This window comes from Drosophila innubila (genome assembly GCF_004354385.1).
Source record: "Drosophila innubila isolate TH190305 chromosome 3L unlocalized genomic scaffold, UK_Dinn_1.0 0_D_3L, whole genome shotgun sequence".
Classification (NCBI taxonomy): Eukaryota; Metazoa; Arthropoda; class Insecta; order Diptera; family Drosophilidae; genus Drosophila; species Drosophila innubila.
The window spans coordinates 6,248,888-6,512,075 of NW_022995376.1; the positions used below are offsets into that span (position 1 = coordinate 6,248,888).

Below are 263,188 nucleotides of genomic sequence, written 5' to 3' on the forward strand. Positions count from 1 at the left end.
TCGTCTGTGGCCAATGTTGTGACAGACCGTAGGGCTAAATTGTTGACAATCCAATTAGCAGTCGGATATTCAAACAATCGGTCGTTTGTCTGTAGAAGCCGCTCGACAACTGGTTAACTGGGCGTATACGCGTTTTCAAAGATATTTCAGTTGTCGCACTTTTGAAATTAGTTTAAGAACTTGACAATTTATTTGAAAATATACTCTTTTATTTTTGGGGAAAATAAGTTCGTTTGGCAAGCAGCAACGAGCACGGCGGAAAACTTGATGGAAATGGCGGAAAACGGAAAAGCAGCAAACGCGACGCGCACGAGAACACAACTAACGTAGAACTGAATGGGATTTGGAAAAGCAGACCGGCCCATCTGCATAGTACCGAGTACTTGCGCTCTTCTCGGCACACACACGCTCACTCGGAAAATTGGACAAGCAGGCGACAGGCAGAGAAAGGGGGGAAAGTACGGAAAATGCTATTTTAACAACAGAGAGTAGCCACAAAATGACTCAATGAGCAAATGAAAAGTGTTGTTCTGTTAGCGGTTGTTTATAAAAATATAAGAAAGAACTGTTATGCTTGGCACACCGAATTTTTTATGAGCTATGAGAGACCTACAAATTACAAAGTTATGAGCGTTCAAAGTTTTTGATAAAATGTCAAGGGGTTGGTATGCAAATTATGTATAATGTACGGCTGATAGTCGAAAAATATTAAATTTTCTAAATGAACAAAATTTAAATGCAGAATCAATTTAGAGGCCAAGTAATGATCAAAATGACATTCCGCATGGAAATCGGTTGAGTTTTGACAAAGTTATGAGAAATCAAAGTTTTTGATAAAATGTCAAGGGGTTGGTATGCAAATTATGGATAATATACTGCTTATAGTCGAAAAATATCAAATTTTTTAAGTGAACAATATTATGATCAAAATGACATTCCGCATGGAAATCGGTTGAGTTTTGACAAAGTTATGAGAAATCAAAGTTTTTGATAAAATGTCAAGGGGTTGGTATGCAAATTATGAATAATATACTGCTTATAGTCGAAAAATATCAAATTTTTTAAGTGAACAATATTATGATGCAGAATCAATTTAGAGGCCAAATAATGATCAAAATGACATTCCGCATGGAAATCGGTTGAGTTTTGACAAAGTTATGAGAAATCAAAGTTTTTGATAAAATGTCAAGGGGTTGGTATGCAAATTATGAATAATATACTGCTTATAGTCGAAAAATATCAAATTTTTTAAGTGAACAATATTATGATGCAGAATCAATTTACAGGCCAAATAATGATCAAAATGACATTCCGCATGAAAATCGGTTGAGTTTTGACCAAGTTATGAAAGTTCAAAGTTTTTAATAAAATGTCAAGGGGTTAGTATGCAAATTATGGATAATATACGGCTTATAGTCGAAAAATATCAAATTTTTTAAGTGAACAATATTATGATGCAGAATCAATTTACAGGCCAAATAATGATCAAAATGACATTCCGCATGGAAATCGGTTGAGTTTTGACAAAGTTATGAGAAATCAAAGTTTTGATAAAATGTCAAGGGTTGGTATGCAAATTATGAATAATATACTGCTTATAGTCGAAAATATCAAATTTTTAAGTGAACAATATTATGATGCAGAATCAATTTAGAGGCCAAATAATGATCAAAATGACATTCCGCATGGAAATCGGTTGAGTTTTGACAAAGTTATGAGAAATCAAAGTTTTTGATAAAATGTCAAGGGGTTGGTATGCAAATTATGAACAATATACGGCTTATAGTCGAAAAATATCAAATTTTCTAAATGAACAATATTATGATGCAGAATCAATTTAGAGGCCAAATAATGATCAAAATGACATTCCGCATGGAAATCGGTTGAGTTTTGACCAAGTTATAAGAGTTCAAATTTTTTAATAAGATGTCAAGGGGTTAGTATGCAAATTATGGATAATATACGGCTTATAGTCGAAAAATATCAAATTTTTTAAATGAACAATATTATGATGCAGAATCAATTTGGAGGCCAAATAATGATCATAATGACATTCCGGATTGAAATCGGTCGAGTATTGACAAAGTTATGGTATTTCAAAGTTTTTGAAAAAGTGTCGAGGGAAAAGTGCTGAAAAGTACGGAAAAGTACAGTGACCAAAAAATTTAAGGTTCGCCGGTGGAAAAAGCGAAATCAGTATCGACTTCCGCCATTTCGCAAGATTAAAGCAGATTGTAATGAGAAATCACACAGACAGAGAGAGAGAGAGAGATAGAGAGAGAGGGAGAGCATAAAATGCTGCAGCAAGTTGTATAATCTGTTTGCACGTGGCGCACAATTGCACTTACCTTGACAATGCAGCAATGTTGTAAACAGCTGTTGCAGGTGGTGAGTGGCAGGCAACCTTCCAATCCTCCAGCAGCCCATGAAAGTCCTTGCACCGTCTCCTTAACGTCCTTGACCGCTTTGTAATTCACTTAACTTGCAATTTCACTTAACATTTCGTAATTTCACTTTAACTTTTTTAAGCACTTTAAAACTAAACAAACTTTTTTGGCGCCAGTTGACGCTCGCGCCGTTTGTTGTTGTCGATGTTGTTGTTGTTGCTAAAAAGCCGCTTCTTGCCGGTGTTTAATAGAAATCAACACTTACCTGTATTTGTATTGCTAACTAAGCTATTTACATATCAAACACCTAATTAAGCACTATTTAACATAATTATCACTGCAAATGTTGATGTAAAATGCGCGCCGCACACCAAAATTATAAAAGAATAAAAAAAACAGCTGAGAATCGCAGCTTGCAATCTTGGGGATGGGGGAACTTGGGGTTGGAAACCGTACACCGTGTGGGATTACAGCGGCGCCGGAGGCACAATGTGACACGAACCGTTTAAATTCACTTATAAAGCGACGCGAGCGCGCATATAAAACGATTCTCGATTTAAAAAGTTTATAATAAATAAAATCAACAAACTTTGCGCAGTGCAGTTTTAGCGAGTTGGCAGCATCGCGGTTTTCTTGTCAGTGCTGTAAAATGTTAAATTAACTAGCAGTGCTGCATAACATTCATTAAGTGAGCAATTTCGTTAAATGAGCAGAAGTGCCTTTATTTCTCGATAGATGTAAACGTAACGCAGCGCCATCTTGTGTCACATTCGCATACGTTTACAAAATAAAACGGCGCGCAAATTAAATTAAAATTTAGTCTTTCAAAAAGCTTTTAATAATTTATATTGTTTTCGAGCATTTATTACAATTTGAAAATGGTCTTTAATGCCTTTAATGTCAAGCCTGCCAGCCCGTTTTTTTTTTGCGACAAAACTATTAAAACAAGTTGGCAGCTCTGCATTTGAGGCTGTTTAAATTTAAAAAAAATTTTTATTATTGTATTTAATTAAATTAGTTTATATTCCCACAGTGAGCGCAGCAATTTGGCTGTGACACAAGGGGCATGTTCGATGCCGTGTTATCTCCATGGGCGAGGCACAGTGATGGCAAGTCGAACATATCCAAATATTGCTGGTGGGTTGAGTTATGGGTTTCCCAGAGGAGATGCAACCTGGAAAACGAGCGCCGCATTCCATGCACGATGGTAAACTGAGAACAAATTAAAATTTAGTTACATAGTAAAACTTATATTATGAAAACTCACTTATCGGGCACATTTTCCGCACATCCGTAGCAGGTGACAGTATCAACTTTATGATCCTCGGGTTCATTTTTGGAAAATATATTAACCGCCAGCTCTTCGTACTCCTGCTGTGTCTTTTCGGGCAGAAAGTCGAGAGATTCCAGTTTCATAAATGCCTTGGAGCAGGTGTCAAAGGATCTATCCGCACAACTGGCCAAAGCCAAGAGACTGTAAATATCCTCCACGGGCAGGACATCATCGTAATCCCTCAAACGCAAAGATGTCACCACCGCACTGTGCATAATCCCAAATCGCAGCTGTCTTTGGGCGAGGAGCATATAATGATAAGCTTCCGCACAATGCCAAATACGCTCAATGCAGGCAGCATCCTCCAAGCTAATGGAGTCCAGCAGAGTATTCCGATCGATGGCATAATCCAACTGCGCCGTGACCACTGACTTCAGATGATCCTCAGCCAGGAGTGCAGCCAGTATATAGATCTTCTTGATGCGCAGCAATGGAGCACGTCGTTCCACTTCCTGTTCGGCCAATTTGCAGAGCAAACGTGCCGCATCCAGAAATCTTCCCGCCTTGCGTTGCAACTCTATGGACTCCGGGAGGCGTCCCTCATTTAAGAGCTGTGCTGCGTGTTTGCTGAGCAGCGCATTTACCTCCGGCATCTGGAACTTCTGGGCCAACTCCACGGCCTGACCCCATTGACGCAGATTAACACACGCATTGACGGCGGCTTTTTGATCGCCAAATTTGAGATAAGCCTGCACAGCTTCCGAACACATGCCTGGAAAAAATTTCAGAAATCAGTTAATAATCATATAGTAAAGTCATTAAATGTTGTAATCGAGTGAATTTTTTTTTTAATACCGAAAATACACTAAAAAGCTCTTCATATAAAAATTTATAAATGTTTGATCTACGAAAGACGAAAAAAAAATATCACTTGTATCCAAAATAACCTAGTCAAATTGAAAATAAAAATATATTTTGTATTCAGTTCAAATACTAAATACAAACAATTTGTAAACTATTTTTTATGGCCGGTAAATTTAAGCTAAATATTTAATATACGTAAAAATATCACTTATATGTTAATATAATAATGAGAAAAATTAAATATCCCAATTCAAATTTTACTAAAGTCGTGAACAATTTAGTCAAACTAAATCCCAATTGGTTAAAAAAAAAGATGCTAAAATGTTAATTAGTTTCAAAGAGATTTAGTTATTATTTAAATAATTTATATAATTAATTTAAATATCAATGTTTGGCTGGAAGATAGCACTTTGCCGTATTATTTTATGTAAAAGGATTTTAAACATTATTCTATTTTTATTTGTTTACTCACCCACTGAGACCAGCATTTCGGCAAGTTTGGTCAACAAAGGACTCTTTTCCGGCAACTTATCGACACACTTTTCCAGCTCATCAAACTGTTCCATGTGATAGAGAGATTCCATGAAACCCTCCAGATAATGTGACTTTTCATAGTATTCCTTGGCGCTTTCCCAAGACTTGAGATTGGCAAAGTGATGTCCAATTTCACGCCAGGCGGTTTCCATTTGCTGATCCGAGACACCAGCACCACCCATGCGATAAAGTTGCACCACACGAAACCAGTCGCAAAGTGTCATGCGCAGATCAATAGCCAGATCCCTAGGAAAAAAAAGTATTAAATTTCAAATTGATGATTACAATAATTCCATTTATAAACACCTGCGATCAGCATCCATATAGAGTTTTTCGGCCTCGTCGAATTCGCCATAGAAGGCGGCAATCTCTGCACGCTGCAGGATCTGGGAATTAATATTACGCAACCTTTTGATCAACTTGATGCCCGGATAATTTGCACAACGCACAAAGGCATTTTCCGCCGTATTGAGCTCCAGTTTTTTGAGTGCCGACTCTGCCAACAGTCGCCACAAACGTGGATGCGGATTATCCTCTATAAATTGCTTGGCATCCTCCAGACCCACATGCTCCAAGAGATCATCCGTATCACGCAGCGACTTTACGCGCAACTGTATCAGATGCGATGAATTCTGCAGTTCACCAATGCTTATAATATCATCCAAGAGCACGCTGGTGATCTCCAGATCCTCAAAGGTGCATATGTAGCCGGAACAGGAGATGGGCTCCTCGGGATCATTGCCACGGAATATGTACATGCGTGTCTTCTCCATCAGGGCCAACAGCAGAGGATTGTCCTTGGCCCAGCTAACAGCCCAGACATCCTTGCGCTCCACTCGACTGAAATTCAGCTGTGTCTCCCGATTGTCATCCAGTTCCAAGAGTGTCATGACACCAACATGATCAATAATCGCCGCACGACTGCAAGGATAATTAATGAAAAGGTTCCAGTTCAAGTGCAGCACATTTTTTACTTACGTGGAATTACAATTGATGGCAATCTTGTGGACTTTGGAGTGTAGAGTGTGACGATTTCTCAGTGCCACATTGGCCACGCTGTACTCATTGATGACTCCCGACTCACGGGCCACCAGGAGTAGCTTCTCCGACAGGGCCAGAGCACAGATGGGATCGTTGACGCGACGCTGTTGTCCTTGCAGCAGATCCTTGGCCAACTCTACGCCTGTGGGCGTGTCATCAATATGAAAGCGCTTCTCCTTGCGGGCTTTAACGCCATGCAGATTAGAAGAACTCTGAAATAAAAGATTTTAGGTACAAGTATAAGTATTAATATTTTAAGTATTAGTATTTTAAATATTAGTATTTTAATTATAAGTATTTAAAGTTTTAGTATTTTAAGCATAATTATTTTAGGTATAAATATAAGTATCTGTAATATATTAGTAGTTATTTATTAAAAGTATAAATATAATAATTACATATTATGAATATTTAACAATTAATTTTCACTTTTTCAACATTTAAAGACTTTTTTCTGTACATCAGATGAGCAATAAATGTGTTGAGGAACATATAAATCACTAGAATTGCGACTGAAACAGAATTTGATCGATCGTTTGGCTTAAGAAACATGTTCACAATGCCCGTGAATATATTGGCCAGCAGAAAGTAGGTGAGTCCATTCGTATTTACGGATTCACAGATAACATAAGTGACATTAGTCCCTGTAATATCGACAGACGTCTTTTCTATATCGTTTGTAATCTCTTTTATATCGTTAGCAGTATCTTTTAAAATGTCAGAAATCTCTTTTAAATCATCAGAAATCATGTTCTTATCGCCAGGACTCTTCTTTATATCAAAAGTTGCCATTTTTAGTTTCACAGCATTTACTTCCTTAGAAAAAACGCTATTGATAATAAACTCAAAGACAAAGAAGCCAAGGGTCAACATGGTGCTAAAAAGGGCTAAAATCCAGCAGACATAACCCACATTGCAGGTGACACGACAAATGCCAATTGTAAAGCTGCTAACGGTGGTGAGACTCCATAAGAGTAACGAAAGGAATCCCAGCTGCCACAATTTTTGAACCATTTCCTTATAGCTTAGAACCGCTTTAGAACGCAACCATTTACTGAATACGATGGACAGTAGATACAAGCCCACAAAACCCGGCACTGAAGACAAACCCTGGCGATTGGCTTCCAGCAAAGACAAAGGTTCCTTTAACTCCGACTGAACATATTCGGAGAGGCCACGAGAGAGAAACTCTTGATGGCAAGCGAGTATACCTGAAGCAGGAAAATTTAGATATTGTAATTACTCTCAAATCAGCAAAATCTTACCAATTCCCAGAGGCAACAACTTGATATCACTGCTGACCAGATAACCAAGCAGACTGCCAAAGAGTTTAGTGAATCCCAAGATGAAGAAGGCATTCAGATGACGACCATACTCCTTCTCAGACATGTGATATTTCACCAATATGACGAGCAAAGTGCGTATGTAACCGAGCAGTAAAATCGGTAGAGCATCACGCAAAATACTGCGTCGAAGATCGATACGATTTCGAGGTCGTTGAGAAACGAATCCCATGGAGACTATAAAGAATCCTATGCCCGTATCCATTAGCTGTGCCCCAAAGAACTCACTTTTCTGATATGACCGATGGAAGCTTTTAAAATCCACAGCCAGTATGCAAATGGAAGTGATCAGCTGAATCATTGATCTTAACACGGACAAGACAATCGGTCGCTTGCCAATATAAAATTTAGTGCGTTTCTTTGCTTGAGATAAGGCACAAGTTTTGCGTATAAACCAAATGGAGAGCAGGATCATCATACCCACAAAATGAACACTATAACTACTTGCAATCGATACAAAGAGTACACCTGGCAACACGATCAATGGAAATTCCACCAAAAAACATTTTGTTTGATTACTTTGAGAACACATTGAATGGGTGATAATACGAGCCAGGACGACGCCACAGAATGTGGTCAATATGACCACAAATGTGCCAAAAGTGTCGTATAGAGATTCCTCCAGTTTCAATTCCCTGACTTCCTTCATGATCCTTCATTTAAATCATTGAACCTTTCATAGAAAAATTTTAAATCGGAATAAATAAATTTTTGTTTTGTTAAGGACTAAAATGTAAATGGCATTCTGATCGAAAAAAGTCAGTGAAAAAAATATTACTTGGAAATTTTTGCATAGAAAGTATTTCAGTATCGAGAAATTTTCTTTCCTTTTTAAGAAATTACATTTTTTGGGATATCTTACAGTCAACAAATGTAAATTTTTCTTTAGTAGAAATTTTCCATAGAAAGTATTTCAGTATCGAGAAAGTCCTGTTTGTAGCTGCGGGTTTTAACATATTTTCTTAGCTTTTTAAGAAATTACATATTTTGGGATATTTTTTAGTACACAAAACTTAATTTCTCTTTAGTAGAAATTTTCCATAACAAGTATTTCAGTATCGATAAAATCAAAGTTTAGTATGTACATATATCATTCTCTTAACTGTGGGTTTTTAAATATTCTTTTATCTTAGTAAAAATTTACATATTTTGGGAATTTTACAGTCCACAATTGTAAATTTTTTTATAATGGAAAAATATATTTATTTGTAATGTAAAAACTTCAATTTTTTGTCCCATAACTATGTTGACTTCTCTCACTCTGCTTACCTTAGGAGTATGATAGTGCCAGATAAGTATCTCATCGTAAGAAGCAATCGCCACATAGCCGGAATTGATGCCCACAAAGCGAGGCTTGATGTCCGTATATTTAGCTGTAATTGGTAAGTAAGATCTGTATTAAAAAAAGCTGATAAAGCAACCACATTTAATGTAACTTGCAGTCGACAGTGGTGCCAATTGAGTTGCAGAGTAGCAACTGATAGACTCTATCGTCCTGCGATGAGCTAGTGCGTCCTTCCAGTGTGCTGAGAGCAATCTCCTTGATGTTGCTGCTGACACATTCCACGCCCAGAACACAATGTTCATTGCTGGCCGCCAAACAAAGTGTGGGTTCCACTTCCTTAAGGAAACTCTGATTTGAGACTGTGTTCCAGAATGTGATGACATTCATGGGAGTGACAGTGGAGCTGCTTGTGGTGCTGCTGCCACTGTGGTTGCTGCTGTTGAGAAACACCACAGTCTTCTCAAAGTAACACCAAATGTAATCGGGTCGAATGTTGGCAAAATAAATAAACGAATCCACGGCCATGGCGATCCTCAGAGATTTACCCTCCCAGCTGAGCGAGGTGATGTCACTGCCAGGCACCTTTAGGGTGCGATAGAGCCTGCCTAGAGGAGAGTAGAAGCAGACCTGGTTGGTATCTCGCAATGGTGTGGCAGCCTCTAGAGATGTGCCACAAATTGCCAAGACGCTGCCATCATGATTCCACTTGGCATCCACATTCCTCATGTTCGTATCAAAGATGGCAGGTACTAAAAGAAAATCAATTAATTTAGTATATATATATATCAAAAATTGTATTTATTATTATTCAATGTCAATTATAAACAGTCGACAGAATCTTTTAAAAAACAAATATCGAAGGTAAAAATAAAGATTAAGCCATTTTTAGCAAATTTATAGTTAAAAATAATTGTTAAAAATTTGACATTAAAAACTATAAATTTCTTTGATAGTCAGTATTATTGGAATAAAGCGATTAATTTAAAAAAAACTACATTTAAATTAAGCAAATATTTTATGCATTTAAATTTTTCAGTTTCTTGTTGCATTTTGAGAAACAGCTGTATAAATAAAACTCTTTGACCTGACTGACTGACTGAGCATTGTACACCGTTAGACCGTTAGACGTGCGAATTAAATTCTTTGCAAAAAAGAATTAAAATCTTATATAATTTTGTTTTTATGTATGTTTTCTAGTTTTGTTAAAATAAAAAAAAATCGTGTCTATGTTAAATAAATAAATAAATGCTGAGATTAAAAAACCTTTCCTTCTCTCCTTGACTTACCATCGTCGTTCTCATTGCGCATTATTTGCACCTTGCCATTCTCATAGCAGATAGCCAAGACAGGACGATTGCGATTGTTGGCAGGACGACCACTGAACCAACTGATGCTGGCAATGCGATGCACGCGTCCCGTTGAGCTGCCCGGAGTAATGCATTTAATGACCAGCTTCATCTAAAAAAATTAATTCTCTTAGAGAGACTTATATTTTTTTTTTTTAAATAACTCACCGCAAAGTTACCCTGATTATCGTACAAATGACACTCGCCATTGGCCAAGGCAAAGAGTATTAACCGATTGTCTGGACTCCATTGTACTCCACTAAGATGTGTATTCTTTAGCTCCTTGCCAAATATACGATTTCCATCCACGGAGCCAACGATTATAGCACCATCCTCATAAACAATACAGATCTTGGCACCATCCGAAGTCCAACTCATGCCGGCTACTGTGGATTTCTTGCGATCGTTGGTCATCTCCTCATACCAGGCGCTCTTGTACAGCATCCAAACCATAATAACGCCATCTGTATCCGAAGATGTCAACTTCTGCTGTGCATCGTTCCATGTGACCACCTTGACAGACTCCTTGTGGCCATCCAACGTTTGATTCATCGACAGATTGGAAACGGCAGCGAGGCCACCTTTGTTCTGTCCATTATTGGCAGCTTAAGAGTGAAATTTATTTAAGAAGGTATTTAAATTTTGTCACAAAATTTGTAACGCATTAAGGTAAACCTAGCAAATTTTTTAAATTATATATATTCTTGATTAGGACGACGAGTTGAGTCGATATAAGTATGTCCGTCTGTCTGTTCCTTTGATTCTTTTAGTTTTTAATTTTTGACTCTTTTAGTTTTAGGTCGAAAATCAACCCTTTATATGAAGAACTTTGTTATTTCTTGAGATATATTAACCAATTTCACAAAAAATTCAAGTGGTATTGTTCTCTACATTCTGAACAAATTTTGGTTAAATCGGTACACTATTTCATATAGCTGCCATAGAAACTATCGATCTTAAATGAGCGTTTAGTACGAAAATTTTTGTTGTTTTTTTAAATATACTAACCAAACTCGCAGATTGTGAGCTTTCTATTGTCTTATACATTCTGACCAAATTACACTTAAATCAGACTACTTTAACATACGGCAGTCATAGGAACAATCAGTTAAACATTGAAGACAGTATTTAAAAGGGCATTAAATCTACGACGTGTAGAAAGAAACCTTTATTTTTTCATTTTATGTCACTCTTTAGTTCTCACCTTGGTCCAATTTGAGCACCTTGAGCAAGCCCTCTGTGCCGGCAACTGCAATGTAGCCATCCTCCTTGTTCCATGCAATGCAATTCAGCTTTACATTGTTTGGTATTGCAATCTAACAATAAATAATATTAAATAAATTCAATTTTCTTAGAGAATTATCATTTACAATACCTTTTTACTCAGGTAGACAAACATGTTGGACAAGTTCTTGTTTTTTTCCGCTTTCTTACCAATTTCTTTAGCTGTTGCCACTTTTGTTGTGCACCTGCGTTGCCATGGCAATTAGCTTGTTTACAATTTCAGTTTGCTCAGTGGCGCAGGCGCTCTACACATTTGTCTTATGTTGCTCATAGCAACAAATTACTTTGTTTATATTGCACATAAACAATAATATTCACTTTTCATATTAACTTGCTAAACAAAAAACTAAGAGCAGCAAAGTTCACTAGACAGCTCCTGTGCGATCAATGTGGGGCGAAAAGATCGAGAAAAAGAAGCTAAAATAATTTAGTGGTTCCTTGTGAACTTCCGAATTTTAAAAAAGAACCAGTTATGCTAACGCTTTTTGTTTTGATTCAATTTAATAAAAACGTATGATTTTAATGACTCACATTTCAAAATTTGAATTTCTTATCAAGTAAATAAAAAACTATTTTATTATTATAATCAATCATATAGCCAAAAACCACACTTAAATTGAGCATATTATATACCTATTGCCATAAATTTCTAATAATTGATAAAGTCGTTTAATACGTCATTTTTATTATCAAGCTTAAGTTATTATAAAATGGACTTCAGAAATTATCATAGTATAACTTACAAGATAATAAAGACAAACAAATTATGAGTGCCGGAAAACAAGCAAATGATTTTTAAATTCAACTGACTCCGTTTTGGGTACAGTCATAGTAATATTTTAAATATTATAATAAATTCTATGGCATTATCACAGCATAAAATAATAATAAAGATAAAACGTGGCAACATTTTAGGCAATACGAATACGCTTCATATATAGTTGGAAGACAACAAACGTGGCCAACAACATATAGGCCAATAAGATAAGAACTGAACTGAAATTTGATCGATTCTCTGGTGATAGAAATATATTCACACCGCCAGTTAAGACATTGGCCAGCAGAAAGAAGGTGAGCCCATTCATGTTCAAGGCCTCGCATATAAGAAATACTCCTCCCTTTTCCGGAGCAACAGTTTTGGGACTCGACGAACCCTTCTCCAGATTCTCAGCTAGAGCTATCGTTGTATCCAAGGGCAATACGCTGCTGATGATAAAATCAAAGATAAACATGGTTAACCACACCATGGTGCTGGTTATGGCAATCATCCAGAAGACATAGCCCATGTTGCAGGTAACTCGTGAAATCCCCACAGCATTCGCACCTCCCACCATTAAAACCCAACAGAGCAGGGAAAAGAGTCCAAAGTACCTCAGTTTCCGTATCATTTCCGCATAACTGAGCAGCGTTTTGGAGACCAACCAACGACTGAGGTAAATGGATATCAAGTAGATGCAAACGAATCCTGGCAGAGAGAGCAGTCCCTCCCGATTGGCGCTTAGAAACGAGGATCGCGCCAAGTCATCGTCCATCACATACGCCGAGATTCCGCCAAAGGATAAACCCAATTGATGGGTAACCAATACAGCTGCAAAAATGGAACATTTTAGTATGTATATCGCTTATTTACTTAAAAACTTTCGAAGCTCAAAAAACATGATTTTAGTAAAGAATCATATAAAGGAAATACAAGATATGAATATAATATTTTTACACAATGTAGAATAGAATATTACGAATATTTGTGCATCATTCATTTAAATATCAGTATTTAAAGTCCACATATGTTGAACTACTGCAGTCTTAAAGTAAATATACTTTATGATCCTACGGAACTTACCTATTGCCAGCGGAACCAACTGAAAGTCACTGCGTGGCAGATAACTTAAGAGACTGCCAAAGAGCTTGGTGAATCCGAGCGTGAAGAAGGCATTCAGATGCTTGCCATATTCATGCTCATCCTGGCCATAACCAATAATCTCCAAGGCCAGAGTGCGTGCAAATCCAAGCAGAATAAGCGGCAAAGCTGAACGGAAAAGACTCCTTCGAAGATCGACGCAATTTCGCGGACGTCTTGAAACCAATCCCATGGTTACCACAAACAAACCAATGCCGGTATCCATAAGTTGCGCGCCAAACAGTCGACTCTTGCGGTATGGCCGATGGAAGCTTTCGAAATCAATGGCGAGTATGCAAATAGCGGTAATCAATTGGGTCAGCGCCCTCACAATGGTCAGAACCGTCGGACGTTTGCCCAAATCGAAGTGGGAGCGACTCCTGGCACGCGACAGAGAACCCGTCGTCACGATGAGTCCAAGAAATAAGATGGCCACGATTCCCACAAAGAGTCCACTATATCCATGAGCTACTGTGACGAAGAGCACGCCCGGCAGAACGATCAGTGGAAACTCGACGAGAAAGCACAGAATTGGACTGACTCGGGTGCATAGCCGGTGTGTTGCAACGCGAGCCAAAACGATGCCCGAAAAAGTGGTCAATATGACCAATAATGACGTAAAGCCACGATCGATCGATTCCAATGCACGCTTATCATAATGAATTTTTATAGTTTCGAGGTCCAAGAGCGTATGTGGTTCGCTGGCCATGGCGATTGCCTGGATACTGTTTGTGACATGGCGAGACTCACAGTAATCGTTCACGAAAAAAATGGCCAACTAAAATTGTATTGATATTGATAAAAAGCCTACTAATCTATAACAATTGATAAGCTCAGCAACAACAAACAAACAACAACAAACATCCACCACTTAGTTAAAAACTGACAAAAACTATACTTATGATAACTAACTAACTAACTAGGAAAATATGTAACCCTGTCGCTTATCCGTTACAATGATAACAGCTCTCAATTTGTAACTGACATTTTATAGCACTGACATATTTTACCGCCGAAATGTTGTTACTGTAGCAGAGGCAAAACAGTTGCGTTAGCTGAACGCAAGCGCTACCTGATGTTGGGCTTGCAACCACTGTTGCCAGCTTAGCCATTTTATAGCTAGTTCTAGTTATTTTCAACGTTTGTTTGCCAGAAACAGCTACATTTGTTGTTGCGACTTGACTGCTAAAACAAGTTGGCAGCACTGGCTTCGTGGGAAAAAAGGGCTCGTCAGTCGAGTTGTATTGATAAAACGGACACATGAGAAATATCGTATTTAGTAAAACCGGCAGAACTCATGTTTGCGAAGGCCAATAAAAAACGCTGGTGGTCGCCAAAGCGTTCACATCGGCAAAATTGTGATAACAGCATCCGCAAGTGAATAAGGTTGTGTGTGTGTGTGTGTGTGCCGGCACACGTGTTTGTTTTGTTGTTGACTATGCCGTTGGAGTAAATAAAAGTATAATAAAGTTTAAAGATAACACACTTATTGGGAAACACGAGAGATATAAATATGTCAAGATGTAAGATAAAAGTGTGCTAATTACAAAGTCAGTAACATGCAAATAAGATAAACATTTATATTGTGATTCTGTTGTTGTTTGTTGTTATTACGTCATCAGTGCAAACAAGCCGACCAATCGGCATTTAGCATTAAGGGGCTTGTCCATTTGCATAAATATGTATGTATATTTGCATACTTGTATGCTCATTTATGTAGGTGAATGTGTGTCTATTGATTTTTTTCGTCAAGTTTCATCACGTGCTGCTCGCCCACACACGCCGCTTTCACTGCTTCTTTCTCTCTCTGTCTCTGTCCGGCTCTCTATGTCGTATGCTCTCACTGAGATCAGTCGTCGCCCACTTTTGCCCCCAGCCACCAATACATTCCATTTCAGCTCAGTTTGTCGCCAACAGCGCGAGCGGTCACAACAACGCGGAAGTTAATTATTTAATGTGCATATTTGTGCCGTAAGACCGCCTAGTTTAATTATATTGTAAATTTAATTTACGTAACTTATTGCCATTGGCTGTTGCGCATTTGTGTCCGTCCTTTCCAAGGGTGTGTATGAGTGCACTCGACTATTCGCCATGTGCATTATAATTATTGCATGCGTTGTACAGTGTATCAAGTAAATGTTCTTACAAAAAAAATTTAAATTTAAAAAAATGTGTGTACATTTTTCAATTTGTAAAAACACTTTCATGCCTAACGTATGTACATATGTAAATATTTTTCTTTGTCAAAACAATTACTGGACTTACTGTAATATTTATAAATGCTGACTTTTTATTTGTGTGCGTGTCTCAAGATGTCTGTTTAAAAGCTAACGGCGCCAGTGTATACTATAAACTTTATAGACTGTGGAGTGTAGTAACCTTTGACCTAGGCAGTAAAATGTGGTCGAAATGAACTGATAGTCATTACCACTTGTTGCCAGCCGTGTGTGTTTTCCTTGCTATCATTATCATTGTCATTATCAGCTAATCAGCATATGTTCATGTCAACAATAATCAAACCAAAAACAACAACTATCAGAATGTTAATTGTTGTCGCAATCGAATATGTTTGTCATATGATAGCGTAGATATAAATAAATAAATTGACCTTTGGTCCGACAAAAGTGCTTACAATGCAATTTACAGGTACGCAGTCAACAGTTTATTGACCTAACGGTAAAGATACTTATATACACGATATCGGACAACAAAACAAGCTTTTTGTTTACTTTGTTCTGCATTCGATTGCCCCATAAATGTAAATGCAATTCCGATTTATTCATGTTGACAAACTCTCTCCGATCAGTATGTACATATTGAATGCTAGACTATACTATACACTATGAAAATGCAAGATCTTCACTTTAAATACACTACTTTTTACATTTCAATAGTCAATGTATATTTGATATGTTGCAATCCTATTGTTATTCATTTTATTTATGTTTATTTAGCATCTTTAACCTGTTTAATATATTAATGAAGTCGCCGGCGTTGCATAAAGCGATTTAATTTGAAAATTAGCATTTGACGTTTTTGCCTGAAATATTTTTAATACCAATTGGTTTATTTATAGAGATCTTTGGGGACCCGAAAAAACTGCTGAATGAACGCACACGCAATTTACACACATAAATAGAATTTTGGCTTAAAAATCATGATGAAATTTAAAATAAATATGTGCGAATGCTTATTGTTTATTATAAAGATACAATTTGCAGTTGTAATAAACTAGCACAATTTATTTGTATTTCATTGAAAAAACTGGCGCAGTGAGTGCTATAATTACGTTGACATTGAGTAAAGTAAAAAAATAGTAAGTTATAAAATTAATTACAAGATATTCAATTGCTTAAATTTTATGATACATGGTTTTACTTTTTGCTTATCACTACGTGTGTTGTCTTATTTATGGCAGACACTGTATGCGTATGCAAATGTGCTTGAAATGTCAAGGTCAGTCACCCACACGGCGAGACAGACAACTCCCCTCTCTTGCCATAGGCTATACTCTACTCCCAAACTATTCCAATTCCTTAACCAACCGGCTTGTTGTCTTATCAGCTGTTTTCTCACTTTTAACCGAAGCATATTAAATTGTGTATCAATAAACGTTGACTGTATTTGTTTTCAATGCAGTCCGAAAGCTGTTTTCTCTATACAGATACATAGATACATATATATTTGTATCTGTATCTGTAAGTGTGTTTGGCGAGCGTACTAACACGCCTTCGTTTTGATAGCTAACGTTTCAGGCAGTTGTTGTCACTTGTTCCCTTTCAGAGACTTTCAGATACTTTTTGGCGCTTGCCTTGAACGGATGTCGTTGGGGTTTTTCATACCCAACAGTAAAAAAAATCGAAACGTGTCAACACACAATTCTCTCTCGATCGCGCTCGCTCTCTCTCTCTCTCTCACTCTGTCTCTTTTTCTGTTATCCACGCGCTGTGTATTGATACAAGTGTTAGCATTGTAGCTGTTATCAGTTTTATCAGCAACAAAAACATAATGTACGTAAACTTAAAAGTTAATTCATAAAATGCCGCTATGAAATATCTTTAAGGTATATAAATTATTTCATAAATTCCTCTATTAAACTAGCTCATGTTTATCGTTAATTGCAGTTGAATCCCTTCGTCTTATCAATACTGGGATTATCAGTTATTAGTGCAAACTACTCGATTAATCTTTGTTAAACTACTGAAAACTACAAAAGTCACATTAAAACTCAGACAGACTTATTTGCTTGACTTTCAAATAGACTTTGATGCGGACTTGAACAGTACTTAAAAGCTGACGCATTTCCAGCTACAGTAAAAACTCATTAAATTTTTATTATGTTCATTTAATTTTTTTATTAGTTTATTGGACGGAATGCGCCACTGTAAATAATTGACAACACTCCATCATTTGCTTCTAATCTAAATTCTCAAAAAAAAATGTTTTAAAATGAAAATATGGCGATAACGAATATTTGGCAATGTGCCTATGAGTGTGAGTGTGTGTCTGTGTGTGTGTGTAATAAGTGTGTGTGTGTGTGTGTGAGGAGGGCTCGACCGTAAGACAGACAAAGCTTTGGGGCTTGGCTATTACCCCTTGAACAGTGCAAAGTCAAGAATAAACAAGTGAAAGACTATACTCAACTAGCAGATACCCTGTGCTCTTTTTTTATCAAATAAATAAATCTAAAATACTATATGTATGATCAATAGATAACGTGTAGAATATTAAAAAATATTTTATATAGTAAAACAGACAAATTGAAGCTAAATTTGTTAATTTTTGCACAATACCATATTAATACAAATATAATGAATATTCAAAGAATTCCTTTTGTTCTTGATAGTTTTTTGTTAAATGATATAAACATTTGTAACACTGTCAAAATTGCCTTTCAAATTTTAAATTATATTTCTCGCCCTATTTCACAGTAGAAAATTTAAATAAATTTTTGTAAATTTACACATGAATTTGTCAATTAATTTCCACATTTATATAAAAAAATTTAGTAAACAGGAGAGCCTTCCCAATATTTACAGGGTATATGAAATTAACTACAAACACCTGTGAAATGTGTAGTGCAAATTAATTAGTAAAAAGAAACGATCGTATCGTATGAAAAAAAAAATGAAAACAGACTTTTTTGGGGTAACTTGTTTGTGTTCGTCTCGACTCGTAGTTTAATAATAGTCCGGTTTCCTTATCACAAAGACTGATAACGACAAACAATTATTTTCGATTTCCGCAATAAAAACTAACTATTTTTATGTAATCGCGGCATTAATTGGTCTCGATCTTAAACTCATTATCTTGCAGTCATCATGACGGAGGGCATGAATGTACCCACTTCCAGTGCCGAGGTGCCGTTCCGGAGCAATGAGCAGAGAAAGCAATCCTTCATCCAATCCGGCGGATTAATAGGAGTCATCGATGAGGGCACCAAGACAATCGGATTTTCCATCTACACAACGCCCGATTTCAAGGAGATTGCGGCGTATAGTGTGGAGTTGAGTGTGATAACGCCACAGGATGGCTGGTATGAGCAGGATCCCCTCGAAATGATGTCATCGATCAACATATGCGCCGAGGAGGCCATCAAAAAGTTGCCAGATCTGGGTTACAGTGCCAGCGATATTGCCACCATTGGCATTACGAATCAACGGGAGACGACCATTGTCTGGGATGCGGTTACAGGGAAACCTCTGTACAATGCCATCGTGTGGAAGGATATACGCACAAGCGCCACCGTCGAAAAGATTGTGGCCAAAGTGCAGGATCCCAATCATTTCAAGGAGCGCACAGGTCTGCCCATTTCCACTTATTTCTCGGCCCTGAAGATTCGCTGGCTTCATGATAATGTGTCTGAAGTCAAGCAGGCAATCAAAAAGAAACGCTGCAAAGCTGGAACAGTTGACAGCTGGATCGTCTGGAATCTGACCAATGGTGAGTAGTTCCAACTCCATTTTCCAGGGGAGATTACGATTATAATTTTAAAAACATATATTAAGAAATGATTATTATTTGTTGATTTTTATCAAAAATTATATATAAAGATTAAGAATCAGTTCTATTTTTAAATCTGAATTAAAAACTTATGTAATATAAGTTCAACTTTTATATATATTTAAGAACAAATTGCAATTTCGATTAAAAAATTACAAAAAATATTGAAAATAATTTTTATTTTTCGATAAATGAATGCAATTTATCTTAAAACTTGATATTTCGTACGTGCTTTAAATTTTGTATCCCAATTTCCATTACTATGATTGAAAAATAAAATTTTAAATTAAAATATAGTTTAATTAATTTTATTTTTGTCAAGATTAAAAATAATTTAACTAATTTGTGTAATATAATACAAACTGGTTCTAGAATACCCCATGCATAAATCGTGTGTCTAATTTGTTTTCACAAATAGAGATTATTATTTTCATGCTTGATTTTTTTACCTCATATTCTATGCCATTTTTATACTAATTGAACAACTGTTTTCTGTACCAGGTGCACTGCATATCACGGACGTGACGAATGCCTCGCGCACAATGCTCATGAATCTGGAGACACAGAACTGGGATCCGGTGCTGTTGAAAACCTTTGACATCCAGGAGGACATGTTGCCCCGCATCCACAGCTGCTCGGAGATCTTTGGCAAGATCACGTCCGATCGCAGTGCCTTGCGGGGAATGACATTGAGCGGCATTTTGGGCAATCAGCAGGCATCGCTTCTTGGCCAGATGTGTGTGAAGCCGGGACAGACAAAGAACACTTATCGTTCCGGCTGTTTTCTGCTGTGCAATACGGGCGATACTCCGGTCTTTTCCAGTCACGGCCTGCTCACAACAATTGCCTACAAGTTGGGTCCAAATGCACAGACTACGTACGCGCTGGAGGGATCTGTTTCAGTGGCTGGACATGCGCTCTCCTGGCTACAGAATAAGGTGCGTCTGCTGCCGGACTCGAAGGAGGCGGAGAAGTATGCGGAGGCAGTGCCAACGGCGGGAGATGTTTACTTTGTGCCCGCCTTTACGGGATTGTATGCACCCTATTGGAGTCAGAATGCACGTGGCATCATCATTGGCCTGACGCAGTTCACCCGAAAGAATCACATTGTGCGTGCGGCACTCGAGAGTATCTGCTTCCAGACGCGGGACATATTGGAGTGCATGCATCAGGAGTGCGGCTATGAGATCAATAAGATCCATGCCGATGGCAAATTGACCTCAAATAGTCTGTTAATGCAGCTTCAAGCGGACACCGCTGGACTGCCCATATTCCGTTCCCAATTGATGGATTCCACGGCCTTTGGTGCCGCCATGTGTGCCGCCCAAGCGGAGGGCATCAATCTCTGTAAATTTGAGCCGGAGAAGCGTTACTATGAGAACGTGCACTATGACACATTTCTGCCCACGACAACGGAACAGGAGCGTGAGGAACGCTACGGGAAATGGAAGCGGGCGGTGGAGAGATGTCTTGGCTGGGTCATCAAACAGAAGAAGACCAAAGAGCATACGGCATTCTATCATCGCATGCTCTCATCGCTGCCCGCCAGCATCTTCCTCATGACCAGCTTCGCCATGTTGGTGCATTCGGTAAACGTTGTTAATCCGTAAAATGGAAGCTCTCTAGATCCTCACTGCCAATTAACCTGGAGGTGTTCCTTGAACAAAATTTCCACCATGCTTTCCATGACGTGTGCATCGATCTTTTCGGTTGTGATAATGATTTACTTTCTAGTGATTCACCCTAAAATTGTAAATAGTTGAAGATGATGATAATGATCCATGTCCAAAAAAGTGAAGAATTTGTATATATTTACGTAGTTATCGCGTACTTATCTTATCGTGTTGTTTCTGTGTTGCAAACTTGCAAATACTTATAAATACTTAATTCGGATATTGTATATAGCCCGATGTGTCTACTTATATTCATTAAGTTGCTGTAGAAAACAAAACAAATATATATATTTAAACAGAGTTTCTTGTACTTCCTAAAAACAGGTGCTTCACAAATCAATTGTTATGATTAATAACTACTCCGAAGTACAGTAAATATATGCTATAAAGAACACTCGACTCCTATTCCTTTACGAAATTAATTCAATAAATTTATTTTGTTAGAAATCAAAGTTACTTATATCTATATATTTTGTATGAATACCACTTGGGAAAATGTTTGACGTAAAACATTCCACTCTCTGTGTTTCAAGTTCAATTATTATCAGCAACGGAAATGTTAAAATAACTGCAATAATCTATTGATTAATCGACTTGTGGGTTGGTTCATTGTGTACCCAATGTTCTGATAATTTATTTAAGGTGTGTCCACGTTAAGCAACGATTTCCAGATATGTAGAGTGGTTAAACAGTTTGTAGACATAACCTTATCCCAGCCAAAGGGGATTTCTTTTGGATTAGATAATCACAGTTATATATAACATTTTTGACAGTATTCGAAAATCTGTATGCTCGAAAATTTCGAGTCGAAATCAATCATTTTATAGAAGTTCACTATAGAGAAAGGCGACTTTTTTTCCTATGTATGTTTTTTTTTCATGTTTGATGAGTTTTAATATTTTCATTCAGCTCTTGTTTCCTTATTCTATTACTAAACTTGTTTTTAATAACTGTGCCAATCAATATATATTTTATTATCCCTTAAAGGCTGTATATTTGGTTGTATTAGCTTGAAAAAATTAATTCTAAGTTAAAAATTAACTTTGCTATTATTTCTATTTCCTCTTTTGATTTTAATCATTAAAAATATTATATTTGATCATAAGTTAACTTTGGCTTGCTCTCTTTGATTTAATTTATTCTAAGGTAATAATTAACTTTGTTATTATTTTTATTTCCTGCTATGATTTTAATTAGTAAAAATATTATATCTGATCATAACTTAACTTTGGCTCTCTCTCTCTGATTTAATATTCCTCACAGCTATCCTTCTTAGGCAGTTGCGCCTGTAGCCTGTTTGCCGGTGCTCATTTAAATTGGTTCTACAGATTGCCTTACAAACAACACACACACACACACAATCGCATATATTGCTTTCGTATGCATAAGAGGCACTCACACGCACATTAACAACAATAACAACAACAACATGTTGCTTAGGCTTCACTCAGGTAGTTCGCAGGTAACAAGAGCCAACAACAAAAAGAATGCTCAACAATGAAATTGATTTTCACAGTGCTCTACACCTTCAGAATTTTTACTGAATCAGTGCAACAGTAACAACAACAACAACAACCAGCAGATCAAGGAGAGCAGTTACAAGAGCAACAGCTAGAGGAGTTGCAACAACAACAAGCAGATCAAATGCGGTCAAGAACCGGAATTCATTTGAAGTTTCTGCCGCGCACCTTTTTTGCCGCTGCGCTCTTTGGTGAGAGAGTAAGCTGCACGTGTGTGTGTGGGAGTCTGGCGTCCACATTGTGGAGTTGCAATTAAGAGAGAGCATACACACATACGCTTGCTCTCTAAGCGCTCTCAGTCTGCTTTCAGCTGCAGCTCTGTGTTTGTGTGTGTGGTCTCCATACTGTGGAGTTGTAATTAAGAGAGAGCACACACATACGCTCTCTGCCTGCTCTCAGTCTGCTTTCTGTGTATGCCTGTATGTGTGGGAGTATGGAGTTGCAAATGAGCAAGCAGACACACTCTCTCTCTCTCTCGCTCTTTAGTCAGTTGCTCAGTGCGATCCTCGCAACGTTTCTAAGAGATATTAAAGCCTCAGTTGCCGCTCAACTTCAGTTGCGTTCGCTTCGTATTCGTTTTCATTCGCTTTGATTTGTTTCGTTTCGTTGTTCTTCTTTTTTTCTTGTTGTTGTTGCTCCTCCTTTTGTTTATGTTAATACTTTTGTGTTAGCTATTTATTTATGTGTGTGTGTTGTTTTTGCGACAAGCAAATAATATTATTGCCGCATGGGCAATAAATTTGATCGAATTTATCGTGAAATTGGTAGCGTGAGAAGGCAAAGTTCCTGCTCATCAGTTCACACAACATGTTTTCTTGTTGTGTGTGTTGCGAGTGTGTGTGTGTGTAAAGCATTAATAAGCATTTGAAGTTGAAAGGGTCAAACCGGTTTAGTCAGCGCCAGTTGCCAGTTAGTCATGGAATCCACGGCAAGCGCAACAGCAGCAACAACAACAACAACAACACCAATGGCAACAACAACATCAGCGGCATCCTTGCAACGTGTCGCCTCCCAGGCGAGTCTTGTCCAGGCGGCACCAACTCATCATTATCATTATATACAATATCCGGCACATTATATGCAGCAACAGCAGCAACAACAACAGCAGCAGCAGCAGCAACAATCTGTTGCTGTTGCACCACAGCAATGTCAGTGTCCCTGCTCCTGTGGACGTGCCACAGCAACACAGCAACAACAACAACAGCTGCAACCACAGCAGCAACAACAAAATGCATCCATGGCTGTTGCCGTGCTCGTACATCAACAGACATCGACACCAGTGTCACAATCCACACTCAAGACACAATCCGCGCAGTCGCTGCTCAATCATTCCTATCAAGCGTTGCACGATGAGGAGCAACAACAACAGCAGCGGGAACGTCTCAACCTGCCACTGGACACATCTGTTGGCTCCGCCAGCTGTGACTGTGATCTCGAATGCACTTGCCCCGCCAATGTTGCCTCCTCCCTGGCCCAGCAGCACAAGCGTTCCCTGCTAGCGGATGCCATGCTCGGTGCGGATGAAATAACGGTCAGTGAGTCCGACAACAACAGCACCATGATCAAGAAGAAGAAACAACGCTCCAATGTGGGTCCACTTCCATCAAAATCACAACCCACGGATAGCTGTAATGACATCTACCATGACACGGAACTGGAGGTGGTTGCCGCTGTCGCAGCTGCTGCTGCTGTTGGTCTCGGTGGCTCCAAGTCACAGGGACTGGACGATAATCGTCCGCCATTGCCGCCACGCCCACCGCCCAGGCCACGTAGTGCCGTCAATGGTTCCGCAGGTGAGCATATCATAGTCTCTTCAGATCTAGCAAAAAAAAAAAAGAAAAAGTTGTCAAAAATAAGTTAAAAACCAGTCTCAGATGTTAGAAAAATTTTAAGATCTAAAAATATATTGAAAGGTAATCTTTGGAAATATGGGCAGCTCTCCTAAGATCTTATACTTTTTCTGAGAATTCCTTTAATATAAAGATCTATATCAAATATCGTTTCAATAAGCTCACAAATAAAGTTTGTTAAAGGAAATTATTTTAATTCCTTATAGAATTTGATAATTTGTATAGTAGGCATCTTTTAACTAAATATGGTTTATTTATTTATTATTAATTTTGTGAGAAATTTTTAAAAAATGTTTAATATATAGTAAGTTATATCTTAATCAAGAATAGTTCGTTACTTAAAATAAATGGAAACATTTTTTGAGGTATATTAGAGAATTCTTTAGAAAACTTTTTGAGGAATGAAAAAGTTGAAATTATATCTCGAGTGTTCGATTTGGTTGAAATTACAGTTAAAAACTCCTCAAAAAATCTCGACTGTTCGATTTTGTTAAAATTACAGTCAAAACTCCTCAAAAAAGTATAAGCTCTTAATTACATTTCTTTTCAATCTATCAAATATACCAACAAAATTTGTTTTTTAAATAATTTTTTTTTTCGATTTTGTGAAAATCACACTTATTTTTTTTATAAAAAATTTGTATATTTTATTTAAACTGGTTTTCTGCTAGCATTAGTGGCAACTTAATCTAGTTTTACATTTAAGGGAAGGAACAATTGATCACAGGAGAAACATATATAGAATTATATTATTTACAGTATATTATTTACAAAATTTACAAATTAATGAAGGAACCTAGTAGGGAGATCCAATGGATGGCACCTTTTGAGTCTTCTCTTTCTGGGTTTGGTAGTTAGTCGTCTGGCTAGCGCGTTAGGATGACCACCAAGGCGTTGAACGTAATTCGAGGGAAAATCACACTTAGGAGGCTCAAAAAAGTACAAACTCTTATTGAAATTCCTTCAAATCTATGAACTAAACCAACAAAATTTGTTTTTTAAATAGTTTTTCCAATAGTTGTATTCCTAAAATCACAGTTTCCATTGCTAATCACAGTATTTGCTTGTGATTTGCACAGCATCCGTTTTAAGGCAAAAGCTTTCTCAATTCGACAATTTTGGCGCCTGCGCTCTCTCACTTGTTTTGCTCTCTCTCTCTCTCTCTCTCTTGGGATGTTTCCGTGATTGCAGGCACTGCTGAGGGTGGTTTGGGAACTGTGTTAATGTCAGTCAGGATTTTGAGTTGACACCGTTCCGTAACTGCAACGCACTCTCCCAAAAAAAAAAAAAGAACACAGTTTCCGTGTCCGTGTTCGTGATCCAGCTTTACCCCCAACTTCCGAGTATCTCCCAAAAATCCCAGTCCGCGCAGCTGCCAGTCGAGAGTCATCTCTGGTGACTTGTGTATAGATATTTTTCCGTCAAGTGAAAAGAAAAGAAAATCACAATATTTGTATTTATCAATAAAAATCAAATCGAAAGTTGACAAACATTATTTATCGCCATTGTCAACGAGATGTTTGTGTAATTGTGAAGTGATTGAAATTCCTCAACTGTTCCAAGATGCATGGTTATCCGGTGATGCAGTTCGTGCAGTATAGCATGCCGCCGCCCTGCTCCTGGGTGCCCGCTCCTCCGCCCACAACGACGGCCGATGCACATCATCGTGGTTCCTTGGGTGCTGCTCCTTCTTTCCATTACTCTATCCTTTCAATATTAACTCTTTGTTCCCTCTCTCTTTGCAGCTCATCGTCATGGCGCTGGCATCAAGAAGTATGTGGTTTGGTGTCTCATCTGCGGTGGCTTTAGCTGCCTACTTGGTGTGCTCTTCCTGGGCGTCTACTTTCTGTTGCATTCCTATACCATCACGGTGGGCAACTTTGAGACAGTGCCCACTTTTGTGCCTGCCACACTGGTGAGTTTTCTATATAAAAAAAGTCCATTCTCTGACTAATTCCTTGCCTCTTCCTCAGCTAATCCTCACGGGCGTTTGCATCATGAGTCTGGCACGTCGTCGCAATCGTTATAGTTATCTGGTGAGTCACTGTTTTTAGTACCTTTTAAGCTCCCATTCTGCATTCAAATGCTGCAATTGAGCTCAACAAAAATATTTACGACCTAAGGAATTTTTTTTTGGTTGTAATTTGTGTTCAGCGTCTCTACTCGAAGCAGCGTATTTGCTGTGTGCTGTTGTTTGTACTTTTGCTAGGCTTTCGAATAATTTTCCTTTAAAAATTGTTTTCAGAAATGAAAATTAGTTTTTTCTTTTCAAGCATATTATTTTGTAGTTCTATTTAACTTATTAATTTCTGAGAAGACTCTTTAAAAGATCTTTCTGATAAATGGAAAAGAAATTATTATTTTAACTAACGAAAATTAGTATAAGTATTCGATTCAAGAATATTTTATTGTGGGCTCTATTTAATTCATTAATATTATGTGAGGACACTTTCAAAGATCTTTTTGTTAAATGGAAAAGAAATTATTATTTTAACTAATAGAAATTAGTATATTCAATTCAAGAATATTTTATTGTGGTTTCTATTTAATTCATTAGTTTTTTGAGAAGACACTTTCAAAGATATTTTTGTTAAATGGAAAAGAAACTATTATTTTAACTAACGAAAATTAGTATGTTCGATTCAAGAATATTTTTTTTGTGGGTTCTATTTGATTCATTAATTTTCTGAAAAGACTCTTTCAAAGATCTTTTTGTTAAATGGAAAAAAAAGTATTATTTTAAGTAATAGAAATTAGTATATTCGATTCAAGAATATTTTATTGTGGGTTCTATTCAATTCATTATTAATTTAAAAGATCTATTTGATAAATAAAAATGAAAGTATTATTTTAACTTATAAAAATTAGTATATTCGATTTAAGAATATTTTATTGTAGTTTCTGTTTATTTTTTAATTTTGTGAGAAGACTCTTTAGAAGATCTATTTGATCAATTGAAAAGAAAGTATTATTTTAACAATTAGAAATTAGTATATTCAAATCAAGAATATTTTATTGTGGTTTCTATTTAATTCATTAATTTTGTGAGAATACACTTTCAAAGATATTTTTGTTAAATGGAAAAGAAAGTATTATTTTAACTAATAGAAATTAGTATATTCGATTCAAGAATATTTTTTTGTGGGTTCTATTCAATTCATTAATTTCGTGAGAGTACTCTTTAGAAGATCTATTTGATAAACTGAAAAGCAAGTAATATTTTAACTCAGATTTATTCTTTGAGCTAGGAATCTTGACTTACGATTCTTTTGCAACCTTCTCTCTCTGGCAGATCAAGTTATCTGGCGCCTGTGGCCTTGTCTCTGCCCTAACCTGCGCCTTGGTCACCGTGACCACCACCGTGCTGCACATGAGTCGCCTCCAGGCGCTGCGGGAGTGTGAATACGCACAGAAGACGCGCACCTGCACCTGCTACTCGGATCTCATAGAATCCCAGGTGGATCGCGTGGACAAGGGTGAGTTCCACTCAAAGGAATTTTCTCTCCACAGCTTTTCACTCTTTCCCATCGCTTTCAGAAGGAGTGCGTCTGGTGTTTGATTCCCTCTCCGATTGCGGTGTTGTTCATGGTTCGCTCTACTCCTGTCTGCGTGCGATCTTTGGTCTCTCCGTTGCCGGAGTTCTCATTGCCGTGTTCAGTTGCATGTTGGTCTATCAGCTGCTCAGCCATGAGCGCAAGAAGATGTACTGGGAGCAGCTGGAGTTGCGTTGTCGTTCGCTCTACGCCAGCCAGGCGCCGCCTCCTTTAAGTGCTCCTGGTCGCATGCTAAATTGCCGCTGCTGTGAACAGTGCCACGCCCATCGGCAGCTGACATTGCCGCTGCAGGCAACCGCCTATCCCTGGGATGAGGCAACTGCAGCAGCGGCAGCAGCTGTTGCCGCCGGCGGAGCTGGAGCGGAGCAACGTTTCTGGGCAACACAACCGCCGGGTAACTTTTATTCCCCCAATCCCGGAGGGGAGGAGATGCTCAACGGCTGTCGTGCCGGCAATGAACGTGCCACACGCTCCAGCAGCAGCGGCTGGAGCTGGCCGAGAATGCCCTGGCAACGCACTACGCCGGATGCAACGCGTCGATTTCGCCAGGCAGCTGCCAGTCCGGATTCCCAGTATGGATTCAGCTCGACAACGGCTGTGGCCAACGCCGATGGCAACCAGATGCTGATCGAGGAGCCGGCGGTGAATGGAGGCGCCTACAATGCCCTGCCCCCACCCAATGCCTTGCCCTATGGCGTCTGGGGTCCTCCGCCTCCCTACAGCGATCCCAATAGTCCAGCCCGACGTGGTTACTATCAGTATCTGCAGGCGGGTGCCTGTCTGGCGGGGAATCCCGCGGCCACAGCATTGATGCCACAGCAGCAACAGGAGCAGCTGCAGCTGCAGCAGCAACTGCAACAGCAATTGCCACAACAGCAATCCCGTCTGTGTGGACAACATCAGGGACAATCGGCGACGCTGGAGCGCATGGATGGAGGCACTGCATCCACAATGAGCACACGCAGTGCCGTCTACAAGGCGAAGGCGGTGAGCAATGGCGAATACGAGAATACGCATTCCGACAGCGATGGTTGCCACGATGGCTGGGAACGAGATCGCTGCTCCAACACATTGCCCACCAGGAAGCTAAAGAAGCGCATTGAGGCGGGTGCCAAGAGCATTGGACCACAGAACAATGCCAACCAGCAGCGTCCAAATGTGCAGCAATTGTTTGCCTGCGAAATGGCAACCAAGCAACAGCAGCAACAGACGGAGCAACAGCAGCAACAGTTGCTGCAGGCACAGCCTGTGAATGGTGTGGAAAACAATGGCTATCAGGATTCCAATGGTGCCATTGCCAAGGGACAAGCGACAACAGCAACAGTTGCTGCCGCTGCTGCTGTTGCTGCTGCGGGAGCAACAGCTGATTGCCTGGAGGCAGCTGAATCCGAGGTATACTTTGCGGATGTGAGCAGCTGTTGCAACATGTCCGTAAAGAACGACAGCTACTACGATAATGCGCAACGTCATCAGTTGCATCATCAGCATCAGCACCAACACAGCAATTGCAGTCACAGCAGCAGCAGCAATCAAAGCAACAGCAACAACACCAGCAGCAACAACAACAACCCCAACAGCAACAACAACAATGAGGATTATTTGGCACAACGCTTTGGACGTCGTGAACATTCCATACGCAGTCGTTTGCCCATTCCACAGACACGTCTCGAAGATGACTACGAGAGCTCCAATCTGAATATGCCCACGCTGAAGGAGCAGCAACAACAGCAGCTGCAAAAGGACATCTCCAGGCAGAGCATGTGCTCCGTGGAGTCCGAGGCAAAAACTGAGTTCACCGATCTATCGCCATCGACGCCATGTGGCGGAGTATTGCCATTGCCTCCTCCACCAGCCAACTTTGCCAGTGATCCGCCAGCAACGCAGAGCAATTTTGTGGCCTCATTTCCCTACTCCTCGGAGTCACAATGCCTGGAGGCACATCGACGCTCCACCAAAAACATACACGAGCTGTTGTTAGCTGGCGGAGGCGGAGCTGGAGGCGACTCCTCGCCATCCCAATCCCAATCCCATTATGAGATCATCAATGATCGTGATCGTTATCAATTGCAACGTGCTGTTGCCGGTGGCAGCAGTAAACACAAGTCCAAGTCCAAGACACGTTCCAGGGAGCAACTGGACATTTATGGAGCAGGCGGAGCGGGAGCGGCAACGGAACGCTCCGATTGGTCAGATGGCAGCGGTTGTGGCGCCTTAAGAGGCAGCAGCAAACGCTTGTGAGACGAAATCGAAGTCGAATTCGAAGTCGAACTCTTCGTCTAGGTTTCACACACACACACTCACACACACTCCTAAGCACACACACACACCTACACACATACTTTGTGTACTGTCTTCCTTATGATTTATGAAAAAAGATCGTCGCATTTGCAATGTTTGCCATCCAAAATGATAACTAGTTAGTTGCTCTCTCTTCTCTTTTAAACTCTCTTATATATAAATTAAATTAATCTCCCGATTTGCTTTAACTATTTTATGCCATTATACAAGTACGCATATAGGTACATAAAACATATTGTAGCATTGAATTGAATGTTGAAATTGTAGCAACGAGATAATATATATAAATATTGAATATTATTATTATATATACAAATTATGTTACACTTACCTGCTGTATTTACATAGTTGCATACATTTATATAAGCACACATTAACATACATATAAATACATACATATATTATATAAATATATAGTTAGTTAAATGTTAGATTGCAAGTTAAATTTATTAAATCATTTTAACAAAACTTGGCGCGCATTTTATTAAAACTGCAAAAGGAAATTATCGCTTAAGCGATAAGTTGAGCAGGGCTGGCATAATCTGTTGCTGTTATCGATAAAGCAGAAGTCAAACTGCTTGCCATCAGGGTTGACAGCATCGTCACTTTAAACTATCGCTGTATCGATAAAGCAATTAAATATCGCTGATGCATGTAAGCAGAGTAAACGGCTATTTATTTTAAATTAATTTTGAACATTTATTACGCACGACTTAAAATGGCTGCTCGAGTGCAGCGGGAACAAAACATACATACAATAAAAACTATGGCACTTATTGGATTTTCTCAATGTGCCAAACTGTGCAACAGCATGTAAACAAAACTGATCGTTAAACTAAGGCTCACAACTGAGGCAGCAGCATTCTTACGATCCGCAATACTGCCATGGGGTATCTCATTCTCTGAATCATCTGGTACAACGATTTCGTCAGCAGCGATCTCCTCCAGCGCCAGTGAAGTTGCCTCATTGATTGTGCGCAACAGTGGGTAATTATGATTGAGTCGCCTTGGAGCAGTTTTGACTAGACGGAAATCGGCAAAGGTATCCTCATCCAGTTCACAATCTCCCAAAAAGTCATCGGTGTCCACAGACCAGACCATTACGCCAGCCAAACGCTTCTTCATGGCAAACTTCACCTTGTTGGCAATGGAACGGGAACTGTCGAATGTCACCACATTCACATTCTGGGTGAAGACATTGCGCTCGGAACGCGCCAACATTTGACTGGTCTCCGGTTCCCATTGCTTGGACCAGCCCGAGGTTTTATTGCTCAAGATGTTGCAGATCTCGTTGTAGCCCAGAAAGCCGTCTTCGCGTGTAAAGGGTCCCTGGAAGCCATTACCTTCGCTGGCGTCGTTTAGATTACCCTCTGTGGTAGTCTTAAAGGTGCGTCCATAAAAGGGTAATCCCAACACCAGCTTTGATGGAGGAGCGCCCTGTTTCAGCAAATAATCGATGGTGTATTGCTGCAAAAATTTAAAAAAAAATTGTATTAATTTTTTGTATTACTTAAAAACAGTTCAAAAAATATTATTTAACGCATTTAAATTAAAAAATATACATTTAAAAAAATAGTTTAAGAAAATGTTATAAAGTCTAGGAGTATTTATAAAATGTAATTTATCCATTAAAGGATAGGATAAAAATTACTTGAATATGGAATAACAAAAGAAGCATTTCTTACTGCGGTTTAAAAAGATAGAACGCTACAAATTTAGTAAAAAAAAAAAATTAGTAAAAAAGGTAGAAAAAATAGATATTAGACGTATTAACAAAAAACATGTCTTAAGAAGTTAAGAAGTCATTACATATTTTTAAGTATTATTAATGAAGAAAAGTAATAAGAGGTACCAGAGACCCATTTGTGGATTGATTATAGAAGTTATTAAATCAGAATTTCATCTCATGCTTACCACACTCAATGGATCCATGGCAGAAGCTATCAGAGGCGAATTAAAGCCAATCTTGTGATCCCAGCTGCCGTGATAATCGTAGCACATGATGTGCAAAAAGTCAAGATAACGAGAAATCTGTCGCACATCATAAGCCTGATCAATCACATTCTTGGCTGCACCAATAGCCGAAGTCAGCAATAATCCATAGTTATCAAATTCCTCTCTCAATTCTTTGGTCAAGGCAACAAAATTTTCGCGATCCTTTGGACTACCACCACGTTGTGTGGGATACTCCCAGTCCAGATCCAAGCCATCAAAGTTATATTTGCGCACAAAGCTGGAAACTTGCTTTACGAACTGTCCACGTTGCAATACATTGGCCACCATAGTCGAATAGTTCTTGGAACCCTCATTCCAGCCACCAATGGCCAGAGTGACCTTCAGATGCGGATGACTGCGTTTCAAGTCCGTCAAACGCTCGAAGCCTCCCTTGCCATACGCCTCCTTCAGGTCCTGCCAGGGATCTGCAACATATGGCGTTGGAAATTTCAAATTTAATATATGCATATAAGCAGGAACCAAAATTACTCTTATTTTAATAAATAAAAATTATTTGTTGATCTATTATCTATGATCTATAATAGAAAAATAACACTTATCATTATTAGAAAATTCCGTAGATACTTTGTTTTAAGTGAATAAAATATGTATATAAATATTATAAAAATTACCCGTTAATTTATTGATGCAAATCAAGAAATAATTTTAATTTTAAGTATTTTTAATTTTTATAAAACAAATTATAAATAAAAATTAAATTATGTAGTTTAATAAAAATAAGATTTATCTGTAATTTTATTTTTTTAGTGTTTAAGTGTTTAAAATAATTTGCTTAAAAGATTTAAGCTAAAATTGTATCCCTTTGAAAATATATTTTGTTTGTAATTTATTCCAAATCAATTATTAATATTTTCAGGTATAAACTTAAAAGTCTTATTTGGCGATCCTTGCTTATAAAGGTTGTCTGTTAACTTACCCAAGGACTTGATGGATGACTGTGTGATGTCCAGGCCGGCAAAAGCGTAGACAGCATGTGTGCAGAGACTCGGATCAAAGTGCTCAATGGAATAGGCACCCGGCTCGGGTCGATATACAGCCCATGTGGATATATAGCAAACAACCACCTTGTCGTGTGCAGGTCCTGCAATATAATAGAAAAATTATTCAAAAATTATGTGATGTTGCAACCCCATTTTTAACCACAATATGCATACCTGTTCTGGCGGAAACCGAAGCCATAAATATGCCCAGGAGCAGCAAAGGGAGAGTCAATCGAATCATCGCCATCGGAGGAAGTCTGCAAAAGGGAAGAGGAGAATTGTAAGAGAATGCGGAATTGAGAAGGCGCCGCTTAAGTGAACTGCATCATGCATGCCACAACACTGAATCTAAGAGTACGAATACAAAGTGTATCTATAAGATACATTCAATTAAGCTCAATTGAAGGCTTTAATTAAGCCGCGTCTACGATGGATAAAAACAGAGAGGGTTGAGAAAAGCTAGATCGGAAAAGTGAAAGGCATAAGAATCAAGTAACTTTGTCAGATTCCTACATGAATCATCGTTGTATATATTTCTCGATTTCATCATCATTATGCAGCTAATGAAAGACGCCTCATTGTTGATGCGTGTTGTTAAACCAGTCCCGTTAAGGGCATACCCAACTAGTCAATACCCTAACCCCATTAAAATGCAAAAAAAAAAAAATAATGTGGGTTGCGAAACCTGATTCTCAACTTTCGATTCTGACGATGGTAACCGGCACAAAGTGCATATATTGAATTAACAGTTGACCAACATTATAAATACGAGTGTGAATACGAGTACTCGAATGATTCATACGACTTGAGACTGAGTTCAAGCATTCACATCTCCCAAAGGTCTTTGTTTCTTATCAACATCACCTTATTGATCAAACAATAACAGGTTTTATTTGCTGATAAGGACAGAGCATAAATATACACTCAATTTTACAACAAATATGGAAAAATTATCGAATCGAAAATAAACACTGCTGAAAAATACACAAATTTCACTTTCCGGTTTTGTAGTTTTTACTTCTTTGTTTTCATTGCGTTTTATTATTATTTTATATTTTCTTGTTTCTTGTTTCTCATTTCATTTTGCTTGTATTAAGGAAACCGAAATTCGCTTCACATCACGAGGCACAGACAAAAAGAAACATGCGAAAATAAGATTAAAGAAATATAATGAAAACGAGAGGAAATAACAAAAAATAAACAAAAACCAGATTGCTATAGTTCAAGAACTGAAGATCTTCTCTTGGCCAAGTTAACACGCTTGGGCCACGCCTGCGCATTGTGTGGAAATGTAAATGGAAAGCCAATTAGCGCTGCCAACTGTAAAAATAAAAAACACTTCACCTGACTACGCACTCGAAATTCGTTAACTAAAACCTCATAATTATTATGCTTGAAATTGTTTGCACGTACATTGTTTGATGGCCTCAAGACGACGTGTTTTATTTAGCAGTATTTACTATACCGAACCGTTGCCGACGCGTTGCTGCCAATAACTAAACTTCATGGAGCTGCTGCCACGGACACACTGCGCATATGTAAAAAATTAGTCAAGCCGAACTTGTACTCCGCGAAGACTGCAAACTTAAGAGTTCCTTGCATAAAACTGTCAAGAGAGCTCAGCTTAAGCCACATCTAAGCAAGAGAGTGAGAGTGTTCAGCTGAAAGCCTACTGTTAAGTTTGATTAATTGCCAAAGAAAATATTTCAATCAATACAACTTTTGAAATAACATGTCAAAAAATGTTTTTAGTATTCAAATAGAAATTAGAATACACACAGGCCGCAGTGTAGCCAAACAGAACGTATGTAACAATTTCACAATTTCAAAATAAGCAACAGAAGACAAAGCGATTAGTTTATCGATGTTGTAGAACTTTTGTGAAGCACGCAGCCCTGAAAAATCGCAATCGAAATCGTTATCGCTGTTGCAATCAATTGTGCCGTCCCTGCTGCTGTTGAACATAAACAATCGTCGAAAGAAAGTCTGCTGCGTACACAGGAAAAAGTTGCAAAGAATTAAAAGATTGCCAAGCCGTGCGCATTTGCAAAATGGACCTTGAGGAGGATGGTGCAGCGGATGCGGCAACAGCCTGTAAGCGACAGAAGCGCAACAACTCTAGCGACGAGAGTTGCAACGAAGATGACAGCGAAGCAGGAACGTCAACTGCAGCAGCAGGCGCACGCAGAGCAGCAGCAGCTGGCGCAGGCAGAGAAGCAGCATGTACTTCTAACGACAATCTTTGGTAAGTGCAGATTGAGGCACGTGTTTTCTTCTGCATTAATAATTGATTTTTTTTGTACACGCTTGCAGTTCCCCTGAAAATAGAAAGGAGGCAAAGAAGCCCGTAAATAGTCACAACAACAACAATAACAACAAACACAGTGGCAAAGGCGATGATATAGACACAGTAAATGCAGCAACAACAACAACCACAACAACAAATGCTGCCCATGATGAAGACAATATAACAAGATCTCCAAACTCCACCCCCACTTCTTCCTTAAGCGCCAGTCAGTCCGTGGATGAGCCTGCAACCCAAGTTGATGATTTAACAATTGATATACACACAGTTTCCAATACTCCCAACTCGAGTCCCATCCCAGAGGATAGAGTGCCCAACGAATCCGAACTGGCTGTGGCCTCAAGCAATGCCCAGGATGATGATGACACTGAGGATAATGAACTGGATGCTCTGTTTCCCATATTCAATCGTCCTCGTATGCTGCGCACTCGCTCTTATCGCTCCACACTGTCGAATTCGGCGTCCAGCAGCACTGATGCTGCCAGTGATCATAATTCGGATGCCAACAGTGATACGAACGATACAGAAGTCGATGGCGATAACGACGCTGATGGCGATGGAACGGATGAAGCAGCCGAGGCGGATAATGTCGAGGACTATGAATCTCGCTCGCCTTCGGGACCATTTCCACCAGACGACAGCAGCTCCGGCTCAAGCGATGTCTTTTGGCATCGCTATTACGCCACCAGCAATGAAGATCCCGATTCTGTAAGCTTTAAGATTGAGAGTTGATCAATTTCTTTAAAAAATATGTTGCAAATGTTGAAATTTTTATAGATATTGAAATTCATGTTTTAAAGGAATTTCTAGTACAAATATTTAAGATATATTACGAAATCTTCTAGGATTTTTTTTTGTATATATTGTAATTCATATTTTAAAGAAATTTTTTTTCTAATTTTTTTTATATATTGCAAATCATATTTTAAAGGAATTTCCAGTATAAATATTTTAAAAGTTTAGAAAATTTCTTTGCTAGGTCTAGAAATTTTGTAGAATTTTTAGCATTATTAATACATTCTAATTTCTTCTGTAGGATGACGAATATAACGAGATCGAGGCGAATCCTGCTGACAAGGAGCAGGTGGAAATTGCTGTTAACAAGGTCATGTGCAAAACAAAGCCGTCCTACACCTGGAACTGTGTCCAGGAGCTTATGCAACGGGAGCATAATCTCTTCAATAGGATTGGCTGGCGTGGCGGTCACACTTCTGTCCAGAGCTTTGGCCAGGGATATTACGGATCACGGCAGGTGGTGGAGCGCATGAAACTAATGAGCACCATGAGTCGCCATCGAGGCTGTGTAAACTGTTTGAATTTCAATCGTTCGGGGGATTTGATATGCTCCGGATCCGATGATCTCCTCATCGTGGTATGGGACTGGGCAAATGGCAAGCCAAGGCACAGCTTCAAATCGGGGCATACCCTTAACATATTCCAAACGAAATTTATTGACAGCGCTGGCTGTCTGGACATTGTGTCCTCCAGTCGCGATGGCCATGTGCGACGTGCCGTCATCCCGCCCTCCGGCAGTAGCAGCTTTAAACCAATGCGCCTTTACACCCACAGCGATGCGGTACACAAGGTGGTCGTCGTGCCACAGAGTCGGCATGAGATAATGAGCGCTGGCGAGGATGCCGCGGTCAAACACTTTGATCTGCGCAGCAATGAGGCAACCACAATGCTGCACTGCGTCGGCGACAAGCGTCGCGTGCGACTCTTCAGCATTGCCCATCATCCGTATGCGCCGGAGTTCTGCATCAGCGGCTCGGATGACAAACTGCGAGTGTACGATAAACGCAAGCTGAACAAAACCGTGCATGAAATGACGCCCAAAGACATCAAGAATGTGAGCAGCCTATTAATAATAGCATTCATTTATCAATTGTAATCATCACATTCCTTCTACTTCTTCCTGTGTGTGTGTAGACCAAGATATCGCAGATCACGTGTGCCGTCTACAATCACAGTGGCAGCGAGATTCTTGCTTCCTACAGCGATGCGGGTATCTATCTCTTTGACAGCCGGAACTACAAGGAAGGCGAATTCCTGCACTCTTATGAGGGTCATGTGTAGGTGCATCCCTCATCAACTGTGAGCAGTCTTTAATTCTCTTTGATTTACAGCAATAGTCGCACCATTAAAGGTGTCAACTTCTTTGGTCCCCACTCGGAGTACATTGTCAGTGGCAGCGACTGTGGACACATCTTTTTCTGGGACAAGAACACCGAGTCTGTGATTAACTTTATGAGAGGTGATCTTGATGGTGTTGTCAATTGCTTGGAGCCACATCCCTGGATGCCTGTGTTGGCGACATCTGGACTGGAACATCATGTTAAAATCTGGACACCCACGGGATTGCCTGAAACTGTAAGTTTACAAAGACTTTCATATACACTAACTCAGCATTTGGAACTTTTTAGGATGTGCCGAGCACGGATGCATTGAAGGAAACTCTACAGAAAAACTTTAGACGCAGCATTCTGGATGATGCAGACTTTGACATCAATCAAATTCATTATTTTATACGGCAGCTCATTGAGCCTCGTCGTGGTGGTGGTGGCAATGCAGCCGCCACTGGGCAGGAGCGAAATCGCACGAATTTCAGCCACACCAGCGATAGCAGCAGCAGCAGCAACAGCAGCTCGAGTCCACATCGCGTGGCATCTTCCAGCCAGGAGCAGCATCATACCGCTGGCAGCAACGAAAGCAGCTCCGATGAGGGCAATGCTGATCCCCTGGGATGTCGCACCCAATGAGTACTGCATCATGCATAACTCGACTCTTTTTCAACTGTATATTTTCGTTTGATTATGGCCTGGGCTTGAAAAGTCCCCGTAAGCCATGCATGTTTCCCCTCCCCCCCATGCTATTTTGTTTTATGTGTTGTTGCGAGCATCTGAAAGTTTGCAAGCCTTACGTCTTTAATTCCAAAGCGTTTCCAAAATCTGTGAATATACAACTAAGCGCGCTCATATTCTAATTTTGAAGAATGCCTAATAAACACACATGTATTAAGAAACAATTTGAAAAGCAGTTATTGGGCTTATCGATATCCTTAAATATTCAATTGGACAGCTCTGTGTAAAGATAACTTATCGATATCGCTTAATCGCCTATTGCGCACAGCCCTGTCTTTAGTAAAAGGACTTAGATAATGTTAATCAAACAGCCCTGTCTTATTGTCACAGCAGTCATGCCTGTCTTCCGCATAAATCAAAGCGCCAATTTCAAATTAGGCCAAAAAGCTCTATATAATTTTAATATTGTTGCATTTAAAAGTTTTTATGTATTGCGAGCTCAACACTTGTTAGCTTCATGTCTTTTTCATAGCAAAGCGTCTCAGAAGCTGTGAGTCTACAAATGTGCGTGCTTATATTCAAATTTTGAAGAATGTCTAACAAACAGACACGCATTAAGAAACGAATTCAGATGCATATGTATATATAAGTCGTGTCTCTCTCCTGTTATGTATACCAGTTAGGTTAATTCCATTCATTAGTCGTTGGTCTGGCAAATGAGGGCAACACTTCGTTTAACCCAATGTGATGCTTTAGCCTGTGTATTGAGCAGTAAGGGAACCACATAATTGGTCGAGTGTCCAGTTGTGGACAGTGTACCTCTGCGCTCGGCGGTCTTGTAAAGAGGACAGCGATAACGTGTGCCTTCCGTAAGTTGAGTCAGTGTTACCGGACGGAAATAGATGACAGGCATTGTATACATAAGGATTTTGGGTAATTGCTCGACAAGCATATTCTGTTCCCAGTGCCAGCGTGCTCCCTCCAGAAACAGACCATTACAATAGACACCATCATCCGGTGGCACCGTCTTTGTTTCTACCTTGAGCACATCATAATCAAAAGTGAGCGTATCAATGGGTATCTTATATTTCCGGGCAAAATTCTGCATGGCGCCGGTGAGGAAAGCTTGTGTGAAGAAGAATCCTGAGAGCCAGAAGGTCGGCGGCTTTCCGACACGATGCCACTCGTGCAACCAATTGAGACGTTTGTACAGATCCTGGACATAGGAGCCCAGTGGCTTGAGGCAGGGATACGATTTGCCCATCCACTTTTGCGGAATACGATTGTACTTCATGGCAATCATTACATTCTCCAGATCCGGCGTCATTACAAGGATACCCTTTATGGCCATGGCCAGATCCCGACAAGAGGATCGAATTTCCTTTTGTAGTTTTAGGAAACGTTCCATTTCCTGGACGACGACCGTGTTCATTGATTCATTGTAGTCCACTGGATATTTCTCTGCTGCTCCCTCAATATCCATGTCAGGCGGCATTTCCATCTCAATCTGTTTAATGGTGTCCAATACCATTTGCTCTGGACTGACGCCACCTCCAGCTGTTCCCGCTGCTTCGCTGCCCAGCAGCAGAATCATAGAATCCAGCAAAGTTTTGGTGGTCTGCAAATCCCGCGTAATGCCGGAGTTGGCATGTAATCCGTATACTTCTGGTGGTGCCAACGAAGGCATGCTCTCGTCCAGATAGCGCAGAATCTCCCGATGCTCCGTCTTGCGTGGCAATATATAACGATCATCGTTGGCGAAACGATAGCGAAGATCGGACACCACTTGGGCATTACAAAAGTCCGCGAGTATTGTGACAATGGCACGTCTGTCCCAATTATCCGTAACACGCCCGCCGTAATTGCACTCACTGGTCAGATACGAGATGGCATCATAGGGCACATGTTCATATTGATTTAAGAGCATCTAAAGAAGGAAGAATTTAATGAGGATCTTAAAATAATGTTACATTACTTACACTTAGTTGCAGCACGGATATTTGCAGATCGGACTCGTTGAATCCGTATGGAATATTCCAACCCAAAGGTCCGTATTTGCGTCTTTCCTGAACCACGGCGTGGAAGAAACAGATGCCAAATAATAATCGGGTAAAGGCACGATCCTGCTTGGCGCAGCCCAAATAAAACTCCGGCTCATTGATAGGCTCCGAATTGTAGGATCTCATGAGATTCTCTCGCAAGCCCGTCGGCGGTTCATTGGTCATTTTGACTCCGTTCTGCAGTATCGTCACCGGAAACTGTGGCGTCGGATACGCCGTAAGCCAAATACGGAAATTGGCTGTAAGTTACAAAATGATAAAAATTAGAGTTTAAATTAATAGAGAATTTTCCTTGACTCACCCTGTGTGTTGAATGTGTCCATGTTCTCCCACAGATACTCCAGTGTGGGCATCCAGGAGGCGGCCAGATGACAGTTCTGCAGACAAACCCAATAGCCCATCTCCTGGGCATTCTTAATCAAAGCAGTTGCAATTGGACCTTGGCCCTGACCCAGAGAGATGCTCTGGAAGGATTCCTCCTGTCCCATCTTTTCGGCAAATACCAGCAGCGAGCCTAGAGGATCAGCTCCAGGCGAGAGAATAAACAGAAGCGGAGTTAAGGCCGTAGAGTCGGCATACGATTTGGATATATCGAATTCCGGCGGTGTCACATACTGATCCCCAATGGTATTAGCTATAAAGTTACGCACTCCCAGAAACACGGAGTCCGGACGCAGAGCTTTCAGCACAATGATCTTCTCAAAGGCTGTGGTCTTGTCCTGCCAGGGAGCCGGCAAGGGCTGCAACTCCGGCGAGGCATGGTCGTAGATGGCTTGCCAGGCAGGCAGATCACTCCGGAAGGAGCTGATAATGCCTTTGAGCTCCTTGAGCTCCTCCAAACGCAGTATGTTCAACCAGACGATATCCGTTATCCAGCTGGGATCGGGATTGGGAGGTACATTACTCGATTCCTTGGCATTCGTCAGCAAATGCGACAAATGACGCATCTCAACTTGACCAGTGCCCAAAAGGATGCGGGCCGTCAGAATAAAAGAGAACAGAAGCTTATCCTTCTCAAAGATGGAACGACAAACATTATTATAAAGATTCCTAGTGAAGCCATCAACCAGAAATTTGATGCGTCTAGGCAGATCCTTGGACTTGTTGGCCGTCTCAATGGAGTACATGTAGAGATTGATGTACCAATTGAGGGAGAACTGATACATGGGATCAATGTTGGGCAGATCCGTGATGGAATAATACAATATGGAGGAATGCACAGCAACTGGCTTGTAATTCAAACGGAACGCTTCAATCTTGGCGGATGTCTCCTTGGCCGCCTCCTGCTTCTCCGTAATGTCCTTGGAGAGAGTCTTCGAGTCGGCCAAGATCAGGATGGCCGCCTCGTTCTCCAGAATGTCACCCTCACTGGAGGTCAGCGTCTTGAGGATCATGTTCTCGGCATCAAGAAGTGCGCCTTTATTGGCTGCCGCCTCCGAGGTCAACATGATGCGTAACTCCTGCAGATCAGGTCGCTCCTTGGCCACCACAATGCTCAGCAGCTGATCCATCAAGGCATTCTGGGTGAGGGCAAAATTAATCACAGTCACCTTGTTGAAAGTCTCCGGCAGAAAGTGAGGATTACGCAGATTGCAGGTCATGTAGAGGCGGAAATTCGGCGAAACTGGAACCACATTCTCGCCCAGGCTGATGTGCTTGATGCCACCCTGAAGAAACGTCTGTTTCAAAAGGATCGGATCGAGCGGCACCTCCAGCTCCTCCTGCACATTCTCAATGATCACCGGGGAGCCATATTCCAAGGCATCCGCAATGATCTTCATATAGTTGCTCTGATTAAACTTGACACAATTTAGACGATTCTTTCGCTCCATGTTCTTTAACCAGTTATTGGCCTGACCCTGAGGATCAATAAACAAGCTATAACGACTCGAGTTGGCCGAGATGATGGCATTCTCGCTGGAGAACTCATCATTGGGCAGTCCATCCAGCTGCCAATTCTGTATGGTGACATCTAAGCCCAAGACGGCCGTAATGGAATACTTTTTGGAGCAGGGTATCTGCAATTCGTTGCACTTTTTGAACCACTCGAGGACACAGCTGGCACGATACTGAAGATTCACTGCCGACAGATAGGCAATGATGCCACACGAGATGAGCACATCGCCGGGCAGATGATCATACAGATCTTGTAGATCCTCGGCCGCCTTGTTCCATCTGGATTTCTCGCCACCCAAGCCACCAATTAAAGCCTCCGCTCGCAGCAACTTATTCCGGCAATTCTCGGCATGCTGCTCCGTGCGCTTCATCTCCTCGTTGGCCTTGTCCAGCTCGATGTTGAGCAGTGCCACCTTCTCCTCCAGCGCCGCGGCCATCGCTCGCTTCTCCGCCAGAAATGCCATGGTGTCGGCGTATTCCTTCTCCGCCGCAGCCAGTTTGGCCTTCTTGGGCGCCACCACCTTGGCAACATCGTCGTACATGTCCATGGCAATGATCCACTGGCAGAGACCTTTGGCGGCACTGGACGCCTTGGCCACCACCTTGGGATCAAAGTCCTTGTTCGGTATGAACTCCTTGCGTATGCGTTTTATGGTCTCCACGGGTATGTTATCCTTGTCAAACTCCCGCAACGAGGGCAGGAAATTCATGTCGCCCAGGATGCGCTTACTGGGACCCCAGTAATCATTGACCATCTTACCCGAGGCGGGATCGGGAATACGCTCAGGGGGCAAACCCTTCATAACACATACCGCCGCCATGACCAGCTTGATCACAGGTGGAGGATTCTTCATGGACTTGACCAGCGTAATGTCCGCCGGCTTAAGAGTATTCAAAGCGGCCAGTGCATCCTCCAGCACGGGTATGGCCTTGGCCAGATCCTTCTCGCACTCACCTTTCAGTACCTGGGCTGCCTCGGCCTGTATGGAGGCCACCTCCTCATCCCGTTTCACCTGCTCGGCGGCGGCATTGGCCGCCAGCGTCTCCTTGCTAATCTCCAGCATCATTTTGCGGGATGCCTCCGCCAAGGCCACCAGTTTGGGCTGCAGTGCATTCAAATCCTTCTGCATTATGGAAATTGCAGCTGCTGCTGCGGCCAAGGTGTCCAGGCCACCAATGTATCGCATCTTGGCCTGCATCGTTTCCTTCTGTTTGCGTTCGATTAGAGTTTGGAAGGATCGGATGAGCTCTATGAAGGAGGCATTGGTCTGATAGATATGTCTGCCAGACATCTGGCAGAAGGAGCGAGTAACTCGCGCTGCTGTCGTATGGAAATACTGGCAAGTGTCCATAATGGCCATCTTGATCTCCTCGGAGGGCACATTCACGTCCACCAGCGACATCTTGGCAATCATCTGTAGAGCCTCCTCTGGCCAACTGTCGTACCAATCGATGGTGCAGCAATTCACCAAAGATGGATACAATCTCACCCGGGTACGCAGTGCATCTCCAATGGGCGAGAAGCTCAGCACAATGTGCAGCTTCTGTTTGCAGCGATTCACAAAGAAGGAGAAGACTTGGAGCGGAGAGACGTCAATGTTGCGATTGCCTCCTTGGGCCGCCAGACGCACCATCTCGAGCACCTCCTGCTTCTCATCGATGGGAAAGATGTTGGGCACTTCACCCTGATTCAACAGACAGTCAATGTCCTGCAGAAAGAGCTCCATTTTAATCTGATTCTCAGTGATCAGGAATGTTGTGTGCTTATTCATGCCACCCGCTTCCTTGAGTATAGCTTTGATATCGTCATGCCATTCATTTGCCCCATAACTCTTGGTGATCTCCGGCTGAAAGAAGGATGTCTGCACCATATTGGTGGCCAGTTTTGTCAGGGATTGCCGTCCAGATCCTCCTAAGCCAATCAACAATGCACTCGCACCTTGAATGGAGATGATGCGACAAATGCGATTCAAATGAAGCAGGGCAAAAGTGAAGAGTGTTATGTCCATTTTGGAGCGACGTGTCGAATTGTAATCCTCCAGACTGGCCACGGCCAGCTTGTGGAAGATCTCCATGTTGGGCACCTCCTCGTAGCGACGCTCATCCGGCTCACTGTCCTCATCGAAGTACATGCCAAAGAAAATGCTGTTGGCGGCCTCCATGGTAAAAACTGGATCTTCTTCCTGTTGCAAGTTCATAATATAAAATGTTTAAATCAGGGATCGTAACAGTAATAATTTTTAAGATACAAATTATAAAATAAATATTATTTGCTGATTTTTATAAAAAAATTGAAAAATAACGATAAGTTTCAATTTTTTTTTGTATAAATTTTTTAAAAAATTGAAAGATAAAAATTGAATAAAAATTGAATGTAAATATCCTTTGAAACAAGAGGCGTATTTTCAAAATCTAAAAACATTTATGATGTGTGACTCAATACTTTTCTTATAAAACATTACACGACCTTAAAGGACGTATGTTAAGGATATTTGTGGTATTAATATTTACACTGGATTTTTATTCTTCAATATAATAGAACTTGACAAATAATTTTTATTTTTGATTTTTATAATAAAAATTTAAATTAATAATTATTTTTAATTTTATAATAAAAATTGAAATTAATTATTTTTATGATAAAAAATTAAAAATAATAAAATAATCCTACAAATTAAAAATAAAAATGATAAAAAATTAAAAATAATTAATCTAAATTTTTATTATAAAATTAAAAATAATTATTAATTATTAATGATTTTTATGATTCCATTTTTTTTTTTTTTAATTGTTTTGTATTCAATTTTATTAAATTCATAACTATTATTTGCACTCCCTAATTTAAATCGAAACATATCTGAGATCACTTACCGTGCAGTACTTCTCGAAGACAGTCTCCACTTTATCTTTAAAGTTGGACTTTAGGCATTCATTCAACTTGTCAAACATCCACTTGCGATCAGTGTCATCCACAAGACGATCGTAGAAGACACGCATGGCCTCATGATACCAGACACGCACCAGCATCTTCTTATCGGTCACAGACTCCTTGCGGACCAATGTGCAACCAGTGACGACACGTGCCATGTCCCGCAGATTGAAGATGTAATGGGATTTGGCGGGCGTGGCACGAACCTCCGACTGGACACTCTTGTAAATGCTCTGCGTGGCGGCAACTATCTGATTGGTGACCACAAAGACATCCTGGCCGTGTCCCGATCTGCGAAAGCCGTTCAAGGAGACATTGAGGAAGATGCGATACATCGTATCATCACTGAACGTATTTATGGAGTAGACATGGAAGTGATTGAGGAAGCGGGCATAAACATCCTGACGACTTCCTCCGGGTAGACCGCAGGCACACATGATCAACACATTGTGTATCCAGATCTTGGAGCTATCCCTCAGATCATACACATGGCCGTAGTCAAAGTACTGACGCAGCAATTCCAATGGAGGTTGAGCTCCATAAACTTCCTTGACGGGCATATTCATATCATCGACAAAGAGTATACTCTGCATTCCTTTGGGTGGACCATAGATGCCACGTTTCCATTTCTGCAACTTGGCTATGATCTGATCCTGCGTATTATTCGCCGATATCATCACCGTAAATGTTATGAATCCCGTCTCATATTCATCCGGATTCAGTTTGTTCATCAAATAGTTCTGTATGTAGACACTCTTTCCGGTCCCGGTTGGTCCCACCAATAGCATTCTCTTCTTGTGCTTCACATGCATCTGGAGCAGATGAATATAGCGTGCGGTGTCCACGGTGGGCACAATCACACCCGTCTTGGTCTCCTCGACATCCATGCGCTTGGCCAATTCCGGCCAATAGCGCCAATTTCCACGCTGCTTGAAGACAAACACGTAATCCACGATAAGTCCCTCCATGGGAGGTGTCACCTCCATTTTACCGAGGGCAGGTGGTGTTTCTGCCTCATTTTCATATATCTAAAATGCAAAGGGAATTATATTAATGAAAATATTCAATTTAAGTATTCAGGAAATTAAAAAACTATTTAAAAATATCGATATTGAATGATAAAGTAATAATTACTTTGAATTACAACAAAAATATGCACTATAATATATATATATTCTATGGTTAGAGATTATTTCTTCTGTTTATTTTGCATAATACCCTTATGATAATGAAAAATTAAAGAATACTTACGCTTTTCAGAAACGTATCGAATTTTTCACGTGATTCCGTATTGAGTACGCCTCCAACGCCCCAGGATAAGGCAAACAGCATGGCAGCCTGTATATGACCCACTATATACTTGTCATAATCCTCGGGATTCTCCTCAATAGCCTCATCAAGCAGCATATCAATCAGATCAAAGGTAGTCAACATGCAATTAAATTCTCCCGGTCTGATGAATTGACTGCAATAACGACGCACGAAGGTTTGACACTGCAAAGAAGCAAAAATTAGAGAATTGGGTGAAAGAAATCCCCACCAGAAGGTGGCACCTCTACCGCTACCTACCGGCACAAGCAACCATTGCAGCATAAGGAGCATATATTTGACATTCTCTGCATCCGCCCAGCGGGGATCGGCCTTCTTTAGCCAAGTATTTGCAAATGAGCGCCAGCCCAAGGTGGCAGGCTCCATGTAGATCATGCCACAGCGTGATACTGTAGCAGGTGATGCCTGTGCCAGATCCATTACCTCAAACACCATGGACATCTCGTTGGACATGGTGATCACTTCACCGCTCGTGAGGCACAGCTTCTTATTGTCATCCAGCACTGTGTTCATGTTCTCAATCCATACCGCATCCACAGGACCATCAAAGATGACCTAATGAAAATGTTTTTAAATTTTAGCAAGCCAGAAAGATTTCTAACTTTTTTCAGAAAAAATTTGTACAAAATCAGGTGTAATCAAAATCAAACCATGGCCATCATAGTCGAAAAAGAGAAAAATCTAAATGAACAAAATTTAAATTCAGAACGAATTTAGAGGCCAAACCATGATTAATATGACATTCCGTTTGAAAATCAGTCCACTTTTGATGAAGTTATGTAAGTTTGAAGTTGGTCACACCTTTGACCTAGCAATTTACAAGACAAAATTTTTGTCTAATTTCACATGATTTTTTTCAGAAAAATGAAAGGTCTCAGAATCAAGTTTAAAGTGTTGTTTTATACTAATTATGATATAAGGAGTTGATTAAAAGCGAAAATTTGAGATTAAAAATTTTGAATTTTCAAAATATCAAAGGGGGGACCCTTAGCATCGAAACCATGATCTACAGGAAAATAATTTTTTTTATAAAATTAATTAAATTTAAATGCAGAATGATTTTAGAGGTCAAACCATGATCAAAATGACATTCCATTAAAAAATTGGTTCAGTTTTAACAAAGTTATGAAAGTTTGAAGTTGGTCAGACCTTGGATCTAGTAACTTTACAAGTCAAATTTGTTGTTCAATTTAACATGATTTTTTACAGAAAAATGAAACCCCTCAGAATCGAATTTTAAGTGTTGTTTTATACTAATTATGATATAAGGAGTTGATTAAAAGTGAAAACTTGAGATTTAAAATTTTCAATTTTCGAAATTTCAAAGGGGGGACCCTTAGCATCGAACCCATGATTTTGAGGAAAATAATTTTTTTTACAAAATTAATAGGATTTGAATGCAGAATGAATTACGAGGCCAAACCATGATACAAATGGCATTCCGCTTGAAAATCGGTTCAGTTTTAACAAAGTTATGGAAGTTTGAAGATGGTAATTGGTAGATAGCTCCATTGACTTACCCACTTCCTGTCCGGCGTTGGGGTCATTGCAAAGTCACGAAAGATGCGAGCCACCAATCCATCTGTCCACTCATAAGAAATGGGATCAAAGGATCCATAAAGCTGGTTCATCGTTATGGACTTGGGATTCATAATGCCCATTTGGACGTGCTGGAAGTAGCTGCTCTTGGAAGGCGCCTTCACCTTCAGCACGGACAGAATCTTGGCCAGAACCTGGAGGGTCTTGGACTTGCCTGCCAGAGGTTCTCCCACCAACATGAAGCCATGACGCACAATAATCATCTCATAGGTCTGAATGACTTTGGTGAGAAAACTTGGAGCCGGCTCGAGGATTTCGTCCTTGCAAACATTTTTGAACTCCGTTTCCATGAGCGTGTAATCAATATGAGGGAGTTTGATGCCCGGAAAGATATCGGAGATGATGCCCTCAAAGAGCGGCACATCAAATGAAAGGAACTTGGGTAGATTGACATCGATCAAGCTGCGCAATAGAAGTATGTCCTCCACTTCATCCGGATACTGTTTCTTGATGTTGCCACAGGCGGAGAGTACGGTCTTCACAGCTCGCATGCCGTAGTCATAATGATTCTGGCTGGACAGCTGCTCCGAGCAGAGGCGATAGGTGGTCACAATCTTCACAGCCAACTTACGGGCATCCACAAATCCATAGGAATAAAGGGAGATCTCTCCGATCATGGCATAGTCCGGCACCATCATGGCCACCGAACGGAAGAGCACCTTCAAATTGTCGGGCAACTCTGATCTGCCAGCATAACCAGGATTCATGGTGATACAAACATAGCAAGCCGGATTGAGAGACAATTCCGTGCCTTCGAACATAAATTTGGCCACATTCCCACGCACCGCTTGAATGATGAGCAAAATCTGTTGGGCCACCACCGAGAGCACCTCCAGCTCAATGCGATTGAACTCATCGAAACACGCCCAGGCGCCACACGAGGCCAATCCCTTGAAGAACTTGCCCATGGCCTTGTAATCCAAGCCATCCGAGCAATTAAAGACCTTACACTGCACGGCCAAAGCCTTGGCCAGATCCTTGGTGGTCTCGGTTTTGCCTGTTCCAGCAGGTCCTTCGGGCGCTCCATTAAGATGCAGCTGATAAGCGCCTACCAGGGTGCGATAACAACGATCTGTGAGTGGTGTGATCACCAGACGATCTGAATTCCCTAGATACTCGTTGGCAAAGGGAACTGTGGCATTGATAATCCTCACCAGCATCGTAGAGTCCTCCCAATAGTAACGCATCTGAGCCAACCACTGGAAATCGAACTCGCTGCTGATCTTGAGACGGATCAACTCCTCGGTTACATCCTTGGCATGCACATCGATTACAATCAAGGATTTGATGGTAATACGATTCAGATTACTGATCACTGGAGATCTCACCAGGGTGACAATGTCATTCAGTTCCTTGGTGAGTTCACCAAAGAAATGATTCATCACGGTCTGATTGCCACCGTAACTGCGACGCAGACAGCTGTGCATCCGGGATGCCCAAAAGACTTGGGACACGGCCAGCACGACCATTTGGGGCCACTCCAAGACCCACTCATTGCGCTTCACCGTGGGATAGTGGTTGTAGGAGAGTTCACTCTCATTCCGCACCGCCTTGAGCATCTCCTCCTCGACGCCAACCAACCACTTCTCGACACTTCCACCGGCTGCAACTGTTGAGATCTGTTCGATGAACTGTATGTGCTCCTTGTCGCTGCTAATCATGGCCAGCACATTTTTGCCCGCATCAAATTCTAGTATATTGATGCCCTCGAAGCATTTACTAAGATGTGGTTGCACACGCAAAGGATCCTTGGTCTCCGAGAGAATTTCCAGCATTTCATCGTTGGCCAGAAAGAAGAAGCGCGGAAAGTACAGACGCTTTTTCTCCAGATAATTGCTCACTCCTGTGGATATATCCTCTAACAATTCATTGGCCTTTTGTAAGGCCTCCAGGAGGCCAGAAACAGGCGCTGTTTCCATTACCAAAGGATTACGGAGCACCAAACCCATATTCCTAGTGTAAGTTTGTTCTACAATGGTAAAGAGTCGTCCCTCCTCAGGCATTTGAGCGACAATATCCTTCGAGGAGAAGATGGGCAGCAGGTAGAGATAATTAACCTGCACCTTTCCCCACTGATCCAATGTCTCGTTGACTCTCATGATCTTCTCGTACCAGGCACGCACTTCCTCCTCGCAAGGCTTCATAAAAGCCGATCCACGCATCGCCAGCGTTTTGAGTATGTGATCGTCGAGCAGTGCCTGTATATCATCCAGGCTGGAGAGTATTGTAACGCCCGTTTCCTTATAAGGACCAGTTGGGAATACTTTGTTCTCCCACTCCTTGATCATGATCTGTAGATTGTTCCACAATTGCAGCTCCTTATTCGCACTAATGCTGATAATCTCAAACTGATCGAGCACATGATCCAGCCCAGAGTTGAGAATCTTTCGAAGAGTAGTGCCAGCATCTGGAGTTATATCGAATCCGGCAATTTCCGACATCTCCTTCCAGTGGCGTTTGCGTAATGCGGGATTACACAAAGTGTTTACAATGAAAACGCCAATTGTGAAGTCTTTGATCGACTTGATCATGGAAGCACATAGGCGCAAAGGCACCGGGTGCTTCTCCGGATCAGGATCTTCCGTTTGTCCCTAAAAGAAGCACAGATTAATATCAAGAATCTAATAAATAAAGAGACTAAATTGACTTACCTTAAACTTGCACACGGGATCCTCGACCATATCCTGCTTGATCTTGATGCGATAATATTTCTGATTCTTCTGAAATTCCTTGAGATAATCATCCGTTGTTGTCTCCACAAACTTTGGCTCCAGATACTCAAAGGGTCCATCGGTCCAGACGCTCAAATAGCGCTGCCATTCAATGCAGAGTCTGAAAGATCAGTCGCAAGATCAGTTAATATATCATATAATAATAATTTTCTAAACTTACTTCATCAACTCTGCAAAAGGATAAACAAAACCTTTGATAATCTGCAGTGTGGGATATTCGGTTTGATTAACCTTGAAGAGTTTCTCCTCCTTGTTTATCCAAGCTACATAGTCATCAAAGGTCTTCAATTGATCTATGAAATTCTGTAGTATAATATAACACTCTCGAAACTTTTCTGGTCTGCTCATATCATCAATGACCCCTAATTTTGGCAGCATCTCTTGTATATCCGTATTGAGCTTCTTAACGACCTCCTGCAGATGCTCCTCAAAGAGGAACTTGTAGTGTTCCTGCTGGGATGCATTATAATCACATATATCGTTGATATCCTTGATCCAGTTGATTGTTTTGATGGTTAGATCAAAGTGATACTTGGACATCTGGGTGAGCTCGACAATGTTGGTTCCCACCTGCAGACAGTATTGTATACGATCGGTCAGCTCCGCTAATTTATCCTTTTTCACATAGATCATATATTCGGCACTTTCAAGCAATTCTTCTGTGGACTTTGGTATCAACAAGGCTTTATCCTTAATCTTCTCAAACTCTGCGCATATTTCTTCCTCCGCCTTGATATGTTCGCTGATAATAATCGCTGTAATATCGGCGATCAAACTCTCGGCGAGATTACGTAATCCTATAACCGCCGGCTCGTTATCAATGACGGCCATCTCAAAGTAATCTGTAGCCGGTTCACTGCACAACATATTGATAAACTCGTAATATTTGTTAATCCTTGCAAAGTATTCCTCGAACTCATGTGGTTCCTCCAGGAAATAGCTCAACTCATCCCGTTCCTCCGTTGAGTAGAGGGCAAAGTATTTCTCCCGATAGCCATTGAGGTAATCCGTCAATTGTGAGTAGGAAGCCACAATAATGTCCTGCAACCGATGGATCACATCCTTGACATGATTCTCGTTCATTTCAATCTTAAGATAATCATTGACTTGTGCATAGTTGCTCAGTGTATCCACCTGTGGCTGCAGTGCCTCCATCCGATAACCGACCATTGAGATCTCGGTCACAATCTCCCCAAATGCCGCCTGTATATTGTAGATACTTGGACGCATGTCCAGGCCCTCGTCCTCCCCTTCGTTCCAGCTGAGCGCCAAGCGAAAAACGGGAATGGTGCGGGGAGAACTACATATCCGACACAATTCCTCAAATGTACGCATCTTCATGTTGTTCACCTCGCGATTCATCAGACCCTCTAAGCCGTTCCAGGCACGTTTCCATACATTTATGGGCATCACTCGCTTCCGTAGCATTTTCTTCAGTACGACCACCAATCGAGTGTACCATGTCCAGCGCAGGAACGTGTTCACCTTGTCCAGCTGGTTCTGTATGTACTTGCGATAGAATTTATAGGACAAGGCCTCCTTCCCGCCAAGACCCAGCTGTTGCTGCTGGGCTCCCATGCTGCTCACGTAATTGAAATTGCAGGCAAACTCCGGCAGCTCCAGCACCGATATATTAAGTACAACACGCAGTGGCAGCTGGAGGATCAGCAGCTTCTGGGAGATCTTGCGACGGTTCTCCAAATAATTATTATAATTGGGTGTACGTCCGGGCAGCTTGAAATGAAAATCAGCACGAGGTAAGTCAAACTTGGCTGGATCCTCATCTGAGAACTCCGGATGCAGTAGTATGTTCTTCATGCTATAGATCTTCATCAGACGATCGTATTCCTCGTGCACCTCCTTCATGTAGGCGTCTACCAGCTCCGGATACTTGTTCTTCAGTCGCTCCGAGGCAAAGCTCAAGATTTTTGCCTCCGTTTTCACCAGCATCCGTGGCACGACAATTTTCCGCACCTCTCGCCGCAAATTGTCCACGTAGTGGGATTGGGGCAGCGCACGCATTTCCGGATCCGGTGTCCATTGCTTTCTGGCAATCTTCACTTTCAAGTCGGCGGCACGTTGCTTGAGGAACGTAAAATGTCGACGCTCGTGAACCTCGGATATGCGAAAGGTTAAAAGTGGATTTTTCATATACGGCTCATTATCGTATTTGGTTATGTCCGATGGCGGGCGATGCATTCGCTCCAGTTTCCGGCTAAACATGATGCCGGCGTCTCGTAATCCTGCTCCTGCTCGTTGTGTTCCTGCTCATGTGCAAAATATATAAAGCGCAGGCAAAAATCGAGCAACGACCTTAAAATTTCCTGTTAGTCGTTACTACGGAAACTTTAATTTGTTTGTATGCTTTGTTTTGTTTTTCATTTTCGCTTTGTAAACAAACCATCGCCAGGTGTCGAATTGAAAGGGAGTAACCATTAATTAACTCTAAAGACATTTTCATTTCAATTTGTTTCCAATCAAATTCAGGCGCCATATTTTTATAGTGTGTTTTGCTTTCGTTAAAAAAAGCTAGATTTAACGGATAATAATCTGTTTTGTCAGCACTGCTTTTAATCCTAGATATCTTTCTCTCTCTCTCTTTCTTCCAAAAACGCTAGGCAACTGTATGTATGTTTGTATGTATTTGTATTTATTTATTTACCGGCTACGATATCAATTATCGATCGGTAACAATTCGATTGAGAATGACATTACAGATCAGATTAACAATTCTTTTCCTTTTTTAAGCAACAATAATTACAATAATAATTATATATATAGTATGTAAAACACTTGTTAAATTGCCTTCAAATATACAATATTCAAAAAAAAAGAGAACTCCGAATTGTTCATCAAAAAACAGCCTTAAGTTTATGCAGATGACGATAAACTTGTGAATTGTTGGATTGTGTTCTTTTTTGGTAGTTTATAGGCATAAGATTAGCTTAAGGACAATGGGGGTATTCCTGATAGAGATTATCACCAGACTTTGATTATATTATAATCTGTTATCTGTTTCCGAAATACCCCTAATGTGTGTGTATGTTTGTGCCAGTGTGTGGGTGGGGGCGGGACATTTGTGCGTTTTAAGCACACAACATGTAAAAGTTATACAATTTGATAAATATACAATACACAATTAGTAATGAGCGTTTGTTAACAATAGATTCGTATAAAAGAAATTGCACATGTTTGATTTTAGACGATGCTTTTTTTAGGTACGATTAAGCGTTTTCATATCATATTAATTATAATTACATATTTAATGCGTGTGTGTATATTAATACACAGTTGTCAAGTAATTAAAGAAAAAAAAATTAAAAAATAAAAACCTATAATTAAATAATAATTTAAATTGCAAAACAAAATTTTAGATCTGAATTACTTTGTCAAAACAATTAATAAAAAATGTATATATTTAAATTTTATTATTACAAGCAGTAAACTTATTTTCATTATTTTTTAACTTGTTTAACTTGTTCTCAGAACCAAAACAATAAAAAAAAATTAAAAACAATTTTTTCTTTGGCTAATTAATTACTTGACTAACTGCATATTAATGTATATACTGTAAATTCATATACAATTATGTATAAGTGTGCTTTATGTGTGTGTTTTTGTTTGGTTTGCATGCCAAATATTATATTAATAGCTTAACAACAATTGCAATTATGATTGATTCTAGTTGTAGTTGTTTTTTAGTCATTGGTCGTTAAAAAACGTTAACATTGACGACGCTTTATCAATTGCTTTACACTTGTTATCTCTCAAATTGCAGAACATAATCCTTAAGTGGACCCGGTAAATTCAAACGATTCACATTTTGGGCCAATTTGCGGTTCATAGACTCATAGATGGCCATTCGAGCCAATTGCTTGAGGCTGCGCGGTCGGCGATAGAGTGTTGAGATTAATGCAATCAATTGTTCCGTCTTCTTGCTCGGCACTTGGGCAACATAGAAATTGTGCAGAGACTTGAGGCAATTATAGAGCGGTTCGTGCTCCATGGTTAGATAGAATAGATGGATAATGCGTGTGAATGTCAATTGCGGATCGTTGAGTATAAATTCTTTTTTCGTTATCAGTATAATATAGTAAAAAAGCAGATAGCGTGAGTTTGTGCGAAACGAATTGCGAAACGTATTGTCGCCCATTGCAGCAGCGGCACCAGCACCGCCTCCGGCTACTCCTCCTCCTCCAGCTACAGCTCCTCCTCCTCCACCAGCAGCAGCTCCACTTCCTAGCGCCTCACCATAGCTGGCAATTTCGCTGGAGAAGATTGCAATGCCAGGCGTTGTTTTGCTGCTAAGCACAATATTGGGATCGGCGCCATACTGTATAAGCGTCAAGGTTAGCTCATAGATGCATTCCATATCGTGGCAAGTGCGCACGTTCTGCACCATATCCATAACGGCCTGCAGAATGTGCTGATATGTTTTATTGCAGTCCAGGCCATGCTGCAGCAACAGCAGCAGAATGTTCTTAATAAAGTCAAAATTTGTGCGTTTCTGTGCATCACAGTTAAGCGTAAAATTCTCGCTGACCGTAAAGACCAGCACATGCAACGGTTTCAAGTTCGCCCGATACGAACAATTCGGATTGGCGCCATGCTGCAGCAATATGCGTATGCAGTTCAAATAGCAAACCTTATAGAAAATTCAACTCCGTTAGTATATATAAATAATAAAGAACTGGTAACTATACCTTCATTGAATGCGTGAAATGATGCAGATGATCCTTGTTAATCAGCGGCACCAATAGCACCATTATGGGCACTGAACCATCTCTGCCCACAATGTTGGGATCACCTGCAAAGTTAAGCAATTTTGCAACATTTAGTAAATAAAATTATACTAGGAAAATCTAAAATTCATATAAAATTAGGAACACAAAGCTAGTGAGCTTGTAATAAGGAAATATAAAAATAGAAACTTAAATTTGGAAAAATGCAATAAGTAATACAATTAGTTTGTCTTACCATTCGTTTAGCTTAATACAGAATTAATTGATGGTGTACTGCACTGGATTTATTTTTCTTAAACTAAAATGATGTTCGTTATTACGGAAAAAAAAGTATCTTACAATTTGAAGTGAAAGTTCAACCGGAATCAAAAAATTAAGTCTTTTTTTAACTAAAATTTATCTTATATTTTTAAGAGTTTAAGATTTCCTTAATTTTGTACTCTAAATAATGTTCTTATTTAAAATTACTAGTTTTTCTGTCCTTATTATGGTTTCCTTACACTTAATTCTTATTTATTTTTAAATTCTTTTTCTTAACAATTACATAAACATTCAGAATTCGCAATAGCTACCTAATTTGCATATGTTTTACTTACCATCCTCCCTGATGAGCATGTTGAGCAGCTCATAGCAGACTTCCCAGTCACGCAGATGACGAAACACGCAGGCAATGACACTGTTGCCAGTTTGATTGATGGATGGTTTGGCGCCATTCTGCAGCAGAAAACGCACCAAGTGCAGCACATCCCATTTACTCCACTTGTCGTAGCCATAACGTGCCTCCTCCAGAGCATAGCGTACGATCAGCGCATGCAACGGCGTATTGCCCAGGGAATCGGGTGCATTAATCAACTCCTTGCAGCCACGATCGAGCAGAATGCGCAACGTGGCCTGCGTATCCTCAGCAGACTTGCGGGCAGCAAAGATTACTATAAAAATAGCCAGATTTTAGTTATTTATATTTATTAAATATGCATTTATTAAATATATTCTTACCAACATGCAGCAGAGTCATCTGCTGTGTGCAGGTGCGCACTGTGGTAATGGCACCATGTTGTATGAGCAGCTCCAGAAAGCGTCCATCGTGCAGCACAGCATGATGTATGGGATAATATTCGTCCATGATGAGATTGATTTCCTCAGAGCGTGTCACGACCAGCTGCTGGACACAATTCCAGGCGCCACGCTCACAGGCCAAGTGCAGCAGCGGCTTCTTGGCCCGAAACGGTATCCAGGGTTCCTCCATCTTTTGCGTCATCATGCTCAGCACATTATACTGGTCGCCTAAACAAAAAAGACTCAATTATATAAAATAAAGTTAGTGATAGACAACACATTACCATCGATGGCATAACAGAGAGCATTTTGGAGCTTGGTGTTCAGGCGTTCGCTGACATCGTCGACGTTGCTGTGCCACTTGCCACTCTCCTCGCAGTTGTGCGAGTGTGCGCCCGGGAAGCACATGCGTGTGTCCGCATCGATGCGGGCGCCATGTCGTAGCAACAGCTCCACGCACTCCTCGTAGCCACGCAAGGTGGCAATGTGCAGGGGAAGGGAGCACGGCGCACGATTCACATCCGGACGATGGCGATGCAGCAGCCACTTGGTGAGATCGATGTGATTGAGTCCAACGCTGCGCTGCAGTATATTGTAGCCACAATCGTCATGTATGACCAGGATATTCTCGTTTTTCGGTATTTGAATCAACAGACTTTCCAGTGTTTGCAATGAGATTTTTGGATTGGCACGCAGTATTTCGAAAAGCGTTTGAATCTTCTCCTCCGTCGCCTTGGAGACCTTATGGCCATCCCGATGTGAGAGCAGCGCCGAGCCCGAACGAAATACTTGGCTCACCGAGCCTCCCATATCGCAGTTTCTCCAATTAAATCCTCCCCAGATTGCGTATCAATGTGTGATATGAGATTGCAGCTAGATGGCGCAATGATCAATGTTGGGCTGGCTCAGCTAATAATGATGCCAGAGTGACTGTTTCATCAGCATGTTTGCAACGCAGTTTCGCAACGTTGAAGCTCCTTTTACCTGTCACAAAAACAATAACAATAAACAATGCGTAGAGATGGCAGCGCAGAGGCAACGTAAAAATCAATATAAATACGAGGAGTTTTCACACATTCGCACAATTCAGCACTTGGCACAACACGCGCGCTGCATGAATTTATTCCATTTGGAATTGAACATCTTCTGTGCGTTTTTATGCAGCAATTTCATCGTTCAAATGCATTTAAAAAGCGTTTTATTGCAGACACTCGAAACTTTTTCTACGCTGCAAATTGTAAACGAGTTAATTCTCTACAACAGCTGGTGTCTATCGCTAAGCGATAGAAGAAGTTGCTTTCGTCGATAATAGCAGCGTTTCGGCAGCCCTGGCAATTTGAGCTGCATAGTTCATGAAAAACTGAACAAGATCACATCGCTCATTTCAATGGCCCGTTCATATGAACTTTTTCAGATCGAAACAACCCAACTGTAATGTGTATTGTTGTGTTTTGTTGGCGCGCAAAAGTTGCCGAAAACTGCTGTGAAATAATTTATTTTAAAAGTAGCTAGGTTTATACAATCTGAACATGGCCAATCGCTTGGAATGTCCCTACGAGAATCTGAGCAGTGCCTATTTGCTGCAGTCCAGTGATTATCAGAAGCAGTTCTGTCATTTATATGCACATCGCTTGGCGGAAATGACGCGTCTGTTGAAGCCGCTGGCACAATCCAAATGGGGCAATGAGAAGCCCATAATGAAGCTATGCGAGTTGCGTGGCGAGCAGGACGTGCACTGCATTCTTATTGGCACCATCTACAAGCATCAGGCACACAAGCCCAGCATTCTGCGTGATATATCCGAGGAGAATCAATTGGCACCACAGCCACAGCGTCAGAATTATGCGGAGCCCGGGGATAAGGTCATACTGGAGGATGAGTTGCAGCGTGTGCGACTGCAGTGCGCGCAGATCGAGGGACTTAATCTGGCCACGGGCATCGTGTGTGCCGTTAAAGGCGGCACCGACTCCGAAGGTTTTTTCAATGTGGAGGATGTGCTCTTCTTCGAGAGTGGACCCCAAAAACAGCTTGCCGTGCGCACATCCAACACCAAGTTGGTGCTAGTTTCTGGTCTGGACCAGCTGCAGGCTCACAACTACGTGGATGCCTTGAACATGTTCCAATATTGGTTGAGTGGCAGCTTTGGAAACTCAACTGAGGCCAAGTCCACGGTGCGTCTAATTGTGGCCGGGAATTCAGTGCGCAGCACGGCTGTTGCACAAGTGCCCACGTTGCAGGTGGCACGCAGCCAGGCCAATGCCAATGACACTGTGCAGGCGGTCAGCCAACTGGACAGCTGGTTTGCCGCTTGGGCACAAGCACTGCACGTTGATGTCATGCCCGGAGCCTATGATCCGGCAAATTTTATGCTGCCACAGCAGCCATTTCACAAGTGCATGTTCCCGCAGGCCTCGCGTCTGTCATCCTTTCAAGCTGTATCCAATCCCTACAGTTGTAGGTTGAATAGCGCCTTGGTTGTGGGGACTGCTGGTCAAAATACGGCAGATCTGCTGCGGAGTACATCGCTGGAGACGTCTTTGGAAGCACTACGCTGTACGCTCACCTGGGGACACATTGCACCAACAGCACCGGATACACTGGCCTGTTATCCTTACATCGACAGCGATCCCTTCATTTTGAAGGAGTGTCCACACGTGTATTTCGCCGGTAACTGCGAGTCCTTCGAAACCGAGCTGCACGTTGGCTCCGGAGGCAAAAGGACGCGTCTGGTGTGCGTGCCTAGCTTCAGCAAGACGCACAGTGTGGCGCTAATCGATCTGGAAACACTCGACTGTCGGCAGATTAAGTTTAGCGTAGAGTCTGAATAGTTACAAACATTGTTGGTCTTATAATAAAGCATAAATTGTTTTACATTAAAAATTTCATGAGTTTATTTGAACTAAGCACTACGAATACAATCAATGTACGACAGGTCCAAGCGGTTCGCCGCGTATATTGGCCAAATCCAGGCGTGAGTCTATGGTATCATCTATCAGTCCAATCACGGCAATGTTGTCGCCACGGATTATGTGCAGGCCGAGCACAATTTGCTCGATTCCCGCCGTTGTGGAGAAGACGCGTTCATGGCACTCGTCAATGATGATGTTGATGGTCTGGTCGAAGCCTTTGAGTGTGCCTATGAAGTTGCGTCCGTCCGCTGTGATAATGGACACTGTGTGGTTGATGTAGGACTCCAAGCCGGACATTATGCCAGCTTCTTAATCGTATTTAGCTCAAATTGAAAACAAACAAGCGCAAATCTCGTCGTGCAAGAGAAGAGAGAAAAATATACGTTTGCTTATCGAAATATCGATATACTTTGTAGTCGCCAGGAAACACTGCTGCCAACTTTTTAGAGAAATAAATAGCTTTTTTTTGGCTAAAAAGCATCTAAATTTGTTATTGTCGGCAATTTGTCACAGATTTTCCAAAAATATTTGTAGCAAAACGCAGCTGAATATTTATTTAAAATAGTCAGATAGCAAACGAACTCTGAAAATAGCCAGAACTAGCTATACAATAGCTAAGTTGGCAACAGTGCCGGTAAACAGCTGTTGTCAAAAGAGAAGAGTGCAAAATATATGTTTGCTTATAGAAATATCGATATGCCAAGCTATCGCCTGCAAAACAGCTGTTTGGCTACTGCTCATGTAATCGAAGTAGAGGCTACTCCTCGTTTTGCTTTTAAAACTAAATTAAAGACTTAAAAATGCTACGCCGCCTTACACAAATCAGCGCCAAGCAACTGGTCCGCACACAGTCCACATCTACAGCTGGCGCCAAAGAGAAATGGGACTTGTACGCCGGCGTTCTGGTCGAACGTCTGCCGGTTGTGTCCAAAACACTTAGTCCTCTGGAGCGCCAGTTTCAGGATATGTTGTCGCGCGTCGAGTATGAAAACAGTCTGAAATCGGATCACGAGCTTAAGCATGAGCGGGATTTGGTGCAAATGGAGATGATTAAGCAGGGCAAGGTGCAGGTGGATCTGGACGAAAGTGTTGCCAAGCAAACGGCTCAAGATCTGAAAGATGCCTACATTGAGGAACTAAAGAAATTTGAGGTGGCTCCACGTACCACACCCGACGATGCCGCCAACAAAACTACCTCTACGGATCGCTGCTTGGAGGACACTCTGTATCTGCTGGTGCAACAGAAACTGGGTCAACAGCAGCACCTGCTGCTTCCTCAGGGCCAACGTCAGGAGGGTGAATCCATGCGGCAGACAGCGGAGCGTGTGCTACGAGAGCAATGTGGCAACGATCTGCAGGTACTCTTCTATGGCAATGCACCCGTTGGCTTCCACAAGTATAAGTATCCGAGCAATCAGCGTGCCGAGAGTGTCGGTGCCAAGGTGTTCTTCTTCCGTGCCTCGCTGCGGGCCGGCAACGTGCAAGGAGCTAAGGACACAGCCGCTGTCCAGTACGAATGGCTGCCCAAGGAGGCGCTCAGCCAGAAGCTGAAGAATGCCGCCTATGCCGATAGTATCAAGAAGTTCTTGATATAATTTAAATGTATTTCCGTCACGTCATTTTACTAGTTAAATAAATACTTCAATTGATTTCATGTTAATCAATAATGAAAAAGCATTTGTTTATAACATTTTGAAGACATGCAGCAATATATTTGATTTGCAATATGTTGAAGTGTAAACACATACAGAGGCAAATGTTTATATACTTTATCTTTTCATTTGTTTTATAAAATTTGTATTTATTTTTAGCATATTTTACTACTTGCATTTCGTATAAACTGGAGATAAACTGAAAAAATGCGGTTTATTATTGGTTTTTTAGTATCTTAAATTTGATCATCTTTCAATTACAAACATTGAACAGTTACGAGAGGCGTAGAAAATGTTGTGTTTTTTGTTTAAAGCCAAGCTGTTGTTTATATATTGTATATTGCGTATTGCTCTGATTAATATTTGAATATATATTTGAGTATTTACTTTCATTTATTTTTCATCGTGTCAAAATTTAAGATACCTTTCTGGGGGATCAAGAAATAAATGCAAGGAAAAAAACTATAAATTATTTGCTGATAAATATTTGTATTGAAAGTGCTGTTATTGGTTTTTTTTTTCTTTTTTGTTTGTTTTGGATTCATTGTGGCATTAATTCTTAAATAAGCATAAAACTGTTGGACTTAGATACTAAAAATTATCGAAAATAATCGTGTAAATATATATATATTTTTTTTTAATATTTTTAGAAATAGATTGTAAGACATTTTCTCAGGCGCCATCGAACAAAATTGCGATCTAATTCTGGAATAGCGTTCGCGTGAAATCTATGTAATCTAAAGCATCTTTAATGGGCTGGCCAGAGCGCGGTTCCGAGTACGGTTTCATACGCTGCACACAATAGTCCGCCATGTCCTTGGTGAGGTTCTGCATAAGGAATAATTTCAATTTTAGTTTATATTTAATTTTAAAATATTATTTCATTTGTAACTTACGCAATAGAGCTCCTCCTTGGTGACAAAGGGGCGGTCGGCGGCAGTTATAGCGCGGAAGGCATTCTCGATTTCTTCGTAGGATTGAACGTTTTCGGTTTCCTTGGAAATCATGAATGCAATATACTCCTGCAGTGAGACATATCCATCGCGGTTGGGGTCAACAACATCGACAATAGCCTCAAATTCTGGGTCAGGTTGTCCCTCCTCAACCATGGGCAGATCGTAGCCAAGAGCGCGCAGACATGATTTGAATTCCTGGTGATTGAGTTTGCCACTCTTGTCCTTGTCGAAATGCTTGAACATCATCGAGAACTCCTTGAGCGAATCCTCCGAGACACCCGAATGATTACGCGCCTGTATCTGTTGCTCCAAATTATGCTGCATACGCATGGACAATTGATCCAATTGATCCCATTGTTGTGCCAATCCGACTGTCGAGTGTTCCGTATAACGATTATCCAGAATCAGATGTTCCTCAAGCAATGCACCAAGTTCCTCGATTTTCTTCAGATCAACACGACGGGCTCGCACCTCGGTGGCCTTCACACGAAGCGCCTCCAATTGTTGCTCCAATGAACCGGAGCCCTCCATCATTGATGTTCTAAAGATGTTCGAAAGATTTGTGTGTAAATTCGTGTTCGAAATAGATAAAGATTTATTAGTAAAGCACGACAGAGTACGACACAAGGTTTAGATATCAAAAATCTTTAAGTTAAATGGATATAATGCATAAGAAAAGCAAATCTTGTTAGAGGTCTGTGGTTAAGGGCGACTGATTATATATTTTATTTTTTTTTAGGGCGTACAACTAATTTGTTTTCCTTTCATGTTTATATATACAGGTGTTTGTTTCTTTTCGTATCAAGAGAGTAAAGAGTGTGTTCTGCAATGACACTAACTGACTACTTTGCATAGCAATCAGCTCATGTCATTGCTTAGAAACTGTTTAAACAGCAGCAATGTTGAGCCGTTAGTTTTGTGTAATTTAGGTATTAATTTAAGAACTTTTTTTAGCAACTAATAAATTCAATACAGAATTTCACTATAAAGCGAGCTAAATTTAAATCAATTTAGAGAAGAGAAAAAAAGTCAAATGTTTGTTGAAGCTACAATAAAATTTAGTAAAACGCTTTTCAAATATAAAATGTATGCAAATTTTCGCTTTACTACTTTTTACTTTCTTTAATCTACATTTTTTTACATGCTAAAATTTAATGTTTTTTTTTTGTTTCAAATTTAGAAAGAAATTTAATGTTGCAGAAAAGTAAAACTGAGAATTTTAATAGAAATTGTTCGCTGAGGAATTGATCGATTTATCGATGCTAACGGTGCGCTAAATGCAGCTAGTTTGATTACGCACTAAAACTAGAGCCGTTATCTCTATCGCTGCTTATCTTAAATCGAAATATTTACAAAGCAAAAAGGAGTTGAAGAAAAACTCCTTTTTAATTAATGTTTTTTATTTGCTGTTAGTTTAAATGCTTGAGCGACGCAGCTGTTAAACTTTTTTAGCTTTTTTTTCTTGCCAAATCAAACAACAGAAACAGGAAACGGAAACAGAAAACAATAAAAGAGAAACGGAAATGATAAACGCTGAAGGGAAGTGGGGAAACCCTGCATTAAATGGTTATCACCGCTTCACTTAATTACCCTTGACGATTATAACCCAGCATATAATATCTAGAAGAATAGAATTGAACGTTTCAGTTACGCTTTTTCATAGAGGACGGGATAAAGAAAGTGAGTGAGAGAGATACATATATATTTGGAGGGAGACCACAAGAGTTGTTTTTATTTTGTAGAATATGGATTGAGATTGTATGTTAAGAAAGGAAAGAGTTGGTGGAAGGACTGGACACACAGCAACAACTGGTGTCAAAAAATATTACTTGACATACTGTAGTTAGAGATAGTTAGAGAGTGAAGGAATGTACTGACCTCGTTTCGGTTAGCCATTGATGGAAGAGATTGGCATGCTTGGCAAACTCCTTGCGCAACTTGTCGTTCTCCTCCTGACGCTTGGCCTCCTTGGCAAGTTCGCCATCGCGTTCCTCTATGATCTTTTGCAGATTACGCCAGGTCTCCTCAAGAGCTTCCATGGTGAACCATGTGTATGGATTCGGTCCAACATTAAAGCTCTTGATCTTCTGGTCGAGTGCTGCCAATGCCTTAAAGTCAGCTTCGGCCGATGATAGAGACGCTTGGAATTGTGCGTGGGCGTCACGCAAGGCGCGTATTTCTTCGATCGAATTGCAGCGAACAGGATCTGTGAGATCCTCTTCGGCATTTTCGAACCAAGAATTGAAGGCCGAAGCTTTCTTGGCAAATGTCAAGTAGAGTTCCTCGATTTGGCGGAATTGCTCCTGCATGGCCAGCAAACGTTGCTTCCGCTGATCGGATGCATCCCTCAGCTTCTGCCAGCGAGCGATGACATCACCGTGACGCTTCAAGATCGCCGGCGATTGGGCGTGATTCGCATTGATTAGCTGATCCTTCAGAGCGCTAATGTTGTGAATGCCCTCCTGTTCAAAGGCATTGAGACCTGAAATACAAACAATATTACAATTAATACTCATAATTTAATAGATAATGTCTATTAATATGGCTCACCTGCATCGAATGTCTCCTGTTTGGTCAATAGCGTTTGCACAGTGGACAAATCGCGTCCGTATTCATCGGAGCGCACATAGTTCTCCTTGTCATCGATCCAGCTCTCAACCACATCGGCCTTCCACATGAACTGCAGATACGCCGAATTGTCGAGCAAGGCGCCCTTGCGACGTGCGGCCAGAGCATTGAGGTTTTCCAGCTTGTTGCGCAGCTGTTGGCAACGCTGGGCAATGGAATCGCCATGATGATTCTTTGCCTCAACCAGATCGCTGCCCTGTTCGCAGATAAGCGAGCAGCGATCCTTGTGGGCGGCAAAGTCCGTCTCGAAAGCATCGTGCTTCTTCAACAGACCCTGAACGGCGGCCATCGAGTCACCGTAATCCTCCACAGAAAGCAACTGCTGCTTCTCGGTTATCCAAGCCTCCTCCTCTTCGACCTGGGCCAGGAATTGCTGATAGGTCAGTGATTCATCCAATTTCTGACCACGTGTAGCTGCCAAATTCTTGAGTTCAGCCCAGGCTTGATTGAGAGCCTTCAGACGCTGCTCAATTTCGGGCACACCAAGATTGGACACATCCATGAGCTTCTCGCCAGCCTCCTGGACAGCCTGGATGGCTGGCTCATGGGAAGCTAATTCAGCTTCGAGACGCTTGTGCTTCTTCTTAAGATTCTGCACTCCCGTCAAGTCACGTCCATAATCATCGGAGCCGACCAATAGTTTCTTCTCCTTGATCCAACTCTCCTCGTCGGCAATATCGCGGAAGAACTGATGCAGAGTGAGCGCCTCGTTGAGACGGGCCTGACGGTGGGCGGCGAGATTGCAGATGCGCTCGTAACGCTCGTTGATGCTTTGACGCTTCTCCTGGATGCCAGCAGTATCAAATTGACCGCTCTCGACCAAGGAATCGGCCTGGTTGTTCATGTCCTTGATGCGGTCTTCGTGCGCAACGATATCCGCTTCGACCAACTGATGTTTCTTCATTAGGTTTTGGACAGATGCCAAATCCTTACCAGAATCCTCAGTGGTCAACAAACTCTCGACCTCGCCCAACCAGAAGTCCAAATCCTTGACAGCCGCGATATATGTCCTCTGCTTGTTGGCCTCCTTCAATTTCAATGACTTTTCAGTCGTCTTATGCGTCAGATATTCCCACTGATCGGCTATCTGGGTCAATCTCTTCTGCACCGCATCCTCCGAGCCGCTGCACTGCTTCTTATCAATCAGATTACCGCCCATCGCCAGCACACTCTGTATGCGATCCGCATTGGCCGCCAATTCCGCCTCGAATGCCTGATGCTTCTGATGTTTCGATTGAATGTTTGCCGGATCCTTGTAACTCTCCTCCGTTGCCAGCTGCAGTTTCTCGGCAATCCAGTTCTCAATCTCATCCGCATCGCGGGAGAACTGTTGCAATGTCTGCTCATCACCCAGACGCGAACGCTTCTCAATCAATCCCTCCTTGAGGTGACGCCAGCGTTCCAAGACTTGCTTGCGCTTATCATCCACCAAATTGGAGGCATAATGATTCTGGGCAATCAATTGATCGGCCACCGTTTGCAACGCGGCAATCTTCTGCTCATGCCCATTGATGGCCTTGTCAAAGTCCTCGTGCTTCTTGATCAACGCCTCCACATTGCCCCCGGCATTGGCATCGTCATCCGCATTGAGGAATGCCTCACGAGCCGACATCCATGACTCGGCAAGTTCGCAATCGCGCATATACAGCTGCAAATCTAGATTCTGCTCCAACTGCAGACGACGCTCGGTCCAGGCCTTCTCCAGATCCTCACGTGCCTTGGCCAGATCCTCAATCTTCTCCTTAATCTCCGGCGAGGCATAATGATTCGCCTGCAACAGCTCATTGCCAAACTGCTCAAAGGCTCCAAAGGTGCCAGCTCGAGCATCGATCTCCGTGCGATGTTCCTACACAATGAGAAAATAAATTAGTTCCAAATACTTTCAAAATTTCTTCACAGGAATCAGGTTTAAACGCCAGGGTTAGAGAACAACAAGAAACGAATTGGATGAGCAGCTGTTGTTGTATTCGTTGCAGCTTCGAATTGTTTTTTAGTAATAGCCATTAAAAAACACAAGGAAAAAGGAACGTCGAACAGAACATTGATTTAATGATGAATATGACGCAGATGATGGCAATCTGTACTAAGTTGGGAGTGCTGTACAGTCTATAGAGAGAGCGAAGAGGTGAGAGTATATAGAGAAATTGGACAGTAATGACCAAAAAATTAAATTTTCTGATTAAATAAAATTTTGGTGCAGAATTAATTTAGGGGCGAAATAATGATCAAAATGATATTCCGCATAAAAATCGGATAAGTTTTGGCCAAGTTATGCGAGTTTGAAGTTTTTGAAAAAGTGATAAGGGGTAGGTATGGAAAAATATGACAGTGATGACCAAAAAATGAAATTTTTTAAGTAAATTAAATTTTGATGCAGAATCAATTTAGAGGTCAAATAATGATCAAAATGATATTCCGCATGAAAATCGGTTGAGTTTTGGCCAAGTTATGCAAGTATGAAGTTTTTGAAAATGTGTTAAGGGGTAGGTATGGAAAAATATGACAGTGATGACCTAAAAATTGATATTTTTAAAAAAATGAAATTTTGATGCAGAATTAATTTAGAGGTCAAATAATGATCAAAATGATATTCCGCAAGAAAATCGGTTGAGTTTTGGGAAAGTTATGGAAGTTTCAAGTTGATGAAAAAGTGTCAAAAACGGATGATCATTGTGAATCTGTAGACATGATAATATTGTCACCGTTATGTTTAGTATTACGTGACAAGATACGTCTGTTTTGGTAATTCCCGTTTTCGGGGCTTTCATGATATAAAATGAAGCTGTGACATGACTAAAATATATGAAGCTTTTATGATGGAATTTGGGTGTATACAGAGATGTACCCAAAATATGTGTGTGTATATCATGACAAGGAATAGGTAAAAAACATGTTTATAGATAAAGAAATTGTTAAGCGTTATTAGATAACAATATGTGAATAAGTACAAGTTAGAGATGAACGCGTGACACGTAAAGAATAGATTCAAAAGACGCGTCCAGCTCTAGTAAAGATCCAAGGGGGTTATTTCAATAGCTGCTAAATTTGCTGATTAAATCCCAATTATTCACAATATTAAGCACTTACTGTGAATAGTCAGGAAAATTAGATAAGTGCCAAATAAAAGCTTATTGCCGAAATAACTGTAGTGTTTTTTTTGGGAGAACTAAATAACAAACAACGCACAAAAGATACACAAAAACACGACATGATAATGTTGTTGGTATGAAGCTAGATTTGCTGGTTGGTTGGATGACTTGGCGGCTTATGGTATGGATGATATACGAGTAGAATCTACCTCGTCGTTGGATGGTGATGCGCTGCTGCCCAGCGTGAACTCAATTTCAGCACGATGTGCCTGTGTTTAAAGATGAGAAACAAAACCATGGATAAGTATATAGAGATAGTTGTATGTTGTCATGAACCATGAACCGATATTGTTGTTGTTGTTGTTGTTGTCGTTTGTTGTTGTTGTTGATGTGATTGAGGGCGTGGGAAGTGGGTTGAGTTGGAGGATTTTTGCACAAAACCCCGAAAACAAAACAAAAGAATGCAAGGGAAAAAGGCAATAAATTAAATGAAAAATATCATAACCAGGAAGATCAATTTATAATAATTGTAGATCTATTTAAATGAATAAAATTCCTTAATTATTGGATTAGATTGATCTAAATAGAATTCGATCCATAACTATTACAATTTCATAGAAACAAAACCTAAGAAAAGGAAACTTGACCGTGGCAAAAGTATCTATTTGGATAACTCGAATATAAATCAGATCAGATCTTACCTGATGACGTTCGATAAGAGCCTCGGCACCGGTGACATCATTGGCCAGCTCATCAGAGGTAACCAGACTCATCATGGAGTTGATCCAGGCCAAAAGATCGCGATAATCGCTGAGGAAACGCTGCAGATCATAAGAGTCGAGCAGTTTCTCCTTGCGAGCGGTGGACTTGGTGATGATTTGATCCCACATCTCGTTGATTTCCTTCTGCTTGGCATAGGTCTGTTCAGCCGTATCCGGATGGGATTGCATCAATCGGTTAGCGGTCTCATCCAGCTGACGAATCTTGTCCCTCAACGCGGCCAAATCACGTTCAACTCCCTCGTGCTTGCGCTGCAGTGTCTGGACACTACGCAGATCCTTGCCGAGATCATCATTGTTCAGGGCATTCGCCTTCTCGGCAATCCAATCCTTGGTCTCATCAATGTCACGATGGAAACGCTGCACCTCGTGAGCGGAGCCCAATTGACTGGCCTTCTCGGCGGTCAATGTCTGCAGATTGTTCCACTTCTCGTTTAGATCCTGCATCTGGGTCTGAATCTTCAGAGCGGCCTCCGTTTGTCCCAACGATGTCAACTGTACGGCAATCTCATTCATGTTCGCCAGACGCACCTCGTTGGCCTTCAGGTCATCGTTAAAGTCATCAAACTTCTTCTGGAGCACCTCGACCTCCTCGAGATCCTCGCCCACAACATCAGCGATCTGGGCATGATTCTCCTTGTCGCGTATCCATTGAGCCAAGTCGGCTGCCTCACGTACCAGGACATAAGCCTTGACGGTCTCATTCAGCTTATTCTGACGCTCCCGAGCCAAGGCCAGGAGATTATCATACTGGGAGTTGATTTGATTCTGTCGCTTGGCAATCGAATGATTGTCCACCAGGTTCTGCTGCGATGCACTTAATCCCGCCTCAATCTTCTTGATGTAGGCGGCGGGCACAAAGCCCTGACGATCATTGACCTCCACCTTCCACCAATCCTTGTTGTTGGAGTTGAGCAGGGTGAGCACATCGCCCTTCTTCATGGACACCTCGCGTGGCGACTTCTCCGTGTAATCGTAGAGAGCGACAACGCACTCCTTGCCGGTGATGTCCACCACTGGAGTCTCCTGCTGGCGACAGTTCTTGGCCTGCTCCTGCAGTGCCTGAATGGTGTTGCCAAAGGCCTCCAGATCGGAGACAAGTGCCTCGTGCTTCTTGAGCAGTGCCTCCGATGAATCCTCATCCTTGCCGTAATCACTGCCCGTCGCAATGGGTTCCTTCTCACGCATCCAGGACTCGGCTTCGTTGGCATCGGCAAAGTACTGATGTGCCTGCAGAGAATCATCCAGATCCTGTTTACGCTGATTCGACTTGTCCTTCAGCGTGTTCCATTGCTCCTGCAGAGCTTCGAGACGCTGACGTATGTCATCACTGGCAAATGGCTGATCCTTGAGCATGTTCTCACCAGAGCTGATCACATTGAGGAGACGTGCCTCATGATTGTTAATCTCGGCGAGCACCGCTTGATGTTTCTTGATCAGATTCTGGACACCAATGAGATCGCGACCGCGATTCGTTGATGCTGCAATGGGCTCCTTTTCGCGTATCCAGGCGGCCTCGTCCTCGAGGTCGCGGAACAGTTGCTGCACCTGCAGCGAGTCCAACAGATGCTGCTTTCGCTCGCCCATGGGCGCGGCCAGGGCGGCGTAGCGTGCCGATAGATTTCCCTCCTTGTTGCGAATGTTATCGGCATCAAAGTGTCCCGATTCGATAAACTTGTTCGCCGCCACATTGATGCTCTCAATGCGATCCTGATGAGCCATCACATCGGCCTCCAGCAATGCATGCTTCTTCTGCAGATTCTGCACCGATGTCAAATCCTTGCCATGATCCTCGGACAACAGTTGACCCTCGATTTCGCTCAGCCAGAGCTCAATGTCCTCGATGGTGCGATTGAATTGTTGCTGCTGACACGCCTCATTCAATTTGCATCCCTTCTTATCGGAAGCCTGGACAAGCGTCTCCCACAGCACCACAATCTCCTGCATGCGTGTATTGATCTGATCGGCGGCATAATGCTTCTTCTCGATCAGCTCGCTGCCCACATTGGTGATGTCCTCAATTCTCGACTTGTTGGCATTCAACTCGTGCTCAAAGTTCTGATGCTTTTGCATTTTTCCATTGAGATTTGTGGGATCCAGGTAGCTGTCATCTGTGGCAAACTTGAGTTTCTCACTGATCCAACCCTTGGTCTCATCGCAATCCCGCTCAAATTGCTGATAACGATTCGAATCCTCCAGCAATTGGCGACGCTTTGCCGACTTCTCCTGCAGAGCGGCACGACGAGCGAGAAGCATCTGGCGACGTTGGGCCACATCATCGGCAGCATAATGCTGACCATCGATGAGCTTGGTGGCAAAGATGTCCAGTGCCTTGATCTTCTCCTCCTGGGCGGCCAAACTCTTCTCGAAATCCTCGTGCTTCTTGATCAACGCCTCAACGGAATCGAGTGAATCACCCAGATCCTCATTGGCCAGAAATGCCTCCTGCTTGGCCATCCAGGTATCAGCCTGCTCCGTATCGCGATAGAACAGCTGCAGATCCATGCACTGCTCATACAGGATGCGACGATCCTCCCACAGGGACAACAACGAGCTCTTGTCGTTCTCCAGAGCAGCGAGTTTCTCCTGGATTTCAGCAGCAGCATAGTGTTCACGCTCCAACAGTTTCTGACCCGATTCGGTGGTCAACTTGAAGCTATCCTCACGTGCATCAATCTCACCCTTGTGCTCCTGATGACGCTCCAGCAATGCCTCAGCACCGGCCACATCCTTGGCCAGTTCATCGGCTGAGATGATGGCCTTCATGCCATTGATCCACGACACCAGATCACGGAAGTCGGCAAGGAAACGATGCAGATAATAGGATTCATCCAGCTTCTGTTTACGCTCGCGTGCCTTGGCAGTGAGACTCTGCCAGTAGTTGGCAATCTCCGCCTGCTTATCGCGAATCTGATCACTGTGATCGGCATGGATGGAGCACAGACGCTGTGCCTCCGCTCCCAGAGTGGACACCTTGTCCTCCAGGGCAGCCAGATCCCTTTCCACACCCTCGTGCTTACGCTGCAAAGCCTGCACACTGGCCAGATCCCGGCCATAGTCATCGGAGGAGAGGACAACATCCTTTTCGGCTATCCAGGCGACAGTTTCGTCGGCATCGCGATTGAAACGCTGAATCTCATGGGCACCAAAGAGTTTCTCCTGTCGCACAATGGCCAGCTGCTTAAGGCGCTGCCACGCCTCATTGAGCTCCTCCTTGCGCTTGGTGATCGTATCCCTTTCGGGATGTCCATCCTGGATCAGTTTATCGGCCAATTGATTGACCTCGGTGACACGATACTCCTGCGAGGCCATGTCCTTTTGGAATTCATCGAATTTGCGCTGCAGCACCTCGACATGCTCCAGATCCTGGCCAAACTCATCCGCGGTGACAAAGGTCTCCTTGTCCTTGATCCAGAACATGACCTCCTCGCATTGACGCAAAAATTGGACCAAAACCAAAGCCTGCTGCAATTTCAAACCCTTCTCGGCCAGACGACTGAGCAGAAGCTCCCACAATTGATGCAGTTCATCCAGACGACGCTGTATGGTCTCCGAGGCAAAGTGCTGCTGATTGATCATCTCCTGTCCGGTGTTGTCCAACGATACAATGGCATTGCTATGGGCTGACACTTCCGCCTCGAAAGCCTGATGCTTCTGAATCTTGGCCTGCAGATTGGTTGGATCGCGATAGCTTTCCTCGCTGGCCGCCTGGAGTTTCTCGTGTATCCACGACTCCAGTTCATCGGCATCTCGCTTGAAGTATTGAAAGCGACGCGAATCCTCGAGCTTCTCACGCTTCTGACGTGTCTCGATTTTGAACTCATTGTAACGGGATAGCACCTGCTCACGACGCTCCTGTATATCCTCAACGGTCTCGAGGATCTTCACCTCTTTCGGTGTAAAGTTCTCCATTGTGTTTCAGTTTCGTTCAATTCTTCGTTCGTTCTTCTTGGGATATTGTAAAGTTGTTAATTTAATTTAATACTGCTGCTTTATTTTAGTTGCTCATCAAATTCAAAATTCCACTGCCAAAATTTGCCCGTGCCCAACTGCAAAAGAGAGAGGAGAGAAACAGAGAGAGCGAATAAGAGATTGTGGAATAATTAAATTCAATTAGCTTTAACCAACCCACAGCTTTGTGGAGATTGCATAATTCCCGCTCGTCATTCATAGAATCAGCACAATGAGACTCACACACACATGCATACATATACAGACAGACCGTAGCTTTGTCACACGCTCACACAAATACAATTACATTAGGCACTTTGCACTGCACCGTGGTTCAATTCTGACGTAGACTCCAATTAAAATTAGCAGGGATCGTAATGATTCAGCTTTTTAAAATAAAAATTATTTGTTGATTTTTATCAGTAAAATAAAAAATAATAAATTTTTTCTTATCTAAACTAAAATCATTAGAAAAATATTTAAATTAAATTGATTAATATTGATAATTAATATTGGACTTTTTGTGGTTTTTTTGATTTTCATTTATTCAGTTATTATTCTGGCTCAATTTTATTTAACTACTAGCATTAATTTGGGTTAACTGCCATACTGAATTTCCCAAGTAACTTGTGATTTGTTCCACAGTATTTTACAGCCCGATGACCGCATCGTCGTCGACCTCGTCCCGTTTCGCAACACAACGAAAAATTCATCAAGTTTCGTTGACAGTGACGCAATCGAGCAGTTTCAATTATCGATAACGCTCTCGCGTTATCTTATCGACATTTTAAACAACATAAAAGCAAGTTGGAATTCTTTCTAGTGCAAAAATAGAGTTTTATTCACAGCAAAACTATGTGTATGTATGTATGTACTATGTATGTGTGTATTTAATGATAAAATGCGAAACTTTTGAACTTAAAAACTATCCAGATCTCGCGACAAATCGGCAAGCACTTCCATAAACAAATGGGATTTGGCATCGTCCTCGACATTGGAGTCGCCATTGCCACGATTTTGCGAGACTTGTTGCAACAATTGCGAGAGAGCATTCCAAACGGGCGGTGTCCAGTTCTCCTTGAACAGTGGCATAAACAATTGATTCAGCTCATCCATGCTGAAGACACGAGCATCTAGCATGGAGTTGAGTAGCAATTGCAACAGTTGAAAGCTGGCAAGATTCATGCTCAGCTCATGGACAAAGCTGACACTGAGCAAAGAATCAAGGAAGGCAGGAGCTGTTTCCTGTGGATGCAACTGTGGCGATAGCCACACCTCACAGCTGGCATTGATGAGGGTTTCTGTGAGGAGCTGAGGTTGCCGGCAGATGAGCAACTGCAGCAATCGAACTAAAACTGAGCCCAGCAACTCGTAGAAATACGTTGGCAGCTGTGGCAGCAAGGCAGCCTGTCGTGTTCGTTTTAGCAGCTCCAGCAAGTCGCACATATGACGCAGATGCTCGGGACGCAAGCTGAGGCAGTGCACCCATTGTTGCAACTCGTGCAGCAGCTCCGAGAGACTCATCTCTGCAGCTGCCACAGTTAGGCACATCTCATTGGAGGAGGCAGCGGAGCTGGCAACTTGGGCATTGTTTTTATTAGACCGACAGACTTTGGTGGCCACTTCTTGAAGATCTCCCTGATAAAATGTGGACTGGAGCACACTTGTTTGTAGCCACTGCTGGAGTTGGGCTTGTGCCTGCTGCCTAATTAAATGTGCGTAGGTGGAACGTACCACATCATTGGTATTCTCTGGCAATAATGCTCGAAGGGATTGCTTAATCCGCTCCTGCAACATGGCGGGCACTTGCTCCTTCCACTGTTGACAGGCTTGTGTCCAGGCCTGTTGATAGATGCGCTGCAGTTCCCGCAACACCTCCTGCTGCTGTGTGGAGCTAATCCCATTGACCAGTGCATCCGCTGATGACTTGGCGGGCTGGAGAATCTGCTGTTGTGCATCCTTCACAACACACTTGAAGCTACGCTCCGTGACAAACTCCAAGAGACGTCGCATCGAGGCATTCTGCGAGTGTAGAAAGGCATCCGTCAGTTTACGCTGTTGCTGCTCCGGGGATTGACTTCCCGGCTCCAAAATGGGTTGACTTTTGGCACTGGCTGCAGCTCCTCCGCTGCTGAGCTGCTCCAGGCGCGTGGTTATATACCGATAGCGACCATTACGCTGTGCCTGGCGCTGTGAGGGCGTAATGGACACACGGAACTCATGGAGAAACGGACACGCCACCGGCAAGAGCTCCTCCAACATGGATGCCGCCTTGCCCTTGTCCGCAAAGCACAGACTACGCAGACAATCCTTGACCAGGACGACAGTAGCTTCACTTTGCTTGCCCGTTCTGCGCTGGCTGTAGTAACCACTGCTTAAAACTGGCTGAGATTCCAGCAACCAGCCGAGGCAGCTGCGTGTGATGAACAACGCACATGGATGCAGAGGCTGTGGAGGATTAGCCAAGTCGCTGTACAGGGCAAAGAGTAGCTCCAGTGTGGCCAAGCTGCCCGGCAGCTGCAGTGTGACCAGATCCAACATGGTGAGATACTGCACCAACCAGGGAAGAGTAATCAGTAGCTTGCCCTGTTGCATGGCACGCTCCAGATGCGTTCGCATCTCGAATGGCGGCTGAAACTGACGACGCAGCTGCAACTGCTGGGGGCAAGCAAATGTGGCAGGTGAACGATTATAAGGCAAGGCATACACATAGCCAAGGAACTTGGCCAACATCAGCAGCTCAGCCATTGCCTGTGGACGCACCACATAAGGAGCAGCAAGCTGTTCCTCATCCTCCTGCAGTTGCAACAACTCGAAGCTGGAATCATTGTGACGCAACAACTGCACATAGAGCGCCAATTGAAGCTGCACCAGAAACGCCACAGAACCACAACCGCTAATGAAATCACGAAAGAAGGCCTGGGTACGTGGAAACTGATCCTCAACGCTGGAATTACTCGTAACCAAACGTTGTGCCAATCGATTGAGACGCTGCTGATCCAACTTAAGACCCAGATCCTCTGGCGACTCGTGCGTCTCGCCGCTGGACATCAACAGTTGGCTGACAAACAATTTGGCAAAGTGCGACATATTCACCGCATGCTCCGATTGCTTAAAGATCTCCCGGACACATGATCCCAGCTCCACATTAAAATTAAACATGCGATTCAGATGAGACAACTCCCATTGTTTGAGAGCCTTGTAGAATAAATCCCGTTGGGTTTTAAAGCAACAAAACTCGTGTTGTGTTGGAAAGTTATCCCGGGAGTCCTTGTCGTGTTGATAATAAACATTCTGTTGAGGATCTGGCAGGGACAGGGACTCCCGCTTGCTCTGCTGCTGTTTACGCTGACAGATCAGCTCCAGTTGCTCCTGCAGTGGCTTTGGTAGCAACGACAATCGCTCGTGTTGCAGCAACACAGTCAAGGATTTGCGATCCAGTTGGAGTAAGAGTTCCTTTTGTTGTTCCAGCAGTTGCACTGCAAAGTAAACGCACTCCTTGTGCCGGGAGAGCAAGGAGAGCGGTGAAGCTTGCTCGGATTCGGGACTCTCCAACTCCGGTGCACGTATGTTGAGCAACTGCATCGCATAGCTAACTTCACTCAGCACATTTGGTACTACATTGAGATCCATTAAGTAACCATAGATGGCAGCCAGCAGCTGCAGCTGTTGAGGATTGCTCACATGCTCCAAACTGATGAGCATATTGGGTTCATTGTCCTGTTCTCGTTCCCGTTCCCGCTCCTGCTGCTCCACGCTGGCAACAGCGGCCTCTGTTTTAATCTCCTGTTTGTGCAGCAGCAACGTTTTACGTGCCTCCTGCTCCAGAGTTGCAACTAGACTCCGATCGATTTCACAGCTCTGCGAGAGTCGCAACAAATTGTTCTCATTGCTAAAGGAGCTGGTGTCACCAAAGGAAGTGCAGGACGAGACATTCTTACTGATGGTCATCGGTTGCACACGACGTCGTGGCCTTTGAGATTTGTTGTTGTTATCCTGTGGTGTTATTGCCTGAGGAGTCAGCTTCTTCTTGGAACGCTGACTTTGATTGGGCGTGGTATGCAGCATAAAATCTCCCAGGCAAAAACTGCTACCAGAAGCAGCTCCCAATCCCGCTCCTGCTCCTCCTGCTCCTCCACTGCGATTCCCGGAACGTTCGCTACTTTGTGGCGTGCTACAAAACTGACTATTCCCAGAGCGACGTCCATGTTGTGACGTCACCTGACGCACTGGCGTCGACACATTGCCAATGCTGAGATTGCTCAGCTGAGATTCATTTAATTCCAGATCCGTTGCCGTTGCCGTTCTTGTCGCCTTCGTCTTCCTCACCGGCGTCTGGCATTTGGGCGTATCCGATTCATTGCTGTGACTTGTCCGGAAATGCAATTCCGTATGCTGACGCAGTGCAGCCAAATAGTAAATGGCGAAATTCTCCAAGCTGCAACTTGGGTTTTTCTTATCTTCTTGAAAATATGCCTCTAATTTCTGTGGCAATTGTTCCCTTGGCAGTGCCTCCAGTTGTTGCAGCAACTGTTGCAGCTGTTGCTCCGGTTCCTCAGCTTGTTGCATATTTCACCTCTCTTTATTTACATACATATATCATCAGTTTCGTTTTTATGTTTGTTTATATTTATATGTTTGAGCTCTTGTTTTTATAACATTTTTCTCTCTCATCCAGACACCGTTTCCGTTTCCTGCAACGGAAGATGAGAGAAGAGAAATTTCGCTTGTACGTTCGTCTTTTTCTTTTTGTTTATTTTTGTAGAGTTTCATAGTTGCTGCTTCTTTTTTTTTTCTTTGGTTTTTCAATCTTTTCTTTTTGAATATTCTTCTTAGACAGCACTTTCACACACACGCACAAACATCAAGAAAACTAGACTCAAATTTTGTTTACAAATTTATATAATAGAAGATGGAAGCTTATAAAAAGATAGTACTCGTAGATAAATAGGTTTCCTTATTTGAACCCCATGCACTACACAAAAGGCTGGAAAATAAAGCTTTAAAAGAGTAAAGAGAAAACTCACTCTCTTTGAATTTTGTTAGGAATATAGTCTTATATTTAAATATTTACAAATATTATTAGCAACACCACAACTAAGCACATTTTAATTTACCACAATTACAGTTCAGTTTCTGATATAAAACTCAATGAATATACTACTACTCTAATAAAGAATGAAAGATGGATTACAAACAGGGACCGTAACTGTTACAAGTTATAAAAGTAAACTAAAGACAAAGCAATTATTTTTAATTTCATTAAATTTTTAGAAAATATATTTTTAATTTTAAATTTTTATTTAAAAAGTTACGGACTTTTTTTTTTATAAGTAAATTGGAAATTAAAAAAATTACAATAGAAAGAAAAATAGAATCTGTTTACTGTAGCATATTTTCATAACATAGGATTTTTTTTGTTAAAATTTGGTCTCTGACTGTAATTTATGAAATGTAAGATAAATGAATAGAGTTCTTAAAAGGTGACTTCAATTGACTCCACTTGGATGACATCATCGCACACATGGAAAATCTCAAACAACAAGGGGTGAGTCGAATATGAAGAAATACAAGCACACAGATACGCTACATACATAGAAATAAATACACACATAAATGTATCTAAATATAATTTAGTCACGCGAGTATCACCCTAAATACAGCGCAGGAAATTGAAATACATAGCCTAGGCCCAGGTTTATGTTTGGGTTTCAGTGGTTTTGTATTCAAAGCAGCCATACAACAAAAATAAAACAGCGGCCCAGTCACACATACACACACACACAGTCACAGCGAGGCATTGAAGCCAATTTAACTGTTTATCGCGTACAAACATAAAACAACAACAAATAATGGACGGTGGGTAAAAACAGCCCACAGCTACAGTTGGAGTAAAAGAGAGATTGAGAGAGAGTGAGCATAAGAGAGCAATGCCTGGAGTACATTTTGTTTGGAATGCGAAAAGAGCGAGCTAGCTCTCTCAATTAATACTAATACTAATACAGACACAACAGGCACACCTCACGTACACGCCTGATATACACAGCGAAGCGGCCACATACATTAATTGAAGAGTCTATCAGAAATAGCTGGATGACGTAATTCGCGCAACTTGGAATTATGAGCAATGAGTGCTTCGAACATTAACTTTTTTAATGGTCGGCCCCTACAATAAATTATATTTTATTTATAATTCAAAAAAGGAATACATTTTTTAATTGGCACCGGCACAGTTCGCAATGATTATCCTACGTAAACATGCCGCGGACAAAGTCAAGGACATTTGTAGCTAAACAGGTTTCGTCAATTGAACTCATTCCAAAAACTCTGTGGTAAACATCAGCAATAAATATATCCTCTCTCAATTTTATACTCGAGCCTGCTCTGTTTCTCTCTCGCTTTCCCTCGACTGAAGTTGCCGCACAACCCGATGACGTACACACACCACTCACACATTCACACATACGTGCTTATAAAAATGGAGCTACTAGATACTTTTTTTCACATGCAGCTTTAGGTACAGACTTTTGCACTCATTACACACTTTTCAGCAGATAATTAAGTAACAAAAAAGCACTTGTTTTATTGTCCAAGCGTATTTAATTAGTTATTTTGCACCATTCCAATGTTTAATTGGATTTTCTATGTGTATACATGCAAGGGTGTGGTGCTGACCCGAAAATTGGAAATTTTCACTCACTCACACATGCACACATACAAGCCGATTTTCAAATTCGATTTAGAGCTATATATTCGACTGATTTAGGTAAAAATCTATATGCAACTTACACTTTGGTGTTTGCTTAAATGTTTTACAATAAATTTGTTGCTTTTTATATATTAAACAATTGATTTTTTAAGTTTTTTCGTTTTTTTCACGCAGCGCTCTAAAATTTCACGAACTGCACGGGGGACAAGCACTTTACGACTCTTCTTCTTCTGCATTGCTTATGTTAACCCTAACATAACGCTGAAATGTTATTAACAGACACCACTAATTGTTTTCTGTTAAGCGGCGTTAATTGTATCAAAAATGTGTTTATTTTTAAGTGAGTACAATTAATATAATATTTTTGATTATTATGAGTGGTGTTGTTTATTAAATGGGAATGTAAATAAATATTTTAGAAATTGATAACGGTCAGAAAATAAGTCTAAAAGCTGTTATGTGCCTGTTAACATATTTGGATAAATATATATATATAAAAAAATTTAAAAATTCTACTCAAACAATTTTTTTTTTTTAAAAAGGTACAAAAATTCTGAACACCTTTTTCTGAAATGTACTTATTTTTTTTAAGCAAACCAGATTGGAAATTTGTATTGGATGGCAGCCCTCGGTGTACAGCTTGTGTCCGCGCTTTCCTGTGAATGTCAAGAATTGCAGCTGAAGAACAAAAACAAATAAAAACAGTTGTTATCTTGGGAGTGGTGTGATTTGAGAAGTATACAAAAAATGGACAAGGATAAGTTAATTGTGCCCAACCAAATTGGTTACTTGATACTCAAAGATGATGGCGCCGTGCTGGAATCAGGCGGCGAACTGAAGAATGATGAGCGGAGCGCCGATGTTATTATGGGTTTACTAAATTTAACCGAAAGGTAAAACTGCAATTTGTGTGTCACTCCAAAGAATATTAACTATTTCAATTTCCATTGCAGCATCGATGAGAACTTTATGCCCAACAGCAGCTGTGAGCGCATTACAATTGATTATGAGCATCACAGCTATACAATTTGCATGTCCAATCGTCGCATTTATATTGTGAAATTAAGCAAACTTCACAACGGAGCCACAACGAGTTCATCGTCCTCGACTAGCGTGTATAATGATGCCACCGAGGGCAGCAACACCAATGTGGCCAGTACGAGTAGCAACACAGTGATGGCTTGAAAGAAAGAGACGCAGTTCAGCGCCTGTTGTCGCTTCTGCCACGCGGCGGAGACGAGAAACAGGCATTACAATTGGAAAACGCCCTTTATTTATCTGATCTTGCTGTTTATTTGTCAAAAAATACATCATCTGTGAGCTCTTGTTCAAATATACGCTTCGCTTCCTGCGTCACATCCAACAAAGTTGCTTTACTCTTACAAAGAATCACATAATATTGTCTCCAGTTGCAACGTCGCTTCACCACCCAAAAGTCATTGGTGGTCTTCACCTGCAGCTCCTCGGTGGCAGTGGTATTGCTCTCATCGATGGGATTAGCCAAATCCGCAATGATGCTCATCACATTACGTGGTATACTCTTCTGTGTTGTTTTGGCATTTCGGTAGATATTCGTATGGTGCTTCAGACTCTGCTCGTTTATGAACAGGTATTTGGGTGAACTATCGTTTGGGTTGCTGTCATGGGCAGCTCTAATCGTGCTTAGCTTGGAGACTTCAGCGGCAATGTCGCGTGCCAAGCAGGTTAGCTGTGGTCCCATATAAACATGCAGCTCCTCATAGAATTCTGGCTTAGGAGCCGGCTCTTTAGCTGTGTAGAAGATTAAAGATTAGTCTATTTATATATATTAAGTTAACAGGATCCATTTCAGTTACCATCAAGGAACAGACAGAGCGTTACATTCAGCGCGCGGTAGACAAGCAAATAGTGAGGCTGAACTTTCTTGTCCACATCCAAGTAGACTTTTTTGGGTACTGCCTCCACTCCCTCCTCCACGCTGTCATCCACCACAAATGCCCCAAGTCGATACTTGTCAGCGTTGCCTTCAGCAGCAGCCGTAGTCGCCAGGATGTGAGCATGCAGACTATACAAATCGCTGGCATTTAGTTTTCCTCCACAGACAACCTGTTCGTTGTACAGCATAATGCACTCCTTGATGGCGGGGAATGTATTGGACAGCATGCTAAAGTTGTGGGCACGCAGGAAGAGCGACTTGTCCAGAGCCAGATACTGGATGGAGTGCAGCATGTCCATAATGTCGCAGTGCATCAGTTCCTTGCAGTTGCTCAAATAACGATCATAGAACTGTTGCAGCTCTGCACACAGTTGTTGGCGCTGATTCTCGCCAGCCTCGGACATGGCAGTGGCTGTCACTTTGGCCTGGAGTGGACCATTATGGAAGCGATACATGTGATAGCATTGACGCAGTACAGCATGATAAATGCGATCGGAAACTTCGCCACCGCGATAGTCGGCCACCTCGATGCCATCCTTGAGCCTAAACTCCTTGGGCACATTGAGCACCATGACCAGCCAAAATCCCGACTCCGGTTGATGGAACAACTGTGTAGTTTTCTGTGTATGCAACGCCTTGCAATCATCCTCATTGGTGAACGTTCTATAAAATCACCACCATAATTTTTATCACCTTATTTTCCAGATGCTACAGTTTCTGACTCACCTGGTAAAATTTACAATTGCTTCACTCAGACCCACATCTTTAATTTTTGTATTTAGTTCAATGTCTTGCGGATGATAAAACAGCACTTTTTTGTGCTCCTACAGATTGGACACTAAAATTTGTAGGCGGTTCTCTATACATCTCAATTTTACTCACCTCGCCCTCCTTTTCACCAAAGCGGGAATTGAATATGTAGAAACTACGTAGCGTAATTTCCACACGCTGCAATACTTTTGCCATTGCACTTGCTACTTTCCCAGCAGCTTGTCCTCGTCGAATGTAAAGTATATAAAATAAACTTACTTCATAAAACTTAGTCGCATTGCACTTTTGTCAGTCGCAGCGAAACGCTGACACGCATAAAGAAAACAAACATTCACCCCAAAAGCGAAACATATTTTACATTGAGTTGGCAACGCAGTTGTTTTTGTTAGCTATTTTCCATTGCAATTTCAGCTTTTTTCGGTTGATCTTGCTCAAAAACGGCGGGCGGTTTAAATTTGTAAATTTAAACAAAGAATTTTTCGAAAAGCAAAAATCTACCCTTCATGGACAACTCCGTGCAGAGTTCTATCGATTTGTTGCAACACCTCTATTTAAGTCCACAGGAAACAACCAATTCCACATCCTCCCAACGCCATTCAATCAATTTAATATTTTAATATAATCAATTTTATTTATTTTGTCAATCTATTTTTGTGGTAAAAGCAAGCCAAATGTTTAAGCCAGAAGAAACAGCAGTTATATATTTTATTTATTTAGATTCAGCTTAATGCTTGAACTTGTAATTTGGAATTTCTTTTGCGGTTTCAAGTGTAATTTGGAAAAAATAGGGAATGGTGCAATACTTGTAGCCAATTGTTTAAGTGTGTGATACTTGATTAAATTCATTGAAATCTTGCATTTATTTTGGGTGAAACTTAAATTAAGCTTGGCAGCCACCACGGAGACGCAGAACCAAGTGAAGAGTGGACTCCTTCTGGATGTTGTAATCAGAGAGAGTGCGGCCATCCTCCAGCTGTTTGCCGGCGAAGATCAGACGCTGCTGATCTGGAGGGATTCCCTCCTTGTCCTGAATCTTGGCCTTGACGTTTTCAATGGTATCAGAAGGCTCCACCTCCAGGGTGATGGTCTTTCCTGTCAGGGTCTTCACAAAGATCTGCATACCACCACGGAGACGGAGGACCAAGTGAAGGGTCGACTCCTTCTGGATGTTGTAATCAGAGAGTACGGCCATCCTCCAGCTGCTTGCCGGCGAAGATCAGACGCTGCTGATCTGGAGGGATTCCCTCCTTGTCTTGGATCTTAGCCTTGACGTTCTCAATGGTATCAGAAGGCTCCACTTCCAAGGTGATGGTCTTTCCTGTCAGGGTCTTCACGAAGATCTGCATACCACCACGGAGACGGAGGACCAAGTGAAGGGTCGACTCCTTCTGGATGTTGTAATCAGAGAGAGTACGGCCATCCTCCAGCTGCTTGCCGGCGAAGATAAGACGCTGCTGATCTGGAGGGATTCCCTCCTTGTCTTGGATCTTAGCCTTGACGTTCTCAATGGTATCAGAAGGCTCCACTTCCAAGGTGATGGTCTTTCCTGTCAGGGTCTTCACGAAGATCTGCATACCACCACGGAGACGCAGGACCAAGTGAAGAGTGGACTCCTTCTGGATGTTGTAATCAGAGAGAGTGCGGCCATCCTCCAGCTGCTTGCCGGCGAAGATCAGACGCTGCTGATCTGGAGGGATTCCCTCCTTATCCTGAATCTTAGCCTTGACGTTCTCAATGGTATCAGAAGGCTCCACTTCCAAGGTGATGGTCTTTCCTGTCAGGGTCTTCACGAAGATCTGCATACCACCACGGAGACGGAGGACCAAGTGAAGGGTCGACTCCTTCTGGATGTTGTAGTCCGAAAGGGTACGGCCATCCTCCAGCTGCTTGCCGGCGAAGATCAGACGCTGCTGATCTGGAGGGATTCCCTCCTTATCCTGAATCTTGGCCTTGACGTTTTCAATGGTATCAGAAGGCTCCACCTCCAAGGTGATGGTCTTTCCTGTCAGGGTCTTCACAAAGATCTGCATACCACCACGGAGACGCAGGACCAAGTGAAGGGTCGACTCCTTCTGGATGTTGTAGTCCGAAAGGGTACGGCCATCCTCCAGCTGCTTGCCGGCGAAGATCAGACGCTGCTGATCTGGAGGGATTCCCTCCTTGTCTTGGATCTTAGCCTTGACGTTCTCAATGGTATCGCTGGGCTCCACTTCCAGGGTGATGGTCTTTCCTGTCAGGGTCTTCACAAAGATCTGCATACCACCACGAAGACGGAGGACCAAGTGAAGGGTCGACTCCTTCTGGATGTTGTAATCGGAGAGAGTGCGGCCATCCTCCAGCTGCTTGCCGGCGAAGATCAGACGCTGCTGATCTGGAGGGATTCCCTCCTTGTCTTGGATCTTAGCCTTGACGTTCTCAATGGTATCAGAAGGCTCCACTTCCAGGGTGATGGTCTTTCCTGTCAGGGTCTTCACGAAGATCTGCATACCACCACGGAGACGCAGGACCAAGTGAAGGGTCGACTCCTTCTGGATGTTGTAGTCCGAAAGGGTACGGCCATCCTCCAGCTGCTTGCCGGCGAAGATCAGACGCTGCTGATCTGGAGGGATTCCCTCCTTGTCCTGAATCTTGGCCTTGACGTTTTCAATGGTATCAGAAGGCTCCACCTCCAAGGTGATGGTCTTTCCTGTCAGGGTCTTCACGAAGATCTGCATACCACCACGGAGACGGAGGACCAAGTGAAGGGTCGACTCCTTCTGGATGTTGTAGTCCGATAGGGTACGGCCATCCTCCAGCTGCTTGCCGGCGAAGATCAGACGCTGCTGATCTGGAGGGATTCCCTCCTTGTCTTGGATCTTGGCTTTCACATTCTCAATGGTATCAGAAGGCTCCACTTCCAAGGTGATAGTCTTTCCAGTCAATGTCTTCACAAAGATCTGCATTTTGAATTATTCTGAAAACAAAAAACGGAAAATTTTGTTTAGCAGCTGAACCCCGACAAAAATTTAAATAAGTACGATTCCGGAAACACAAAGTGACAGGGCGTTTTCCCCCCGTTCCCCGACTGCTTTGTTTCTATGATTACAGTAAGTATACGGTACGGTATGTATGTGTGAGAACGTTTCCTCCCCCGAGAGAGAGAACAAAATTCGAACAAAGAGAGGCAATAACCTTTATCCATATTGATCAGTGTGTGAGCAGATTAGCAGGCTATGCAATGAATTGTCTCGTTCTCACGCATATCCTTTCTAGTTACATACGTATTATTGTGTCATGGTATCTACTTTTCCTCCCTGAGAGAAAAATAAATATGAACAAAGAGAGGCAATAGCCTTTGTTTTCCCATGTCGACGGCCATTGCGCCGTCATTGTGTGAGAATTACTCATAAGATTAAAAGTACATACATGCGTACATATATATGTATGTATAAATAACAAATTAAGTTAGATCTTGAGCGTCTGCTGCGACATTGCTTATATATAGAAGGTTCCAGTAAATACGTCATACTTATGTACTTGCATACGTATGCCTGTGTTTTATATGTATACTCTTCTCGAATTTTCAATGACGTCACAAACTAATTTCACAATAAACTGTCAAAGTGCTAAATACGCATTTTGTATAGATGTATATATCTACGTGAATTTTTTTGCAAGGGCATATATATCTAAATATATATAGACCATTCACTTACGTATTTTTATTGGCAGAAAAATAGAAAATCAATACTGCGCACCATTAAAAAAAAAAAAAACAAAGGAAAAACGAAGAAAAAATGGCTACGCTGCTTATGTACATATGTATGTATACACGCACCCTAGCAAGTATTGACCCAACTATTATTTGTATTACTTAAAACAATATTTCTTTATATTCACTATTAAACTCACTTCTTTGATCTCTAGTTATTATTTATTTTATTCACTTTTCTTTAACTTTCACACCCAAAGAACTTTTATAAATGCTTTTGATTATTATTTGTAGTTTGCTGCTGTTGAACTTTCTCACTTGCGTCTCTTCACGATTATATTGCCTGATTACTTTGTGCTCGCTCTTTTATAGCCCCCGTAAATGCAGGGGAAATGTGAGGAAATTTGTATGGGAAGTTTTAATATATCTATGTCTGTCTTGCTCACACACTGATTTCATTTACTTGGAAAAACTATTACCAACTTGTTTCTAGGTTAAAATCACTATTACATACTACAAATTAATACTATTTGTATCTATTTTATTAATATAGTCACAGCAACTTGAAAATAAAAGCCCTTAGTGTTTTATTGAGCACTCCGCTTTTATTGTTAATGCAACTGCAGCTGCCAGCTGGCATACACTTATCTCGCTCGCACTAAGTATCTAGCGTTGCCATGTGAACTCAAATTATAGCCTTAGATTTGGGGTATAGCGCCAAAGGGACTTTAATTTAAAATAATTATATTTACTCACCCACCAATTCGAAAACGTTTGCTTTAATTGCGTTTTATGTAAAATATTATACACTTTTCTGAAATCACACAATATCTTTTATAGTTTGAGGTGTTTTCTTTGGAAGTCAAACGCAAAAATAACTGTTTGAAATATTGTTGGACAATTTACTTTTTCAAGGCTTACTTTATTTTATAAATCTACACACACTCACCACACAGTAAAATTAAAAAATGTATTTCAACAAATTCAAGACAAGACTTGTTTAACGTGCTGAATCGACTGGCCTAGTGAGATTTTAAAATACTTGAACAATTACAAACGAGACACAATAAGCAAGGCTTATTGAATTTAAAAATACAAAAAAAAATAAACTTTATTATTTGGCAAATTAATTTAAACTTCGCGCACCAATAAATAAATATATAGCGAGGGTGGCAACACTCAGCCAGTAACAGTGCCAATTTGAGTTCGTTCATTCATCGATAGAGCGAACGAGCTAGTCTTTGTTTTCGATGGTCAACAAATTTGTCGCAAATTTAAAAACGCAAAAATCTCAATAAAAAATTAATAAATTTTATTAAACTTAAAATTAAGAAATGAAGCAAAATTAAGGTTAACATTTTAATAAAGGTTTGAAGTTCGCCAGCCATCAAAGAAAAAAAATTATATCAAAAAATCAATAAAATTCTAAAAAATGTTATGCAAAAATTTAAAAAATTCTATAAAAAAAAATACAAAATCTGAAAATGGGTACAAAAATTAAGAATACCCATTTTCGGAAATGTACTTATTTTCTTAAGTACAAGAAATCAAACCAGATCGGAAATTTTTTCCGGACTGGCAACCCTCGGTCTCTATTAGCGACTAAGGCGGCGGAAAGTGCTGAGTGAAAACGGAATCTTTCGTAAAAAAAATTATGGAGCTTGAAGTACTTGACGCTAAAACTACCAAGCCCTTTGGCAAGGTACAGGTATCCTCACCCGCTACATCCATAAGCGATCTGCGCGTGTTGATTCACAAGGCATTGAAGCAAACGCCGCATGCCGATCGCATATCGCTGTAAGTGCACAAACACACATATATAATAGATAGATATGGAGTCCGTAATCCATGACAAATATTTTTCTAGTCGCCTGGAGCCGCGTGGCAAGAGCTTGAAGGATACGGACTCTGTGAAATCGTTGAATTTGGGCAATGGCGATAAGGTGTACATTAAGGATTTGGGACCACAGATTGGCTGGAAGACCGTATTCCTGGCGGAATATGCAGGTCCTTTGATTGTCTACTTGATGTTTTATTTTCGGCCGGAGCTTGTCTATGGAAAAGCAGCTGGTAACGCGATCTCACTAACCACACAGTAAGTATATGCATGCAGGTGTGTCTGTGTGTGTGTGTATCTATGTGTGTGACTTTCGCCAGACATCGTTCGATTATATTAAGCAAACGACAATAACAACAACAACAGCGACCCGCTTGACCTAGTGGTTAACTAATTTGCGCTTATGCAAAGCTGCCCAGCGGTCAGAGCTCGCTTTTACCTGGACTGTATATATGCATATATGTATATGTATATGACTACTAACAAGTTTTCTATTTTATTTACTTTCGTAGTATCGCCGCTGGTTGCTATACGGTGCATTATGTGAAGCGCTTGCTGGAGACAATCTTTGTGCATCGTTTCTCGCACAATACGATGCCATTGCGCAATCTCTTCAAGAATTGCAGCTACTATTGGGGCTTCACTGCCTACGTGTCCTACCACGTCAATCATCCTTTGTACACCTCACCCTGCATGTGCACCGTTTGGGCTGCTCTGGCCGCCTTTGCAGTAAGTTGTCTTTGAAATATTGTAGTCTACACTTTACTAATATTATTTACTTTACAGCTCTGCGAATTGGGCAACTTTTCGATACACATTGCTCTGCGCAATCTGCGTCCTCCTGGCACCAAGGTGCGCAGGATTCCTGTGGCCGATAGCAATCCATTGACCAAGCTGTTCAAGTAAGTTTTTTATTATTCTTAACAATTCATATATTCACATATTTATAATGCTTTATTTACTCTTGCAGCTTGGTCTCTTGCCCCAACTACACGTATGAGATTGGCGCCTGGGTGTCCTTCTCGGCGTTGACCTCCTGCTTGCCAGCATATCTGTTTGCCTTAGCCGGTGCATTCCAGATGACTGTGTGGGCTCTTGCCAAGCACCGCAATTACAGGAAGGAATTCAAGGACTATCCAAGGGGTCGTCGCGCCATTTTCCCATTTGCCCTTTAAGTGGAAACCAGAAAAATTACAGTTACAGTACCATATTCCAATTCATTAATTAGAGTTAATTAACTTTGCTAAATATAATAAATGGGTAGAAGACTTTTGAACTTTGCGCTTGCAAAACAAAAAAAAAAAACTAATATTTATTGGGTAATGAGCATGTTGATTTTTTAGGGACTTTGACCTCATCGATTACACTGGTCATTTGCACTTGATAAATATCTAATTTTCAAATTGACCGCCAATCAGTGCTGCAAAATACAATAGAAGGTTAGAAAACAAAGTGAAGTCGGCTGCAGCAAAGCTTGTGAGCACTGTTGCAAACCTTGCTATTTTATAGCTAGTTCTGGCTATTTTCAAAGTTCGCCAAAACAAATTTAGATGCTTTCCAGCCAGAAGCAGCTATTTTGTCCTCTGTTGGCAGCACTGCTTGTGAGTGTTGTTGCTTTTTTATGCCGGGCAAACAAATCGAAAAACAAAAATGAATCTCTTCGAGGAGCTGGACACGTTGGATCCCAGCTCGAAGGTGGTGCCGCCACGTATTGAGACACCTACCCCGCACAAAATAGCCGTATTGATATTGCTCAAGCAGTATGTGAAAGTAAGTTTATTCAAGTGAAGTTGTGAATCCATTTAAGGAACTGATTCATTCACAGGACAAAAGCAATTCTCTGGACACGGGCATTGCGATGCGTCCACAAGCGCGTCGCATGTTTTGTATGCTAATGTTCAAGCTGGTGCAGGAGGCGGACATGTCCTACAACGAACTCCACAATTTGCTCACCTCGCGTCCTTACAAACTGGAGACTCTGATGCTCGAATCCTTTGAGAAGGCAATGTCCGAGTTCTGTGGCACCGCTAGCATCGAGGCGCTGTTTGATTTTGCGGATATGCAGAACATAGATACACTGCATCATGCCGATCTTGGCGTTAGTCAGTTCAGCATGGTTGGCGTCTATGTGCGACGCATTGCTGTGGTCCTGCAGCGTTTCACCTTTGCGGAGATGATGTGCATGTACAGAAACATTTGTGCCTACTATGAGCGAGGCATACAAGCTCTCTCCATGGGCACACGCAAACCCATAGCTGGCGGAATCCTGCACAGAGCTCATTCCCCACCGCCGGCAGTGGCCACATCTGATGGCTCACTAAAAGCAAAGAAGGAGGAGTTAGCTTCTATCAGTAATGAACGGAATCCTCTGTGCAAATGGGCACCCAAACAAGCCAAATTCTTTATTAACCAGCAATCCGATCTGTTGGATCACGATGAGAGCAACGCGCTGCCGCCCAAGGAGCTGGAGCGTAAAGTGCAGGAGATCATACAGGATTTACCACTAAACACCACATCATATTTTCTGGGCTACATGAATCAATTGAGAGTGCGGGATTATAATAATGCCTTGTCGGCGCTGCATCGTGCTCTGGATCGTTCGCCAGTGCGTTTGATGAGCCAGGAGAAGGGCTATCAATACTTCTGCATCAATCTGGCCGTGCTGCATGCCACCTTTGGGCATCGCGACGAGGCACTGGCTGCTCTTAGAGAAAGTATTATGCTCGCCCAGGAGCATGGAGATAAACGCAGCTTGAATCTGGCCAATACCTGGTACTGTCTGCTGCGGGATGAACTGCCTCTCTCCTATGTGCAACGCAGTGTTGCTGATATCAGCGATGCGGATGGTAATCTCCTGCAGAACTGCACGCTGGCCCTGCACTTTGCCGTCAAACTAGGCACAGTGGCGGGCTATCAACCGTTGCGTCTGTTTGACCTGTTGCAGCACAGCGATCACCTGACGAATCGCAACAATCTGGCTAATCATGCCTCCGAGGCATTGGCACTACGTAGTGCCGTCTGGTGTGCCTATGGCAGACACGAACTATCAGCTCTTTATGCCCAGCTGCTGCTGTCTGTACGGGATCGCTTCAATAGCAATGGCTCCGCTGGCATGGGCAGCGCCTTGGCCAGCTTTGCCTTGTGGCTGCAGCTGCAGGGAGAGATGCGCCTGGCACGTGTGCTGCTCCACCGGGCACGTGAACAGCTGCCACGCATGCCCAGCGCCGAGTGCTGGATGATTAGCCAGTGCCATGTCATCATCCAGTCGGGCATCTATCGCTGTCGTTGGCATGACGCTCTCAAGGCATGTGATCAGCTGCATCTGCTGGATCCAGCAGGTTCTATGCAACAACGTGCTGCCATTTATGTGGCCAAGCGGGAGTTCTTCAATGCACGCCGACTCCTGGACAAGCTGGCGGCAAAGTCGGAGCTGCCGTTTCTCTTGCGGATGCGAGTCCAAGTCTTGTTGGCCTATTGCAGCTTAGCTGAGGGTCGCTTTTCCAGCGAGGCGGTCACATTGCTGCTCCGCGTAGCCGAGGACATGTCCGACTCGCAGATGGACTACGAACTGGCGCTGGTGGACATGCTGCTGGCACAGGTGCTGCTGCTACTGGGCATGCCACAGAAGGCATACCAGGCCATCAAGCGCAGCATGGATGACATTCACATCAACGGCGGTCTCTATGAGCGGGCCAAGACGGACTTCGTATTTGTTCGCTGTCTACTTGCCATTACGGACATGGAAGCACGCAAGGCACAACTTTTAAAATCTCTGGATATACTGGAGCGTTCGGCTCAGTCATTTAAACAGCTGTCGGCTCATGCCAAAGTCCTGGATGTCTATGTGTTCCTCGCACAGCGTTTCAATGAGTTCAACGAGCGTGGACTGCGCAACAAATACGCCGGGGAATTTCGACGCTATTTCATGGATCATCCCATACCGCGAGAGTATCTGGGCGGGCCATAGATGTGATTTAAAACATATTACTAAACAAAAAAGTTCTCGATAATAATTAATAAATTTCAAATCCTTTCATTTTTTTATCAATCGAATTTTTAATTTCAATTGAATCTTGGCTATGTCGAAAAATATTAAGTTTTCGAAATGAACAAAAAAATGCAGAATGAATTAAGAGGTCAAACCATGATCAAATTGACATTCCGCTTGAAAATCGGTCCAGTTTTGACAAAGCTATGCAAGTTTTAGTTGGCCAAACTTTGATTCTAGCAACTTTACAAGTCCAAATTTTTGTTCAATTCGACATGTTTTTTTTTACGGGAAAAATGAAAGGTCTCTGAAACAAATTTAGAAAGTTGTCTTATACCAATCACTATATAAAAGTGAAAACTTCGAAATTTCAAAGGGGAGACCCCTTACCATCCAAATAGAACCATGGCTATGAATTTCGAAAAAACTATTTCGTAGATCATAAAAGTTGTAGTTTCCAGAATACTCCATTAAATAACCGAATAAGATATTTCCGATTTTGCACATCATTATTTCAGGCTTAATTTTTTTATCAACTCTGTTATTTACGATTCCAGATTATGAGAGAAAGAACTAAAATAAGAATGTATCTTCTCAGAATTATCTGAATAAATCCAAGATTCTTTCCATTCATCCAGATACTTTTTTCAATTTTGATTATGTTTAAGTCAAGTCTTATTTACGATGCCTGGATTTAACTCTTAATAAACGTATTTTTATTAATTTGTTTAAACAGTACTTGATGTTTTGGTGTGTGTGTGTGTGTGTTGGCCAACTACAAATATACTCGTACTAAACCCTAGCTGAAGTTCTGCCAACTAATTCAAATGATCTCCGAGTTGATTGCAATAGTTTTTCAATGAATGGCAGCTTAAATGCTGTTTGTATGTATGTTTGTATTGTAGTTGTTGTTGTTGCTGTTACTGTTGATTATTGGAATTTCTATTTGCTGCGTGTTTATTATATTCACTGGCAGGGACTTGGACTAACTGATTGACTTAAAATCTAGCATGTGGCATTCCATTCCATCTAATCTGGAGTCCCGCTGGTTAATAGAACTAACGTATATAGTAGTAGTATGGATATAATCAAAAATGGTTAATTAACGAATCAATGGTAAACTGGGCGATGGTCCAGTTGCGGCCATGGCGCTGCCAGGACCCAACAACACTTGCTTCTGCTGCGACTTGTGCAGCTCCTCCATCTGGGCACGTTCCGTCTCAAAGATGACGGGAGCAAATAAAATGACGGAACTGGTGAAGAATATCCATGATGCATTGCATGAGAACTGATAAAGGCTGCGGCAGCTCTTCACCGTGGCATTGGATACAGCACTGGCCACATTGCGCACCGATTCCGGAAACATTTCCGTCAATCCCAGCATGCGTTCGCCAAACGTTTCATCGGGTTCCTAAATACAGACATACATACAAGTTTGAGGTTAGAATGGGAGTACAATATGTTGTTTTGATGTTTGTAAACATTTGCACTTACATCATCATAATTCTCTGCCTCCGACTGTGGCTCATTTGTAGGCTGCAATGAAATAAGAAAATTAGACACATTATAATAATCAATCGATATGCAGTTGGTTGTTGTTGTTGTTGTCTCTTCTTGATTCTCCTTCAATTACGTGAGCACGATAAGAATAAATGTCTCGCACACACGTTTCTATTGCTGTTGCTTAACTTACAATTGCCACTGTGCGGCGCTCTGGCGTCTCGTCTTTGCTGCCACCCAATGAAGACATCCCGCTATCCTTTTCAATGAACTCAATGTCAGGATCAGAGTCCATCAAATCCTCAATTTTTACGGTATCGGTATCCACTTTTGCGGCTTTATTTTAAACACTCTACAAATAATCTCTGGGTAATCGAACCCTTTCAATGTGTCGCACGTACAAGACGGAAACTTTAACGAATACAATGAACAATTAATTCAGTTTGCACTGTCGTTTAATTGAATTTTCTTTCGTTTTTCGTTGTAAAAAAATTGATTTTATGTGTGATCCGCGAGGCAGCCTAATATCGTGCACATCGGAACTAGTTCGATTTATGGATTCGCTCAAACGAACTAGCAAATTTGCTATCCGATGTGATTTGAGAATCGATAAAACGCCAAAACCAAGACTGCCAGCCCGTTTTTGGCTTCAAGGCTGCCAACTTGCTTTCGACCGTTATACGTTCATCAAACCGAAAACAAATGTGTTTTAACGCATAGAAAACGTGTTTTAAAGGTGGTTTAAGTTTACCTTTTCATCCATTTCGCTCATGATTCTTAAGCAGCAACAAAACTCGTAAGTTTTTCTATTTATACAAAATATATACACGGTATGCACAGAGTAAAATTTAGAAACGTTCGGCAAAGTTGAACGACAATATTTTTTTCTTATTAAATGTTTCTTTGTATTGTTGGAAGTTCGATTGAACTAAAGCCAAAATGAAATCACACTGCCTACTGCTGTAGAACCTTTGAATCTAAATGAAATGAAAACAAATAATTCCGTTGAGCGTCTGTGTATTTATTATTTATTATATCCATTTCGAAAAATTTTTTAAAATTAAAGATTATGAAATTATTAATGCTTAAACAAAATTAACTACAGTTACGTAAGTAAGTATGTAAGCATATAGATAATGTCTTAAATTTGTGTGTGTGTAGGTCACCCATTTAGTAATATTAAATAGTTTCAATATTTTTTTTAATGTTATTTTTTGTAACAAAAAACAGTATTGGTATAGTTTAAGTATATAGTAGGTAATTAGATTTGAATATACATAATTTAAGCACAATTAGATTTCGTAATAAAAATCTACTTCAGTTAAGTACATTTTGGGTATTTACGGTTAACAAACGGTATTTCGGTATATTGGTATTTTAGTATTTTAATACACTTATCTTGTAGATTTAATGCTTTTGTAAATACCATCAAAAAATTTTGTGGTTTGCTTTCCTTGTATTTCCAATTTATTATTTGTACCTTTGACCTGATGAATTATTGCGCCTTCTAAAATTTTTGTCTCTCTAAATATATGTTATTTTTTGATGGTTTAATCAAGAGCACTTTTTCATACGAATATATAGAGATATTTTGATTTAACACTGAATTGTTTCAAATAGCAAAATATATTTGAAACCACAATACGATTTAGTTTATACATATTTGTAATAAACTAACGGTACCGGGACGGCGATGCAATGGACTTGAATTTGGTATTTTCTGCTTTATGACTTGAATTCAAAGGAAGCAAAAATATGGAAGAAGGTTCACATGACTAGAGAATACACTGTGAAATAAATTTTGATTTTCATAGTTTTTGATTTTGTTGATTTGAATCAAAATTTATTTATAAAATATACATATTTATATATATGTTTCGAAAATTCCACAAATCTTTTTGTATTCATTAGTTTTCGGGCGATTTTCGCTTTGATTACAATTGAATTGCATTTTGATAATTGTTTGATTTTCCAATAAATAGTTTAAATATTTATTATGTATTAATATAGTTCAACAATCATGTATCTCGACATTAAATATATAACTTTTATGCATTCTGGGCTTATCTTGATGTGTTTATGTGTGTGCTCATGTTTTTTCTTATAGTTTTCAAATTGAAATTAAACAATTATATTTTATTCAAATTTTTAATTCTTATATAAATTGTAAACATTTATTTTGTATGCTTAAGCTAGCAAAATTTAAACATTTTGTGGCCTTGTTTTATGGTTGTTGTTGTTGTTATTGTTTAAAACACAAGCATATAAACTAATTTTCGATCATTATACATACGTATATGCATTAATTACATTTTTTACATGCTCTTTTTTTTGTTGTTGCAGCACCCTAAACACAATATCACTCACGCGCTCAGACTTATCCGAATATGCATATATATATGTTTGTATGTGTGTATGTGTGTGTGTTACGATTTCATATAATTATATAATTTATGCATTAATTATAGATTGTTTCAAATATTAACTTAAGTCGTACAAAAAATATGAATTTCCAGAATTTTGTATTTTTACAAATGATTTAGAAACTAATTTTGTGAGTGTGTGTGTGTGATGAATTTCAACTCAAATTGAGATTTATATATGTGTGTGTGCTTGTGTTCCTTCTAATTCCTTCCAAGCTCTTAACATAATTATCAATATATATTTATGTTTTTCTTTTCAACTTTTTTTTGTATAAAACATTTATTTAATTCTGTTGTCTGAGTATGTTAGTAATCGCTTAATAATTAAGTTGCATTTGTTAATCCTTTTGCCATCCTTTTGTAATTGCGCTCATTTCTGGACTTAGAGCAAAAGTCTCGTAAACTCTGTGAATAAAGAAAAAGAATCAGAGTTAAATAAATTTATTAGTAAATTGTTGAAAATCTTTGGAACTAAAAAGTTGCAAGAAAACCAAACGAAATCTACTGGCAAGTAATTGGCACACGTCCCTGCCGTTCATTTCCCCCCTCTGCACGGCTGTCACCAAAGTGGACTTTTATGGTCAACATAATGATGAAAGGCATATCGCCCTAAGGAGACCCTCGAGGGAACGCACGTTAAACGTGTTGCGCAGCGAATCATCGATGTCACGCCTACATAACGCCCTCAAACCACATGCAATGTCAGCGAAACGAAACAAATTATCAAGTATACGCCTAGAAATACCCTGTACATAAAATACTAAGAGTAAGACAAAATATTTTTTACAATGTATTCAGTTAAAAAAAATTGGTATCACCAAATTTTATCAGATTGCCCAGAGCCTTTACAGGGTATAAAAAAGGAAAAAGTTGTGTTGCTGCTGGCCGTACATGCCGGTGTAACGTAAATAAAGTAAAATAAATATATTGCAGATGCCAGCAAACAAACAAATAACAAGGGGGAAAGGGGCAAATGGAAGAACTGCGGATTGGCAGCGAAGGGGCATGTGTTACAAGGTCAAAGTATCAACTAGCAAAGCGCCGGCATATGAACCTAATGATAAACCCAAGCCAAAGTACACACACAAGCACACACATCCACACACACAAAAGCAAGTATATACATGGCCAACAGATACTCGAGCTTGAAAGGGACACTTTGTATGCGTTTGTGTGTGTGAGAGTGTATTAGTTTGTGTTTAGTAAATCAATTTAATGTCTCGCAAGGGACACACACAAAGCACATCCTTAGCCAACTGTTTTTATTTTGTTGCTGGCAGCAGTGGTAACAGATAGAAGAAAATAGAGAATCTACATTGAAAGAAAGTCTTCAAAGTCAGCATGTTACATTATTCTTACTATTCTGACAAGCGCAGTTTTAAATAAAGTAATTCTAGAGGAAAAATAATATGTTGCCTACTTTTAAGCGCCGCTTTTAAGCAAAGCAAATAATAAATATTATACTGCATACTCTCCGGCGCCGTTTTAAATCAAATATTTGCAGCTGTAATCGCAATGTAAGCGCACAAGTTTAAACCGATTTGTGGTGTCCCAACCAAAAAGCAAGCCCATCTTTTGTTTATAGCATGTTGCACCCTCCGCCAGCTGCGCATTGCAAACACTAAAAAAAACGTTGCGGGTAAACAAACAAATAATGCGGCTATATAAAAAGTGCGTTGCTTGTGAGCCGGGGGAGGGGCAGGAGGAGGTAGTGATGACTACGGACTGGTATCTCTTTGCACTCAGGTTATTCAACTTCGGCTCTCGATTTTTGTATTTGTATTTGTCTAGCTGATTTATGAGTGAGGCGCTCTACAGAGGCTTTTGCAAATATTGGCATAAGGTTATACACCAATGTATGTGTGCGTGTGTGTGTTTGTTTATGCGTGTTTTATGCTGCAGCTTGATTAACGCGCAGACAGTAACGCTAAAAAGTAAACGCAGCTATGTGGTTTCACTTTTATGGGTCCTTGGCAACAAAAAAAAAAAAATACGTTAGCCTTGCGACAGTGGAGTCCTTTTGTGGTCGACATATGGTAACTTACCCTCGTAATTAATGCGTCCATCCTGATCCAAGTCGGCAATTGTCAGCAGCTGCTCCAGTTGCTGTTCATTCAATGGCTCCCCAATCATTTCCATTGCGGTTTGGAGCTCATCTCGTGTAATAAATCCATTGCCATCACGATCGAATACTCTGTAAGTGTGAAAGATTTGTTAGGGAATAATGATTAATAATAATAATGATTGTAATCAACACTGCTTGATAAAAATAAATACAATTATTTGGTTAGCTAGTAGTTTCAACAAATCTTAAATGCATTAAAAATTTGATTTAATTTGAATTTACTTAAGTACTATTCAAATTAAATAAAATTTAAGTTAGCTATTTTTTTATTTAATTATTATTAATGTAAGTTCCAGTACCACTAAAAATTTATTTCGATATTATCGTAACACTTGAGCTTATGCTGTGATCTCTTCTACCATTAAAATATTAATTACGATTTTATTTTATACTTTAATATTATGCATAATTTTATTTTTAGCCCCATAAATATTACTTGTGATTTATATTTTCCTATAAATATTTATATCTGAATTTATGGTGAATAAGTAAATGCTGGCGACCACTAAATTTTGTAACAGCAGATTTAATCTTGATCATAAATAAATATTAGCTAGTAGGAAAATTTCTCCTATTTTGAGGTATTGCTAACAGGTATTGTTTTTTCTTTTTGATTGCTTACCTAAATGCGGCTATTAAGTCTTCGGTGACATCATCGGCCTCATCCACGGGTTTGCTGGCGGTGCTGGCGCTGTCATCGTGCTGTTGCTGGTCGTCTCGCAGCGCCTGGATTCTGCCAACCCATTGCAGGAACTCGGCCTCGTTGATTAAACCGTTTCCTGTAATTGAATGTTGAGATTTAGAGCGAATGTGTGTGTGTGTGATATAAGTACACGATTTAGCAGTGAAAGCTCAGCTGAATGCAAGTGCAACAACTAACATTCCCACATTTTTATTTGCTACCACATACATAGAAAAAGCAGAGTGAGAGAGAGAGTAAAAGAGTGAGATGGAGGTACTGTAATTGAAAGCTTTGCTTTTGTTGTTGCTTTGCTAGTTGACAAATGTTTACACGCTTCAAGCAGCAGCAACTAGGACAACATTGAGAAAAAAAAACGTTTATTGTTGTTTGCACACACACACACACGCACGCACATATAAAGAGAGTGCCAAGTGCAACAAAATGTTGCCTACTTTTGTGCGCTCAGGTGGCTGTTGTCAAACACATTTGCTGCTTTTTCTTTTGCTTTTTTTTTGGTAGGGACATACCACAGCTGTGTGGCAACGCCTGTTAATCCCTTATCTTTGCACTCGGCTCGCGTCGCTGAAACTTTTATAATTAAGTGCAAAGATAAAACGCAGTAAAAAAAACCTTTAGCGCTTTGCTGTTTGCCAACTTCCGGAAATGGCGCCAGTTACAAGAAAACCCATAACCTTGACCTTCAACATAGACCCAAACTCGAGGACATGCACTCGACTAAAAGACACCCTGAAATCAATACCTTAAATAGTTACCAAATGCTCGCGCAGTTCTTTGCTTAATCCTACCCCTTTTTTTAAACTCTGCAGGGTATACAAATGTAAAAGCTTTAAAAAAAAATTAAGTGCAAATCAAAGATTATCTGGCTTGGCATAAATTTGGTGGTGAAACCCAAACGGGTAGCTTTCCAAATCATATAATTATGTAACTTTTTTGTTCAGTGCCAACTTTGTGGATAAACAGTGAAAATATTTTTAATTGCAATTTGTTTTGGCTTAAAATATGAATTGCTAATTCGTTTCATGGCAACAATAATGAGCAAAAAAGATAAAATTTAAAAAAAATTCATAAATAAATTAAAATAAAGTAAAGAAGAGAAGAAAAAAAGGGAACAGAGTAAATTAAGTACAGAAATTAATCAAAAAGCAAAACCTACGCTTAGGCGCAGTTATTACTGTAGGGAAAATCGTGTGGCAGCTTATTTTTTCAGTTTCTTAATTTAACAACTTTGTTTTGATCAACATTATAGATCCCACGATATGCAGTCAATAGCGAAATTCCAAGGTCAGGGTCGTGCAATCTTTATGTCATAACTATAAAGTCGCTGAAAATGGCAGCTCTAAAAAAAAGAAAAAAAATGGAAAAACTTCAAGTCAGGTAATTGCCATAAATCGTAAAGTTGACAAGTTCCTTTTTGTTCTGCTTCTTTTGGTTTCGCTTTTCGGCTAGTTGGCGTCGCCTGATTTGACGCCCCCACGCAATTACCATTGCCAATGTCAAAGATTTGGCCCAGAAGCACATAAAGATACAAGTATAGATGAATTTGCAACGACATGTTGACGTCGCAGCAGGCAGCAGAAAAATCTGCAAAAATGTTTGGTAATTACAAGGCAGAACCCTCAGTTCGCCTCTCTGCCACGCCTATATGCCACTGCCTCTCTTAGCCACAATCAGGCCAAGCCATCGACCTTGATAAAAGTGCTAGCAAAAGTTTACGATGTTTTTGGCCTCATGTGGGCATAACTTACACATGCGTGTGTATGTGTGTTTACTTAAGTGCCTGCTTTGTTGTTGCTGGCATTAAAAATGCATCAAAAGTCATAAAACTTGATGCCCATTCGAATCAATTAGACAAGCTACAAGGAATCTTTTAGTGTTGACTTATCGCTGAGCAAATGTTATGTCATTTATTCAACATGTTTACAAGAGTGTATAGCTGTTTGCGTGTGTGTGTGTCTGTGTGTGTGTTGGTTTATATATATTTGCTCATCCAAGTCTCGTGCCACTGACATGTTGTGGAAAAGTCACTTTCATTTGTCTGGCTTGGAATTGGAATTGGACTTGGGATACGCTGCTGTCTGTGTGAAGGATTTTCCGGCATTTGTTGTCATTTCATTTTCGAAATACAAAAACTAAATGTTTGCCTCTCTCTCATTGTCGCTCAAGTCCAAGGATAATAATGATGAAAATGTGCGATGCGCGCTTTTGTTGTGCATTGCCATTGTCACTAAGGACATGGACATTTCGGTCGCTGCCAGCAAAGTCGCATCCTTCGAATACCGCAAGTATTTCGACATCTCTCTTACACACACTCTCTCTCTCTCTCTTTCCCTCTCTCTTAGCCAAAGGCTAAACATGAATTGAAAGCCTGCAGCTTTTGATAACAAACTCGTTGTTGATCGATAAGCTTTGTGCCTGCTTTTGCTTTTGTCGTAATGACATCACAATTAAATAACAGCAATAGCATTGCAAAGCGAGAGAGAGCGAGGGGATTCTCCCCTAAGCTGTTCAAGTAATCATTTCAGTTGCTGCAGTTATTTGCTGACAACAAGCACTTGGCCAAATTAAGTGCTTAAAAGCGGCAAGAAAGCCAAGCCAAGTTAAACCACAAGTTGAAAGGCAAACCCAGAGCAAGCCATCAACATCCTTTTGTTTGGCCAATAACAAATTGCCAAACTGGCAACAGCTTCATGCCAAAATGCAATCAATTATTGGCAAATGCACCTGCTGCTGCTGCTGACCTCAAAGTGCAACGTGCAACCTGCAACCTGCAAACGGAAACGCAAACGGAACTCAGACCGTGTGTAGGTGTGTGTTTGTGTGTGTATTGCTTGATTTTTGCACCTTAGCTGCAGCTGTCGATGACTCTACCCATTTATCCCTCTACCCCCGCCCTCTCTATCACTCTCTTTCACTACTCCCCTTCTCGCTATGTGTAATTCCAGTGCATTTGGCTTGTAATACATGCAATAAACATTGAGCGCTGTCTTTGACTATACAAAATGGGAGTAAACACAACGACAAGCGCAATATGCACATGTATATGTGTGTGTGTGTGTGTGTGTGTGTGTGTGTGTTTGTGTTTGTGTGAATGCTTTTTACCTGCCACATAAATTACCTCACAAAACACACACGGCAGCTAACCATTAATTAAATGTCCAACCGCATTTATATAATTGCATTTCGTATTTAAAACCTAAATGTTAAATTCGTTACAACAGTTTGTGAATTGTGCAACGTTGCGTATGTGTAATGCATTTCCAGGAAATGCAATTTATTATTGTAACTGTGAATCTCAGCTAAATGCAAATGCAGCTGCAGTTAAATTCAAGTGTATTTTGATTTGACATTAGACAGTTTTAAGTTGTTAGGCAAAATTTTCTAATTAAATGAGAGACAATTAAAACCCAAATTTAACACAGTTACAACTGCTTTACGGTGCGTATGTGTAACTTATTTCTGGAATTTTAGAACGATGCAGCTTCAGGGAAACTACAATTTAAATAATGTAAATATGGAAGTGGATGGTATACAATTGTAGCAAGACAAAAATTACATGAAGAACCCACTCGTCAGCAAGTGTGGAACGTTGCGTATGTGTAATTTATTTCAGAGAAATGCAAGTTATTTTGGGTATGACGTAGCTCAAATGCAGCTGCTGTTTAATTAAAGTGAATTTTGAACTATATGTAATAGAATTTTAAGATATTTAACAGAATCTTTTAATTAAACGAGAGACAAAAACTTTTCCACAAAACACTCACGTTTGTTGACTATTAATTAAATGTGAAACCGAAATTTGAAAAAGCTGTAAAATTTTGCATTACACAACGATTCGTATGTTTAATTTATTTCTGAGAAATTCTAGTTATTTTTGGTTTCATGTAGCTTAAAATAAGATGCAGTTAAGTTAAATTGCATAGTTGGTCTTATATAATATGAAGGTTAAATACAGAATCATCTAATTAAACTAGAGACAAAAACTTTTTCACAAAGTACCCACGTTAGTTGACTATGAATTAAATGTCAAGCCGCAAATATTTAATTGCTTTTCGTGTTAAAAACCTTTATTTATAACTGCTTTAACTTGTTCTTATGCGGTTTCAGTTAAATTTAAGTAAATATAGAATTGTATTATTTAACTATAAGATGTTAAATCTATTTCTAAAAAGAGAGAATTTTTCTATTTAGATTTTAATAAATTAATTTTATTTACCAGAAAGTTGAATTATATATGTAAATTCTCTAAAATGTACTTTGTCTAGACCAATTGCTTGCCCTTAAAATCGCATTTGCCAATTGCTTGGCTTTGCTTTAACTTCGATTGATTTTCCTTTTCAGTTAACGTATTTTCTGTTTATTCGCCTTTTAGCCAGTTTTTGTTTTCTAGGCCAAACACAGTTTTGCATATTTCTTTTCTGTTTTTTTCTTTTGTTGCATGCCAATTTGATTTGACTTGCCCCTTCTCTCTCTTTGCACATTTTATTGCTGAAGCATTTGAAATTTTTTTTTGTTTTTGCTAAACGCTTTGATCAGAATTTGCTTGGCATCTTAAGCTGTATTTAATTTGGGCCATTTGATGTGTATAGTCGTACCCCGCTGCCTGCAACCCGCGGGAGTCCATTTGTTATGCAAATTTACAAACCGCAGTTTAGTTGCACGGGATGAGAGGGGGGGTGGGGGGGCGAGGGGTTGTAGTTAGTAACTTGGCATTTTCATGCTGATTCGATTAGATAGCGACTTCAAAGTTTACCGAATGCACAAAGGCAATTTCAATTTGTGTGGACAGTCCACGGGGACTGAGAGAGAGGCAGGGAATTGAGAGAGATAGAGAGAAAGGGAATGAAAAGAGAGAGGAGGTGTTGTTAAAGCTTGAACCTGTTGACGGCATTTGGCATTTGGTCATAATGCGTTTGGACAGCCGTGTCTTTGACATGCGGTCACATACATGTTTCACAGTGCAAACTAATTTAGACAGGCTTACAACACAACCACAAACTCACACAGACACACACACACATACACCTACATAGAACGACATGTGCAGCAAAATGTTGCCTGTTCGGCTTTTTGGCACTTAACAAGTCGCAAACACGCAATGGCAATTTTATGGCCTGGCTAAAACAGAATGAATCAATGTGCGGGTGTTGTGTGTGTGTGCGGGTGTTGTGTGAGTGTGTGTGTTATGTTATGCGCATAAAAGCACGCAACACAAAATCTGTGCTTCACACAAAATGCCATTTAAATAATTTTAATGCATTTAAAGAGCACTTTTAGTGCAGAGGTTATAACATTTTCGCCCAATTTTTCTGTTTATTTTAGCCTAAATTAATTATGGTCAGCAAATGGGCAAACGTTAAAAGCGCGTCGCATATGCGAATAACAGTAAATGTCAGTCGGGCATTTAAGCTTGGCAAGTGTCGCTGCTTATGCGACAATTGACCCCCAGGTCACTCAGGAACACTCAGATATCTTGCGCCTTGCGTGTTACAATTTTGTCCCGTGGCCACATAAAGACGCACATAAATAAGTTGGCCATTTGGGCAGAGGGAGAGTCCCTACGAATCAGTGTGACACTAACTGCGGGGGAGGAAAAGCAGCGAGGAGTAAAGTGTTTGCCACTGAAACCCAAGGAATGTAAATAAAGCCATAAAGTGCGCGTTTTACGCACTGCTTCACAGTTTTCTCTTTCTTTTTGTTGTCGTTGTGCCAAATTGATAAAAAATGTGTTTGCACAGCACAGAAGTCTTGTAAAAAGCCAAAAAAAAAAATTGGGAAGCACAGACAACAAAAGCTTCAACAGTTGTTGCTCAAGAGAGAGAAGAACATTGTGCCAATAATGCTAAAATTTAGTATTGAAATTTTAAAGATTTGTAGTCAGATTTATGCTTATAGTTCTCTTACTATTTGAATTTTATTAAACTTATTTAGAATTGACTTATGGTAACTTAACCAATAATTTCGTAGGACTTCTTGATATTAGCACAATTTTGATACAGACCAAAATAATGCATTTTCTAAATATATTGTGATACAGCATAGTTTTAGAGGCCAAATAATGATCATAATGACATTCCGCATGAAAATCGGTTGAGTTTTGACCAAGTTATGAGAGTTCAAAGTTTTTGATAAAATGTTAAGGGATTGGTATGCAAATTTTGAATAATATACGGCTTATAGTCGAAAAATATCAAATTTTTTAAATGAACAAAATTATGATGCAGAATCAATTAAGAGGCCAAATAATGATCATAATGACATTCCGCATGAAAATCGGTTGAGTTTTGACCAAGTTATGAGAGTTCAAAGTTTTTGATAAAATGTTAAGGGGTTGGTATGCAAATTTTGAATAATATACGGCTTATAGTCGAAAAATATCAAATTTTTTAAATGAACAAAATTATGATGCAGAATCAATTAAGAGGCCAAATAATGATCATAATGACATTCCGCATGAAAATCGGTTGAGTTTTGACCAAGTTATGAGAGTTCAAAGTTTTGATAAAATGTTAAGGGGTTGGTATGCAAATTTTGAATAATATACGGCTTATGTTCGAAAATATCAAATTTTTAAATGAACAAAACTATGATGCAGAATCAATTTAGAGGCCAAATAATGATCATAATGACATTCCGCATGAAAATCGGTTGAGTTTTGACCAAGTTATGAGAGTTCAAAGTTTTGATAAAATGTTAAGGGTTGGTATGCAAATTTTGAATAATATACGGCTTATGTTCGAAAAATATCAAATTTTTAAATGAACAAAACTATGATGCAGAATCAATTTAGAGGCCAAATAATGATCATAATGACATTCCGCATGAAAATCGGTTGAGTTTTGACAAAGTTATGAGAGTTCAAAGCTTTTGATAAAATGTTAAGGGGTTGGTATGCAAATTTTGAATAATATACGGCTTATGTTCGAAAAATATCAAATTTTTTAAATGAACAAAACTATGATGCAGAATCAATTTAGAGGCCAAATAATGATCATAATGACATTCCGCATGAAAATCGGTTGAGTTTTGACCAAGTTATGAGAGTTCAAAGTTTTGATAAAATGTTAAGGGGTTGGTATGCAAATTTTGAATAATATACGGCTTATGTTCGAAAAATATCAAATTTTTTAAATGAACAAAACTATGATGCAGAATCAATTTAGAGGCCAAATAATGATCATAATGACATTCCGCATGAAAATCGGTTGAGTTTTGACAAAGTTATGAGAGTTCAAAGCTTTTGATAAAATGTTAAGGGGTTGGTATGCAAATTTTGAATAATATACGGCTTGTAGTCGAAAAATATCAAATTTTTTAAATGAACAAAACTATGATGCAGAATCAATTTAGAGGCCAAATAATGATCATAATGACATTCCGCATGAAAATCGGTTGAGTTTTGACCAAGTTATGAGAGTTCAAAGTTTTTGATAAAATTTTAATTGGTTGGTATTCAAATTTTGGATAATAAACGGCTTATAATCGAAAAATATCAAATTTTCCAAGTAGAGAAAATTTAAATGCAGAATCAATTTGAAGGCCAAATAATGATCAAAATGGCATTCCGCATGGAAATCGGTTGGGTTTTGGCCAAGTTATGAGAGTTCAAAGTTTTTGATAAAATGTTAAGGGATTGCTATGCAAATTTTGAATAATATACGGCTTATAGTCGAAAAATATCAAATTTTTTAAATGAACAAAATTATGATGCAGAATCAATTAAGAGGCCAAATAATGATCATAATGACATTCCGCATGAAAATCGGTTGAGTTTTGACCAAGTTATGAGAGTTCAAAGTTTTTGATAAAATGTTAAGGGTTGGTATGAAAATTTTGAATAATATACGGCTTATAGTCGAAAAATATCAAATTTTTAAATGAACAAAATTATGATGCAGAATCAATTAAGAGGCCAAATAATGATCATAATGACATTCCGCATGAAAATCGGTTGAGTTTTGACCAAGTTATGAGAGTTCAAAGTTTTGATAAAATGTTAAGGGGTTGGTATGCAAATTTTGAATAATATACGGTTTATAGTCGAAAAATATCAATCTTTTTAAATGAACAAAATTATGATGCAGAATCAATTAAATGGCCAAATAATGATCATAATGACATTCCGCATGAAAATCGGTTGAGTTTTGACCAAGTTATGAGAGTTCAAAGTTTTGATAAAATGTTAAGGGGTTGGTATGCAAATTTTGAATAATATACGGCTTATAGTCGAAAAATATTAAATTTTTTAAACGAACAAAATTATGATGCAGAATCAATTTAGAGGCCAAATAATGATCATAATGACATTCCGCATGAAAATCGGTTAAGTTTTGACCAAGTTATGAGAGTTCAAAGTTTTTAATAAAATGTTAAGGGGTTGGTATGCAGATTTGGAATAATATACGGCTTATAGTCGAAAAATATCAAATTTTTTAAATGAACAAAATTATGATGCAGAATCAATTAAGAGGCCAAATAATGATCATAATGACATTCCGCATGAAAATCGGTTGAGTTTTGACCAAGTTATGAGAGTTCAAAGTTTTTGATAAAATGTTAAGGGGTTGTATGCAAATTTTGAATAATATACGGCTTATAGTCGAAAAATATTAAATTTTTTAAATGAAAAAAATTATGATGCAGAATCAATTTAGAGGCCAAATAATGATCATAATGACATTCCGCATGAAAATCGGTTAAGTTTTGACCAAGTTATGAGAGTTCAAAGTTTTTAATAAAATGTTAAGGGGTTGGTATGCAGATTTGGAATAATATACGGCTTATAGTCGAAAAATATCAAATTTTTTAAATGAACAAAATTATGATGCAGAATCAATTTAGAGGCCAAATAATGATCATAATGACATTCCGCATGAAAATCGGTTAAGTTTTGACCAAGTTATGAGAGTTCAAAGTTTTTAATAAAATGTTAAGGGGTTGGTATGCAGATTTGGAATAATATACGGCTTATAGTCGAAAAATATCAAATTTTTTAAATGAACAAAATTATGATGCAGAATCAATTAAGAGGCCAAATAATGATCATAATGACATTCCGCATGAAAATCGGTTGAGTTTTGGCCAAGTTATGAGAGTTCAAAGCTTTTGATAAAATGTTAAGGGGTTGCAAATTTTGAATAATATACGGCTTATAGTCGAAAAATATTAAATTTTTTAAATGAACAAAATTATGATGCAGAATCAATTTAGAGGCCAAATAATGATCATAATGACATTCCGCATGAAAATCGGTTGAGTTTTGACCAAGCTATGAGGGATCAAAGTTTTTAATAAAATGTTAAGGGGTTGGTATGCAAATTTAGAATAATATACGGCTTATAGTCGAAAAATATCAAATTTTTTAGATGAACAAAATTATGATGCAGAATCAATTTAGAGGCCAAATAATGATCAAATTAAAGGAAAAGTTCGGAAAGATTTGGGCATTTAAGACCAACAAATTGAATGGCATTTAAAAAAATATCGCTCATTTCTATACAATTGGTTTAAAACCCCAAGACAGAAATTTAAATCGCTTTAAAGAAATTTATTAAATTAAAAAAAAGACCAAGCTCTTTTTTGTGTTCGGTTGTCTGCATTTCGTTCACGTGTCGCTGGCTGCTGTTTGTTGGCATTGTTTGCCGAAGTCTTATATAGAAATATGAATGCAGGGCAGACAAGTACAAGTACAAATAGAAATACATATACATAAATATATATAGAACATATATATATATGAGAGATATATATATGTTTTTAGATATATAGCGCTGTCTGTAACTGACAGGCATCAAAACAACTCTTGAATTGTGTCAGCAACAGTTGCCTGTTGTTATACGTTGCGATATAAAACATGTGTGTGGCTCTGTACTTGTATGTATGTATGTCTGTGCACGTGAGTGTATATGTGTGTGTGTGTGTGTGTTAGGTACTATATCAAATGGGAATTGTGCGTGACTGTGATTTCAATTTGCAGCTTTGTTGCAAGCCAAAGCACAGCTTTTTGGCCTTCAATTGATAAGCCCTTAATGCACTCTATAAAACAATGTTGAAACTGATGAGACAAATGATAATACAATTAATAAATGAATCAATACTATTTGTAGCCTTATTTACTGATAATTTTAACATAATTTGCGTCAGATGTGGATAAATTGCATTTGCATTTACGCCAAAATTCAATTTTCTGCAAGGTTGCAATAATTTAATTTAAATTTAATATGTTGTTGACATTGCAAAATAAAATGAAAAACAAGAAATGCCCATCAATATAATATCAAATAAATGAAATCAACAATGTGCGGCCACAAGGCAAACACCGGCAAAACATGAACACGACAACGACAGGACGATAGGACGACAGGACGACAGGACTTGGAATGGAGGCAGTAGGTCAGTTCTGTCCACTCGCCTACTGGCTATAACAGTCTAGCCATGGCTTACTGAAAATACAAACTAATAAAATGCGCTTTAAGCAACGGAATTTTACAAAGATGCCTCGCTTGGGGAATTTCTATAATAAAAAAAATTGAATTAGCTAACGAGTAAATTGAATAAAAGAAACTTTACAAATTGGCTTAATGCGGATTGACAACAGCCGTTGGCCGTTATCGGTTGCATCGATTCTATTCGATTATATAACGGCTCTAAACAAAGTGTCAGCACTGTGATTGAACGGATTGTCTAGCTGTGTAGAATTTCCAACATTTTCAACTAATGAAACTGTTCAATTATTCAAAAAGCAGGCACATGCAGTTGCCAACGCTGCGTATACGTAATGTTTGATATGCTTTGTTAGGTCAGCTTAATTAAGTTGATTCCGGCGTCTGCTGCATTGTAGTTTACTACAAACACACTCAAAAGGTACACACCCCCACACTTATACACACACACACACATATATATATGCATATATATCGTTGTTATAGCTGCAGTCAGCAAACTGTTGCATTTGCCTTCGCATTTCCTTCTTGGAAAAAACTTAAGCTAAAGTGGCTCGTTTGTTGTTGTTGCTCTTGTGCTGATTGCTCATTGTAGTTGTTGTGTTGTGTTGCAAGTGGCACTCACCTGAATGGCTTGCCTCCCGTATGAGATCATGTATGATTTCATCGCGCACATTTATGCCCAGATTCTTGAGCATAAACTGCAACTCATTTGCTGTGACGCGTCCATCCCGATTTCTATCTAATAAATCGAATGCTGTACGTAGATCTGTAATGAAAATAAAAATGTTATGATTAATGAAAAATTTGCAACATTCTAAAGGCAACATTAAGTTGCCAAAAAAACATATCTTAAATGTAAAACATAAATCAAAGTCGAAGCTATGTGAATAATTTATGTATCTCATATAGACCTCCTTAGCTTTAACGAGTCCATTCATAAACACACACATTGTCAGCCGTTAATAGTGAAATACGAAAACAAAACATAGTAAAAACCAAAATATTGCGTATACGCCAACGCAAAAAGCAGATATTATTACTTTATACGCATTTGTAATTTATACGAACTACTAGCAACGCCCCCTACGCCCTATTTGGCAAAACAAAAACGACAATATAAACAGCGGTATCATAAAACCAAAAGCCTGTCATAAAAATCAAAGGCAATTCACCAGAAAGTGCGTGATTTTCAACAGAAATTTTACTTACAACGCAAAAGCAAAAAAAAAAAATAAAAATAGCGAGAAAACCCCCAAGTATGACGAAATTCAACGTTTTGACCTTGTTATTATTAACATTGTTGTTGTTATGATTATTATTGTATATGTAAAACAAAGTAGAATTCAGTAATATGCGAGTTTTGTGTTTGCTGCTTTAATTTAAGCTGAATTTTGTGGTTTATTAAGTCTTTAACATTAGGTTTTTAATCTGATCCTGCTTATCCTTGCTTGTGTGTGTATATATAGTGTATATAGTATATAGTGTGTGAGCCTTGTATAGTAAAGCAGTAAAGCAGAGTTTATGGCCTTGAGACAGCGACCTTCCATTCGCACTCATCATATGCGGCACGACAAGACGAGACCTTAATCAATGTGTGTTTGTCAGAGAGGGGGTGTGTGAAGGGGCGAGAGGGGAAAGGGTTATGATTGCGGCAGGTCTTTGTCTTGCCTGCAGTGTTAACTCAATGCCAAATCGATCAAACTTGCAGTAGACTTAGTTGCCTAGCCAAAATTTTAGGCCATAATTATTGAAAACTGTAGAATTTTGCAGTAAAAACGAGTGTTAGACAATTTTGCAATAAGCAAAGAAATTATACAAAATTGCATGAGCACAATTCAAGCGTAGACTTAGTGTGTGTGTGTATGTACAAAAGGTGTGTGTGTGTGAAAATTGCATGTAAATTGCAGCAAAAGATGTTTTCAAGGGAAGCTATGTCTCTAAGGGTGTGTATTGGTGTGTGTGAGTACACAACTTCCGTTTGTTTGGTTGTTACCAATACACACTCAACACACACACACACAACCGACTGAAGCACACACTCCAGAACAGCTCATGTGGTTGTTTTTGTGTTGCTTGTAATTGCACACGTGTAAATACTTCAAATATTGACACATTGACACCAATATTTCACTCATAGCGAACATATTGGGGTTAACTGTTGCCACATTTGACGAGACATTTCAATTTTTGCAAGTTGCCAGCTGCAAATTTTCGTCAAAATTCAACAAAAAAGGCAACAGAGACTTTTGACTGTGTTCCTCAATTGCTTTTTATGGCCAACAGTGCCTGAAAACTAAAACAAAAGCTTCAGCAATCTTCCAGTTTATCTATCATCCTTTAGCTAGCTTAACTATGTTGTTAACTCAGTCGTAAGTAAACTCTCAGCTAAAATCCTGGAGGGTTAAGCAACTTGAACTTTCAACTTGTAGTTGTAAGTTTGAATTGCTTGGAATGTGAACATGTGCAAACATTTGAGTTAAGTATGTATGCTTAGAAAATATAATTAGATATCTTTTTTTAAGACAAATAAAGTAAAGTTAAATAGAGGTAAGGTACTATCTGAGATCTTCCTACTTAAGACAATAAAATATAAATCTTTACCATTGTTCCTTAGCTGTTAATGTATTTGATACAACTTTATTAATTTCCCATGCATTCCTCTTTTATAATGGATTAACCAAATAGTTTGATAGAAGCATTAAAAACAGTTAATTTTGTAATGGAATAATATACAATTTTTTTTCTTTAATGTGTATTAAAATTAAATTACATTTAGAATAACAGTAAATAAAATAATTTAAGTAATTAGCATAATACTTTTATTTGAGACCAAGATCTTATAGATTATCCATATTATTTTGAAAGCTTCTATGTCCTATTATTTTTTAAAATAATATTCAAATACTAAACGAATTTTATCAATAATTTTTTGCCTAACCTTAGCTTAACTTTATCCTGACCAACCCGCCTCGATATTTGGCTAACCAAATCAGTTAGCAGCATACTAATTTGCAGTTAATAAGCACATGTTTATCAACTGTTTAGCATAGTTTGACATAGGCTTAATGGAGAGTCATTTTTACAACTCATTCGTCAGTCGATTAATTGGACAAGTTATCTGACTGATGGATAACGAATAAATTGGCCAACTGGCAAATTGGCAAGTGGCAGCTTGTAAATGTTTGCTAATTAGTGGCGCTGTCAATCGTTGAAGCGTCAATCGCGTAACCATCAACTGTCACCGGGAAAATGAGCAACGGCCTTCACCTGAGCTGATGTCCTGTTTCTGTTTCTCCGGCTGTTTGTTTGGAGTCCTGTCTATCACGCGTTGAGTGGGCTGATGATTCGAGTGGTCCTGGCAACCTTAACCAACTGCGTAAAGTGTTGACATTTGCAATTATGGCAAAGTTTTTAATTGCAAAATTAAATCAGGACAAAGACAAACTTAAGTTGAGTTACAATGTTTTCCCACTCGCTCTGTCTTAGCTTCCGATTGCTGGCCAAGTGAAAATGCAGCCAGGCAGAAAGTTGGCAATCTGTAAATGTCGCACCGACTAATTGCAATGACCACTTGACAGCAGCTCTAAGTTGACCCTTGACCCTGCCATGCCCTGCCCTTGCTGTCATAAACTTATGGTTTTCCCCACCAAGGATCATGAAATTTGACTCAATTTCCTTCTGTTTTCAAGTGCTAAAGTTTTTCGCATAAACATTTGTTGTTTGCTTTTGCTAAGTTTTCCCTTTCAACACTTTGTTGTCTGTTGTGCTTTTCTCACTTGTTTGTTGATGTTATTGTTGTTGTTGTTGCCATCGAACTTGATAATTGCATGACGGCATTCAGGCATTCAGGCTTTCAGGCATTGGCCCCTGGGTCCCATTAAGCCAGCCAGCCAGCAACACCCTGTAATTGAGTTGCAGAAACTTACAAATTGTTGTCAGTCGTAAATAGATTGCACTTGTCGTAAATAACGCTTAAAACTTGCCAACACATACAAAGCTGCTTTTCCAGACTTTTCCACGCATGGCTAATGAAAGGCTTTTGTGCATTCGTCTCCAATATTATTGAGCTTCAAGTTCAATTGTAAGCTTCCTTTTCTCATTCAATTGCATGTCGCAATAAATAAAATAAAATGACATTGTCTGGCATTTTCCAACACTTGCAACGTGTCAGGCTCAAGTGTGCGTAAACTCTAAAGTGCTCAAAATTGAAACGGAAGCGGAAACGAGTGGTTGCCATGACAACACACTCTCAGTTTGTGCTTGTGTTGTGCATTGTCTGTGAGAGTGTGTGTTTGTGTGAGTGAAGCTGTCGACAAAATTGTCAAGCTGATATATGAATCATATATTTGATTGCTTGCGTTAAAATAGACATAGAAAATCTTTTTTAAAATTTATGAAAATGGAATGAAAATTACAAAGGATTTGAAGAAAAGTTTTATTTAATTAAAGAATAATAACATTATTTATTCATGTTTTTTAAAATTAAATTAACTATCAATAAGCCTTCAATTTAAATAAACTTTGAAGCTCTAGGTTGAAGAACAAAAAATTAATTTTTAAAATTTTAATAATTTTCTACATCTCAAACAATATGAAATCAAATTAAAACAGGAATAGAAAGACAACATCATAATAGCAATCATGAAATAATAAAGATGTTGATCAAAACAAATGCAAATATTGCGTTGTCAGCAGCTTTGGCTTTGTAATACAAATAGAATAGATAAAAGTAAAAGTAAAAGTAATAATACACAAATTTCACCACAAAGATAAGAATGTTTTCTATTTTTTTTTTTATATATTTTTTTAATGGTAATTCCAATTAAGCCGCCAGTGGGCAGTCATAAACATACAAGAATGCTTGTGTCGATTAGATTGGAAATGCCTTTAAATGTGTATTATTATTATTGTTATTATTGTTGTTTGTTTTGTTTTCGTGTGGGCGACGAGACTTGAATCATCTTTCACTCTGTCTCACTCTCTCATTTGGACTTTATTTCTCTTTAAAATGCAATAATTTGTCATGCTGATTACTGAGTTTATTTGCAAACTGTAATACAAAACGTTGAGTGTATTTTTTCGGCAATTAATGTAATTTCGTTTTATGTTCTCCAATTAAGGGAAATAAAAGAAATGTTATAGCTTGTGATATTTATATTATTTATGTGGTAGGTAGCCGTACATTCATTTCATGAGAACTCAAATACGATTAGATACGAGTATGAGTATTCGTAATATTACTAACACAATATCGTTTTTTATCGTTTGAAATGAGTGTAAACACACGTATATATGAATCGATTACTCAGTTAGCAACCACATATTTATTTTAAATTGTACAAAGAAACTAAGATCTAAGAATGAAAACTAATAGATGTCCATACTTAGCTCACCTCGCACTTGACTTGCGATTGCTTTGTGATCCATTTGTGATGCTTTCGATATTTTGCAGATACTTTTTAAAGTACTTTATGTCAGTGGCAAGTATTTATAGCACACACACAATTCTCTCTCTTCTTGTTATTTTTTATGCTTATTACTTTGTCTTTATTTTTATTTTTTGTTCTTTGCTGTTCTTTGCTGTTGTCTAACTAGGCGTATGAGTAATGCAGCGTTTGCCTTTTACACGCGCTTTGCTTTAAAAATAGCAGCCAGAGGAGAAAGAATATTGCGTTTATTATTGTTGTTGTTGTTGTTCTTGGCAGAGGAAGTTAGTTGGTTGAAACAATATACAATATATACACGTATTATAAAATAATCAACTCAATTATGCATGGATTTCTGTTGTACTTTCACGCTTTTGTTGGCCTTGCAATCGCTAGCGTGCTACATTACGCATTTTAATTGCAATTAATTACACAAATCAGTTCTAATTGAGGTTAAAGTGCCAGCCACTAACGTCGGGGAAGCGGAAGGGAGAGGGATTGTGGTTTAATTGTTGCCACTGCTGCATCAACATGCTGTCAATCTATCGATGTGTGTGAGTGTGTGTGTGTGTGTGCAGCATGTGGCATTCAAATTGAACGGTTTTTGGCCTCTGCTCCCAAGGTCTTTAGCTGGAGAAACACCCTCACAGAAATTTTCTTTTATACATCCATTTATTGCTTGTCAGATTCGCTCATAATTATGAGTATGATTCAAGTTTTTCGCTTTCAGCAGTTGCTAATTTTCGCATTAATTGATATGAATTAATTGGCAGCAATTGAGGGCGTTAAATGATGATATCATAGTGTTAGTTAATCGAACCCTTTTTGTAACTGCAACGGAAATCTTAAGGCTGTCATCAATTTTACGCTTCATGGCACAAAGAGTGTGTGTAGAAATTTAAAACTACAGTCGACAGTCGAGTGACATAACAGACACGGAGTACGCCGGCGTGGCATGCACCCACCACAATGCAGGCTGCAGTCGGATATGTGTGCTATTCTGGCCAAGGACACGGCGAATGACTTCAGTTGTTATTCATTCAAATGGGTTCAAAGTATTCCCCAGTATGGGGAGTCTTTTGATTCATTTTGGCCAATTGGCTGGCGGGTTCAAAGTGTGACAAATTGATTGAGTTTACGACTCGTCTAATGCATTTCAAATTAACCCCAAAATGCCAACAGAATTTACATGCAATTTGTTTACCATAAAAGAAAATTGGAAATTGTATTCGCTTTGCCAAGAAACTGAAACACTTTTTTCAAAAGAAATTTGAATATGTGACAACGCGATAAAGTTAGTGATAAATCGATAGACCGATAAGCCGATAGACCGTAGGTTAGTTTGAAAGATAGCGCACGAATTAGTTAGTTAGTTGTTTGTTAGTAAGTTAAGTTGTTTGCTTAGTTAGTTAGTTAGGAGCGTGTTAGGGACTCCGGACTGCTCCGTTCTATGTTGTTCACAAGCGCGTCGACTTTTGAAACTGAACTGAATTCAAAACGCAGCACAATGTATGCTGCCTCTGCCACTGTCGCTGCCGCTGCTGACGCCGCTGTCGCTGTTTGGTCTATGTCGGTGCCATTGGCAGCAGCTTCGTGTCCCCATCGGCTAACGAAGAGCGTTGTCATCGCTTCGGCTCATTTTCATTCATTGCTTCGCCGGCAGCAATTGCACCTCCCCTTCAAATGCTCAAACGACGCCGTTGCCCCTCATCATAGATATTGTTTTGTTTTTGTTTTTGTTTCAGTTTTTTTTTCTTGTTGCTGCTTTTGTTTTTATAACGTTCTTCTTTAAAATGTGCACGCTCTCTCATGCTCTCTCTCTTTCTCTCTTTTTTGGGGGCTACCCCACGGCTCTCTTGGTGTGTTTCTTCTTGTTGTTTATTTGCTGAGCGGCGGGGAAGCAAATTGGAAAACTGTTTTTGACTGCGCGTTCACGTGATAAATTCTTTTTGTTATTTGCGTTTTTTTTTTTACTTCTTATTTTTCAAATGTTGTTGTTTTTTTTTGTTTGTTTTGCATGCTGATTGTGAAGGACTTTGGGGCTTTTGTACTTGAAACTTGATAAGTCTGTTCTGCTGTCTGCAAATGAAGCCGCGTAATGCATTTCAATGCTCACTAACATACACTCTGTTAAGCTTTTTAATTGCCTAGAAACTTTTTATCATAATAAACAATTCGGCGGAAAAACTTTGAGACAACAAACAGAAATATGAGATGACATGCAAAAACGAATGTTAATTAATTTTCTTAATTATGAATGCGTGCCGGGAAGCTGTTTAAAATGTGCTTAGATACGAGGCTCGACTTCTATGTTGCATAATTAAAGCAGGAGTAAAGACTATTTTTAAAAGAATCCTATAACATTTTCTAGAAAATACTTATAGAATCTATAAAAATAAAGAAATTGTTTCAAGAGTTAAAAAGTTTTTTGCACTGCTTTTATATATTTTCTTTTTACTATCATTAATAATTTAGATATATTGGTAACTGACAGGCAGCAAATGCAGATATTTTTAATAATAGAAAAATGTGTTAAGACGCAAAAAAAATACATCAACTTTCTAATAATTAGAGGGAATAATAACTAAGCCTACACTGCCAAAAACTACCAGTTTCTATAATCAAAAATATTCGTTTCAGAGTAATATTTATTTTAAATGAGTCAATTTAAAGGAAAAGATCTTGAAAATAAAAATTTTATTTTAAAATTAAAAATTTTCTATAAATGAATGAGTGTAGAAATATTTTTTTTTCAGTGTGTATTAACAAAAACTTCTAGTTTATAAGTTGGCCTACTTGAAAGTCGTAATTAGGCACCCTGTACGCAGCTAAGCCCCTTAGGCAACCACTTGCAAGGAGACGCCTTCCAATGACCTTGTGAGCGGCTACAGCAAACAACAACAATGTACTGAGGCTAGAATGCAAGCGAATGCGCGCTCCCACTCTCTCACTCGTTCCCTTTCACTCTAACACACACATAGCGCTGGTGCGTGCGTTTTTGCAGGGGTAAAGCTAAGGCGCTCTCAGTAGGCGCTCCTTACGCTCTTTCTCTCGCTCTTCCACTCGCACACACACTCTCACCAGCCATGTGCTTGACTCAGCGAATGGGCGGAACAAAACAAAATGCTGGAAAACGATTTGCAGCAGGCAGAAGTGTAAATCTGTTTTGAAGTGTACGGAGAAAAGTTGGGGAAACTGGCACGTAACGGTTTATGCAACAATGTGGTTGCTTTTTATATAATCCACAATTAAAATGGAGCTGTAAAATGATCCAGAGCAGCATAATAATAAAGTTTAATAAAAGTTTATAGTTTAGTAAATTTTACATTATAGGTCATTATAATATGTTGGCTAAACCTAAAAATTTCTAGTTAAATCTAAATCCTTTAAGTTCATTCTTTTTGTTCCTTTCTTGTTGTACGTTTTATCACAGCACAGTTGGAGTTTGTTGAACTCTGGACACTCAGCATGTGAGAAATGCGAAGAGAAAACTTTTTAATTAATATTAATTTGAGATACACAGTCAGGCGAATACGCCTTGAAGTATGCTGCAATAATTTAAGGCACAGTTCATTGCATTCTCAGCATACTTTGAGGCGCAACGAACCCTGCTAACAAAAGTGGCAAGATGACGACCAGCAAATAGGCAAAAAGTTAAATCACGCCAAAACTTGATGAGGCCAATACGTGCCAAACGCCAGAGGGCGCCACTCACGCACCACACGCACTATATTGAGGATGCTCTTAGCCTGACATTTATTCCAAATTGTTAACGCTTCTTGATTTTGAATGCTTAATACGACTTTGGCCAACAGCAACAACAATTTTGTGGCTGCTGTTGTTTATTTTCTTGGTCAACTGATAGCCTTTTTTCCTCCTTTTAAATGTCATTTGCTGCTGCTTCTGATTCTTTGTTTTTAGCCACTCGGTTGAAGTATTTTAGAGCATTTTTTTGTGTCTGCGGTTGGCCATCAATGCATAAATATTGCTTTATGATGCGTTGCCCTTGCTGTTAACTCTTTTTTATGTTGTTGCTGCTATTGTTGGCTATCAAAAGGTTCAGGGTTAGCCTTTTATGCAGCACAAAAAAAAAAATCAATCGACAATGGCCATCGTATCAAAATATTTAATGTGCAGAACGTGCACTTAACTGCAGAGCTGAACAGAGATTGCCAATGTATCTTGAAAGGGCCATAAAGGATTGAATGCCCAAAAGCAGGCAATAGCTTTAAAATTGCACATAATTCGTGTTCCCAACTGTATTTATAAATCAATTGTTTAGAATTGATTTAAGAGTATCTTGAGTAAAATATTCAGTAAGGAAAATACTAAGGTTTTTTATTTTAAAGTATAAAATATACTATACTGAAATCAGTTAAATTGCAGTGAAATTGAAAAGTGGAACATGCTATGATAAGATTACAATTCCCAATAATTTTTATATACGTAAACTATTTTTGTTCCAAATTAAATATTTTTAAGGTATTCTTTAAATTTCATTGAAAAATAAAACATTCTAATATGTATAATAAATGTAGAATTTTCAACAATTTTTTATATACAAACTATACTTGTTCCCAATTTAGAAACTAAATTAAATTAATTGAATCAAACGAAACACAAATATTTTGTTTTTGAGAAAAAAAGTAGGCAATACATAATTTAGATAATTTGCAGCGAAATTGAAACACGGAACATACTAAAATATATATTTTAATACAGATTTTTCAATTACTTTTTCAATGCATAAATTATTCTATATTTAATAATTTTAGCTATATTATTAGACAATTTCCTCTGCCTCTTTAGGCGAGAGTTTTCACTGGAAATGTCTCGTTTTTCAGCAATTTAAATGCCTTTGCAGTGACACTTGAAAATTTTCCAAAAAAAAAAAAAGAAGATGAAGCGCAAGAAAACTGTCTCATATTTCACTTAGTCGTTGGGTTTTTTAATTATTGTCGCCAGCAATTCGAGCTGCCAGTCGTAACTCAGCTGAAGTTGACTCTCAAAAACGTGCCACAAAAATGGATGCCACCAATTTGGCGCAGCAAGAAAGTTGCGTAACCATCAATCAAAAGTGCAGGCGTGTCCCCAAAATGAGAGATACATAAACATATATCATGTCAGCACTCAACAGCCTCAAATTAAGTGTCAATTGTGGGAAGTGTGTTTATGTTGGCCCGACATTATCAATGCGTTCAAATTGCTGCCAATAATTGCGCGTAGGGTGTGTTCAATGAGTTTTAGAAGTTAACAAAACAGAAACACATACCCACACACACACACACACACACTCTCAACTGATTGTCAAGTGCACAATACACTTGAATATTTAGTTTCTTGTTCTAAAGTTCGGCTAAAAATATGTTTATTTGTAGTTTATACTTACACTTATCATCTTTGCTCATATTGGCAAAAATACGCTATGATTTTATTGTTTTAATCAGCACTGTGTTTTAATTGACACCCACATAAACCGACAATCTGTCAATCGTTCAATTAAACGACTTTCGACTTTGTTTCGGCCACGCGTTTTAATTACACCAAATCATTGACTTTTGCGGCACTTGTTATTGTCCGATCATAAGCGGAATATACCCGTTCCGTATTGTGATAGCTCTGGGTCTGGTTTAGTAACTGTAACTGGCAAATGATGTGTGAAAGCCAAAATGGGGAACCGTTTTGCCCCACGATTTATCTACGAAAACTCCAAGATAATGACTAACTTTTGCTTTTGGCCAAACAGCGCGCCTTCTATATATGAGCGAGGTGTGCGACTGTGTGTGTGTGTGTTTGGTATATTGTATTATATTTCATTTTGGTGATAGGCGACAAAACAACCCGGAGCACCTTTCGTTGACAGCTGAGATAACTGCAATAGCACGAGTATTACGAGAACGAGGTACTTTTTTTTATCAGTTCCCCCCACGAGATAGAGGTGACGAGAGGGGGAGGGGACTCTGGGTCAGTCCTCTGATTTCATTAAACATATATAGCAATGTAATGGAAGTTACTAAGAGCACTCACATATATGATATAGTCGTAATACAGTGGTATATTTATGATAATAAATATTGCTTAATATTTCTCGCTGCCTTATTGTTTTGAGTAGCGCGCTTTATTATGTTATTTGTTTTAATTTTATTGTTTAACAGATTAAGAGATACACCAAAAAAATTGAGTTATAAGTATACTGCTTCATTCACTACAAATTGATCTTATATGAGATATATTTAGTTTTTAATTTCCGATTATTTAATAAAAAAAAAAATGGAAAGTTACCAGCAAATTATTTTGATTGAGAAACATTTTAAAACAAACAAGTGTGTTAGTTGAGTCAGCACAACTAAAACATATCCTGCTATAGTTTTTAAAAATAATTAAGAAACTAAAATCACTTGTTAAAAGGAAAGTATTTATTAAAGGTGTTAAAAAATTAAAAACAAAAGTAAATTAGTAAAAATCTGTTGAAGTTAAGTTAGAGTTCAAATCATTTTATTTATAATGTATAATATTTTAAAAGTAAGACTCCTTGACTAATACCGCACAGAAAAACTTAAAATTTGTATTTCAATCGAAAGTAATTTTTAAGCTAAAATAAGTTAGGGTAAAAATAGGCAGATAGTAAGAAAACCTTTTATTATAGATTATATTTCAAATACACTGCGCTTATTAAATTTGCACGACTAGTAGATACCCTGCACTTCCATAATCACTGACATTTCATAGGGAATACCTTAGTCTTGATAAACTCTTGATAGTTGGGGTACTTAAAACAACGTTAAGTAATAAAAATACAAGTCGAAAGCTTGTTGTCACTTGAAGCTTTTAATTGAGTTGACAATGTTCTGATTTTAATGTTTTGATAAGCCAGAGTAGAAGGCAACAATACTTAATAAATATTGCTTTATCTGAAGATATTATATAAAGTACACGCCTTATAATATATATTAGTCTCATAAATGAATCATCAATGTCATCATGAGGTTGACAAATATTTGATCAAGAGAGACATGATGACATTGCCACTGATGATCAATTGCCCTGGCTATTGTTGGGACAGCGAATGATGTCAGGTTTTTCCCATAAGAGCACCCACATGATATAGCAGACTTTGCATAGATTAAAAACAATTTTATGACTATATCTTGTTTTATATTTCTTTGTTAGCAATAACATCCTGTCAGGTGTTTTGTCAACCTAGATTTTATACAGTTTGTACGGGGATTAAGAGATTATCCCACTCACATAAGCTTTTATTTGTGCAAGTCAGAGTGGTTATTATACATATATATTTTATATTTATATAGATAATAATTTTGGGCAAAGATTTGTCACGTGATTTGGCTGTGTTCGCTTGCCGTGTGCCGAGTGTTTTGGCTATCAGTTCAGAGTATGAGGCAAATTAATTAAATTAAATTTCTGATTGTGCCTGTCCTGATTAGATTAAAGACACCTACTCTGATTGTGCCATATTCGACCTTCTTTGCGTTCGCCCATTGATGGCAAATCGAAATCGCAATGAGCTCAGACCGCATAACTTAAAAGTCAGTGCACCTGTCGCGGGGTTTCTTGCTGCCAAAAATAAATGATCTCTTTAACTTATTTTTATGACAGAATGAAATTAATTTTAGCATTTTCGCGACACGCAAAAGGCGGACAAAATCCCAAAATTAGACGCTGCATTTAGTGCAATAGTGCAAAAGTCTATAAATAAATGTAATGTGCACGGCAAAGTTGCAAATGGTAAAATTGCAAATTGCGTATACGCCGTGTTGCTGCGCCGGGTAAACTGTAGTAATTATAGCTAATAAAAGCATAAACTTTTTAGCAATTTGAGCAAGACTTTCAAAAAAAGTTTAGCAAACAGTTTACACTAAACAACAAAAGTAAGAAATAATTATTAAAAATGTAATTTAAATAATTCGATAGTTAGTTGCATTTTGCTTAAGCAAAGTTTTAAACGATTTTAATTAACATTTATAGAATCAACCAATTTTCATTTGTTAATAAATAATATTTTCATATTTACAAAAAAGGCTGCCAAGGCAGTCTGTCTAGAGTTCAGTTATTAACTTACCTGTAATTTCCACATCTGTAAATGGTTTCTTTTTAACAGGCTGATGTTGTTTAAGATTTTGTTGTTGCCGCAGTTTTTGTTGTTGTTTGTTTACATTGTTGGCATGAACATGACCGCGAATTGAAAATACAAACAAAATAAATTAATATAAAAGTCAAGAAAATAAAGAAAAGCTAATTGAAATGTGTGAGTTCTGATTTTGTTTTATGCTTTTGTAAACTTTATAAAATTGCATTTCTTATTTACCTTTGTGGCACGTTTGCCCAGCAGCGCTGTTCCCAGCATCTGTGAAACAAATCCAAACACAAAATACGTAAATAAAATAAAATAAATATATAAATATTTAATTCCGTGCTGTGCTATAAATAAATAGAAATCATAATTGTTTTCTTTCGAAGAAGGCCCACACAATGCACACCCCCATGGGGAAATGTTCGTCTAGCATTTCAAATTGTTAAAAACATTGTTGCATACTTTTAAGCGCAGGCGAAAAAGAAAACCGCCAACAGACCGAAGCGAAGTATCTTAAACAAAGAAGTAAATATGCTAATAAAATAATTTGCAGTAATAAGGGTATTTACTTGGCAGTCATTTACTGTAATTAATTTATTTACTTCACGTTTTCTTTTATTTATTTTTGATATTTCGTTTATTACGTCGTGATTTTTCGCATTGTAAATGCTATTTTCAGTTTATAGTAAATTTAATTTCTGTGTTAAGAATTTTTGGCATTTGTTGATTTTATGTGATTTAAATACAAACACAAATGGGGGCGGATATAGCAAATAGCCAAGAAAATTAGAACAAATTGCTTGGCCAATCGATTGACAATTTACAACCTGGCCATAATTCAATTGAAAAATGCACCAAATTGTTGTTTATTTTCGAATGTGATTTTAATTATGTTGAATAGACTTCATGATTTAAATTTCTCTTGCATTTGAATTTCACCTTTGCATTTGTCAATAAATCAGCTCATCAGTATGCATAAGGCATACAATGTCCCCCTCCCTTGTAAATCCTTGGGCCAGGTTAGTTGACGTAAACATGAAATTTGTTATGCCAGACCAAATTCTATTCTTTTCACACGTCTAACAGTAAAATAATATAGAGAAATAGTAATATTTATAAATATGTATAGTAACCATTTAATTGCATTTCTTCTGGCAGTTTTTTCGTCTACTTAAAGTCACATTTTATAGCATTTTGTAAACATTTCTCACACAGACAACATAAATTTCATTTTTTATGTGCGAAAATTTAGTCAATTTTATAAATATTAAATCGTTAAGCAGAGACAAGGATGCTTAGCTGAAATTTAAGAGTGCGTTGACTTTTTAAACAAGAAAACAAAAGAAAATTTTTGATGTCAAACAGCTAATACCCTTTGCATACTATTTTAAAGATATAGTCATTGATATGATAATATAATATATTTCATAAATAGCTGCAGGGTATCTCACAGTCGAACACCCTGTAAAAAATGTAGCTCCTGCCAAAATAAATACTCATTCTTATTTATTTTATAACCTGAATGAACAAATATTAAATTGAATAAATAACATATTTATCGGGCGATTCAATATTTCATTTAGCTTAATTAATAAGGTACTGTTTATAATAAGAAGATATTAATCATTTACAAAAATCATGCAATATTTTGATAACTCTCTCGCACATCATATTTTCCATAGCGTTCTCTTGGCTAAAAACAAAAGCTAATAATCGTTTTTGTTTATATACGCTGCGTTATTTTTTTTTATTTTTTTTGGTTTTATATAAACAATTGATTTTTTTAATGCCATTGAATACATTGAGCAGCCGCCGGCTGACGACGTATTGTGGTACTAAAATTTTAAACTGGCATCAAAGAGCACATTAAGATGCCATTATGGACATATACTACATATAAAGTTGTTAAAATACATATAATATTTCTAGACCAAAAATTCAATTTACATTTTTATAATGTGCTTTGTGCTTAGTCTACATTGTTGGTGTCTACAAAAGATGTTGTTTACGACCCATAACACTGCCCCAAAATTCAGACTCAGATTTTCAATTATGATTATTTCCCACAATTGTCAGTTAATGATGCATGAAATATAGTATAGAATATTCACAAAGTCTGCGTCTTTTAAAATACTGATTCGGCTCTGGTTTGAGAATAAGATTTACTTGAGAATTAAAATTTTGAATTTTCGATATTTCAAAGGGGGGACCCTTACCATCCAAATCGAGTGATGGGTGAAAATAATGAAATTTTCTAAATGGACAAAATTTAAATGCAGAATGAATTAAGAGACCAAACTATAAAAAAAATGACATTTCGCTTGAAAATCGGTCCAGTTTTGTCAAAGTTATGCAAGTATGAAGTTGGTCAATAATTTGAAATATAACTTTACAAGTCAAAATTTTTGTCCAATTTTCCATGATTTTTTACAAAAAAATGAAACGTCTCAGAATCAAGTTTAAAGTGTAGTTTTATACTAATTACGATATAAGGAGTTGATTAAAAGTGAAAACTTGAGATTTAAAATTTTGAATTTTCGAAATTTCAAAGGGGGGACCCTTACCATCCAAATCGAGTGATGGGCGAAAATAATAAAATTTTAAAAAGTATTGAAGTTTGGATGCAGAATGAGTTAAGAGACCAAACCATAATCAAAATGACATTCCGCTAGAAACCCGGTCCAGTTTTGACAAAGTTATGCAAGTTTGAAGTAGGCCAAACCTTTGACCTAGTAGCTTTTCAAATCAAAACTTTAGTCCAATCTGACATGATTTTTTACAAGAAAATAAAGGGGTCTCAGAATTTAATGAACAATGTTGTCCTTTGCATTAAAATTGAATTGAATAAAGAAGCAATAAGCTGTACACTAAATCTTTATTATGTTCTTAATAAAATAACTAATTGATATTTGAAGGCATTTCAATTACAAATCTCAGCACTTTCCATCATCATCTTCATAAACATGTCTAATAAGGTAACTGAAGGGCCTCTATATACAGTATATATATGTACAAGTTTATATCTCGACAGAATATTATGAAAATAGCTTTTAATGACAGCAGACGTGACGTGAAATAAACAAATTATTTGTTAATAAACATTACACAAATAGCCCAAAAATTACAACAATAGTCAAGGTCTATTGTTGACAGTCAAAACTAATTAAAAAGTTTAAGTAATAAGCATTGTTTAAATATTACTTATGTCTGACGAGAAAATAATTATTGCTAATTTTAGGTGATTAGCAAATTGTCGTCGGTTTTTTTTGTGTATTTAAATGTGAATTTGAAACGTTTATGAAATAATGAGAGCTGTCGCTTTTGTGTTTTCTCTTAAAGCTAAACAAGCCATAAAATAAATATAATAAGTTTATTTATAGTCTAACAACAATTAATGCAAGTATAAACGAAATGTAGAGAAACAATTTTAGCACCTGCCAGACGGTTTGAGACTAATTTATTAAATATTTACACAATTGTTGGCTAGGTTGGGTTGTTTGGCTTTCGCTTCGGTTCAGTTGTGGGTTCAATACGGTTCAGTGACAGTTTAAAAAGGGGTTTACTTTTTAACCCCATAGGAATCGGGATCGGAATGCTACTCACCTTTAGCTGCTGACGTAGTCCACTCATTGGGCTCATTCAATATAGATGGTAGTGCAAGATTGAAGAGAGACAGTGAGTGTGAGAGATGGAGGGAGCAAGCGGGGTAAGTCAATGAGCCGGTGCGGTGGCGTATGTGTAATATTTATATATGTGCCCTAGATATTTTTGGGTGTTGATTTTGCTGCAGATCAATATTTAAACAGGTTTTGTTTTGCCGTTAACGATGTGTTTAAATCTTTCGCAAATGTGCAAATTATTCGTAAAATATTTTCTTTTTTATTCTCATTAGCACTTTAAATTTTGTTTGTACAATTTAATTTGTTAAATGCGCCGCGTGCAATCAATTAGTAAATCGTCCATTAAATTGTTGGCAAAAATATAGAAGAAATCACAAAGTGCTGCCATATAAGTGAAAGGCAAAAACAAACCGACAAAACGCCACAAAAAGCTCTATAAATAATTTATTATTTATCAAAATGTTTGACGTTAATAATTGCACTGCTAAAATGTCACACTAAAATTTTTATTTTAAAGATTAGTTTATTTAATTTTTTATTTTTAAATAATTTTTGCGAGTCGCGCGCGTTGACGATCGTCTCGCATCGGAATCCCAAACAATATTGAGCATTTCGTGCGATGCCTGCGATCTGCGAAGGCAGTCGAAAATGTTGGCGAAAACAACATCTAAAATATACAAAAGTGGGCGCGAGACCAGCCAACAAATAATAAAATGAAACAATATTCGAAAAACCGAAAACTGAAAAAAGAAAGCTAAATGAAAACAAAAACAGCGCATAGGGGAAAAAGAAAAGAAATCAGACTGGACACATTGTTGTTGGGTTTTCATAAATTTCGAAAATGTTTCAATCTTTTGTTGTTGATGTCTTCGGCATTTGCTTAAATTTCAGTTCATTTTCATTTTTTGATTTACTCATTTTCCGTTTTCATTTTCATTTTGCTTATCATTTTGTTTTTCATTTTCTTAAATTTTATTATTATTATATTTTCTTGTCAAGAGCAACGACAACCCCAAGCTGATTCAGTAAGTATCTGTTGTTCCTATGACGGCGCGGATTATGCTAAATGGCACACATTTTATGTATCTCATAGATATATGTTTCTATATATATTTTTCACGGAATCAAACGTGGCGAGAATTGTGTCTATAAAAATGATTTGTGGATTGTTTATTAGTGCGATTTATTGAAATCTCAAAGTAAAAAACAAACAAGCGGTGCTTTATTTATAGTTAGCAACTGTATATAATATATATTGTAGTCAAAAGTCATTCAACTCGTTGCTAGATTGACAGAAACTGCATATTAAGTGCTGCACACATTGCGTATGAGTTATATTTAGGGTGTCGATGCTAGGGCAACGATTTCGACATGAAACTTGGCAAGCACAACGCATGGAAGGCACATATACCGATCAACAGTGAGTCTAAAGAAACAACGAACACGACAACGAAAATGTACATGAACAAAGAAGAATGATCTCTTTAATTAAGCAGCTGTCGTTAGCTGTCGCATCAAGCGGCGTATACGCAATATTGCACGGCACTCACAACTTGGGATTTGAAAAGCGCATTTGCTAATGGCACAACATTTGCATTTGCAATGAATTATGTGGGCTTCGTCAACATTCATCATACGCCGCGTTGCACGTGTTGAATCAAGTGTTTGCTTGCCATTTGCCAAGTGTGAGACAAAGTACTTTGAACTCTCTTCATTTGTAGAATTGTGTTTGCTTTTCAACCAGATTCCCATTCTTATCTCTGACTAACGATGCAGCTGAGAGAGAAAACATCTCGTCCGTTGTCTAACTGCTACAAATATTTGCCATTATCTGACATTGTTTGGGTCTAAGAACGTTAACAATCATCATCATAATCAGCTCATTAAGATCAAACGTATACAAATCATGACATTCAAACATTCAACTGAGAAATTTAGCAATTAAATATTTTGTGTAGGTGCCTCACGCTGGCAGAATGTGTGCCAAAAGAACTAATTGCATATGCATTTAATACAAATTATTAAAAATATATTATGCAAAGAGAATAACGCTCGGTTGCCATTCAATATCTGGATATACCCTGTAAAGGGAGAGGGATGAGGTGCAGGAGAAGACGGGGATGTCAAAATAATATTTATTCATAATCAGCATTAAAAGTCAAATTCATGTATCTGTCCATTTGTCAGTCACCAAATTTTATGTAATATTTAAAACAACTATTCTTACAATTTTGAAAACATTTTTCATATTTTTTTTGCTTATCGAAAAATAAATCATGTACTCATGTTATATTGTATATAAAGTAAATTTCTTTAATGTGTGTTAAGCACGAAACTTTAATGAGTCTAGGAACGCAAAGATAAAGAAAATTATTTAAAAAATTGTGCAATAATAACCACTAAAAAGCGACGAGAGAAAATTATTTACAGGGTATCTCGCACTTCTCAATCGAATACTTTTGATTGTTTTCTGCCATTTGCCTTTGATTTATTTTAAGCTAAATTTTGAATTTTGATCAATCGTTGCCGCTGCTAATATTCTTCCAATGTAAATATTTACAGGATTTATTTTTGAACATTTTACAAATCGTAACAAATTAAAAGCAATAAGATAAAAATATGCATGGTTTAACTCGATGTTACGGTATATATACGTGCGAGTCTATAGTATATGTTGTGATCACTTTAGATAAATATTATGAAATTGTATAGATACAGATGCAGATATGATCTGGATGTGGCATGATGTGGCACTTATCTCAGGAAATTGTTAATGCGAATTAACAGCGTGTAAATTGATGGCGTTTAAATGATCATGGGAAGCATTTAGCAAAGTTACTCAACAAAAAATAAAAAAAAAACTAAAAATTGAAAGTAATACGTGAGTGTCACACAGAGTCGAGTTGAATGAAATCATCACAGAAATACTCGCGTGAGCAGTTAGCTAATTTAACTAATTGTTGCGCAAACGAAGCGTAAAAACGTTCCAAGGTTAAAGTGCAAATAACAATAACAAAAGAAAAAGAAAACAACAAACGACTCTATTTAAAAGTGCGGTTCCGTTTTGTAACTGCACTTACGGCAAACGGATTTACAAAGTTATCCTCTTGTTCCGCCAATTTGTCTAGGGTATTCACACTTTTACACACACAAACACTTGCAGCACTCTTTTCGAAAAAACACGACAGTTTTTTGACAGTTTTTTAATCGGGGCAATCTTAGAATCGTAACAGAAACGAACAGACGGCGATCATCCAAACGGCAACACAGACCAAACGCAAATGATCAAGACATTCGTATACGTTTGTCAACCGAATCTGTGCTCTGCTTTTGATGAGAAGGAGGAGGCGGAGAGTCCGGGGGAGGAGGTGGCAGCTCGTCGTTCTGTCTGCCTGCCTTCCCAACCGACTGTTTGTGTGTGTCTTTTGGGCGTGGGCGTGTGTAGAAAGGTGTGTACATGCCTTGTATTTGTCTCGTTGCTTTATAAACTGTTTTCTCTTTTCTCCCATCAAACAGTTTTTTTTTTATTTATCATCCCCCACATTTAAATTTAATCACTTATTTATTGCGCCACAAACGCATTTATTCCAGTGAAAAATTTTCAAATTATCGCAAGTTTTTTTTCAATTGAAAACGTGTAAAATTAAACATGTGAATTTATTGCAATGTTTCTGATCAAATAATTGGAATAAACATTATTCACTCTATGAGCCAACCGTTAACTAACTTGACTTTTACCTAAAGGCCAACGTCAAGAGCCAAGAAATCAATAGGAATTTGCAATTTTATTATTTTGTGTTCGTTTACAAGGCGAATTTATTAGCACATTATTGATTGTTGGATTAACAATTAGTTTCTTTAGTTGTCTACGATAAAAATTGAATATAATTGCATAAATATTGGAAGTTGAAAATCGATTAGTTTGTGCGCTATGCTTCAGTTTCTATCTACTATATGCTTATGCTACAATATCACAATATCTGGATATTATCTGGGTATGTTTTGTTGTGTTTCGATTTGAATTCTAGTAAAAAACTACGCTATTTAATATTGATAATTCTCCTAAAGGTACTCGTATATGTCTAACAGAGTTATAAATTCAAATAATTATTGTTATTCATAATGATAATAAAATTGTGTCCTGTAATGTGGAAGTATTTGGGTTTTTTTTGCTTAAAGCTAAACTAATTCAGCTTGCAGCCTAAATAAGCATAATTTGTAGTAGTTCCATTAGTTAATCGATTAGTTAGTATCACAAATTTACACCTGCAAATAACGATAAGTGGCGCTGGAGCCACCAGCTCCGGTTCCAGCTCCATTGCGATAGTTGCATTCACTTAGCTTAACATATTGACCCAAAAAGTTAAGGACAAGGGTGCTGCGACAAACGTTATGCAGATAACCCATTAGATATGGCGTCAGTACGGTGATCACAATGTAGGCCACTTGTGGCAAGCGTTCCGTGTGCTCGTAGAATGGCCATAACCAGTAACCACGCCTCACAGCGTCCCTGGTGTGATGCGTAATGAAGGCACAGAGCAGTGCACCCAATAACAGGCTGCTACGGAAGTAATTGAGGCACGCGGTGCAAATGTAGAACAGCAACATGGCCAGCACAATGCTGGAACAGTGCAAAAATGGACGACGCGACAGATTGGTGGCATCCTGTAAAGCACAAAATTACATACAATCACTAAGGAAGGTCAATTACTAGAATGGACAGCTCACCTCCAGGTAGAGCGAACGCGCCTCCACAAAATGATCCAAGTCGATGAACGAGGACACCACAAAGCAGCTGAAAATCAATATCCAGCCAAACAATTGACTCGTGCGCTCATAGAATTGCATGGCAAATGCGATGCCCGTCAAGGCGCCAATTGCTGCATGTGTCGCATTATCAGCGAGCGCCTTCAGCAGCGGGTGTTGTGTCAGCTCCACGAAATTGTCACCCAACAGACACGTTATCGTCACCAAGGTCGTCAGCACTATGCGCATATAAACCATTGTGTGACAATGTGGCATCGATTGCAAACTCCAATTTCCCAATTTTAAATTTTCCAACTTGCACTTTGACTTTTGTGTTGTTGTTGTGTATTTGTGTTGTGGACGGCTTTTCAGATTTGCAGGTAATCAAGTTCGTTGTTGTTGTGACGCATATTGCACAATCAAGCACTACAAATGTACTGTTTATTAAACATTAAATTCTATCTGCAAATAAAACAACAATTGTGAAATTTGCATGACATTTTGCATTTTTTCATTTTGCTACTCACGTGTTTCTAGCGTACATTTGCCGCATGTAACGACAACAACTGCAATGCAGCAGTGTGGCGACTTCGTGGGGGTTGCAAGTTCACGTACACGTATACCATTACGTTGAATCCGTTTACGACCTGCCGGCATAATTTCGTCTAAATTGGGGAAATTTGGGGGGCCCAACAGAATGTTTTGATTTTGCTTCCCGATGCAAAGGTTGCCACCCCACAGAATTTACCGATCTGGCAACTTGTATCATGTTAATCAAATTGAAAATTTAGTTGCACCCAAGAAAATTCACCCAAATTGGAATTTTTCTCAATATTGAAGATAGAATTTTTTAAATTTTTGCTGAGTTTTTGTTAGAATTTTATCGATATTTAGATATTTTTTTTAGAATTAAATTTGTAAATTTTCTTCCATTGGGGTGACGAGCTTCAAACCTTTATTAAAATGTTTTCCTTAATTTTATCTAATTTCGAATTTTAAATTTACATCAAATTATTAATATATTTCAAAATTATTGCATATTGAAATTTACATTCACCTACATTTAAATTTTCCAGTGTGGCCACACGCGGCCAATAACGCGTTCGAATTAATACTGATTCAGTATTTATTAATTACTATATGATATCCCAAAACAGTCTGGTATTTGCTCCTCACTTTGCTCCTCACTTTACGCGCACAGTGTGCGCTGGTCACCCTAAAAACGCAACAGGTGACTCGAGTCCTTACTCGAAACGGCGCGCGTTTTAAATTAGTGAGCAAACAATTGTTTAAAAAGCAATGAGAACATTATAAGGTATTGCGTTACAATTTAACTCAAATAAAAGAGATATTGCCAGTAAATTTGCTTGCAAGTTGATAACTGCTTGAGAACTGAATTAAATAGCAATCTTTTTTGCGTTGTAGCGATAGTGAAAAGCTTGTCGTGTAAAAATAATAAAACTAGCAAAAGCTCTCTCTCTCAAGAGCTGCATATCAAGATCAAATACCACATATATATATATATATACGAGATTGTATGTGAGTGTAGTGATAACAATTAGTTTGATTTCATTCAAAGCTCCCACGCTCTCACTGTGCCAAGCCTAATTGAAAAAGCAGCTTACATTTACAGTATATCAAGTAATTGTTTGGACAAAGAAAAAAATTCACAGAGTTGAGCCCAATGGATATATTATTTGAACTATATTTATTACAATACCTTACTTATTTCGTTTTTTATTTGGATCCTAGGACCATAAGTAATTTAATAGAAATCATAAAAAAAAGTTAAAAAAAATTATATTTTTATTTTCTTTTCAAAATAAAGTATTTGATTTCTTCATTCTGTGAAAACAATTACTTGACTTACTGTCTATATGTATGCATACAAACGTGTGTGCTTATAAACAGTAATTTACTTGTTCTCTTCGTTATTTTAGTTATGTAAATATGTCAATTTAAATGTGTATGTAATATCGAGTGACACCTTTTAAGAACATTTTAACAAAATCCAATATGGAATGGATAATTTTTACTTTTAAGGGCATGCTCCATTTTAATAAGACGTTCCCCTGAATTATAAGTGTCCAGCACTGCATGATCCGCTGCATCCAATTTGAAATCGAATATATTGAAATTCTCCTCAATACGCTTGGGATTGGATGACTTTGGCAAAGGCACAGTGCCAATTTCGATCTATAATAAAGGTTAGAGAAGGTAACACTCTAAAGATTGCCTGATAGGCACTTACCAGATAACGGAGCACCACTTGAGCCGTTGATTTCTTGTACTTATCGGCAATGGCCTGCACTTTACTATCGTAGATGAAACCTGGCTGCTTCTTGGCGGGATCTGGTCTGCCCAGGGGACAGTAGGCGGTGACAACGATATCATGCTGTTTACACAACGCAATCAATTTCTTTTGATTCAGAGCTGGATGACATTCGATCTACGAAGAGTAAATCAAATGTTATATCAAATGTAGGTAGTATAAAGACCGCAAGGGATTCACCTGCTTATGTATTGGCTTGATTTTGCAATTGGCCAGCAGACGTGTCAATTGCTCGCAATTGAAATTGGAGACGCCAATGCTTTTGGTCAAGCCCAGTTCGACGAGCTTTTCCATGGCACGCCAAGTGTCCAGATAATCGACATCACTAAGGGAATAAGATATTGTCAACTGCGCTTATTAATTTAAAGCTGACACTTACTTGAGCTCCACTTCGCCCTTGGCATTGGTGGGCATCATTTCATTATCACCACGATAGACATAGGAATAGGGCCAGTGCATCAGATAGAGATCCACGTAGCTTAGACCAAAGTTTTGCAATGTTTTGCGACAGGCAGCCTCAACCCTTTCCGGCTCATGGAAGTGACACCAAAGCTGTTAAAAAAAATTTTTATTTTCAAAAATAGTTTAATTAACAAAAAAAAAAAAAAACTACAGCAAAATTATATTTTTTCCAAAATATTTTTTTATTTTGTTTATAAAATTATTAGACTAACTGTATTTTAATTAGTCCTCTAACAGAACAGAGGTCATCAGATAAGACTCACCTTGGTAGTTATAAAGATGTCCTCGCGTTTGATGACACCCTCCGCTATTTTCTTTTGCACCGCCTTGCCCACCTCGCCCTCATTCTCATAGAAGTAGGCGGTGTCTATATGCCGGTAACCCACGTCAATTGCATGCAACGTCGCCCGTTCACAATCTCCTCCCAGCGACTGTGAACGTTAATTGTAAGTGGTAATCATTTCATAATTATGGAGATATTCTCTTTGACAAGCTTTGGGCTGATAAGCTCACAACTTGTCATTATCTATAGCTCGAAAGTGATCGGACATCTGCCTCAAGAGCTTACCGTATATGTGCCTAGTCCGATTGCCTGGATTTGGGTGCCATTATTATGCTTATAGTAGGGAGCTTTCGATGCCGACATGTTGCAGATTCTCTCGCAGTTGCGTTTCAACTGTTGCTCATCATTCGCACACGCTAAGCTTTTATACCACCGCAAAACGAAAGCTTTGCGTGTTCTAAAAAAGCTTCGATTAGTGCTGGCTGTGGAAGAACGGTGCAAGCAAGTAATGTTAACATTAAATAAAAAGCGAGTTTTAAATAAATTCTAAAAAACATATTTTTAAAATTAATTTAGTTTGAATTTATTTTACTTGATGTCGCAGGTTTACAAGCTATTTCTTAAAAGTGATATAACTATAAATAAGAATAATTATAATTATTTATTTATTTTAAGCTTAAATAATTTTTTATTTTTTCTTGTGAATCAAAAACGTGTTATAAAGAATTTCTAATTGACTAATCTGAATTATTTAAATTTTAAAATAATTTTATTAACAAATTATGTGTTTTTTTATGCTTATTATTCTTTGATTTATACTAATCGTACCTATGTAGAAAAATTTATAATATTTTCTTATATTTAATTTATTTTTATATTTGAATATTTTTTGTAATTTATTTGATTTTTAGTATAATTTACATTAACAGCTTCAGCTTTGCTGCCTTAGACCGTTAGTCGGCGCCTGCGCAAGCTTTAGCAGCTGAAACGATGTGGAAGTGGAACAACATCTGTTATTCAAAGTGGCACAATGTATTTAGTAGTCGTAGTCCTTGCCCACAAAACGTCGCATGCCAGCACATTGGATGGAAAACGCACATTAAAGGAATTTATTGGTTTGCTGGTGAGTTGAATTTTAGCCACACTTTGTCACTTTCGCAGCGTGAATTCTTTTATTTAAATAAATACAAAAATTGTGTGAAAAGTGGCTGAAAATAACTGAAAAGAAAAATAAAAGTTAGTATGAAAAGTATGTGCTGTCTATAAATATCCTGCAGCTACAGTAGTTACTCCTTTAGAAGATAGACACCTAGTCAGTGCTTCAAGCAGTCAATCAAACAAATAATTATGCCTGTATAAGTGTGAAATACATGTGATGAATGCTCTCATTAAACAAATTGATTAAAATGGTATGCATAAAGCAATGCGCAGCTGAAAAATTATTTGTATTGTAATTTTAGTATACGCAGCACGCCTACAACTGCGCATGCACCAACCCCCCAGCCCCCATTCCCCCAAACAGTCGAGGTCGAGACGCAGCAGCAGCAGCGGCAGCAGCAGAGCGGCAGAGACAACGCCAGCGTCAGCAGAGCGGCAGCAGCAGGTGAAAGCGTCAACGGCGACTGCGACTGCAACAGCGACAGCGACGCCTTGTGTTGAATTCAAGGCTATTTTTTGGGGCACAACTGTTTCGATTAATTGAAAAATTGAAAAATAAAAAACATGGCCACTGTGGCACACGGTTGCAGCAGTCCGCGGCAGCGTTCGTGCAACGGCAGCAGCTCACCTGGCGGCCATCACAACTCCACACCCGCCATGTACACCACCATGCCCAAGTACAGCCGAGCTGCCAGTCAAACTCAATATGCCACCAGTCAGCAGGTCTTTGGTGGTGCTGTTGCCACCGGTTCCGGTGGCATGCCCAGCGTGGAGAGTCAGTATAATGGTCATGCTGGTGGCTTGTACATGTCCGGTGGCGCCATGTCACAGCGACCGCTGTCGGCGTCGGCGTTGCCCGAAACGGCAGCCGGTTGCCGCAACTATTGGAGTCAGAGTCAAGGTCACGGCGGTGGACACGGCTCGTTTTACAGGCACTACAACTACAACAAACGCAAGTCGGCCGTGGAATTGTTGGCGGAGTCGAAACCCTTCTACATCAAGTCGGATGCGGTCTTTGAGAGATTACAGCAGTCGGGTTATCGCACCGCAGCCGCTGCTGGCGGCAATGGCGTCGCAGCTGGCGTTAAACGTGGCCGTCGTCCGGAGGAGGGACACTATAGGGAGGCACACTCCGCCTACGATGAGCTGGAGGACAGACGCTACATGAGTCTGACACGACAGCAGCAGGCGCAGGTGCAGCAGCAGTACAGCATGCACAATCATCACCAGCATCAGCATCATCATCATAGGCATAATCCCGGTCAGTCGCAGTCCCAGTCACATGGCTTGCCCAGGGAACGCTCTGGTTCCGCCGTGAACAACAATCTGCTGCAGCACAAGCTGCGCCTGCTGCTCGGCTCGGAGGCGGCCAAGGATCGCAGCGGTGGCAGCAGCCTGAGACGTCACGAGGACAACAGCGATCGTGATCTGCTGCCAGCGGATTACGGGGAGGAGGAGAGCAGCGCCTTGAGAATTCCGCCGCCACTTTATCTGCCAGCCCATGCCTTTGGCAGGGACTCCGCCTACGCGGCATATCCCAGTGAGCCGACCAGCGGCGGCGAGGAGCCTCTGGTGCTCACCGAGAACTACCGACCGATAAGTCCGCCGGCTGAATATGCAGCCAAGTCAAGTCAGGCGCACAACGAGCGCTACAGGTGAGCACACAATTCCCAGAGGTCGCAAATGACAGTTATGGCAAATTTTTTAAAGTTCTTTATCTCAAAAAATGGAAAAAAGCTTTTATTCAAAAACAAAAGTGTCTGAGCAGTAGCATTTTAAAATAACACTGCTATAGAAGCTTAAAAAAAATGTTCTTTTGAACTTTAAAATTTAAAGAGCAAAACGAAATATGTTGAATACGAAAGCTTTGACTTTATGTCATTTATGTTCTCTGTAATTCTTACCTTTATTTTTTATTTTTGATATTTTTAAATTAAAATCAAAAACTACTATAATTTTTTTTTTTAACTTATTTTTATTTTAAAACTTATAATAGCTACGATCCCTTTTATTCAAAAATAAAAGTGCCAGAGCAGTAACAATTTAGAATAACACTGCTATATAAGCTTAAAAAAAATATGTTCTTTTAAAGAGCAAAAGGAAATATGTTTAATACAAAAGCTTTAAATTTATGTCATTTATGTTCTCTGTAGTTTTTCCTTTTTTTTTTTTTGCAAATTTTTAAATCAAAATCAAAAACTTAAATAATATTTTTTTTAGCTAAGATTTCTTTTATTCAAAAACAAAAGTGTCTGAGCAGTAGCATTTTAATATAACACTGCTATAGAAGCTTAAAAAAAAATGTTTTTTTAAAGAGCAAAACGAAATATGTTGAATACGAAAGCTTTGACTTTATGTCATTTATGTTCTCTGTAGTTTTTACTTTTTTTTTTAAAATTTTTAAATCAAAAACTATAATAATATATTTTTTTATACGTGATTTTTAATTTAAAACTTATAATAGCTATGATCCCTGACAAAAACATAAAAAAACACTTGACAACCTTTGTTTGGGAAATGCTTATGATAAAATGTTTGGAAACCAATTAAAAATAAGTGTTTTTGCTTGAGCAATGACAAAAGAAATCAGAATTATATGTGAAATAACACTAACTTTATTTGATGTAACCTGAAAGTAATAGGTATTTTTCAAACAAACTTAAGTAGAATACAAGTAAAAAAAAATATGAGAAAGTGTTTTTGCTTGGGCAATGACAGCAGCAAACAGAACACAGAATTCAATGTACAATTTTGTTGAGTTGTTTTTTTTAGAACTAGATCAAGATATGCGACCTTTAATAATTTCCAAAAACCAAGTCAATAGCTTTGCTAATTTTACTTCTTTGACAGGTACAACTATCAGCGCTCCTATTCGCACTCGCATGAGGTGGCCAATCCGGATGAGCGTGCTCCATACACTGCCGGCGACTTCAACATCAATAGCCACAAATCTCTGCCGGATCTGCACACGCAGATCAGTCGTCACTCGCCGCACAGCGAGATTTTGAGCTGTTGCAGTCGCGGCAATCGTTCCATCAAATCCGCCGGCGAGTCATCCATCAATCGTGACTCCGGCGGCAGTTCGGGACACTATACGCATCGCAGCGAGCCGTGTTATAAGCGGCAGCGGGAGACGAATCCGGGCACTGCCAGTGGCACCATCAAGAACTGTTGCAACCTGGTGGCTGCCACACGGCGGGACAGTGGCTCCTCCACGCAGCACAGCGCCAACTCGTACTGTGGCTATGTGACGCCAGCTGGCGGGGATTATCCGCCACTCCATGGACGCAACACGGACTGCATTGACTGCCGTTGCAAGCAGGATACGGGCGGTGGTCCGTTGGTGGGTGGCAACACCTTGACGGGCTACGATAATGCAGCTGCCGATTATTTGCTCAATTTCACACCCACTCCGGAGGTGCCAGAGGCATTCCAGGATGATTATACGCCGACGCCGCCATCGCCGCGTTTGAAGACGCAGACGCCACGTTATTCGAGCTCATCCAGTCAGCAGCTGCACACGAGTTCCCAGGGCTACACGAGCATCAACCACTCGCAGAGCTCGCTGGTGCAGAGTCCCGGCTCGGCGCCATCTGTGGATGACATAAGTCCGCCGCCCATACAATTCAAACGGCAGCGTTGCATTCGCTTCAAGAATCGCAATCGACTTCCGGTCCAGCCGCGCACCTCGCCCATCAACAACACCGTGGAGTGTCTCAGTGGAGGAGGCGGAGGCGGAGTGGGAGGCGGAGGAGGTGGCTCTGCGGGCTACAAGCGCAGCAGCATGGAGCACGAGAATGTGTTCTTTCCCAAAGGTTTCTCAGCGGACGGTTATGCCATGTCGCAATCCCATAATCTGGAGATGGAGAGAGAAGCACTCAATGCCAGCATTTCGGAGCTGGAGAAGTTCTTTGATCGTCTGGGCCTCAATGATGAGGCATTCCATGAGATCTACAGTCATCCGAGGCGTCGTCACAATCCCGAAACCGATTCGGATGATTCCAGCACCGTATTCTTCTCGGACGTCAGCACTGTGGACTCAATGCGTTTGCCGGACAGCACGGAGACACAACCGCAAACCACACAACCGTATCGGCCGTCGGAGCCACCATCGATTGTGGAGCGCAATGCTAGAATCATCAAATGGCTGTGCAACTGCAAAAAGATGCAGTGCACCTGAGGATGACCAACTCCATGACCATGACCATGACCATGTCGTAATTGTAGCCGGCAATAGCCGTAACTTTCACATACTGTTCGATTTTGTCTACCCTCCCGATCAGTCGATCAATCGATCAATCAATCGATCAATCAATGATCAATCAATCGGTCAATCAATGATCAATCAATCGATCAATCATTCGATCAATCATTGATCAATCAATCGATCAATCATTGATCAATCTATCGATCAATCATGGATCAATCAATGATCAATCAATCGATCAATTAGTCGATCAATCAATGATCAATCAATCGATCGTCAGTCAAGTACAAGTTCAAGTTCGAGTTCAAACTGTAATAAAAACACTAGAATCGCTAGCATTACTAGAATTACTAGAATCACCTAACTGTACAACTGAAATTTAATGCTTATTAATCGTATGAATGTGCCCCCCACCCCCACCCTTCAATTTAGTCACGTTCTTTTTTCGAATGCCAATTAAAAATAATCGAAAATAGCTAATGAAAATTATCATAATAATATAAAATGAATAAATACATAAAACGCATATACAAATTGTATTATTAGATGAATTACTGTACAATTAGTTTCTTTAATGTGCATATATCGTATATATACAATACTTTACTATATAGTTGCCAAAAACACAAAAATACAAAACACTCAAACTTGATTAAAAAATACTCGTAATGAAAATGAACCTACCTATTTATGTAAGTGTAAAATATAAAATGTAAAATGGTTTGCATGATGAATAAAAATATTTATGATTATCAAAAAGTAATAAAAACAAAAATTCGGAGAATCTCTATGTTCTAGAAATATAACCTATATGGGTAAGGGGTCTTTGTTTAATGCCCTATTTTTGCTAAAATAATAAAACAGCTGAACTCTTATTGTTAGTTGTGTCTATAAAAACGTTAACGGATTCGGAGAGTTTCAACATTGACTATCGGAAATTTCGTAGAAATGCGGAAATTTTTACTATTTGTTGTCATAGCGCTGGAATTATTGGTGTTGGTAAGTCGAATTAAATAGTTTTTTTATTTATAAATTTATTTATTTAATTATTGAGAAAAGAAATTATGTCATTAAAGTCGTTAAAAAATGAGTTTAATATAAAGAATCAATTTAATATTATAAAATTTTAGATTTTAGCTGAAGAGATAAACATAAAAATAATCCTAATGGATCCAATATTTCAAATAAAATCTATCACATGCAAATATTCTATTAATGATGATATTTAATTGATTTCAGGTGTGCTGTCATGGTGTAAGTATTATATTCGTGCTACTTTCGTCACTAGCGCGGACTGCCGTCCGAAGGAATTTTACTTTAACAAGAGTATATATAATTTTGTCTGTCATAAAGCCCGGTGAGGAACCAATAAGGCCAAAACCTAAGCGACATGGCGGAGTTGGTCATGGAGGTAGTCATGGAGGTGGTCATGGAGGTAGTCATGGAGGTGGTCATGGAGGGGTTCACAGTGGTGGTGGATTTGGAACTGGTGGTGCTGGCAGTGGAGGAGCCAACATTGAGTCCTGTCCCCGTCCATCACCGGAGAGCATAAAAGTAAGTGCAGGAAATCAAGAAATCATCTCGAGTTCAGTGTGAAACATATAAGTATTTTGACAAATGCATTACAGTGCCTGCAGCAGTGGGCGTGCCAGCAAGTCATACGTCTGGATCTGCGGTAAGTGTACCTCCCCTACCCCCTCGAGTCCCCCCCATGTGGAGCAGCTTGTTTTCACTTTAGCCACAAAACTTTGACAGCTGTCTACTGAACCTGAATGGCAACAATTTGCTGGGCAATCTTGTGAGCATACCCGGCATAGCTGGTGGTGGCAATGCGGCTGGAGGTGGTGCTGGTGGAGGTGGTGGTGGCATTCTCGGTGGTTTGCTGGGCAGATAACCTGGCTAAAATAAAACGAAAGCAAATAATAAATATGCACATTAAAGCAATAAAAAGTTAAGTAAAACGAGATGACCACAGCGAAACTCATTGGGATTGGCTGGAAGCTGTTTTAATGGTCAGCCAATGATAATAATAATAATATGAGTACCTACTCGTTGTAACATGCGATTCTAAGGGTTATTGGCAATGGTCGATAATCGCACCACATAACAGTTAACTCAATTATTGTTTAAGCGCTCGTTTTGGCCATCAGCAATGCAATTAAGTGAGCAATTTTCAAATTAGCCAGCAATTTATACGAGTATCAGATACTTGGCCACTTCTCTACCTTTCACATTGGTCAGCAGCCTCCAGAGAGAAGTGCTGAGAGTAGAGAGTGTAGAAAGAGGTGGCTAGGACTCTGGTAAGGACATCCTTAAAGCTGGGCAAACTTGTAGCGCATTCAAACAAAGTCGCAAATCATTGAAGCATATGCAATTATTCATTTTGAGGTTGAATGCGCTCGAACGCACACACAGATACAAAACGCTAGAGAACATGAGCTTATTCAACTGCCTCTCAGTTCCCTGCTCTCCCTCTTCCTCCCTCTTCTCCTTTGCCTGCTCCTTTAGCTTTGGCATATATACTCACTCGTAAACGCAACCAAATTTAAATTCAGCACCAGTTCTTAAACGGCAGGCACCATAAAAATCGCTTTTACTACGCGTAGTTTTTTGCCATCATTTCCTTTGCATACCCTGCACTCATCAAATGTGCCAAGTGGGTATATTAAAGCTTTGTAAATTTATGTAACAGGCTGTAAAGCAACTGCTCTCTTAATCTCTTACATTGCTCTCAGCAAATATATTTATTTATTTTTCTTTTTCTCTGTTTGCAACCCTATTTAACCTTATTTTTATTCAGGAATATGATTTTGTCGAAATCTCTGCTCTCTTAACCTTTTATATCGCTCACAGCAAATATTTTTTATTTATTTTTCTATTTTTCCATTGCAACAAAATTTGAACTAATTTTTATTCAGAAATATGATTTTTCCCAAATTTCAGAATAATGTGTTGCTTTATTATTCAAATAGGTCTTTGTAAAGGCAATAAAAAAAAAAAAATAAAGGTAGGTGATCTCGCTGATTTAATTAGTTTCTTTTTAAATCCAATTTTTATTGTCAACACTTTTTAAAACAAAATATTAAATAACTTTTAGCCTGATTAATTGAAGCATTCAAAATATATCTCTAAACTTATCTTGTTTTCTTTTCTGGAATGCAATTTTTTTTTGCAACTATTTACTGGGTATCTTTTAGTTCAGCACACTTAATTTGTGCTGTCTTTTTGTTTTTTGTGTGTTGTTTTTTCCAGCTTTTTTTAATGCCCTCTTGATTGCAGCCATCTCTTGGCAAAGTTCTCGCTCTCAATTTGGCTGATTTCGTTTTTGGCCAAAAACCCCACGTCTGTTGCCACGCCCTCATCGGGCTCTCTGACTATTTTAGCTTAATCCGTCACTTGCATCGACAGCTCAATAGTCGGTTGGTAGCTTCAATTTCCTTTTTGCCCTTTTATAATTAACTTTATGTGTATGTATTTAGTTTTATTGCTCGCTAGACAGCAGCACTGCCTGCCCAGAGACAAGGAGGACAATGAAACAACAATTTGGTGGCAGCGCCTCCCCAAAAATAAAGAACCGCAATGTGTGTAGGCCATTTTGGAATCGCCATTGCCATCGCAATTTCCCATTGCCAGAGCACAGCCGTTGCCATTATATTAATTACAAAACGTTTGCGACGCCGCATCTTCAAGAGAGAGACAGCGAGCCGTAGAGAGAGAGAGAGAGAGAGAGAGGGGTTCCTGTCTCACTAATGGAGCCACAACAAGTAAATCACACGCAAAGCTCTAAGGCGATTTCTCGGCCAAGTTAACGAGGCAACAACAACCCAGCCAATATTTCATAGCATTAACTCAACCAGAAAGTATCTCATAGATACATTCGAATTACACGCATTTATTGAATTGCATTCATTATTCCTGCATAGCTTTGATGACATCAAAACTGGCTATATCCGATACAGTTGAGCTCTGAATCTTTGGTGTTGTTGTCTCTGATTCCGTTGGGGATTGATTGGTTGGTAAAACTTCCTTTACCAGATTCTGTGAAGGGATTTAAGGCAAATTAACTTTCATATTAATTCCAAATTTTGGCTTAACTTACCTCCGCTTGAAGTGTCTGAGAGCTGCCCTCTTTGAAGGCCTCCGCCAGACCGGGATGTATTTGGCTGAGAGCCTCATCGCCGTGCCGTATGTAGACTGGGACATGACCTTTGCGCGGCTCCAGCTCCTGATAGGGCGCAGCTAAGAAAAATTTAATTACAAGCCATTAAATCATTGCCTGGCACAGCTCTTTTCTTATCAGTCTGGTAATCTACTATGACATACAGCCGGAAACCTTGAATCACGACTCCAAGCGACAGCGTAATTATGACTAACGAGTTGAGAGCCCCCCTTTAACCCCCTTTCAACTACACCCATGCATACAGTTGGTTTTATAGAAATTAAAACCTGTTTCAACACAGTTCACTACAACTGAACTCATCACAGACAGCAAACAATAGAAAAACGTGAACAGCTGTGCAATAAATATCATTTCGCAGATATATTCTGTCAATATATTTTACAGATTTATTGCTTAAAACTTACCTTTGATTAAAATGCAGAGACTTAGCATAAACAGAGCGCTTAAAATTGTAAAACTCGACTTAAACATGGCTATAGTTTTGCTTTTTCTTTTGATCGTTTGCCAATTTCTTTTTATGTTAGTTTTCTTTGATTTGTAGCGCACAACTTGACGGAAGACTGAAGATTGTAGACTGAGCGAAGATCGTACAGCATCTGTGCTTAAAACCTTATAAACGTTGCTTGTTCTAAGCATTAACTCTTCTCTTGTCTCTACTCTGCTCTCGATGCTTTCTGCTCGACTCGACTCGACTCGACTCTTCTCTTTCCTTTTTTTTTTTTTTGCACTCCAGCAGCCGTCATCATCAACAGCTTGAGCAACAAATAAACTTTTGTTGGGGCAAATTACTCATGGGTAGATGATGGTGATGATGATGATGGCTGTAATGAAGCTGTCGGCATTGGCGAACTTTTCCAGCTTATGTGCAGGGTGTGGGAGGGATCTGGGGAGGCATAACAAACACTTCTCATCAACTTCTACTTGGAAGTGTATGCTGTGGCAACTTTACTACTCGCACAATTGCCTTAGCCAAAGTAGCTCTGAAGCTGGAGCTCTATAGAGGAAGCTATAGATGAAGCTAAAGAGATGGAGACGGAGATGGAGATGATGCAGTAGCTGGAGACGGCATTTAGTGGCCTGTGGCGTTACCCAGACTGTGGCCATAAAGCAGTTGCCATTGCCGCTTCTTCGAATTCAAACGCTCATTTTATTTTATTTCATTTTTTTTTTATTCAACTTTTTCTACTTTGTTGTTGGTTTTTTTCTTTTTTTGTTTCAAATTAATTGGGTCGTTAGAGAAGCCATTTGCGCGGGTTCCTCTGCATCTCTTTTTTTTTTGCCCTCCCATTTTCCAGTTTTGCATTTTTCTTTGCTTTACATTTTGCTTGTGCTCTCTGTTGAATTGTTTGCCCACTTTCGTTTTTGTTGAGTGTATTCAAATCGAGAGAATTGCTGACATCTGTAGAGCTGTTACGAGTACATTGAATACCCGCCGACACACTCACTATTCACAGTGAGGCATAGGAATTGGTATTGGGATTGGGATTGGGATTAAGGAGTGAGGATTGGGGATTTGAATTGCAGGATGTTGGCGGGGTGGTGGTGTGTTTTTTTATTGCCTCTTGTTTGCCTACTTCGATTGTTCCGTTGAGCGCGTCCTTGATACAATTCCATTTAGATGTTGTACAAGTGGCATGTAAGGGCGCAAGATTTCAAATCAAATTGTTGAGCAAATATTCAACAGAGTAAATATGTTTATGCCGAATCAAGCAATTTCATTTAAACACACTCAACACCCTCTCACCTCTAACCCCCCTCTCTCTCACTCTTTCTCAATGTCTATCTGTCATTCTGTTAGACAGTGCCATGTCATACAAATTTTCGATTATGTCAGATAAATATGTAGAAATGCTGACATCGAATTGTTGACTCTAAGCTCATGTGTCTACTTGTCCAATTGTCTGATTGTCCGTTTTGTGCGACCTGAACCTGAAAATTGTGTTAAGTTTTTAATGTGACCTGACATGAGCCACAAAATGGCACTTAAATTTTAGATGGCTCACAGCGAAGCTGGGTACTTACAAGAATCGCTTAATGACTTGTTGACAGTTATGGGAATATTAAGTATAATGTATAATCATTAAGTATATTCATTGAAAAATTCCAGTAAACTTTAAAACAAAATTCAGATGGACATAAGGAATATATATGATATAGCTAAATAGTATATAAATAACAATTGTCTCATCTATGTTGTGTGAAAATTTCAGCCTCCTAGGTCTTATGGTTTGGGCTATGCAATGATCAGTCAGTGAGTAAGTCAGGTCAAAGATTTTTATATATATAGATATAAAAATTTTCGAACTGTCTTCAGCTTTAGAATATATTTCATCTCAGAAATTCCAATGCAAACTTTTCAGTATTTTTTAATCTATTAAAATATTGTTCAGGCACTTCAAAAAAAATATTAAATTTTATATTATAAATTCAACTGTTACGTTTCAATATATTTTTTAGAGCAAAGAATTTTCATTATCTTATTTAAAATATAGACTTACCTTATTTCTTCTTGATTTCTCAGTCATGATTGTCCTTTTCAAACTCTTGTTGGGTCCTTTCATTTCATCTAAAATATGAATTTCCATATCCAACCATTAAAAGAATTTGTAATTTTGTTCTCTGTCGTTTATTTAATATGTTTATGTATTTTATGTATGTATGTTTTATTTCCGAGGCTCTAAAAATAGTTACATGGCTGCACTAATGTGGAGGTGTAGCTATAATAAGTAACTATATCTAATTAATATTATCATTTTGGATTTGACTTGTGTTGTCTTTTATTACTTGATGTCATTTCATTTTCATTGCGTTTTGTTCAATTGCATTTCTGCATTTTCTTTAGCATTTTCCGCATTTTTCATTCTGCTATATACTCGTATGTATGCATGTATCGTATGTATGTATGTAATGGAGTATGTATGTATATACTATTATTCCATTATGGATTCTGTGAATTTCCTTTGTTATGTTTCTTTTGTTTTCATTTAAATTTAAGAATGGATAAGCATTTTGGGAATATAATAGATAATACGAGTATACTCTACATATTTGCCATAAAAATTGTAGTATGGTTATGTATGCAATGTATGTAAATGTATGAATGTACGTATCTCTGTTATGTATTATGTATGTATACGAGTATGTACGATATCGATAAGACGATAGCTCAAAGAACGTTCCATTGTGTGTTTGATTTTTTGTATATAGACTGGGGAGTATTTTGGGAAATTGCTAATTTCGAGTCATCTAGATACATTTTGTGTGTTGATTATTATGGTATTTTTTTTTTTAAAGTATTTTTTTTATATGTATGTATATATTTATTTCGTGTTTCATTTAAATTTCTACAAAAGCTGAAACTATTTAATTGCTTGCACATTCCCACATTGTAGAGGAAAACATTATCTAACTAAAAGTCGTTAAATCGAACAAGAACAAATGCTAAGTTAGTACGTAAGTAAGAGAAAAATGCATTGCATTAAAATCGCTGTGGATCTACATAAGTATTTATAATATACTAGAACAGTACAGTACAGTACCACAATATTGTAGTTGCGATAACTTATAGGGTTTGTCATCTGTCTGTCGGTCGTTTTCATTGAAAAGAGTTGACTAGTTGACTTAGTTAATTGGTAGTTATGTGATTGGTAAGTTTTATATATGGTTGTTCATCAACTGTAAGCTTGTACAAATAATCATTTATATAGGGTATGTGTGTGAGTGTGTGTGGGGTAGTATATGTATGTGTATATATTCTTTAATGAAGTTTACAATATATTGCAATTTAAATGTATATATAACTGTTCAAGTCTTTTTGCATCTCTAATATATGAATATATAAATTAATATCTTTACGTTATATACCTTCACTTTTTATGCATTTGCATTTGTTTTTATTTTCATTTCATTTCATTTGTTTTTGTTTTGTTTTATCCACTATAAAATATCTCATTTTGTATAATAATTAAAAGTTAATTGGTGTCATTGAACTTGATTTCTTTCTGCATGGATTACCAACCAATTTGTATGGGGGGTTTTCAGGGATAAGTGCACACTTCTCAGGGTTTTCTGGTCGAATCGGGACTCTAAGGGGAGGGGGATTAACTTGACGTATGTATGTCTAAAAACAAAGCTTCTGTGTAAAAATATTTTGCTTGCATTCTCTTTAAATATTTGCTTTTTTTTCTTTTCATTTTTTCGTTTAAATATGTATAAATAAATCTAACTTGTAAATGAATCAATTAAACGCTTGCCTCAATTTACAATATATTTTGTTTGTTTGTTGGTAATTGGTTTTTCTTTTGTTTATATGTATATATATGTATGTATGTATATATTTTGAATGTAAAATTGCAAATCACATAATTGTTACCACTACTGTTCAATGGAATTTATTTATTTAATTATTATTAATTTATTTATGTATATATGTATGTATGTATATATAGGCATTTAATGCTATTTAAAACGCTATCAATAATCATCAATAAAGCCATGCATAAACACGATTTCGAACTATGGCCCTATAAACAATTGCACATAGCACTGTGGTCTAAATTCTAATCTCAATTTTTTTTTCTTCTTTTTTTTTAAATTTATTTTTTTACTTTATACTATTTAATACGGCATATGGCAAATGTATTTGTAATTGTATGTGTATGTAGCTATGTATGTACCATATAATAATTCCATTTTTTCCTTTTATTGCTATAAAATTTTGTGTGTGTCTGTCTGTGTTTGTGTGTGTGTGTGTGCCTGTCCATGTACCTCCGAAGTTATTAATTAATATATATTTTTTCTGGTTTTTTTTTTGTTTTATTTTCTCGTTGTATAATTAAGTTCGAATTGTTTTCAATGTTTTTGTTTGTGTTGGTTTTTTCATCTTCTTCTTTCATTCACTATGCTTAATTTTGATATAAAACTGCCTCTTTTTTGAAATATATATACTTCTATATATATATATATATATATATATTTATTATATATGCATTAAAAAATAACCTCTATCAGCGTCAGCTTTTTAATTCTTAAATTATGAAATAATTTTAATTGACAATTTAATTAAATTGTTTGCTTTTTTAGATTTGTTTTATCTTCTTCTTGCTTATGGTTTCAGAATAAAAACTACGCGTAAAATAAATACATGTTTGTTGTATATATATTATATATACCATTTCGATTTTATATAGAATTACAATTTTTAAAACTATGTCACTTACTTTTGGAATTGCTTTTAGTTATCATTTTGTTTTACAAGTGCTTCATCTACTTCTCCTTCATCTTCATCTTCACCTTCGCATCATCATAATTTCCAGATGCTTTCCCCAAAATTTTGGGTCTGATTCCGCGCAAATGGATTTTATTCATCTGACATTTGCACGGAATTTTGAACTTCGACGAATGCCAAAGTTTAAGTTATATTTTGGGATTTGTTTTTGTTTTGTATAAAATTATTTTATAATCTGGATTATATGTACATAAGCTAACTCTAGTAATAAAATAACTATGTTGCAAATATTTTTGTTTTTTGTTTTTTATATGAGAATGTGTGTTCAATGTTCTTAATTGATTCCATATTTTTGTTGTTGTTTATATTTAAATTTGAATGTATTTATGTTTAAGTATTGTCCTTGTGATATGTTTCTAAATTGTATTCTCATTAAATTTAATCATTTCTAAGTAATTGAAGTAGTTTTTTGTTTATCAAGTTTAGAGCATATATTATGGAAGTTATTCATCTTAAATAGGGTAAGAATGTAAAGTTGCATTGCTGTTTTAAAACTGTGAGTATTATTCGATTTCAATATCAATATCAATTTCAATTGCTAATCTGTTGCTGTTGGCCTACCGAACTTGATGCCTTGTAAGTGTTTTTTGTTTTGTTTTGTTAAGTAAATATTCAAAAGACTAAGAGCGAGAGAGAGTTACAGAAAGTGCTAAAAAGTCCACTAGTTGATTAGTTGCTAAGATTCGAAATGAGCTTTTCATTTGTATTTAATATTGTGTTATATTTTGCCTAAGACGCTGCCTAATACGAGTACTCGCTATATAAGCACGAGTATTTTCAACTTTCGAATTTTCACTTGATTTGAAATGCCAAAAAAGTTGGAGACATCTGTGTTGAATGCTCGTAATACTCGGTCTAGTTGTTGTTTGTTTTTTTAGCTAGTAAATGTGTAAGTAGTATGTATATGTAGTCACCCTGTACCTATATAAATCTCTAGAGCCCTAAAACGATGCCTTAAAGTAAGTAATTTTTACCCAAAAAACATGCAAATTGGTTCTGCTCGCTATGTACTCAATATTATTCATATAGATAAGTATATATATGTATATATAATATGCTTTTGCATTTGCATTTGCATTTTGCCTTTGCTTTTTGTTGTCTTGTATATATGCTTCTTATTTGATCTGTGATTTGTATATATATAGAATTTCTACTTATGTTCCATAATATTCGTTGTGTCAGATTTTTACTATAAGTTACATTTTGGATTTCATTTTAAACCTTTTGTTTTTTAAATTTTCTTTTCTTTTTGTTTTTGTTGTTGTTGTTTGTTTCATTCAATAAAAATGCCCAACTTGGAAAGTATTGCTCATTTTGGCTATTGTACCCAAACCGGAAATAGTTTCAGAATAATCATAAATAGATAATATAAATATATAATGATAATAATTGAGATAATAATAAGGATAAGTAAGTACATATATGATCTATTGACTTGAGATGGAGTCCATATGGCATCATTCCTAAAGTCCTAAAGGTTCATTCATCATGCTCAAAACTACTCGTATAAGCTGCTAACATAGTTGACTTGATTCGCATTGATTTGCATTGATTTGAATTGGTTTCTTAAACGCGTTTCTTAATTCGATTCGATAAGGGTGCTCGAGTATTGCTTCTAGGAATTTTTGGTATAAAGTGGTTTTTTTTGTTTTTTTATATTTAAGATTAGGTTAGATTAGTTAGGATATTAGATAATAGATGTCTTAAGCTACCACAATATCCTGACTGTTCTCATCGCTGTCCAACTCATCCGCCTCGAGATCATCGTGATCCTGTTCGTTATCCTGCTTCATTAGCTCATCCTCATCATCCTGATCATCATGATCCCCATCGACACTCTTGCCCATCGATATGGCACCCGCATCCCTGAGACAAGCCGACTCCAGATGCTTGTTCAGATACGATTTGAGCGCAAAGGTTTTATTGCAGCGATGACACTTGAAGTTCTTGTCCCCGGAATGCGTCTGCATGTGAGCCCGGAGATTGGAGCGATCCGCAAATGCCTTGCCACAGTGGACACAGGCGTAGGGCTTCTCGCCGGTGTGGGAGCGCAGATGTCCTTGCAACAGCCAGGGACGCGAGAACAACTTGCCACAGATGTCGCAGCTGTGCGAGAGTTTGTGCGTTAGAAGATGCATGGCCAAGGCGGGCATCGAGACATAGGCCTTGCCACAGGTATTACACTTCTTGGCCGACTGTGAGTCCAGGGAACGATGCGTCTGCTTGTGGCGCGACAGATTGCTGGATGTGGCATATTGCTTGCCACATTCGGTGCACTTGTAGCAGCCACGCTTGCGTTTCGCATAATTCTCACCGCTGCCCGTGGCGGCAGCAGCTCCACTGGCAGCAACTGGAGCTGCTGCTGCTCCAGCTGAGGCGCCACCCGTTGGACTGGTGGCAACACCACTGTTCGATGATTCACTGACTGCAATGCTGCTGCTGCTGCTGCTGCTGCTGCTGCTGATGCTCTTGGGTCGCTGCTGGTGATCCTTGTCCTTGCTGGCCGCCTTGCTGGCCTTGGTGCGACCATCGAGCATGTTGAGGCACATCTTCAACGCGGAGGCACGTTGTTGTGGCTGCGCTGTCGCCTGTTTGTTCCAATGCAATTGGCCGGATTCGGATGACGAGGACATGTCAATGTCCACATCGGAGCTGTGATCGGAATTGGGCGGCGTCAATGGCGAACAATTGTTCGATGCCTCCGGCGTATGACTGTGCAACATGTCGTATGAGCTACTGCCAATAAATCGAATATTTGAGCTGCCTCCGCTGCTGCTGCTGCTGCTCTGATATTGCGGCGATTGTGGCGATTTGGAAGTATTTGAGATTTCTTGCATGATCGGCAGATGCTCCGACTGATGGTGTGGCTTGTGTGCCACCTCCTGTTTCATTATGGTCACCACACAGGGCGGTATGAGCGGTGGCAAGCTCTGCGACAGCGACAACAGATCGTGTGCCGCTTCCGTCTCCTCCACGCTGCGTCCCCTGTAAATGGCAGCTGCAACCACTTGTTGCTCCCGCTCACGCTTTATGGCCATCGGTTGCGGTTGCCGGGCGGCTCCGTTGGCACTCGCTGGCGGCGCATAGAAGATCACCTTGCCATCCTCGGCTGGGGCGCGACCAAAGGCCACTGGACGGCGCATTGATACTGCAACAAAAGTTTCAAAATTTATTGCAAAAAAAATATTGTTATATGCTCCCAAAATATGCAACAAATAAACACTGACAGTCCAGCGGTAATTCCCAGTAATCTTCTGTATTGTCTTCTGCTTTCTTTTCAAGCTCCATTATTGCGTAAAAACTTTGTTTTTATTAACAATATTATTTTTTTTGCGACAATTAACGGAAGTGCCAAGCATTTGACACATGAATTACTGTCAATTGAACTAGTTCCAATTTGCTGATAATGCAAGCACAGGGTGTCTATGACTCCATGAGCTTACAGACCAGTGTTGCCAAATACTTGAGGTTTAACATGTTTGTTTATGTTTTTGAAATCGAACTGAAATTAGTTGTAGAATCCAGCAGGTGGAACATGTTTAATTAGATATCAAGAAATGTGGCAAGATAAATTATTGAAAATGACCTAAAGAATCTTTTTGTCATTATATTTTTGATGTAAATGTGTAAATCATTATTTTATTTACTCTGCAAACACTTTATTTTTGCTTTTCCATCGCCAGAAATAGAAAATTAAAGAAAACATTTGAATTATAATGATATCAGCATTATATAATTCGGAGAAATGTTGTTGGTTGAACAAAATAATTCAGACATTAATCTTTTTAATCAATTAAAATTTTTCAATTAAAATTGGTATAAGATTCTATCAGGTGGACAACGTTTTTTCTATATTCTATTGATCTTATTATTTTACATTGTTATTCTTCTGATATTTACACTATTCTATACTTTCTGAAAGTTTGCTATAAAATATAAGTGAAGAACGAAGTTGGGTTCATTTTATTTAATTTACTTTAGATTCTCCGTATTATTTTTATACTCAAACCTTATGTCCTATATCCACTCGAAACGCAAAAGTTATATCATATTTATAAATGGTTTCAAACTAATTTTTCTAAAAATAATTTAATAATTTTATTCTGTTTTCCTATTTTGACAAAATAAGTTGACTTATCCCAGTTTTAGCCGATTAGCCTTAGCATTAGCAGCTTTAATTATATATGTAGATGCAATACAATTTGAGTGCTTTTAAGTGTGACCGTGATTGTCTGTGCATAACCAGTGTCACCCCACCGATTATATAAATCAGCTCGGTTTTTTTTTCTTTCATTTTGGTAGCTATAGTTTTAGTTGTTGCTTTCAGTTTTTTTGTATTGCTCACTGACGCCAATATTTCTGGCATAGAGCTGACCTGTTACATTTCGCCTTCTCAATCGATAAGACTTGTGACTACAAGTAAAGAGCGCGAGTTTCTCCCCCTGAATGCCTTTCGCCCCGTCCCACCACGACCCTGTTTAGCCCTAGCTGAGCTCAAGTCCCTTTAGAGCCCCCAAACAACGACCTCATGACAATGACGCGTGTTGGTTTTCATGTTTGCATTTGCTTCTCTGCCTTTTGTCAAGAGCAACAAGCAGCGACAGCGGCAACAACTACAACAACAACACAGAGCAGAACGACATCGACAAGAAGGCAAACATGAAAAATGCCAACATACGCTAAAAAGATTAGCTAACGGCGACAATGTCAAACACGCGCACGGAGCTGGAAAATGCGAAGGACGAGCAAATGGCGTCCAATGTCCGTTGTAGTTGCTGTTGTTGTTGTTGCTGGCGTTGCCATAGCCGTTGCGGAGCCGCAGTGGGCGGGCCATAAAAGTTGGGCGTATTATTGGGGCAATGGCTACTAAAAATAAATACGACTACACGAGTACACAAATTGTCGCAGCCACCTGTTCACATTGTTGTGACGCAACTTTCAACAGGAGGAACAGGAAGTGAAATAGAGGGATGTGCGGGAGGGTGGGGGAGTGGAGGGGAAGACCAATGGGAAACCCAAAACGGAAAGCGGAAATGTGGTTAACTGTTGCACCTACCTGCGGCTGCTGATACTGTTGTGGTTGTTGCTCCAGCTCCTGCTGCTCCTGCTGCTCCTGCTGCTCCTGTTGCTGCTGCTGTTATAGCAACGCCTAGACATCGCTGCTTCTCCTGTTTGGAGTTCATTTGCACCAGCGATTGTGCTGCCGACCATTCCAACTGCTCATCAGGTGGCGTGCCCACATCATCCTCTTCCACATCATCATCGACATACTCATCATCATCATCGTCATCATCATCATCATTGTCGTTGTCGTTGTTGTTGGCCAGCTCGATTAACTCACGCTTGAATGCGGCAGCTCTTCCGTTTCGCTTGGTCTCCTTTTGCTTGAGGCTAGACTTGAGCGTCATCTTGCCTTGGCCATTGTTACTATTACTGTTATTGTTATTGGCATTCCGCAGCACTGAGGACTTGTCCTCATTGGGATTGGAGCTCTGTGCTGGCCTCAGTTTGCGCAGTGTTGTCGTCTGTTGTTGATGCTGCTGCTGCTGTGGATGCTGCTGTGGATGCTGTGGATGATGATGATGATGATGCTGAGGCGTCTGTCCGCCTTTGGGTTTCGCCTTTGGCTTCGGCTTGGGACGTCGCCAGCTTTGCAGCTCGGTGGCAGATGCCGCATACTTTTTGCTCGCATAGGCAATCGTTTGTATCTTGTTGCGATTGGGCAGTATAAAGTCCACAGACATTGTGTCGTCTCCTGCCTGCCACTTGCCAGTTTTGGACCGTTCGATAAAATTGTTATAAACTACTTATGAGTGTATGACAGACCTTATATTTATATATATAGTATATATTATATATTTTATATTATACCCTTTGGGCTTTTGTTGCTCTTTGTTTGCTTTTGTTTTGTTTTGTTTTGTATTTGTATTTATGCTTTTTGTTGCTTATGTTTATTTTTTGTTATTTGTTATTTGTTATTCATTATTTATTTACTTTATTTAATATTTAGATATAGCACAACCTTCTTTCACATCGACTCCAGTGTCGTCTGCAGTAAAATGCTTTCACTTTGACTCCGACTTTGACTTCGACATTGACATGAGCTGCCTTGTGAGTAGCGCTACTTCCGCAGATCCTTCTTCTATCTCTAACTTTTCTTTCTTTAGCACTTTCTTTAATTCTATCTCTATTTCAACAACTGCTGTATTGTGCCCGTTCCTGTGCCGACTGCGGCTAGCGGGCATCCTTGATCTTGATTCCGTTTCTGGCACTACGGATGGTGCCTCTGACCCCGATTCCGTCTCCGATTCCGATTCCGATTCCGACTCCTGGCTCTGGCCTCAGGCACAGGCTCTTCGCACTGGCCCTAGCACTGCCAACTGCCAACTGGCACCTCAAGCTCAACACTGCCTCTCTCTTTTGTGCCACCTATATCATCTGCAGCTTCGTTTCACAATTTTCTCCTTTTGATTTATATCACTTTTCTTTCGCCGTTTGCCAAAATCACTTTGAAACTGTTTAAGGTATTGCTTTCGTTGTTGCGTTTGCCGTTCCCGTGCATTTATCAAAGTTCTTTATAGATATAGAAAGAGAGATTTATGTAGAGATTAGCCATGGTTGAAAATTGAAAACTAAATATAAAATTAGTATTAAATATAAATCAGAGTTAGCTATTAAAATATAAATACAAACTTTAATTAATTCAAAGGTATAAAATTAGTATTAAATAATGAATGTTTATAAATCAGAGTTAGCTATTAAAATATAAATACAAACTTAAATTAATTTATGGATTGAGTTACATAGAACTTCATGTTATGAGAAAAACATGAAAGAGTTAAGATTAAATTTTAATTAAGTTTGATATAAAAATTTCATTGTCAACTTTCAAGTTGAATTTAGACTGAATTAAGTTTGATATATTCATAGAGTAAAATTTATTGAAATATAATAAAAAAATACTCAAGATGAAGATTTGATTTCTTTATATTCGGCTTAATATTTTTAGAGTCATCTTTTAGGCGCATTGAGTAAAATATTTTATGATTTATGATTAATTATAAATATTAACAGACAGTCTTAAGATTGATATAATCATAATTATTTTATGAAGATAAAGGATAGAAAATATATTTTAAAAAAAGTTTTCTTAAGGCTATTTAAAAATAAACATAGCCATCTTTTAGGAGCGTTCGGAAAAAGATAATAGATAGTATTATAATAAAAAGTATAATAGAAATATCAGAACTAAGCTTAGCGTCATATTCGACTATTTTTAAATTTTTTACTGTCATATTTAGGCGCGTGAGGAATAATAATAAAAAATTATATCATTTATTAATTAAACTCTTAATTAAGCACTAGTTTCTAAAGCGTTCTGCTTCTCAAATGCCGTTTATAGAGTCTAACTTGGCCATTAACTAAAACAATTTGATGGTTGTCTTTCAAATTGCATAATTTAGACGCTGTCTTTGGTTTAGAACTGTAAACAAGCTCGTGCACGCACTGCTTCTCTCTCTCTCTCTCTCTCTCACTCGTTCTTTTTTTGGTTCGCAGATGCTGTTCACATAATAAATAGAGCGTTGAGAGATTTTTCAATCAGAATTCCAAATGAAAGCACAAGTCACAGCACTTTTTGGAGATTATTTAAATTATAAAACAGTTTAATTTTGTATTTCTCGCACTTTTTTGCAATATTTTGCATAAGTTTATTTATTATACTAAAAGTGGAAGCTCAAGTGAGGGGAGAGGAGAACTTTATATGTGTGGGTGTTGGGAGTAGAAGGTAACGCTAACGGTAACGGTAACGGTACTCTTCCAATGGAAGGCGCGCACGCACGCACACGAAACTATCTATCCCTATCCCACTTTTAAAAATGGCGCATGGCTCGTGGACTCGTTGTCTTTGTTTAGGAAATGCAGACTTTCGATTGCAATTGCCAATTGTTGTTGCTGCTATATTTTTGAGGGCATATTTATAAAAAACACATTCAGCACATTTATTATGGCATTTTTATTATATATTTACATTTAGCACGCACTTTTAAACATTTTTTCATCGCCAAAATTCGTTTCAATGCGAGGCGAAAAATTGTGTGGAAAATTTTCTTCGTTGTTCGCTGTGTTTCAGCAACAACAACTTGTTTCACTCTGCACTTGTCGAATGTTTTGTGAATTGAAACGCGAGCGCACACACACGCAGAAAGAGACGGCGACCGAAAGAGAGCGAGCGTGAGAGAGCACAACTGAGAGCGCTCGCACTGACGAGAGAGAGAGAGCAAAGTTTTTGGGGAGCAACGAGTGGCGAGTAACGAGTGCGGCATACATGCAACAAATAGTCAACTGTTGGTTGCCTTAGCCTACCTCACTGTGCTTGCCAACGCACCCCCCAAGTAATGTGGCATGCCACTGCCGCTTGTTGCCAGTATCCCCCCCTGCTCTCTATCTCTCCGCTTTCTCTTCCTTCTTCTTCCTGCTCTTCCGCTACCATGCGCGTTGCACATAAACAATGCGAGAATTTATTGCATACTTTGCAGCGCTCGCTGCTGCAGCGAGTGGTCGTTAGTGTCTTCGTTGTCGTTGCTGCGGTATACGACACACACACACGCACACACACACACCTATGCACTATTATGTTGTACACACATAGATACGGCACTTTGTTGCATACGTCACATGCAACAAAAGTTTACAGTCAAACATTGCCGCAGCAGCGGAAAAATCAAGCCATGCATAAATTGAGTTTTCTTCTAGTTTAAACACGACATAACAATTTGATTGTTGTTTTGTATTTTACGTTTATTTTAACACCGGAAATGAAAATGCCAACAAAATAACGAAATATGAATTTTAACAGCGCTTTTACTCGCTCTGATTTCATATACTTATATATATATATATGTGTGTTATAGCCTGTTGAAAATTGCACACCTTCTTCCGCTTTAGCTGCACTTTGATTTTGCTAAATTTTAGCTTTTTCTTTTTGTGGCGTCGTTTTTTTTTTGCACTGAATTTTTTGTTATAAATATTTGAGTAATGTTATTAATAATATTATTTAAAATATGGACTTTTGCTGCCGCTGTGCGTCAGTTATTGACGTACCACTCCCTTCTTCTACTCTGCGCGTTCGTTTTCGCAGCTTTTCGTCGCTGTTGCTGTTGCCGTTACCGTTGCCGTTACCGTCACGTCACAGTTGCCGTCGTGACTGTGATACACACACAAGCATGCCATGTGTATGTGTATGTGTGTAATTTACAGCGAGTGTGCGTGATTTCGGGTCAGCAGCAAAATCCAACAACACCAACGCAACTCAATTTTTTGGTGGTGATGTTGCTGCTGCTGCTGCTGTTGGTGGTGTCGATTAATGCCAAACCATAGCAAATTGCTGAGCGTACTGAGCGCCTAAGCAGAAGGGTTGCAATACCCTTAAGTCTTGGCCTATAACTAATTTACAAAGCGCTGCTATTAATTTATATTTCTAACTGAGATCGATAAGCCGCGTCTTTTTTTTTAATGGTCTTTTTGTTTTTGGGATATTTGGGCAAAACCAACACAAAGACACAACAAGTAGCCAGGCAGCGAGGCAGCAACAACAGCAACATGAGCAACAGCAGCAGCAACAACCCCCGAAAAACAAATCAACAACGAATGCGCCGACGCAGACGCTCCACGAAATGTTGTATGTGTGTGTGTGTGTGTTGCTGCCACGAAATGTAACGAGAGGCAGACACGCATACAGGCGCAACAGCCAAAGGAGGCAAGCACACACACTTGTGGATTGCCGAAAATTATGCAACAGCAACAGCAGCAGCAGCAGGGGGTGGCAAGGGGTGGCAAGGGTGGTGGCATGGGCTGTCGCGAGGGTTGCTATGAACATCAACGCCAGAGGGGGTTGTGTTTTGATGTCTGCCACTTGGCTGCCTGCCTGACTGCCTGACTGCCTGGCTGGTTGAATGGAAAGATGGATGGCTGGTTGCCTGCCTGCCAGGTTTAAAAATAAACCAACAATGTAGACAGCAAAACTGGAGGCAGAGAAGTGCTAACTTAAGCTGAATTATGGCCAGATTTGAAGTAAAGTTCAAACATACAAACACACACACACACACATACACACACTCTGAAGTGGAGTAAAGCGTTTAATTTGATTATTTTGCATTTGGCTGCGAACAATTGTCGCATAGTTTTGCATTGACCAAAAGCTGACACACAAGTTGGCCAAAAAGCGGCAGTAGCCAACAATGGACAGCAGTTGCCCGCCCCCTCCCTCCTTCTTACTTATTCCTCCTACCCCTATGCCCTTTTTTAGAACTGCCTGCCTGTTGTCCTTTTTAACATTTTGAGGTTTTTCGGGCTTTATTTCGTTACGTTACGTTTCGTTTCGTTTGGTTTCATTTGGTTTTTGGTTCTGTTTGCGTAGCGCAAACCAAATCAAAAAATAGGGTGAGGGGGGTATAGAGAGACAATAACCAGGACGAGAATGAACAGCAACAGCAACAGCAACAAGGACATCATGGCCCATGGCCCTGTGGCCCATTGCTGTTGCTGTTGCCTTTCACTGTTGCTGTTGCTGTTGCTGCTGTTGTTGTTATTGCTTTGGGCCGAGTCGCAAGTCCAATGTCCCTTGTGGTTTATTTGGGACGCAGTTGCGCTCTGCCCCCCTCTATATCCCCCTCCCTCGCTGACTGGCGTTGTCATCAACGCTTCCGTCGCGGGCTTCCTTATTATTCCTGTCACTAAGCCGCCCTTTAAATTCGCAATGAATGCCAAACAGCCAAACAGTTAAATGTTTTTTTTTTTTTTTTTTTTCTTGCGGAAGTGCAAGCAACACCCCAAATGCGAGCAGTGTAGAGCAGGGGGCACCCCTCAAGGTTAACAGCAACAATAGCGCTTGCTGAGGGGGATAGAGAGGATAGTAGGGAGGGGGAAATTCAATGTCCTGCCGCGTTGCGGTTTGAAAACGCGGTTACATTGACCCTTTTTATTTTTTATATTTCGAGCTCCCTTTGGGCTGCCTTGTTATGCTTTTCTTTCGTCAACACTAATGGAGCTTAAAAAGTTGTCAAAAAGCGGCGCAGGATTTATATTTTAATTTCAGAGTGCCAAATAGAAAATTAAATGGAGCAAGTCTGACAGTGACAAGGGGAAAGAGAGCAGAGGGAAAGTGTAAAAGTGCAAAAGGAAAGAGTAAAGTGTAAAGAGAACAGGGATCACATCAAATGAACTTAACGCTGCCAAACACAAATCAGACGCCAATCGCCGTCAGTCATCTGTCTGGTCTCCCTTTCTCGCATTCGCACTTACCCGTCTCACTCTGGCATAGTCCTAGCTGGTACTCATAGTCGTGGCGAGAGTCCATCGCATTTATTGCCATATGCTGACAGTGTTGCTGGCGGGCAAATCGCGTCTACAACAGCAACAGCAATAGCAACAGCGACGGCGACGGGGGCCAATTTGAGCTGTCATAAAAATGTACAACAACTGGCTACAAAGCAAACAATGCGACGAGTGCCAACAGCAACACAAACAGCAGCAACAACAGCAGCAACAACAGCAGCAACAACAACAACAGCAGCAATGGCCGCATTCAGCAATTGTGCAAACAAATTGCTGTTGCACTTTACTTTTATTTTACGAGTGCGAATGCGATGTTTCGCTGCTTCTTTTGCCAGTTGCTATTGCTGCTGAGCCGGACCCAGGGAAGACCCAAAGCATACCGAGGGATTGCTGCCTGTCAGCCAGCAACAACTACTCCTACCTTCTCTCTACCCATCTACCCATCAGCAACATGGGCCACCCAATTTGCATTTTACTATCGTTGCAGGTTTTTATAGTTGTTGCTCTTGTTGTTCATGTTGTTGTCGTACTTTTTGCTGTTGTTGTTGTTACTTTTTGATGCCTCACTTTTGCGCTGGTTTTATTTGCGCGCCGCAATTTTCTTTCGCTTCTTCCTGGCCCAGAAGAACTGTTGGCCATAAAGTTTACTTAACATGCTGCTGTTTCCTTTTTTTTTTTTTGTGGAAGCTGTTGGCATTTGGATTGCAAAGTCAAGCAGCTTACCACACACACAATGACACACACACTGAGACACAAACAATATGCTAGAAATTCATCGGAGGTTGTGGCTCCGTGTTAATTCCAAGTCCCGACATTGCTAATGTCCTATGCATTTGTATTTGTAATTCTATTTGTTTTGAACTTGTAACTGAGTTCCATAAATTATAACAATGTAACAAGTAACAACTCTAGTTTTCACCTTTTTTTGCCTTTTCTTCTATTTTCCCTATTTTTCTTGTTCTTTTTTGTGATAAACATAAAGCAGTCTGTAGGCGAACCACTTGATGTGGTTTGGTGTCGGGGTTTTTGCGGTTCTGCGGGTTCACTTTTGCTCCACCAAAACTAATTCCAACTCATTAAGAGTCCTTTTAAAAACAGCTGCACTTAAATCTACTTAACTATATAAACATTTTAGCAAATTAAAGTTGCGATTATGATAAAGAGTTGACAACTACTTGGTTTGGACTCATGTCACATATTTTATTGGATTACTCTCTTGATTGAAGATGTTTTAATGTAAATTTAGCTGGAATAAACTTGGTAGAAAGAATAAATTTGTATAATAACGTAAATAACTTGTTCAGAAATATTACAATGTTTTAGATTCTTTAAGCCAGTTCTTAAGTTGTCCTTGAGAACTTTGAAGATAGTTTAGGAAACTTGTTGCAACTTGTGTGTAACTTTTTAGCTACAGAATACGATTTTCAAAATATAGATAATAGAATAAGAAAAATGATTAACTTAGGAATAAATTGTGCCTTATATAAGAAACTGCTAAACTCAACTTAAAATAAATAGTGATGTAAATATACATCCAGAAATAATACAAAAAAAATTTTAATTAATATCCATCACTACCGCATTTACCGTACTTTCAATTTGACACATTTTTAAGAACTTCAAACTATCATAACTTTGACAAATGTTAAATGTTCATTATTTGGCCTCTATTTTTATTCTGCATCAAAATTGGAAAATTAAATTTTTTTCGGATCATTGTCCATTTTTTGCATACTTTCCCCTTGTCACTATCTCCCAAACTTCAAACTGTCATAACTTTGTCAAATCTTAACCGATTTTCTTCCGGAATATCAATTTTTTCATTATTTGGCCTCTATTTTAATTCTGCATCAAAATTGGAAAATAAATTTTTTTTCGGATCATTGTCCATTTTTTGCATACTTTCCCTTGTCACTATCTCCCAAACTTCAAACTGTCATAACTTTGTCAAATCTTCACCGATTTTCTTCCGGAATATCAATTTTTTCATTATTTGGCCTCTATTTTAATTCTGCATCAAAATTGGAAAATTAATTTTTTTCGGATCATTGTCCATTTTTTGCATACTTTCCCTTGTCACTATCTCCCAAACTTCAAACTGTCATAACTTTGTCAAATCTTAACCGATTTTCTTCCGGAATATCAATTTTTTCATTATTTGGCCTCTATTTTAATTCTGCATCAAAATTGGAAAATTAATTTTTTTTCGGATCATTGTCCATTTTTTGCATACTTTCCCCTTGTCACTATCTCCCAAACTTCAAACTGTCATAACTTTGTCAAATCTTAACCGATTTTCTTCCGGAATATCAATTTTTTCATTATTTGGCCTCAATTTTAATTCTGCATCAAATTTGGATATATAAATTTTTTTCGGATCATTGTCCATTTTTTGCATACTTTCCCCTTGTCACTATCTCCCAAACTTCAAACTGTCATAACTTTGTCAAATCTTAACCGATTTTCTTCCGGAATATCAATTTTTTCATTATTTGGCCTCTATTTTAGTTCTGCATCAAAATTGGAAAATTACATTTTTTTCGGATCACTGTCCATTTTTTCCATACTTTCCCCTTGTCACTATCTCCCGAACTTCAAACTGTCATAACTTTGTCAAATCTTAACCGATTTTCTTCCGTAATATCAATTTTTTCATTATTTGGCTTCTACTTTAATTCTGCATCAAAATTGGAAAATTAATTTCTTTTCGGATCACTGTCCATTTTTTGCATACTTTCCCCTTGACACTATCTCCGAAACTTCAAACTGTCATAACTTTGTAGTTTGTAGATAGCTTGAGACTGTTCAATCTATACAAACTTCACAATCAAGCTAAGAACATATCATTTACAATCCTTAGTTCCATACCTTAAGAGTATAATAATTATGAGAACAATGAAATATCCCTTAAAAGCTGGCACATTTCTCTACAATAGTCTAAAGTGCCACAGCTTTTAACAAAGGAAACTTGTTTCTATTGTTTTACCTAAAACTGGATCAAGCTGTTCTTAAGTTTATCAACTTTAGAATTCAGCGTATCAAATCGCTGTTTGGGCCAAGTTATCTAATCAGAACTTTTTAAACGAATCGTAAATCGTTTTACTTGCTAGTTTCCGGTACGAATACTCGTATCTCCTGTTCCACAATCCTGTGTACAATTCAGTTTCAGTTTTGCAACTTGTTGTGCCACACAACACAATTTTCTTAGTGTCGCCACCGTGTTGTCCTGTTGAAGGTGGTGAGTCTGCAGCATTTTATCGTTTGCCTTTGGTATCAGAAACGGTTTATCCTTTTTATTATATTCCCTTTTTTTGCCTTCATTTTTATATCATCCCCCAGCAATTTAGAGCAACATTTTCACAATTTTCAGCATTTGTATTTATTTGCCGTCATGTGTTTAAGATGTTGTTGATATATGTTGTGTCACACACCCACACAAGCGCTGGGATAGAGAGTGCCACACGAGGTGGTAAGTAGACATGCCTCCAGTGGCTCCGGGTTATACGGTAAGTAAATTAGGATTTATGCTTTGTTCTATTTGAGCGCTGCAAAGCCATAAACGATTTTTTATGCACAGGCACTTGCCGCACAACGTGGCAAGGTGGCAAGTCGAAGACACTGCCTCTTGGCACTTGGCTGTTGCAAAGTCGTGTGGCAAGTCGAGAGTTCGAAGCGCCAGTTCGCACCTTTCGCCTCAGCAGACGATTTACGACCGAACGCATGTGAGAACGTAAAATTGTTATAAATTTGCATGTGCATTTGCAATGCCCCCACCCCTTATAACTGGCTATAACCGGATGTCGGAAGTGGCTGAGGAAGTGGAAGTGGAACTGGAACTGGATGTGGATATGGATGTGGCAAGGGCATTTCTGTATGGACCATTAAATAAAACCAGAGCCATGCCCAAGCAAGATCAATCGCCATAGCTTGCTAGTTAATGGCACATGAAACACAGCAAGCACTTCAACTGGAAGAAAGAGAGACAGACTGAGAAAGAAGAGAGGAGAGTACACATAGAAAATTTATTTTAATAAATAATCTTCATTAGATTTGAATTGATCTTTAATAAAGAAAACTTAACATTAAAAAACTATTTTTTTAATAGTAAAGCTTATACAGTATTCTATAATTGAAAAATTCTTCATTAGATTCGAATTGTCCTATAATTAAGGAAAAATTCCCAAAACATTTGTTTAAGGTTAATTTTCGAATATACAAAATGTTTTTATAATTTAAATTTTAATTTGATCGGCAGGTCAAAAGATTTTTTTTAATTTTAAGTATAATAGAAATCGCCATTAGAATAACTTTTCATTATTTAAGTTAACTTGCCAAAAATGTATGTACAAAATATCTAAAAATTTAGTTTGTATTGTCCTAGAATAAATATAAAAATGTTTGTAAAAACAAATTTCTAAAATTAAGCCTTATTTTTATAAGAAATTTTTTTGTTTTAGTTTTAAATTTGATTTATTAAGGGAACTTCTAGGGTCAGATTTTTTTTGGAGTGTATAGAGCGTTGCGTAGGCAAAATGGCAGCTAAGTTCTTAGTACCCAATTTTTCCTACACTTTGAAAAACGTTGCGTAATTAATGCGCGACAATTTATCAAGCTGCATTTTGGTAGGAGATTTGAGCCAATGAATGAAACCTGTAACTCATTTTGTCACAGCCAAATCACCAACAGTAACAACAACAACAATGTATTGTAGTAAACTGTTGCTAAGCCCCAAAACATTGACAATCATCTGCAGCTCCCACTCCGCCCCCAATTCCATGCTTCACCTGGCATCAACATCATCATTATCATCATCATCAACATCATCATCATTATCATCTTGATCGGCATTTACATTGCGTGTGCATATGTGAAATGACATTAGAAGTTTTTCAGCTACTGTTAAATTTTGACCCACTTTTTGGGTGGTTGGCTGGTTGGCAGATGATGACGCAAATCTTAAAGCATTGCTACTAAGATAGTCTACAGTGGATTAATGCTGCCATAATTCCAGTGTTGCCACTGTCAGGCCAAAACTTGCCACGTTGCCTGCGTCGCATGTGGAGTGGAGTTCATTTAATATATCCGATAAAAGTATTTGCAATAAATCCTGTAAAAGCTAATGATTAATTGCTCTGTAGCTTTTAACGTCAACGCCGCACAGTAGGCACGGATTGTGTCAGCTACGAGGACGACGACGACGACGACGTCGACTTCGCTTGGCGAACGTGGCGTATGAGTAATTCGACTTTGACGCCGCAGCGCCGCCGCGCGTGGTTTGCCTACAGCACACACACACACACACACACACAAACACACACACAACTAGTGACACATACAGACATTTGTCTTGTTGTATTGCTGCTGTTCATGTTTTGCGTTATTGTCGCTGCGAAGTAAAAACACAAAAATATTTATTTCAAATGAGTCTGTGTACAACTGGGACTACTGTGACTTTTATTCCCTCTCCTTTGCCACTGTGACTGCGGAATTGCGGAACTGCGGAACTGGTAAACAGTATGTTGTTGTTTGTATTATATTTTCCTATTCTATTTTTTTTTTTCGTTTTTGGTTGTCTTCTTCGTTTCTGTTTCGGTTTCTGTTTTTTTCGGTGGGTGGCACAAAAATTACAGTCAAAGTCAGTTTTTGGGGTGCGACGTTGGCGCCTTTCCTGTGCCAGGGTGAAAGACAGCATTTGCCATAAATTGTGAAAGTGTCAACGAAAGGCAAAGACACAAACACACACACATACACATAAATATATACCCACTGTGTGTCTGTGTGTTGGTGTGAGGAAGCAACACGCACGCATATTTATTTTGAGCACATCCTTTTTTGGCCAGGACACGAGAACATTTCATGTTACAAATGCGATATATAAATACAATATAGAATGTCCTTACATATTTACGCATATTGTTCTAATCAGTGGCGCTGTCCTCGCTGCCAATGGCTTGGCTTTAATGACACCCCCCTCTGTGAATTCGACCCCCATCTACACTCCTCGCTTAAGAATGTCAATTTTTTGTTGTCTAATTTATTTCGCTGGTTAGTCGCCAGTCAGAAGGAACCCAATGCTCATATTTGTCGTTTGACTACACTGATAAAAAGAATTTGGTCTCAGAACTGTGAATTTTTGTCCAAAAAACGCGTTGAGAACATCAAATTCTTAAAGTAAGAAAACACATTTTGGTCTTAGGAACATTTCGAATGAGACTAAGTTCTTATTTAAAGAATAAATGTTCTTATAATAAGAAGAAAAGTTCTTAATTTAATTCAAAAAATAAAAAACTTTAAAAATGATTTTTAAATGTATAAATTTTTATAGTTGTTTTGTATTTTGATTTATATACATTTTATTCTGACTTGGTAATTTTAAAAATGTTTCTTTTTCATTGTTACGAGTGAGACTCGAACCGGCGCCCGCTGCATTCAATTTAAGCGACGTCTCTAACCAGCGCACCACGGATCCACTTTTTGTTTTGTATGAAATAAAACATATTTATAATTTCCTAACAATTTTGATTTTTATTCTTGTATTAAGAGCTTCGGCTTTTTTGATTAATATTTTTAATATTATTAATATAGTCTTAAGATGGTATTATTTTAAGAATACTTTAGTTAAGATAAGTGCATTTGATTTTAGAAGTTGGCCTTTTTTTCAGTGTCGATAGAGAAACAGAAACACAAACAGAAACTACCACCCACTAAAGAGGGTAGCAGTGCGGGGGGTAGGGGGTGTGGCAAGAAGCAGAGTTTTGACACCATGCAGAGACGCTGCTGATTATTGTCACGACAAATTCCAGCAATTGAGGGAGCAAAAGCAGCTCAGCGGAGGAAGGAGGAGAATGCCAACCGCATATTTGTGCCCCTGAGATTCTCAAAAGGGGCGAGGCAGAAATACAGACAGAAGAGGGGGGAGTAAGGGCGATAGCTATTAACTTGGCCACTTGGCATTTTGCATAGGCTGCTGTTGACACAGATACAGCTACAGCCAAAGCCACAGCTATAGACTTGACTCACAAGATAGATAGTTTTAGCTGGAATCTGTAGATTGGTTTCCAGGTAGGAATCAATATGCCAATATTTATGGCCCGTTAGCTGACCTACAATTGACCGCAACAGGGGTTGAGTTGGCAACACAAACGCTCAGCGGCTTTAATAAGCTGGAAAATCCATGGAAAAATGGGGAAGCCGCAAAACAATCACTTTAAGCAATTATTATATTAATTTCTTAACATCCACACAAAAAGAAAGAGGGAAAATGAAAGAGGAAAAGTCTGTTTTAATCTTAACAATTGCAGGACATAAGTACCTAGCAGCCATAACTCAGCTCAGCTCAGCTCAGCTTGGCTTGGCTCTGGGCTTGGGATTGGGACTCCTGGCTCCTGGCTCCTGTGTCTGCAGTTCCACTAAATTGGACACATCTGCACTGTTTTTTTTTTCTACCCCTGGCCAAGCGGCTTTTGTTTTTCTCGACACTTCCTCGCCGTGTGCTCATGCACGTCCTTTGTAGCTGCCCCGACTCCTGCTACTGCTCCTGCTACTGCTCCTGCTCCTGCTCTCTTCCTGTGGCTGGAAGCGTTTTAGCAGCGTGTCAATCTTGCAAGTCAAATGGCGGCACGCATGGCGAAGTTTTCCATGCTGCCACAGGAGCCATGGCAAATCCCCGCACGTTTCCACATTTCAACATTTCTGAATTCACATTCACATTTGCATTTGTACATGTTACACACACACACACCCACACTAACACACACATACATACTGAATTTGTATGCTTAAGTAAGCCGACTGCGTGCATGTTTCTAATGGGCGGCACAAAAGGTTACCTGATGCTGGCTAAAAAGAAAAACAACAACAGCAACAACAGCAATCAGTGGAGGCGGCAATGAAACCAAAACTGGAAAACTCATTTCAGGCCCTCGGGCGTGACTTTTATAGCACTTTGTTTCGAGGTGGGGCTGATATACCCCACCCCCTGCCATCTAGCGCCCACATTTAAGAACGAAAAAAAAATATAAAAACAAATGGTTTTTTTTTGTCAGCCTCCTTCATGCGGCATTGGAAAACTTTTAGCTGTCGCATTTCCAAATGCGTTCTACAATTTTTGGTACTACTCGTAGCTTGTAGTAGTTCCTGTTGTCGTTATCCTTGTTGTTCTTCCTGCTGTTGTTGTTCGTGTTGCTGTTGTTGTTGTTGTTATTCTCGTTGTTGAACTTATCAACACGCCGATCACTTGCGACAGTTTCCGTTTCAGAGCACAGCCGCCTAATTGCCCCGCACTCGTTATACCCGTTCTCATGTAGCCCAAAACTCACTTCCCATTCAAGGTGAGCAATGTAACAACAACAACAACAGCAACAACAACAGCAACAGCAAATACAAAACTTCCTGTGCACTCATTTGGCATGTACTTTAACTCCTGCTGCTACAATTGTTTATACACTGTTATAAATTAAAGGCTTTGTGTAACAAAAAAAAAACTAGCAAAAATCGTTAAAAAAAAAACAGTTATACCATTTTTTAGTACTAAATTTGATTTGAATTTGGGTTTACAAAATTGCAAATCAATTTTAATAAATATTACGTAAGTTGTAAAAGTCTTAAGAAATTAAAACGGCATCTTCTTAAATTTATACAATAATTTAAGCCATTTTTTATTTGTATTTCATAAACTATTAATGTCATCTCAAATTGTATATTTCATAGTGAAACAAAAGACAGAAAAAATTATATTTATCGTAGGTCGTTAACAGTTTTTTAAACACAGAAAGGAAATATGCAAAGTTCTAAAAATAAGTTGTAATTAATAATAATGAGTAATTTTTAATGGCACTCAAAAAATGTTTGTGGTATATTTTTTACAACTAATTTTGATTTTATATTAAGACATATTTATCGAACTTTTTATTCACATTTAATTTAAAACTACAGAAAGTTTCTTAAAGCTATTTAATTAATTTTTATTTTTTCTTAAAATTTTATTCTTGTTTTCCTCACACATTTAATTTAAAGCTACGGAAAGTTTCTAAAAGCTATTTAATAAATTTTTATTTTTTCTTAAAATTTTATTCTTGTTTTCCTTATTTTTCTTTTTAACATTTCTTTAAGCTTTAAGTTGTATATTTCCAATCGAAAATCCATAAATAATTTAATTAAAGTGAATAAGAAATTTTAAATTATATTTTAATTTATATAGACATTTAAATTGATTTTCTCTCAGTGCAGTTAGTGCCATTTGCCGTGTTATGCTTCTTATATAAACTTCTTTCGCTCTCTCTTTCACTTTCCTTTTGCTCACTCGCTTACACCTTGCAACTTGAACAAGGCGCAAAACCAACAGAACACACAATACAAAAAACGGATATAGAAATTCAATACTTTGATTCGTGCCACAGTGGCAACAACAGCAGCAACAGCAGCAACAGCAGCGCCAACAAAAGGATAGGAAGTGCAACCATACAAGGTAACCAAATAGCAGGATAACACGTACCAAAAAGGAGAGCACTTGTTTCTACCCCAAGAGGGGGGTATACCATACATACATATATATTTAAAGGAGGGGTTAAAGAGTAGGGGTGGAGAGGGCTTTATGGGGTGTGTGTCTACAGATTTGCAGCTGCAGTTCAAAGTTGCTGACTAACTAACTGGTAACTGTTGGTAACGTACTCGATATATATTGAAGCCACGTTTAGTACATTACACAGTTAGTACCATTATACTAGTAGGTGTAGTTTGTGGTTTCCACATGATTGATGCCATATGTCCCTGCACCAGCCACCCAACCCTCCTAAACATAAAAAAGAAACTTCAACGATCAACAATAAAAACAATTGAGTATTTTGTAATTGCAGAGTATACAATGAGAACTAATAAACAGTGCACGCAACGTGTTTTGTGTACTATGTCCTATGTCCTATGTCCTGTGTCCTGTGAGTCCTCTGTGTGTGGGAACAACCTTTGTGCATTATGGGAAAGTGGAAAAAATTTCAGAAGTACTAGGCACTTGGCTGCAGCTATAATTACTAAATACTTAGTACCCGTGAACCTTCGTCTGGTTGTCGGGTTTGTCGTGCTGTCCGGCTGTCTGGCTGTCTGGCATCCGGTTAAGGGAAAGCTCATGGCTCACAACTCACATGTCTGCCAATTATAAGCAACTAACCGCAGATAACGCTACAGAGGATGCTGTCGTTTCCATTTCCCACATTCCCACATTGCCACATTGCCACAATTCCCAGCTATCCACCATCTTTTACTCCTGCTGCTGCTGCTGCTGCTGCTCCTGCTCCTGCTCCTGCTCCTTAGCCTCCACAGGCTACCCATCGACCTGTCAAAGCGACGTGACTAAGTGGTGAAAAATGATTTCATGAAAACGTGTAGCTCTCAGTGGGGAATGCGAACTGAATGCAAACCGGGAACCAAGTCTGCCAATGGGAATGGGAATGGGAATGGGATTGAGACTGGCAACAGTAGCAGTGGGAAGAGGGAGTAGCAGGGAGCTCTGGGGGAGCGCATGGGAATGGCGTTAAAGCGTTCACAGCTTCCTTCTGGCCCAGCGCCATCGAGAGCTGCTTTTGACGCGCCGAGTGCGCTACCTTGGAGACCCCCTCCACCCCGTATGGTGGAAAGGCAGCTGGATGGGAGGACAATCGTCAAAGGATCAACATTTTGGGATGCTGTCGTCGTCACGCTGCTGCCAAGTAGCACTTCAAGTGAGTTTTGCGACGCATTGCCGCATTGTCGCTACTTCATCAGCGAGCGGCATCAAGTGCAAGTATCATGTCGTTGTTGCAGTCACCGTCGCAGTCGCCGTCGCCGTCGGCATCGCAGTCAGCGTCGTCGCGAGCAGAGTGCACTTGTGCAGCATCTCGTTGCAGAATGTTGCCAGTTGGCAACTGTGCGTCCGCAGGAAATGAATACGTGTTGAATATTTGTCGAGTGAAGCACAAGGACGATGTCTTGTCTCCCTCTTCCCCCCTTTTTCCTTCCCCACACCACCCACTTGATGTTGTCTTCGTCTTCGAATGGGTTTTGCCAGTCAGTCACATTCAGATGCCGCAGCAGCAACATGCATGAGTATTTACAGTGACTTACAGCATATTTGATCCACTACATTTTTAGCTGTGCTTTCAATTTATTGCTTTATTCAGAAAAAATATGTATTACAAATAAAATACAATTATTTTGCTTTATTCAGACAAAATATAACTTAAAAATAAGATACAAATATTTTGCTTCAGTTTAAATATTAATATAATTATTTAAAAATATACGTTAAAATTGTATTTATATCTACCATCCATTAAAAGCAACCTTATATTTTCTAAATTTTAATTTAATATTAACTTTAAACTTTAAGTTTAATTTTGCACACCTAATTTAATTATATGCCAATTGCTTTTAGTCGAATATAAATAAATAAATAACAAAATAACTAAATTCAAATATAAATTAAAAATTAATTAAGTGTATTTATTTCAGATTTGTATAATATAACTTACAAGTAAAGTAAAAATAGTTTGTTTAAGCTCAAATATTCATAAAAGAAACCTAAAAATCCACGTTTAAATATTATTCATGTCTTCTACCCATTAAAAGACACTTTTGTTCTTTTCAATTATTAATTTTAGTTCAATATTTATTCAACTGATAATTTTTAATAAAGTTTCTTAAATCATTTTGCACTCCTTTTTTAATTTATTGCCGACTGCATTTATTCGTATATAACTAAATAAATAAATGAACAAAGTTATAATCAAATAATAATTAGTTTAATTAATTTAAGATTTGTAATATTTTAGAGTAGTGTGCCAAATAAGCTGGTAGCCACTGTATATGTAGATATATTCAAACCTGCCAGTTTATGAGTACTCGTATATGTATTCGCATATCTATGTACTTATCTATCATGCATGTGTCTCTGTGTGTATCTAAGTGGTGTGAGTGTGGTGTGTAGGTTGCTGTGTGTGTGTGTGTGTGTGTGTGCTGGTGTGCAGCATGTGCTTAGCCTTGCCTTGTCTAATACGCGGCCCAAATATGATAGACGAGAATGTGAATTTTATGTATACAACAGAGATTTGCAAACGTTTCATATTTACAGCACAACACTGCGGCAGCAACAAGCTGCAACATGGCAACATAAGTATTCTATAGATGAGACGAAGCAGGGACAGTGATAGGAGGATAGGAGGAAGGGGAACCCCGTCAGCTGCTGCAAATGGCACGCATGAAAATGAAAGGCCCATCGAATGGGCGCGTTCATTGAGAATTTATTTCAATAAGAGACTCAAAGAATAAAGAGAATCTCTCTCTCTCTCTCTCTCTGCCGTCAATGCAGCAAACAGATGAGGCCGTTGTGGCAGATGAGGCAGATGAGAGGCAGTTGTGGCAGATGAGAGACTGCGCTGCGGCTGCAGGACAGCAACAGCAACAACAATCGAAAAAAGGAGGTAGCCAAGCACTAAAGGACATCGGAAACTACACTATGCATATGTAAGTCCTCATATATGTATGTAACTCTATGTGTGAGTGTGTGCAGCAGGCTGTCAGGATATTACTAAGTGCTCTTGTTGCATGCTGCCATCGAGAGGCATGCTCTATGTATGTGTATGTGTGTGTGTCAGTGTAGTCTCTAAAATGTAACAAGTAATTAGTATTAGTGCTTCAATATTCAGACGTATACATATATATAGAAAATACTTGTATATAAGCACTCACATACTCGTATCATAATTTAATATACTTTATTTATGTACATTAAATACATTTAGTAAATACTCAATGGGGGAACAGAGAAAATGTCCAAGTTCATTTTACTTCTTAGGTATAATCAATTATCTCCTTATATATATATTGTCTTAACTTGTCTTCATTTTGGAGCATCTTACACAGAGTTAGACAGAGAGAGAAAGACAGTTGCTGAGCAGGAGAAAGTGTGAAATTGACATTATAAGTTAAATCTACTTTTTAAGTATAATTAAATATGCATTTACCTTGAGGACCGTAACTTATCAATTTCTTTGGGGCCCCTAATTAAAAAACAGACACAGACACAGACACAGATAGATAGACAGAAGGATGAGTGAGAGAAAAATTAAAAGAGATACATACTCGATAAGATATAATCATATATTGCATTATAAATATTATCTAAAATTTTCTTTCTCTTTAAATTGCATATTATTATTTTATTCACAATTCACAACTTTAAATTCCTATAATCTTATATGATATGATTAATTTGGAATATAACACTTACAATTATGTGCCTAATATAATATAATATATTTATAAGGGCCGTACTTTATATGTGAAGTCACATTTTATAGGAGAGACATTTTCAAATTTGAGATATATTGCTATACATTTTACGACAAAATGACTTTTTAATTGTTATCAAAGTTGTAGTTACCAAAAATAAATGGGTTTAAACTTATTTTAAAAATATTTTACAGCACATATTAAACACTTTCTTAAAATAATTTATTTTTTATTAAAAAGTTATCTGTTCTGAAAAATTTCTATTCTCTCTTAAATGTTAAGTGGATCACAAAACAATTTTAAAATTTCCAACTTTTATTAGGAGTATCTAAAGAATAATATTTGGCTTCCAACATGTGCTATAAATTGTAATTTTTCTGAATTATAAAACTATCTACTGATATTTTTAGCTTGAATAAAAAATTAACTTCTGTTGATTCTTCAAAATTTTTTTACTATGCCTTCAATTTCTGTCATTTTCCTTAAATGTCCCATAATATTATATTACCTATCATTCTTCACAACAAAATAATTCAATTTAGTGCTTATGGAAGCCATAAGAAAGATCCTTTCTAAATAACGAACCCAAGTCATTTTCATTTAGAGCTACCACAAGAAAAGGTTCTATAAGTTTTAATGGAATCAACTGCTTGAGTGATCAATGAATTGTGAATGCAGCTCAGGAGCCATATTCAAATTGATGCCTGACTCGACTCTTCACATAACAGCCATTAGTTGATGAATTCAAAATACAAAACACACACGCACACGCACACAGTCTTGCACAACAAAATGCCAGAGGGCACTAACCTAAGACCTGGCTTGAAATGAAATACAAGAAGCAAGAACTCTGGGTGCAGCCGTCGCAACGTCCGCACAGGACTCCAGGCTGAACCCGAGGCCGAACCCGAAATTTAGAACCAGTAACCAGGGTCAGGGAATCAGCTGCTGTTGCTGTTGCTCTTCGCCAGACATAATCATAATGCAAACGTGGACAGCTGTCGGAAAATTGCTGAAAAGCGAATGAAAAGCCGCGCGCGCATACGAAGCGCCCTTTTTTCCCTGGCCTTTTTTTAACACAGTCGAAGCATCCACAATCAACAATCATCAATGGCAACAGCACCACCAAAAGCCAGTTGTTGTTGTTGTTGTTCTTGTTGTTTGTATGTAGATCGTCAAATGATGTCCCGTCGACAGGATCGTAGGGCGAGCCACACAGCACACACACACTCTTTTGTAGGCATTTTCCTACCTGGATTTTTTCGGACCCGTCCTATAAAACGTCCTGCCTCCTGCCACACATCAATAAGGTCTTTGAACTCGACTCTAGCTCATCTATGATGATTTCTCCAGCGGCAACAGCTGCCTGCTGCTAAGGATTCGAATTGCAAGCGGAGAGAGAGACCAAGAGAGCGAAGGATTCTCTTGCGAAAATGCTCAACAAATGTAATTAAAAATGCAGTTGTGCTAAAGTTTCAAATTACCGGAATGAAAACGTAACGTGTGTCCAGTTGGCAGCCAAAAAGAATCCACACAAGTGTGCAAAACTTTTGTATCCTGTTGCAGGACATGCTAATAAGTCAGTTTTTGAATGCTCCCCCTCAACCCAAAAAACGAAGAAAGGAAGAGTAAAGCGCAATTTGGCGATGACGTAAACTGAACTCTTTGTTTTATTTCGGATGTTGTTGTTGTAGCTGTTGCTTTTATTGCTAATGAAACAGGCGCACGAAATGCTGTTGCTGTAGTTGTTGTTTCTATTGTTGTTGTTGCTGTTGTTGTTGTTGTTTTACCTGTTTGCTGTTTCTATGCAAAAGGGAAATGGCAAACGTCACGAGGGGGTTGTTCATTGGGTGGTGGTGTTGCTGATGGCGTTGATGATGATGTTGTTGCTGTTGCTGCTGCTGTTGCTGTTGTTGATGATGATGATGATTATGGGGTGGTTGCAAAGCCGTTTCAAAAGGAGTAACAATGAAATTATAGCTGAACACAGGAACAAATAGCATTTGGGAAAAACTCGACAGCAAGCGTCCAGAGAGAGAGCGAGTCAGAGCACAGACAGACAGACAATGCAGCAGCAACAAGAAGCAGAACAAGAACAACTCGTGCTTGTTTCCACTTTAATACATCATTTCAAAGAAAAAAAAAAGACAAGTTGAAAAGGCTATAGTCGAGATACCGACCATAGAATACCCGTTACTTATTTCAATATATATTAAAGTACTTTATAGAAATTACTAACTAATAAAAACTACTGCATACTTTTTGGTGCTTGTCTGAACTTAATTTTTAATAACTTTGGTTAGCTATTACTGCCGTTCTACTTGTCCGATTTTGCTGTGGTTAAGTGAGATAATAGATAATATTAATACATTACGTGAATTACCATAAAAAAAGAATTATCTTCAAAACTGTGGGTGATTTACGGGAGCGGAGGGGGACCTGTCAAAAATTTAAAAGAAACTTGACCTGCATGCGGTCTATAAAAGACTGTGTGCCAAATTTGGTGGCTCTATCTCTTATGTTCCTGAGATCTAGGCGCTCACACAGACAGACGGACAGATGGACAGACGGACAGATGGACAGACGGACAGATGGACAGACGGACAGATGGACAGACGGACAGATGGACAGACGGACATAGTAATATCGACTCGGCTGTTGACGCTGATCAAGAATATATATACTTTATAGGGTCAGAGGTGCCTCCTTCTCATACATACATGCCAACGTATACAGTATACCCTTTTACTTATTTCTTTTAGTAACGGGTATAAAAGGGAAAAACAGAAAGAGCATGCCAGACACCTGGTTCGTTTTTCGGTTGCCTCGCGTCCTGGTTGCCTGATTGGGTGCTACACGGGGCAGGATCAACAGTTTTTGGGTTGCTTTTAGTATTTCTCTGTTGCTGTTTCTGTTTCAATTGCTGCTGCTGCCGCTGCTGCTGCTGTTTCTATTACAGCTGCCACTTCCTGGCCCGTGCCACGCGAGCGTCACACTTCGCTCGATACTCAGTCGTATGTACAATATATATGCGAAGTAAATGCGGCAACATGCTATCTGTGTCTGTGTCTGTGTGTGTGTGTGTGTGGCATTTGCCGCGGGGGCACACTACTATTTTGCTAGGCAACGCCAAAAGCGTTTTGGCAACCACCCAGCCCATACCCTCCACCCACTCACAACCCACAGCTGGACATTGTACTGCGGGGGTATGAGCCTGATGACTCCTTTTTGGCCAAAAGCAGCTGCACTTGTAGAGCATTTCCTGTTTTTTGCACGCTCGCAAGCGCGCTCAACTGGATCCCTGGCAAATGGGTGCTGTGGTGCTGCGGTGCTGTGGTACTGCGGTGCTGTGGTACTGCGGTGCCGTGGTGGTGCCTTACTCCTGTGCTGCCGTGTTGCACCTTTGTTTTCTTTGCTCCTTTTGCTGTACACTCATAAAAAAAATGTTCTAATATCAAGATTTTGCTCTCAAATCTAAGAATATTTGTCTAAAAAATGCGTTGAGAACATAAAATTCTTAAATTAAGAAAAGATATCTTGGCTTTAATATTTCAAATAAGTCTGAGTTCTTATCATAAGAATAAATGTTCTTAAAATTAAAAGAAAAAATTTAAAAGTTTATAGGTTTATAATTTGCTTTATTTTTTTTTAACATTAATTTTTTACATTTTATTTAGTCCTGGTAATTTTAAAAACGTTATATTACTTTGTTACTAGTGGGATTCGAACCGGCGCCTTCTGCTTCCACAACTGAAGTGTCTCCTCTATCCAGAGCGCCACGGAGCTACTTTTTGTTTTATATGAAATACTACATATTTATACTTTCCTAACAATTTAAGAATTTTATTCCTGTGTTAAGAACTTTGATTTTTTAGATTAAGATTCTAAGTATTAGTAATATGGTCTTAAAATGTTTTTATTTGAGAAACTAAATATTTAAGTTGAATGCTCTTGATTTTAGAAATTGTACATATTTTTTTTCAGTGTATGTGTATGTGTTTTTTACCCTTAAACTAACGCTAATAATACTTGGTGCAGGAAAAGCTGTCGCTGCTTTAACCATATTGTCCTGTCCTTGTTCCAGGTGAGCGAATCTCGCATTTGCCGCGGCTGCATTATTTGGTTTTCTGTCGTGACGCGTGGCTCCTACCCCTACTCCCTGTTACTACCCCACTCAAAAAAGGACCATATGGTCCGCGGTAATGTTCGCCTCAATGCATCTGCGTCTGCGCGTGCCTTATAGCGATCGCGATCATATTTTCCTTCCGGGGCACTATTGGTCCTACTATTAACTCCACCCGCCCCTAAAGGCGGCTAACGAAGCGCAACAATTTCAACGCAACTTGGAGCGTCCAAAAAAGGGTCGCGACAAGTTTGCTTTTAGCTGGAAAAGCAGATTACCATTTTACCAAGCGAGTAAGGTACACATACCATGTGTGGTTTCACTAAGAGGACTTTGGCCCAGTCCCATGTCCTCGCTGAGCCGGGACAGGCGCATATTTAGGGCTTCCATTTCCATAGGTGCTGCAGCCCCGAAGCCCAATTGTAATTAGTGCAGTCCAATTCCACAGATGGTCGGTACGTTACATTTTTCGAAGGAATATGCCAAGAGGTCCTTTAGGTCTGACAGCTAGATGTATTGTACATATAAAGTAAATGTCATTTCTTGGTCTGCTTCTTCTCATTTCTTTTTAATAACAAACAAACAATCGTTAAGTACTCCAATTCAAGAGGCCATATAAAGGGGTTTTTCAACTGTCAAACAAACTGTTGTGTGTTATGTTGTTTCATTCATCAGTCAAACGTACCCCGAAATTAATATCATGTTGTGGGAGAGAAATAAAAACAGCTATAAGTATGTACAAATAAACGATAATCAAACAAATCATATTTTGGCTTCCGCAAAGTTTTCTTTATGCATAATACAACTTGACAGTTGGCCTAAGAATATAACAAAAGTTTTTATTTTTTTTGCCCTAATTATTCCTGCAATTTATGTCGGACATAATTAGCTGAGACTTTGAGAAAAAAATGAGGGGCGAATTTGTGTATTAATGGTAAGGCAACCAAGTAGTCTTAGTATATATAAAATTCGTATAAAAGAATGCTTTTCAACAGTTTTATTTAATATTTTATAAGCACTCTAAGCTGTTATTATATTTTGTCGCAAAACTTATCCTAAATTTTCTTAGTTTTTCTGTATAATACTTTATTATTTCTTATAATAGATTTTAGGTATAAAAATCTTATTAGAAACTATAGGTAATATTTCTTAATAAATCTCAGAGCTTTTAGAAAAAATCATTTATATATTTTTCCTAGATTTTTGTCGTATAAGATTTCAATTGGTGCTTCTGCGAAAAATCTGAATAAACTTATTATTATTAGAGGGATTTCAGATATATTCAAGTGCCTATTAAATTTGCACTTCTCTTTATAAATCTCAGAGCTACTTGCTATAATTGTACACTATAAACAGAGTCTAACAAACTGAATATAATGTTTTCTAATTAATTTTGGAATTTTAGAGCTATTTCATACATATTCTATTATATCAGTTCTCAGACTTAGCTCATATGCAGTTCAGTTTCACATTCTTAATTGAATTTCCTAGCAGAGATATATATGCTGTAATCGTAAATTGCCAACATGTCCTGACCTTTGATATATGAAAACCTACGCCCCAGCAAAAGGCTTTAATCTATTGCCAGCTTGCTTTCCTCCATTCCTCTTGCCCAACTGATTCTCCCCCATCGGCATGAGCAGCTAGTAGCAATCAACAATGCCACAATCCAACGACTGTTGCTCTCTGTTTGCCTTCCCCCCCATCCGCTAACCCTGTTTCCCCCCTTTTTGGCCCGTCATTTTTGGCAATTTGTTCAAAATCAAAGTTCAGCAACAAATGCAATGCAACAGCAAGAGCAATTAACTCGGCACAACTGCCACATTCGACGGAGTCGGCGAAGGCGACGCTGTTGCAAAAATCCACCCCAAAAATTGTTCAATAACAAAAAGGAGCCATGAGCCAATTCAGGTACGAGAGAGAGAGAGAGTTAGGAGGAGAGAGGGACGCAACAATTGGAGGATAAAAGGCATTGCGAATGTGGCACGAATGGAAATGAAACACTTCCTGATTGCTGGCTCCTTGGGGCTACAGCACACTATCAGACATGATCCAATCACAGCTAAAACTAAAACTTAACATATTTTTTTAATTAACTAAAATTTAGTTTTATAACATAATTAATCGCAATTAGTATTAATTTATGTAAAACATAAATTAATATTTTTTTGAAATTATTATCATTTCCCCTTTTAGCGTCGTATGCAGCTGGCTTAAAGACACGCAACAGCTACGTTGTTATTTTTTGAGGGTTGTTTAGGGGCTGTGTTTTGTGTTCCATGCTGTTCCATTGTTTCGATTCGATTCGTTTCGTTTCGTTGCCGTCTCGTTTCGTCGGCTCCGCTCTTTCTATCCATTTCGTTCGGCCACCCTTATAAGTGACGTTTCGTTCAGTTATATTCTCATAAGCATTCAAGAGTTGCTTACGTTCGGTTCGTTCGCATTTCTTCTCTATCTTATATAATATTATATTTTCTCCTAAATCAATTTTTTCACTACCAACAACAACAACAATAATTCAAACTTAACTCAACTTTTCAACAAACTCGCGTCAACTAACTTAACTTTTACAACTCTAAAGTCTATACTTTCTATTTTATAAACAAAAAAACCAACAACAACAACAAAACTTTATTTAACTCGTCACATCAACAACAACAACAATAATAATATTTTGTTTGAAATTGTTTTCAAAATAAATTAAATTTATACAAAATTGAAACCAACCAACAATAATAATAAATATCTATATATTTAAAAATAAACAACAAAAACTAACGCTTATTGAGGAGCGTGAGAAGCCAAAGGATATATGGAGCAATACAATTACCAAATGTACCCCCCTCCCAGTTAAGCGAACCGTTATGTTTTAAGCCCCGTTGTGTAAAAACAAAACGTAAACGTAAACGCAAATGTAAAAATCGATAAACCACACGCAGCCAACGCAAACGCAGCAAAACGTGTCCCTGTCCAGAGTCCAAAAAACAAAAAGAGACCCCCAAAAAAAATAAAATACCCAAACTGATACTCAGACCCGAAAACCAAAACCAAAGTACGGACCAAAGTTGACCAAAAAACACACTAAAGTTGGCCCCCAGTGAGACTCGACAACAACTATAACAACAACGACAACAACAACTGGAACTCCTAGACTGAAGCAGCGGTCGGAGCAAAAATGTGTAAAGTGGCTGTGAAATTTTAAGTATCCTAACCAAAAAACCAAAAACCAACAACTGAAAACCAAAAACCGTAAACCCCAAAAACCGCAGTAACCAATTTATCATCATATAAAACAATAAAATGCAATTTGAAATAGAATTTTGAATAATGATCAAATAATAATAATAAAAAAAGAACGTCGTAAGCAACAGTCACACAAAAAGAGAAGAAGAAAGAGAGAGAGAAGGAGAAAGAGGCGCAACAATGCGTATGCCAAGCAATAAACTCTATAAGTAAAATCTAAACTATACTACTATATTTCGGCGAGCCAAATCTATTTTTCACATGCGACAAATATTGCGAGATAAGAACTGCAACATTTCCTTTCCGCTTTGCCACAAAACGATACCCCCTAAGACGGTCTTTGCTCGTTCGAAAGAAACCACTCGCTTCAGCACTTAACACTTAACTTGCCTACTGACCACTGATAACCGCTAAAACAACGAAAAAAAACTGCTCAACACTTAAGCAAACAACACCAACAACCAAACACTTCCCATTATGCCGCGCTGCCTGATCGCCAAGAAATGGAAGGCGTATCCTTGGCTGGATCGTGCCGGGGATAATGGACAACACACAAACACAGCCACAACGACAACTTCCAGAGATGAGGAACTGTCACCCTTACCAAATATCAAATCACGTCGCTCCACACTCGATGACGATGAGGAGATCGATGTTGTTGGCGATAAGCTATTGACCAAGTCGGAAAAGCAACGCACAACAGCAGCAACAGTAACAATTACACCAACAGAAACAGCAACAGTCGCCGCCATAGCAGCAGCAACAGCAAACGACAGCACAACAGCGACAGCAACAGCAACAGCAACAACAACAACGGCCAAGTGCTGGGGTCCCAGCTCACCAACGGCGGGCACCACAGCGCCAAGTCCGCCGCCACATTCACCCGAGGCAGCGACGCGAGTGGCCAACAATGTCTACAACGGTGAGTAGCAACAGTAGCTAATGAATGAATAAATTAGTGAATGCATGATTGAATGAATAAATCAAATATTTAGTACAAGTGTTAGGGCTAGAATTATCTGAATTTTTTATTGAATTTATATTCCGGTCAATATTTATTTACACTCTGAAATAGCTTAATTAACAGGTTTTCTTCCATACCAAAGGTAATTTTTCTGCTGCATACTTTTAAGCGCTTGCTGAAAAGAATACAGAACATCAATATATTGTGTACGAAACGCGCTTCAAAACACTTTTTAATAATAAGAAAATATTTAATACAAGTGTTTGGTTTTAGCTTTAATCGAATTTACTATATTAGTCTATTTATATGTGCACTGTGAAAATAGCTCCTTTAATAGGTTTCTTCCCTTAGAAAACATGTAGATTTTTGTTGCCTACTTTTAAATGCGTGTTGGAAAGCGCGCAGCAACAGACTTGTAAATATTATGCTGCATACTTTTAAGCTGTCCGTGAAATTATTCTTTAATAAGTAATATAATACATATGTTGCCATTATGGACGTATTAAATATCTTAGTGTACTACTCTTGGCAGAATTTTTATCAGACTCCCCTCCCATTGCTTGCCCGTCGCCACAAGCTAGCAATGGCAACAAGTTCAATCGATTCTAATAGCATTTTCCCTACCATCCTTTCGACCCATTTGCAGGCTATACACGTGAGCTGTCACCGCTGCACTACACCGCGTACCTGCCCCGAATGGAGAGCGAAATAACAGTAATACGTGCGGCAGCCACAGCGCTGGTGGCAGCAGCAGCCACCAGTGGAGCTGGTGAACAGCATTTGGCCGCTTATCAGACACCGCCTTCGTCCACCACATCGTCGCCGTCGTGTTCGCCGAGTGGCGCTGGCCACAGCGATCGCAATAGTCCCAGTGTGCACATCAAATTCGAATCCGGACAGACATCCAGTGAGCGCAAATGCTTTAGTAGTACGGGTGCAACGTTATCGTTGCCGCCGAAAAAGAAGGACATCTACAGGCCGTATTCGCTGGACGACAAGCCAGCGCATGGATATCGCAGACGTGTGCCCGCCGAGGAGGATTTACATGCGGCGCATGCTATATTAGATCTCAGCGCATCGACAGCCTTTCACCCGCCCACGCAGCCACATCAATTGCAGCAACAGCAGCATCAGTTGCCACTGCAACAGCAGCAACATGAACAGCAACAGCAACAGCAGCAGCAACAGACGGAGCACATGCATACGCACACACATGGACATAGTCACAGTCACAGTCACATGCACACACACACACATGGGCACACACACGCCCACACCGCGCCGCTTTTGGAGGCGCATGCGCATGTGCGGAGCACGTCATCGATTGCCGAACTGGCTGCTGCAGCGAGCGTGGTAAATGAACAACGCCCCTTGAGCAATGCCTCCAGTGCAAGCAGCAGCCACCTGCAGCCACCCAGCAGCCCCGCCAGCAGCAACGGCAGCAACGGCAGCCACGGCAGCAACAGCAGCAACCACAGCAACAGCAGCGGCGGCAACGTGCAAAATGAGAACAGCAACACCACAAACACTAATCAACTGCGCTCTGGACTCGGTCTGGGTCTGAGTCTGGACCAGGAATGCGATGTCGATGCCGATGGCAATGGGCAACCGGCCAAAACGGTTGCCTACACCTACGAGGCCTTCTTTGTGAGCGATGGCCGCTCCAAGCGCAAGCATGTGGTCGACCCCGCTGCCGTTGTGGTCCAGGATCAACAGAAGACCAAGTACACGTGCTCCGAATGCGGCAAACAATATGCCACCTCCAGCAATCTGTCGCGCCACAAGCAGACGCATCGCTCCCTCGACTCACAGTCGGCCAAGAAGTGTCATACCTGCGGCAAGGCCTATGTCTCCATGCCCGCTCTGGCCATGCACGTGCTGACGCACAAGCTCTCGCACAGCTGCGGCGTCTGCGGCAAGTTGTTCTCACGTCCCTGGCTGCTGCAAGGACATCTGCGTTCGCACACCGGCGAGAAGCCGTACGGCTGTGCGCATTGCGGCAAAGCGTTTGCGGATCGCTCCAATCTCCGGGCTCACATGCAGACGCATTCGGTGGACAAGAATTTCGAATGCAAGCGATGCCACAAGACGTTCGCGCTCAAGTCGTACCTAAACAAGCATCTGGAATCGGCCTGCCTCAAGGACGAGGAGGAGCTAATGATGGCCATGTCGCTGCACGGACATACCGATAGCAATAGCGAAAGTGGCGCCAGTTTGGCATCACCGCCTCACGAGTTTATCGAGCGTGTCAAGCTGGAGTCATCGGGCAATGGAATGGCAGGAGCTGCTGGCGTAGGAGGCGGTCTCACCTATGCCATGTAAAATGTTGAGTAAGTGTGCAATGCAATGCTGGCAATGCCAAAAAAAAAAACAAAAGCAGAAAAAGAAAACGAAATCCCTAGTTAATTTACCGTTACAAATGTTAAAAAGTTATCGTTACCGATCGATCGATAGCCGTTAGCCGCGTTATCGATAGCGACATCAAAACCGCTAACAGTTTTTATATATACTAAAATACGATTACATACTTGACATCACAATACGTCCAAAAGCAAGTGTAGTAGAGTAACACAGAGACTGTAGAAATTCGCATTAGACACATTAGACAGCAAAATACAAAGAAAAAAAAAAAAACCAAAAGAAAAGCCATAAAAAAAATACAACAACATAAGAAAACGAAAATGAAAACAAAAATACACTTAGTAAAACCTAATCTCGTTCTTCTTTTAGTCATATAAGCGAGTTGAACATTCCTAGACCCAACATAAGCATTCCATAAGAAAAACAAACACACTATACACACAACACACACACACTCCCAACACACACTCACACACATGTGAACACCACAGAGAAAGCCTTTTGCAAGTAGGTGTAAACCGAATGCAAACCAAAACCTGAACTTGAGCAATTCTACGCTAGAAATAGCACTATCTTATCTATCTAACTTACGATATGCATTACATACTATATAATGATGTATTATAACCTGTAGCCTATCAAACAACTTTTAATCTTTAGCTCTCCTCTCTAACTCTATCTAAGCTAAACAAACAAAGAAAAGAAAACCAAAAAACGAAAATTAAACATTCTCTTTAATCCAAAAAACAAAAAAACAAAAAATACGTTGACGAAGACTTAGACGAAGTGATTAAATTTAATGCAACGAATACAAAAGCAAATGCAATGTTTCTCAAACAACGAATTAGGTCGTAAGGGCAGCCTATCTATAAGCAGAATATAGTAGCGCCACAGAGCAGCGAATTTAGCTGCGATTTTTCACATCATTCTTAAACTAAGTCACACACATAGCTGAAGAAGCACCAACAAAACATTTTCAAAAAACAAGCACTCGAAAAGAATAAATCCCTTACAATTCAAAAAAGTCCCCACAAAAATAATGACTAAATTCAAAAAGCAATAACATTTTAGAGAACATCAGCATTTTTGGCACAGTTTTAATCAATTTTTGGTAGAGTTTTGAACAATACTTTCTTTTATTATTTGAAGGCTAGAGAAACATTGAAATGGAGGGGAATCTGAATGCATATTTGGGCATTTCATTTGCATTAACAGCACGTCCCAATTTATAATATAGTCAATTAGCATTCCAGGCAATTACCAAAAAAGAGAATGAAAGCAAAATTATTTATTATTACGAATAGAAGACAAAGAATCTAGTCGCTGTATAACAGCAACATTATAATTTAAACAAAGGAAGGAAGACAGAGTTTTTTCTGTAGAGACCCCAGACCCCAGTTATACTTACAGTACGAATAGTTTTAGAACATTGCATTCTGTTGTGGCCCAATTAAAAGTACATCAATTTAGCGACAAAATAAAAAGACCAAATGATTTGATGATTATTCAAATCCGTATTCGATCGCATTAAACGTGCCCCTCAAACGAATCGAAAGTAAACAAAACTTACAACATTATCGAGTGTGATCTAGTCTCAAGCATTTAACAGTACACTTCGTCCATGCGTAATAGAACAGAAAATGAAGAAAACAAAAAATACTTATGCACTTTTCAAGAACTTAATCGTAACGACCCTAGTACGATATTACTTAAACCTAACTTATATTATGTAGCTCATATGTTCATTTATTCGCAATTACACCCACACATAATACTAACGAGTACGCTGCACAAACAAACAAAAAAAACACCCTGTAAATACTTAGTGCTTAATCCGAAAACTGGCAGACAAAAAAAAACACACACACACAAATACTCGTACTTATCACTCATACTGAAAATCAGCTTCAGCGACCGATCTCAAAATATATATAAAGAAAAAAAGTGCAACGAACTTTTGTGGCCATAGTCATAGAGAACTTAGCCTAAAAAGTAGCAATGTTTAGATCAAAAAACCCAGTCGAAAGTTGTTGGTATATCTAAGCGAACGAAGAGGAATCTATATATACATACATACATATATATACAACATTTAGAATACGTATGTAGTTGCGTAATATTTACAATATATATATATATACTATATATATATATTATTTAGGCATAGTATACATATACTCCTAAGTTAAACTAGTAAGTATAACCACGACAAAATTATTTTTATACTGTTGAAAAGGAGAAGGCGCGAGAGAAGTGAGAGTTTTGCATTTTGAATGTGTTGCGGGTGACAACCCTAATACGAAAGAGAAATGCAAAACTTTTATGGAATAATCGAATCGGTATCGAAATATCGACATCGAAATCGGCTAAAGTACCAAAGCAATACTCAAATGAACAGCAAAACAACAAAGCAAACAATGCGAACAAATATTCAATTATAACTTTAAAAATAAAAAGAAAACAATAAAGCTACTTATAGTCATAGCTACCAACTTATTATTATTATTATTTGTATTTAATATATATATATATTTATTCGAATTACTTCAATTTGTTTGTTTTTGTATTTGTCGATGAGAGTTCATTTTAAATTTACAAAAGAAAATACGAAAAATGTTTAATTAAAGCCCGGCAATAATATTTAATTTTGTATAACAATGTAAACAAAAAGAAAATGCATAATTAATTATGTGAATGAAAGCAATAACATAACGGTTAATCAATTTATTAGAATTTAAGTAATCTAAGGTTGAAACTATTTAAAATTAGTAATGACGGCACACTTGTATTTAAACAAACAAAACAAAACCAATTACATGAAACAATTATAAAGTTATAAATATACAATACTTATACATAAATACTTACACTATATACAACACAAACAAATTGTTTTTTATTTTTCAACAACATATAATTATAGTTTTTTTTATTTAGCCCTGTTTTGAGTTCCACTTTCGGATCAATTCCACAACCAAAGGTAAAGCATACATTAAAGTACAACAATTGAATTCCAGAAAGTATGCAACAATTTCCGTGAAATCGTTCTGAAGTGCAATTTGGAATGGGATTATAATTTGATTGCTTTATATATTCCTTACGTCTTATAAGGTATAACTGGACTCGTTTACTTTAAACTTTTTATTTCGATATGTGTTTAATTCGTTGTTATTTTAAGAGTATCATTTGGAACCAGGTCAATAGAAGAATAGAACCCAAAGCAATTCGTATATTGTGATATTCCCACACAATTATAAAGCTAACAATGAATACTATACGACAGAGTATCCATAATTTATTCATTTTGCTCAAATGATAACTAAAGAAAATATATTGAAAATTTTATTGAAATGAGCTCCAGAAACTATAAATAGCATAACGTGTATCGAGAAGCAATAAAACGTAGTTGTAATCCTAAACAAATATATAAATTTGAGATATACTTTTCGAGTATGCAGCAAAAGGAAATATTTTAAAATTTTGAATTTTTTAAATAACCTAAAAACACGTAGTAAATAAATTGCAAATAAGCATATAGTACGTCTTTACTATAGAACTATATATACATACAATATATATATATATGTATATTATATTTGGAAAAGCTTTACTCCAACAAAAAATCGGCGGTTACATTTTTGTTTTCAAAAAGTGCCCGTTATATGGTTTTCATTTAGTTTTTCAGTAGGTTTCGTCACAGCCACGCACACATGTTATAGGTTCGTCCAAGCATTATAAGGATCATGGCATTATTGTTAGAATGAAAATGAAAAAAAATAAGGCAAAAAGAAATAAAAATTGTTAAAGTTGATAAATTTTTAGCATAGCATATTAACGACATAGTTGTATATCATCGGAACCAGCGCAACTTTAAATACTTACAATTGTTGAATTCAGTATTTGGTAGCATTAGGTTCATGATCCATTGTTTCCATTATCTGTTGCTATCCCAAAACTCCCTCTCATCCCTTCGCCACACTACGCATTACGCTCCGACAATGTTGTCCTTTTTGTGTCAATGCATTTTAACGAGCGCTCGTTAGGAACACCCAAACAAAGGGAAATGTAATAAAGAATATACAAAAAAAAAAAAAGAATAGAACAAGAAAAATAAAGTGAGACGCCAACTGCGTCAGCGCGTGGCTCATCCCCCAACTAGCCATTGCACCCCCCCTTCAAACCCAAGCCAAACCCTTTTGTCCAAGACCAAAAAGTGGCAATATTAAATTCTTAACAATTTAATTTGCATTGGGTCTGTATATAGCGTACTTTTTATTAGTATTATTATAATTATTCTGATTTATGTTTTATTTAACTGGGCTGTTCCGAATTCCAGATACGCATCAATTTCGCTAAAATATGCTATGAGTATTTTGTTGAAATTGAGTCGAAATTGGAATGCGAAACAAGTCTGTTTACAAAATACACCGCAGTATTTACACAACAAGCAAACGCGTAGTGGAAATGATAAAGAATTATTATGTATAAATATTGATCAACAGCAATGATTAAACAAAATGAAAGACTTAGCACGTTAACACAAATATAAACCAAACAAAAAAAGAACTAAAATTAAGTTGGAAAAATGAACTAATAAAGCAAAAAAAATCTATAAATACAACAACAAGATGAAGAAGTACAGTAACAACAACAACCAAAATAAAAGACTTATTATTATGAAAAAAAACTTATTTACATCTATTGTATATGGTAATAATGATACGAGTACTTATAAACATAATTAAAGTAAACAACAACGAAGAGCAACAGTAAAAGCAAACAAGCAATAATAACAGCAACGAAAATAGTAAACAATGAGCAATGAGTAATAAGCAATGAGAGCAATAGAGCATTACATCTAAGGTAACCAAAAAAGTATTATAGCGCATGTATCTATGGGTAAATATTTGGAAATCGTTAAACTATTGCGATAAGTAAGCGAAACCAAAATATTTATGGCACTATATACACACACAGTATAGCATAATAAATACTTATATATTATACATTATACATACATATATATATATATATAATTATACATATGTATATCTACAAATATATGAATACAAATTTAGCTTTTAGTTTACCAGCAACCAAACCAAAAAACAAAAACAAAAACGATTAAGTGAATGAAATAAGCCGTAGCAACTTTTTGGATTTAGCTGCATAATGAATTGATTAAACGATTATTAGTTATCGATATATACATACATAGTACATATAACGGTAGAGTTGTTTTTTGGCATATTGTTATCGCAACTTTTGTGCTGCTTTTGACGAGACCAATTGATGTACTTTATACAACGAAAAATAAAAGATTTAAACATAAACCAAAAACAAAAAACCAAATGAAGAATTGAGAATTGAAGAAAACTCATCTTATGTTTTTGCATAGGTGCATATTGTTGCGATAGATTTACAAACAAATAAGCAATACCTATTTTGAACCACAAAACACAGATACACACATACATACATACACAAGAGGTAGTTGAAGAAGTTACTGAGTAGTAAATAAATCATTTTAACTTGTATTTAGAGCACACAAACGTAATGTAGCATTGTAGAAAAGTAGCGTTGCAATTAATTATTATTATTAACAACAAGAACAACAAAAATACAAGATACACAAATACACAGAGTGCGATTGCGTTTAAATTTAAGCTTACAATTAGAGTACGACTAACAGCACCTTAGTGAGCCGGCAATGAATTCTGTACCTAGAACTACAACAAACAAACAAAAAAATAAAACAAAAATGATATAAAAAGAAAAGCAATTGAAAGAAAAGAACAGCATACACATACATTCATACATAGTATATACCAAATGTATTGATTACAACAACAAGAAAGAAAACTAATCGCATAAACATAAACAAAACTATTATTATTATTATTATTACTGATATACACGAAGCGAAAGCGTTTATTATGCGACATTATACATAAATTCGGCATGACATTATGTATATGACATTCATGTACATACATGATACACACACACACACACACACACAAGTCCAGGCACAGGCTGTCAATCACCTGAAAGGGCACGTCAGTTAAATCAGAAGGAAATCAAGAAGTTAAAAATAGTTTTTAGGCCTGTCACAAGTAACACAAGAAAATTAACAGCATACTTTTAAGAGCAGTAATAAATTCAATTAGAATGCAGCACTACAAAGTATGCTACGGAAATAAGACGATAGTGAAAGACGGCTAAGGATACATTTTCTAAACTGACGTTAGCCTTCAAAAGTCAATTTGCAAAATGGTCAATTTCAATTTAAATAAATAAAATTGTTTCTGTATTTAATGCTAAGTTGTTGAAATTGTGCCGCTAATTAAACAAGAATTTAAGGAAACGAAATGAAATGGTGAGAAAACAAAAAGAACACGAAAATGTCTTCAGTTCGTTGCGTGGTTTCCATTAGGGTTAAAGTACAGCAATATATATATACTTTGTGCTTTAACCAAATTGATTTGTATAATTATAATCCAGCATTATAGATTCAATATATACATACATATATGCACATAGTTATAAACCCCCATAAACAAATAAAAAGCATACACGAACACAAACATACAAATACATAAAAGCAATGGCAAAAATTTAAATGCATAGTTACTAACTACTTAAAGAACAACAAGATAGACGATGAAGTTGAAGAATAAGAAGACGAAGACGAAGACAAAGTGAAAAAGCCAAGCATTCTGTAAAACATAAACGTACATAAGTATATTATATTATATTTTCATAACACATGACAAATTTATACATGAAAAAGTGAAATTGAAAATGCGACGAATGCAAATACAACTTGCGTAGTAAATGAAAAAAATAAAAAGAAAACCAAAACAACAACAAACAAAACATAGTAAATAAAAATAAAAATCTGAAAAAAGTAACTTTTTAAATGCGTTTCACTTGAGCTTCAAAAAAAGAAGAGAAAAAAACGGAACTCAGCAGATGGGAAAAGCTGCCGGGGATAATGGAACGATTTGCAGTTGGGCTTTGCCAATAGATTACTTCAATAAGTAGAGCTGTCAATGTGAACGTCAAGCCATTTCAAATTGCTCGAAAGCAATTCAACTGCCAAAGAGAAATCAATAAAAATTATTAAAAGAAAGGAAAGCAAAAAAAAAAAAAATAACAGATGAGATGAGAACAGCTCTTGTATCATTTGCGCTGCTGCAGATAAAATTCTCTTGTAGTACCCAAACAGCTGTCAGTAATTGCAAGGATGTACTTGACTCAAATTTCTTGGTAATTTTTAAAGCATACTTTAGGGCGAATTCAAATGAAATTAAAGTGAAGATAAGCGGTTCTCTTAATTCTGCGCTATGCTGCAGTTAATGCTGTAAAGCTAGCAACATTTTTTTTAATTACCACTTCAAGCAATTTCCTTAAAACTCATTTCAGCAAATAAGGTGAAATTTAGACTACTGTTTAATTTAAACATGTATGTAATTTCACTGAAATTGTCATATATGCATACCTGTTGAGTTTAATATAAAAGCTTTAAGAACAAACTAGTTTCACAGAAAAAGAACTCAATTTAAGATGGATTATTTGTATGACAGCTATATGATATAGTAATCCAATAATTGGAATTTCTACTAAAGTACATCTTGCAGGAAAGTAAGTATTTTTAAACCAATTTTCATCGTCACAACTGTAAATCAAGTTTGCTGGACACATATACTTACACTTTAATATATTTTTATACAATTTCAATCAAATCAAAAGTATACACATATTTTTGGCAATCAATAAGCTTATGTCATAGCTCAATCGTGCATTTTCCCCATTCGCCATTCTATAAAAAACTTTAATATTATTTTCTTCGCTTTAAGTTTGCATAAAATTTAATTGCACACTTTTAGGGCCAAACTTTATAACAACAGTTTTATGAATGTTTTTATATTTTACAATATATTTTTATTTTATTCTGTGCATGAAATTGAATTACAGATCACAGTTGAATCTGTTGATGTCATGAAAATCTACAGCTTTCAGTTGTTTTCATACTTGTTGTTGTTTGCTTGTTTGTTTGTTTGTTTGTTGCGCATATTTTCACATATCATAAGTTTTTATGCTTATTAAAAGGCAACAAGAAGAAGAAGAAGATGCAAAAAAAAAATTGAGCATAATTTATATGATTTGCCTATGTGAGGCAATCGCAATGGCCAAAAATAATGCTGTTTATGGGCCCGATCAATGGCACGAGGAACGATGCTTGTTGTTAGATTGTCGCACAGAAACGATGGCTTATTTAGCCAACATGGCTAGCAGGGCTACTCAATTCCGTTGGCCTTATAGATTGCCCAGTGGCACACATACTCGGGCTCATAGATATAAGATATAGTTTTGGGCCTAGGGGGAGTGGCACACACACACACACACACACACACACACACACACACACACACAGGAATGAGCAACCCTTGGGGCGACAAACAAGTCACTGGCATTTTTTTTTTTTTTGGGACTTTGGCTGTGGGTGTGGATTGAATGGGGTACATGGGCAACAGGGTTTGGCCTGACTGTTGCCCGTTATCCAGCAAAACAATCAACAGCGCGCGTTTTTAAGCCATGCCAGATATATTTTCTAATGCTTTTTTTCTGTAACTTTCCACATTTCACCCTTGTTTTTCACGCTTCGAGCGCTTTATGGTCGTCGTTGTCTCCATCGCTGTTGCTGTTGTTGCTGTTGTTGTTGTTGTCATCCCCGCGGCTAGAAATGGTAGGCTCAATTGAGGTCCTGGGATTGCTATTGGCATTGGGACTTTGTTTTGTGGCTGTGTCTATGACTGTGACTGGGTTTTTGGGTCTGGGTTCTGGGTTTTGGTTCCTGGCTTCTGTATTGTATTCGTCTTTGCTGCCATGTGTCGGACTGTGAGCCGACGTGAATGTATCTACAAGTACGTGTATCTTTGCCTTTGTTGCGCGTGAATTGTTGCCTTGTTTACTATGCCCTTCAAATTATGCACTATCTAGAGTGAGGGGGCCTGGGAGCTGGGGGCGGCAGTGGTGGAACGCTTGGACGAGCGGAGATTGCATTAAGATAAATTTAACTGAATCAATTTGCTTAATAGCCAATTGAGGAGCAAGCCAGCGCAAAGAGAAACAACAACAACAACAACGACAACTACATTAGCAACAACAACAACTAAAGCAGCGCCAAAAAAAAAATGTAGCAAAAACAAAAACACTGTCTCCAGTTTTAGTGTCATTTATTTTAACGTTGATTTCTTCCTATCCATTTATTTACATTGCACACTTCTAAGCGAACGCTGCTTCCTCTTCACTCTCCACTCCCCACTCCCCACTGCCCACACTTCTCTCGCTGATAATGAAACGTCGTCCAGCTGGCTTAATACAAACGCTCTTTAACAGCAACCAAAAAAAATACAAAAAATACAACAAAAAAAATCAAACAAAAAGCAGAGAAAAAAATACAAAAGAAGCCAACGAAATTTTATAAATCTCGAAAGTGGCGGCAAAATTATATAAGCGTTACATAAGCCACGGAAGGCATTGGCATTGGGATTGCCATTTGGGATTGCGAATGGGAATGGAATTGGGTTGGAGATTGATAATGGGAGGTATGGTTAGAGTGTTTCTTGCGCAGCTTTGGTCAATTTCTATTTCAATTTAGACGCTACCCTACCCCAGATGACGACGTGCAATTGTAACCCCATTGCATAAGTTACCAATAACCAAGTATCAACTACCAACTAGCAACTTCTACTGGCCAACCGCTTCATACACTGGTCATTGCTCAGTGGACTGTGAACTGTGAACTGCGGGCAGTGGCAAATGCCTGGCATTTAGAAGCGGATGTTCCGATTCACATTTTGCAACGCAATGATAAACTTGGCCAGTTCCGGCTGCTTTTCGACTCTAGACTTTCTAGCGGTTCTCCAGCAACGAGGGCGCTACAACTAGTTTATCTAATCCTTAGAGTATGTCTCCACAGATATCAAAGTCGAAATAATGAAAATACTCTAAATAAACAAAATTTAAATACAGAACGAGTTAAGAGGCCAAACTATGATCAAAATGGCATTCCGCTTGAAAATCGGTCTAGTTTTTACAAAGTTATAAAAGTTTGAAGTTTGACAGACCTTGGATCTAACAACTTTATAAGTCAAAATTTTTGTCAGATATCACATGATTTTTTACAGAAAAATGAAATGTTTCAGAATAAAATTTAAAGTGTTGTTTTATACTATTTACGATATAAGGAGTTGATTAAAAGTGAAAACTTGAGATTTAAAATTTTCAATTTTCAAAATTCCATAGGGGGGACCCTTGGCATCGAACTAATGATTTTGGGGAAAATAATTTTTTTTACAAAATTAATTCAATTTGAATGCAGAATGATTTAAGATACCAAACCATGATCAAAATAGCATTCCGCTTGAAAATCGATCCAGTTTTGAAAAAGTTATAACAGTTTGAAGTTGGTCATACTTTGGATATATCAATTTTACTAATCAACATTTTTGTCAGATTTCACATGATTTTTTACAGAAAAATGAAATGTCTCAGAATAAAATTTAGAGTGTTGTTTTATACTATTTACGATATAAGGAGTTTGATTAAAAGTGAAAACTTGAGATTTGAAATTTTGAAATTTCAAAATTTCAAAGGGGGGACCCTTAGCATCAAACTCATGATTTTGGGGAAAATAATTTTTTTTACAAAATTAATAAGATTTGAATGTAGAATGAATTTAGAGGCCAAACTAAGATAAAAATGGCAATCCGCTTTAAAATCGGTACAGTTTTGAAAAAGTTATAACAGTTTGAAGTTGGTCATACTTTGGATCTAACAATTTTACTAGTCAAAATTTTTGTCAGATTTCACATGATTTTTTACAGAAAAATGAAATGTCCAGACTCATATTTAAAGTGTTGTTTTATACTTAATACGATATAAGGAGTCGATTACAAGTAAAAACTTGAGAATTAAAATTTTTAATTTTCAAAATATCAAAGGGGGGACCCTTGGCATCAAACCCAATATTTTTAAGAAAATAATTTTTTTTACAAAATTAATTGGATTTGAATGCAGAATGAATTAAGAGGCCAAACCATAATAAAAATGACATTCCGCTTGAAAATCGGTCCAGTTTTGACAAAATTATGCAAGTTTGAAGTTGATCACACTTTAGATCCAGTCTTACAAGTCAAAATTTTTGTCTGATTTGCCATGATGTTTTACAGAAAAATGAAAGCTCTCTCTCTCTCAGGTCGCTAAAAATTTTATTTTATTGAAAAAGTTGCAATAACTTAACACTTTCAGAAAACTTGCTATAGTGACCTTAACCAAATGTCTATTAAGCTATATCCATGACCGAGAGATTTTAGCTGACTTTAGAACTTCCCTCGCATATGCTCAAAAATGGGGGTGTTGTCTGGTCTGGTTTGTTCTGGTCTGGTCAAATCACATTATTTAGCAGGCCTTACGCACGTGTGTGTGTTGAAGAAGAAGAGGGGTGGGGAGGGGAGAGGAGGGAATTGACAGAGTATGGGTGGGTCCTTGGCCAGGCTTTAACTGATTTGCATGACGCGAAAAGGTGCGTAGGCGGTAACAGACGGTAACTTGAAGAACTTGACTGAAACCCCACGCGCTTATCACGACTGATGAATCTTTTTCGAGCTGTTTCGGATTGAAGGTAATTGCCGCGAAGCGCCCATTTTTCGCACGGATCGCTTACGCACATGTCCATAAAACTAGATAGCATATAGAGCAGCCGGATATGGAAATGAAGCGTTGCGAGTTGCGTGGAATTGTTATTGGAGTTGTGCTTTAGACTATGCAACTAATTACAGGGCGCGTAACGGATTTTAATTATCGCACACTGTGCGCTCAGCTGTTGCCTTTTAGGCCGTGTCTATTTGAGCCTTCGGTTAACAGTATATTCCAATGCCTATTCCGATACGTAATTGTTGCTGTTGTTTCGTTGATTTCTATTGCTGTTGCTGTTTCTAGGTGCAGGCAGTTCGTCCTTAGCCTACAGGCACGCCCTGAACGACAGTTACAAACAGCCGGTCGGCAATCGATTGATTGTGGCCAAACACGCAGCGTTGGACAGGATAAATCAAGCTCCTGACATTTTCTTAGACTCTAGCGTGCGTGAATTTCGTTAATGCACGGCATACAATAGCAAACAACAAACAAACAGAAATGAACGAAATACTCATAGAGAACAGGCAACAGGCCCCAGCCATATCCACTTATATATATATATATATAAAAAGCCAATATCCAATTCCAACCCAAAAACTCTGAGCGTAATGGACTGAAATCCAATACAGAAATATGCATGAAACATGCACACACACGTAGAGTGCATATATGGGTGTGTGTGTGTGTGTGTGTGACAGACACAGACTCCCACACAGATGTCAAGGAAATATGCGCCGTTTAGTCACAACTGTCAGTTTTCAATTGATTTGTCGAGCCACTGACTGCGGCATCCCAACGCAGAGGGGGGGGATGGGCAGATACAGCGGTTGGGGAGTGGCAACAGTCATATAGGTTGAGCGTCCATCAAAGCCAACAAAGCAAATGTGAAAACATTAAAGCCATTTTGCTCGAAATATGAAATATGACTGCGATAGTTCCACTTCCACTCCCACTCCTTTGGTCATTCCCATTCCCATTCCCTTTAGCCAATTGCCATTTTCATTTCCATTTTCATTTTCATTTTCCCCAGCCGTTTGTTGCTGGCCACAATGGCCCGCAGCTCTCTACGCTTTTCCGTTCGCCAATTTTGCCTTGGTTCTGTGCGTTTTCGCTTTGGCCGCCAAAAACTTGTTTGCCAGTCATGCAGCAAGTCAATTTTGGTATCGTCATTGTTAACATCATCAATTTGTGTGCTTAATTTGGAAACTGACGCGCAACAAAAGGGACACAAAGGCCAAGACGCCAGACGGATCGAAAGCGAGGACTCAACCAGGACACATCACCTTTAAAGGAAAGTCGACCAAAAATAATGCTCGTAAATTGAGATGCTGCCGTTTCTTCTTCTGTTGCCATAAAGCAGCGTCAATTGTTTATTACATTTTCCACACTTGACGAGCTAACGGCGATAAATACGAAAGTGCCCGGCAGGATACGTCAAGGATATGACCAGCTTGTAGATGGTTATGCTCCTGTGTCTCTCTCTCTCTCTCTCTTTGAGTGTGTGTGTTTGATTGTGTGGATAAAACGAAGACCCCGGGGCCAAAAATCAAAACAATTGCAGCTCAATTCAATTGCTTGGCACAGCGTATGAGTATGAGTATGAGTATGAGGAGTACCAAGGACCAAGGACCAAAGGACCAAAAGGACCAAAGTAGCAAACGCATCATATCAGGCCGAATGTCATACCTTGGGCTGATTTCGCTGGCCAACTGACTTACGGTTTCTTGTTAAGGATGGGCCAAAAAATAAAGTTCATGAAGGTTATGATTTTTTGAGGGGGGTGTTGGAATAATGTCAGCCCCAGAGTAAACAGTTACGATTGTGTTACAATTTGTTACATCTGTAAATGTGTGAGGAAAGCTGAAAGCTCTCGAGGGACTTTTTAGCCAATATAAATTTTGATCCTTCTTGAAAAATGGAAGCAAACATAAATAGCATCAAGTGGAAAAACTGAACGTTAACGAACAAGCTAAAGCAGCTGTAACTGGGCCAAAGCAGGGGGAAATTACGAGGGGGGTCGCAGTCGCAGCGGGGGTGAAGCATGTGATTGAAGAATGAGAGTGAGACAGAGACAGAGAGAGAATGAGGTGTGGGTGGGGCGTTGGCACATCGACGACATAAATGAGTGGCGGACTGAGCGCACATTTAGCAGCAAACAAACAGACTTACACACACACACAAATACGCACACACACGCACACCCAGAGAGAAGAGGGAGAGGGAGAGAGAGAGAGCAACACGCACAGCGGCTGTGAAGGACACACAATGTTAGAGCTTCACACATGTGTCAGTGTGTACACACAGATACACACATATATATATATATATATATAAGATATTTCTCTGCTTGTATTTGTAATAAAAGCGATGAAAATGGCAACAACAACAATGACAGCAGAAAGGAAAACGAAATGGCAAAATAAATTGAAAGAGAAACAAATAAAAATCAACGAGAAAGGCTGCAAAAGTGGCGGAAAAAAAGGAAGCAATGTCTGAATGAGAAAGAGAATTGTAGCAGTAGCAAGCAAATATTGAACACACAACAATAACAACAACATTTACACACACACACATACATACATTCACAAATAGTATAAGGAAAATAATCGTCGATAAAAAGCTGGCGCCAAGATACCCGTAATATGAGCTAACCGCTGCCCCCGGCCCAAGCGAGACGTAAGCAGACCCAAACCCACTTCCTCCACCTACCCCTCCTCTTGTTTATCCCCGCCTCCACTTCATCCCTGGGCAAGTGGCTTCGCACATCACAGGGCATTATTGGGTGACATGTGGAAGAGCTCTAGGCTTGAAGACTGAACGGCTTTGGCTTTAGCCCTCTTGAATTTGTGTTTTACAAGATACAATTCAGCTAATTCCAAACAAAAGTTAGTCCAGCGTGACAATTGAGTAGCTCTTTATACCAAAATAAACAAAAAAAAAACATATAAAATTTCATCAACAGAAAGAGAGAGCAACAATTTTACTGCTGTGCTCGTATTATTTGGTCAGCCCCAAAGTATGCAACACTTTTCTTTCGCAGACTCTCAGTCAGCTTTTGTCAGTGAGCAAATTTGAAATTCAAACATGCATTTTTTTTTTGACCAATGAAATAAATCTGAGAACAAATCCAGATCAAAGAGACATTCCATGTGGAAATCGATCAAAATTTGACAAAGTTTGACAAAGTTGGCAGTTGGAAGTCTAGTTAACTATGTATAAAATCTATATATAGATTCCTGCTGCCAAATACTGTCAGATACTCGTACATATTTTTTGGGAACTGGCTATGAAAACATTTAAAATTCACCCAGGAAGCCTTACGCCGCGTTCACGTTCGCAGCTCCCAAATGGCTTAAAATTTATGACATAAATAAAAATACTGGACGGCAAACACTCAAAAAAAAGTAAAAAGAAAGAAGTTGAAAAAATAACACGCGCAGCAGTAGCAGGAAATGTTTTCAGGGCCAGTTCGATTTCGATTGGATGCGCAAAGCCACACAGCATGGCTCAGAGCTCCCAACACAAGCTTCCTTCCTGGTGGTCAATCACCTGCCAATGCGCAAGAAATGAAAACACAAATAAATTAATATTTGGCTTAGTGAAATTCAATTTCTTTACGAGTATTCAGTGTCCGGGGAGACGACAAAAAGAGGACGACAGGGATAGATAGGTATTGACTATTCGACTGGGCGACTGTTCGCTGACGATAAAACGCTTTCGTTTTCAGGTAATTGCTTGTAAGTGGCATAAACATAAAACGAAAACTGAATATTTATGACATTGGAATGCTAACTTTAATAGCTCAACTCAAATTCTAATTCAAATGCCAACTGTCCAGTTTATCGCATGCACAACAAGCAACTCGTGACCGTTTCCGGTATTTAAATTCAGTATTAATTTTTTATAATTTGTTTATATAACTGCTTTTAATCTAACTTATTTTCATATTAATTTTAAAATTTTTTTAATTAAGTATAAGCTAAAAATTTTAACCTGTTGCTTTCTTAGAGATATAAATTGCTGTTTCTGTCTGGAAAGTATCCGAAAAATAGCTAAATTTGATTAAAGTGGTACATGCTGCCAGATCGGAGAATTTTGCAGGGTGGCAACAGTGCTTGCAGCCACAGCGTCTTTTGTTTGGAATCAAAACAAATGTGAATTCAGGCAAAATCGCTTTATTTACATATAATTAAATAGTTAATTTTAATAGAAATTTTGAGAGATTATCTTAAAGGAATGTGTTAGAGCATCGATCGATCAATCAGCATGACTGCCGCACTGCAAGCCAAGGAACTGTTGATACGCGCCGTCGAATGCGATCAGAGTGGTCGAATTCTGGAGGCGCAGACGCTCTATCAAGATGGTATCGCCCAGCTGATGTCATTTGTCAGCAGCGAACCCGATGAACAGAAGCGCAAGGGATTTCTCACACGAATCAAGGAGTATATGGATCGAGCAGATGCCATCAAAGCTCGTGTCAATGGCAAATTAATGCTCGGCGAGGTGGTTACCCACATATCGATCGAGGAGAACGACACGGGTTATGATTATGTGCAGATATTTGGCAAATATATGACGAATCAAACGGTGGAGATACTGCTGGAGGAGCCCTACATGACCCAAAACTATCAGGTTAGTTTTTTATTATCAACTAGCTGCGTTTATTAACAGATCTTTCCGGCAGTATCAAAATCTCATAAGATTCCTGGAGCTGGCTGTAACAAATTGTGCGCACTTTAAATATTTCCGACTTGTAACCAAAAAAGACACCAATAACCATGAGCAGCAAAAGACGAATATGGGACAAATCAAAGCTGATCTGGAACGCAGACATATTGCTTTCTATATCAAGTACGAAGATTCCCTGCATGATCGAAAAATATTGTGAGCATACCTGATAACAATTGACCGCAACAAATTATTGACTATCTTATCACTGCTTGTTTATATATTTATAGCTTGAGCAATGGTTATATTATCAAAATCGGACGTGGTCTGCATTTTTACAAGGCCTCCAATCCCATGTATTCCATTGGCTTGACCAATTACAAATACCGGAAATGCCTGCAAACGGATGTGGACATTTGGCGCACCTCAAGCACGGCCAATTAAAATCGACATTCAAATTCCAAATGAAACGTGAGCGTAAATAGTGAAAAGTATTTCTTGTGTGAGTTTTTAAACTGAGTAAATTTAATAATAAAGTTCTACAAATTTTTGTACCTTTTTTTGCGTAAAAATGCCTTAAACAGAGTTGTAGTTTCTCGTATGCTATAAATCTGCAGTTTTGCAAAGACACTGTACGGAATATATATATATGGATATGGCTGCAGGGGCGTTTTTTGCTGGCAGAAAATGTTTAAAATTCATAACTTTCATGCCACTTTGGATGCGGAGGCAGCTGCACAGCTGGTGAGCTGGTTTGGATGGCTCGGATGGCTGGCTTGGCTTGGATGGCAACTGGCTTCTGTCTGTTTGGCTGCCTGTTTTGAATGCCGTTAGCAGCGGGCGGCCAATGCAGTTGCATAAAAGACAGACAAGGACAGACAGACAGACAGAAACGGAAGCGCGCTCGATACCTCAGTAGCATCAGCCATTGTCGCCAAAACCGGGAAGCACTGACTTAAACGCTTGCTAGCGTTTTTGGCTTCCCATTTTAAAGCCAAGCAGCTCAAAGTCTTCGCTGTAACGTAGAGACATGTGCGTGGATAATTAGAACTGCGACACAGTTGGCTGCACATTCTCATTGCCGTACCGGTGGCCAGAATCATGGTCCACCTTTTTGGTTTGAGGAAGAGAGAGCACACACACACACACACAGAATATATATTTTCAATTTACTTGGTGCCATGCCAAGGATTTATCAACAGATGAAGGCAATTGTTACGCGTCGCGATGAGCTGGCCTAATAAATTGCACCAGAGCTAAAATGCTTTGCTCGCTTTTAAATTTTATGGCGCGTAAGAAGGGCACACTAATGCGACTGTCAAGCCAAAAGCCGATGCTCCCCACACACCCCCAAAAAGACACCCCCTAATTTCAGTTTTTAACACGAGTCCTGAAAGCTAGAGGATGTGGCATTGGGACTGCAACTAAGCTGGCTATTCATTGCTGGGGATCTTCTAAACAAGCAACAAGAGCGAAACCATTGCCAAATTGCGTATTTTGGTAGTAGGCTGGCTAGCTGGGATTTTGCCTTTAGCTCTTGTGGTTTAACCTGACGATGCACAATTAGATGCTTCAGTTGTTCCACACACACACACACATACACACTCTGAAATCTCTATAACTAGAAGAATAGTGTGTGTGATATTATGAAAAGGGGTTTGTCAGACTGAATCATCATATACTCGACTTATTAACTGAAGACACACTACAGTATGTTACGAAGCAACAGCAACAACAGCTGCTGCAGGAAACGCTTGTTGATGTTGCTGACTTGGCGCAAACAAATAAGCAATTCTCTTCCTCTTTCTTTCTGCTTCCCCTCGCCAGCAGGCAGGACGCAACAGTTAGTATGACTGCAAAGCTTTCAACGTTGTCTGCCAATTTGTGCGTTCATGAATGCAGGCTGTTAAATAGAAAGGAAACTACAATACATGCATAACCAGGGAATTAAACATAGTCCTGGGCACAAAGACGAAACCAACCCTCCATCCCTCCGTAAAAGGAAGGCGGAACCAAAAGCATAACTAATCCGCATCTCTTACTCCCTCCAAAAAAAACACACACACACACGCAAAAGAAGCAGAGGCAACAACTGATGAACTAGAGGAGTAGGGGTTGTAGTGGGTGGCTGGGTAGTTGGGTGGTTGGCAGAGGGGGTGGCACTTTTCTATTACGTCGAGTACGTAGCAAACGATATGAGTGGTAAATGTTAAGCGGAGTGTTTTAGGTTCAGCACTTATGACATTACATTTTATGCGAGGCATACGCAAAGAGTGTGTACACATAGAAAAACAAAAAAATAAAATAAACCTATATTTTAACAATATAATTTAGGTGACTCCTTACATTAAAGTCGTTAGTCAAAAATTTAACTTGCAGGTTAATATCTATGTCATCTAAGAATTACCGCAAAAAGGGAATGAAAAATTTAAATTATATATTAAAATCTTTGTCCTGACTGACTCACTGATCATTGCACAGCCCAAACCATAAGACTTAGGAGGCTGAAATTTTCACACAACATAGCTTAGACAATATAATGTATAACCTAATAAAATATTTTTTTCATAAATTTTTAAGGAATTTATTAGCATACATTTTTGGTAAGAAAACCAACTTTACTTTAATTTTAGGGCAACAATTTTTTCCGAGTGTATTCTCTATTAATTTGCAATGGCTGAAATAGAAAAGCACCACGCCCATGCCGCCCTACAAAATGCCTACGCACACGATTGTTAACCAAAGATTTGTGAAAGCGCCACGTAATTGACTTTGGCTGATGGTTGTCGTTGTCGTTGTTGTCGTTGTCGATGTCCTTGTTGTTGTTTGTGCTTTGTAAATTGTTGCTGTTGCTTAAAATTATCATAGAACAGTTGGGTCACATTTTTTTTTTCCACTACAAGGATGTATCGCATTATGTACACATATACTTATTGCCGATTTACGCATAAAACTTGGACACGGGCAGCAAAAGGCAAAAGTCCAAGCCAAAGGCATAAAGGCAAAACAAAAAAAAAAAATAAGCTGTAGAAATAGCAACAACAACAAGAACAAAAATGGTAAGCAAAAAAAAAAGGATGGCGCCTTGCGAAGTAAACATTTTTTTCTTGTTTTTATTGCTGCCAGCAGCAAGAACAAACAACAACAACAATGGCAATGGCAAAGGCAAAGCAACAGCAACTGGCAAATGTCCCACTTGTTACAAGAACTCTGTTCTGCTGCTCCTCCCCCTTTGGGGGGTAGTGGGCGGCGGATGGCGGCTACAAAATTGGGCCATAACTTTTGTTTTGCTACGTAAAATGGCGCCAAGCAACCTATATAGGCCAGACAGCACAGAACATAAAGGCGATGCCTAACTCGAGCTCACATTCTCTCTCTATCTTACGCTCTCCCTTTCTCACACTCTTTAGCAATTGAAATCAAAAAACGTGCCATCAATGTTCAGTTTTTCAATGCAACAACAATTTTCGATCGGACATTGCGTATACGCAACGTTGTGAGTCTTACTCCCAGTAAGGTCTGACTGGACTGCTCTACTGTACGTCTGTACGTCTGTCTGTCTGTCCGTATTTGTGTTGGGGTGCCCACTAAGCTGAGGTCAACACGGAACGCTGAGAAAACCGCATCATTAGCGCCCTGGACCGCAGCCCCATTAGAGGACTACAGTGAATGACAACTGGCTAAAGTCTCAGGCACTGTCCGAATATGAACTAAAGTGATTTTCAAATATGTACGTCTGTCTGTCAGTTGTTGTTGTTGTTGCAGTGCCTCGTGCTCGGCTAGATTAAAAGCTGTCACAGGCCAAACAAAGGCAACCGCAGCGCCAACAATTCACAAAGGATGAGCTACAACAACAACTACAACAATAATAATAACAACAACAATAGCGACAGCCGTTTTGTTATTGTGTGCGCTTTAGATTTGCAATGTATGCCGATTTATAATCAATCAATGTCAGCGCAAAATTCGAAATGGGTGGCAAGCGGCGACTTGAAGAGGAGAGAGAGCGGATGAAGGGGCAACTTGGAGCGTGGCAACAACGTAAAGCGTATGCTGGCAACAAAAAAAAAATAAATAAAAAAAAAGGCGTTCATTAGGATACAGACGTCATGGCAAGGATCTAAGCAAAAGGCGCGTTATAAATAGTGCGTGCATAATCGACGTCAATCTAGGCATATTAAAAGAGACTAACGCATCTTAACCAACCCCCTGCCCTTCCCTTTCCAGCCCCTGCAGCAGCCTACCCACTCCCTTCATCTAAGTCTAACCATTATTATTGATAATTTTTAAGCCTAGACTTGGCAGCCAGGCAGATAAACTCAGTCATTCCAAATCGTTTATAAAATCGATAAGAATAAATTAATAATGGCAAGTTGAAAGGGTTGTTTATGCAGCTTATAGCTGACTATAAATTTAATAAATCAAATTGAGAAAACTAGTGAGATTCAATTTTAATTTATTATTTGAAATGGCCGCTGGAATTTGTGGCAAGGAATTCGTTTACAGAAAATACTTGCTTGAGAAATGTGTCAATATAACAATAGTAAGCTATATTTTCCGAAAATACAAAAGGGGGAGTACATGATGTTGTAGGACAGAAGACGAAAAAATTTTTTTTATTTATTTTTAATGCAGAACCAATTAAGAGATCAAATAATGACCAAACTGACATTCCGCATGAAAATCGAGTTAGTTTTGACAAAGTTATGCATGTTTAAAGTCCGGTAAGTCTTTGGTCTGGCAACTTTACAAGTCAAATTTTTTCTTATTTTCGGCATGATTTTTGACGATAAAATGAACCCTCTCAGAATAAAGTTTAAAGTGTCGTTTTATACTAACTTAGTCACTAGGAGTTGAATAAAAGTGAAAACTCAAGATTTAAAATTTTGAAAAAAATATTTTTTCCGAAAAAGCAAAGGGGGGAGTACATGATATTTAACGAAAAAATTGACAAATTATTTTTTGTTAAAAAATAATTATTTTTTAATGAAGAATCATTTTATAGACCAAATAATGATCCAAATGACGTTCCGTTTGAAAATCGGTTCAGTTTTACCAAAGTTATGCAAGTTTGAAGTCTAGTAAATTTGTGGACTAACAACTTTGCAAGTCAAATTTTTTCTCATTTTCAGCATGATTTTTGACGATAAAATGAACCCTCTCAGAATCAAATTTAGTGTGTTATTTTATACTATTTGGGACACCAGGAGTTGAGTAAAAGTAAAAACTCAAGATTTAAAATTTTGAAAAAAATATTTTTTTGAAAAAAACAAAGGGGGGAGTACATGATATTTAACGAAAAAATCGAAAAATTATTTTTTGTTGAAAAATTATTATTATTTAATGCAAAAAAAATTTAGAGACCAAATAATGATCAAAATGACATTTCGCATGGGAATCGGACTAGTTTTGACAAAGTTATGAAAGTTTGAAGTCTAGTAGAACGTAAGGTTCTCTTCGGTAAATACAATTCTATGTTTTTTTATGTTATAAATAAACATATTATCATTAAGTAAGTAACAAGAAACTTGTATACAGATACTTATGTATTTCTCTCAGCAATTTTTCAAATCAAATTCCTAAAGCTTAGAGTCTTAGCCCATCAGAATCCAAAAAATCAGACACCTTACAATATTTGAGTTAAATCAAGTCCAACATTCTTAGCCTTAGAGCTTTGTTTATTATTTTGCAATTAAAGGGCATCCGCAGTCACGAAATGGCCAACGTCTTACATTCCCCTTGGACTAGGTCAATTGTTTATCTTATTTAAGAGGGACTTTAAATTCACAGCCTGTGTTTTTTGGACTCAAAGCAGGAAACAACTGTGGACAGGAGACTGTTGGACGTTGTTGGTGGAAGCTGAAGGATGTTTAATGACCAGGAGCTTTGACAATGTTGACAACTTGGCACAAAACGTAAGACGCGGGCATTAAAAGCCGAGTTGTAATTTGAGTAATTAAAATTTGACACCATAATCGAAGGAGAACGAGAGGAAGACATGGTGTTATGGAGAAGAAATGGCAGGTAAGTCAAACCACAGAGCGCTTTCAACAGATTACAAACAGTAGGCGCATAATGCGCAATATAAAAGATATATACTATATACTTAACTAAATATATATATATATATAGGTAGTATAACCAGGCAGTCAATGTCAAACCACAGACTATTAAATACACACGCAGGCACGCAAAAGTGCTGAAAAACAAAGACCTAACAGGCAAAGGAGGGAGGAGTGGCTGTGTAGTGAGAGGGGGGTGGGGAGGGGAGGGGAGGGAAGTAAGATGACGACGCGACGCGGCAGCTTCCATAATTCGCTTGACGACTCTGGATTCGTGGGGAGTAAAAGCCATTAAAGTAACAACCAGGCACAGCACGTTTTTACGGCATGGCATTGAGTCTTTGCGGGTGGAGGAAGGGGAGGAAGAAAGGTAGAAGGGCGTAGAGGGAAAGGCAGAACTCAATCGTAAGCGCAGCGGCAGCATCATAAAGGACGGCGTTGGCATTTAGAAAGCGCAGATATTCCTGTCAAAACGATAAGCGCGCCTTACGGCCCAAAGTGGGAGGAACAGGAGAAGGTGGAGAAAGAGAAAGAGCAGATGGAGTGGCAGTAACAGGAGCGGCAACAGCAACAGCATCAAGCAGGCTGGAGTTCAGGATCTGACAGGATTTTTATGCCAAGTGCTGAGCAGCGTCTTTAAACGTTTTGTGGCTGACACAGTCTGAGGTAGAAGGAGATGTGTTAAAGGGGGTTAAGGAGAAGAGAGGGAAAGAGGGCAAGTCGCCTGTCTGGCATTGTCATTTATGTATCTATTCGAAGCGCCCGCTTCTTGCATTGCTTAAATGCCTTACGGTAATTTCATTCACTTACGCGCACATAACTTGCAGAACTCACGTATTCACATTCACATTCGCATTCACATTCACATCCACGCATTCACATTCGCATTCGCACATTTTGGTTAAGACTTTGAACTGGGGGAAAGGGGAAAGGGGGCGACATCAAAGTGTGGGCGTGTGCGTAATGATATTCGTGTGATAAGGCCACAACACGCACAGGTGCGCCTCCAGGACATGCCCAGGACACTTAGGACAGTATTTTCAAATGCAGCTAATGAGACCCCCAAAAACACAACAACAACAACAACAGCAAAGCTGTACATAAATCTTGTAGGCCAAGACGATCGTCCGGCTAAGGAAAAATATGGATTTGCTGCCTAATCACCTACAGCGCCAATTTGGCCAAAAACACACACAGCAGCGGGGAGGGGGGGGGAGCGGACTGCGTAAGCCGCACAAATCCCAAAATATTTCACAAGTTTATCCCCTTAGGTGGCATTTTGTGGCCAAAAAAAATATACAAAAAAAATTAGAAGGAAAACAAGTAACATCAGTGAACGTTAATCAAAATGTAAGGGCCCCAATCCGTATACGTATACGTATCCGTAACCGTATGCCGTATTACGTATATATCTAAGCGTAACCGCAATCGCCAGACACTTGAGCTAAGGCCGAAAAATTTTAATGGCTCAATAAAAATGCCATTTGCGCGCTCTCTGTCTCCCTCTCTCTCTCTAGCACGCTTGCTCGCTCACTCGCACTCATTTGGCACTGCAGTTGGCCCGCAGAAAAGTTGGCTTTAAAGGCAGTTCCCACAAAAATAAGAAGAAAAAAACAAAAGCCAAACAAAGCTTAACACATTTCCCCAAATGCTTATCTAATCAGCGTAAAGTATCCTGACACCTGAGATGCCTGCAGCCATCCAGGTGGCAAGTTAGCTGTGTGGCAGCTTCCGTTTTAGCTTTAGCTACAAACTTCCAGCCAGGCAGCTGTCAGGGCATTAATCTGCAATTGCCAAAGATTTCCGCTTGAAATCGAATCAAATGTAAATCAGCAACAGCAACAACGTCCAGAGAGAGACGGAAGAGGGGGGGGGGCAACAACAGCAACAGGGGGCGGGGAGAGCAGCCACGTTCTGACTGTGGCATTGGGGGCAAGTTGCCCAGAACTAGTTGCACATCGTCAATGCCGTTTATTGGGCATTTATTTTTGCCACCCATTTTGTTTGTGGCGCGCTTTATCAAACAGAAAATTTAAAAAACAAATAACAGCCTCAACCGCAACAACAACAACAACAAGAACAACAATGCTGCCATTAATTTTTTATTGGTTCTCCGAAAACCGATTCCGATGCCTTTTACACAGATTTCCCAAACATTTAAAAGTGCGAAAAGATCAAAGCGAATTCCAATTCCAACTTATTGTCCCCGCTCATTGCCGACCCCGCTTCCTTCCCGACCGCCCAGTTCGCTTAATCCCTATAGCCACCACCACACCCCCCACACTCCGCATGCCACAGTTGCCACAGTTGTTGCTGCTGACTAACGAGATGTGCCACAAAAACTAAACATAAATCTCTAGCTCTAGTCGCCAGAATGGGAAAGGGAACGGGAACGGGAACTGGAACTGCAACTGCAACTGTCCCTGAGATTTCTCCTTGTTTTCTTTTTCTAGCTCCAGAACTAGATCTGGCTCTATTTCGCTCCCTGGTTTTGTTTCTGATTCTGTTCCTCAGGTACTGCAACTGTCCCTGCTATCCTAGCCCCAAAACTAGATCGGCCTATATTCCGCTCTTTTCTGTTTCTGTTCCTTTCTTTGCTCCTCAGGCTAGCTCTTTTCCCAGGAGTGCTTCTGTTTCTAGTCCTGTTTATAACTCTAGTCCAATGGTGTCCAAAGTAGACTATAAAATACTTTTTACTATCACATGTGCTACGAAAATGTATTTTAAGGCCTTCTTTATCCAACTTTTGGACATCACTGCTCTAGTCCAAGAAAAGTCCTAGAGCGCCTTTTACATAAACATCTCTCTAATTCTTTTAATATTACTGACTTTCTCAATGACCCTGAAGTTTTTATATTCCCTGTCCTTGTCACTTTATCTTCTGATTCTGTTTCTTTAAGTTTTTTATAGCCTACTTTATCCAACTTTTGGACATCACTGCTCTATTCCAAGAAAAGTCCTAGAGCGCCTTTTACATAAACATCTCTCTAATTCTTTTAATATTACTGACTTTCTCAATGACCCTGAAGTTTTTATATTCCCTGTCCTTGTCACTTTATCTTCTGACCCTGTTTCTTTAAGTTTTTTGTAGGCTTACTATCTCTCGGCGTGGCTGAAACCGTCCTAAGTCTTTCTGTTCCTCAGCTTATTCTTATAAACTAACTTTGTTTTCTAGCTTTTTCCCTAGTCTTGTCTTAGGACCCTGTCCTACACCCTATTCCTAATATGTGCTTTTTTCCTACAAGACCCTTTTACTCATACCGATCCAATGAGTGAAGGCTTGCCTGTCTATCTCACTCACTCACCCATCTCACTCTTCCTGTCCCTATTCCTCTGCTCTCTGCCTCAGCTTGCTTCTATCATTAGCTCTTGCTTTAGCCCTAGACCCAGACCCAGAATTCTCCTTAGGTCTATTACAGTACCAATCCCTGGAACTACTATTTGTCCTGGCCCTAACCCTCTTCATGTTGCTTTCACTCCCCCTTTTTAGTAGTTTCTCTGCCATTAATCCTCTGCCTGCCCCTCAATCCTATTGCCAACCATTACAGCCTTCTTCTTCTGCTGACGCTTCGCTGTTGCTTGATGATGTGGCGTATTTGCTTGTAAACATTTGACGAGTTCTTTTCTTGAGAAAGCGAAAAGAAAAGCAAATAAAACATATAGTAAAAAGGGAAGCCACCCAAAGTGTAACTCCCTCTGGCTGCAAAAGTCGGCCACGGGTTTTTTTTGTTGGGCCTGGTTACCGAAATTAAATCACCAGCAACTGGCGGCTGCTGCTTCTCCTGCTTCTGGTCCTGGTCCTGGTGCTGATGCTGATGCTGCTCCTGCTGCAATGGCAAACAGATATTTTGCTGGCGATGCCAAACCGCATATCAAACTGTCGACCATTTACCATTTACCATTTGGTGGTGCTCTCGCCGTACGTACATCGAGGTGCGGACCTTGCCAAGTGGTTTTGGCTGCCTCTTGTTTTCATAACAGCTCCACCGTGGCACACCCGTTGCCCATCCCCATCCCCCTTTCACTCCTCCCCCTCCTTTCCCCTCTCAGTTCTCTCAGTCTGCTCAGGGCCAAAACTCGCACCAAACTTCTGACGCCACTCTGTCTGCCGCGCCACGCCTTGGCGGCCTGCATTCATATGTAACAACAATTCATAGATGCCCTTTTTTATCCCAATACCCTAACAAAATGGGGTGGCTGGATTACTTAATAGATTTGGCGAAGAATTATCTATTATGAACTGAAGAACAAGCTGCAGAAAATAGAGGTGTAGTTAAAAAATGGATATTATAAGAAAAACAGAAAAATCGGAGTGGTAGAGGTAGAGATGAGGAAGGGAGAAGAGGATATATAGAGATAGATGGGAGGAGGATTAAAAAGTGATGGAGAAATATAGAAAGAGAGAGGGAAAGAGAGAGACAGGGAAGGAGAGGAAGAGTAAGGACCTGTCAAATGACGGTCGTAAGCCTAAACTAGGAGGTAGGCAATATGAAGTCCAGGACAGGGGAAGAGGATAAGGAGATATGTGGGAGGAGGACGAAAAAGAGACGGACAAGAAAGAACGAGGGAGAGAGAGAGAGTCAGGGAAGGGAGAAGAAGAGGAAGAGTGAGTACCTATCGAAAGACGGTCGTAAGCCTAAGCTAGGAGGTAGGCAGTATGCAGTCCAGGACAGGAAGAAAAGTATATAGGGATATATGGGGGCGGAGGATGAAAAAGAGACGGACAAGAAGAACGAGAGAGAGAGAGAGAGAGAGTCAGGGAAGGAGAGGAAGAGTGAGTACCTAACGAAAAACGGTCGCAGGCCTAAGCTAGGAGGTAGGCAGCATTAAATTCAGGACATTGACATTTAACATTTCTATAAAACAGCTACAGATAGCAACATAGTGAAAAGAGATAAAATATCTGCAAAAAGACTAATCGATAGAATGTAAGAGAAAGATAGACAATATTAGGTTATAGAACGCGCTCTTATCAACCTAAGAAAAAAGTCGCTGTAACCGCAGGTTTAAGCTGAGGCTTCATAAAGTTTTTGTGACTGAATCAGCTTGAGAAGCAGATCGAGACAGTAATAAACAGTAAAGAGAGTAAAGTGCAAAATCACGCTTTCACTGACAGTTATAATCGCACCTTTCGTGCTGCTTTCGTCACTAGCGCGAACTGCCGTTCGCAGTGAAACTGAAGAAATTGCTGGGACTATGAGTCTTACTAGTTTCCTTAAAATTATATTTCCAGCTTATTATAGGATAAGCTAGCTTTAATTGAAAGGAAGACAGACAGAGAGTTAAGTTCAAAGAGCTTCTTTAACAACAAGCATTTACTAAAAAAGATGGTTCAGCTTTTTATTCTTCCAAAATTACTTTGAGACTAAGAGTATATTGCTACCATATAAAACTTAATCTTATTCTTACCCTATGATAATATCACTTCAGTAAATAGACTATTTTCTGTCCCATATTTAGTCAAATTTTTCAACTATCCCTTTTTTTAACAGCTTCTGCAGCGTATAGAAAGTGCGGCGTGGCAAGAAAGCAACAGCACATTGTTGTTATATCGTCAATTGTGGGTAGCTGATGCAGCCGCTGGATCGGATCGGTTTGGGGGCAACTAGTTCGAGTTGTTTACACGTGCCTTTGTTGCGCCGCTGACGCGATGCGTGTGTTCTGTGCAGCTCCCATGCCACAGCCACAGCCACTTGCCCCTCTGGTCCCCCTCTAGCCCCTTAACCCCTTAATCCTAAATGTATATTATGCGTACTCGTATATTTACACACAAACACACAAGACACATAAACAGGTAACCGATTGCCAAGTGCAGCAGCAGTCACTTTCCCCTTGCCTCACACTCTCCCTTCCCTCACTTAACCCTCCTCTCTCTTGGCCTGCACTAGCTGACTTTTTCCCATGAAAATAAACACGAGCTGACTACGTTAGTCGCCAAGATGTCTGCGCTGTGCTTATGCCCGGGTCGCACCTGGACAGGAGGAGAAGCCCGAGGAGGAGGCGGAGTAGGTGGAGGAGTTGGAGACACTGAAGCTGTAGCTCAAGTCTGGCTGAGAATGTGTCAGGATGTTGCCGTATTTTAATAATGCATCGAAATGAAAGTGGCTGTCAACTGGAGATTTGACAGCTGCTTTGTAGCCCACGACAAGGATCGATGATGGCATGTCGTCAGGTGCGTAACGAGACAGAGACCAATATAGAGACAGTGTGGGGGAAAAGTGGCAGATAGTGTGCGAGTGGGACAAAAGTCAACTTCAACTTCAATAGCTGACTTGTTTTTTTTTTCTCTACTCTACTCAAATTGTCTGATAATTAGCCAAGAAGTTGAAATGTAGCTGTATTGGTTGCTGAAGCTCATTAGCAAACGGCACACGCCCTGCTCCCCTGCCTCCTCTCCTTCCTCCTACCTCTTTCCCTGCTCCTCGTTACTCATAAATGCCATAGATCTTTGGCCCACCAGCTGGCCCACTTGATGGCATAAACAAGCGCTGTTTGGGACTCTTTGAAGTGCAAATTACCCGCGGGGTCAACCAGGCATTCTTCAAGCAATTGGAGATACTTTAAGGCGTAATGGGGGTGTGGCTGGCTGTGTGTTAACAATGCTCTCTCTCACTGGCTTTGGCCATAATACATCTTTGGAAAAATCTGTTTAATGGCTCTTCCGTCCACTTGAGAAGCTTTTGAAGCTGTTGCTATTTTAATGTGGTCGATATTCTAAATTTAAACAAATAAACAAACACACATAACAACACACACTATCGCACAACAAATAACCTGCTTGACTGATTGTTGTTGTTGAAAGTTTATTGTTTTTAAACCTGAGCAGAAACTATTTGATATTTCTTTTGAGTTTGTGTTTTGAGTACCCGTTAACGTGCCAAATTCATTCAACATATTCACTGTATTCACATTCATTCTCAACAACAACTCAATACTGAATGACTCTTCCGTTTGTGTTTTCCGCTTCTGATCGATTCCTCATCGTGTAATCCCCCCTGGTGAATCAACAATTATAGTTCGATTTGATCCCAAAGATAACTCAACTGTTAATTATTCCTTATTAATTGCGCATTAAATTACTAATAGCTTTCCTCTAAGGGGAATAGATATTTCAGAGAAATCCATCTATTTTAGGCCTATTTGGATGTAATTTATGCGGAAAAATATGAATATTACGTGGATTCCAGCAAGGTAAATAATAACACTTTCATAGAGTAATAACAGAGAGCATCCAAGAGCATCTGGAGACAGAGATTATTTTACTGAAATTTGTGTGGACTCATATTTGTCGGATTTTCTATGAAAATATGTAGGTACAAATTAGAATTATTTACTAAACTGGTAAAACTTTGATAATATTTTTTTATTCATATTGTACTGAGGCGTATTCCATGATATAGGAATGCATTTCTCAGACAGTAAAATTTTTTAGAGCTACCCAGAATAAGGAATAGGAAATTTACTCCATAACTTCTCGTTCTCCTGGAAAACCTTGCTTTGACGACCTTTTAGTCTGGCAAATTAGTCCCTGAGGAATGTCGCTACTTTTATGGGATGGTTTCTAAAGAAATCAATTAGTAGACTCAACTATTAACTAAGTAATATTTGAATAAGGACATTATATAGATATAAAGCAGCGTTTTCAATCTAACTTTACTATTTTATGATTTCCCAAATTTAATTCTCACTCTATCTAAACATTTTATTAATCTTTAAACATGATCGACCTCAAACGTTAACTTGAAATATTGTCAATCTAACTTCACTATTTTATGATTTTTCAAATTTAATTCTCACTTTTCTCACTCTATTTAAACAATTTATTAATCTTTAAATATGATCGACCTCAAACGTAAACTTTTATAAACGATAAATTGATTAAACGACATATTGAAACAGCCACAAAACTGAAACTTTTATATTTTTCGGAACCATCTTCTTCGTTCAAATCCAAAATAACCCACTCCTTAGCACCTGTTCGCTCCATGGAAGAACTGAGTTCAATATCCTCACCATATACCACGTTCTGGAGTTTTTTTTTTGAATAACCCGATGTGGATTTAACAAGCCTAGGCCAGATATAAGTAGTAAAAAATTAGATAGGGAAACTTAAAGGGGGAGATGGAAAGATATATGAAATTTCGGGGAGTTGCTATGCAACTAGTGTCAAGAATCGCATAAATTTCCGATTCCGGGCAACATACAAATGCGTTGACGACTCAAAGTGTGCCATTTAATGGCCACCAAAGGTCACGTTCACACCGACATAATGGCTAAATGGGGCCGCCCGGCTCTGACAATTCAGGTAATGTGGATAATTTGCTGTCAATGATGTGTAACGCCGCCGACAACAACAATGTTGATGATGATGATGATGAGGACGACCATAATGATGATGTGAGAGAAAAGAAGAGAGAAGATAGAGGGGGCAGCTCCTTGTATTTGTTGTCAAACAACACGGCACGCAGCTAATAGCTCCTCTGCTCTGGCCTGCATTTAATGGCAATGGGAGCTACTATAAATAGGCATCAACTCAATGTTAATGTGCTTGCAGCGAGCGGAGAAGAGGAACAACTTATGGTATGTTATGGGAAGGGGAAGTTTTGACAAATCACCCCACAAAATCGGGCAATAACAAGCGATGATCGATGATTTGTTGTTTGTGATTTAAGATGCAACTGCACGACGAGTGAGCAATTCAAATTTTGACAAGGTGTTGATGGTAGAACTACAAGTTGTAGTTGCCTAGAACTATAGATCTCTCGATCCCTTGATCCCTTGATCCCTTACATAAATCAGGCGCATAGACATCGATCGACAAGATGTCACGCACTAAACTATAACTGCAATTGTTGATGTTTGTTGGGGTTTTGATTAACTTGCGGCCTGGCAACTAAACAAACAATCGGAGAGGCGTTTTATGGCTTAACGTGACCAACGATCTCAGCAGCAACGATCAGTCAAAACTAAATAGAAAACATTGTTGTTTCAGACCTTGTGCAATAAAAATGTAAAATCTATTTGTTTCCAATACTATTCATGGCATAGTTCTAAAAATAAGCAAAAACCAAAACACAAAGCGACACATGCAACAATGTGGCACGAATGTATGTAGTTGTAGAATGATCCTCCCCGTTAACAGTGCAACAGACTTCTAAATTGCCTGAGACCTTTGCACTGAGCTCTACGTCTAGGATAACCCATTGTTTTATGACCCATTTTTGGCCGCGGTAAAACGATCGTAAAAATCTTCTCAATGATCGAGAAATGTAGAGTGAGTAGGAGCGAGTTAGTGAGAGCGTGAAAAATCCTTTGTATCATTGCGTGTTCATAGATCAGTTTAGTTCAGTTCAGCTCAGTAAAATTCTCTAACTCCCGACATATGTGGATTGCATGTGCTCAAAAACTTCAATTGCTTTGTATTCATTGTTTTTATTTCATTCAAATGAGACTCTGCTTTCTACTTGAGACCATCCATCGGATCGTAAAACAGATCATCATCCTAGTCCTGTGTTTTAAATGTATACAACATTATTTTACGACCTTCCACGATATGGCTAAAGACTTTCATTTCTACAAGAACAACGTACAGCAAAAATGGCGCACTTGACTCTGAACTACCACATACGTAGTCTCATCTGTTGAAATTGTGAAAAGTCGTAAAAAAAAACCGAAAGGAAATTGGATTATGTTTCTGATAGCAAAACGACACAGTTCAATAGAGATAAAACAGCTCTCAGACTTATATTTAATAGATATTTTCTGTCTAGTAAAGTAATTTCAAGTTCAAGTTCCTGCAAAGATTACAGCTATTTTTAATATTAATAACTTTTCGTTTATCTATTAAACTAGCATAATATTTTTTCTAGCCAGACTGTAAAATTAATTGTCCTTAATTTTACATTTAATTCTAAATTAGGATTATACTCCGCATATTTTCTGAAAAGAAAGTAATTAATCCAAAAACTTGCTGCTTCTTCTAAGCATTGAATTCATTTAAATTTATTTCCTCAATTTATTTCGTATTATATTAACAACATTTCTTTACTAATCTTTAACTAACTCTAACTAAAACTTAAATAAACATTAAAATTACATTGTTTAAAGATCAATAGATCAAGTCTATGTCCATGTTTTACATGCCCAAATTTATATGTAAACTTGCTCAATTTTCATTTGTTGATATATTTTAGCTATATACATGTTTGATGAATACTTGAATACTTTGAATACACCCACACAATACGCCGAGACTCCGCCTACCAGAAGAAATTCTCAGGCAAATGAGCAAAAGAAGACACTGTGAGAATGAGTGTTGTAAATGTATGTGTGCGTGTGTGTGTGTGTGTTGAGTGCGAGAGAGTGTGCGTGTGTGTGGCTGAAGAGAGACGCCCCCTGCTGGAACTGAGTTCACCAATGAGACATCTGCATTAACCCTACAACGATCATGACTGAAGATCGGTGAAGGAAACTTAAAGTCTCTTTTTCTTTGCATGATATGGGATAAATTTACTTAATTATAACCATAATAGAGTATTTTTTATATTCTTAATATTATTCTATATATTCTATATAATTGTGTATAGAAACCCTTAATTTGAGGTACCCTTTTTATCCACTCAAAGCTACTCCCTTCATATTCTACATCAGGCAACAAAATTTAAATACTCTCATAGAAGTACTTATGTGTGTGGGAGTATGCTCTGTATTGGTGTGTATTTATAGTAAATTGCGCTCTCCCCACACACACACACATGCACACAGGGCTCTTGGAAGTGCCTCTATCCGACACAGCCAACCCACAAATCCATATCCATTTATTTGTCGATCGGATCTCTTCGAAGACGCAACAAATCGTGGCGCGCGGAAAAAGAACTACGCTTGTATATATAAATACGGCTAGAGATCTAAACAGATATAATCCTGATCACAATTGAATATAAAAATTAAAGATTTGAGTGCAGTGTTGTGTTAGTTATTTCAGCACAAGGAATACGATCAAAATTCCTATAAATAAAACGATATTTTTAATATCAAATAAAGTGATAATTATATCCTAATAAATTATTAAAATTAAATTAAAAAAGAATTTTTAAATAAATATAAAAATGCTACCCACATCTTGTTATACGAGTGCAACGGCTTTACCGGATAATGATCAACTGGTCAATAGCCTTTTGGCCTGTCCGGAATATTTGCGAGCCAGTAATCCATTGGCAGCAGGTGCCGTCGGAGCTATGAGCATGGACGGATTGGCCTGCAGTGGATTTTCACCAGCATTCTATTACCAGGGCATGGATAATTTTCTCTCGCTGCACAACAATATCTGGAACTTGCCCATTTCATTTTTGCATAATACCCATCGACCTGAGAAACCGCCTTTCTCCTATATAGCTCTGATCGCCATGGCTATAAGTAGTGCTCCCAACCAGAGGCTTACACTCAGCGGCATTTACAAATTTATAATGGACAAGTAAGTGGACAAAATAGGCTGTTAATATTCAATACCTAGATATTCAAAGTTAATATGAGACCAAATGCTTTTCGATTTTCTGCGTATGAATGAAAAGTTAAAATAAAAAAAGAATAGGAAAATAATAGGAAAAAAAGTTATATTCGTAGATTTTCTTTCCAAACCACAAAATATCCATTTTTAAATGAATAAGAAATTAATAATCCTGAATCTAGATAGTTAAACCGTTAAATAGATTATTGGAATACGAATTTTACTTTCCAAATAAAAGAGAATTTCTTAAACGGAAGTTACTGGAAATATGAAGATATAAAAACTTAAAGAGACTATTAGCCTAGATATGTAGATTTACATATTTTACTGCGAAATGGATAAGGAATTACTAATAGTCAATACAAGAAAAAGAAAATACTGAGAGATATGAACTATATTTAATTTTCTTGGATTAGTTACGCGAATAAAAATAATACAGATGTTCTCAGTAGTTAGAAATTGGAAGTTATTTAACCAAAATTCGATCTTAAGATGACATCTAATAAATATTCAATATTTTTAACAGAACAATAAATGATTTAAGTAATTTACGTTGGGTACATTTAAGTACTTTACAGATTAACTCAACCGAATTGCTCGATATATGTTAAACTAGAACATATTGTTTATTAGAGCTGATAAGTAATAATCCACAAAAAATAATGCTAACTCATATATAATATTTAACTTCCCATTATATACGATGCAATAATATTTTATTAAAACAAATAAAAATCCCACACATAAATAATTATAAATGTGGGAAAAATTTCAACTGTAGTCTCATATTTTTGGCAAATTTCCAGTTATGGGTAAAACCAATGAAATTATCTCTATATGGATCCTTATAAGCAATACAAAATAGAAATTCTACAGCTCTCTTTCGATTGATTTCTTATTTAAGATTTCCCTACTATCGTGAGAATAAGCAAGGCTGGCAAAACTCCATCAGACACAATCTATCGCTGAACGATTGCTTTGTGAAGGTGCCGCGGGATAAGAATACCATTGATGATAACGACAGTGCCGGGAAGGGCAGTTACTGGATGTTGGATGCCTCCGCGACGGATATGTTCGAGCAGGGCAACTACCGACGGCGACGCACGCGGCGGAGGCACTGCGCCAACGCCAGTCGATTCGAACGGGATGCGAGTTCACGGGTATGTAGTGAATCATCAAAGGTACTTATAAACAATATAAATTCTTGGTATGCACATTTCCACATAGGATGCGAATGCGAGTAACGATGCAGAGGTCAGATCCCCAAGCGATTCTCTGCCCGACTTTGATATATTCTGCAATGACAGCGCAGCAGCAAGCAGACCCAACTATTCGGATCGCATTACAGAACTCCATCGTCAGTACTTGTCGGTATCCTTTGGCTTTAACAATCTCTTCAACAACACGCAACGTTTGCCCAGTGGCAGCGATGCCAAAGATGCCACAGCCTTTAACTCCGCCGACAGTCCGTGCTCCAGTCGAACGGCCCAAAGTGCCACGGATAGCGTCCATCATGAAGACCTACATTCCCCGAGCGCCTTCACGCCGCCACTTCCGCGTCGGGAGCCGACGTTCGATGCATTTAAAGGGTTCCAGGAATTACTGGGCGGCGACACGCCCACAGTGCCTGCTGCAAGCAATAAATCAAAGACAACAACCCCATTTACAATTGAGAACATAATTGGCAAACACTAGCCAGAAATTGTAAGAATTTCATATATAACATTAAATTGATTGTTAATACATATTAAATTTATTGTTTGTTTTACTATTTGAACCCATAAACAAAACACTATTAATTGGCTCTTTTTGGATTTTAACGGTTTTTTATTATACTCGAGTAGAAAAGATCTTCTCAATTACCCATCTTATTGAGAGCGCAGAACGGCGGAGGCGCGGCGGAGAGCAGCCTATAAACAAATTAAAGAATAGGTTACAATCTATCTTAAAATCAATATAAAATTAAAACTAATATAACAGTGTCAGTTGAACAGTTTCTTCATGATCTTTCAGAGATCTTGGTAGTATTTTAATAGATATCATCAGGTCAGTATAAGTATTACAATCAATTTAGCATGTTTACCTGCAAGTAAATAGAAATGTTTATAAATTAATAATAGATCGATAGAAAGAGTATATATAGCAAAATAATAAGTGCAGTCAGAGGATTTTATCAACAAGACAGTTCTGCGATCTTGGTGTAGTAGTAATAATAGATATCATCATAGGAAATAGTTAACAAGATTGAAGGAGACTGGTAGCTTATATTTACCTGGGTCAGATCCTTGCGGTACTTGGAGCCAATCAGCAGGTTCTTCAGTTTCTTCAGGGAGCGACGAGGACCAGCCTTGAAGTTAACACGCACGGTGTTCTTGGCAGGACGCTGGCCATATTTGCCCTTCTTCAGGACAGCGGTGAATCCCTTCTTATCGGCAGCGGGCACAACACCAACGGTCTTCTTGTGCACAACTCCGCTGTAGCGGTAAGAGCTGACATTGGTCAGATTGTTGGGCTCCTAAATGATACAAATGTATATGGTTAATAATATTGCTAGACTTGATTACATCGACTCAATACGTTGTTCAATATTGTCAGATTAAAGTTACTATCATGTTGTATTCAAATATCATTGTGAAAGTATAAAGTTGGAAACATCATTGAACAATAGATTGAATAGATCGAGTTGAAGGAATTGTTGGGGAGACTCACTGTGCTGAAGGGTTTCTTAACATCACGCTTCTTCAACAAGAAAGCGTTGTTGTTGCGAATGATCAACCAATTGAGGTGTGAAGAGGTTGCCATCGTACGTCTGCAAAATAAAAAATATTTGATTAGTACAAATCTGGTTAAAAACTGGCAAAGTTATTGCAGTGAATACTAAATTCAGTCTTGGGTGATGAATATAGTCTTCAAGAACTCTTCTGCCAAAATCATTCATCATGTTAGCCAACTTTACAGTGACTCATGAAACTTAGCTGCGGCTTACCTTTATTTAGCAAATAAATGATGAAGAAATGCAACAGACGCAACATGAAAAAGAAATAAGAAACAAAGTTAGTCAACAACTTACAAAAGTATATAAAAAGGCATATTTTTTAAATGTTATCAGTCTTGGGTGATGAATATAGTCTTCAAGAACTCTTCTGCCAAAATCATTCATCATTCAAGACTTTCAATTCACAATATTCCACATGTGCTCACCTTTATTGAAAAGCAGCCACAAAAGAAGCAGCAACAGCGCATGAAATAGAAATTGAAATAAAGCAAGTTAAATAGTGTCTTATGGAAATCAAACTGAGATTATATATATTTATTATAATCAGTCTTGGGTGATGAATATAGTCTTCAAGAACTCTTCTGCCAAAATCATTCATCATGGAATTGAGAGTCGCCGCCAACGTGCACGTGTGTGTGCGTGTAAGGTTAGCACCCAATTTTTTACCTCCAATATATTTTACATTTACGGCCATGGCAGAGCCAAACACTTTATGCCCATATGTCAGTTAATAAATGTGGTATGTTTTTGTCCCGTTGGCAGCACTCAGTTAGCTATAACTTATCTAAATAAAGACAAAACGTAAAATGCCCACCTTTTCTCGTTGAAAGACAAGCAGGAAAGAAATATGGCAGCCGAAGAGAAACGCAAAGTTGGCTGCGATTAAGCGCACAGGGTTGCTTCATTTAACGATCGATAGTATCGAAGTACAACAGTCATATGTTTAATGTATCGATCATAAATATTCATATAAAAATGGCGCACATTTTAAATTAAATTTAAGCAATTTTTTAATTAAACAATAAAATTTTAGTTAAATTCACAATTTCAATTTCAAATTCAGTTAAATAAAGGAGATAATTTTAATCACTGATTGGTCTAAATATTAAATAAAAACATAATAAATAATTCAAGTAGAAATCGAATCTAGAGAATTGTTCAAAATATCGAAAAAATTGTGGGATATTATCGATAGTGCAAAGTTGCAATCGATAGTGGAAAACAAACCCGAGCATTCGATATATCGATAGTGTCATCGATAGTTTCGCAGCTCTACTTGTCAGACACATTTCCGAGGCTCTATTCGCAAAAAGTTAAATTACAGTTAAATTAAAGTACGTAATTGTATCAAAACGTTTCAGAAAGTTTTTGTTTTAGGCTGTGGTTTCTTTTTATCGTCGTATGTCCATCCAGAATTTAAACACTCGTGGTAAGTAAGCATGCTTTTTATTTCCACTCTATACACTTGCACGTCGTAATTCACACATGTACATTTGTATGTACGTATGTATATAAAATGGCTGCTTGTTTGGGGCTAGTCTAGTCATCATTGTATTACATACATATGTACATACGAACATAGTACATATGTAAATAGACGTTATGATGACATGGACATGCAGCAGAGGTGTGATTACAGATTTATTTGATTTTATGCATATTTTTCAGACCCCTTTGCTGATGCAATCAAGGGCAATGATGATGATATTCAAGACGGACTCGTGCACATAAGAATCCAGCAGAGGAACGGTCGCAAGACATTGACCACTGTTCAGGGCTTATCCGCAGAATATGACTTGAAGAAAATAGTCCGCTCCTGTAAAAAGGTAAATAGTCGAAAACCACATCTGTGTTCATACATACATATGCATGTAGGTATGTATGTAAAGTAAGTCATGATTATTGATCGCTTTCGCTTTAGGAATTTGCTTGCAATGGGACTGTAATTGAGCATCCAGAGTATGGTGAAGTTCTTCAACTCCAGGGCGATCAACGTGAAAACATCTGCCAATGGTTGACTAAAGTGGGACTAGCGAAGCCTGATCAATTGAAAGTTCACGGCTTCTGAGCTGATGCCAAGGAACAAACAAAAGTGTGGATTTTCATACAAGTCTTACATATATAACATATACATACACACACACACACACAAATATATACCAAACTTGCTAAAGTTATTTGTTCCGATTAACTACAAACTCCTCTCTTGATAAACATTTATATAAAGACAAAGCAATAGACCATTAACAGCGAACAATGTTAATCTTACAAGTTAAATAAAATTAAATGTTCATTTTAATTAAGTATCTGTGCGTATAATATTATATTGTCTATATCTCATTTTATATTTATCTCCATCATTCACGGTTTTAAATTAAAACCGAACTCTGACATTGATAGTTTTTCTAACATTGATAACAACAATGGCAAGGTCGCACCAGCGATAGTCCGCCGCCATTTTGATGAAGTATTTTAAAGTTATCGAATTTTTTTAACATCAAAGCTAAACAAAAATTTATATAGTTTTGTGATTTGTTTTTTTTTAATCAGCTGAAATGATGTATTTAATATCAATAATATAACTAATTTAAATATTCAGACAAATCATTGGCTCTATTTATCGATTACCCAAGAAAATAGCTTGGTCACACTAGTAATAAAATCATAAGTGTATATAGCTCAAAGTACAAAAAGAGGATAAATAAAACTGAACAAAGTTTTTCAATTGAATTATAACAAGCCACAATAAAAATAAACCAAACTTGCGAAGATTTCAAGTATTGGGTTTTGAATTATCAGCATGGCCGATATATTAATATTTGAAACCATCTCTAGCAGTATATTGGATAAAATAATCGTCTATCACCCAGCCACCACAATCACACATTGTGATTTTGACGACAGCAGTAAAATAGAATTTCATAAATCACAATTAAATTTTTATTAATCATTAGGTGCACAAATTAGGTTGTATAATTCATTAGTTCGTTAAAAAGCGTTCAACTCTGTGTACGTGTAACACGCGGAACGTTTGGTGTTTCGTTCAGCAATCGCAAATCGCAATCGTTGCGAGTTCCCTGGCCAGAACACACATAACAAGTGGTTTTCAATTCATGTCGACGGTGTATGAAAAGTGCTGCAACCGAAAATAATTGCTGAAGATTTATTCGAAAACGAAATTATTTTTGAGAGTGGTAAGTACATATTAATGTGTTAGTGTTTGTTATTCTTGAGTGCATTTTATTATTGCTGAAATTCAAATTTGAAGCGTGTGCATTTTGTTTAATTAACAGAAAAAAAAAGATATTAGGTTCTCAGGTTTCGTTTCCAACGTTCCATCGTAGCGCCACGAAATTACGTGGGCTTTGCAACAGCAATCGCATTCAAAATAGTTATTAATTAAGAAAATTGCTGACAATTGACATTCAATATTCAAAAAGCGTGCGCGTGTTCTTGTCATGGTTTTGGCTTCGCCTTCTTTTCGTCGTCTTCAGTTGATGATTTTTGCGTGTTTTGCGCCGCATGCAACCATGCAAGCGATGGTACATATATCGAAACGTTTGACAAAAGGAACGGGCGAAAGTTTTTCTATAACGATGAGACGTCAAATTTTTGGCTTTATAAAAAAATTTTCGTGTGACGAGTTCGTTGTCGAAAACAACCATTAAATATTATTTAAAACATTTACAACGATTAAGTATTTCCTGTGAGCAACTTCTGCGGGTGCGGCGGTGCAAGTTGATCGTGAAAAAAACAAAAGAAAGAAAAAAAATCAATTGCTGATTCTCTGTGCTCGGGCCAATTTCAATTTTATTTCTGCGTATATTTGTGTGCAAAAAGAAACAGAAGGAAAGGCAAACGAAAGGAAAGGAGGCGAAGAAGAAAAGCGAAAATAGCCACGGAAAAGAAAACTAAATGAGAACAAAAATTAAGTCATTGAAGCCACAGACACGGAAAAATAGACGACAAACGTCGAAGTTAGAAGAAAATGAGGCACGAGCCGAGATGAGAATCAAAAGAGACAGAAACAGTGACTAGTGCAGCAGCGACAGCAGCAGAGCAGAGCAGTAGCAACCGCAGCAGCAGTATAAATAAATAAATAATACGAAGCAAAGAAAGCAGCAGTGGTGCAGATTAGTGTGTGCTACTCGCATTATAATCAAGTTTCATGCAATAAGATTATATATATTTATATATATATATCAAGTGAAAATCAAAATTTCCAATTAAAAGTCTCAACTGGGTGGCAGCAGTAGCAGCGCAGCAGCAGCAGCCGCCGCCGCAACAAGGCAGTGCGCGTGTGTGTGTGTGTGTGCGTGCGTGCGTGTGTGAGTGAGCGAGTGCAAGCTTGTGTGTGTGTGGTGTGCGCTGTGTCTGTGTGTGTGTGTGTGTCGTTTGTGCAAGTTTTTGGGGGCTGTCGGGTGTTCGTTTTGAAAGAGGAGTAGAAAAAAGAAGAAGAGCCGAGTTGTGTCTTTAAGTGTCTGTGTGTGTGTGTGTGTGTGTGTACGGAATTCTTGACAATTCCCCAACATACGTTACCATGGAATATTACCTAGGTTAGTAGCAAATTCAATTCTCGATTTGTAAATCAAACAAAAATAATATGCGGGGCACATATAAATACATGCATACATAACTACATACAAAAACAATGCCCCCGCACTTACGCATACATACGTGCATTGCAAGTATATAAGAACACACACACACATACACAACATACATACATACCGTACATACTCATACATAGTGTATATGCTTTGCCTGCATTACTTTAAGGTGAGGCCAAAACGCAAAGTTTTTTTTCTTTTCTTTTTGCTGCAGCAGCTCCCCCTTCTGCCCCGCCCCCTTTCTATTCATCCAACGGTCCGTTTGTGGTTATGTTTAGGATCAAATTAGCTGGCGGCGACTGTTCATTTGTTTGTTTGTGCAATATTTGCAGTTTATAGGAAAACGCATCGTCGTCTCGCCTGCAATATAATTCCTATTGAATTTTCAGTGGAGCCTCTATCTCCAATTACAACGGCTAGTTGTATACCCTGTAAGCATAGAATTAACACAAGCGAGTGTTGTCGACACAACAATTTTAAATGTTTAACATTATAAAAAAAAGATAATAGAGATTTGAATAATATGCAAATTGCAAAACACAGATGTATTTAAAGTTTAATGTTAATGTTTAGATTAAACTGTATCTATTTGTTATCATTCATTGCCTGATTAGCCCAGTACTCAAAGTACAGGATACTAATTAATTTGTCACAATAGATAACCATGATCTCAGAGACTATAAGAGTTATAAAAATCATATTGTTTAAAAAGATTGTTTTAGAATTTTTCCACACCCCCTTATTCATGTTTTCTTTTTATAATCAATATTGTTGCCTATTTTTATTGGTTTATTTCTCAAACATTTTGAAATTTAGAAATTTTTTTAATAGTACTATAAAATATTTGCATATTATCAGATATCTACTCTTGTGTTTGATGCTATAGCAAATATAACCTTTAACTGCGATGTAAGCGATATATATATATATATTTAAAAAATTATTTTTGTTTAGTTTGTTTTTGTTATAAATATTTTATTAAGTTTTTTTTTTATTTTATTTATTTGGTTGATTGCTTATAAGTACTGATCAACTAAAAGTCGATCATTTCATCTATAGCGATTCTGATTACGTCTTGTGATTACGCATTTATTTGTATTATAATTTGTTTGCTTTCTCATGAATTTTGCAGGAGGTTACGTCTATATGAATGGAGATGCAGTCAAGATTCAGCCGCCTGTTTATACCAATGTTCCTGTTGAAACGGCAATGTTAGCCACCAATTTGTTTGGCACGACGACGCAGATTGCAGCTCCTCCGACCGCAGCCACTCATATACCGTTGATCACAGCAGCAGCAGCAGCCGCTGCCGCAGCAGGAGCAACAACAACAACAGCAGTAGCAGCTGCAGCAGCGCCCCCATCAGCACAGCCCGCACAGCATCCACAACAACAACAGCAGCAGCAGCAGCAACAACAACAGCATCCACATCAGCAGCAGCAACAGCTCATCTCGCATACGCACGCTTCGCACGCTCACGCTGTGGCAGTTGCCGCCGCCGCAGCCGCCGCACAGCAGCAACAACAACAGCAGCAGCAGCAACAACAATCAACACAGACTATACAAACGGTGCAAGCGGTAACGTCGTCAACGGGACAAGTGCATCTGCAGGCGCATCCACATCCGCATCCGGGACAACAACAGCATTTGCAGTACGGACATCCGGTGGCGACGCCACTGTCTCTGCCGCTGCCGCTGCCGTCCACTGGCGACGCAATCGACAATACCGAATACGCCATCATGAATGGAGCCATTGCTCAGACTCAGGATGGCAACCTCGTTTGCTACACTACAGAGGCCCTTGTACCTGGTGTTAACACTACGAATTTAGTTGCCCTCGAGCAGCAGCCGCAAACGCTGCCGGAGCTTGTGGCACAGCAGCAGCAACAACAACAGCAGCAGCAGCTGGCGGCTGATGAATGTGGCATGCCATTGGATAAGCTAAAGCAAATGCTGGCCACCCAGCTTGATTATTACTTTTGCAGGTAATGTAGGGATACACCCTAAAATGTATTACACATATTTATAATTACATTATGTTTTTCGTTTTACAGAGAGAATCTGGCAACCGATACTTATCTGGTGTCCCAAATGGACAGCGATCAATATGTGCTCATAAAGACAGTGGCCAATTTTAATCTTGTTAAGAAACTAACCAAGGACATCAATTTGATTACCGAGGTGCTGCGCGAATCGCCCAACGTTCAGGTCGATGACGAGGGATTGCGCGTGCGCCCCAACCACAAACGTTGCATCATCATATTGCGAGAAATATCCGACAACACGCCACTCGATGACGTCAAGGTAACCACCACCACCACCACCACCGACTTACCCAGAAATCCAAACCAGAAAATCAAAATCAAAACTTAATTAAACACGAACGCTTAAAACAATTAATTCGAACAATTATTGAAATGACGATCACGTATTACTCAATAGTATATTTAACTTTACCCAAGGGTATAAAAGGTTTATAACTTTGTGGTAGTGTATGTAACAAACAGGAGAAGGCATCTTTAATCTCAAAAAGTTTATTTTAATTCATGTCTGCATGTCTGTTCGTAAAAACAAAGAGCTAGAACTACAAAATTAAAATATTCGTTTAGAATCTTTAGTTCATTTGTAAAAGCAATTACATATTTTTAACTAAGAGATAGTAATCTGGTATAATAATAGATGATTAAAATGATCTGCTCATCCTAAATATTTAGTTTATGTATTAAACATAAGAAAGCATCTTTAATCTCAAGAATTATATATAAAGCCATGTTTTTATGTCTGTCCGTAATAGCTAAGAGCTAGAACTACAAAATTTAAATATTTGTTAAAAATCTTTCATCATTTGTAAAAAGCAATCACATTTTTTGTGAAGCCCGTTACAATATTTGATGTTTTATGTGATAATAGAAAATTTTCAACTAAAGAACTGAAATGATAGATGATTTAATTGATCTACTGAACGTGTCCTGAAAATTTTATCAAGATCGAATAATAAATTTGGGAAAAATACAACAGAATTATTGTGGTATGTTTATGTACCCTATCAAAAAGTCTGTTTATCTCGACTGTATCATCACTATTTAAACTTAATCTTATGTATAATCTTTATAATTTTTCTCCACTCCAGGCACTGTTCAGCAGCGAAAACTGCCCGCGTCCCATTTCGTGCGAGTTTGCGGCCAACAATTCGTGGTACATCACATTTGAGTCGGATGAGGATGCGCAAAAGGCTTACAAGTATTTGCGCGAGGAGGTTAAAGAGTTTCAGGGGAAACCCATAATGGCACGCATAAAGCCCAAGTCGTTTATCAACAGAATAGCTGCAGTACCAAATATTAAAAACGGTTATCGTCTCAATTCACCGCCAACTGCCACAGTTTATGATCCCGCTGCTGCTGCTGCAGCCGGTGTAGCGGCAACAGCTGCTGCTGCCGTTAACTACAATCCGGCGCAACAGCGTTTTGTCTATGCCGGCAACGGTGCGGCCATAGCGGCACCTCCAGTTCCCTATAGTGGACAATTAGTGATTAGTGTAAGTAACTTGTGAGTTTAACTAAACTTTTTATAAATTACTCATACTTCTCTCTCTCTCGACAGCCCTTTCAGCAGCAACAATACTATACTGGTTTAATGGCTGCACCTTGGCAGGCAGCTCCTGTGGCAACTGGAGCGCATGGTCAGAATTTTTATGAGATTGGTGGCAACATATTTGCCACGAATGGTTTGGCACCACAAGCTGTGGCTGCCAATTTTTCGCCTGCACCACCACCCACCGCACAAATTGTTACCAATAAGCCGCAGGGCGGCGGCGGTGGACGCTACAATAGCAATCATCGCGGCAATCCCAATAATTTGGGGAGCACGGGACCACGTGGTGAACCGCGCAATAAACCGCCAAGAAATGCGCAACAACAACAGACGCCATCGCATATACCCGGTGGCAATATAATTATGTCCACAGCGTTGCGTTGTGTGGTGCCGGCAACAATTGTGGATCCCATGCAACAGCAGGCACAACAGCAACATCAGCAGCTGCAGCAACAACAACAGCAGCAGCAGCAGCAACAACAACCAGCTAGCTCCAGTCACAGTGGTCAGCAGGTACAACAACAACAGCAGCAACAACCACAACAACAACAGCAGCAGCAGCAGTCACAACAAATGGTGGCAACGGGTAATTCAGCTGGCTCAGCACGTTATGCCATCAAGAGCAACTGGAAAGGTGGCATGCAAAAGAATCTGGACAAGGGCTATGGTGCACATCATCACTACAGCACACAAGTGCAAACGCTGCCCAGCAGTCATGGTCATCATCAGCCACAGCAACAACAACAACAACAGACGCACTATCAATTGCCTTCCTCCAGTGCCGCCGGCACAACTCATGCAACCTATGCAAGCAGTACGGCAACACTGTCACTGACACCCCAACCACAACAACAACAGCAGCAACAACATCACCACCTGGTGGTGCATGCCCAGCCTGTAGAGCTGCAGGAGACAGCTGCTGCTGGCAGCGATAATAATGTGAGTGTGGAGCATGCGAGCAGTTCGCACAGCTCTCTCAGCATGCAACAAAGTCGCAGCAACATATCGGCCAGCTCCTCATCCTCGCTGGCCACCTCCATTAGTGGCACCAAGGAACCACAGCCATTGCATTGGCAGGCACGTCCACGTCGTCGTCGACGTGATGACGATGGCGGTGGCATTAATTACTCACCTGGCGGTCGTGTTAATGTAAGTGCTTCTGGAATTGTTGTGGACAACTATCAATTTACTCACATATTATACTCTGATTGTCTGCAGATCTATGGTGGTTCACCGCAACAAATGTTGTCCTCATCATCCGCATCGTCCACTGGCAACGTGCAATCTGCTGGCGGAACAACGCATCGCGAAAGTCACTATAGTAGTCATGATGCTGCTTCAGCTCCAGCGCCGCCACAGCATCGTGGCAATTACAAGGGCAACAACTATAATCCCAATTATCATGCCCAACAGCATGCGGCGTCCATGCATCATCATCACCATCAGAATCACAGTCACAGCACGGTGCCATCGTCCCAGCAACAACAGCAGCAGCAGCAACAACATCATTTGCCAGCTGCCCAGCAGAGCTCGGGACATCCGTATCACCACCATCATCATCATCACAACTCCATTGGCAGCAATGTGGGCAACAGCGGCGGACTTGGTGTCAGTGGCAGCAGCAATAATTCAAGCGGTGGCAGCAACAACAACACCAACAGCAGCAGCAGCAACAACAACAACATGTCCAGCAGCATTAGCAGCAGCGGTGGTGCAGGAGGAGGAGGCGGTGGTGGTGGTGGCAACAGCAGCACCAGCAATGAACGCAACTTGCATCATGGCGGTGGCATGGGCTATCAAGGTCACAGCTCACACCAGCAACAGTTGCAGCAGCAACACCATCAGCAGCAACAACAACCAGCGGCTCCTGTGCAACCACCGCAATTTGATTTAGAGGCATCTGCCTTTCCACCATTGCCAGCAACATCAGGTCCGTCACATGCTCCACATCATCCCAGCAACGCTTCCATACACAGCGCCAACAGCAACTCCTCAACGGCAGCCGGCTTGAGCCACAAGCAGGCGGCAAATCATCAAACTCAGGCTCATCATCAGGGGCACAGCTCTGTGGCTGTTGTGGAGAGCAGTAGCGCTGCTGGCGAGGAGTCGCGTTCAAGCAATCATCAGCATGCCGAGGGCAATGCGCACAGTTCCTCCAACAGTACCACCACCACCAGCACCACCGCTTCCACAGCTCCTGCCACAGGCGGCAATTGGGCAGAGAATCGTCTGTCGGATGTGGTGCGCACGGGCGGCAAAGGCAAAGCACGCAAGGATGCCAATGCAGCTGCTGCACACAGCCACAACAATAGGCAACATCATCAGCAGCAACAACAGCAGCATTTGCCGCAGCAACAGCAACAACAACACTATCAACAACAACAGCAACAGCAGCGAAATCTGGCCATTAGTCCAACGCCGGCCACAATGGTGGTAATGGTGCCCACTGAGGAGACGACACGCCCATTGGGCAACAATACTAAAAACTTTACTAAGCAGAGCTCTAGTAATAACCCGATCCATGTGATAAAGTGTGTAACACCAAATATCAATGCCAGCAACAAGTTGAGCAACAACAACAACAATGCGACGACGTCAGCAACAACAACAACAACAACAGCTGGCGATGAATCAACAACAGCTGTTGGCGGTGCTGCCCAGCAGCTGGATAAATCAAACAAGACTGAGGATGAAATGCATCCAAAGCAGCAGCAGCAGCAGCAGCGCCAAGTCGATGGCTATGGCCAACAGCAGCAGCTGCAGCAACAGCAACCGCAGCAGATGACAAATGAGTATGGGCGCGGTAATATGGGCGTGGCCGCAACATCTGCTGGTACACTGCCAAGCACGGGCGCTGGCGCCTGCAGCGTGGCAACAACCACCACAACAGCAGCAACAACAACGTTAACCAGCGGCCTCAACGAGCTGAGTCTAAGCCAAAGTCATGGTCAGGGACAGCACAAGAAGCCATCGCTGGTTGGCGTGCAACATGCCAAAAAGGAGTCCAACAGCGCCGGCAAAGATGTCAGCAAACACAAAAGCGTGGCCACATCCACATCCACAAACAACGCCAGCAGCAGCAGCAGCGCCACCTCGAACTCTGTATCCACGGAGAACATTGCCGCCGCAACGGCCAGCAAACTGAGCTATGCCCAGGTGGCGCAGCATCACAAAACCTCCGCCGAGAGCAAAGACGGCACTCTATCGCCAACTGGCAGTCACAGCCACAAACTGGAGCTTGTCTTTGGCGATACATCGTCGGCGTCGTCGCCGACAGTCGACAAAATAGCACTGACAGTTACAACTGATAAGCGACTAGGGGCGGGCACAAATGCAGGTGCAACGGTGGCAAGTGGCAAAGCTGCCAGCGGCACACAGACAACAATGAACGTCAATCAGTCGAGCGGTAATCAAGCGGCCAGCGCCAAGGATAAGGGTGTGTAAATTCGTATAGATAATACGATAGTATAATACGATAGATTTGTCTTCATTTATGTAGTAGACACTACAAGGCGTAGTCATCGGTATAGCTTATATACATATTTATTTTGAAACATTTTAAAATGTTAAGATGTCGTTTTATAATAAATATGACATCGAAATAAATAGGACAAAAATATTTTTTTCACGAATTTTCAAATATTTGAATGTAGAATGGATTAAAATGTTAAGCCATGATCCAAATGACATCCCGCTTGAAAATCGGTTCAGATTTGACCAAGTTATGACACTTTGAAGTTGGTCAGCTTGCGGTTTTAGCCACTTTACAAGTCCAAATTTTTGTTCAATTTGGCATGATTTTTTACAAAAAAATGAAAGGTCTCAGAATCAAGTTTAAAGTGTTGTTTTATACTAATAACGATATAAGGAGTTGATTATAAGTGAAAACTTGAGATTTAAAATTTTGAATTTTCGAAATTTCAAAGGGGGGACCCTTAGCATCGAACCCATGATTTTGAAGAAAATAATTTTTTTTTTTAATTTAATTAGATTTGAATGCAGAATGAATTAAGAGGCCAAACCATGACTAAAATGACATTCCGCTTGATAATCGGTAAAGTTTTGACAAAGTTATGACAGTTTGAAGTTGGTCAACTCTTCAACCGTACCGGTATAAACGTTTCGGTATTCGGTTCTGGGCAGAAAATTTCATTCGGTTACGGTCTCAGATCCGGTACTAAAAATGAAACTGTTTGTTAGTTAGAGCTATTTCTATCCATCTATCTGTAGTAACAACTAGATCTCAGCAACTTCAAGAGCTAGAGCAACCAAATTTCGCACAGACTCTGCTTTGAAACTTTTCTCTCTGAAAATCAATAATAATAAAAGTGTCTAGAAATTTTTTTCTTAAGTTAAAGTTTCATTTAAATTAATTAAATTACATTTTATTGAATTTTTAGGCTTAAAATTCATAGAAACAATTAATATATATTTAAATTGAGTAATTCTTATTTATATAACTTGCTAATTATTTGATTTTCTTCGCTTACAGACGCTGGTCAGCGTGAATCGCGTCCAAATGCTGCAATGATTGCCGGCAACTCGCGTCATCAAAGCAAGGAGAAACCATCGCAACAACAGCATTATGGATCATCCGCTGATCACAATAATACGAACACGAATGCCAATCAGGGTGGCCAATCGGGTGGTGGTCGCAAATCGAGAGCAAACAACTCTTAAAAGCAAAGCAGGTCGCCAAATCCGCGACAAATGTGAAATATACTACTTTGCTAGGGATGCACACACCCACACACACAAAAAGAGAGAGGTGCAACACCACAGCAACCACAACATCCACGCACTCTTCAGCCAACCATCGGCCCAGTACCCGCCCCGCCCCGCCCCACATCCACTGTACATAAATTCCATGTGTAAATACAAGCGAAAGCCGATTTTTTTTTGTTATATATCTATAAGCGCTATATAGATATTTTCAAGCTTACCAAGGAGGCATATATAAGGTGAGGCGATAGATACTTATCTATATATCTTATGATAACTAATGCAAGTTTCTTTCATTATAGTTGTCGTCGCACTGCAGCAGTTAAAAAGACGAAGCAGCTTGGACCAGTTATCATATAATATAATAAATAGTAGGCAAAGGAATAATGGTGCATAACATAAATACACAACAACTATATACAAGCATATATATATATGTATATGTATATGTATCTGTATAATCAGTTAATCTACACACACACCACACATACACACACTCAGTTATATACATACTTATGTAGTTAATTGCAACATTTGAGAGAAGAATGAAAGGAAATGATATGCCCAAGTTAAGTTTACGATTACGATTAATCTAATCTCTGAAGTTAGCCAAGTTGCAATCAATTGCAATTGTTGTTAACACAAACAGCAACGACAACAAGAACAACAACAAAAAGATAAACAATAGCATTACTCATTACTTATTACTCATTGCTAAATGCGTATCATGAAATATGAAGCTCATGAGAACATTGTTGATTAACTATATTACTTTTCATTTGCTTATATGCTAAAAACCTACAAAAAACAAAAAACATTATAGCCAAAACACACACATACACACAGAGTGTATAGTTTAGTATACAAAAAAAATTATATATATATAAACTATATACGCTAGTCCCACACATTTATATTGTTTATAACATTTGATAGTAGGCGACCATTGAAGTCTTTCGTTTTAGTTGATTTAGAGTCTTTTTTTTTTTAATGGGATTCTTGTACTTAGTTCACGTCATAAGGGATCCTTAACAATATGACCACAGACTGGCACACCTTCTCACACAACCATACACACTCACACACACTAATTTTATATTTATATGTATATGGAAATACTTGCATACATTTTCAAATTGCATTTCTTCAACATATACAAAAACAAAGCAATTTTCTCAGTTTGATGGTTTCACATATTTTAACAACAAACAAACAAACAAACAACAACTACTACTACAACAGCAACAAAAAGAACAAACAAACAAGTTTAAATGCATTGCTATAATAACTAAAACTTTATAACGCGTAGACAACAACAACTAACTAACTATCTAATGTTAAAAAAACAATTAAACATATATATATATATTTCTGTACATACGACAACGACACACACACACACATACACTTACTATACAAAAAAAAGGTGCCATAAACTAAATACACACACACAATAAAAATCTATGAGGTTTAGGACAACACAAATAGGCATTTAAAATTATATTATATATAACACATATATATAATCTCTATCAACATTATAATCTTACAAATTTGATTTCTCTCTTTGGTTGTCCTATAAACAAAACGAAGAAAAAAAAAACAAAACCATTGTATTGTATTTAATTAATTTTTTTTTCAAACTTGTTTCTGCTTTTACTTATTTTTTTTGGTTTTTTTGCTTAATTTGCATTATGATTTTGTGCGCACAACTTTTCGATTTTCGGTTGAAGTTCAAGTGTATAAGCATGTAAATTAAACTTAAGGCATTAACAAATTGGCAGTAAAAAGAATAGATGAAAAAAATAATCAATATATATATATATATGAATATAGACTAAGCGCATACGATATACATAAACTATACAGATATACATAATGCTAAAGCTATAGCTATGCTAGTGTTAAGTGATATGTTTAGGACTATCCATATACATATATATAGACTACATACTACAGGCGAGAGAGAGAGAGAGAGATATTCACATTTGCAACATGCAACATGCAACTTGCAACATTTGTTTTTTGTTTTACGAAAAGAAACGTACGTCTCCGCCCTTTCACTTCCAATCAAGTAATCAATCAATCAATCAATCAACTAAAAACACAAAATGAAAACAAAAAATATTCTCATTTATTTTGTTTATATACATATTTTTTTTTAACAATTAGCGAACAATTTAGCCAGGCTAGAGTGAGTGCTCTGCAACTGTTTTAATAGATACCAAATGAGAGAATTCTCTAACCCTCATTCACTCTCTTTTGCATTGTCTCTTTTATAATTTTATTCTCGCTAAGCAAGACTTCCTACACACATATATATAAATGATACATTATATACTAAAATATATATATATATGTATAGATATGTGTATATTTATTTAAAGTAAATATATTTTGTTTCTATGAAAACAATCGAATATGCTAAGTGCCTATACTAAATACATGTATGTATATATATATATATTGAAAATATATGTATGAGTGTACATATATATATTGAAAACTGTACAGTCCGCTCCACTGAGCCAAGGTCGCTGTTTTTGATGTTATCTCCTAAGTTTATAAAACGGCTGCCCCACATACCATATTGTATACCATATTATCGTATATATACTATACTATACTATACTAAAATATCATTAATTATTTGTTAGTCTATTGCTCGTATCGACAGTAGCAAGTCCAGTGCCAGTGCCAGTTCTAGTTTCTTCTGGATGTTTTGAATTCTACTATAGCTAGAACTAAAGCAACTGGTCTTTGACTGCCACCTTTGCTCAGTGGTGTGCCACAGTACAATCACAACAAACACACACCCACTTGAAATATTGCATAGCTTATAGTTGGTCTGCCTCCCTTTTCACCACATGCTCTCATCCCTGCATAGATTTCATTTTCAAAGCTCTCAAATGGTTATTATTACGTTAGCGTGTCCGACTTGCGACTGCTTTAAGTGATTTATAAATGGGAAGTATCGCTGGGGGAATGGCAGAATGGGGATAGTTCTGGGCGTCATGTCAGCTGGTAGTCAAAAATTCAGCACCCTTTATTTTGATGTGTGATATTAATGCGATTGACGGGGAAACGAAATTCCCCGTCAATTGCAAAGCGAAAAGTTGGAATATTGATTGCCAGTTTTACTGTACTCACTCTGTAGCTACACGCTAGGCTATTTAAAAATCCCGGACGAGTGTAGAGGTATAAAGTTAGCAAAACGAAACGAAATGATAAGTAATTAAAATGATAATGATAATGATATGAAGAAGGAGAATCTAAAATGATGTGAAAGAGATAAAAAGTGAAACATTGTTGATGTTGAATAATTTTAAGGCCAAAAAAAAAAAATACAAACACAAATGAAAGAAATAAATTAATTAATTAAATTGTTATTGTAAAGCCTCAGTTCTTAAGTTATTTATTTTGTACGTTTAAGCAGCGCATATGACACTGAAGAATGACACGTGTGACACCTTGTTAAATATACTATACAAAACAACTACTGATAACAACAACAACAACAACAATAATAATAATAATACACGCCCTCTAAAACACACACTATATATATAGATATATGTATGTAACTATCCTCAATACACACACACCCACACACACACACCCACCCATACACAACACACAACCACAAACACTTTCAAAAGCAAAAAACCAGCCAGAACTAAAGAATTTTCTTGTTTGTTTTATATACATATTTATATATATAAATCTTTATATATATATATATCAAATTGTCGTGCAGAGTCATTTCAAATAGCTTTCAAGACATTATTATTATTATAGATACTATATTATTTGATTTTATTTATTATTATTGGAAGAGTTTTAGCCTTTCACAAGGGCGGCAGAGAAATGCCCCCAACTATTATTTCATTTGGCACTGCCACTAAATTCTGTATATAATATGTCAATAACTGAACAATACAAGTTTCGGATGTGGGTATAAAGAATTTTGTAGAATAATCCCCGATAAATACCTAATATATGTATATCTGTAATAGAAGCCCGCTTTATCTTTCCTTCATTCATTTGGCACTGCCATTAATATTTCATATTAACAATTTTAGTTATAGACGATTGATATTCTTGCTTAATTTTATTGTTTTTGCAAAACGCCCCTTGTGAAGGGCGTTAAATTAGTTAACTTTTCTTGTTTTCGATGAAGTTGAAGTGTTTAATCATTTTTTATTTTTTTTTTTTTTTGGTTTTCTGTTTAAATTAATTGCATAGAAAAGCTTACGCACATTGTTATCACTAAAAGAAGAAGAATACAAAAGCAAAAAACAACAAACAAAAAAATAACAAAAACAAAACGAGAATGTCTGTTAAAGCGAAAGCAAACAATGTAATAATATATCAAGAGTATATGATTAATATTATTAATTGTACCAACATTGATAATTGTAAAGTAAAACAAAAACATGGTTTATAAAATTGCATATGACTAAACTATAAACTAAAAAAGAAACCTAACTATAACTAAACAATATCCCTATGCAGAAAGAAAAATTATAAATAAATTATAATAAACAATACCATTACACTGAGAGACAACAAAAAAAAAACAACAACAACAAAAGCCGCAAATCATTTTCATTTTTTCTGTATAGTTAAGAGTGAAATTTTGTGCTCGTTTCAGTATAGAAATTTATACTAACGAGCTAAAATAAAAGAAAAACAAAAAACCAACTGAAAAAGAGAAAAACCATCTAATGAAAAATCATAAATGCATATTTTATTTTATTGTATGTATCATATAAACGAGAATCAAATAAAAGAGAAAAACCAGAAAACAAAAATGCGCATATGTAGATTAAATGTAGTTAGCTGAAGAAAAAAAAAAGGAATCGAAGCGATAAACGAAATTTGATTATGATGATAACGATGATAACATGTCAACCAATAAAACATTTAACCAGCAAATGCTGTACACAACATCCCAAAACATCTTGCTTCTAGAAAAGGGGGTACAAATCAAATCAAATATCTATCCCAATCCAACCCAATAAATTGACACGTAAGTTCATTTTTGGTTTTGCTCTTGTTTTGTTGTGTGTGTATTTGAAATCTCATATTTTATCATATCATATCATATATTTATTATTGCGATGTAAAAAGGCCTCTAGCATGACTACTTTGGATCGAACCCGTAGTTAAACCGTATACTCAATGGAATTTGCAACGATTTTTTTGGGCACTACAAAAACACTTTTACTTTATTATTATTACAATTACTCTCAACACTTTCTTCTAAAAATTTTGTTTTTCTTTTTTTGCTGACATTTAAAAGACCAATCCCAAAAAACTCTCAATAGGTCAAAGTATAGGTACAATATATAAATACTAAACGATTAATACAATTTTTTTTTTGTGACAGAACAAACAATGTTTTTAGGTTCTATCGGGAGGATTACACTCTTAATGATGATTGGGGAAGGGATAGAAAACAAATTGGTAAGGATTGTACGAGTATGTGTTGTAAACTTAAGCGAAAACAGGCGCGTTAAGTACACATTTCATTTTCACCTTGAATGGCATTGTAAGGCGCTCTAGAAAATCAAGACCATTCTGAATTACGATTTCATTTGAGAATTAACATAAAACAAATTGAATTCCAGTCTAGAGTACTGGCAGCAAGTTTCTTGCGTAAAAAGGTTAAATTAAAGTGACATTAATTGTAGTTGTTGGAAATATCAAACGGAATCGTAATTGGGAACAGACTTTTGTATGCTGCCAGCAGCGAATTTGTTTTGCCGGTTTAACATCGTTTGGGATTGGTTTAAGGTTCCGTGGTTACAGGCGTTACTTCCGCTACAGTTGGTGCTGTCGCTGGTTCTGAACCTGGAACTGGAGCTGGAGCTGGTGCTGTTGTTACTGTATCCGCATCTGCATCCGCATCTGGACATGATGATTTGCTCGTACTCGCACAACGTTGAACCAAATCACTGTAGGGCTTATCATGGAGCAGGCAAACCAAAACGACGGTCATGTTGTCACCACCCAGACCGCCCATCTGGCAATCCGGCGCCAGACAATGATTCATCAGCTCTTCACAGATCTCCTCCGGCTGCATGCCAAGACCAATGCGTGTACGACAGAATTGCAATACTTCCTCATTGCTCATCACATCCCAGATGCCATCGCATGCCAGTAATATAAATTCCCAATCCTGCATCACCTGACGCGTCTCCACATCCGGATAGGCTGTCAACATGGATAAGAGTTTGAGAGGTGTTAACAATGCAATAATTGCAATTTACAATTGCAAATTGATTATTCTTTGTTCAATTTACCTGTGACTATTTGGTCTTCCGGCTTTTTGTTTGCACGCTTGAACACAAAGTCGCCAAGTGCACGGGAGAGGGCAAGATTGCCATTAACACGATTAAATTCCACCCAGCCGCCGCCCTCGATGATGCGTTTGGACTCGGACTCATTGTTTGGCTTGTGATCAACGGATAGTGTCTCCAGTTGTCCATTGACACTGGCAATAGCCCGCGAATCGCCGGCATTGGCACAATAAAGCATATTATCCTTGACGAGCACAACGACAGCCGTTGATCCAGCCATTTGTTCGCCCCATGACTCATTGTGCAACATTTCATAATCAATATCGAGAAATGCCTGAAATGCGAAATGATGAAATTAGATTAGAAATGAGTAATGATGAGAATAAATCAGGGACGGTATATGATTATTTGGTTTTTTTTTATGGAAAAAATCATTCACTTCTAATAACTTTAAAAGAGCGTGAAATATACAAAATAATTTCTTTAAGGGAAATCTATGCAATTTCAGATCTTCAAATTTATGTTTTTTTTTTATTTTACTCATAAAATAATGATTATTTTTGAGCAAAAATATAAAACTCAAGAAATAATCATTATTTTTGAGCAAAAACAAAATAAAACTTATCAAATAATAATTATTTCTTGAGTTTAATTTTTTTTATTTTTACTTGAGTTTTATTTATTTTAAAACTCATAAAAAAATGAATATTTTGTCAGTTTAATTTATTGCTCTAAAAATTAAACTCAAGTTGTTATTCTGACAGGAATAAATATACATTTTTTACTTATAAAAAGTAAAAATTACAACTTAAGTTTAATTTTTGATCAAAAAAATAAAAATTCTCAAAATAATCAATTTTTTAAAAAAGACTTTATTTTTGAGTTTTATTTTTTTATTTGTAAAATAATAAAAATAATGGTTACTTTTTGGGTTTTATAATACAACTAAAATGATTTCAGTCCCTGGTTTAGAAATGAGTAATGAGAATAAATTAAAAATATGTGGGGAATCTTCGTTTAGATTACTCACCTGCTTGAGGGCCTTGGCAATGTCGTTGGCATTGTATTCGGGCCGCTTGAGAACGAACTTGTGTAAATGCTTGCCCGCATATTGGGCGACTGTGGCACCGCCATGTCCATCATAGACGGCAAAGAATGCCGCTGTCGGATCATCCGGCAGCGAGAGTATGTGTGTGTGTGAATCCTCCATGTTGATGCGCCATCCCTGCATGCAGCTGCTGCCAACGCGATACTGTTGATTCTGGCAATATGATGACTCCTTGGCGGTCACCGGCTCCGACAGCGTCTGTCCCATCTTTGATAACTGGCTGACTGGCTGTTTGTTATTGTTGTTGTTGTTTTGGCTTATCAATATTAACGTTGAGTATCTTTATCTGTGTATATAAGGTATATATAATAAAGTTGAGTTCACTAGATTGTTAATTACGAAACTGATGGTTAAACCAAAAACTGTAGATAAACCCTTGCACGTTTATATATATATATATGTGTGTGTACACTGAGATTACTATATCAAATTAATGATATGACCCGCATAAGCAAAAAGCAAACAAATGTCTAGATTACAATTCTACTCTTAACTCTCTCTCTCACTCTCAGCTCTGATTTTGGCACTTTAAAAATACATATGTATAACATTCCAGTATAAATCTCTATATATAAATTTAAAATAAACATAAGTGATTTTACCATTAAATTAAATTCTGTTGACTTCCAAGCATATGTAAATTACTTTATCAAAACTCTATCTTGACCAACTGTTTTTAATTTTTTTATTTTTAAAAGTATTTTAAGCCGATAGATCTTGCTTTTTAAACTCAATAAATCAGATTGATTTTGTCATATATTATGGTTACAATACAAGAAACAATGAGAAATATTTTTTATTTTTAACTATGTTGTAAATTTGGTGTTCTTTTTCAAGACAATTACTTGACTAACTGTATGTGTCATTCCATTTTTTTTATTTCAACATTTTGCGATTATAAATTTATTTCTCATTTTGGAGTCACCGTACAAACGAACGAGGGGGGCAAAGGGCAAAGAGCGAGGCCAAAACCAAAACCAGATAAATGCTGATAAGAGTCTTGTGACGAGCACAAAACAAACAAAATGAATTGAATATATAAATACAATATATATTTAATTTACATATGTCTCAGCCCAGTTGATTAGTATTAAGCGAATGCATTATTTATTGCACATTGCACCAGCTCCGTAATTAGCTGACACACTTGACTATAAACTATAAGCGATACACAGACCTAAACTTGCGCAAAATAGAACAAAATGTTTAGAGCAATGACAATGTCTAGTATTATTATTAATAAGGGGTTGTGTTAAGTGTTAAGCCTACCTGGCGCTGACGCTGCTCCAATACATTAATAACTTTAGCTCGATGAACGTCTGTTTTTCGACTACATGAACAATTATAACAAATACAGCTTGCTTGCCTCTCTTTTCTTCCCTCTCTCTTCTCTTTGCTGCGTTTGTTTTGGTTCTTGGTGTTTGCAGCTGGCTTTTCGATCGGGTCAATAGCGGCACGTGTTCTTTTGCAGGCGTTACAGTTGCTGTTTTACTTAAATTAAGGCTTTTATACAAAATGTTTAATATAATTTCAATTATCGTTATCGATATAAATGCACATGCAAGTGTGCATCTGGCAGTACTGCCATCTTGTTATAATAGTCAAGTGGCAAAAAATAACCCGTTGGCAGGCTTTTGTTTTATGGCTAGTTCTGACTATTTTCAGAGTTCGATTGCTAGAAAAAAAATTAAAGCCAGAAACAGCTATCTTCTCCACTTTTCGGACGTTGCTTAACACTGTTAACACGCGATCTGAACTTGAAAAGCGCACAATTCAAATTTGAACTGAAATTATAAATAATTAAGCAATAAATAGATTTTTAAAGAAAATTTAAAATTTGAAATTAGATAAAATAAAGGTGTCGTCCGCGGGCGAAGAAGTTATAAAATTTGACTCTAAAAACAAACAATATAAAAAATTTCACAAATTTCTAACAAGAATTCTGCAAAAATACTCAAAGCTCTATCTAAAAAATAAAGAAAAATACATAAAATGATAGATTTAGGATATTTATCTAAAAAAAAATCATCGCACTTTTATTTACAATAAAGAAAGGTTGGCGTGCAAGAATTGCATATCACTGAGCTTAAAAGTGTAAGCATTGTGAGTTGGTGCTAACCGTTACATTTAAAGTCATTTTAAGAAATTGTACAAAATATACCAGTAAACATATGCTCATAAAAAAAATAACGTTTTTTAATTGCTGGACAATTACTTTATATTATGCACATAAATGTATAAAAACTTATGTTTTAAGTACACACACACACAGCTTGTGTTTTAACTGTGCTCTGTCGCTTTCACTCTCTCAAATCTCTCGCTCCAGCACTTTATCTTATTGTGTTGTTGATGTTTCTCTGCTTCGCTGTTTTTTTGTGTGTTTGTTTCTTTTTTTTGGGTCTGCTGGCGTCGCTGCCAAGTGCATTGAATTTTGCGAATTTTGTTTTGCGGCAAATAAACGAATTCAAGGACAAATGACGTCAGCTAAACATTTTTTGTGCTCACTGTTGCTGTTGGTCAGTGGCGCACGTCACGTACTGTCAGAGGGAGCTACTGACAAATCTCTCTGCTCTCTGCTTGCTATCTGCGCCTCTGCTTTCTGCTCCAAGTTTTTGTATTTCATTTTTGAATTTTTAGCTAAAAGAAAAATTAAATATTTGCACAGCAGCAAAGACTCCAGCACAAAACAAAGTATTCCTGATAAAGAACTGTACCGTACGCTTTCTCTTCTCTCTCTCTCTCTCTCTCTCTCTGACACTCTTTCTTTCACTCTCTGGGTGTCAATGAAATTCGTTTGTTTTATGAGATGGGCGTGGTCGGATACTGACTTCTTGCAGCTATCATAACGTAACGTGGACTTCCCACAGTTGTGCCTGCTCCTGCACTGTTCACACCACAATCTCCGGATCTCTCTCACTCTTTCTTCCTCACACTTTGCTGCTGTGCCTCTTATCGCGCTGTCGTTAGCTTCTGTGTTCTGTTTTAACTTTTTGTTTTAGCTCATTGAAAGTGCAATTCAGTCGCAGCACGCATTTTTAATATTATTTTCCTCTTGCTTGCGCATTTATTATGCATTTAACGTTGTCGTCGGTTGCAACTACAACCAGTGTTGCCAACTCATCTATTTACACGCTAGATCTTGAGTTTTTTTGAATGCCAATCGCAGAAAAAATTGTGTAATGGCGGCTGACAGGCTATATATGTCTAGCTATTTTGAAAGTTAAAAAAAAAACACTGAAAAAGTTCTACATTTTTAATATTGAACTAAAATATATTACTTAATTTGCATTAATCCATTACCTTTTGCCTATTTTTAATTTATGCAGGATATATAATAAACTTAAAAATAAGAAAAGCTTTTATAAACATTTTCTAGCTTCTTTCTAGCTTTTTTGAAATGTTGATATAGCTTACAAGAGCTGGCAGCACTGAGTACAACCACCACCACTCCCCCTCACACTCTTCTCACACAGTGCACTCACTCACTCTCCCATCATCATTGGCATTACCATTTGCCTCTCCTCCTTCTTCGCAACGTTTGCGCGCTAAATTTCCATATTGTTTGTCAACCAACGGACACAACGAACGCATCCAGATCCCGATTTCGATTCTGAATCCGATTCTGATCCCAAGCTCAACGGCGACATTATCGCTAGCACTTTCTGAGCGACTCTTCGTATGCAGTCTGCATGCAAATGCTAAGAGGGGAACGTTGATGGAATGAAAAGGGAAGGGAAGAGGCGGGGCGGTGCTCAAGCTCGCAGATATCGCAGCAGTGGCAGTTCAATCACATTGCACAAAAGTTCGAGGTCAGTTATAAAAATAAAATTAAATTACATATGCATGTGTTTGTGTGTGTGTGTGTATGTGTGTGTGAGCTCTCATTCGAATTTGTTTTGTATTAATTTTTTGCATGCGACAAAATGAGTTTCTTTGTCTTTGGCTGGCCACAAGGATCACAGAGAGTTGAGTTGAGAGTTTATGGTTGCCCGCTGGCCTCTGCTCATTGGCACAAAAGCTTTTGTTCCAAGCGGACGCTTCCCATACCCCACACTTTACACCCCACAATCCACAACATATTCCATATGCCTTTCCCATTCCCATTTCCATTTGTTCCATTCAAGTGGAAGTAGGCCACTGGAGTTCTGTGTAACTTGAGCGAGCGGCGAGAGGCGAATTTGAGATGCCGCTCTCTCGTTGTTGCTCTTGTTATTGTTGTTGTTGCTGCTGCCCGCTGCAATTGTGTAATGCGAGACGAGTGCATTGACTTGAGCCTCAAGGATAATGGAAAGTTAACAGAGAGCAACTGCGCTGCATAGCCACCATTTCTAAGCCACACACACACACAACAACAACAGCAACTTAGAAACGGGTCCAGACAGTCAGTGGGGGCTGGTCGGAGGAGCACACTGTCCACAGACTGTAGACTGAGGAGCAGAGCAACTGAGCAAAAATAAAAAAAAAAACTCCCAACCGGAATGCTGTTGAACTCAATTTTTGTAGTTTTGCGCCAACGTCGCGACGTCGCAATGAAATGAAATTTCGATCATTTCCAGAGAATTCATGCCACAGATTTTGGTTCTGGTTGCAGCAGCCAGCGGCACAGTCGCAGACAAAACTAGTTGGACGAGTCGAATTTTGAGGCGAGTTCAAGGATTGCGACGCAGGCAACGGGTTCATTAACTTGTTTGCTTCGTTTTTCATTTTTTATTTCATTTTTTTTTTTGGGACCGCCGCCAGCATCCGCGGCGAGACAATAATGATCTTCACTGGAAATGCGCGGACGTTCCGCTCTCTATCCCAACTCTATCCCCCTCGGGTTGTTGTTGTTTGTGGTGACTTAATTGCCGCACCCATTGCCTGGTCAAGAAGATTAGCAAGAAATACATTTTTGCCAGCCGGTTTCAGTTTCAATTTCGCATCCAAGAAACTGTAGCTGTAGCTGCCATCGATGGCCAAGAGATGCCACCAAGAATTTGGCCATATTTCATTGTCTTCACTGATAAAGTGGAGCAGTGTCTAGGCATTGATAGTGCCAAGGCAACCTTGCACCGAACTGGAAGTCATTGTCGCTAGTGATTCATTGGCTGACTAAGCCACGTCTGTCATGACTAACTTCATTCCACAGAAACAGAAGAGTTGTGCCTCATTACATTTTATTATCATTAAAAAAACAACAACGGCACTCTTTTCCTCAATGGGATTCGCATTACCCAAATATCTAATAGTTTTTAATAAAAAGAAAATAATTATCAATAATTTTTAATGCTTGTGATTTTCATTATCATCATTTTATTAGTAGTACTTCTTTTAATGATAGTTAAATATCATTTCAATAGCAGTACTATTTTTGATGATAGTGAACATTGATTTTTATTAGCATTATTTTTGTCATAGCTAGTGAAATAACATTTCATTATACATTTTTTAATGCTATTAATATTAGACATCCTTTTTTTCAAAGCCAATGAAATAATGATTTTCATCATTATAGTTTTATTAGCAGTACTATTTTTAATGGTTATAAAATTTGATTTTCAATGGCAGTATTGTTTTTAATGCTAGTAAAATAACATTTCGTTATATATTTTTTAATGCTATTAATATCAGACATTCATTATAATCCTATTTTTCAAATAATGATTTTCATCATCGTCTTTTTAGCAATACTATTTTTAATGCTTACAAAATTTGATTTTCATTAGCAGTATTGTTTTCAATGCTAGTAAAATAACATTTCAATATATGTTTTTTAATGCTATTAATATCAGACATTCATAAATTCCTTGTTTTTAAAGCCAATAAAATGACAAATGAATAACAAGTATAATGAAGTTAGTATAGCCAAAGACAAAGACATACTCATTGATTACAGAATGTTAAATATTGTGTATTTATATAAAGTGATAATGATAACGCATGGCGCTTTTTAGGCCCTTGTATTTCGTATTCCGTCCCAATATAGAGCGTACATCGCGGGTGAATCGTAGGGCATCGAGGAAGGGCAACATGCAGAGCAGCTCGATGTCCTTGGTGCCCATTTCATAGGGTTTAATGCGTATCGCGTTGCCCTCATTGAAGCTATTGGCCATGTGGCAATCATCCAGCAACAGCACATTGGCCAAATTCTTGTGGCATAATGATACAAACTTGGCCCGAATACCGTAAATATCTACGCAATGATGTCGATAAAAACGACGATTCAAAATGTTTCGACCCGCATCCAGATAGTCCAGCACCCTGGAGGCATAGATTTCTGTGGCGGCTGTGAAGACAGTGAGATTGTACCACTTGGAGACGCGATCGAGAAAGAAGTCCACATGAGGACGCTTATAGACATAAACGGTAGCATTGTTAACCGGTATATAGAAGCAAAAATCGGGAGCTAAGAGCGGTTTCCTTTTCTTTGACTTTCTTCTATGTCTTCTTCTGGAATGATATTCTATAAACGATTTAATCAACGTCTCATCCATGTCGAGAACCAAAGTTTTGCGATCCACCATTTTCAGACGGTGCTTGGAGACGGGCGTTAGGTCATCCTCGCAATATCTGATCGGTACATAGTTGATAGCTCTGTTATATATTCTAGCCATATGATGTTGGAATTTGTCCCGAAAACTGGAAATCGTCAGGATCATAGTAAACAATATTGCCATGGCTGTTGCGCTATAAATACTGTGAAATTCTTAGCTAAATCTCAGAGATTAATGTACAACACAACTACATACTTACTGCTTTACCAGGAAGCTCTCCTCATGTTCCATTTTATCATTTAAATAAAAAAAAAAACATATTTATTTGACACTGTCAGCTTAGCAATGATTTATTTAAAAATCGTATTTTTAATAATTTTAAAATGTAATCGACATGGAAACTCTGTTTATTGATTGTTTATTGTACTACAGGTGCATCAACAATGAATTCAATTTGAGGGCATTCTAAATATTATTCATAAATATCATATCTTTGTTATAGTAATTGATACTTGTTATTTATGAAATTAATACAATACTTAAGTTTCAGTTCTTGTATTCAATCTGAATCCAGAATGAATCAGTGCGATTCGATTCAGTTCCATAATTACATACTTATACTTTTAATGAAATGATTTTCGATATCTGAGGAGTTTTGCAAGCTTTTTTAATTCCCTCGCCTTTTTGTGTGTGGGCGTGTGTTGTGCGGGGACAATGACAATGTGAAAAAATCGAATATATACATATATATATGTATGAATGTGATCGTCAAGGCGAAAAATGAAACGCCAGCCATGAAATGTGCAGCGCCAGCTAAAATACGTTTCCATTCCCATTCACCACGTTGTTCATCCCCCCTCACTTCTCTATTCGAAGATGACGCACTGGTCGCGAGGGTGGAGGGCGGGGGTGTTGAAGCTGGCAGAGAGACGCTGACGGAAGTTGCCGACTGACGACGACAACGACGGCGACGTTACAGTGTAAAATATTGCACTGGCCTTGGGATCAGCACGCACGATGCGGCTGCCTGTCAAGACGATTAACAACGCCAACAACAACACCAACAACCACAGCACCAACAACACCAACAACATGCAACTATGTCCCTGGTTTGGCGTCGTCCGGCAGGAGCTCAAATTAATGCACCATATTGTGCGCATCTGTTCATATACAAAGTCTATATACACACAAAGAAAAAAATATAGGAAACTTAAATATTAAGCTATTAAAAATGGCTTAATTAAAACTCAAGTCTGGATTACTCAATTTTTAGTGTGTGCAGCTTACTTATAAATAAAATAATAATAAATTTTTATTTAAATAGAATTCATAGTCAATATAAATTAACTACTTATCAAATAAAAACTATGCTATTTTATTTCGACATAAGTATATAATTTTTGAATATCAAACACATGTAAACTTTAACTGTACTATAAGTATAAAATAATCAAGAAATAAGTAGCGACAAATTATCCTGCTTAGTATAGACCTAATTCTAAGCTGATTGAGAAATGTAAATAAAATATGGAATATATTTGACGTAATATATATAAACTATATAAAAATCTATAAATATATTCATATTAACTATGACTTTAAGCATATTTTTGATTAAATCAAAGTGTTTTACAGTATATTTTTCAAAACGCCGTCTTATCTCACGATGAATGTATCTTATGTATGTTGTGTCCAAATTTCAAGGTCGCACATCAAGCGGCTTGGACTGTGCAATGATCAGTGAATGCGGACAAAGATATTTATATATTAAGATGCTAATTTAAATTTGGTAAAATCAAATGACTATATTTTTTCTCCGGGTGTACATATAGAATATAAGTCTATATGTTTGGAGTCTGGCGTCTGCTGGGTGTCAATTTGTAGCGCAAACCGCATCCCTTGCTGAGTCAGAGTCAAAGTCAAAGTCAGCGAATTGCTTGCAGCATTTAACACCCGCATTTTGTGGCACATGTTGCTGTTGCATGTCTCGTGCGGCATGCTGTGGCAACTGCAGCAACTTGAACCGGAAAGCATGCGAATTCCTTGAGCTTGTGTCATTTGGCAGACTGTGGGTTCTACCATGACCTCTCAAATGCATTTATCAGTTGACAGATCAACAGTTCTATTTTTTTTTAGATATTCCAGAATGAGTTTTAGATTTTTTCATTTTTATAACTTGATAATTCTCACATTGATTAAGAGGTGTTTGGTTAGAAAAAATATTTATATAGAATAAATACATAATACGCTGGAATAGCTTCTCAATTTGGCGAAATGTCAAATGCAATTGGCCCCTTTAACTATTTCGACTCATAAAATTACGTATACGTGTCGTGATCCCGAACCTGTTACAGCTATTTTTGTCATTCTATTGTTTGTTGCTCGCGTTGAATTAACATTAAACAATAATTTTGCTTTTATTTTGACAATTGTTGTTGTTCTTATTGCTATTGTGGTGAATGCGAATGCAAAATAAATTGCGCATAAAGTTTAATCACTTTGACTTTGCGCACGCACAAGCGAGAGAGAGATAGAGAGAAAGACGAGGCAGCAATCAAACAACGACAACGCCAAAAAATAAAAACGCATAACAAAAGATTCCACACATACATGCAGACATATGTGTATGTGTTTATATACAACAACAGCGAGCAGTGCAAAAACAGGCAAAACAACAACAACAGCAACAAAAATAACAACAACCGCCAGAGACAGAGTCAACAACCTCCAGTGCATTACTCACTTTTAAAGACCGTGTGTGTCCTTCAACAAAAACTTATCTCCATCTCGCACTCTCCACGCTAACTATCTCGCTCGCTCGCTCTCACTTGCTTGCTTGCTTTGCTTTTTTGCTTGACTGTTTTTCTTTTCTACAATTTATAATTAAACAATTTTGCGGGAAGTTGTTGTTGCTATTGTTGCTGCTGTCGTAGACAGAACCGAACGTTTCGCCAGTTTCTCCTGCCTCTCCTGCTTCTTTTTAACTCTTCCCACGTTGGCCAACCAAAAGCTTGCTGCTCTTGTTGTTGTTGTCGCTGCTGTTGTTTTGAGCTTTGCACAAGTGTGCAGTTGAAGCTGGAGCCACAAGTTCTCTCCTCTCCTCTCCTCTCGCTCTCTGTCTCTCCGCTGTCTCTTGCTTTGCCATCACTTCTTCCTTCATTGATTTCGCTTCAAATTCAGACTTTGCGTCGATTTTTGAAGCTGCTGCGCATTTTGGGGCGAGATGAATAAACTTTAGCACGCTTGCGTGACCTGTTGTTGTGTTCTCTTCACGCGCTCTCTTCACCGCTCTCTCTCTCTCCCTGCCCACGCACACTGACGCAGCACATCCGCTGCAGCGGCGCTGCTAAATTCCTGTGTATGTGTGTGTGTGTGTGGGGAGAGAGCAATTTCATTGACTGCAATTTGTTAGCAAAATATTTCAACTGATAAATAAATTCTACATGGAGCCAATGAACTCAATAATATACTCAAAACTCTTCACCCAAAAATTGATGCTTTCTACTTGTGTGTACTGCAATTTTGTTCATGTTATTGTTGTCGTTGTTGTTCCTGTTTCTTTTTATCTGTACTTTTTTCTTTTGCGGTTTTTGCAATTTGCGCCCCAATTGAAGCGTCAACAAGAGAGACGGCAATGGAGACTCCACACACAGGTTGGACGCGCCATAAACAAAGAATTCCTTTTGTTTGTTCATTCGTTTTTATTTATTTTATTTTTTTTTGTTGTGTTATTTTTTATAAATTTGTATTTTATTTTTATTTTTAAACAAACAAGCGCAAAGTCGTTGCTGAGTTCATTGCATTCGATCGCATTTAAAAATGGCACGAGGAGTGATATACGCATACACTGAGAATAAAACAATGTAAATCTTCCTATTTACTCTTTGATTCAAACTCGTCTACCGATTTCAAATTCTAATTTTAATATACAACTTATTAATCAAAAATTTAAAACAACAATAAAATTATAAAGATTAAAGATTTAGATTAAGTCCCATTTTTGTATATCTAGTTAAGAGTTTGATAACTAATTAAGAGATATTTTGACGACAAATACAGAAAAATTATTGTAATAATTTAAAATATCTTTTTAATAGAATATTTCAAAATAACGAACTTTTTACTTACCATTAACAACTCCAATGTTTTTGAGTCAAAGAGCTTTATAGTTGTTACTTAACTTTCATATAAAATTTGGTAGTAACTAAACGACGAATTTTTTATTTTTTATCAGTGTACATATGCATAACAAATAATCAAAAGCAGCGCGTGTATATGTACATATAGAATCAAAATATATATATGTGTATGTAGAGTTCAAGTTGATTTATCAACTGAGCTATTTGATTTTCTTATTGTCATTTTGGTCATTTACTTAGAGCAATATTGAGATAATATCAGTTAACAAATTATATACAATCAATAAATTTGATTAATTATGGTTGAGTTTCTCAGTCTCAGTATCAGCTCCAGCATAAACAGTTACAAAGCCAAGCTTACAGTTAAAGTTCTGTCTGTCTGTTTGTCAGTTTGTCGTCTGTCATATGGCGCCTCTGTTTGGATCCCTAAAAAGCGCATTAAGTTTCATTGTATATGCTCAGGTTACAGCAAAGTCGGTCAATACCTTTTAAAGACAGTTGCAAAACGCTTAAGTAACCACAAAAACAACAACAACAACAAGAACAAGAAGAAGAAGAAGAACAATAAAAACAGCAACAATTTTGTTTATTCCTTGATGAACAGCTTTTCACTTAAGTTTCAGATGCTGCGTTTTTTAACTGACCAGTTTAATGACTCGAACTTAATTTGCGCCCTCAGAAAAAGGCAGACAACACCCATGCAAGGCAGCAAGAATTAAAAGAACAACAACAACAAGAGCAGCAGAGGCAAGGGAGTACCCAGATATCAAAATATCGACGGGGAGCAGCTGGCCATAGATCCTTCAAAATTTAGATAAATTATAGCATATTATTAGCCTTCTTAATTAATGAAGTTAAAATTAATAACATTAAAACTATTTAAGTTAAAATTAATAACAATAAAACTTTAAATAAAGCGCTTTAAGTGATGCTATTTGAAACTTTAAAAATAGTAAACACAATACAATTATACAATCAGTAAAAAAAAAAGATAAAGTCAAGATTTTTAAAGCATTTTGGATACCAAAAAATAAGGGAATTGGACTAGGCTTGCGATGACTACTTGTTTTTTTGTAGTGGAGCTTTTTTTAAAACTAGAGAATCTCAGAGCCGATCTTAAAAATCATTAAAATCTGAAAAGGCATCAGAAATCTAAACACTTTTTTGAAATGAGAATTTTTTACATTTTGTTGACTGCAGAAATCAATTAAAATTCGAAACAAATATGTATATATAAGATATCAACATTCTGTCCCCCTAAATTTCATCCCGGTTACGCCCTTGGCACAGCATACCAAGACGCGGCTTAAAACAGGCAGATAGAAAGAGAAGAGAGAAAGAGAGCAGGAACAACAGCAGGAACAACAGCAGCAGCAGCAACCGCAGCAGCAGCAGAAGCGACGACGACACAACACGTCTGGCAAACGGGGCCTGTGGCTGGGAGAGTGGGCGGCGCAGGCTGCAGAAAGAACAGATATGTATGTACATATGTGTGCGTGAGTGTATGTATGTATGTATGTATATTAGTATGTGTGAAATCGCCTAAAAAAGAAGCAAAGCAATTGGCCGAATAAAGGCGAAGCGAAAAACGGCAACCGAAATACAAAACAAAATGATGCTCAAGTAACTCATATTCAAGTATGTGTGTGTGTGCGAGTGTGCAGCAGCAGCAGCAGCGACGCTGGCAGAGGCATCGCCATCGCCATTGCCAATATAAACGACGATCGAAAGATGCAAAATGTTCATTCCGTTGTCGCTTCGTTTCTGTCTGTACATATGTATGTACATATTTCGCTGGCCAAGAATTCGAATATAAAAAGTCAACAAAATAATAAAATGAAGTATACGAAAGCAGCGATCACACACACACACGCACACAGCAACAGAATTCAACATTTTTTTCTGCAACGCTGCGTGCGCCGCCATCGGACGTCGACGTCGATGCCGACGCTGAAAAGTATAAAAGCTTAAACCCGCTTCATACTCGAGTTTATTAAAACCAAAACTGTGCGAGTGTCAAGATCGTTTGGAGTCGAAAGTAGATTTAAGAAGAAAAAGTGCACAACTGCAAATCTTGTGAACAAAAAAGGCGACGCCCCAAAAATCAAGTGATAAATAAGAACAAAAACAAATAAAATATTTAAATTAACAAACTATTGATAACGCTAACAAGCGAAATGAAGAAGCACAATAAAAGAGAAAATATTTATTTAAAAACTAAGCGCACGCCCTACACACACACACACACACACCCACACACACACCCACACACACAGACATACAGACAAACGCGACGCGCGCCAACGTCAAATAGCAAAAGCAAAAAAAATCGAAAGTGTTCGTGCTCTACTGACATGGATTACTTCTGCCCCAACTACAACAACAACAGCATCAAGAGCAGCATCGCCAACAACAACTACATATAATGACAGCAGAGAGAAACTAGTGTTAGTTTCGTCTATGACGTACTTAAGCAGGTACATGAGAGCGCCATCAAGAGAGAGCAGCAGAGAGAGCGACAACTTCGTGCCCGGCGAGCTTCAAAATAGAAAGCGACTAGACTACGACGACGACGACGGCGCCGACTACGACCACGACGACAAACGATCGATTTGCGTGTACGTACGTGCACTTTGTCAGGGCGATTGTGTGGGTGTGCGCTTGTGTGAGAGTGTGTGGAGAGCAAACAAGAGCAAGAGCAAGAGCAGCAATTCTAATGCGACGCAATCAGCGGGAGTAACAGCAGCAGCAGCAGCGACAGCAGCGACCGACCGTCACTTTGAACTTGAACTTTAAATTTGCACTAACACCAACACAGCAACAGGCTGCATAACTACTTATGTATGTATGTGTGCATATGTTGCTGCCCATTCGAATTAATTGCTGTTGTTCTAGCTGACGTTTGGGGCGCGACGTTTAGCGCTCTTCCCATGCTCTCCTTCTCCGGCTTTGGTCATTCGCGTATCGGCCGTCGGTTGCTTCGGTTCGGTTCGGTTCGTTTCGCATTTACGTGTATTTAGCCGCTACTTGTTGAATTTTAACGAATTTGCCATTGCAATTAATTTAGTTATTTGACGAAAATGCGAGAAAAAAGTGAAAGTTGCTATGAGTGAAAAGAGAGCTCATGTCAATTATTTCAGTATATATACAAATATAGCATGAACCGATGCGTACGCAAAGCACGAAACAAACGACAGCAACAACTTAATAAATTAAATTGCAAACGTAAATGAAAAAAATGGGAAGAAACTAAATGAAATGAGAAGAAAGCGACGCAACTGGCAAAATTGTTGTTGATTTTCTTTATCATACGCCTGGGAGCTTTTGGAATGATTCAACACACAATATGTGGGAGTGGCACAAATATATTTTTATATATATGTACATATATTTCCTTATAAATCTAGCCTCTACTAGGCTTTGTCTGTGAATTTTGCAATATATTCAGACATAGCCTATGAGAGGTTAGGTGTACCAAGGGGACAAATCAACGTCTAATGAATTGCCGATTACCGTAACAATGAACCGAGAGCAACAAGCGAAAGAAAGATACAGTAAAATGTGGATAAGCATGCTCACATGCGAATACATACATACATATTGATAAAGAACAGAAATATGTGTATACGTATTATTTGTATGCCTGTATATGCATTTCAAATATGGCGTTTGCTTTAATCTTGTCTTTTATTTTATTTGATTTATTTCACAGCCAACTGTCAAAATTTGGAATTCTTCTGGATCCCTCTCTCTCTCTCTCTCTCTGATACTTATGCTTATCGCCACTGTTTACACATCATACACAAACTCTATTTGTTTTGTTTATAAAACTATATTTCAATAAAAGCTGTTTTCAATATATCTGATGATTTTGCTATTTTTATTATTGCTTAAGAATTTGGGAAACGAAAAAATAATGCGGGTAAATAAATGCTACAATTCGGTGGAATTGTGGAATTACCACAACACAGTTCAGCTAGAGCATCGGATTACCAGATAATTGTCGCCAGTCAAGCGATAAGGTTTGGGATATAGATTATCAACACATTTTCGAATAGATACTGTAAATATGTAGATGAATGTATAAAAGAATGCTGACGTTAAGTGTTAAAAGATATACGGGTGTTTGTAAGTAGAGCTGTTGAACATGATATACCAGATTAGCTGGTCTATTTATACCGCTCATATTGACAGTTTTTATGAAACTTTGTAATAATATAAAACAATTAAACAACACGACTTGGTGTAGAATTTTCATATTTTCACACATATTAGATTAGAAACAATAATTTTAAAATTGCGCACTAGCTAATAACCAAACGGATTGTATAATCTCTAAAAAAGAAATAAAATTAATTAGACCAAATTTTACGCTCTGGAAATAATGCAACGGTTGGGTGTTGTAGCACTGAGCGTTTAAGCAATCAACAAGCAGTGCTAAGCAGTTGTAATTTAAATTAATAGAGCTGCCAACTTAATGAAAACAAATAAGACTGCTTTGCGCGTGTTTAATTGCTCGCTGCTACAGCAATGATCGCTGCACTGCTTGACGAAAGCGTATATGTGCAAGCAGTGCACATATGTAGTTATTTTGCTTTGGCAACATTATTATATTGCTTTTTTTGTTTTGGCTAATTTCACGGTAGCTTTATGGCCGATCGGAAGATAAATGAGCAAGCGAGTCATACAAATTGCACAGAGCTGAAGCAACTCCCACAATGGCAATTCTCAGATGGCAGTGCATTGGTTTATTTGCGACCGACAACCATAAAAAACGCTCAATGGCCAATGCGTTGTGAGTTTTCTCACACATAATACCCAAAATCGAAAACATTAGCCAAAAACAGATTGCGATTGCCATGCAGCAGGCAGCACTAGACATGTCTTCTCTAATGGCTTGCACATGGCAGAGACAGAGGCAGAGACTTAGACACTTGGCCCGTTGTACGAGTATTTATGGCCTGCACTCTAACTCTAACATTTTACCATTTTACCAACTTACAATTTACCAATTTCCAGCTGCCTGGTGGCTACAAACACACGGCTTATGCAATTTGTTGTGCAGCTCATCATCTAACAGCATCTAACATTTAACCCACATTTTGTGGCGGTTCCTGGTCCATCGATGACCTTCGCCGCCAGCCAAGCTAAGAAGCAGCGGCTGTAAATACAAAATACGTAGAAAATGTGATTAAATTTGTAGGCAAATTGACGGCTGCGCCTAACAGACAAACAACACGCCCACCTAAAAAAAATAAAATAAAAACAAAATCAACTCAAAAGTTAATTAATTTTAAGCAACCCCCTATAAAAATGGCCTACAAAACTGAACAAAGTTAACCAGCAGCAGCAGCAGCAGTTAAAAAATGCATTGCAGTAATAAATTGACCCACTTTCGAATCTGCAACCTGACCCAACTAGTAACGCAAAACCCAAAACCCAATATCCAAAACCAAAAAACAAAAAAAAAACGGTGAAAAAAACCAAAACAAACTCGGCTGGAAATCGACAAGCGCCAAACAACAACAAACAAGCCACAGCAGCAGAAAAAACAACAACAACAACAGCACAAACACTTTAGTGCAACAGTTTAGTGTCAGGCAAAACGAATGACTTAAGAAACGAACGCGAGGCGACGACGCTGGTGACGACAGCGCCTGCACTGCTTGCTAGACTTGCACCCATCCCGCTCTCTCTACCTTAAATATAATGCATGTCTGCACGTGAGCTGCATGTGTTCGTCTGTCTCTGTGTGTGTGTGTGTGTATATACACAATCAAAATTAGTCTTAGCTGGTAATTTGAGTGGCGCGCAGTAGCCCAAGAAGAGGCAAGTGGCAAGTGGGGCAGTGGGGCTGCCACTCTACTAGACTCGGGCGGTGGCAGCACCAATCACTTCACAAATGCATTTCAACTTCAACTTTAAACTGCAATTGTTTGCAGTTGAGTTGCGAATTGAGTAATTGGCCTCTTGCCTTGCGATCCAAATGAATTCGCCTTGTTTGACTGTTGGTAACAAGCACAGCAACAACTGTAACAACAACAACAACAACCACAACACAACTGACAGAATTTGAAAGGCATTCAACAATATTCAAAGTGGTGAGTTTTAAGTTTCTTTGTGGCAACTTAACCTCAAGGCAAAGAAATTCTGATTAGCGTTAATTGAAGGCTTATTATAATATTGATATGTATATCGATAAATATATAGATAACTGTCAAAGCTCGAACTCTCATAACTTTTTTAAATCTCAGCGGATTTTAAAGAGCAATTCCATTTTGATCATACTTGGAGCCCAATTGATACTGTATTTAAACTTAGTGAATTTATAAAATGTTATTGTTTTCCAAACTTTTGTTATATATTGTTTAACATATGACATATTTTTGTAAGCAGTGTCATTTTATTTATTGTTAGACTTTTGATGCTACATTTCACCAATTTCTAAATTCAAGAAAATTATATATATTTTTTAATACCCATGTTATGACTTAATAATTATTCAATAATTATTAAAATGCATTTTGTAAGAGTTGCATAGTGTTGTACGAGCTACGATTTTTATCCTCCCATCATTAATCAATATTTACGTAAAGTACATTCACCCAATACACCAAATTCACCCACTTAAATACTTACTTAAGCTTTCAGCATGGTTTAAATTATTTATTTGCAGTACTTGCTATACCCTGTAACCATTAAATGTGCAGTAGGGTATGGTCTACACAAGTATAAGTTGAACAAAAAAATTTTTAGAATTTTTTTCAAAATTCCAAAGGGGGGACCCTTAGCATCAAACCCATGATTTTGAAGAAAATAATTTTTTTTTCAAAATTAATTAGATTTGAATGCAGAATGAATTAAGAGGCCAAACCATGATCAAAATGACATTTCACTTGATTATCGGTCCAGTTTTGACAAAGTTATGGAAGTTTGAAGTTGGTCAGACTATGGATCTAACAACTTTACAAGTCAAAATTTTTGGCAGATTTCACATGATTTTTTACAGAAAAATGAAATGTCTCAGAATCAAATTTAAAGTGTTGTTTTATACTATTTACGATATAAGGAGTTGATTAAAAGTGAAAACTTGAGATTCAAAATTTTCAATTTGCAAAATTTCAAAGGGGGGACCCTTAGCATCGAACCCATGATTTTGAAGAAAATAATTTTTTTTTCAAAATTAATTAGATTTGAATGCAGAATGAATTGAGAGGCCAAACCATGACCAAAATGACATTCCGCTTGATAATCGGTACAGTTTTGCCAAAGTTATGGAAGTTTGAAGTTGGTCAGAATATGGATCTAACAACTTTACAAGTCAAAATTTTTGTCAGATTTCACATGATTTTTTACAGAAAAATGAAAAGTCTCAGAATCAAATTTAAAGTCTTGTTTTAAACTATTTACGATATAAGGAGTTGATTAAAAGTGAAATCTTGAGTTTTAAAATTTTCAATTTTCAAAATTCCAAAGGGGGGACCCTTAGCATCGAACCCATGATTTTGAAGAAAATAATTTTTTTTTCAAAATTAATTAGATTTGAATGCAGAATGAATTGAGAGGCCAAACCATGACCAAAATGACATTTCACTTGATTATCGGTCCAGTTTTGACAAAGTTATGGAAGTTTGAAGTTGGTCAGAATATGGATCTAACAACTTTACAAGTCAAAATTTTTGTCAGATTTCACATGATTTTTTACAGAAAAATGAAAAGTCTCAGAATCAAATTTAAAGTGTTGTTTTATACTATTTACGATATAAGGAGTTGATTAAAAGTGAAAACTTGAGATTTAAAATTTTTAATTTTCAAAATTCCAAAGGGGGGACCCTTTGCACAAAAGTCTACAAACAGCTTATATTGAAAAGAGAGAATATTTACTTACAGGGTATCTGTTAGTTAGACAGTGTTGAGCAGTTATTGCACTGCTTGCAGCGTAACTAAAATGTGATTTGGCTTAGCCAATTGGTCTTAGGAACAATTCGGTCGGCCAATCAACTGGCCACTTGTTCCAAGTCCAGTCAGGCGGCCAGTTGAATTTCATGCTCTAGATAGTAACATGCACTTAGTGTTTTTGCATATATAAGACTATGTGTGCGTGTGTGTGAGTGTATGTATGGGTGTGCGTGTGGCTCAGCAACGGATTCAAATACTTGTTGCATATTAAAAACTTGATATTTTATTGACTTTCCGATCGACTTGAGTCGAGTATAATTTTGTTGAATTTTTTTGTGTGAATACATTTGAAATTGGTTCAAGTTACGAGTGCGCGCCCCAAAATGCCAACGCTATAAATAATAATAGCAACAACAAAAGCAACAGTTATAAAAATCACAACAACAATTGCTATTTCCATTGTGCGCAAGGTGTTAAAAATCTGTTGTATAACTCAAAGTTCGGGCAACAACTTAAAAATCGATTAACAGCCGCGTAATTATGGACATAATTTGTGTGCACAAGTGTTGCAACAACAACAACAATAGCAATAAACACAGCAACAACAACAACAAATAAGATATATAGTATGAAAAGTAAATGGCAAGAAATTGAAGCCCGAAAATATCAATGACCATTAAATGGCCTTGAACTTGAATTTGCCAAGGAATCGGTTAGGAATTTAATATATCACATACCAGTTTATGGGTATTATTGCCGGGGCTTTCACTTTTTGTGTTGAGTCAATTCAATTCTTGTGAAGGGCTCTTCGCTTAATGGCCAAATGCAAATGCATTGGAAATTTTGGAAGGTGAACCAGTGTAACGCCCAGTTACAGTCACGTGTGTGTGCGTGTGTGTGTGTGTGTGTGTGTGTGTGTGTGTGTGTCGGTGCGTGTCGGACAAGGTCAACACCTTTCCTTTTGCCAGGCGCTAAAAAAAAGAGGTGTCTACAGAGACAAAGACAGACACTTGAGTTAATTGAATAAGTGTAATAACAAGACAAGAGATTGCGCATACGCCCCGTTAGTTGGGAGCACTTGTTAATTAAAATATTTTGAATTAATTATACAAGCAATTGTCGCACATACACACCATACGCAAATTATTAGAGCTGAGAATGCGTTAGCAAGAGACTGCTAGACTTGGAAATATCCTGTACATAAATTTAAAATTATCTTTTTAATATTACGAAATACTCACAAAATTAATATCGATGGCTAAGCTATACATTAGGCAAATGTCAGGAATAATTTGGAAGTTATGATTGTAATTTGATTTTTATTAATAAAAGATACTATTGTATCTATTCCATAAATTTGCTATTTTTAGGTATTTTTATCGACATGTTTAACTATATTCAGTTAAATAGGTTTAAGAATAGCTTAATGAATGCCTTCTTCAGCTTACAATACCCTGTAAAAAATTTGATATGAGTAGAATAAGTTACAAAAGATAGAAAGTATCTACACAACCTATAACCTTCATCCAAGTCTTTAGTTGAACTCCCCATTAGATAATTTTATTACCAATACCTTTAGTCTGTTATACCCCTTTAATTTTAATTATCTACAGGGTATATTATTACTTTATAAAAAGTACAAATCAAGTATCCGCGTCTGACAATATGTTAATTGACTACAGCCAATTAAACAAACAGGCAATCAGTCAATTGGTCAATCAGTCATATATCATATATCATACATCATACATATGTATATCAATAGTTTTATTGGTTAGCTCCCTTCATTAGCTGCACTATTGTATACGGATTTGTCTATTGGGATACGATATCAATCGTGGGCTGCAAATCATTTGGCCAAAACACGTCAGCACGACAAATGCTGCCACCTTAATTAATCCAGTTTTTATGGAGCGTCTTGTTTAAATTAGTTTGACATTTAAGTTTCGCATTTGCCGCTGGGCTGTTGACTACCGATGTTGCTGTTGTTGCTGCTTCAGCAACTGTTGCTGCTGCTTCGATTTTCGTCTTCTTCGCCGTCATCTATGGTCATAAATTTTTAATTTCTGGCACTGACGGCGCTCATCATAAATTGCCTTTTAGTGCCAAAAAAGCAAAAGCAACAAGCAGCAGAAGGCAAAAAAGCTAACGCCAAATGTGAAAAGAGCAAAGCCGATGCCTTTGGCATTCAAATGACCAGATCTGAGATGAGCAGAGCCACAGCCACAGCAACAACCACAGCCATGTCCAACCAGTTGAGCGGGCGTTTCGGGCCAGACCCAGACCCAGACCAGACCAGATTCATACTCGTACTCGTACCAAGACTCACATTCAGACGTGTTTGATGATGAACTTGATGCCGATTTAACGGCAATCAACGAGCGCAAAAATTATTTCAGCAGCAACTTCTTATTTTTTTCATTTTTTTTCATTATCTCTTCTATTTGCTTTTTTGTTTGTTAAAACCAAAAGTTGTTCTTATGTAAATGTTTATTTTATATTTTTTTTTAATTTGTCTTTTTTTGTTATTTCTTATTTGGGGTTCGTTTGCTGACGTTTTGCGCTTTTGCTCGCATTTATATTTAATTATGTTAATTGAACCAGCGATAAATGCGACAATGGTGGCTTAGAACTGGTCAGCTGGTTAGCAATACTTAAGCTAGAAGGAGCACTCTAAAATTTATTATGTAGAATATTTAATACACTCTACGAAATAAGAGTCTATATCCGCTTTGGTAGCTAATTAATATTTTAAATTTTTGTAAGATATATAAATTAAAATACAAGATGTTTTTCGAATTAAAATATTTTAGTTTTAAGATTTTAGTAAATGGTGACATAAATAGAATTGTTTATTTATTCTTTTTTTTTTTGATTCATATTCCATAAACTAAAGGATTTCATTGTCAAACATAAAAATAAATGTAGGTAGCATATGAAAATTTCATATAACAAATTTGTAAAGATGTTCGTAAAACCAAAAGACTATATTATCCGAAAAAAGGTCAGACATATGAATAAAACTGATTAATTAGAGTCCTAAAAAAACTAGAATTTGTTTTTAAAAAATGTCAGAAAGAAATATAGATGATATTTTGTATTTTTAAATGAAAAAAACTTAGCTTTATCACTGAATTTTTAAAGAGAAATCTGTATGTAAAATTTCCAAACGAATTTTTTTTTCGTTATTCATTATTCTACTTGTTTTATTTATTTTTTTTTTAAGTGGAAGTAGTTTTTCAGTTTAGCTGTACTTAGTGTCTAGTTAGGACTTTCGTTAGGCCAAACTATAAATATTTCTTAACAAATTTAAACACCTTTATTTAGGGCATTAAAATATGTATTTTAACATTTTGTTAACGATTAGCACAGAGTTCGACAAATGATCAGCAACTAAAAATATCTTACCAAAAATATTGTTGGTGAATGAGTCAAGCAGTAAGCTAAAGACAAACTTTAAGACTAAGTATACATATAAATATATCTATATAAATATGTGTATTTTATAGTGCTAAGTGGACTGGTAGTTCCGGAAATTGTGATGCAAGCATATTATTGTCTGTTGTCAACCAACGAGTTGAGATATTATTGAGTCAAACCTGAAGTCTATAAATCTTAGCACTATCAGATTAATACTAGTAACATACAAAATAAATGAATTGAATTCAAAAAATAGCGCATTTAAAAAACGTAACAAGTTGGCAGCACCATTTGCAGACTCATTCATTCAACCTACCTCAATTCCCAAAGACAATTTGGCTCTTTTTTTGTATTTTTTTTGAGATGCTGCAGTTGAAGCCGAAGCTGGGAATCTTTTTGGAGCGGGAGGGGAGACTGAATCGGATTCGAATCTGGTACCGAGTCCGAATGCGCTCCGTCT

The 263,188-nt window shown here is 38.6% G+C and overlaps 34 protein-coding genes, 1 long non-coding RNA gene and 3 other non-coding genes across 56 annotated transcripts; 15 read left to right on the plus strand and 23 right to left on the minus strand.

Annotated features, from left to right (window-relative positions):
- Positions 1-3,360: 3,360 nt before the first annotated feature.
- On the minus strand, positions 3,361-11,472 carry LOC117786935 (WD repeat-containing protein 35). The gene is made up of 11 exons (XM_034625364.1): positions 11,449-11,472; positions 11,278-11,389; positions 10,242-10,678; positions 10,014-10,185; positions 8,883-9,476; positions 8,712-8,815; positions 6,037-6,311; positions 5,365-5,979; positions 4,997-5,304; positions 3,655-4,432; positions 3,361-3,599 (listed from the first exon to the last, which is right to left on the minus strand). Exons 1-11 carry the CDS (start codon positions 11,470-11,472, stop codon positions 3,407-3,409), a joined length of 3,612 nt encoding a protein of 1,203 aa, XP_034481255.1. The 3' UTR covers positions 3,361-3,406.
- A 415-nt stretch (positions 11,473-11,887) lies between these two features.
- On the minus strand, positions 11,888-13,990 carry LOC117787356 (uncharacterized protein At4g17910). Its single transcript, XM_034625859.1, has 2 exons — positions 13,198-13,990; positions 11,888-12,945 (listed from the first exon to the last, which is right to left on the minus strand). The coding sequence occupies exons 1-2, from the start codon at positions 13,961-13,963 to the stop codon at positions 12,269-12,271; spliced, it is 1,443 nt and encodes a 480-aa protein (XP_034481750.1). The 5' UTR covers positions 13,964-13,990; the 3' UTR covers positions 11,888-12,268.
- A 1,187-nt stretch (positions 13,991-15,177) lies between these two features.
- Positions 15,178-21,377, plus strand: LOC117787340 (glycerol kinase). Of its 3 annotated transcripts, none has more exons than XM_034625841.1 (3): positions 15,178-15,316; positions 18,571-19,197; positions 19,759-21,377. In XM_034625841.1, exons 2-3 carry the CDS (start codon positions 18,576-18,578, stop codon positions 20,865-20,867), a joined length of 1,731 nt encoding a protein of 576 aa, XP_034481732.1. In that variant the 5' UTR covers positions 15,178-15,316; positions 18,571-18,575; the 3' UTR covers positions 20,868-21,377. The 3 variants fall into 3 exon arrangements, with proteins under 3 accessions (XP_034481732.1, XP_034481731.1, XP_034481733.1); XM_034625840.1 differs by lacking the exon at positions 15,178-15,316 and adding an exon at positions 17,041-17,264; XM_034625842.1 differs by lacking the exon at positions 15,178-15,316 and adding an exon at positions 18,279-18,294.
- A 2,040-nt stretch (positions 21,378-23,417) lies between these two features.
- Positions 23,418-30,540, plus strand: LOC117786936. The gene is made up of 6 exons (XM_034625365.1): positions 23,418-24,243; positions 26,046-26,215; positions 26,274-26,336; positions 27,593-27,776; positions 27,838-29,177; positions 29,232-30,540. Exons 1-6 carry the CDS (start codon positions 23,418-23,420, stop codon positions 30,090-30,092), a joined length of 3,444 nt encoding a protein of 1,147 aa, XP_034481256.1. The 3' UTR covers positions 30,093-30,540.
- A 286-nt stretch (positions 30,541-30,826) lies between these two features.
- LOC117788454 (probable chitinase 2) lies at positions 30,827-34,689 on the minus strand. Its single transcript, XM_034627232.1, has 5 exons — positions 34,562-34,689; positions 33,323-33,405; positions 33,085-33,249; positions 32,067-32,572; positions 30,827-31,619 (listed from the first exon to the last, which is right to left on the minus strand). The coding sequence occupies exons 2-5, from the start codon at positions 33,393-33,395 to the stop codon at positions 30,939-30,941; spliced, it is 1,425 nt and encodes a 474-aa protein (XP_034483123.1). The 5' UTR covers positions 33,396-33,405; positions 34,562-34,689; the 3' UTR covers positions 30,827-30,938.
- Positions 34,690-35,061: 372 nt separating this feature from the next.
- LOC117786944 (DDB1- and CUL4-associated factor 8) lies at positions 35,062-38,480 on the plus strand. The gene is made up of 6 exons (XM_034625372.1): positions 35,062-35,393; positions 35,462-36,161; positions 36,490-37,302; positions 37,383-37,525; positions 37,580-37,823; positions 37,877-38,480. The coding sequence occupies exons 1-6, from the start codon at positions 35,200-35,202 to the stop codon at positions 38,210-38,212; spliced, it is 2,430 nt and encodes an 809-aa protein (XP_034481263.1). The 5' UTR covers positions 35,062-35,199; the 3' UTR covers positions 38,213-38,480.
- A 201-nt stretch (positions 38,481-38,681) lies between these two features.
- LOC117786943 (dynein heavy chain 12, axonemal) lies at positions 38,682-53,022 on the minus strand. The gene is made up of 9 exons (XM_034625371.1): positions 50,960-53,022; positions 50,719-50,899; positions 47,989-50,658; positions 46,709-47,023; positions 46,391-46,633; positions 45,082-46,167; positions 40,616-44,393; positions 40,234-40,553; positions 38,682-40,181 (listed from the first exon to the last, which is right to left on the minus strand). Exons 1-9 carry the CDS (start codon positions 53,020-53,022, stop codon positions 38,952-38,954), a joined length of 11,886 nt encoding a protein of 3,961 aa, XP_034481262.1. The 3' UTR covers positions 38,682-38,951.
- Positions 53,023-54,297: 1,275 nt separating this feature from the next.
- LOC117788613 (ankyrin-3) lies at positions 54,298-57,849 on the minus strand. Of its 3 annotated transcripts, none has more exons than XM_034627424.1 (6): positions 57,681-57,849; positions 56,882-57,581; positions 56,538-56,825; positions 56,138-56,470; positions 55,503-55,606; positions 54,298-55,444 (listed from the first exon to the last, which is right to left on the minus strand). In XM_034627424.1, the coding sequence occupies exons 2-6, from the start codon at positions 57,405-57,407 to the stop codon at positions 54,560-54,562; spliced, it is 2,136 nt and encodes a 711-aa protein (XP_034483315.1). In that variant the 5' UTR covers positions 57,408-57,581; positions 57,681-57,849; the 3' UTR covers positions 54,298-54,559. The 3 variants fall into 3 exon arrangements, with proteins under 3 accessions (XP_034483315.1, XP_034483314.1, XP_034483313.1); XM_034627423.1 differs by having other exon boundaries at positions 57,673-57,849; XM_034627422.1 differs by having other exon boundaries at positions 56,882-57,849.
- A 200-nt stretch (positions 57,850-58,049) lies between these two features.
- On the plus strand, positions 58,050-59,472 carry LOC117788238 (DNA polymerase delta subunit 2). Its single transcript, XM_034626935.1, has one exon. The coding sequence runs from the start codon at positions 58,127-58,129 to the stop codon at positions 59,423-59,425; it is 1,299 nt and encodes a 432-aa protein (XP_034482826.1). The 5' UTR covers positions 58,050-58,126; the 3' UTR covers positions 59,426-59,472.
- On the minus strand, positions 59,464-59,886 carry LOC117788239 (U6 snRNA-associated Sm-like protein LSm8). The gene has a single exon (XM_034626936.1). It carries the CDS (start codon positions 59,801-59,803, stop codon positions 59,516-59,518), a length of 288 nt encoding a protein of 95 aa, XP_034482827.1. The 5' UTR covers positions 59,804-59,886; the 3' UTR covers positions 59,464-59,515.
- A 344-nt stretch (positions 59,887-60,230) lies between these two features.
- On the plus strand, positions 60,231-61,180 carry LOC117788808 (39S ribosomal protein L46, mitochondrial). The gene has a single exon (XM_034627679.1). The coding sequence runs from the start codon at positions 60,307-60,309 to the stop codon at positions 61,099-61,101; it is 795 nt and encodes a 264-aa protein (XP_034483570.1). The 5' UTR covers positions 60,231-60,306; the 3' UTR covers positions 61,102-61,180.
- Positions 61,181-61,187: 7 nt separating this feature from the next.
- On the minus strand, positions 61,188-72,578 carry LOC117788804 (spectrin alpha chain). 4 transcript variants are annotated; one of them, XM_034627671.1, is made up of 7 exons: positions 68,533-72,578; positions 68,041-68,100; positions 64,665-66,588; positions 63,993-64,596; positions 63,705-63,734; positions 62,055-62,655; positions 61,188-61,986 (listed from the first exon to the last, which is right to left on the minus strand). In XM_034627671.1, exons 1-7 carry the CDS (start codon positions 72,520-72,522, stop codon positions 61,858-61,860), a joined length of 7,338 nt encoding a protein of 2,445 aa, XP_034483562.1. In that variant the 5' UTR covers positions 72,523-72,578; the 3' UTR covers positions 61,188-61,857. The 4 variants fall into 4 exon arrangements, with proteins under 4 accessions (XP_034483562.1, XP_034483564.1, XP_034483563.1 ...); XM_034627673.1 differs by lacking the exon at positions 68,041-68,100; XM_034627672.1 differs by lacking the exon at positions 63,705-63,734.
- Positions 72,579-72,587: 9 nt separating this feature from the next.
- LOC117788805 (protein disks lost) lies at positions 72,588-77,673 on the minus strand. Its single transcript, XM_034627676.1, has 2 exons — positions 73,172-77,673; positions 72,588-72,659 (listed from the first exon to the last, which is right to left on the minus strand). The coding sequence occupies exon 1, from the start codon at positions 77,128-77,130 to the stop codon at positions 73,480-73,482; it is 3,651 nt and encodes a 1,216-aa protein (XP_034483567.1). The 5' UTR covers positions 77,131-77,673; the 3' UTR covers positions 72,588-72,659; positions 73,172-73,479.
- Positions 77,674-79,937: 2,264 nt separating this feature from the next.
- LOC117788809 (ragulator complex protein LAMTOR4 homolog) lies at positions 79,938-80,626 on the plus strand. Its single transcript, XM_034627680.1, has 2 exons — positions 79,938-80,163; positions 80,224-80,626. The coding sequence occupies exons 1-2, from the start codon at positions 80,018-80,020 to the stop codon at positions 80,453-80,455; spliced, it is 378 nt and encodes a 125-aa protein (XP_034483571.1). The 5' UTR covers positions 79,938-80,017; the 3' UTR covers positions 80,456-80,626.
- LOC117788807 (vacuolar fusion protein CCZ1 homolog) lies at positions 80,544-82,265 on the minus strand. Its single transcript, XM_034627678.1, has 4 exons — positions 82,068-82,265; positions 81,912-82,009; positions 81,106-81,848; positions 80,544-81,040 (listed from the first exon to the last, which is right to left on the minus strand). Exons 1-4 carry the CDS (start codon positions 82,149-82,151, stop codon positions 80,562-80,564), a joined length of 1,404 nt encoding a protein of 467 aa, XP_034483569.1. The 5' UTR covers positions 82,152-82,265; the 3' UTR covers positions 80,544-80,561.
- A 302-nt stretch (positions 82,266-82,567) lies between these two features.
- On the minus strand, positions 82,568-86,004 carry LOC117788806 (polyubiquitin-C). Its single transcript, XM_034627677.1, is given in 3 exon segments — positions 82,568-83,134; positions 83,136-84,909; positions 85,848-86,004. Coding segments are annotated over 2 exon segments (2,061 nt in total). The 5' UTR covers positions 84,899-84,909; positions 85,848-86,004; the 3' UTR covers positions 82,568-82,836.
- A 1,240-nt stretch (positions 86,005-87,244) lies between these two features.
- Positions 87,245-88,789, plus strand: LOC117788338 (very-long-chain enoyl-CoA reductase). Its single transcript, XM_034627075.1, has 5 exons — positions 87,245-87,444; positions 87,515-87,742; positions 87,997-88,213; positions 88,271-88,386; positions 88,455-88,789. The coding sequence occupies exons 1-5, from the start codon at positions 87,302-87,304 to the stop codon at positions 88,657-88,659; spliced, it is 909 nt and encodes a 302-aa protein (XP_034482966.1). The 5' UTR covers positions 87,245-87,301; the 3' UTR covers positions 88,660-88,789.
- Positions 88,790-89,087: 298 nt separating this feature from the next.
- LOC117788789 (anaphase-promoting complex subunit 5) lies at positions 89,088-91,528 on the plus strand. Its single transcript, XM_034627657.1, has 2 exons — positions 89,088-89,254; positions 89,310-91,528. Exons 1-2 carry the CDS (start codon positions 89,135-89,137, stop codon positions 91,449-91,451), a joined length of 2,262 nt encoding a protein of 753 aa, XP_034483548.1. The 5' UTR covers positions 89,088-89,134; the 3' UTR covers positions 91,452-91,528.
- Positions 91,529-92,154: 626 nt separating this feature from the next.
- Positions 92,155-93,915, minus strand: LOC117787923 (mitochondrial import receptor subunit TOM22 homolog). 2 transcript variants are annotated; one of them, XM_034626557.1, is made up of 3 exons: positions 93,724-93,915; positions 92,967-93,008; positions 92,155-92,883 (listed from the first exon to the last, which is right to left on the minus strand). In XM_034626557.1, the coding sequence occupies exons 1-3, from the start codon at positions 93,742-93,744 to the stop codon at positions 92,575-92,577; spliced, it is 372 nt and encodes a 123-aa protein (XP_034482448.1). In that variant the 5' UTR covers positions 93,745-93,915; the 3' UTR covers positions 92,155-92,574. The 2 variants fall into 2 exon arrangements, with proteins under 2 accessions (XP_034482448.1, XP_034482447.1); XM_034626556.1 differs by lacking the exon at positions 93,724-93,915 and adding an exon at positions 93,166-93,519.
- Positions 93,916-95,295: 1,380 nt separating this feature from the next.
- Positions 95,296-126,276, minus strand: LOC117789003 (calcium-binding protein E63-1). 4 transcript variants are annotated; one of them, XM_034627976.1, is made up of 7 exons: positions 125,787-126,276; positions 122,418-122,456; positions 122,172-122,211; positions 109,288-109,431; positions 98,143-98,299; positions 97,441-97,589; positions 95,296-95,800 (listed from the first exon to the last, which is right to left on the minus strand). In XM_034627976.1, exons 1-7 carry the CDS (start codon positions 125,820-125,822, stop codon positions 95,778-95,780), a joined length of 588 nt encoding a protein of 195 aa, XP_034483867.1. In that variant the 5' UTR covers positions 125,823-126,276; the 3' UTR covers positions 95,296-95,777. The 4 variants fall into 4 exon arrangements, with proteins under 4 accessions (XP_034483867.1, XP_034483868.1, XP_034483869.1 ...); XM_034627977.1 differs by lacking the exons at positions 122,172-122,211; positions 122,418-122,456; positions 125,787-126,276 and adding exons at positions 114,050-114,301; positions 115,296-115,577; XM_034627978.1 differs by lacking the exons at positions 122,172-122,211; positions 122,418-122,456; positions 125,787-126,276 and adding exons at positions 114,059-114,301; positions 115,296-115,576.
- Positions 126,277-129,572: 3,296 nt separating this feature from the next.
- LOC117789002 (transmembrane protein 267) lies at positions 129,573-131,379 on the minus strand. The gene is made up of 3 exons (XM_034627975.1): positions 131,077-131,379; positions 130,532-131,011; positions 129,573-130,468 (listed from the first exon to the last, which is right to left on the minus strand). Exons 2-3 carry the CDS (start codon positions 130,823-130,825, stop codon positions 130,064-130,066), a joined length of 699 nt encoding a protein of 232 aa, XP_034483866.1. The 5' UTR covers positions 130,826-131,011; positions 131,077-131,379; the 3' UTR covers positions 129,573-130,063.
- Positions 131,380-132,445: 1,066 nt separating this feature from the next.
- On the minus strand, positions 132,446-134,014 carry LOC117789001 (aldo-keto reductase family 1 member B1). Its single transcript, XM_034627974.1, has 6 exons — positions 133,912-134,014; positions 133,607-133,774; positions 133,261-133,433; positions 133,062-133,206; positions 132,801-132,998; positions 132,446-132,745 (listed from the first exon to the last, which is right to left on the minus strand). Exons 1-6 carry the CDS (start codon positions 133,987-133,989, stop codon positions 132,551-132,553), a joined length of 957 nt encoding a protein of 318 aa, XP_034483865.1. The 5' UTR covers positions 133,990-134,014; the 3' UTR covers positions 132,446-132,550.
- A 1,195-nt stretch (positions 134,015-135,209) lies between these two features.
- On the plus strand, positions 135,210-139,117 carry LOC117789000. The gene is made up of 2 exons (XM_034627973.1): positions 135,210-136,439; positions 137,635-139,117. The coding sequence occupies exons 1-2, from the start codon at positions 135,349-135,351 to the stop codon at positions 138,962-138,964; spliced, it is 2,421 nt and encodes an 806-aa protein (XP_034483864.1). The 5' UTR covers positions 135,210-135,348; the 3' UTR covers positions 138,965-139,117.
- Positions 139,118-139,925: 808 nt separating this feature from the next.
- LOC117789004 (cold shock protein 2) lies at positions 139,926-140,957 on the plus strand. The gene is made up of 5 exons (XM_034627981.1): positions 139,926-139,990; positions 140,231-140,245; positions 140,345-140,545; positions 140,620-140,666; positions 140,747-140,957. The coding sequence occupies exons 1-5, from the start codon at positions 139,940-139,942 to the stop codon at positions 140,883-140,885; spliced, it is 453 nt and encodes a 150-aa protein (XP_034483872.1). The 5' UTR covers positions 139,926-139,939; the 3' UTR covers positions 140,886-140,957.
- Positions 140,958-142,840: 1,883 nt separating this feature from the next.
- LOC117787561 lies at positions 142,841-143,748 on the minus strand. Its single transcript, XM_034626110.1, has 3 exons — positions 143,576-143,748; positions 143,091-143,230; positions 142,841-143,029 (listed from the first exon to the last, which is right to left on the minus strand). The coding sequence occupies exons 1-3, from the start codon at positions 143,640-143,642 to the stop codon at positions 142,901-142,903; spliced, it is 336 nt and encodes a 111-aa protein (XP_034482001.1). The 5' UTR covers positions 143,643-143,748; the 3' UTR covers positions 142,841-142,900.
- Positions 143,749-150,114: 6,366 nt separating this feature from the next.
- LOC117786937 (protein escargot) lies at positions 150,115-154,241 on the minus strand. Its single transcript, XM_034625366.1, has 3 exons — positions 153,578-154,241; positions 150,863-151,606; positions 150,115-150,808 (listed from the first exon to the last, which is right to left on the minus strand). The coding sequence occupies exons 1-3, from the start codon at positions 154,200-154,202 to the stop codon at positions 150,162-150,164; spliced, it is 2,016 nt and encodes a 671-aa protein (XP_034481257.1). The 5' UTR covers positions 154,203-154,241; the 3' UTR covers positions 150,115-150,161.
- A 631-nt stretch (positions 154,242-154,872) lies between these two features.
- LOC117788445 lies at positions 154,873-157,440 on the minus strand. Of its 3 annotated transcripts, none has more exons than XR_004617769.1 (2): positions 157,390-157,440; positions 154,873-155,031 (listed from the first exon to the last, which is right to left on the minus strand). It is a non-coding gene; the product is annotated as an uncharacterized LOC117788445 (long non-coding RNA). The 3 variants fall into 3 exon arrangements; XR_004617768.1 differs by lacking the exon at positions 157,390-157,440 and adding an exon at positions 156,501-156,619; XR_004617770.1 differs by lacking the exon at positions 157,390-157,440 and adding an exon at positions 156,488-156,619.
- A 22,526-nt stretch (positions 157,441-179,966) lies between these two features.
- Positions 179,967-185,011, plus strand: LOC117788108 (protein snail). The gene is made up of 2 exons (XM_034626774.1): positions 179,967-181,340; positions 182,029-185,011. The coding sequence occupies exons 1-2, from the start codon at positions 180,896-180,898 to the stop codon at positions 183,702-183,704; spliced, it is 2,121 nt and encodes a 706-aa protein (XP_034482665.1). The 5' UTR covers positions 179,967-180,895; the 3' UTR covers positions 183,705-185,011.
- Positions 185,012-199,589: 14,578 nt separating this feature from the next.
- Positions 199,590-200,689, plus strand: LOC117787255 (MIT domain-containing protein 1). Its single transcript, XM_034625737.1, has 3 exons — positions 199,590-200,081; positions 200,134-200,333; positions 200,408-200,689. The coding sequence occupies exons 1-3, from the start codon at positions 199,716-199,718 to the stop codon at positions 200,559-200,561; spliced, it is 720 nt and encodes a 239-aa protein (XP_034481628.1). The 5' UTR covers positions 199,590-199,715; the 3' UTR covers positions 200,562-200,689.
- A 16,598-nt stretch (positions 200,690-217,287) lies between these two features.
- On the plus strand, positions 217,288-219,432 carry LOC117787470 (fork head domain-containing protein FD2). The gene is made up of 3 exons (XM_034626011.1): positions 217,288-217,652; positions 218,590-218,845; positions 218,913-219,432. The coding sequence occupies exons 1-3, from the start codon at positions 217,288-217,290 to the stop codon at positions 219,378-219,380; spliced, it is 1,089 nt and encodes a 362-aa protein (XP_034481902.1). The 3' UTR covers positions 219,381-219,432.
- A 52-nt stretch (positions 219,433-219,484) lies between these two features.
- Positions 219,485-221,320, minus strand: LOC117787471 (60S ribosomal protein L28). Its single transcript, XM_034626013.1, has 4 exons — positions 221,276-221,320; positions 220,395-220,494; positions 219,958-220,200; positions 219,485-219,595 (listed from the first exon to the last, which is right to left on the minus strand). Exons 2-4 carry the CDS (start codon positions 220,485-220,487, stop codon positions 219,554-219,556), a joined length of 378 nt encoding a protein of 125 aa, XP_034481904.1. The 5' UTR covers positions 220,488-220,494; positions 221,276-221,320; the 3' UTR covers positions 219,485-219,553.
- LOC117789297 lies at positions 220,561-220,636 on the minus strand. Its single transcript, XR_004617861.1, has one exon. It is a non-coding gene; the product is annotated as a small nucleolar RNA CD11 (small nucleolar RNA).
- LOC117789298 lies at positions 220,782-220,856 on the minus strand. The gene has a single exon (XR_004617862.1). It is a non-coding gene; the product is annotated as a small nucleolar RNA CD11 (small nucleolar RNA).
- On the minus strand, positions 220,996-221,072 carry LOC117789296. The gene has a single exon (XR_004617860.1). It is a non-coding gene; the product is annotated as a small nucleolar RNA CD11 (small nucleolar RNA).
- Positions 221,321-221,720: 400 nt separating the features above from the next.
- LOC117788447 (eukaryotic translation initiation factor eIF1) lies at positions 221,721-222,765 on the plus strand. Its single transcript, XM_034627224.1, has 3 exons — positions 221,721-221,890; positions 222,130-222,287; positions 222,383-222,765. Exons 1-3 carry the CDS (start codon positions 221,863-221,865, stop codon positions 222,527-222,529), a joined length of 333 nt encoding a protein of 110 aa, XP_034483115.1. The 5' UTR covers positions 221,721-221,862; the 3' UTR covers positions 222,530-222,765.
- Positions 222,766-223,421: 656 nt separating this feature from the next.
- On the plus strand, positions 223,422-238,336 carry LOC117788241 (la-related protein Larp4B). 4 transcript variants are annotated; one of them, XM_034626941.1, is made up of 9 exons: positions 223,899-225,017; positions 226,204-226,494; positions 226,585-227,056; positions 227,126-227,375; positions 228,202-228,606; positions 228,672-229,811; positions 229,881-232,098; positions 233,155-233,623; positions 233,687-238,336. In XM_034626941.1, exons 1-8 carry the CDS (start codon positions 225,002-225,004, stop codon positions 233,340-233,342), a joined length of 4,980 nt encoding a protein of 1,659 aa, XP_034482832.1. In that variant the 5' UTR covers positions 223,899-225,001; the 3' UTR covers positions 233,343-233,623; positions 233,687-238,336. The 4 variants fall into 4 exon arrangements, with proteins under 4 accessions (XP_034482831.1, XP_034482829.1, XP_034482832.1 ...); XM_034626940.1 differs by lacking the exon at positions 223,899-225,017 and adding an exon at positions 223,422-223,655 and having other exon boundaries at positions 226,204-227,056; XM_034626938.1 differs by having other exon boundaries at positions 223,898-225,017; positions 226,204-227,056.
- A 137-nt stretch (positions 238,337-238,473) lies between these two features.
- Positions 238,474-250,303, minus strand: LOC117788243 (probable protein phosphatase 2C T23F11.1). 3 transcript variants are annotated; one of them, XM_034626944.1, is made up of 4 exons: positions 250,283-250,303; positions 240,720-241,051; positions 239,693-240,023; positions 238,474-239,603 (listed from the first exon to the last, which is right to left on the minus strand). In XM_034626944.1, the coding sequence occupies exons 2-4, from the start codon at positions 241,002-241,004 to the stop codon at positions 239,179-239,181; spliced, it is 1,041 nt and encodes a 346-aa protein (XP_034482835.1). In that variant the 5' UTR covers positions 241,005-241,051; positions 250,283-250,303; the 3' UTR covers positions 238,474-239,178. The 3 variants fall into 3 exon arrangements, with proteins under 3 accessions (XP_034482835.1, XP_034482834.1, XP_034482833.1); XM_034626943.1 differs by lacking the exon at positions 250,283-250,303 and adding an exon at positions 242,164-242,327 and having other exon boundaries at positions 240,720-241,083; XM_034626942.1 differs by lacking the exon at positions 250,283-250,303 and adding an exon at positions 242,067-242,327 and having other exon boundaries at positions 240,720-241,083.
- LOC117788245 (CTD nuclear envelope phosphatase 1 homolog) lies at positions 246,676-247,545 on the minus strand. The gene is made up of 2 exons (XM_034626945.1): positions 247,526-247,545; positions 246,676-247,472 (listed from the first exon to the last, which is right to left on the minus strand). The coding sequence occupies exon 2, from the start codon at positions 247,451-247,453 to the stop codon at positions 246,692-246,694; it is 762 nt and encodes a 253-aa protein (XP_034482836.1). The 5' UTR covers positions 247,454-247,472; positions 247,526-247,545; the 3' UTR covers positions 246,676-246,691.
- Positions 250,304-263,188: the final 12,885 nt, after the last annotated feature.

Bases quoted from the DNA above. Each gene is read 5' to 3' on its own strand.
- LOC117786935 (XM_034625364.1), bottom strand. From the start codon at position 11,472: ATGTTTGTCTACCTGAGTAAAAAG. The intron at 11,390-11,448 runs GTATTGTAAATG...ATTTATTGTTAG, and splicing joins TTGTCTACCTGAGTAAAAAG to ATTGCAATACCAAACAATGT. The intron at 4,433-4,996 runs GTGAGTAAACAA...AATTTTTTCCAG, and splicing joins CGAAATGCTGGTCTCAGTGG to GCATGTGTTCGGAAGCTGTG.
- LOC117787356 (XM_034625859.1), bottom strand. From the start codon at position 13,963: ATGGCCAGCGAACCACATACGCTCTTGGACCTCGAAACTATAAAAATT. The intron at 12,946-13,197 runs GTAAGTTCCGTA...CCATTTTTGCAG, and splicing joins GTTGGTTCCGCTGGCAATAG to CTGTATTGGTTACCCATCAA.
- LOC117787340 (XM_034625841.1), top strand. From the start codon at position 18,576: ATGACGGAGGGCATGAATGTACCCACTTCCAGTGCCGAGGTGCCGTTC. The intron at 19,198-19,758 runs GTGAGTAGTTCC...TTTCTGTACCAG, and splicing joins CGTCTGGAATCTGACCAATG to GTGCACTGCATATCACGGAC.
- LOC117786936 (XM_034625365.1), top strand. From the start codon at position 23,418: ATGGCAACAACAACATCAGCGGCATCCTTGCAACGTGTCGCCTCCCAG. The intron at 24,244-26,045 runs GTGAGCATATCA...CTCTCTTTGCAG, and splicing joins TGCCGTCAATGGTTCCGCAG to CTCATCGTCATGGCGCTGGC. The intron at 26,216-26,273 runs GTGAGTTTTCTA...CCTCTTCCTCAG, and splicing joins CTTTTGTGCCTGCCACACTG to CTAATCCTCACGGGCGTTTG.
- LOC117788454 (XM_034627232.1), bottom strand. From the start codon at position 33,395: ATGGCGATGATTCGATTGACTCTCCCTTTGCTGCTCCTGGGCATATTT. The intron at 33,250-33,322 runs GTATGCATATTG...ATTATATTGCAG, and splicing joins TTCGGTTTCCGCCAGAACAG to GACCTGCACACGACAAGGTG. The intron at 32,573-33,084 runs GTAAGTTAACAG...CATATGTTGCAG, and splicing joins GTCATCCATCAAGTCCTTGG to ATCCCTGGCAGGACCTGAAG.
- LOC117786944 (XM_034625372.1), top strand. From the start codon at position 35,200: ATGGACCTTGAGGAGGATGGTGCAGCGGATGCGGCAACAGCCTGTAAG. The intron at 36,162-36,489 runs GTAAGCTTTAAG...TTTCTTCTGTAG, and splicing joins GCAATGAAGATCCCGATTCT to GATGACGAATATAACGAGAT. The intron at 37,824-37,876 runs GTAAGTTTACAA...GGAACTTTTTAG, and splicing joins CCACGGGATTGCCTGAAACT to GATGTGCCGAGCACGGATGC.
- LOC117786943 (XM_034625371.1), bottom strand. From the start codon at position 53,022: ATGTTTAGCCGGAAACTGGAGCGAATGCATCGCCCGCCATCGGACATA. The intron at 50,659-50,718 runs GTAAGTCAATTT...TGCTTCTTTTAG, and splicing joins ATCCCGTGTGCAAGTTTAAG to GGACAAACGGAAGATCCTGA. The intron at 46,634-46,708 runs GTAGGTAGCGGT...GCTTCTTTGCAG, and splicing joins TGCAATGGTTGCTTGTGCCG to TGTCAAACCTTCGTGCGTCG.
- LOC117788613 (XM_034627424.1), bottom strand. From the start codon at position 57,407: ATGGGAGGCTCGGTGAGCCAAGTATTTCGTTCGGGCTCGGCGCTGCTC. The intron at 55,607-56,137 runs GTAAGTAAAACA...TTAACTTTGCAG, and splicing joins CATGCTCATCAGGGAGGATG to GTGATCCCAACATTGTGGGC. The intron at 55,445-55,502 runs GTATAGTTACCA...ATTTTCTATAAG, and splicing joins ATTTCACGCATTCAATGAAG to GTTTGCTATTTGAACTGCAT.
- LOC117788238 (XM_034626935.1), top strand. From the start codon at position 58,127: ATGGCCAATCGCTTGGAATGTCCCTACGAGAATCTGAGCAGTGCCTAT.
- LOC117788239 (XM_034626936.1), bottom strand. From the start codon at position 59,803: ATGTCCGGCTTGGAGTCCTACATCAACCACACAGTGTCCATTATCACA.
- LOC117788808 (XM_034627679.1), top strand. From the start codon at position 60,307: ATGCTACGCCGCCTTACACAAATCAGCGCCAAGCAACTGGTCCGCACA.
- LOC117788804 (XM_034627671.1), bottom strand. From the start codon at position 72,522: ATGGAGAACTTTACACCGAAAGAGGTGAAGATCCTCGAGACCGTTGAG. The intron at 68,101-68,532 runs GTAAGATCTGAT...CTTTAAACACAG, and splicing joins CTCTTATCGAACGTCATCAG to GCACATCGTGCTGAAATTGA. The intron at 64,597-64,664 runs GTGAGCCATATT...TTTGTATTTCAG, and splicing joins ACAGGAGACATTCGATGCAG to GTCTCAATGCCTTTGAACAG.
- LOC117788805 (XM_034627676.1), bottom strand. From the start codon at position 77,130: ATGCAACAAGCTGAGGAACCGGAGCAACAGCTGCAACAGTTGCTGCAA.
- LOC117788809 (XM_034627680.1), top strand. From the start codon at position 80,018: ATGGACAAGGATAAGTTAATTGTGCCCAACCAAATTGGTTACTTGATA. The intron at 80,164-80,223 runs GTAAAACTGCAA...TTTCCATTGCAG, and splicing joins TTACTAAATTTAACCGAAAG to CATCGATGAGAACTTTATGC.
- LOC117788807 (XM_034627678.1), bottom strand. From the start codon at position 82,151: ATGGCAAAAGTATTGCAGCGTGTGGAAATTACGCTACGTAGTTTCTAC. The intron at 82,010-82,067 runs GTGAGTAAAATT...TCCAATCTGTAG, and splicing joins TTGGTGAAAAGGAGGGCGAG to GAGCACAAAAAAGTGCTGTT. The intron at 81,849-81,911 runs GTGAGTCAGAAA...GTGATTTTATAG, and splicing joins GCAATTGTAAATTTTACCAG to AACGTTCACCAATGAGGATG.
- LOC117788338 (XM_034627075.1), top strand. From the start codon at position 87,302: ATGGAGCTTGAAGTACTTGACGCTAAAACTACCAAGCCCTTTGGCAAG. The intron at 87,743-87,996 runs GTAAGTATATGC...TTACTTTCGTAG, and splicing joins GCGATCTCACTAACCACACA to TATCGCCGCTGGTTGCTATA. The intron at 88,387-88,454 runs GTAAGTTTTTTA...TTACTCTTGCAG, and splicing joins CCATTGACCAAGCTGTTCAA to CTTGGTCTCTTGCCCCAACT.
- LOC117788789 (XM_034627657.1), top strand. From the start codon at position 89,135: ATGAATCTCTTCGAGGAGCTGGACACGTTGGATCCCAGCTCGAAGGTG. The intron at 89,255-89,309 runs GTAAGTTTATTC...ATTCATTCACAG, and splicing joins TGCTCAAGCAGTATGTGAAA to GACAAAAGCAATTCTCTGGA.
- LOC117787923 (XM_034626556.1), bottom strand. From the start codon at position 93,267: ATGGACTCTGATCCTGACATTGAGTTCATTGAAAAGGATAGCGGGATG. The intron at 93,009-93,165 runs GTAAGTTAAGCA...ATTTCATTGCAG, and splicing joins AGCGCCGCACAGTGGCAATT to CCTACAAATGAGCCACAGTC. The intron at 92,884-92,966 runs GTAAGTGCAAAT...GTCTGTATTTAG, and splicing joins AGGCAGAGAATTATGATGAT to GAACCCGATGAAACGTTTGG.
- LOC117789003 (XM_034627976.1), bottom strand. From the start codon at position 125,822: ATGAGCCCAATGAGTGGACTACGTCAGCAGCTAAAG. The intron at 109,432-122,171 runs GTAAGTTAATAA...TTTTCATTACAG, and splicing joins TACAGATGTGGAAATTACAG to ATCTACGTACAGCATTCGAT. The intron at 97,590-98,142 runs GTAAGCAATCAA...TCACACTTACAG, and splicing joins GACTTAATAGCCGCATTTAG to AGTATTCGATCGTGATGGCA.
- LOC117789002 (XM_034627975.1), bottom strand. From the start codon at position 130,825: ATGCCACATTGTCACACAATGGTTTATATGCGCATAGTGCTGACGACC. The intron at 130,469-130,531 runs GTGAGCTGTCCA...TGTGCTTTACAG, and splicing joins CGCGTTCGCTCTACCTGGAG to GATGCCACCAATCTGTCGCG.
- LOC117789001 (XM_034627974.1), bottom strand. From the start codon at position 133,989: ATGTCGGCATCGAAAGCTCCCTACTATAAGCATAATAATGGCACCCAA. The intron at 133,207-133,260 runs GTAAGTGTCAGC...TTATTCCCTTAG, and splicing joins AAGGGCGAAGTGGAGCTCAA to TGATGTCGATTATCTGGACA. The intron at 132,999-133,061 runs GTGAATCCCTTG...TACTCTTCGTAG, and splicing joins TCAAGCCAATACATAAGCAG to ATCGAATGTCATCCAGCTCT.
- LOC117789000 (XM_034627973.1), top strand. From the start codon at position 135,349: ATGGCCACTGTGGCACACGGTTGCAGCAGTCCGCGGCAGCGTTCGTGC. The intron at 136,440-137,634 runs GTGAGCACACAA...CTTCTTTGACAG, and splicing joins GCGCACAACGAGCGCTACAG to GTACAACTATCAGCGCTCCT.
- LOC117789004 (XM_034627981.1), top strand. From the start codon at position 139,940: ATGCGGAAATTTTTACTATTTGTTGTCATAGCGCTGGAATTATTGGTG. The intron at 140,546-140,619 runs GTAAGTGCAGGA...AATGCATTACAG, and splicing joins CATCACCGGAGAGCATAAAA to TGCCTGCAGCAGTGGGCGTG. The intron at 140,667-140,746 runs GTAAGTGTACCT...AAACTTTGACAG, and splicing joins GTCATACGTCTGGATCTGCG to CTGTCTACTGAACCTGAATG.
- LOC117787561 (XM_034626110.1), bottom strand. From the start codon at position 143,642: ATGTTTAAGTCGAGTTTTACAATTTTAAGCGCTCTGTTTATGCTAAGT. The intron at 143,231-143,575 runs GTAAGTTTTAAG...AATTTTTCTTAG, and splicing joins TCTCTGCATTTTAATCAAAG to CTGCGCCCTATCAGGAGCTG. The intron at 143,030-143,090 runs GTAAGTTAAGCC...ATCCCTTCACAG, and splicing joins CTCAGACACTTCAAGCGGAG to AATCTGGTAAAGGAAGTTTT.
- LOC117786937 (XM_034625366.1), bottom strand. From the start codon at position 154,202: ATGTCTGTGGACTTTATACTGCCCAATCGCAACAAGATACAAACGATT. The intron at 151,607-153,577 runs CAGCAGGAGCAG...CTTTTGTTGCAG, and splicing joins AACAGCAGCAGCAACAGGAG to TATCAATGCGCCGTCCAGTG. The intron at 150,809-150,862 runs GTGTTGCCACCA...CAGCAGCTCCAG, and splicing joins CAGTGAATCATCGAACAGTG to TTGCTGCCAGTGGAGCTGCT.
- LOC117788108 (XM_034626774.1), top strand. From the start codon at position 180,896: ATGCCGCGCTGCCTGATCGCCAAGAAATGGAAGGCGTATCCTTGGCTG. The intron at 181,341-182,028 runs GTGAGTAGCAAC...ACCCATTTGCAG, and splicing joins GGCCAACAATGTCTACAACG to GCTATACACGTGAGCTGTCA.
- LOC117787255 (XM_034625737.1), top strand. From the start codon at position 199,716: ATGACTGCCGCACTGCAAGCCAAGGAACTGTTGATACGCGCCGTCGAA. The intron at 200,082-200,133 runs GTTAGTTTTTTA...TCTTTCCGGCAG, and splicing joins ACATGACCCAAAACTATCAG to TATCAAAATCTCATAAGATT. The intron at 200,334-200,407 runs GTGAGCATACCT...ATATATTTATAG, and splicing joins CTGCATGATCGAAAAATATT to CTTGAGCAATGGTTATATTA.
- LOC117787470 (XM_034626011.1), top strand. From the start codon at position 217,288: ATGCTACCCACATCTTGTTATACGAGTGCAACGGCTTTACCGGATAAT. The intron at 217,653-218,589 runs GTAAGTGGACAA...TTCTTATTTAAG, and splicing joins TACAAATTTATAATGGACAA to ATTTCCCTACTATCGTGAGA. The intron at 218,846-218,912 runs GTATGTAGTGAA...ATTTCCACATAG, and splicing joins AACGGGATGCGAGTTCACGG to GATGCGAATGCGAGTAACGA.
- LOC117787471 (XM_034626013.1), bottom strand. From the start codon at position 220,487: ATGGCAACCTCTTCACACCTCAATTGGTTGATCATTCGCAACAACAAC. The intron at 220,201-220,394 runs GTGAGTCTCCCC...TGTATCATTTAG, and splicing joins TTAAGAAACCCTTCAGCACA to GAGCCCAACAATCTGACCAA. The intron at 219,596-219,957 runs GTAAATATAAGC...ATTTGTTTATAG, and splicing joins ACCGCAAGGATCTGACCCAG to GCTGCTCTCCGCCGCGCCTC.
- LOC117788447 (XM_034627224.1), top strand. From the start codon at position 221,863: ATGTCCATCCAGAATTTAAACACTCGTG. The intron at 221,891-222,129 runs GTAAGTAAGCAT...CATATTTTTCAG, and splicing joins CCAGAATTTAAACACTCGTG to ACCCCTTTGCTGATGCAATC. The intron at 222,288-222,382 runs GTAAATAGTCGA...CTTTCGCTTTAG, and splicing joins TAGTCCGCTCCTGTAAAAAG to GAATTTGCTTGCAATGGGAC.
- LOC117788241 (XM_034626938.1), top strand. The intron at 227,057-227,125 runs GTAATGTAGGGA...TTCGTTTTACAG, and splicing joins CTTGATTATTACTTTTGCAG to AGAGAATCTGGCAACCGATA. The intron at 232,099-233,154 runs GTGTGTAAATTC...CTTCGCTTACAG, and splicing joins GGCCAGCGCCAAGGATAAGG to ACGCTGGTCAGCGTGAATCG.
- LOC117788243 (XM_034626944.1), bottom strand. From the start codon at position 241,004: ATGGGACAGACGCTGTCGGAGCCGGTGACCGCCAAGGAGTCATCATAT. The intron at 240,024-240,719 runs GTGAGTAATCTA...TTCGCATTTCAG, and splicing joins TTGCCAAGGCCCTCAAGCAG to GCATTTCTCGATATTGATTA. The intron at 239,604-239,692 runs GTAAATTGAACA...CCATGTTGACAG, and splicing joins GGAAGACCAAATAGTCACAG to CCTATCCGGATGTGGAGACG.
- LOC117788245 (XM_034626945.1), bottom strand. From the start codon at position 247,453: ATGGCAATATTGTTTACTATGATCCTGACGATTTCCAGTTTTCGGGAC.